Consider the following 237,417-nt stretch of genomic DNA (forward strand, 5'->3'; position numbering starts at 1 on the left):
ATGCCGCAATGAAGATCTGGCACAGCCAAAATAATAAATAAATAAATAAATATTAAAAATAAATAAACAAATAAATAAAAGATTGTACTAGAATGTTCACAGAAGCTTTATTCATCATAGCCTGCAACTGGAAACAGCCCAAGCATCTGTCCATCATGAATGGATACACAGACTGTAGTATGTGCATACTCAGTGGTAAAAAAGGATACACACGGCTACATGGATGAATCTCAAAAACATCATGCCGAGTGAAAGATGCCTCACACCAAAGAGCATGACTTCATGATTCTATTTTCATGAAGTTCTAGGAAAGGTTAGACTGATCTGTGATGAAAAAATTCAGCCCAGTGGTAACCTCTGGGGGTGGGAGTGGGTAGGGATGGACTGGAAAGAAGCAGAAGGGAGTATTCTCTGGTGATGGTGATGTGATGTTCTGTATCTTGATAGATCCTGTTGCATTACTTAGAACCTATCAGATGGTACACTTAAGATCTGAGCATTTCACTATAAATTTTATCTCCAGTGATCCCCAAATATAAACACGTATTAAACTCTGGCTCATGACAAGCATGCTCAAGGATCTGGGAGGGGGTGTGCTCTGATGTTTGCAACTTACTTAGAAATGCATCCAAAACTAAGATGAACTGATGAGTGGATGGAGGGATGGCTGAATGGTTATGTAATAAAGCAAGTACAGCAAAATGGTAGCTGTACAATCTAGGTGGGGAGGAAACAGGTGTTTGCTGAACAATTCTTTCAACTTCTTTGTATGTTTGAAATTCTTCATAATAAAATGTTGGAGGTGGGGAACAGGACGAATACAAAGTTAAAAAAAGAAAAGGACAGAGCCGCAGCACTCAATCTCCATCCCAGCTCTAAAATCAAAGAACTACAAAATGACTTGAAAGGAAACACCGAGGTCCCCACATCCACGCCCACCTCCAGGTTTGGTTACAGTATTTAAGGAACCCCAGAACCACAGCCCCCTCATCATAATATGCCCCTGAGCCTCCGTTATCAAAAATCCAAAGCAGCATCCTATGGTTTCAGGCCCAGAAGAGACATCAGCCTGCGTGTGTGCGTGTGTGTACCAAGAAGATGGCCAACTCAGTTTACCTGCTTTAAGTCATTTGATACAGTTGGGAAAACAGGGGTCTGGGCACATACCAGGGCTCAGCTGGGTGTTCAATGCTAAGCCAGACACCCATCCCCCAACCATGCGTATGTCAGCTCCAAACAGGGTTTCAGATCGAAAGCATCATCTTCCAATATCAATGTGACTCATTGTGCACTTGTGTGTGCTGGGCGTTTGACATGACTTCATTTAATCCTCACAACCACCCTATGAGGTAGGTTTATTATTTTGCTTTTATGGTTGAGGAAACAGCCTCAGAGAGGGTAAATAATGCCCAGGAACACACAGCCGGAGCTGGGATGCAGGTACATTCAGTGCTCTAGGGCAGAGGCCCTTTCTAGAAAGCACTCCCCCCACCCCCGCAAGCCCCTCTGAACCAGTACTGACAGGGGTGCAACCTGTGTGTCTGTATAGCTTTTTGAGCAGGGAGAACTGGGCTTCAGGGGACAATGAAAAATCTCATCACCTGAGAGCGACGGGCCCGATCTCTCTCCCTCCGAGGCCCTGCACGTGTGGAGATCTTTAGGCCAGCCCACACTCTGCGTTTCTATGCCAGGCGTGCTCATTAGGCTAGATGTATGTCTCATATGTACGCCAATCACAGCCTTGCACTGGTTTTCCCTCTTGTTCATTCCGTTAAAAGAAGTGTCAGGTACTACCTGTTTCTACCTGTAGGCTTTAATGACTCAGAAGAGTCCAGCAGCGCCCGCTAACCCCCTCCTTTGTCTCTACCCTCCTGTCACACTTTCCCACTGGGCTGTGCCTGGCGACCGCGTTGAGCAGGGGCGGGAGCTCCTCGTGCCACGTCTGGGTTTGCAACTTTGGGGACAAGGGAGAGGGGGAAGGGAAGATGTTAAGAGGCCCTTAATTGGGGAAAATGTCTTACAAATCTGAATTCCCACGACACCTGGGATTCTGATCAGAGCTGTAAGAACTCAGATCCTTCCCACCAGAAAAAGATGCAGCCCCTCCTACACCATTTACCACGGGCTCCACTCCAGCACCAGGCATCTGACTCATCAAGGCAGGTGAAAGGGGTTAGAGGTCAAAAACAAAAAAAAGAAAAAGAAAAAACCATAAGCACCAGGCTTAGTGACTTACCAGGGCTTTTTCAAGGGTGATCTTTAGAGAGAAATATGTCTATGTAGAGATTAAGTATGTCATTCACTTATAAAAGAAGAGAAAGGAAAAAACCAGAATCCTATGAAAATTTCTTTAATTTTCATCTTTTGGAAATACATTTTTCATTTTTATTTCCACGATACAAAAATGTTAAATATCTAACAATGATCTATATGAAGCAGATCTACTGAAGTAGATCCACGAGATTCTGTCCCTGTTGTGATCTGTTTCAACAGAGAAAGGGCTGGTACATGGTGTCGATTTGTCATGATTTCACACACATGCACACACGCCACCTCACCCCCAGACGCCACCAAACAGAGAAGACACCAGGCTAAGATACTGAAAAGTGAAAGCAGCGCTACAGGGGAAAACAGAAATTAATTTTTCACTCGTACACTCCACCATGAGAAACTCACATCTTAGGGGAAAAACTCTAAATAAATATGCCCCAAAGGTCAAGGCAGGTGTTGACAGCGGTAGACATTTTCCTACTGGGAAAACAAGCTTGAGAGCCTCATATTTTCGGGCAGCGATGGTGGAAAGCAGGCAGACGCAACCGAATTCTCTACTGGGAGACACACCCACGCGCTGGGGCTGCCCCCAGGCCTGAGTGTGAGATGGTGGGTGAGAACCTCTCAAAGCAGGAAAGAGTTCAACCCCAAATTCAGGATCACAGCACCCAAGAGTGTCGGCTCTTTCTGTGAAATCTCACGGCCAACCTTCCCCATCAGGTGGATTCTTAAACACAGATTCATGACAGGAAGGGTTTCACATGAGCAACAAGTAATGACCTGGTTAATCACGTATACATGACAGCCGACGACATGCTGAGCGCCAGCAGACAGGTGATGCTAAAGAGGAAGGAACACAGCCTTGACGATAAAAACTGGGAGTTTTCAGGAGACACACACTTGGTTTCAAACCCCTCCTGCACCACATTGGATTCAGTTAAACACAGTATGGCTTCCAAAAATGCCGGCTGCTTCTTTCCTTCTCAGCAACAGCACCAGCGGTTTGTTCCACTCAGGTCTTGGTTACCACGTGTCAGGGACCTCAAAGAGCTTGGCTGAGCTGTCCGAGATGCTTCCTGGTGGGAGAGGACAAAACAAGGTGAACAAGGAGAGGACCACCCCGGGGGGAGAACAAAAGGACCAGCTGCAGACACCTTCGACCAGGGCCAGGGCCGGGCAGTGGCACGGCCACAAGTGGAGAGAGTCCACGGGTGGGCCTTGCCTACGGAGAGCAGTGCCCGGCAAACAGAGGCCACACTGCAGAAACATCACAGCAGGGCCGAGGAAGTGCCTCCCTGCTTGGGTGCCTCTCTTGATTTTACAGGAGTGACAGTATCTCTCAGTGAGAATACACTCTGTATTCTTTGCCAGCCAGCATGCTGGGCACTTAGTTCATTTAATCTTCATAAAAGCCCAGTTCAGGGGTACCAATATCCCCATTTTACAGACACAAGACATCTAGCGAGTGGCTGAGGTGGGGTCTGGATCCTTCCGCAGCACCAAGGTGGCTGGGTTCCTCTGTGCCGTGGTGACCGGCGCCCAGATGAGAAATCTCAGGGGCTGGTGGCTAGACAGTGGCGGGAAGCTGACCAGTGGGAGTTCAGAGATCCCAAAAGGGGCAAAAGCAGCTTGTAGCTTTTTCCAATTTCAGCAACACTGGCTACAGGCTTCTGGGACTGAAGGGGTCTCTTCTGTTACAAACAGTTTCACCCCGAAGTTAGAAGCCCTTCTCCATTCAGCTACTTTCTGCAACAGCAGCAGCAGCACTGGGTCAGGGCCTGGACCACAAACGTCCAGATCCGAGCGAATGGGAATTAAGTCAGGAAACAGCGTGTTCACGATGGAAAATGCACGACCGGGCATTGCCGTACCCGTGGTATCATGCATTATTTAAGCCCTAGAGCAGGGCTGGCAGGGAAACGGGCAAAGCCAGCCCCAGCCACTAACACTCCAAGAGTTCAAAAGGGGAGAGGTCTGTGATGACGCCTGAAGTGGAGAGTAACTTCTAAAAACAGAGGGGAACTCGCTCAGCTGGCAGTGGCTACTGCCAGTGACAGGCATGCCTAAAGGTAACTAGGTCCGAACGCATGAAATAACACAGGGAATTCCACTAGAGTGAGAATTCCCACTTCTGCTCATTTACTGAGATCAAGTCCAGACAGACAGGATAAGAAGAGCAGGCGAGGGGTCATTTGAAGTGTTCTGCCCCAAGTCTCGTGGCTGTGTTGCCCATGCATCTCTTGGGACTGCGCCTGAGAAGTGAAGATGGGCAGGAGATGGTCCATGTGACAAAGACTCCCATGATCCAGTTAGAAAAGGAGTGAAGGTTACTGAAAAACGGAACAAAACACAAACACAAACACTCCTCTCCCCAGAGCAACTAAATACTACAGACGGCCCATGGTAAGACTGAACCAGTCTGAGCCCTCCTCCATCACACGTTCACACAACACCTAATTGTAGGGAGGAAAATAAACATCAATAAGGGCATTTTTACAATTCACATATCAAAGAAATATTACAGCAGCCAATCTGCCATTCTAAAGGTAAAAGCCACAACGCCAAATGTGGGGAGCTGAAATAAATTAAAACTAGCTGGGAGGAAAAAAGATAAATGGCTAAAGGCAACTGCGTTGTCGTATTTATAATCGCACCCGCGGTTAGTGGGATGGGAGTGCATGTGAGTCCGGTGGTACGCCATCAAACGCACAGGAGCCACTCTGTGACGAGCTGGTGAGAAATAACAGAAAAAGCAAAAGCTGTGAAGTGAGGCAAGTCTGGCCTGACCATCTCACTAGCTGTAAGACTCCCAGCAACTCTCACTGCCTCATCTATAAGATGGACTCGATGCTACTTTATGCCACCCAGGACTTCTGAGATTCTGCCAGGTTCCTGGCACAGAGCAAGTTTTTAATGCACGTTAGGCCCCTTCCCTTAGGGATAAGGTGGCCCGACGCTGAACGTGGTGGCTGCCCAGGAAGCCAACAGCCTGCAGTCAGAGAGCCGCCTAAAATGGGCAGCTGCTGAGCAAGAAGGACGTGTACAGAGGAAACAGAACTTTACGAACCATCTAAAGGAGACCCAGACCGGAGGGGAGCTGGAGGTCACTGCTGGTGTTTGTTCTAGCACCTTCCAGAAAGGGAGAGCTGTAGACCGTCGAAGGATCCGTCTCAAAGCTAACGGATAAAGAGCTACGGTCGGTTTTCCGGGGAACTCACTTTCACAGCCCTGTTTAGTTACTAGAGTGCAAAGAATTATTCAGGAACAATTTTTCTTTTTAAACAGATACTTCAGGACATCTGCCTCCTGCTATGATGGACCATACCTTGCATCACATACAAAGATTAACTCAAAATGGATTGTATGTCTAAATGTAAAACCTAAAACTGGAAAACTTCTAGAAGAAAACACAAGAGAAGATCTCTGCAATTGAGTAAGGCAAAGATTTCTTAGATATGACAACAAAGGCATAATCCAAGGGAAAAAATTGATAAATTGGATTTCGTTAAAATTTAAAACTTCTACTATTGAAAGATACTGTTAAGAGAATGAAAAGAAAAGCACGGTCTGGAAGAATTTGTAAAACACCCAAAAGGACTTGTATCCTGAATACGTAAGAATACATAAGAACTCATAAAATTGAATAAGGAGAAAACAAACAGCCCAATGAAAAAATGAGCAAAAGAGTTGAACAAACATTTCATTAAAGAGATTTAAATGGACAAATAATCACATAAAAAGATACTTAACATCATTAGTCATTAGGGAAATTCAAACCAAAGCCATAATGAGATAACCAGTACACACCACTAGAATGGCAAAAAGGACAATACCAACACTGGTGAAGGTACAGAGCCACTGAGCCCTCATGCCCGGCTGGTGGGAATGCAAAATGCTGCAGCCACTTTGGAAAACACTGTGCCAGGTTCTTATAAAATTAAACATACACTTACCACACGACCCAGTAATTCCAGCCTTAGGTATTTTCCCAAAGAAATGAACACTTAGTTCACACAAAAACTTATACACAAATGTTTATATCTGCTAGATTCTTAGTTGCTAACAACCTAAATGTCAACAGGCAAAATGGATAAACAGTGATATGTCCATAAAATGGACTGCTACTCAGCAGAAAGAAGGAATGAGCCAGTGACATGGGCAGGAACACAGACAAACGTCAAATGCAAGTGCAAGACTCAAGGAGTTACTTATTGAATGATTCCATTTAAATGACCTTCTGAAAAAGGCAAAATTACAGTGACAGAAAGCAGATCAGTGGTTGCCGGGATCTATGGATGGGAAGGGGCTGATTGCAAAGGGGCACGAGGGAATCTTCTGGAATAACTGTTCTATTTCTTGAGCACAGTGATGGTTATATGACTGTACGCATTTGTCGAAATTCATCAACTGGTACATCTAAAAGTAATGACTTATATTATATGTAAATTGTATCTTAATAAAGCTGACACTGCAAAAGGTATGAGGAATGTTGTTTTTAAAAAATCCAACAAATTTTAATATGAAATATTATGCCGATAATTAAAATTATTTTACCAAGAGTTTTTTTTTTTTAAATGGGGGGAAAACAAGATACTAAACGACATATAGAGTATGATGCCAACTATGTATAAAAATGACAGGCAGAGTAAAATACTTGTTAACAGAGTATCAAGTAACTGTAGGGTTTAATGTTCTTTCTAGCTTCCTTCATTTTACTGATTTTCATAGTGAGCACATTATTTTTATTAACAGAAACAACAAACGAAACTAACAAGTGGTAAACACAAGGGGTGCTTGTTTCTGCTGACTTACCTTTCACCTAACTACAGTTGAAAGGGAGAAACTGAGAGCTAAGACAGCTCTTCCCTCACGTGAATCTGAAAAACTACACAGCCCACTGGAAATCTGCTGTCGTATCGTTTCCGACAGAGTGGAATTCTGTATAGGGCAAGATCCTTTGGGGTGCCATACAGGAGTTTTTAAGTAGGAAATGCTCCAAAGGGCCTGGTCGTGGGGTGGTATCCATACCAAGAAAGCAGGGCTCCCCTGGATGGTGTGTGGGCAGCCCCCGAGGTCTGCCTGGAGGAAGAGGGAGGCGCAGGGAGTGTGCCGCCCCACAGGGCAGCGCACTCCTCGGTTAGGCTGAAATCTGCATTTTAATTGAGGAATTAAAAAGTTATTTGGGAGGTTGCTGGGCATCCCTAGCCTGGCCGCTCAGGTGACCGACAGCATCAACTGCAGATCGTGTTCCTGACTTCAAGAGACCTCCAATAGCACAAGGAGACCGCTGTTCTAGGTAGACTCCCTACTTTTATACTGTAACCCTAGGGGTTTAAGCTGGAAAGGTTCAGCAGATTAGTCAAGACTACAATAAAACCTGCGGCTCTTGGCAACCATGTAAAGCTCTAATGTGTTGGGTTTTGTTTTTTTTTAATAAATTTATTTATTTTATTTTATTTATTTTATTTTTGGCTGCATTGGGTCTTTGTTGCTGCGCATGGGCTTTTCTCTAGTTGCGGCGAGCGGGGGCTACTCTTTGTTGCGGTGCACGGGCTTCTCATTGCGGTGGCTTCTCTTGTTGAGCACGGGCTCCAGGCACGTGGGCTTCAGTAGTTGTGGCACGTGGGCTCAGTAGTTGTGGCACGTGGGCTCAGTAGTTGTGGCACATGGGCTCAGTAGTTGTGGCTTGCAGGCTCTAGAGCGTGGTCTCAGCAGTTGTGGCACATGGGCTTAGTTACTCCACAGCATGTGGGATCTTCCCAGACCAGGGCTCGAACCCGTGTCCCCTGCATCGGCAGGTGGATTCTTAACCACTGTGCCACCAGGGAAGTCCTGTGTTGGATTTTAAATGTAAAGTGGAAAGGAAGCTTGGAACAACTCTATCACGTGACAAAGTCACCAGGAACAGTCCACAGCTCGGCCCTGTTCCGTGAACACTGTCTAACAGGCGCTGCCGGAACCTCTGGCTAGTGGATAGTCCATCTTTATTTTGAGACTGGCCAGTCCGGTCAGCATCAGGCCACTGGAACACAATTCACTTACTCAGCAAGAGCAAGTGCGCTGTGGACACCCATCCATTACTGTCTGGGGAACATTTCTTAGACAGTTTACTCCAGCATAAATGGCACACAGAACTGTTTCCTTTATGTACCAATGAAGAATATACCTTGAATGCCCCAGTGGAGAGCAGACAGCATTACCAATCTACACTAACTGCAATAAATATAAAGGGAGGGGATTTATATTATACATTTGCTTCCTGAAAATAGGATAGAAACAACTACAGTTAATGAGAAATATTTACTAAGTGCATAACATGTACATAAAAAGCTCCAAAAGAGAATAATGTCTCGGACTTTTACTGCATGACTTCATCACAAGAAAATCCAGGTTGGTAGTTGTTTCTGATCTAGAACAGATGCCAGAAATATTCACCTTTGCAAAGAATCCTCTGTTTCCTCTAAAGTTTGGATAAACTTCACATTTTGCAGAATGGTACGAGGCCTTTGCTCTGGATCAGACAGCCGTCCCCGCCACCCCCAATAACAGCTGTATTTGACTTTGCATATTTGTGATTCTGTGAGCCTTGGTTTCCTCTCCATAAATTAGATATAATGATATCTACACCTTACTCGGTTTTTATAATGCCTAGACCATAAAGGACGTTCCTAGCACAATGTCCAGTATATAATATCAACTCAATAAATGGTCATTTCTTCTATAACTTCAGTGATTTTGTTATCTGGGAATGTGTCCAGTACTTACCTCTTAGTGTATCTTTGATATTAAATTGTATAACTAAGAAAAATGACACTGTTTTGTGTGGGATTTATCGAGCATCAGCGTCCTGGGATTGCTACGGTACATGATATTCTATGGCCCTACTTTCTGCTACTTTCCCCTCGGAAAACAGAACACTTCCTACAGGTGGAACGTTGTCTTTTATGTTTCTCATGTCTTCACTAGCAGTGCACTGGGCACCCGACGCACCCTAGTGAACCATCTGAGCACCTGTCAAGATACTGTCCCCAGTAGGAATGCTCAGGCTAGATGCCTTAGAACCCATCTGTGCAGGACAGATGGAGCCACACTGTACCAGACACTCTAATCCAGTTCCTGCCGACGTCCATCCAGGCCCTCTCTGCTCCCGGGACACTCTGAACCTTTGGGAGGTTCATACAGGCCCTTTAGAGTCTGAACTTTGTACTGTCGCTCATTTTAGGACCTCCTTAAAGTAAATGAGCGATCAACATCAGATGACGCACCAGGTCCAGCACCCGGTATCTCGACCTACATCCTGCTGATACTATTAGGACTACACACTTAAAACAAACCAGCTAAAGAGGATCCAGGAAACTTCCAGCCTTGCGTCAGAAGGTCTTAGTGAATGATGCTCCAGAAGAAAACTCAATGATCTCAAGTTCTCTGATTCAATTAAAAGTTGTCAAGATGCTTCTCTTTCTTTTTTAGCTGGACTGACAAAGAAGTACAAAAATCTATCTTTCCTTTTTTTTTTAGCTCAAATCTTGTCGCAGTGACAGCTCTACTGTCAATGGGAGGAAAAAAAAAAAACTATTTTAATGATGGTATTATAAATTCAAAACCCCAAATAACTCATAGAAAGTTTTCACCTAAAACGATGAAAGTTATAAAAGGAGCTAATCTACTGATGCAATCTATTATTAGGTATTTTAATACCTTTGAGATTGTGCTGAGATAGAAGGGAAAAAACCTAAAATCCTGTCCCCAAGAAGTAATAGATAAGTGAAAAAATTAAAGAGAATGATATGAAGGAAAGCTATACAAGAGGGGAAAAGCGCCCCGCCCCCCAACATGCTTGGGGTGAGCTCTGAAAGTCATGCTAACATTTAATATTTAAGATTTGTGAAGCAGGTACAATGTGGCAGTGGTAACAAGTTATCAAAGATGAAGACTAAGTATGTTACAGATTAAAAACTTCTACAATACTTAAATGAGGGAAAGGAAGGGAGACTCCCAGATTCAAGAGACAGCCAAAATACACGACCCAGACTTCAAACAAGAGTTTAAGTTTTCAGTTAAAGTTAAGCTTTAGCATAATGTATAAAAGGCATCTGTGACATTTTTGCTGCTTCTTTGATTTCATTCATATCAATGAGATTCAGAAAACGCCCTGCAGGCAGATGGAGCCACATGTAAAAAGAGGAATTAACTGAAACACGATGGATTCTTGGCTTGGGTGTGAATCAAGTTCCAGGCTTCCACTCCCATCCTTTGATTTGACTGTTGGTTCCACTAACGGGGGTGACTATCAGGAAGCGAGATAAAGGAGAGGAGTAATTTTGGCTTGCAGGCATACCCCTCATCACGTAACTGTGCTTAAAGGTACCCAATTTCTTGCAGGCCTGACTTAAGGGCTCTGTGATCTTGGGCAAGTCACATAACCTTCAGGCCTCCGCTGTTTCCTCACTCCTTTTCTTTTCTTTTCTTTCTTTCTTTCATTAATTTTTTTTTTTATTGAAGTATAGTTGATTTACAGTGTTGTGTTAATTTCTGGTGTGCAGCAAAGTGATTCATTTATATATATATTCTTTTTCATATTCTTTTCCATTATGGTTTATTACAGGATATTGAATATAGTTCCCTGTGATATACAATATGACCTTGTTTACCTATTTTACATATAGTAGTTTGTATTTGATAATCCCAAACTCCTAATTTATCCCTCCCTCCACCCCCTTTCCCCTTTGGTAACCATAAATTTTTTTCCTATGTCTGTGAGTCTGTTTCTCTTTTGCAAATAAGTTCATTTGTATCATATTTTAGATTCCACATGTAAGTGATATCACATGGTATTTGTCTTCCTCTTTTTGACTTACTTCACTTAGTATGATAATCTCTAGGTCCATCCATGTTGCTGCAAATGGCATTATTTCATTCTTTTTTTTATGACTTAGTAGTATTCCATTGTATACATGAACCACATCTTCTTTCCATTCATCTGTTGATGGACATTTAGGTTGCTTCCATGTCTTGGCTATTGTAAACAGTGCTGCTATGAACACTGGGGTGCACGTATCTTTTCGAATTAGAGTTTTCTCCGGATATATGCCCAGGAGAGGGATTGCTGGACCACATGGCAACTCTATTTTTAGTTTTTTAAGGAACCTCCATATAGTTTTCCATAGTGGCTGTACCGATTTACATTCCCACCAACAGTGTAGGAGGGTTCCCTTTTCTCCACACCCTCTCCAGCATTTGTTATTTGTAGATTTTTAATGATGGCCATTCTGACCAGTGTGAGGTGATACTTCACTGTAGTTTTGATTTGCATTTCTCTAATAATTAGTGATATTGAGCATCTTTTCATGTGCCTGTTGGCCATCTGCATGTCTTCTATGGAGAAACGTCTACTTCGGACTTCTGCCCATTTGTTGACTGTATTGTTTTTTGTTGTTGTTGTTGTTGAGCTGCATGAGCTGTTTGTATATTTGGGAAATTAAGCCCTTGTTGGATGCATCATTTGCAAATATTTTCTCCCATTCTGGAGGTTGTCTTTTCATTTTCTTTATAGTTTCCTTTGCTGTACAAAAGCTTGTAAGTTTGATTAGATCCCATTTGTTTATTTTTCTTTTTATTTCTACTGCCTTGGGAGACTGACCTAAGAAAACATTGCTACGATTTATGTCAGAGAATGTTTTGCCTATGTTCTCTTCTAGGAATTTTATGGTGTCATGTCTTATATTTAAGTCTTTAAGCTATTTTGAATTTATTTTTGTGTATGACGTGAGGGAGTCTTCTAACTTCACTGATTTACATGCAGCTGTCCAGCTTTCTCAACACCACTTGCAGAAGACACTGACTTTTCTCAGGCATCAGTTTTCTTAATTGTAAAATGGACCATCCTGCATACTTCAGAGATTTAAATGAAAGCATTTCCATCAAGCACGAAGTGCAGGGGCGGGGGGGGTGGATGAATTGGGAGATTGGGATTGACATATATACACTACTATGTATAAAATACATAACTAATGAGAACCTACTGTATAGCACAGGGAACTCTACTCAGTGCTCTGTGGTGACCTAAATGGGAAGGAAATCTAAAAAAGAGGGGATATATGTATACGTATAACTGAATCACTTTGCTGTACAGTGGAAACTAACACAACATTGTAAAGCAACTATACTCTAATAAAAATTAATTAAAGATAGGATCTGAACATGCCACGTCTAAGGAACTCAGGATGGTGGAGTGGCTGCCTTCGCATGTGATGTTGGCTCCTATGTCAGAGAAGAGGGGAAGGCTCTAAAAGTCCATGTTTTTAGGGCAGACAGCAGAAGCAAGAAGAACCACAATCCTGCAGCCTGTGGAAAGAAAACCACTTTCACAGAAAGACAGACAAAATGAAAAGGCAGAGGACTATGTACCAGATAAAGGAACAAGATAAAACTGCAGAAAAACAACTAAATGAAGTGGAGGCAGACAACTTTCCAGAAAAAGAATTCAGAATAATGATAGTGAGGATGATCCAGGACCTCGGAAAAAGAATGGAGGCAAAGATGGGGAGGATGCAAGAAATGTTTAACAAAGACCTAGAAGAATTAAAGAACAACAAACAGAGATGAATGATACAATAACTGAAATGAAAACTACACTAGAAGGAATCAATAACAGAATAATAGGCAGAAGAACGGATAAGTGACCTGGAAGACAGAATGGTGGAATTCAATGCCATGGAACAGAGTAAAGAAAAAAGGATGAAAAGAAATGAAGACAGCTGAAGAGACCTCTGGGACAACATTAAACACACCAACATTTGCATTATAGGGGTCTCAGAAAGAGAAGAGAGAGAGAAAGGACCCAAAAAAATATTTGAAGAGATTATAGTGGAAAACTTCCCTAACATGGGAAAGGAAAGAGCCACCCAAGTCCAGGAAGCACAGAGAGTCCCAGGCAGGATAAACCTAAGGAGAAACATGCCAAGACACACAGTAATCAAACTGACAAAAATTAAAGACAAAGAAAAATTATTGAAAGCAACAAGGGAAAAACGACAAATAACATGCAAGGGAACTTCCATAAGGTTAACAGCTGATTTCTCAGCAGAAACTCTACAAGCCAGAAGGGAGTGGCATGATATATTTAAAGTGATGAAAGGGAAGAACCTACAACCAAGATTACTTTACCTGGCAAGGATCTCATTCAGATTCAACAGAGAAAGCAACTGCTTTACAGACAAGCAAAAGCTAAGAGAATTCAGCACCACCAAACCAGCTTTACAACAAATGCTAAAGGAACTTCTCTAAGTGGGAAACACAAGAGAAGAAAAGGACCTACAAAAACAATTAAGAAAATGGTAATAGGAACATACATATCGATAATTACCTTAAATGGGAATGGATTAAATGCTCCAATGAAAAGACACAGGCTCACTGAATGGATACAAAAACAAGACTCATATATATGTTGTCTACAGGAGACCCACTTCAGACCTAGGGACACATACAGACTGAAAGTGAGGGAATGGAAAAAGATACTCCATGCAAATGGAAAACAAAAGAAAGCTGGAGTAGCAATACTCACATCAGGTAAAACAGACTTTAAAATAAAGAATGTTACAAGAGACAAGGAAGGACACTACATAATATCAAGGGATCAATCCAAGAAGAAGACATAACAATTATAAATGTATAAGCACCCAACATAGGAGCACCTCAATACATAAGACAACTGCTAACAGCTATAAAAGAGGAAATCGACAGTAACACAGTAATAGTGGGGGACTTTAACAGCTCACTTACACCAATGGATAGATCATCCAGACAGAAAATTAATAAGGAAACATAAGCTTTAAATGACAAAATAGACCAGATAGATTTAATTGATATTTATAGGACATTCCATCCGAAAACAGCGATTACACTTTCTTCTCAAGTGCACATGGAACATTCTCCAGGATAGATCACATTTTGGGTCACGAATCAAGCCTTCATAAATATAAGAAAACTGAAATCACATCAAGCATCTTTTCCTACCACAACGCTATGAGATTAGAAATAAATTACAGGAGAAAAAACGTAAAAAACATAAACACATGGAAGCTAAACAATACATTACTAAATAACCAAGATATCACTGAAGAAATCAAAGAGGAAATCAAAAAATACCTAGAGACAAATGACAATGAAAACATGATGATCCAAAACCTATGGGATACAGCAAAAGCAGTTTTAAGAGGGAAGTTTATAGCAATACAATCCTACCTCAAGAAACAAGAAAAATCTGAAATTAACAATCTAACCTTACACCTAAAGGAACTAGAGAAAGAAGAACAAACAAAACCCAAAGTTAGTAGAAGGAAAGAAATCGTAAAGATCAGAGCAGAAATAAATGAAATAGAAACAAAACAATTGCAAAGATCAATAAAACTAAAAGCTGGTTCTTTGAGAAGATAACAAAATCGATAAACCTTTAGCCAGACTCATCAAGAAAAAGAGAGAGAGGACTCAAATCAATAAAATTAGAAATGAAAAAGGAGAAGTTACAACAGACACCGCAGAAATACAAAGCATTGTAAGAGACTACTACAAGCAACCCTATGCTAACAAAATGGACAACCTGGAAGAAATGGACAAATTCTTAGAAAGGTATAACCTTCCAAGACTGAACCAGGAAGAAATAGAAAATATGAACAGACCAATCACAAGTAATGAAGTTGAAACTGTGATTAAAAATCTTCCAACAAACAAAAGTCCAGGACCAGGTGGCTTCACAGGTGAATTCTATCAAACATTTAGAGAAGAGCTAACACCCATCTTTCGCAAACTCTTCCAAAAATTGCAGAGGAAGGAACACTCCCAAACTCATTCTATGAGGCCACCATCACCCTGATACAAAAATCAGACAAAGATACTACAAAAAAAGAAAATTAAAGACCAATATCACTGATGAATATAGATGCAAAAATCCTCAACACAATACTAGCAAACAGAATCCAACAACACATTAAAAGGATCATACACCATGATCAAGTGGGATTTTTCCTAGGGATGCAAGGATTCTTCAATATACACAAATCAATCAATGTGATACACCATATTAACAAATTGAAGAATAAAAACCATATGATCATCTCAATAGATGCAGAAAAAGCTTTTGACAAAGTTCAACACCCATTTATGACAAAAAAAAACTCTCCAGAAAGTGGGGATAGAGGCAACCTACCTGAACACAATGAAGGCCATATATGACAAACCCACAGCAAACATCATTCTCAATGGTGAAAAACTGAAAACATTTCCTCTAAGATCAGAAACAAGACAAGGATGTCCACTCTCACCACTATTCAACATAGTTTTGAAAGTCCTAGCCATGGCAATCAGAGAAGAAAAAGAAATAAAAGGAATACAAATTGGAAAAGATGAAGTAAAACTGTCACTGTTTGCAGATGACATGATACTATACATAGATAATCCTAAAAATACTACCAGAAAACTACTAGAGCTAATCAATGAATCTGGTAAAGTTGCAGGATACAAAATTAATGCACAGAAATCTATACACTATACACTATCCTATACACTAACAACGAAAGATCAGAAAGAGAAATTAAGGAAACACTCCCACTTACCATTGCAACAAAAAGAATAAAATACCTAGGAATAAACCTACCTAAGGAGGTAAAAGACCTGTACTCAGAAAACTATAAGACACTGATGAAAGAAATCAAAGATGACACAAACAGATGGAGAGATATACCAGGTTCTTGGATTGGAAGAATCAACATTGTGAAAATGACTATACTACCCAAAGCAATCTACAGATTCAATGCAATCCCTACCAAATTACCAATGGCATTTTTACAGAACTAGAACAAAAAAATCTTAAAATTTGTATGGAGACACAAAAGACCCCGAATAGCCAAAGCAGTCTTGAGGGAAAAAAACGGAGCTGGAGGAATCAGACTCCCTGACTTCAGACTATACTACAAAGCTACAGTAATCAAGACAATATGGTACTGGCACAAAAACAGAAATATAGATCAATGGAACAGGATAGAAGTCCAGAGATAAACCCATGCACCTGTGGTCAACTAATCTATGAAAAAGCAGGCAAGGATATACAATGGAGAAAAGACAGTCTCTTCAATGAGTGGTGCTGGGAAAACTGGACACCTACATGTAGAAGAATGAAATTAGAACACTCTCTAACACCATACACAAAAATAAACTCAAAATGGATTAAAAACCCAAATGTAAGACTGGACAATATAAAACTCTTAGAGGAAAACATGGGAAGAACATACTTTGACATAAATCACAGCAAGATCTTTTTTGACCCACCTCCTAGAGTAATGGAAATAAACAAAAATAAACAAATGGGTCCTAATGGAACTTAAAAGCTTTTGCACAGCAAAGGAAACTACAAACAAGATGAAAAGACAACCCTCAGGATGGGAGAAAATATTTGCAAACGAATCAACAGACAAAGGATTAATCTCCAAAATATATAAACAGCTCATGCAGCTCAATATTAAAAAAAAAACAGCCCAATCAAAAAGTGGGCAGAAGACCTAAACAGACATTTCTCTAAAGAAGACATACAGACGGCCAAGAGGCACATGAAAATCTGCTCAAAATCACTACTTATTAGAGAAATGCAAATCAAAACTACAATGAGGTATCACCTCACACCGGTTAGAATGGGCATCATCAGAAAATCTACAAACAACAAAAGCTGGAGAGGGTGTGGAGAAAAGGGAACCCCCTTGCACTGTTGGTGGGAATGTCAATAGATACAGCCACTAAGGAGAACAGTATGGAGGTTCCTTAAAAAAGTAAAAATAGAATTACCATATGACACAGCAATCCCACTACCAGACATACACCCTGAGAAAACCATAATTCAAAAAGACACATGTGCCCCAGTGTTCACTGCAGCACTATTTACAGTAGCCAAGTCATGGAAGCAACCTAAATGCCCATCGACAGATGAATGGATAAAAAAGATGTGGCACATATATACAATGGAATATTACTCAGCCATAAAAAGGAACAAAATTGGTTCATTTGTAGAGACATGGATGGACCTAGAGACTGTCATACAGAGTGAAGTAAGTCAGAAAGAGAAAAACAAATATCGTATATTAACGCACATTTGTGGAATCTAGAAAAATGGTACAGATGAACCAGTTTGCAAGGCATAAATAGAGACACAGATGTAGAGAACAAATGTATGGACACCAAGGGGGGTAAGCAGGGTGGGGGGGGTGGGGAGGTGGTGGTGGTGTAATGAATTGGGAGATTGGGATTGAAATATATACACTAATATGTATAAAACAGATAACTAATAAGAACCTGCTGTATAAAAAATAAATAAATTCATTTTTTTAAAAAACAGAAAAAATAAAGATAAAAAAAAAATAAAAGCATGAAGTGCAGTGCAGGGTCGTCAGCAAGCACTCGGTCAGCAGTGGCTGTAATTTCTGTCACCATCACTGCTAGCTGACCAGGTTCTGGCCTGATCTCCTGAGCAGGGCCTTTCACAGATGCTGGCTTCCCAGCAAGCCCCTTCCTTGCCTGGCACTCGGGTCCTGCAGAGGGTCTGTGCACCAAGGGCTGGGTTAGCTCATGGGGCCTCCACAGCATGTCTGGGGGACAGAGGGGATACGGGACTTGGCTCACCTTCTCATTCTGCTCTTACTAGCTACCTGGACCTGCATGTTTCTTCGCCTCTCTCAGTCCAGACTTCTGCATCACTAAAACAAGGATGAGTCCCTATGTCAGGGCTGTTGTGAGAATGAAATTCAATCAGGAAAGAGAAGGCTCCAGTGTCTAGCACACAGTAGGCATACAACATGTGTTCATTTCCTGTTTCTTTTACTCCTTATATAATTCTGCTTACGAGAGAAATTCAGGCGGCCTGGAGTTTTGCTGGGAACAGTGAAAAGTCTGCTACTGAAAATAACACATGTAGGAGTAGGCCTCTGTGCAAATTCACATATACATTTAAAATACTGAGGTGACTTTACATACATCAGCAAAACCTCTAAACCATGGAGGACAGAGAGAAGGTTACCAAAACAGACTAACCGTCTTTAACAAGGAGGCCCCCACCAAGCCTCACTCTATCAAGAGCCAGGGCTTTTCGGAGATTCCTCAAATTAAATTAAAATGATCTGAAAAACATCTGGTCCCGTTTTAGGCTACATGGGCTTTGTTATCAACTGAGGCCCTGCTATAATCTCTCCCCCAAAATAAGAGTTTCTAAAGCATTAAAGAAGACACAGCTCTAGAACCTTAGTGAGATTCAATACACACCTGTCGGAGAAAGGTCCTTCTTCATCCTTTTTAATTTCTTGGCCTTTTTCCTTCCCTCTGAGAGGGATTCTGCACAGGGATCTGTCTGCTCAAGTTCAGTGTCAGAAATCTCCCCCGATACTCTGGCCTCCAGGCCACCTTCTGCTTGACTGGGACTCAGATTTCTCTTTCCTACTGTGCTGGTGGCTGTGAGACTGAAATGCAAGTGGAACAACATGAAAGGTGTTGAGAGTAACTGGAAGACTAAACCTATAAAAATATTTTAACACTCTTAATTCTATTAACACTTAACAAGCAATCAAACAACATGGGTAGCTGCCGCCTGGAGGTGCAAGTTAAAGACCTTACTGTGAACTGAAGTCTAAAAGTTTACCCACAACAAGCTTATTCAGAAGAAACTTCTACACCAGGCTTGTGCACGGATATACACAAATCTAAGCTGTTCGTAGTGTTTAAAAGAAAAAAATTTTAAAGAAAATTCCTGGTCTTTATTTTGATAGAGTTACCCTAACAGAAGAGTAGAATAGTAGAGCAACCATAACAAAATAACAGTCTGGATTACATTAAATCACAAGATAGCATTGTTACTTGCATGCTGCCTGATGGATACACAGTAGAGCAGGAGAATTCTTGAGTCTGCCGGCTGTCACACCGCTCGTGCATTTGAATACACTTAAAAGGTATACCCCACCTTCATATAATTCTCTTCCATTCCAAAAAGGTGACTTGTCAAGATTATAATTAAACCTGGCTTCATTTTAAAAGCTTTATAGGATTTGACATGTTGAATTAGATCAGATTACATGTCCTGATTTTCCTTAAGAAAATACGTTCCCTGAATCAGAACTTGATAATAACAGAGACCACAGGGCCAGTGTGAGTCCTGTCTCCTCTAAATGAGTCTTTTTTTTTTTATAGCCCCCACGTTATGAAAAGCATAAAGAATCTAGTCATTCCCCCTAAGGGAGGCCATTCAGGCACAGAGCGGGGTGCGGAGAGGGAGAGAGAGAACATGAGCAAGCCCCTGTGTCAGCCTTCCCTAGGAAGTGAACGCTTTATTTTATTTTTAAATATATTTATTTATTTACTTTATTTTTGGCTGCGTTGGGTCTTGGTTGCTGTGAGTGGGCTTTTCTCTAGTTGCGGCGAGCGGGGGCTACTCTTCGTTGCGGTGCGCAGGCTTCTCATTGCGGTGGCTTCCCTCGTTGTGGAGCATGGGCTCTAGGCATGTGGGCTTCAGTAGTTGTGGCACGTGGGCTCAGTAGTTGTGGATTGCGGGCTCTAGAGTGCAGGCTCAGTAGCTGTGGTGCACAGGCTTAGTTGCTCCATGGCATGTGGGATCTTCCTGGACCAGGGCTCAAACACGTGTCCCCTGCATTGGCAGGCGGATTCTTAACCACTGTGCCACCAGCGAAGTCCCGAAGTGAACGCTTTAAAATGTTACATATCAAAAACTTGGGGGACTTCCCTGGTGGTCCAGTGGTTAAGACTCTGCGCTCCCAATGCTGGTGGCCGGGTTCGATCCCTGGTCAGGGAACTAGATGCCACACGCATGCCGCAACTAAGGGTTCACATGCCACAGCTAAGGAGCCTGCCTGCCGCAACTAAGACCTGGTGCAGCCAAATTAAAAAACAAGAACAAAAACAAAAACCTCGGGCTACCCGATGATTCAAGTTCTGCAATGTTACTCTTCCCTGTTCTTACATCTTCCCTGTTCCTTACACTTCCTCACTCATGTGAAGAAGGTGGCGGTGCTCAAAAGCCATAGGAAGCAGAACAGAGAGAGCTCAGAGCAGATGGCCTGTTAAGCCTGGATGGCTAGCCTCCCGCTGTCATCTCTTCACCTGTGTTATACGCAGCTTTTGGAAACATCTTTTATTGAGGGGATATGAAGAAAAGGAGAATACCAAAGGTAGTATTTTGGGGGGAGAGTTATTAGAAATTCATGCTAAGGTTTACTGTTTAAAAACTGATAATACCTTTGAAATTTTCTTAAAGACTAAAACAATTTTCGGCTGGTTTCAGAAAATTTGGAAAATTCATAAAGTATTAAGTAAGAAAATAGTAAGGACACACCTTTCCATTGTGAAAGGGTAAGAGGCCTAAATATTCCTCTGTGCTGTAAACCCTGGAACCTAGCAGCCTCTGAGATGTAAATGTTTAATGAAAACTCAGCTGGAACCATCAGCATTCAAAGTACTTCAAGAAATACAAAGTCCTGAACTAGCCCCAACTGCACATAGGAATCTAGTGGATGACACAGGTGGTATCTCAAATTACCGGGGCAGAGATGAACTTCCAAAAAAATGGTTGTGGGACAACAGGAAAAAGATAAGTTAGGCCCATTCTTCACCCATAAAAAAGAAAAAAATGCCAAAATGGATTAGATACCTAAATGTGAAAAACGAAACTATACAAATACTGAAAGAAAACATGGATGAATTCCTCTAAAACCTGGGTGTCGAAAAAGGCTTTACTATAACTCACAATCCAAATTTTTAAGAAGACTTATAAATTTGATCACATAAAAATCCTTTGCATGGCTATCAATAACATGAGCAAAGTCAAAAGACAAATGACAAACCAGGAGAAAATATTTGTAACATATATCACAGATAAAGGGCTAATGTCCCTAATACACAAGTAACACTCAAAATTGAAGGAAAAAAGCCCAAAATCCTACAGGAAAATGGGCAAAGCTATGAATAAATAGCTCACCACACACACACACAAACACACCTAAAACACACGAAAAGATGTTCAACTCCATTCATGATGCAAAATAAAATGACACTGAAATATCATTTCTCACCCACTAGATTGGCAAAAATATCCAAAAGATTGATGAAATATTCTGTTGTTGAGAGTGGGGAAACAGGCACTCATACATTGCTGGTGACAATGAAAAATGGTACAACTCACTCTTACAGAAGGGAATGTGGCACTATTTAACAAAACTTTATATCCATTTACTCTCTGAGCCAGCAATCCCACTTCTAGGAATTCAGAAGATGCACCTCCAACAATGCAAAAATACTTATGTACAAGATTACTCATTGCAGCTTTATTTGTTGTTATGATATATTATTGCCAAGTTCCTAAATGTCTAAGTATAGGAAATTGGTTGAATAAACTATGCTATGTACAGTCAATGTAACTAAGCAGTTACAAGAAAGAATGAAGATCTCAAAGAACAGATATGAAATTATTTCCAGTGAAATAAGCAAAGTGCAAAAGAGCAATTTATTCCAGTCTTGGGTGAAATATCGGGGGGAATACCAAAAAAAACATCCTGAACTATTTAGTAGGTTTGCTTCTGTAGTTGAACGAGTGAAGCAATTCTGAAAATATTTGGATACATGATAATGCTCAGCAAATCAGTAAATGTATTCATGTAGTTGGAAGACAGATATGGGGGAAGGCAAGGGAGAATGCTGTGGGGATGTAATAGAACTGGAGATACAGGTCCGGGCTGGGGATTTCTAAAATAAGTATGTGTGTATATGTGCAAGTTTGTGTGTACGCATATATGTATGGGAAGTATCTATGTATATCCATGCCCCTATTTCCCAGCTCTGCCCACTGAAAGGACCTAAAAAACAAAAACAAAAACCAAAAAACCCAATGGCCATAAGCACATCTAGTGTCCATATTTTAATGTCTAAACCATACCCTACTGAAAAAACACAGGGCTCCTCGAAGAAGCACTTGATTCCAGGGCTGGGGTAAAAGTTGCACAAAATGAGCTCGGCTGGGGTAAAAGAGGCACAAAATGAGCCCGGAACATCTTGCAATACCAGAAAGTAGGAAACTGCTCAAGAAATGACGGGGCATGTCACAGGGATGTAGGAACCAGGTGGAAAGGGCTCCCACTGGCCAAATATTTGAGCACCAAAATAATTAAGGGGCAATAATAAATTCTAAACCATTGAAAAACACAGGAATCCATGGATCTATATCAATACATAATACAGAGAGACAGAGAGAGGAGGGAGAGCTCTTAGTTCTCGTTGAATGGTGAGTAGGAAATGGTAAAGGTGGAGAGAGAGATGGAGTTGGCAAATCATCCTTTGGCAACCATCACGTGAAGAATGACTGACGCAAAAATCATCAAGAGGTGCTAAATCAGGGGAGATATTTTGATGAAGAGTAGGCTATTTGCATGGTCTTAAAGTGTCTCTCCTGAGACTGATATCCTGAGAAGGACATAGCGTCACTTTTGCACATTCTAGTCAGGATTGTATAACCTGAACATAATCATGAAGAAACATCAGACAAACCCAAAGGAAAAACACCTTACTGAAAAAGAGTGGGGTGAGGGGCTGGTGTCCTTCAAAAATGTTGTTGTCATAAAAAAGACCAAAGAGACATTGAAAACTAGCTGCAACACATTATGACAGACTGGATCTTATACTAGAGGGAAAAGCCATAAAGATAATATTGGATCAAATAATAACACTGGGATATAAACAGTAGATTACAGTATTATATCAATGTTAAATTACCGAGGTTGATAACTTTACTACAGTTATACAAGAAACTATGAAGGACCATGATGTATCTAACTTCCTCTCAGATGGTTCAGAAAAAAACAAGTGTGTTGGGGGTTGCGGTATGGAGAGAAAAAGGGAGAGAAGGCAACACAGAGTGTGTATATACAGAGAGAGGAAGGGGAAGGGTGGAAGAGAGAGCGTGTGCACACAAAGCAAAAAACAGCAAAATGTTAACAATCAAGGTAGCCAGATAAAGAATATATGGGTGTTCTTTGTAATATCTGTGACTTTTATGAGTTTGAAATTATTTCCAAGTTAAAAGCAAAACAAAACAAAACAAAACAAACTGGAGGAAGCATGATGTTTAAACAAATAAGGAAAAGTAAATTTCATCGAGGATTATCTTCTTTTTTATCTAATTAAATTTTTTTGGCCGCACTGCGCGGCATGCGGGATCTTAGTTCCCCGACCAGGGATCGAACCCATGCTGGAAGCGCGGAGTGCTAACCACTGGGCCACCAGGGAATTCCCTCAAGGAATATCTTCTGGTGCCTGCTTGCTGTGGCACAATCTAGGACTGAAGTCTGTGTGCGCTTACACATGACTAATAAGTATGTCGCCAGCCTAGTGATACGTGGAAGAAGCTGCCTTGACCCATTAACAGAATGTCTCACCTGATACAACAGAGTCCCTTTCCAGCCAGCCAGGCTGGAAAGGATCCCGCGGAGTCGGCATCTGTGCCTCTTCATTCTTCAGTGCCTGAGCCCGTCAGCTCATCATCCCCTCATTTAACCAATATTCTACCAACACGACGAGCACCTCCCATGGGCCACACCTCCAAATGCCCTCCAGTCCTGCTCATGTTACTCTCAGCCACCATTCCAGCTCTTTCCTCACGCTGCTGCCGGGCGCTCTCCCTATCTTGCCCCTTGACTCTTAAAACAGGATCCTAATTGGCTAGTCCCCCCGTCCTACTCTTCCCAGCCTCCCTTGCCCTTCAAATCCATTCCTCCCAGTGTTAGCGAACTTCTTCTGAAGCAGAGATTTGATCAGATACTCCCAGCTGCAAGACTTCCACGGCTCTCTACCGCCAACCTGAATTTTAACTGCTTGGCACAGCATCCAGGACCCTCTGTCATCTGGGTCCCCGTCGGCTTTTCTAGCCTTATCTTCCACAAGGCAGTCGAGCTGCAAAGACAGTATCTGTTCACCTTAATGAATTCCATGACATGCACTCTTCCACCTGGTCCACTGTCCCAGCGGTGGGCTCATCAGCCCCCATACACCCTATATTTCCCATCGGACGTTGCTGCCCATGCTCTGCAACAAGAGAAGCCACCGCAGTGAGAAACCCGCGCACCGCACTGAAGAGTAGCCCCCGCTCACCACAACTAGAGAAAGCCCGCACGCAGCAACGAAGACCCAACGCAGCCAAAAATAAATAAATAAATAAATTAATTAATTTAAAAAATTTTAGGGGTTAGCTCGGTAAAGTAAGATATAATAATAAATGTATGGGTTACTTTTTTTTTTTTTTTTGCTGGGCGTGGGCTTTCTTTAGTTGCGGCGAGTGGGGCGGCTACTCTTCGTTGCGGTGCGCGGGCTTCTCACTGCGGTGGTTTCTCTTATTGCGAAGCATGGGCTCTAGGCATACGGGCTTCAGTAGTTGTGACTTGCAGGCTCTAGAGCGCAGGCTCAGTAGTTGTGGCACAAGGGCTTAGTTGCTACGTGGCATGTGGGATCTTCCCGGACCAGGGCTCAAATCCCTGTCCCCTGTATTGGCAGGCTGATTCTTAACCACTGCACCACCAGAGGAAGTCCCTGGGTTACTATTATTATGAACCAATATACTATGACAAAATTATATATTTCAAAAACATGTAAAAATAATCTCTACCTGATACAGACATTTGATAACAGAAAACATTAAAAGAAAAAAACATTAACACTAAATGGATGGCCAATAAATATCAGTTAAAAATTGAAAGATGTCACAGATATTTATTATTTAAAAGTTATTCTTAAATGAGATTTTAAAACACACAAGCATTAATATCTGTCACAAGACAATATTCCAGATGGAGAAAAGATTCTCTCATGTTATGCTGATGTTGATCAAACTGCTCCCAGTGTTTCCAAAGCAAATATAAGTTGGGTGTTAAACTACATGTTGCTTTATATTAGCTCATTTCCTTTTTTATTTAAAAATTTTTTTTTAGTTGTGGCATGCGGGATCTTCAGTTGCGGCATGCGGGATCCTTAGTTGCAGCATGTGGGATCCACCTCCCCGACCAGGGATCGAACCCAGGCCCCCTGCATTGGGAGTGCGGAGCCCCAGCCACTGGACCACCAAGGAAGTCCCTCATTTCCTTTTTTAGAGATGAAAATATTTTGTCTGCTTGCCTTGATTTTCGTTTTGCTGTTAAAATTGATACCGCTTGTTCTAATTCAGATTTTAGATCGAATGATTTTACACTGGAGTATTCCACAATGACATTTACATTTTGTCTCTGAATTTTGTCTATAAAAGTATTTACCAAGAACTGTAGCCTACAGTAAATATTCAAACACTGAAACACTACTGGATTCTATTAAGACAACGTAACATTCGGATATCCTAGCAAGGTTAACAGTACATGTTTCAAAACTGCCAATTTAAGGACTGCTCCCAAAACTTATTTCTTGGAACAAGATTCACAGGATTTTTATAAAGTGTACTGCTGTATGTAATCTCGTTAATATATTCTTATTTACAAGAATGATTCACTGTTAGTAGCAGACAAGGCCACAAACACACACTTAACAACATGGCAACAGTGACAAGCAAGAACGACTGATTTGATTGTGGCCCTTTCTCTCCTACCTGCTCCTGTCCTGATTTCAGAAATGTTGACCGTAACCTTTGACACTGATTCCATGCTTGCTTTCAACTTTATGTCAGAGAATTCCTTTGAACTAGTAATTCCTATGCTGATGGTTAAAGTTTAATTCCCACAGATTTCGCCCCTTTATCTTAATTTCTCAACTGATATTTCTCATGATTTGGAATAACACATAAATGTCCCCAGAGATGCCAGGGAGGAACTGGTGAATAGCAACCCTATTGGAAATCAACTGACCACAAACTGGACTCTCTATTCTGTGTCATCATCTATTTGTCTTCCCTTACGCCAGCACCACATGGTTTTTAGTCCCATAGCTTTAAAGTAAGTCTTAAAGACAGAATAAGTCCTTTAGTTGGCCGGGAAGTTCATGCTGCTGGATAAAATAATAACCACCTTTCATTTTAAAGGGCTGCCCAGTTTACAAAATTCTCTCATTTGATACTTGTCTATAATCCTTTGAAGCTGAACATGTGTTTTCACTCCCATTTTACAGGCAAGAAACCTCATCCTCAGAATGAGTGACCTCCCCCAGGTTGTGTGGCTGGTCTGGTAGATCTGAGGGTGTCCTCCAAGCCGAGTGCTCTTTGAAACGTTTCACAGCCTTGCTCCCTACCCCATCTTCCCAGGGCAAAATGAACTGGAAAAATCTGGGGAAGTGGGAGCTAGAAAATGCATTTTTATTGTTTTCACAAACTCTCACGCTGAATTCAAATTCCACGAGCATGACTGTTCCTGTGTTTTGGGGCACAGTCTGGATGGATGAGGGAAGGATGTCAGATAGCCTAGGCCCAATTACAGACGGCAATTCCTCAGAGATCGCTGATCAACTGTGATGCTTATTTCTAATAAAGAAGTTGAGTTTGAAAGTAAAATCAACATTAAGTATGGCATGTCTGTATGATAGTACCCAGGAATAAAGGACATCTCTTGTGGAATGAATGGTGGGGGGTGGAGAGAATATACAAATGTGTTGTATATGTGACTACTCAGTTTACTTATAAATTAGCCTAAAGGAGAGAAAACTTGGTTCTGGGTTACAAAGAAACCATGGCATTCAATTAGAAAAACTTTTTACAAGAATGTGGTTTGAACCTGGTTAAACAATCCCTTATTGCTAACTCACTTTAATTCAACATAGAAAAGATTAATCAATAACAAACATGAAAGACATTAATACAAATTCCTAAATTTAAGAACCTACACTCAACATACAACTAATTGAAGCTGAATTCAGAACATCTGAAATTTTCAGAGGCTAGGATGAAATTTACTTTTGCAACTAAAATTTACTTTTGGCTCCAATGAAAGGATTTACTGATCATGCCAGTAATATAATCAAACCAAAACGACTCCTCCCCATACCAAAAGCCCAACTATTTTAGAAAATAAACTGCTTTTTAAACATTTCCAGGAAGTTAAACACAACCAATTGAACGCAGGTATTTATCTGTAGAGAGACAGAAATATCCTTACAAAGGCACAGAGAACAGGAGAGGCAGCAGGAGAGGATGGGATGTCAGCTCACCTTGGAGATACTCTCTCTGGAGAGGACAAGTAAGGAGAAGAGTGCCAAAGAGTATTGCATACAGGGGGAACAGAAATCTAAGTGCTGTATAAAAAGCTGGTGCACCCGAGAGAGCCCTGCAAAGTCTCAGCAAATAACAGGCACCAGATCCCTGGAAGAAGCAGATGATAAGGACTGTGCTACGCCAACAGGGGGAAAGGCTGTCCTAGGATCCTCACCCCCATCCCTGTGAAGCCAGGGGACCAGCATTCCCCCGAGGCCAATAGGAGCTGGACAGGAGGTTTAATCTCTGGAGAAACTGATCCCCTCAGAGAGGCACCAAGTCTAGCAGTGGAGAGTGGGATCAAGCAGGGCAATAAGAACTTTCTAACTGGGGAAGTAGCATCTTCCACATACTGAGAAGTGAGGTCTCCAGCTTCCTTCCACCAGTCAGTACCCAGAGCACCAGCAGTCAGGCTTATCTCCCCCAAGCTGCAAATCAGAAAATCAATTTCTAAAAGAACTGAGTCGTTACAGCTAGTATCATACTTAATGCTGAATGCTTTTGCCCTAAAATCAGGAACAAGACACAGATGTTGGCTCTTGCCGCTTTTATTCAACACTGTACTAGAGGCCCTTGCCAGTGCAATAAGACAAGAGAAAGAAATGAAATTCATAAGGTCCACTGGACAGAGATAAATACGATTGCCTTTTTTTACAGATACGATTGTCTAAACAGAAAATACCAAACAGTCTACAAAAAGTTATTAGAACTAATAAGTGAATTTAGTAAGATCCAAGGATACAAGGTCAAAATAGACAAATCAACTGTATTTCTTTCTATTAGCAATGAACGACTGGAAATTGAACTTTAAAAATATATGACTTACAATAGCATCAAAAAGCAAAATACTTAGGGGCAACTTCAATAAAGCATATGTAAAATTTGCATAATGGAAAATACAATACTCTGATATGAGAAATCAAAGAAAACCTAAATACATGAAAAGATACACCATGTTCATGGGTGGGAAGACTCAATAGAGTTAATTCTCCCCGAAATGATGTTATAGATTCAACACAATCCCCATCAAAGTCCCAGCAAGCTCTTTGTACAAATCAACAAACTGACTCTAAACTTTTTGTGGAAAAGTGAAGGACTTAGAATAAGCATTGTTTTGGCTTCCCTGGTGGCACAGTGGTTAAGAATCTACCTGCCAATGCAGGGGACATGGGTTCGAGCCCTGGTCCGGGAAGATCCCACATGCCGCGGAGCAACTAAGCCCATGCACCACAACTACTGAGCCCACGAGCCACAACTACTGAGCCCGTGTGCCACAACTACTGAAGCCCATGTGCCTAGAGCCTGTGCTTTGCAACAAGAGAAGCCACCGCAATGAGAAGACTGCACACCGCAACCAAGAGTAGCCCCCGCTCGCCACAACTAGAGAAAGCCCGTGCGCAGCAACAAAGACCCAACGCAGCCAAAAATAAATAAATTAAAAAAAAAAAAAAGAATAAGCATTTTTTAAAAAGAAGAAAATGGTTGAAGGATCTACTATATGGTTTCAAGACTCACTATAAAGCTTTAGTATAAATCAAGACAATGTGGAACTGGTCTAAGGAAAGACATATAGATCAATGGAATACAACAGAATCTAGAAATAGACCACATACAAATATGGCCAACTAGTTTCTGACAAAGGAGTCAAGGTACAGTAATTGAATAGAGAAAGGACAGTATTCTCAAAAAACGGTGCCAGAACAAATGGACATCTATATGCAAAAAAATGAACTTGTACTCATGCCTCACACTGTACATAATTTTTAACTTGAAATAGATCATATACCTAAACATAAAACCAAAAAACACTATAAAACTTATAGAAAAAAAAAAGAAAATCTTTTTGACCCTAGTTTAGGCAAAGATTTCTTAAGTAGATCGCAAAAAGCACAAGCCCTAAAGAAAAGCATAAGCCTCAGAGAAAAGATCCATAATTACAAAGCCAGCTTCTCACCTCATCACTCTACAAAGCAAAACCATCAGTAAGTTCTGCCTCCAAGAACTTCTCATCCCTTTTTAGTTCTTTCTTAAACAATAGTGGATGCCCCAAAATAGTCACATTTTTGAAGAAAGGCTTTGAGAGACAAAAACCAAAACAGACCAATATTCAGAGAGGAAAAACTCTGAGGAAACAGAGACAACATAGGGAGCTGAGGAAAACTTTAAAAACAACAGGCAGTTCTTGCTTTGCACACAGTACAGGACCATAAAAATGGACTAGACTACTGTATTTGCAAGCCAATGGATAAACAGAAAAATGAAGAAGTGGCAATAAGTACATTACTTGGAAACAAGGTAAATTATCAAAAGAAAGGGTTGAAAGTGGTTGCCTCTGAGGGACAGAATGTGGGTGGCAGGGGACTGCTGCTTTTTATTATAATTTTAAAAAATATTATTTGGCTTTAAAAAACAGTGCTCAAGAATTTCATTGAAAATATTTTAAAAGAAAAAAAAATGCCAAGGACTTCACAAAGATCCACTTTACGTGTGACAAACCACTATGCCAACAGTAAATCACTACTTGTCTGGTTATGTTAAATGGGTACACACAGTTCTGTTACTTAATTGGCTTTGTGACCTTGAGTAAGACACAGCTTCTCTGACCGCCCCCTCCCCAGTTCTCCTTTGTTACATCGTGAAGGGTGGACTAGATCACCTCCAGGTCCCTTCCAGCTCCACAAGTATGTGGCTTTATCAAGTAACACTGTTGTTCACAGAGTTATAGGTGCCTCTCATTCTTTAAAAGAATGTATCTGCTATTGCACGTCAACTATATCTCAATTAAAAAAAAAACAAAAGAATGTCCTACAATCTAGACTAATCTTCAGCCCCTGCTTCCATTCACATGAATTAGTGCAGTATTACTGTATTCCATTAGTTACTAGCATTTGTAAGTAGAAATGACACATAAGAAAAAAATTCAAAGACAGTTACCTAAAGAACAACAAAATTTATAGCATGAGTATCTTAATCCTACATGTTTTGGAAGAAATTTCATCTCTTTGGAAACTGTCATCCTTGGTTGTTTCTAGTTTTCTCATAAGCCCAGTAAACCCAACCTGAGAAGGAATAAACCCCATAATGTCACCTGAACAGGCTCAAATTTGGAAGTAAACTACTGTTTCACAAATGATGACAGAGGAAAGGGGTAGGTGGGGTTTTCTTACTCATGAAAGCATCCAACTCTCCCTCTCTGCTTGGGCACCCAACCTTTATCTGACGCCCACTGTAGCCAAATGATCTGTGTTAACGGAGAGAGAGACACTAGGGATGAAAGAAGAGAACAGAGAAACCTAGTGACCATGTGGACAATGCTACTCTAAGTTCTAATAGCATCACTGTATTCACTAATTTAGCTATCCTAAATGGACATTCACATTACATATTTAGTCAAATTAATGATGAGATGACAAATTAAAGACCCAAATCAAAACCTCTGAATTTATGCTTTTCAACTGGAAAGAATCAAAGAATATAGCTATGATTCTAGAGTAGCATCAATAAGTAAATATTATTCTTATGAGTATTAATGGACTATACTGAAACAAGGTAAAATATAGTACTCTTATTACTTGGTGAAGTATTGCCACTGAAATCAATTACAGATGTTTATCCTGAAAGATGCTACTATGACCATTGCAGACTCAAATATTGCTAATGGTTATTCAAAATTAAATTTATGGTTGAATTGGAACCTGTGGACAGTTTTATAATATTCATTAGCAACTGTTTTTTAAAGACACAGAAGGCTACTGTTTTAATACAAATGAGTACGAGTTTCAAAATCATCTCCATTTAGTGCTTTAGCACGAACAATTTGATCTGACGAATCAACTAGGATGGCTTTACCAGGAGAAGAGAACAAGGTACTTCCTGATGGGCTGCTCTTGACATGGAGAACATCATTTCAGCTCCCTGAGGACAGAGGACCACCTACCAGATGTTCTGACACCAAGAAACCACATGCTTCTTGCATCCTGGTTTGGTTTTTGAAGATCCTTCTGGGGGTAAGTTGTGACTACAGCAAACTAGAAACTAATCCCTTCCAAGAATTTAGAATCATTCATTTAAGATGTTGAACTAATGTACCTCATGGTCATTCCCAAGAATTCCCCAATTCTTTACATCAACTATTTGACAACTGATTAACACTCAAAAAAGGGTGGTCTGAATACTGATTTCTGTAGCATCACATGAGTCTGACTTCCTTTCAAATTACTTTCCCTTAAAATATGTGATTAGGCAAGCATGAATGGACTTCTGACTTGAGATATTCCAAGGCATCCACAGTCAGGCTACTCCCACCTTCATATGGCTCTTTCACTCTAAGTAGCAGGTAAGACAATAAAATAAGCTGGATGCTGGTATGATTATGAAAAGAATGTCATTCCATCCCGCCTGACCTTTAGCAAAGCAAGTGAAAGTATTCCAAGCATGGCCTTACATTGTTCAAAAGGGAAAAAGCAGTCTGCACGGCCTTCTCCAATCAGAAGCTGGGTAGGAAGACGTGTTCCTAGTGTATTATGGGTTCTCTTGTTCACTCGTTTATTTAAACCTTTTTCTGAGTGACCATAAGGCATCATTTGTTAGGTGCTGGAACGTTAATATGAGTAAACAACAACTCCCAACTTCATCTTTTTACTCCTATAAGAGTCCCCAAGGCAAAGAAATCCCAAGGATTCCACGTGGCATGGAAGGCATGTCAGAAGGCATTTCTGGTGGTAGGGAAGGATCACAAATGGATATGTGAGAAGAGAGCAGGCATTCTGGAAAGAGCATGAATGGGATCTGGGATGAAAGAGAGATGAGGGCTGGAATCTGGGTTCTGTCATTTACTGGTTTTGTGACTCAGGGCAAGTTCCTTTAGCTTCTGTGAGTCTCAGTCTCCTCAATTATAAAATAGGTTATTGTGAGGATTAAATAAGAAAACAAAACAAAATAGCACATGTCACAGTGCCTGGCACATGGCATACACTTAAACGCCAGTGCCTCGTCTGCTCCCTCCCTGTCCTGCGGTGGGCAAAAGGTTCACGTTTTTAGAGATGATGTTGATCCCAGTCTTCAGAGGTAGTTGTCCCAATCTTTGCAAAGCATCAGGAAAGGAGGTGAGGAAGAGAAAGAAGAGTAGAAGGAAGGTGTGAGCAGCATGAGTAGGCTGAACAGCATGGCTGTGATGGCTGGAAGGGTAAGAGGGGAGCGTTCCTGCAGCCCCCCGGTGGGTGGGAGGTGGGGGCCGGTAAGCCATCACCTAGACATCCATTTGTTAGCTCACAGGTGCCTGGAACCTGCAGATCATCAAGAACCACCCAAACTGCCCTGCTCTGTTGGAAACATACAAGGTTTCTAGAAGGCACAGTTCCATTTTCCCCCAACATTAGGAAAACGTTAAGTACATAGAAAAGTTTGAAGAATTGTATAGTAAACATCCATTTAGCCATTACTTATATTCTATAATTAGTTCTACATTGGAAGTGGAGATTTAAAAATATACTGCAGATTTTAGTTCGTTTGCATTTGGGAAAAAGGGGCACAAAAGGCAGGATCTGAAGGCTTCTATCTGGCAAGCATCTGACTTCTGAACTACCAGTGATGCAGCGGAATGAAATGCAATCTTTTCTTCAGTGATCCTTGAACAGACAAAAGGATGAACGTCAAACCTGTAGACAGTATTTACACATGGAACTCCTATCAGTACAATGACACACTTGGTGTTGGGTCACAGCAGCCATTCTGCATCCTCACACCAGCCCCAAAAACACAAGCACACTTTGGCTTCTGCTGGCTTACAGTGTACTAGCAGAATTTTTTAAAAGCATAAGTGTCAAAAAAGAACTGCCAGAAAAATGAACTGCCAGATTTCTACACCTGGAAATTAAATACAGGATTTACATATTTCATACTTTATTTTAGCTGAAACTATACTACAAATAGGAATAATCCTAACTGCACATGACCTGAGTTACCTCAAATAGGAAATCTGTTTTGTATTTAAACACGTGAAAAATAGCATTTCACTTCCCTATCATGTAAGTGTGTTGAGGGCAATTTCAATTGTTAGCATCATTAAAAAAAATTATACTCTTATATGAAGAAAGAACGAATAATATAACACATTATTAGAAACATAGATAATTACTTTTAATTATGATTAATTAAATAAATAGCATGAAGCTATGGAAAGAAAACATTAATTTTCAAATATTACTGCTGTTATAAAACACGAAAGCATCTACAACAGCACCAGCTCTGTGATCTGGAGCAAGACACTTCTGAGTTTTCTTACCAGAGAAACAAGACTAATAATGCTACTTAATCCCTTTCAGGGTTCTTCCTCAGTCCTCTGCGAGGATAAAGGACCACTGCTCTTCTGATTACGGCATTTCATAATCCTGATGGTGGTTCCTACTGCCCTTTCCCTCCAGCTACTATTCCAGGCTGAGCAGACTCAACACCTCCCCTTCCTTTCATCACTAAGTCACTTTCCTCTGGATGTGCTGCAGTCCCTCTACTTAAAATCAACCAAACAATCCACCAAAGGCCACTACTAAGGGGATGACCAGAGCTGAGCATCCTAGAAGGATGACACCTCAGTACTTCTGATATTGGCTTGTACATCCCAGGGTCACTTCCGTTTCTTTAAAAAAAATTTAGGGACTTCCCTGGTGGTGCAGTGGTTAAGAATCCACCTGCCAATGCAGGGGACATGGGTTCAACCCCTGGTCCTGGAAGATCCCACATGCCGAGGAGCAACTAAGCCTGTGTGCCACAACTACTGACCCTGCGCTCTAGAGCCCACAAGCCACAACTACTGAGCCCACACGCCACAACTACTGAGCCCGCATGCCACAACTACTGAGCCCATGCGCTGCAACTACTGAGCCCGCGTGCTGCAACTAGTTAAGCCTGCGCGCCTAGAGCCCGTGCTCCACAACAAGATAAGCCACTGCAATGAGAAGCCCGTGCACCGCAACAAAGAGTAGCCCCAACTCGCCACAACTAGAAAAAGCCTGCGCGCAGCAATGAAGACCCAACGCAGCCAAAAATAAATAAAATTATAAAAAAAAAATTAAAAAACCGACAGTCTTACACTGATGATCTATGGGACTAGATATCTAAGCCTCTCCCCAAAGAAATAAGTTTGAAATTCGGATGTTTTAACCTTAGGGTTTCTTCAACCTAGGATTTTTTTGGCTTTGGTTTTGGTTTTGGTTTTTTAAAGAAAACCTGATTTATTAAAGTGAGACGGCATCTTTTTCAAACATGCACACTCTTAGGTGTAGATGATGTGCCACGTTTCTAAGAGGCAACTTAATGCACTGGGCTATGGATCCAAAAGGCGTATAAGTTAGAATCCTGTGTAACTTCAGCGAAATTGTTTAGCTTCTCTGAGACTCTACTTTCTCATAGATAAATTAGGAATAAACCAAGGGTTTCACTGAGTTGTTAGAGAATTTTTTAAAATGATGTAAAGCATCTAGCACAGTGCCTGGAATGAAGAATCTGCTTCATAAATGAGTTTTCTCTCTTGTTTTTCATTGTTCTGCAGATATTCCAAAAAGCATGCTGTGTGTCAGTGAGCTTTACATCTTTATACTGATGGAGACAGAGAAAGAGATAAGAAGATGAGAGAGGTTAAAGGAAGAATGATTCATCCGAACTAGAGCACTGGTCATGCATTAATTTTTCACAAAGCAACTTACTACAACATTCATGAATTTTGCTACAAGGTTGATTATTTAAACTAGGATTAAACACCCAGGTTTAGCTGGTTAGTATGTTTTATTAAGGAGATTGAAGAACAGTAAAACCATTTGCAGTGTAAGGAATCACATTTTAAGAGAAGGAGGCTAAGAGTAACTTCCAAGATACACAGCTAAATGAGAAAAGGAAGGTGGGGAAAAGTATGTGCGGTCCATTACCATCTAACAAAAGGTGGGGGTATATATATATATATATATATATATATATATATATACACATATAGATAGATAGATAGATAGATACACAGTTGTTTATATATTTGTAAAAATGGAAGGATATACTGACAACAAAACTGGTCACCACAAGGCGGGGGCAAGGGTGGCAGGTACAAATTGGAGGAGGCAGGGAGAGAGGCTTGGTAGATTTGACTCTGGAACCACATAAATGTTTTACATAATTATAAGGCAAAGTTAAATTTTTAAAAAGAGAATCATTAGAAGAAAAAATAAAACAAACCTAAGTGTTTACTGAGTTGGCAGCTTAACCACACAAAAAGGAATTATTTCAAGTGACTTTAAAATAAGGTAATTTGACTGTTCATCTCTATGCTCTAAGGACAAAAATGACAGCAAAAAAATAAAATTCTTTTCAATAATTATATTATTAGTAATAATACTGAGAGTTATTTTGAAAATATTATATATGGTAAAACTATTATACATGGTAGTAAAGTTACAAATAAATAATTAATTTACTATCATTAGGAACCAAAATTTTCAGTCTAAGAAAAAAGAGAAACAAAATTAAAAGAAGTTAAATAAGTCCTGGGGTCTACTGGAATTGGAAATATCAGTATAAATTTACCTGAAAAACAAAAAAGGAAGGGAGGGAAGAAGGAAGGATGGAGGGAAGACTTTCATGCTAGCTCTTTTCATTCAAAAAGGCTGTAAACAATGACAAATCCAGTATCAATAAACACCCTTTGAACCCAGATTATGGTTTCTAAATACAATTTCCCATCAAAAGGAACAGGGCCCTTGGAGAGATGGCTGATTCCAAATATAAGGTAGGAAATGTACAGAAAAAGCCTGGAATATCTTCTCAAGAATATCAAAACTCATGGTGGTCCAGTGGTTAACAATCTGCCTCCCAATGCAGGGGATGCGGGTTCGATCCCTGGTCAGGGAACTAAGATTCCACATGCCGTGGGGCAATTAAGCCCACACGCCACAACTACTGAGCATGCGAGCCACAACTAGAGAGCCTGCGTGCCGCAACTACAGAGCCCACGCGCTCTGGAGCCCACACACCACAACTAGAGAGAAGCCCACGTGCCGCAATGAAGATCCTGCATGCCGCAACGAAATCCCTCACAACGAAGACCCGACACAGCCATAAATAAATAAATAAATAAATAAATAAATAAATAAATATTTTTTAAAAAAAGAATATCAGAAGTCAAAGAAGCTATTAAAGACTATTGGGCTATTAGAAGACTCAAGAGACAACTGGAAATGCTTCTCACCAGTCAGAAACAAGATAATTAGAGCATCAAAAAGAATGGCAACTGTAATGTACTAAAATATATATTTTTTAAAAACCCATGATTCAAACAAACAAAACAAACCTCATTGCTCACCTTTGGAAGGTGCTAGGAAACCAGCAAATTTTTCTGAAAACTGGTTTTAAAAAGGTGTTTTGGGAGGTGAGAATAAAGAGTTAGTTCTGCTTTTTCTATATGAACTATATCTGCAGGTAACCAAATAGATGATGAGAAGAAATGTTTTATTTTAAATAAGAGCATCTGGGATAATAAATAAAGGAGTAACAAACTATAGTATTAGCGTTTTACAACGCTTCATGAAATAATGAATCTAGCCATTGATCATTTAATGGCTACTAAAACCATCAGGTGAAAAACTGCTAGGGGAAGTTCATATTAGATGAACCAGGCCAGCAACATCTGAACCCACTTGATCAATCTTATCACAAAAATAGAGAAAAGAAGACTTTTTGTGTCACCCAATGTGATGCAACAGGAAATATACAACATCATCTAGGAAACAGTCTTGCCATTCAGTTCAGCCCTGAAGCTGATCAAGTGTATAGATCTAACTACCAGTTAATTACACAGTAGTAAGGTAACATGGTATACAACCTTACAAGAATGTTCCAGAATATGGGAACTTCTACAGAGCAAACAACTTGGTTTCTTAAATCTACTGCAAGGAGTGGGGGGTAGGGGAGAATTCACAGAGAGGAGGAATTCAGAGATTAAGACAGAAATGAGACACATCAACCAAATGTAATACGTGAATTTGTTTAGAAACTAGAGGTCAAACAAAACACTTACTTTAAAAAGTTTGTGAACAGAAAATCTGAACACCGGATATCTGATATTAAAGAGTTGTTATTAATTTTTGTATGTGGTAGTAGTACTGTAGTTTTGTTTAAAAATGATTGCTTATCTTTTTTATCATGATCTTCAGACTCATGACTGACATGATTTGCTGTCTATGATTTATTTCAAAATTATCTGAAGGGGAGAGGGAGAGAAGGAGTACTGATTAAGTAGGACTGGTCACACACTGACTGTTGACACTTCGTGATAGCTAGACAGGCCTTCGTTGTGTTGTTTTCTCTACTTCTGTATATATCTGAAATTTTCCTGTAATGAAAAGTTTTGGTATTCTTTAAAGCAGAAATTCAAAAGGGCCTCTCTTCTGCTTCCTAGGATATCACTTTTAAATGAAAAGACACAAGCTCTTAGATGTTTTCTTAGATGTGTGGTGATTACAGTTAAGACAATAGTCCCCTATTTGGCGTGTACCTAGATGCAATCTGTTTGAGTACTTTCTTCCCTTGAGGATAAAGCTGCATACCAGACCTGGGAAAATGTATATGGGGCATGATGGATAGTGGAAAGAACGGGGCTCTGCAGATACCCTGGTTTCAAGCCCCAGTTCTTTGTCGAGAATTGTTTAATCTCCCTGAGCCTCTGTGAAATGGGGATAACCTCACCTCCCTCACAGTGCTGCTATGAGCATCACATGAGATAAAACATGAAAGACCTAGCTCAGAGACCGGCATTCAGGAATTTATTCATTCACTTAGTCACCAAACATCTGAGTACAGCCTCTGGGTCAGACTCTAGGTTATGTGCTAGAGATATAAAGACAGAGAAAACATTTGCACCTGCCTTGAAGGAAAACAGGAAAGTAAATCAATGATTATAGTGGTGAAAGCAACATATTTTAAGTTCTGAAAGGATAAAATTTTGGATCTAGAATTCTATATTCAAGCAACATTATCAATTATGAAGGTAAAACAGAGACACTGTTACAGAGTTTATAGTTTATTAACCATACACTATATATGCAAAAAAGAAAAAAAAATCACTCAAGGAAAAGATTACTTCCCACAAAAAAAATCTACACACAAAAGGCTGGGATATTTGGAAGATTCTCCCTTGGGTAGCAAAGCTTTAATGGCATAGGAATACATTTTCTTCTCTGTGGGCCCCATTATGCAACTTTTTCTCTTCAGAATACTGCATTTACACAGTCATATTATAGATGCTGTATACCTGTTACCATCTCTTGGAATCAGGTTCTCAAGAAAGCAAAAATGTACAGATACAAAAAAGTAGTAAAAATAAATAAATTAACAGCACTAACCAAAGAGAGAAGGGAGACAGAGAGAGACAGAATATATATGTGTTAAATTTTTAATCTTTTTTAGAAGTGAACAAGATATATTAGTCAAAGAAGATGAGAAATAGAGGTATAATTTAAAATATAGTGATAATACATAATGAAGAAAATGATAACAGTAGCTGCCACTGGGAAAAAGAACTGGGAGTGTGGAGCCAGGATTTTCCCCCCTTCATTTCATATTCTCCTGTACTATGTGAATTTTTTAAAATTATGTGCATTTATCACTCCAATGGTTTAAAAAGTGTCACGGGAAAACACTTTTTCTGCTAAAATATATGTAACTCACAAGATCTACAGTGAATCTGCCAACATTTACTCTGCCCAAATACAAGAAAGATATTAAGGTAGCTAGACTAGATAATTTTTATAGTCCTTTCCAGAAGCTAAGGGATATGCAAATTGTGGAGATGTCATTTGGTTAACATAAAGACACAGATGTAAAGTCGGTTCCTAAGCTATAGAACCAAGAAGAGAGCAAGAACTAAAAAAAAGGAAATTTCCCCAGGAAAAGGCAGCTGAGAACCAGGAACAGAGCAGCAGTCAAAGCTAAATGGAGATTCCTGCAGTAGAACCAGGGGCAAGAAAAAAGAAACAAGGGAACATCAACACTGAGAGGGAGTGAGGGGCCCCCATGGTAAGAGGGGCGGGGCTCAGGCTGTAGGGAAACATTCTGAGATGGGGGGTGGGGTGGCAGGGGTGGGGTCTGAAGATGAGAGGCCACCACTCGGAGTCACAGAAACACGAAAGCAATGAATGTGCAAACAGAGGACCAAGACACAGAGGACAAAAAGGGCTGAGTACAAGCTTCTTCTGCTACAGACTGAGTGGTATCTAACCATCTAGAAATCATGGGGAGAAGGAGCTTCAAAGAAATTCTAGTATACGGATGGTAGATGGGAATTTGAAAGACAGTACCCAGTGAAAGGGTCAATGATCTTTTCTCTATTTGGTGTGTTGTCATTATTTCAGTGTAGTAAAGGGCTTTCATAGGTTCACCCAATCTTATTTTTATTATATACCTCTTAAGCAAAAGTTCTCCTGCTACAGGGATGTTCAAAAACCTAACTCAAAGGGCCTCAAGAGTTTGTATCAGTTTCCTCTTCATGCCCTACACTGTGTACAGTGTAAAAACACTTGGAATTTAAGAGCTAGAAGGAACTTTAACATTCTTTCTGACAAAATGCCTCACTTAAGATGAGAAAACAGAGACAAATCCTGGGCTCTTGCTGGTATTCACTGAAGGGAAGAGTGAATGAGGTCTTTCCCCAGGTACCCTTGGGAAAGAACCCAAGCTAGAACCCTTGTTGTCCAGCTGCCTAGAAGTCAGTTCCCTTTCCACTCTGTGGCCTTGGTTGTCTCTAAGGCCTTTTTCAGTCAGAGGACAGAAAACACTTGCTCCACAGGCCCATTTATGAATAAACGTGTAAGCAGTCTGACAAAGCAGTGGGTCCCGGAACACAGTCTGCTTCATCAGAATTCTTCTTTGTCTCTAAAGGGCTCCCCCCCGCGCCCCTATTTCCTAATGTAATATGCACATTCAATTACTAACTGCTAACTTTAGATGAAAATTATATGAAATCTGAAAACCACAGGTTTGATATATGCTTTAGCATTTCCTATATAAGCAGGAATTCCCAGGAGCTACTACATTTTCAAGGAAGGCTGAAATTTAGTTTCACAGAAAGGAAAGGCTAGAAGGAAGAGACTAAGCAAAGGGTTTTCCCCAACAGTTGAAATAAGCCAAAGGGCACATAACCCTTAGACATGATTGAACAAATCTCTGTAAGGGCAAAGCGGCTTTGGAAAACCATTTTCTTTAATTATAGAACATCGTTAATAAAATGAGAATGGTAATAGCATCTGTTTTTCAGGACTGTTTCAAACATCAGTGTTTATTTATGGGGACTAAATATCTATTAGTGAGATCTTAAATGTTTTAGCTTCCACTGTAAAGGAGGATTCTTCAAACGCCATGCCAACCTGTACTTATTCAGAGCTCTTGCCACCAAACCAAATCTCCTTTTTCCCTTCTCAAGCAAATTTATGTCCAGTCCAGTTTCCCAAAGCCCTATCTTTTGTCCAGTAATCAACTATAAACTACTTGAATATTCTGAATCTATCATAGAAAAGAAAAGAAGCCTGCTGCCACAATACCAATGCAAACAGCAGAAGAAATGGACATCCACCTCTGTGGGCAACACTAACAGCCAACCCCAGAAGCTCGGCTGTTGTGACGTGTCTTCCAAGGTCTCAGATCAATTCTCTAGAGCCAAAGAAGTGAGTCAAAGAGCCAACCACAAGGGCCCTGAACAATCTTAACTGGATCCTTCTAATTATGCCTGAATTTTTAGGTTTATACTTATGTCATCTCCCCCATACTTTAGTCCCTTATTTTCTTAAGAGTATTAACTTTTAAAGAACGAGAGAGAGAGAAAAGGAACAAAAGCAACAACATATCAAGCTTACAAAATGTAGAAGCAAAATATGAAACAGAAGATCACAAAGGATGGGAGGGGGTTGATGGAAATATACTCTTGTAAGAATCTTACATTGTTCATGAGGCAATGTAATTTTCACTTGAAGATAAACTGTGATACATTAAAGAGGCGTATTATAATCGCTAGAGCAGTGCTTGGCCAACAGAAATATTTTGTGAGCCAGATACACAATTTTAAATTTTCTAGGAGCCACCATTAAAAAAATAAATAAAAAGAAACAAATGAAATTAATTTTAATAATATGTTTATTTCACCCAATATATCAAAAATATTATCATTTCTACATGTAATCAGTTCTTCAAAATCAGGTGTGTGTTTTAAATTTACAACACATCTCAGTTTGGATTAGCCACATCTGAAGTACTTGTTAGGCACATGTGGTCAGTGGCTACCACTGGGCAGAGTAGCTCTAGAGCAGGGATCAGCAAACTTTTCTGTAAAGGAACAGATAGTGAACATTTTGAGTTTTGTGGGCCACACAGTCTCTGTCACAACTATCCAAATCTGCCATCGTAATGCAAAGCAGTCAGAGGCAGTATGTAAATTAATAGGCACTGCTGTGTTCCAATAAAACTTTATAAAAACATGTGGGCCTGATTTGGCCTATGGACTACAGTTTGCCAACCATTACTCTGGAGCAATGACAAAAAATAACACAAAAACGTATAAGCAAAAAGTTGACAGGGAAGATAATATGGGAGGCTATAATATCAGTAAGTACTAAATAACACACAATTCATCCAAAAAGCGCCAGAAAACAGAAGGACACAGAATGAGCAGGACAAGTAGGAAACAAATACCAAGATGGAAGACAGGCTCACCTGTATCATTAATTAGATTAAGTATGAAAGGCGGGGATTGTCAGAGTGGATAAAATAGCAATACTCAACCATAAGCTGTTTATAAGAAACCTACTTTAATTATAAAGACAAATAAGTTGCCAGTAAAAGGCAAACACCTACAAGAAACAAGAGTGGTTATGTTAATATAGGACACAATAAACATCAAAAAAAGGTTATTTCTAGAACTGAAGAGAAATATTCCACAATGATAAAAGGGGCAATTCATTAAGAAGACATAACAATCCAAAATGGGCATATACCTATCAAAACAGTTTCATGAAGCAAAAATTGATATAATTAATGGAGAATTAAATCCACAACCATAGTTGGAGATTTCAATACCACTCTAAGTAGCTGAAAGAAAAAGTAGAAAACCACCCCCCCAAAAAACCCCAACAACAACAACAAAAAACCCCTAACCCACAATCAGTAAAGATATAGAAGAGCTGAGCAAAACCATGAACCAACATAACTTAAAATGATATTAATGGAATATCACACTCACTCAAGTCCACACAGAACAACATGCACCAAGACAGACCACATGTCAGTCCATAAAATAAGTCTCAATAATTATCGGAGAAGTTCTAAATAACTCACGTGTTACAGAAGAAAGCACAAGAGAAATTAGAAAATATTTTATAATAGATGACAGTGAAAAGACAACACATCAAAATATGTGGAATGCAGTTAAGCAAAAACTAAAGGAAAATTCACTAGAAAAGAAGAAACATAAAATCGAGGAGTTAAGTTCCCACCTTACAATGGGAGAATAACATATTAAATCCAAAACTGTTAAATTCAAATAAGCAGAAGAAATAATAAGAAGAGTATACATAAATGAAAAAGCAAGACACAAATATAATAGAGAAAAACCAATAAAGTTAAAAGTTGTTCTTAGAAAGAATTAATTGATAAACACCTAGCAAGGAAAAGAGAGAAAACACAAATTACTACTATTAGGAATTTTTAAAGGGACATAACTATAGATCCTACAGATACTGAAATTATAAGGGAGTATTTTGAGCTAATAATTTTATGCTAACAAATTTGACAACTTAAATAAAATGGAATATTCCTTGGAAAACCAAATTACTAAAAGTGATACAAGAAGAAATAGAAAAGCTAAATAGTCCCATATCTATTAAAGAAATTGAGTTCATAATCAAAAACCTTTCCATAAAAAACTCTTATGCCCAGATGTCTTCACTAGTAAACCCAACCAATAATTTAGGAAAAAAAAAAAAAAAAAAATCCTATACACACTGTCACAAAATAATAGAAGAGGAACTTCTTAACTATACTAGTTTCATGAGGTCAGCATAATCCTGAACCAAAACTTGACAAAGATGTAAAAAAAGAGAAAATTACAATCTAATATTCCTCATCCTCATGAACAAAGATAAAAAAATATTTAACAATATATTCAAATCCAACATGTAAAAAGGGTAATACATCATGACCCAGTGGAATTTCTCCCAGGAATGCAAATCCAATTAAGCATTCAAAAACCAATCAATGTCATGCAAAATACTTACAAAGTGCAAAAACCATATGACAATTTTAAAAGATACAGAAAAAGCATCTGAAAATATCCAACATCTATTCATGATACAAAGTCTTAGCAAACTGGAAATGGAGGGGAACTTTCTCATCCTGAAAAAAGACTTGTATGGACAACCTAAGAATTATAGTTCAAGGGGAAACACTGAACTAACTTCCCCTCTCTAATACTGGAAGCAAGGCAAGGATATCTACTCTTCCCACTTTAACAATATACCAAAGGTGCTAGTTGGTACAATAAAGCAAGAAAAAGAAATAAAAGACATAAAGATTGGAAAAGAAATAAAACTGTGTAAATTAAAAACTCTGCAGAATATTAAGAAAAAACCCAACCTATCAGAATAAGTGAATTTTAAAACGTTGCAGGATACAAGGTCAATATACAACAATTAATTATATGTCTATAGAGAAGCAGCAAACAATTTGAAAATGAAACTTAAGAAACAATTCCATTTCTGATAGCATAAATAAGATAAATATTTAGGGAAAAATTAACAGAAGACATATAAGACTTCTACAGTAAAAACTATAAAACAGGTCTAGTGAAGAAAGACAAGATCATTCTAAAATTTATGTGGAATACAAAGGATCTAGAATAGTGAAAACAATATGAAAAAGAACAATGTTGGAGGGTTTATGCTACCTGATTTTAAGACTTACTATAAAGTCAGAAAAAAGAAAGTGTGGTATTGGCATAAGAACAGTATAAAAATGAGTGGAACAGAAGGGTCCAGAAATAGATCTAAACATACATGGTCAATTTATTTTTGACAAAAGTGCCAAGTTAATTTAACAAGAAAGAAAAGTCTTTTTAACAAATGTTGCCAGAACAACTAGATATCCATATGGAAAAAACTAAACCCTGACTCCTATCTCATACAAAATTAATTTGAAATGGGTCAGACTTAAATGTAAAAGCTAAAACTATAAACCTTCTAGAAGAAAGGTTTCTAGAAAATCATTGTAACCTTAGGTAGGCAAAGTTCTGGAATGGGGAAAAAACCCACTAACCATTAACAAAAAAAAATTAACAGGACTTCATCAACATTAAAAATATCTGCTCATCAAAATACATCACTAATAAAATGAATATACTGCCCCAGACTCAAAAAATGTATCTGCAGCACAAAGGATGTGTATCCAGAATATATAAAAGAACACCTACAGATCTACAGTAAAAAGACAAACAACCTAATTAGAAAATGGGCAAGCGACTTAAATATCCACCTCAAGCAGAAGATATTTGAATGGTCAAGAAGCACACAAAAAGGTGGTCAACAAGAGAAATGCAAATTAAAATCACAATGCAATATCATCTTATATCTTCTAGAATGGCTAAAAAAGACTGACAGCACTAAGTGTTGTCAAGGATGTGGAGCAACTGGAACTTTCATATAATACTGGGGGAGTATAAAATGGTACATCCACTTTAGAGAACTGTTCGGGTGTTCTTATAAAGTTTAACATACATCTATCCTAAGAACCAACAATTCTAGTCTTAGATATTTACTCAACAGAAATGAAAACATATGCCCACAAAAAATTTTTTATAGAAATGTTCATAGCAGCCTGATTTATAATAGTCCCACCTGGAAACAATCCAAATGTCCACCAACAGGAGAACAGGTTAAGGCTGTATATTCATACAATGAAGTAATACTGAATAATAAAAATTAACGTACTTGGGCTTCCCTGGTGGTGCAGTGGTTAAGAATCTGCCTGCCAATGCAAGGGACACGGGTTCAAGCCCTGGTCCAGGAAGATCCCATATGCCACGGAGCAACTACTGAGCCTACACTCTAGAGCCCGAGCGCCGCAACTACTGAAGCCCACGTGCCTAGAGCCCATGCTCCACAACAAGAGAAGCCACCACAATGAGAAGCCCGCGCACCACAACGAAGAGTAGCTCCCTCTCACCGCAACTAGAAAAAGCCCACGCACAGCAAGGAAGACCCAACGCAGCCAAAAATAAATAAATGAATAAATTTATTAAAAAAAAAAATTAACGTACTCCTGATACACACAACATTAAGGATGAATTTCAAAAACAGGTTAAGTGAAAGAAGCCAAACATAATACCAAGTGATTCCATTTTTTATAAATTCCAAGAATAATCAAAATTAATCCACAGTGATAGAAATTTGAAATAGTTGCTTAGGACAGTGGGGGCTTGGAGTTGCTTGAAAAGGGGCACAACAAAATTTTGAGGCGGGAGATAGAAATGTCCTACATCTTGCTTTCAGTGGTGGTCACCTGTGTATATGTAACTGTTAAAACTCTTTGAACTAAACATTTTAGATCTGTACATTTTATTATATGTTATAATATGAGGTATGTTAATTATAACTCAATTTTAAAAATCTCTAAAAAACCATTTAAAAAGTAGGGAGGGCAATCCAAAATATTAACAGTGGTTGCTTCTGGGTGGTGGGATTATGGCTAATTTTTTCTTTGTTAATTCACACTTTTCTCTTCTTTACAATTTTCTATAAGGAACCCCCCCCCACCCGTTTTCTATACCTATGTTTTATAGTTTCACAAAGATTCTAAAATATCACCAGCATTTATCTTCTGAAAGTAGGAATACAGGTAAGTAAAGGAAGTGTGTATCAAGTTCTCTTTCTACAGCAGGCATGTGGTGCAGTGTCTACGTGGGATATGAAAGGGGTTCAGAAGCTCAGCCAGAAGCAACGTGGCAGCCTGGGAAGAGGAAGAGATCAGACGGAAGAGTTCACCTCTGACCCTGGCTTTCTTACTGAATGGTGGGCAAGTCATAGAGCCCCTGTTTCTTCGCCCCTAAAATGGGAGTAAGATGTATCCCCTTCTCTGTCTCATCAGGGTTTTGTGAATGTTAACTGAAATGGTCTATATAGCACAGAAGGAATTAATGGAGTAGTAACTTCTGATATTATGTGAAAAGTTAGAAAAAAGTCTCTCTCACAAGTCAGATTTACTACTTACAGTCCTATAAGAAGCAGCGAGAACAGCTTTGCTAGAACGACGCTGCCCTTTCAAATCGACAGCCAAGAACTCTTACCTATTGGCTTGGTAACAGTGATTCTGCAAAGCATAGGAGATGCACTGCGTGTTTAACCGCTTTCTCTCAACCTCCTTCCAACTATCTTCTGTCCACTTTCTCTTGATCTGCTTCTCCTCATGCTTTGTCCCCACATATTCAGCATAGGTCTGGATCCGATAGCTCTCTGCATATTTGCTGGTATTGACAGCTACAAGGAAAAGAAAAAATCCTTATCAAAGAGTCTGGCCTAGCCCCAGGATGTCACTTCGGAAAGATGGCCTGAGGGAGTCAAAGGAGCCCTGGGGTGAGGTCTGCACTCCCAACCCCGTTCCACCGTTTAGAAGCCAGGTGGCCTTGGGAGTGTCCCATAGGCTCTCCACATCTGAGTTTTCTCACCTGGAGAAAAGACGGTCACTGCTCCTCAATCTCCCTCACAGTGTGAAAATGCTCTGTAAACTATTAAATAACCAGAATGATGTAAGCAAAACGTTAATTTTCGGAATATTTGCAGGTAACATTACGGTCTGAAAATTACTCCTTTTCAGAGTAAGAAAATGAAAAACAAAACAAAACCACTAAGGGAAAACTGCAAACCCTCACTTATTCTGTTAAAAATAAAGATGACAAGAAAAGCAATACTGACGGCAGTGCTGATCACTGTGTCAAACACCGAAGGTCTGCCATACGTCTGTGTCCGGTGCTTTGCGTACATCATGTCTTATCTTCACAATGCGTTTGCAAGGCAGAATTGGCTTTATTGAATATGAGAAAGCAGGTGCACAGAGGTCGGGGGGATTACTGAAGGCTGCACCGTGGGCCAGCGGCAGTGCTGGGCGGCAAAACCAGGCTGCTTCGACCCTAAGGTCACACTTCCGCACTTCACTTTGGACTCAGCAGATTCAAGATATTCCCACAGTACTTGAGACCTGCCTCTTCTCCTTCTGCTTTGAAAGCCTGCTAATTCTCTGTAATGTGCCTCTGGCAGGAGTCCTTGAAAACTAGAGCTTGTTCCCTCTTTGGTGTTAATGCCTGATTAAGGCCGGGTCCGTCTTGCTGCCTCCTTCTCGGAGGGTGGGGGATGGAACGTGCAAGTGGCCCGGGAGTGAGGACCCACGCAAACCGGGAGGCTGGGCCCCCATGTGCTGGCTCCAGCTTCTGCAGTGTGAGCACACACTCCCCGGCCCACTATCACTTCCACTGGTTATTACCCACACTAGCAGCAAGACCGTAAGGGCTGGGCCATGCTGGCAGGGGCTGCCAGACTTGGGACCCGGGCAGCTGCAAAAGCACTGTGACGTCTGAAATAGAGTATACCCACTTGTAGCAAAGTTCTTGGATCAGAGTAGTTCCCAGTAAATATTATGTAAATGAAGCATGGTAGAATGCAGCAAGAGGTGACGGACACACCAGAACTGGACAAGGGACTCCAGTACTTCAGAGACCTTAAACCACAGGGAAAGACAACTGGATGAGAGGCAGATACTCCCCACATACCCAGCCCCTGACACTTTCATCTTCACTCCAAGTGGACCAGATCTGCCTAAAACTTCTCAGCACAATAGGAGTTTATAGAATGTCATGCCCTAAATGTTTAGCCATCTAAAGAGCAAAGCAAAATAAAACAACAAAAAGAAAAATAAGAAAAGACACCCACTCTTATTATGCACCCCAATGTTCATTGCAGCACTATTTACAATAGCCAGGCCATGGAAGCAACCTGAATGCCCATCGACAGATGAATGGATAAAGAAGATGTGGCACATATATACACTGGAGTATTACTCAGCCATAAAAAGGAACAAAACTGGGTCCTTTGTAGAGACGTGATGGACCTAGAGACTGTCATACAGAGTGAAGTCAGAAAGAGAAAAACAAATATCGTATATTAACGCATATATGTGGAACCTAGAAAAATGGTACAGATGAACCAGTGTGCAGGGCAGAAATAGAGACACAGATGTAGAGGACAAACGTATGGACACCAAGGGGGGAAAGTGGCGGGGGGGTGGGGGGGTGGGATGAACTGGGAGATTGGGATTGACATATATACACTAATATGTATAAAATGGATAACTAATAAGAACCTGCTGTATAAAAAAATAAAATTCCAAAAAAATTTTTTTTTTACTAAGAAGTTTGCTGTACTTTTCAAATATTCACTCTAGAGTTTAACAGGAAAAAAAGAAAAGAAAAGAAAACAACCCTAAGGGTATTAAAGAACTTTCACATTATCCCAAGGAAGTAGATTGAGTTAGTGAAATGTGAGCTCAAAACAGCATATGCTCTGACTCACTAGAAGGAGGGAAACAGAAAGTACCCAGCTCTGCAGATACACTATCGACCAAAGTCACTCAGATCAGAGAACCACAGAAACAGGATTCTTTCTTTAAAATCTTACTCCTCAGGACAGTTACTCTTCTTGCTTTCAACGGACTACACTTTTGACTTTCTTGGCTCATTTATCTAACCGCCCCACAATCTGTATACCCAACAAACATCAACCATCCGTGCCTCTGTCTAGCAGCTGCTCACTGGGTGTCTGTCCCAGGGACGATGCTAGATATTTGGTAAAACAAGATACAAATTCCACCCTCTTGAGCTCACCCTGTCACATGCAAGCTTTATGCAGTTTCCTGTAAGCTTGAGACTACCTACTAAAACAGGTTCATCTATCAATGCGATACATGAGAACCCACAGATTCTACATGATTATTCTGTCCCGATCGTTGGCAAATGAGCATCTCCTGGATTTTCCTCTTTAAGTTTCATTCCTTACTCAGGCAGGTTGATTCTGAAGTGTGCCCCACAGGGATGACATGTGCAATAACGTCTCTCTCGAGTTTAATTTGGATTACCAAGTAAAGGAGTAGGCTTGAGTCAACATTCCTCCTGAAAGCAGAGGTGATGATAGGGTCATAAAGGAGCCAAGATGATCTACTTAACAGCATTTGATTGTTTCCAGTAATTTAGCTCTCAGCCCCATGGACAAATGTTTCAAAAATTCCCTAACCATGGTGGGGAATTTATCTGAGCACATTTGGAATTAGGATCAGTTAAAGGGGGAAACAAATAACAATCCACTTTCCACGGCTGGCCTTCACATGGCAATAATTTACCAGCATTCCTTCAAGTCCCAGCAGCTTTGCAGCTCTCGGCCTTTAATCTGGAAGCCAAGCTCTGGCCCAGAGCCACCCTTCTAATGGATGAATCAGCAAAATGAATTGGCTGTCAGCTGTGTCCTCCAGTGATTCCAGCTCGCCTGTCAGAAGCAGCGTGGCGCAGGCAGCTTGGTAACACTAACCTTTTCCAAATTTGTCAGGAAAATGATTCAAGGCCATCTTTCGGCCATGCCACTCTGTGAAAGCCACTGCAAAACCAAACACGGTGAAGGCCCTTCCTGGTTCCTTGTGGGTGAGTGAGAGCAGTTCCTCTCCCACAGTCTCACCCACCCATGGCTTCACTGTGCCGGGTCCGCTGTCTCGACACTTTGTGCATTTAATCTTCACAACCACCCCATGAGGAAGAGATGTTCTAGTCATCACACAGATGAAGAGACTGGGCATCAGGGGAGCCGAGCAGCTTGCTTATGGTCTCATAGGGTGAGCATCAAGGCTGGTTTGGAACCAAGACGTGACTTTTTTTCTAAAACATAACACTGCCACAAGTCTGATATATATTTGTGTATATTTACGTGTCCATTTAGATGGACGATTATCTTATAAAATGCTTCCTTTAGAGGAGTTTTAAAGAACTACTTAAAATGTTGAGTTTTTTTTCTAAAAATGTAGACCCTTCCATTACTGTCAAGCAAAAAATCTCTCCAACTAAGTTGAGAGATACATAATGTTCATGGACAAGAACACTTAACATAAGACATAGAGTCCTTCCTAAATTTACCTCTAGATTTAATGCAGTTTCAGTTTAAAAAATTCCAACGTTTTAATAAAACAATGAAAAAATTTTAAATGAGATTAAAAAAAAAAAAATCTCAACAGAACACAGAGCAGTGGTAGTCAGGGACTGGGGGAGGAGGTCAACCGCCAAAGGGATGAGGGAATTCTGGGAGTGATGGAACTGTCCTGTATCTTGATTGTGGTGGAGGTTACATGATGATGTGCATTTGTTAAGATGAAGACCTGGGCAACAGAACAGTGTATATTTCACTGTATATAAATTACACCTCAATTATTCTGTGGAATTTGAAAGGTTGATTCCAAATTTTAAAGGGAAGACAAATGGCCAATGATAGCCCAAACATTTCTGAAGAAGAATAAGGAAGGGGGACTTGCCTTGATAGCTAAAAAAGCTTATTGTAAACCTGTAGTACTTAAGACAGTGTAGTAATGGGACAGAGATAAACAAACTGACCAGTGGTACAGAAGAACCTAGAAACAGACCTATGCATCTGTGAAACTTTGATTTTTGACAGAGGCAGCATGACACTGTGCAAAAGGAAAAGTTGGAAAAATTGTTTATCCACAGGAAGAAAAAAAGAAATTGGATTCTTACTCACACCAGGCCAAAAAATCAACTCCAGATGGATGAAGCACTTAAATGTCAAAAGCAAACTTTGAAAACTTGAAAAGAAAATAGAAGTGAATATCTTCCGGAGCTTGAAGTAGGAAAGAATTTATGAAGATACAAAAAATGTTAAGCATTAAAAAAAAGATCAATAAGTTTGGCTACATTAATACGAAAACTTCTGTCCACCCGAAGACACTTTAAAGAGAGAGAAGACAATCTACACACTGGGAGAAGATATTTGTGACACATACAACTGATGGAGGATTAGCACCAGAATACATAAAAATGCCTAAAAATCAGTAAGAGAACACCTAACAGAAAAATGGGCAAAAGACACGAAAAGCATTCATATCGTTTCACAGAAAAGGGAGCATATAACGCCAATAATTATATAAAGAGTTGCTCAACCTCAGGCAAAGGCAAATTAGGAGCACAATAAGATATCATTTTGTAGATCTGTAGAGGGAAAGGGAGAGGGAGAGGGAGGGGGAAGGGGGATGGGGGGAAGGTGAGGGGAAGGAGAGAGCGGGGGAGAGAGAGAGGGAGAGAGAGAGAGAACCAAAAAAGCAAGAAAATGATGAGCATGACTTTCAGAAGAGTGACTGCCACCCACAGGGGATAGGGAGGATGGGATGGGGAGGAACAACAGGTAAATGTAATTTATTAACAATATTTTAGCTCTTTGGTTGAGTGGTGGTTTCACAGATGTTCATGACATTTTAAACAAATTGTTTAGTTTTGCTGTTGTTTTACACTGTCCAACTCCTAAGGGCCATTTCTGAGACTAAGTTAGAAGGGCTCTGTAAGACGAGGTAAGAGTTACTCCAGTTTCAGTGTCTTCAGTGATAAGGAGGTGTCCCTGAATGGTTCGTGTGCTGCAAACAATCACAGCTGCTGAAATGCCAGGCTTCTCAGCCCTTCCAAGGGAGGCTGAGGACATTTGTGCAGCCTGGTTATTAAGCGGCTGCAATCACTTTACTGCAGCAACTGCTGGAGGGGGTGGGGTGGGGAGAGCATCAGGAAACTTCAGAAGCAGTCACACACCGTTAGTCCTGCATCTTCTGCAGTGGCTACCCTCAGCCAACATCAGGTTCTCAGTCAGTTTCTAAGGGAATTACCTATAATGCTTATCAATCCAATGGTTACAAGAAAGAGAAATATTTATTGGTTACTTATTCTGCCAGGTATGGAAAAATCCTGTAAGGATTATCCTGACTCTATAGATAAGGACACTGAAGCTCAGAAGAAGTGACTAGTTCAAGGTCTCAAAGATGACAAGTGTTGGGATCCAAACCAAAGCTACATTCTTTTCATGACACCATGTGCACTGGAAGGGTCCCAGACCGTGTCATTTAGAGTTAACACAGGCAAATGCCTCTGTCTGCAAGAGACTCAGAGTCTGTCCACCTCTCCATACAACAGTTATGTAAAAAGCAGAAGGAATCTCTCCGTGATAACCTGGTATGTTAACTGCCCACCCGAAGTGACGTGTGCTGACAGTGGCCTCTGCCAGCTTTGCAGACTCAAACCCTACACCCTACCCACCAACGTGTGCTTTAATGCTCTACGGTGCCCACTTCTGACACCCTTCATGACCTTTCCTGACCCCTCCCTCAGCCGCCAGCCTGGGGCCCTGCACCACCGTGCCCTCATTCTGGGTTTTCACCCCACACCAGGAGAGCACCAAACATCGCTTTGTGTTTGCTTGTTTATTTACATGTGAACATACCAGATTCAGAAGTTTTCTCATATTCCATATAATTTGATCAACTTTGGGTTTTCAACAGCATGACCATTTTTTGACTTTTACCAGAGAGAGAATGGAGGGTTTTATCTTGGATTCTACGGGAGAACTAACTTTACAAAAACACTCAACCCTGATTAACGGTCACTAGGAACATTTGCCTGTGTTCAAAAAAACTGATCTTGGGTGTACCTCCCCTCAACCCACCCAAGGAACTAGGCGGATACTAAGGTGCACACAGAAATCGGCGGTCTGTCAGAAGCACGTGCAGTACTGCTATTTCCAGGGTGCCCAAGAGGTGAGAGTGCGCGAGCCCGCCCAGGAGATGACAGCCCTATTTTACCCTTGCCAGTCCACCCTCTTCTATAAAACCCTGCAGAGTCTTCAAGATAAAGTGCAAACCTGCTAGAGGACGTCAGGGCCTTTAGCTTGGTCCGGTCCTCACTTCAACGCTGACTCTTTCCCCACGTTTACCCAGGCGCTCTTGGGGGAAGGGACCATGGCTTATTCATCTGTGTAGCGCCTGGGCTCTACCATGGTACTTTGGCAGGAATTTCATCTGACATTGTGGAAGGAGGGAAGAAACACAGCTTTTGTACCTGCTGTCAGCTTGTTTCTACTCAAGAGAAGAAAGCCAGAACCAGGATACATATTCACAACATCTTCAGTGAAAAATTCCATGAGGAAGGGTGGCTCAGCAGATGAAGAGCCCTGGGCTGGAAACAAGAGAAGCTGGCTCTGACTCTGAAGGGCAGGCTCCCTTGGGCAGGAGCAGTCCGTGCACACTGCCACACCTGAGCCTCACAGCAATGCTGGGAAATAAATGGCAACGGCCCTTGACAGCAGACTCGGCGAGGCCAATGCACCTGCCCCGGGCACATGGTCAGGACCCAGGGCTTGTGATTCCTTGTCCCTTGTTCTTCATACATTGCATACTTACCTAATAAAGGGTTGCTTGTTTGTTTGTTTGTACAGTACTAAGGCTAGGGAATTCCCTGGCGCTCCAGTGGTTAGGACTCCGCACTTTCACTGCTGAGGGCTTGGGTTTGATCCCTGGTCGGGGAACTAAGATCCCACAAGCCTTGCACCACAGCCAAAAAAATAAGTAGAAATAAAAAAATAAAGTACTAAGGCTAAAGAGTGAAAACTCAGGCACACGAAAGAGATCCAAGCGCTGTCAAGAGCACAGCGGAAATAATGGAGTAAGAGGCAGAAGGGAGCTGGGTTCATTCACTTCTGCTTTCCCCAAGCCTCTATCACAGCACCTGACATATAGGAGACACTCAGGAAAGCAAATGCACTAAGGCCAAGGGGAGCAAAAGATGTGAAGGACAGAGTATGAGAGCAAGAACGGCTGAGCGTTCACAGAACCGGGCCCGTACCCCCCGGCACTGGGTGCTTGGCACCGTGCGGGCAGCTGCTGTGAGCCCTGTGACGGATAAGGACCAGAGCAAACTCAACAGGCGCCCAGAGAGGAAGTGGGTCCCGTCCTGGTTCTGCCACATACAAGTCACGCCTACGACTCCGTGCCCCCTCCACGTCACCCCCTCAGTCTGCTCACGGCTCCCACACCTCATTTCACCTCACGGTCTCTAATTAAGGCCAAGGAAGTGGATGGGAATTCCCTGGCAGTCCAGTGGCTAGGGCTCCACGCGCTCACTGCCGAGGGCCCAGGTTCGATCCCTGGTTGGGGAACTAAAATCCCACAAGCCATGCGGTGTAGCAGAAAAAAAAAAAAGCCAAAGAAGTGGAGATGAAAACACTCTCCACAAACTGGACAAAGGCTGACATGTAGACATGGTGACATTTACTTAAAATCTACGCAAAGGGAGGCAACGAAGTCAAGTGGGAAAACCACAGGTTCCGAGGCCACAGTGGCCTAGGTTCAAATCCTGCCCCAATCTTAACTTGCCTGAGGCAAGTCACCTGCCTCCCTGGGCTTCCCTTTCTTTATCCATAAAACGGGCATATCTACCTACCTCAGAAAGCTATTAGGAAGGGCAGAGAGTACGTACGCAGAGCTCTCAGTACAGGGCTTGGCACATGGTAGGTGCCTAAGCAACGAGGCTATGGCTGTTAGATCACAAAACATATAGTTCAGACTAAAAGAACGGTGTCTAAGCCACATAAGATATTCTACAGCGAGACAGATTCAGCGAGCTGTAGAGCTCATCACACACTGGGGGGTGAGAAGTGAGGGGGGCCTCACAGACCTGAGTCTGCAAAGCTCACGCAATACTGCTATCGTTTAGAATTGGGGTCTTTCCCACGCAAAAACGTGGAAATAAAGTGGAAAATACAGGAACCGATACGTCAACCATACTGGACAAGTATAAAATCAAAAAGTCTGAACTATAATTTTTAAAAATTGAACTGAGACCAAAATTAGTCAATTAATTTTCACTAACTCTCCTGGCAACACCACAGTCCGCTTCTGAAACGTGCATCTCATTCATTCATCCCACAAACACTGCCTCCAGGTACTGTGCTGGGCACCGGCGCGTGGAGGAAGGGAAGAGACGGTCCCTGCCCGGAAGAAGCTTACAATCTAGAGGAGGAGGAAAGGAACAGCAGGGAGGCAGGAATCGAGGTGAGAAAGGATGATTTCAGCACGAGGAGGAGCAAGAGGTTGACTGTGGGAAGAAGCTGCCGCTTAAGCTCTCGCTCCCACGGCCTCTGCCACCTGCCTCCGCTTTTACTGAAGGGTGTCACCAAGGAGCACTGCTCGCATTAACCAGCCTGGGTGGTTTTTTTTTCTTTTTCTTTTTTCTTTTCATGGTTCCCAGCTGAAAAGTCGATTAAGAAGAAATAAAGCTACCATTTATTGAGTACTTACTATATATAAGAGCTGTGCTGACTGCTTTACAAACAAATGTATTTAGTTCTCGCTTGTTCATTTATTCACCCTTCCACCTGTTTGTGAACACAGACACTAATGTATGAAATTCTCACTTGTTCATTTATTCATCTCTCCATTCATTCATGAACAAACACACCATCTTCTATGCATGGGCAACTGGGGCTGAATCAGGGACCTGGTCCTTGTATTCGTCGGGAGGGAAGGACAGGGCACAGAGCCTCACACGTGTGCTGAGGGTTAGAAAAGCGCTCTGGGGGGCTTCCCTGGTGGCGCAGTGGTTGAGAATCTGCCTGCTAATGCAGGGGACACGGGTTCGAGCCCTGGTCTGGGAAGATCCCACATGCCACGGAGCGGCTGGGCCCGTGAGCCACAACTACTGAGCCTGCGCGTCTGGAGCCTGTGCCCCGCAACGGGAGGGGCCGCGATAGTGAAAGGCCCGCGCACCGCGATGAAGAGCGGTCCCCGCACCGCGATGAAGAGTGGCCCCCACTTGCCGCAACTAGAGAAAGCCCTCGCACGAACCGAAGACGCAGCACAACCAAAAATAAATAAATAAATAAAAATAAAAGTAGCTAAAAGGAGGAGGAAATTATTAAAAAAAAAAAAAAAAAAAAGAAAAGCGCTCTGGAGTTTCCAGCGGGAGCTAGCTGGTCAAGCCCAGGACACAGAGACTGTTTCCCTAAGGAAAAGACATTCAGCCTTTCCTGAGACTGAAGGCTGGGAGAGCAGACAGCGTCAAAGACACTGGGGGTAGGGACGCGTGTTCCAGGCAGAAGGAACACGGAGTGACCTATCTGAGTGAGGAGACACAGTCTTGACTGAGGAACTGAAACACGACCTTAACAGTGGAGACTAAAGGGGGAGCGGGGAGGACCTGAGGTGAAGCCGGAATGATGGACACGCCCCCGAGGGCTCCGGCTAAGTGCAGACGGAGCCACATGGGGTTTTAGTCACCAGGAGGGTGCGAGTGTGATCTGATGTGTGTTTCTACAAGATGACTGCAATTGAAGGGGAAAACAGGAATGGGAATGGAGAAGGCATGGAGTAAGAAAAGAAGTCCTAGTGGAACTCTGAGGAACAGCAAACATTTAATCACCTTATAGATGGGGCGGGGGGAGCAGGCAGGGGAGCCTGGGACGCTGTGGGCCGAAGAGGAGGTGACTAACTTAGAAAGTCTGGGGCTGCGGAGCCCAGGAAGGAAGGATGGGTCAACGTACTGAGCAACCAGGCAAGAGGAGGCAAGGGCTCAGGAGCTTTATGGCACGGAGGTCACCAGGGACCTCAGCTAAATGAGAGGGCACGATGGCTAGGGTGATGAATCCAGACCACTGGAATCTGTAAAAGGAAAGAAATCATGGGGAGCAAAGGGAACTGGAATCTAGGAGTCCTTTTGAAAAGATGGATTAGCTTCGGCAGGTTTTCTCACTGTTGGAAAGAAGCAGCAGGTGGGCCTGGGGATAAGGGACAGCGAAAGGCCTGGAGAGGAAACGGGGCCCAGAGCACATGTGTGGGGCCCCACTTCCGAGAGAAGGGAGGACCAGGTGCAGAGCTTGATGAATCTGGGGTAAGAAGCCCCACCTGGAAGCCGGCTGTTTCCTGGGTGAAGGGGGTGGGTCTTCCTGAGAGCCCCAGAGCTGAGGCCGGGAGGACAGGAAGGGCAGAAAAGGCTGCGGAGCTGTGACTTACGAGGACCCAGCTGGAGACAGCGGCCTTCTAGGCAAAGTCACCAATCCACCCGTGCTCTTTTTCTCCTCAAAGCAACCCCACAAGGTGGGCAGGAACTCTGTTTTTACAGACACGGAAACAGAGGCTGAGAGAGGTTGAGTAACCTGCAGAGGGCCAAGATAATGAACTGGCAGAGCTGGATTTGGATCCTCACCTCCCTGACTGTGACGCCAGGCTTCCCACGACGCTTTTCACCTGCCCCTCAAAGCTGGCAACACAGCAGCTGCTCGAAACCCAAGCCAGACAAAAAAAGGTTTTCACAAATGCTGACATAGCTCCTTAAAAGATGGAGTAGTGATGTGCAGGAGGTAAGAATGACTTTATGATGGAGTCAAACAGGAGCAGATGGAGTTCCAAAAAGTTTAGAATTGAGAGTCACTTAAAAAAAAAGACAGAGAATACCTTTTTTTGTTTTTTAAATAAAGACGAAAACACACAACTCAAAATAGGGAGCTGGGAAGCAATTCCATACTTAACGGTCTTGACGAACTTGACAGACAGCTGAAAGACCTAAGGCAATTTGCAACATTCTTCACACTTCATGGGAAAAAATTAAGATTGATGTCTCAACTACACAGGAATAATTTAAAGTAAAATCAAAGATCTCCTCCTAGAATGTGCGAAATGGCAGATCCTAAATGTCAGGAACACTGAATAAATTGTACTCTAGGGAAGACTAAACAGTACATGTTTTAGTTATACTATTTTATAACAGTATCTTTAAGGTCTACATATATCACAAAGGAGTACAAATAAATAATAATCATGGTTTACAGAGGGGTTACCATGCACCAGATGCTGTATTAGCTCTAATCCTAATATATTACCATATGTTCTATAATATCCTAATATATTAACCCTAATATATACTCTTTCATCTTTAATCGTACCTCTACAAAACAGCCCTATTTTGAGTATGACAAAACAGAGACCCAGATAGGTTAAGCCCCTTGCCTGACATCACAGTGTTGGACGGTGGAAAATGGCCAGATTTAACCCACTGCTGATACAACCTCCCCCTACACGGGTACCTTTCACGCTCTAAAGGCATACAGTGTCCAGTAGGTTTTAAGTTGCAACAGTGTCACCAAACAAGACCTATCTTTTCTAGGCAACCCACTCTGATGTTTCCTATTCTGTTTCTTTTCTCTCTTCTTTTTTATTCTGGCGTCAACTAGCACTGATTTTCTGACCCACTGATGGGCCATGACTCGAAGTTTGAAACAAGCCACAGCTCACTGACACCCACCATTCAAAGTGGCATTTCTGTGCGACAATGCGCTTTGTGTTCTAAAAGGTTAATCAACAAAAGAACTTTGAGGACACAACCTATTCACCAACCAGAGCCAGTGTGTAAACTGAACTGCTGGCTCGAGGTAGTGGCCGGGTCTGCAGTCAGAGTTAAGAAGGGTTCACTGGTTCTCGTTAGCGATGTTTCAGATGCCAGACACAAATATACACCAAATATAAATGTCCCCACATACACCAAGACAACACTTTTGGACTGTTAACCTTGGCAGTTTGAGCTGTTTATGAAGCAGTAAATCTGCCACAGTATTAGTGCTATTGTGATAACACATAAATGCACCAACTTTTCTCCACGTTCCAAGACCATGTTTACAAAAAGCCTCACAGAGCAGCATATTTTCAGACTTAAAGGTTTCAATAGGTGAAAAGCTTAAAGTCTGTTTGTGTATAAGCCAACCAGATACGGGAGATGATGTACTGCAATATTTACACTTTCATTAAATGTCTCTCTGTGGATGTTTTGATGTGGTTTTCATTTGATAAAAGAATTTACTTACAGCTCATGACTAGGCTTATTCATTAACCAAGTGAAACCCAGGAGGGAAGGAGGGGACCTGGGGAGAGAATGAGAATGACAGGCCTTTATCAGCCAGGCAGGGCTGAGCTATCTTACCTGCAGGGTGAGTCATTACCCCTGGGAAGGAGGGTATCAGTCCCCAGAAGCAAAGTGGCCTCTCCCAACCTAGTAAGAAGGAGTCACAGAAATTCCATATAGACAACTCCGTCTATGGTTCTCATTAACTCTTCGTTGCCACGCTACCAATCTGGAACCTCTCAGGGTTCTCATGATGGCACCATGATGCTACCTATGAAAAGAGCCCTCTTCCTAGTCCTGCCTTGTTCTCTTCCCCACTCCCCACCCCTGCAATCCATCTAGAGATGCGGAACCCTCTGAAATCTACATCAAACGTGACTCGCCTCTTCAGTGTCTCCAGGACACCCCGCATGTGATCTGTTACCACCAAAAAGGTCAGGAAAAAATTGCCAACACAACCTCCTTTAACACTCAGGCCAGCCTCCTTGGTGCCTGCGTGGAGCCTCAGTGGCACTGTGTCCAGCCTCTATGGAGAGAGAATCGATTCATAACAAAAGCAATGAAATCTGCTCTTCAGACCACAGGTTGCCTTGGGACGATGCAAGGTATTCGTTATAACCGGCAATGTCTGACTTCAGAAAAGTATACAGAAAGAATCACACGCTTCTCCAATGAGGAAATAAAGAAAGAATGACGAAGTTAGCCTTATTTTCCACATCAGTTTTACTCTTTGCCTTTGCTGACACTATGTGCCCAATGACTAATTTATTTCACTGGTGGGTTCTGTCTGTAGACCACACAGTAAAACCCTACAGATCACCAAACAGGCCAAAGGGGCAGCACAAAGCTGAGTAAGAATTACTTTGGTTTTTAAAGTCCCATCCCATCTTGGCTTTTAACATATTCATTCTACACTTGTATTATTTTTCTCCTTTTAAGTCACCAAACCATTTCCCTATAGGCTTCAGGAGTTCAGGAAGACTAATCCACCTCTTTATTTTCTTCCTCCTTAAGTCTGTCTCCCTGTTATGGGAGGTGGTCACTGCCATCATCAGTGGTCAGACCTACAGGCAGCATTCGGCTCTGACACAAGCACGTTAAGCTGCCAAAAGCAGCTGAAGCAGCTCAGTGTCAAACACATACATACACAGGAGAGTGGGGGATGGAAAGATAAGAGAGAGAGGGACAGAGAGAGGGACGGGGAGAGGGTCAGAGAGAGGGACGAAGAGAGGGACGGGGAGAGGAAGGGAGAGGGGAGGGCATGCCGGCCTGAGAGGCGGCCAGAGAGTGAGCTTCTCCCATTCGGTGAGGAAGTGCTTTTAGAAGATGGCAACTCCCCAAATTCAGAGAAGTAACAAGTTTTTCACCACTCCTGAACACGTAAAGAACCTGTGAAATATTGTGCCAGCAGGAGAATAAGGCAGATTTTCTTTTTTAATTGATACTGGCATTGGTCAGCTTTCCTGTCTGAAGTTGTTAAGATCTCTACATTGTTCTGAACAGTCATTTTGTTTTCTACATCCTGAGGAGAAGTAAATGTAGATCTTTTTGTGTGTTTGGACATCCAATGGAAAATCGACTAGTTAGAAAAAGAGAGTCAAATGTTACATTTAAAAACACTTATATGAAAAAAGAAACTGGATACAGTGGCAAGTGTTGTTATACTGCTACACTTTAAAGCAGCGGTCCCCAACCTTTCTGGCACCAGGGACTGGTTTCATGGAAGACAATTTTTCCACGGACGGGGGTGGGGTGGGGTGGGGGGTATGGTTCAGGCGGTGGTGCGAGCGATGGGGCGCGATGGGGCGCGATGGGGCACGATGGGGAGCGGCAGATGAAGCTTGGCTCACTTGCCCGCTGCTCACCTCCTACTGTGCCGCCCGGTTCCTAACAGGCCAAGGACCGGGGACCTGGGGACCCCAGCTTTACAGTATTTTGGAGTATTTTATAACATTACATCTTAAGGTTCCCAATGGCTCAAGAGCTTCCGACAACACCAAAATGCTTAACACAAATTGGGAAATTGAAAAACAACTTTTGAAAGTCATGTACCGGTAGAGCAGAACACAGAATGCTTTCTGATTGATAACGGAGCGTTCAGGGATTTTAAAGTACTCTCTACTTTTATTTTTCCCTAGAAAAATATTATCACCCTTTAAATGATAACTCTGCAGTCCCACATCTAATGCCTCTAACATAAGTAAAGTCTCATTTTAAAGCATGTAAACTTAAGTTTAATGAATGAATTTACTTATCCTGCCTTTGCATAGCATTATGCTATGATTTCAATGAAGAAAAATATGAGTATCTGATAGCAGCTTGCATGGGACAGAGCTGCAAAGCTCCACAAACCACGTTTCTGCAGGGCACTCACAGACAGACTGGTCCCGCACCAGGTTAGGGCAGCAGTTAGAGGCCTTCAACAACAGGAAATGCACAAGCCACACTTGCTTCTAAGGCTACAACTGGATCCTTCTGTCAAAACCAAATCAGCAGCACGGAGGTGCATGGCTATATACAACACACTCAGTGAAACAGTCCACAGGTCTGACTCACAAATGAAACAATTTTGACTAATGTAAAAAAAGAACATGTTTTCAGTAACGAATCCCCCTCAGGACTTGATTTGGGAGGCAAACTGTCCAGCTTCTACCTTTAAATGATAGACAAATGAGAACAGAGGAGAGAGCGAATGTTAAGATTCAGGCAGAGGTGTGAAAAATAAAGGAGAAAGTCGTCTTTCAGAGCCAAGTTTATCTCCTACTCCGCCCTGAGTAGTCAGCCAAGAGCTGATAGAGGGCTTTCTCCTAAAGTAGGTAGAAAAAAATCCCCACCAGCTGGGGGTTGCCAGGCAACCTGCCACATTTTACTAAAGCAGGAGCAGTGAGAATCCCCAGCGGGCAGCTGGAATGCTGCGTAATGCCTTCTCCCAAGATCCAGGCGCACACTTGTCCCACAAGCCCACCCTGGGGCAGACGCACACATGGGGAACAGCTATCTGAGTGCAGCCTGAAAGTCACGGACGTGGTGCAAAACTCACTCCAATCTCGGCCCGTTCTTCTCCAGCTCAGGCCAGAGCGCAGCCAGGATTCACTGCTGTCGCCAAAAAAAGCACAGGCAGACCCTGTAACTTGGTTCTCTGCAAGTCTGGACTAAATGCCGTTGGGTTTTTTTTTGGCTGCACTGTGTGGCTTGCAGGATCTTAGTTCCCTGACCAGGGATTGAACCCAGGCCACGGCAGTAAAAGTGCCGAGTCCTACCCACTGGACTGCCAGGGAACTCCCTGTTGGGATTATTTAAATTAAAAAAAATTTTTTTCTTTTTGAGCAATTCGTGATTTAAAAGATTTTAATACAACTGTAGGAGCAGAAAGGCCCGATGGAATGAGTGTACGCTCTGGGGTTGGAAAGTCCTACCACTGGGCTCCCACTTCACCTCTCTGGGCAACTGTTGCCTTGTCCTTGAGCTGAGGTGCTGTCCAGAGGTCATTTCAGGGAAAGCACCTAGTAAGGTGGAGTTGCAACAGTGTGTGTGCAACAGTGTGTCTGTGTGGAAAAAACCAGCAGGGAGGCTAAAGGTGAAAACCACGTTTAGTCAAAGCTACCCTTGAAAATTCCCTTTGGAGGTGTCATGCCAGCATCCGACGTGGCTGTTTTCCCCTCCAGTGTCAGAGCACTCCGCTGCTTCTCCTCTTGCACACCAGGCTTGCATGTGAGGACCAGGTTACTGAAGACACACGTGGGTGAGCACACTTAATTTCTAATCGGCAGGGGTCACCCGATAGGCGGAACTTGAGAATGGATATTCTCGTGGGAAAAGCAGATCCCTAGCTCCCATTTCATCCCCGACTCACTCACTTTCACTGAGTGGACTGACAAGCAAAACCAGTCTCACTACCGAGAAAATAATTTCCCCAATGAGTACATTTGAATTCATGCAAGTTTAAAAATTTTATGATGCTTCTCTAGTTGCAACCGAGTGAATACATAACCCAGGGCTTTGTGCCCGTCCTCTGAGCGCACAGACCCCAGCTAGTCCTTCTAGATAGGAACATGTTCCAGTCACTTTATGTCACCGCTCATACTTCTCCCAGAGAGAGCGTCTAACACAGCTATTTCTCTCTGCTTCCCAGCAGCCTGGGGCTTGCGATGACTACAAGCCACTGAATAACCATGGCTTGACGTCCCAGAGCATGGATTTTACTGGAGAGCAGGGAGGAAAAGTTAAATAATTAATCTGGTCATTTAAAACATTTTAATATTAAAATAAAATGGATGTATTATAGAGTGGAATTTTTCAAATTTGCGAGGATGGCTTAAATAAAACACGAGACTGCAGAGAAATGCCAACTCGCGCACCCCCCCCCCCGCGCTCCCCTCCTCTCTCCCCACTGCACTGCCCCCCCAGGTGCCCTTGAGCATCCTGTCCACTCCCCTTTGGTGTTAGGGGTACTTTGTAGAGTTTAAGAATAGCCTCCTCCCACAGAGGCCCTTTGTAATAAATATTAACTGAATGAACGACCTATTCTTTCTGGTGTAGTGAGAGCACCAAAAGGGAAAAGAAACCCCTGCCTCCTCTTCTTGGCAGCCAGGTGGTAAATGTCATGTTCACCAGTGGTTTACACAAGACAACTCATGCTCTCAATGCGCACAAGACACTCACGGACCTGTTAGTTCTTCGTGAATAGGAGCAATCCTGGAAAGAGCTGACCGGTGTGAGAAAAGGGTAATGTGGTTATCTGTTTTCTCCTGCGAAGGTGACAGAAATGGATGTACCGTGTACGAGCAAGGAAAGACGAGGGCAGCCTCAGCTGAGAGGGTGTGCTCTCACAGTTCAAATCAATCTGTCTGAAAGGGGTGATAATACCCCTCTTTCTCTGCATACCTGTGGTCATAATGGGAAGGTGGGAATCCTATCCTGTAAGCTCACAGCCTGACCCTCATTCACCTGACAAGTATTTCATGGCCAAAGTGAAGTGGTCACCTTGCCTCCGTCAGCTCATCTACCAAATGATCTGGACCAGGGACTGGGTGAGCTTCGAGCAGCAGAGGCCACCTGCCCCTAGAGCTGCAGTTACCACCTCCTGAGACTACATCCCATGTGGTACCCGCGCAGGCTCTGCTACCATCACTGTCTAGAGAAAACGGCAATCTGTTGAACGACTTGCCCAAAGTCCTGCAACTAGTATGAGGAGAGGAGCTGGCATTCAGCCCCGAGGCATCTTGCTCACCCTACCAACCAGGAAGAATGATGTCAAGGAAGCGACCAGGCACTCGCCACCTGGTCTGCTAGCTGTTCTCCAAAGCAGGGAACACAGGCGATGGTGTTGGTCCCTTCCATGTGCCATCTTCAGCAGACAGGTCCACTGACTGTCAGTGGGTGTTCTGTCTGAATGAGAGGGGCGCACCCTTTGACCTAGTATTCCTCTTTTGGGAAACCAGTCTATGAAAACAATCTGAAATGAGGACTAATTTTTAATGCACAAAGATGTTTAAGGATAAAAAACAGATATATATAAAACCACAAACATAAACCTCCAAAATGTTCAACAGTAGGGGAATAGCTAAATAATTGCACTATTCAAATTCATCAAAAATTACGCTTTTCAGGGGGATAAGAACCAAGCAATAAATAATCAATAAATTCTCTCACTAGTTATTTGGACAAAAGTAACCTGAATGCCTACCTCACAGGCTACATCATTGATTCATTCAACAAATATTTGCTGATTACCTACTATGTGTCAGGTACTATTTTAGGCATTGAAAATATATTGAGAATAAAAATCTTCGCCCTCCTGGAGGGTGGTTATATGGGTGTGCTCACTTTGAGGTAATTCATTGAGTGATATACTAACGACGCGTGCACTTTTCTATATGTATGTTAAACCTACATTTAAAAGTTAAAAAAAGCCTGGTATCATGGAGTTTATATTCCAGTGGTAGAGTGCAGACACTGAACAAAAAAGTAAAATACATTGTGTATATATAGTGCTATGGAGAAAGAGAAAAGCGGGGAGTGCTGAGATGGGAGTTGCAATTTTAAATAAAGTGGTCAGGGAAAGCCTTACTGATAGGATTGCCAAATAAAAACAGAGGACACCAAGTTAAAGTTGAATTTCAGATAAGCAACAAATCATTTTTTAGTATAAGTACATTCCATACAATATTTGGGCCATGCTTAGTTTAGGCAAAATCTGGCAACCCTACTTACTGATAAGATGGCATTTGAGCAAAACTCATTCCTAGTGGATTTAATACTTAATGCTTCTAAATAGGACACCAAAGGCAAAAACTATAAAAGAATAAATTGATAGTTGTTACTATGATAATATGTAAAGCTTTGTGGTAGCAAAATAGACTATATTAAGATGTATACAACAAACTGGGACAAATATTTGCAAAATACATAACTCAGCATTAGTCTCTCTAAGCTTCAATTTCTTCTGTAAGATGAAGGAGGAAGATGGTACCTGCATTTCATAAAATCGTTATGAAGATTTCAGAACAGTGTCTAGTAGCTAATAACTAACAGCTTACTAAATGTTAGAAATGAATAATCATCATAATAAAAGTGTACTCACAAATCAATAAGAAAAGTACACAACACACAAAATGAGAAGAACCAATTAAACTTCTCAAAATAATTCTAGTGTGCACTTTGCAGAACATAAACTAAAATCTGAATGGCATCCTTGCACAAGTATTACCCATAGAATACTTGTTAATACAAAGTGGGAGAGCTACAATGGAGATTTCTGAGGCCACCATTTAACAAAATTATCAAACAAAACATCAGTAATAATGGGACAAATAGACAGTGTGTGTCCCTCAGTGTGACGTGCTAAGAGGACGTCACCTACGTAGCCCTCCTATCAGACACGTGTAATCCCAGGAGACAGACAAACCCGAATCGAAAGACACCACAAAACAACACCTGGTCTGAACTCTTCAGAAAGTGTTAATGCTGTATAAAAAACAAAAACAGGCTGGGGAACTGTTCTAGATTAAAGGAGATTAAAGAGTTATGATGACTCCACTAACTTCGAAGATGAAGGAAGGGGACCAGGAGCCAAAGAATGGGGGTGGCCTCAAGAAGGTGGAGAAAAAGCAAAAAAACGGATTCCCCCCTCGAGCCTCCAGAAGGAACACAGCTTTGCTGACACCTTGATCTTAGCCAAGTGAAACCCATTTTGGACTTTTGCCCTCCAACTGTAAGATACTCCAACTAAACTGTAAGATAAATCAGTTTGTGTTGTTTTAAGCTACCAAGTTTTTGGTAATTTGTCACAGCAGCAGCGGAAAACTAATACCAGGGTTTGTTTTTGTTTTTTTTACAACCTGTAGAAGTTAAATTGTAGAAAATTGAGAGAAATACAAATGCTTCCTGTCCATAGTTATGCAAATGATTTCTGTTCACAGGACTGTAAAAATACATTGTCTAGCGTGTTAAGTTCTCATTTGAATTGCTTTTAACATCTTATTAGTTTTTTCGTTAATTAATGAGTTGAATAAAATCTTTGACACTTGTTTAAAAAAAGAGAATTATGATGACTAAATGCAATACATGATTTTGGCTTGATCTTGGATCAAAAAATAAAATAAAAAACTGTAAGAGACAGTGTTGAGACATTTGGAGAAATTTTATTATGGCCTAAACATTAGATCATATCAATATCATAAATTTACCTTAATAAAAATAATAATAATACATATATACGTGCTTGTGTGTGTATATATATATATATATATATATATATATATATAATGTATGCATGTGTGTGTATAGGTGCAGAATGAGGGGGAGATAAAGCAAATGTAACAAATGCTGCCGTCTTACCTATAGGGTTATAGGTTTAAAAGTTTTCAAAGTAAAAAGTTAGAGAAAATATCAAAAATAAAATGAAAATAATTGCTGATAAGAACAGTTTTAAAAAGATAAATACCTAACACTGGACGGATTATAAACTGATATAACCTTTATACAGGGCAACCTGACAATATATGAGAAATTCTAATTTTTAAACTTCTTTTTTTAAACCAATTCTCTGGCTCTATCATGTTATAGACAGAGGCCAAGTGAAATTCCAGAGATTTTATAATTTTGTATTTGCAGTTCCTCCTTTCACACAAAATTCTTCTGCCCAAAGAGGTTTGAGAGTGTTGTTAAAATTAAACCATGCATTAAAAATGAAAAATCACCTAAAAATTCTATAATAAGATTATTGAGTAAATTATGGTATATCAACTTGATGGTTTATTTAACTAATGCAACCAGATAAAATTTTTTCGTAGAGTTTGTAAGGGAGCAAAATTTGCCACCCCAAAATGTGTCTATTTAGCATGAGGATTATTTTAAGCTGATTATTTTTAAGAAACAGAACCCTTAGGAAGTCTTTGTTTTTAACCCCTTCTCCTCCTTTAACTGCCTAAAAGAATTTGGATAAAGGGCCTGATCTAGGAGGAGCACTACCGCCAGAGATGTCTGCAAAGATATGGGCAAAGCGAGGTTGGGGGAACTCGGCAGGGCCTGGAGACCACAGTCCTGTCTGTGTCCCATTGTCTCTGCAGGGCCCAGCAAACGTTTGCTTACCAAACATTTATTTTACCATCTCCATGTGAACTGCCTTCCTCCCCCTTTGAAGTCTCAAACCCCTACCCCTTTCTCCTCCTCTCAGAAGGCATATAAGCCTCAACTGCCTAACTTATCCTTGGGTCTCATGTTTCTTACAGAGCCTCTAGTATGTACGTAATTAAGTTTGTTTTTCTCCTGCTAATCTGTCTCGTGTCAATTTAATTCTTAGACCAGCCGGAAGAACCTAGAAAGGGTAGAGGGAAACTGTTTCCTTCCCCAACAAGCTTAAATAACTTGAGAAAACTTCTCAACAACTATTATTAAAAACAGAAAAAGTTAAAGCATGCACAATTATACCCACATAAAATAAAGAGGCAAAATACTAAAAAAAAAAAAAAAAAAAAAAAAAAAAGAAAGAAACCAACAGAATGTTATGATGATTATTTCTAGGTGATTTTATTTCATTTGTGTGTATGTTTCTCTCCAATTTTCTGTAATGAACATGTATTCATTTCATTTTTTAAAATACTTTTTAAAAATAAAAGACAAAAAATTTGGCATTCTTAGACTTGCAACACAGTGGAATATTTTTGTTACTGTAGTTACCCGATTAGACAATCTGAAAGCTGAGTGCAGGGAACACAGGCTCCTAGTCCCATAGTGCTGTGTCCTCTGTAATAACTAAGAGAGCCCTATTCAAAAAGAAAACTTTTTAACTGACCGTGGGATAGCAAAGTTTTTGATAATTACAGAGGAAGGTTATGAGCTATGAATATGTTTACACATACTATTATTTTCTTTAACATCTTTATTGAAGTATAATTGCTTTACAATGGTGTGTTAGTTTCTCCTTTATAACAAAGTGAATCAGCTATACATATACATATATCCCCATATCTCCTCCCTCTTGTGTCTCCCTCCCACCCTCCCTATCCCACCCCTCTAGGTGGTCACAAAGCACCGAGCTGATCTCCTTGTGCTAACGCATACTATTATTAATACGCTGAAAATGTTATACTCAAAAGGCTTGATTCGATGCCAGCAAAGACCAAATAAATTTTCTTTGAGACAGAGCAGTCTCAATATTTTATTTAATTAATTTGGTGTTTGGCTATAGCTCAACCTCAAAAATCTTAATCTAGGCTGAACCAAAATTCCACAATTCATTTCATTTTTAACTACAGGCTTAAGAGAACAGTTATCACAAACTAAATGAAAATCTCGATATCATTTCTGAATGTAGGCAAGTCAACATCTTAAGCTGACAACTTCCAACGTTCGACAGAATTTTAAAATTATGCTTGAAAGTAAAGTGTTCTGAGAATAATAAAATTATTCTGAGAATCCAGAAGGTAAAATTTTTAAAAGGCAAAATTTTCAAAGAATAAGCTAAATTATAAATAAATAAAATTATTCTGAAATAATTAAGTAAAATTATTCTGAGAAATAAAATAATCCACTTAGAAGACTTCACATACCTGGAATGATCTCTCAAGACAGCCATCTCCGTTGAGAAAGGAACCTCTCCTACAAGACTACAATCTGCCAAAGATATGTAAACAACCTATCGATCTGTTTATTTGACCTTACTGATCAGCCCCTGATGTGGCTTCCAGACAAGGTCCCCACCGCATGGACGGGCACTCCAACTTGTAGCCTGCATCTTACAATACTCAGTCAGCTGGCCCTGCTTCCTCACAGAAAGCACAAACAGTGCACTTAAGAGTTACTGAATTGAGGGTGGAGAGAAGGGGAAGACCGAGCTTAATTCAATAAACATGACTTTCTGCATGATTGTTTAGTAATTTTTTCTTTGGCTATAAGTAAACAGATTATTTTAAAATGTTGTCATAAATGACAAAACAGTGTAATTACCAATACTTGTTTAAAAATTTTATTGAAATATAGTTGATTTACAATGTTGTGTTAATTTCTGCTGTACAGCAAAGTGATTCAATTATACACAGATATACATTCTTTTTCATATTCTTTTCCATTATGGTTTATCACAGGATACTGAATATAGTTCCCTGTGCTATACAGTAGGACCTTGTTGTTTATTCATCCTATATATAACAGTTCGCATCTGCTAATCCCAAACTCCCAATCCTTCCTTCCCACTGCACCCCCCACCCAAACCAGCCCCGGCAACCACAAGTCTGTTCTCTATGTCTGTGAGTCTGTTTCTGTTTCATAGATATGTTCATTTGTGTCGCATTTTAGATTCCATATATAAGTGATATCATGATATTTGTCTTTCTCTTTCTGACTTACTTTGCTTAGCATAATAATCTCTAGATCCATCCATGTTACTGCAAATGGCATTATTTCATTCTTTTTTATGGCTAATATTCCACCGTATATATGTACCACATCTTTATCTATTCACCTACTGATGGCCATTTAGGTTGTTTCCATGTCTTGGCCACTGTAAATAGTGCTGCTGTGAACACAGGGGTGCATGTATCTTTTCGGATTATAGTTTTGTCTGTGTATATGCCCAGGAGTGGGATTGCTGGATCATATGGCAACTCTATTTTTAGTTTTTTGAGGAACCTCCATACTGTTTTCCATTCCAATATGTTTTCTTATGAAGAGATATTTGGGGGATCAAAATTTTAAACACTATACCCCATCCATCACTTAAGAGAGCTATCAAATGTATAACAAATAATAAAGATAAACTAATATCATCATCATTATTGTTTAAAACCCACAAATATGAAGCTCAAATACTTGGTCAAATATCACCAACATCTAAGAGCATATAAAAAGCGTTTTTATATGTAATATTAACACAAGTGTTAGGGCAAAATGTATTAAATCACAGAGATTTTTATAGCTGGAGCAAAAAAAAAAAAAAAAGCCTACAGAAGCAACTGTTTCAGGTAGACTCCTGCTGCATAGGAAGAAGTGCATTTCCCAACCCTTGGGGGAGGGTGTAAATATTTTTCTATTCTTGAAGGAATAAACATTTTGGCATCGCATTTCTTTAGTAAAGAAGGAAGAACATGGTTAAATGTCCTTGTTACTTCTAGTCCCTAAGAAATGGGTTTCACAGCTCACCAGAGTTGAGATATACAACTTATTGTGCTAACATATTCCTCACAGTTTTCTTTCAGAGGAGAGTTTAAATCCTCACCCAGAGCCAACAGACAAACAAAAACACCCCAACAAAACAATGACCAAAACAACTGGTGGAAACATTCCTCTTCAGAAAAGATTCCCAGACACCCAGCAATTAAATTTAACCTGCTCAGCGCTGCTGCAGGCTTTTCAAGCATCTCTGCAGCTGAAGACTCTACCCACAGGGGAGAACACACGGCAGAGGGTTGAAAGAATATGTTCATTTGTGAGGAAAAGGAAAAGGTCAGCGCCATCTCCAAAGTATGGGGTAATGAGTTTCACCAAACAAATTTCAACAAAGGCTGCAGGAAAACCAAGTGAAACAACATATCCTCCTAAAGCTGTAAACTGCCATCCAGGGTAGCTTTTTAAATCAATACATATGCAATAGCCAACTTAACCAGTACTGTATTTTTCTAACATTTTCACAAATTCTTGAAAAAAATGAAGGCTGGGAAAATGATCTACTTAGAGATAATTAAGTGCCTGTATAGAACCACAAATTATGTAGGTTTTATAAAAATTCACTTTTTTAAAGCACAAAAAGAAAAGATTAATCTGTATGATATGAAGATGATCAAGGCCTTAAAGAGAAAAGAAACAGCTGCTTAATCAAAATGACAAATAAGGAAACCCAAACCTTGAGCTGGACTTAGTTTCTTAATTTGTCATTCTGCTTTTCCAAAGACCATACCAGGTCACTGCGTTTTAAACCCAGGTCTTCACTGACAACCACAGAAGCACACAGCAGCAGACCACCTAGCTACCACCATCTTGGCACACGGTGTTCTGACTTGCTATGCACACAATGCTTATCTTCTAGCCAAGCTTGCTCTTCTGCTGTGCTAAACCAGGAAGGAGGAGAGACAGAAGAAATCTACACAGAGAGCAGAAAATGTAGAAAAGAACTGAACCACAGAGGGGGAAAAAAAATTCACCAATGTCAAAAGTTCTGAATGCCACCCAATCATGGGGTTGCTCAATAAAGGTAGTTTCTGGAGGGAATTCCCTGGCAGTCCAATGGTTAGGACTCTGTACTTCCACTGCAGGGGTGCCGGGTTCAACCCCTGGTTGGGGAACTGAGATCCCGCAAGCCGCTCGGTGTGGCCAAGGGGGGTGGGGGGGAAAGGCAGTTTTTGGATCATTTCCCCTTCTTACGGGTCCCAAGAACACACAGAAATCAGATGACAAGTTCTTAACTCTTCTATTATTGTCAATCTATACAAGTATTTCCTGTCAATTGTACATTAGTCTTCCCTTATTTAAAAAAATAAAACAAAATTAAAAATTCACTGCTAGCTCAAACCCTAAAAGCACACAGCTTGCTTATCTCCATGAGTTGACACAGGATGATAAGTCCAAGGTTCCGTTATCTGTTAAAGGTCAAGGATGAAACAGCTTGGCCTGTTCTAGGGACGCAGCCTATACCCCACACCCCTAACGCCCTGCTCAGAAGTGAATGCCGTTGTTCACAAAGGAGAGGGAAAGAGAGTCCAGACACATTAACAGAAATCCACTCCAACTGCTGAGAAAACCCCAAGCCACATCCTATTTGATGGCTCATTAAAAAAGGAAAAAATTACTTGGGAAGTGCTCAAGCAGCAGACGAATTCCAACACTAGTCAGAGAGGGAAGCTAATAATACATCACACATAACGTAAGTTTGAATCACCACGCTGAAATCATGACAAAACTATGAGACGAGATATCTTTGGCTCTCTTCTGCCTCCTGAATTATTAATAGGCTTAACAGATTCAAGTTGAGATCCATGTACTTAGAGGGTTAAGTGCATCTAGAAAGTAATTCCGAAAAGCCTTTAAGAGCTAAAAATAAGTGACTTTTCTTTTCTCCTCCTGGAAGGCATAAGTTAAAAAGCCACTAATTGTGTATAAAACACAGTAAGGCAAATAACATTATCTTCCACGCTAGAGGTAGAGCTGCCATGGAGTGGAGCACTTCCTAAGCGCCAGGCCTGCACCAAGTGTGGTACCAACCATCCTCTCATTCAGCCTCATCCATCCTGGGAGGCCAGCAAATGGGGCCTCCGTGAGGAGGAGGCTTGCTGACTCGCTACAGATGGATGAGCAAAGGACTATTTCAGCTTCGTTTTCCACAGGAGGAAAGCTAGGCTCAGAGAAGTCGGGATAAGCAACTGGCCAACACCGGTGAAGCGTGTTAAGGACCAGGCCCCGGAAATCAAAGTGAGGCCACAGCACACCAGACAGGCCTGCTCTCTGCACTCTGCCTTACGGTCTCTGATATCTCTGTTTATCCATACGCTTCTACAAAACTTTACCTTTCCAGGTGAAACTAACAATAAAAGCAGTCATCTTGCTCATTTTAAAGAGTTTTTTTTCTTTCCTTTTTTTTTTTTTTTCTTATAACTAAAATAAATGCTTCTCTTCCAGGACCACCTAAAACATACTTTCAGAACTTTAGCAAATATACTATTAAAAATAAAAATATTACAGAACTGTAACCTTGTTAATAAATAATACAAATATGGACTATTTATTATATATATTCATTTTATCTGCGGTCTCTCAAAATCGCTATGAGGGAGCCATTTGTAGGTCATGACAAATGGGTCCCATCATTAATCATTCTAGTTCCCTGCTGGATATCCTGTAAAATCCTGTATATACCATATATACTGTGATACACCACACTGTCTTGAGTTATGACCCAGCCTATGTGGCTGTGACTGGTACTACTGTTTAGGCAGCTCACTAAGAACAAAATCTGTAACTTGGCCTAAGGCCCTACTTGATGGGGCCCTGCCCAGCTGCCCAGCTGCCCGGGCACCTTTCCCCCACTCCCTCACAGCGCTGGCCTTGCTCCCTCTTGCTGATAAGCCTTTGAAAAAGGTGCTGCGGCTGCCTAGACTGCTCCCCACCACAAAGCTCACACTCACTGCTCCTTCACTTGTTAGCTCAAAACTCTCTTTCTCAGGGAAGCCTCCCCTAGACTAGCTCTGTTTCTCCTGTTCTGTCCTCTCATCTAGCACTTTCCACACTTTATTAAACTAATTTCTGCCTCTCCCACTAGACTCCAAACTCCACGGGGGTGGGGTATGTGTTGCTCACCCCCTGCGTCCTCAGCACCCAGCATATATGCACTAATTTGATAAACTGCTGAGAGCCTTGTGTGTGTCAGGAACCGTTGTAGGCACTGGGGATCTATCATGGACCTCTGATTCTAATAAGGGGAAACAGACATGAGGAAGTGCACAAACTAAATGAAAAATCAAACAACCACAGTGCTTTGGAGAACAGTAAGGCAAGAAGTAGGGGGAGGTGTGGAAGAGTTACTTTCAAATGGAGTGGTAAGGCAAAGAAATGTGGGGCAATGATGTGACAGAGGTGAGGTGAGGGAGTGTGAATCACTGAATATGTGGGGAAAGATCATTCCAAGTGGGGGAAGCAGCTTGTGAAAAGGCCTGCAGCAGGAGTATGCCTGAAATGAGCAGGCATGTAGTGGGCACTTGATAATGATGTTTTGTATAAATGAGACGGCACAGAAAAGCTACATAAGATCAAGCTGTTAATGATCACAGATGCCAAAGGGAAGCTAAGTTTTCATCATATAACTTCTCTGTTGGTAATAAAACACCATGTGGTCCACAGAACAAACACAGAAAAGCATCTTTACAAATTCCCCAAATCAACACTTACCTGTTCCTTACCGTCTCCTCAAACCAAACTTGCCTTTGTTATTGTGTTGGCCAAATTCTAAAACATATACTTGCTCCTGTCTCTCACAGCTCAGCCATAAGCAGCTCATACAAAACTTGAACCTAAGTACTTGGAGATGTTAACTTCCTTTTTAAACCAATGTCCCCAATACAAACATGAACTGGCTTTAACCCATCTCAGGTAGCAAATTCTATGGTATGTTTCATTGCCGTTAAATCACTAGGACTGACAAGTGAACTCAAATACATATACATGAAAATATTTTATTGCCAACATAATGTTTCTCCAGAGGTTTTAATAGTTTAAAAAAAAAAACAGTCAAAATGAGTAACAGAAAAGGATTGTGTTCAAATCCCATAGGAAGTTATTAAAAAAGAAGCAAAAAAATGATCCCTATGGCCAACGAAAGCATGCCAGAAAGACATGCCTACAAAGGGGATGAAAGCTGTGCCTAATATTTTGAAATAAACTGTAAAAATTTAAGAGAATGATATAATATATGTGAGAACAAAATCAGAACTAGAAATACTCAGAAATGAGGGGACGGTACTCAAGAAAACATGAGAACTCAAGAAAGAATTCGACATGAAAGAAATCATTTTATAAATGCACACTAAATTAGAAAGAATACAAGAATGAATAGATGCAACATGCCTTAAGAGACAAAGATGATGAAAAAGAGGAAAAATTTTAAACCAAAAAGAAACAAAGAGGTTAAAAATGATTAGAAACTAAGTGACAGAAGACAAGCAAAGAAGATTCAAACAGATACAATAGCAGTTCTCATGGACAAAAACAAAAGCAATGAATAGAACAATACTGAAAGTTAAAATTCATGACAGGGCTTCCCTGCTGGCGCAGTGGTTAAGAATCTGCCTGCCAATGCAGGGGACGTGGGTTCGAGCCCTGGTCCGGGAAGATCCCACATGCCGTGGAGCAACTAAGCCTGTGTGCCACAGCTACTGAGCCTGCACTCTAGAGCACGCAAGCCACAACTACAGAGCCCGTTAGCCACAACTACCGAGCCCGTGCGCCTAGAGCCCATGCTCCTCAACAAGAGAAGCCACAGCAATGAGAAGCCCACGCACTGCAACAAAGAGTAGCCCCTGCTCACCACAACTAGAGAACCTGTGTGCAGGCAGCAATGAAGACACAACCCAGCCAAAAATAAAAATAAATAAATAAATTTATAAAAATAAATAAATTTCATGACATGACAACTTTGCTGAGGTAACCAAAAAAACAACAAAAAAGGCAATACTGCACACTGAAAGGACACACCACATACCTGGGAAAACTGATTCAAAACAACCAGCCTGAAGACATATCCTAGTAAAACTAGTAGACTTTAAAGCAAAAAATCTTTGGGGCATCCGTTCAAAAAGAGCAAGTCATTTAGAAGGGAAAAAAGTCAGACTGCCTTTGAGAGAAGCACTTCAAGCCAGAAGAAAATGGAATATCATATGTAAAATACTCAAAGAGGGCTTCCCCGGTGGCGCAGTGGTTAAGAATCTGCCTGCCAATGCAGATTGAGCGCTGGTCTGGGAAGATCCCACATGCCACGGAGCAACTAAGCCTGTGCGCCACAACTACTGAGCCTGCGCTCTAGAGCCTGCGAGCCACAAGTACTGAGTCCACATGCTACAACTACTGAAGCCCGCACGCCTAGAGCCCATGCTCTGCAACAAGAGAAGCCACCGCAATGAGAAGCCTGTGCACCACAACGAACAGTAGCCCCCGCTCGCCGTAACTAGAGAAAGCCCGCGTGCAGCAAAGATGATCCAACGCAGCCAAAAAAAATAATAAATACATAAATAAATTTATTTATGTATTTATTTAAAAAAAAAGAAAATAAGAATTCCAGAAGCATTCTTCCCATAACTTCCTAAAACATGTACTAGAGAAAAAGCTTCAGACAACCAAACCAGCTGAAGAAACATCATTATAAGTACTGATAGTGAGCATTAAATGTATATTTACCTGTAAGACTAACACTAAATGATGGTTATAAGGGATAGAGTATAGTGCATATGGCTGATGGTTCTGACAATGTAGATATTAAAAGAGAAAACATAAGAAAAGGGAGGCATACAAGAAGAGTAGAATGTGTTGCCTTCTTTATAGTTAGTAATGGCGAGTAAAAGGGTATTTCCTCAAATCAGATGCAGAGGAGAGGGAAGGCAAGGAAAATAAGAGATTATTAGCTAATTTCAATATTGCTCATATTGGTAGGGAACCAATAAATAATGACTACAAATAGACGAGATTAAAATATTATATAATGTTAGTTGTGGCAGACTGCAAAATGGCCAAAAATTCTTCCTTCTTTTTATGTACATCCTTTGCAGTGTGACTTTTCTGCTCTTCCCATCAAGAGGTGCAGTGAGTTTACTGCTCCCCTTGAATCTCAGATTGACATGGGACCTGCTTTGGCCAAAGGTGTTTTAACAAGCACAATGCAAACAGAGGGAACTTATGGACAGTGAAAAGGGGCATGGCTAAGGTATTACATAATGGCATTAGAATATGGTAGCCCTCAGGACAGAAATGTTAAATTGCTCTTTAAAAAAAAAAAAACCCACAAAAACAATAAGCAAAACTTGAAAAAACATACTAAAGGGGAGAGAGAATAAATAAAACAGACATACAGAGAAAAACTATCCATATAAAAGACTTTTATACCTACATATATACTATAAAACAATGACAGAACCAAGGCCAAGCATTATCAGTTATATGAATAAATTTAAATGGGCTTAAACTCACCTATTAAAAGAAAAAAACTGATTGGTTAGCAAAGCAAAATCCAACTCTGTGCTGTATTATTGTGGTACTACTGTGATGTTATCTCCCAGATATCTTGGTAAATTAAAAAAGCAAAGTTGAAAAAAAAAGCAAATATAGATTACAATTTATCTAAGAAATAGAAGAATATAAATATGTCTACTTACCTGTTTATATTAAGAAAAACAAACAATGGAAGGATAAAGCACACACTCTTAAAAATAGCTACTTATAAGGGGAGGGAGAGAACAGGGTGGAGGAGACTGGGATAAAAACTAGACTTTTCTGAATACAGTATATCTTCTTTTTTAAATTTGACTTTGGAGCCATGACAATATTTTAAATAATTACAAAATAATTGTATTTTGTAATTGTATTAAAAGAGATCCCTAAGAACTAAAAAGAAAACAAATGAGCCTAAATGTATCCAGCTTGGGGCATAAACTCACAGAGAGGGAACTAATCCAAAAGGCTTTAAAACAGCTATCAGATTGTACATCCCTCAAGGGCAACAGCTCAAGCCAAACAGAACTGCAAAAGTCTGAACTGTTCTGTATCACACTGGTAGTGATTGCACTGGTTGGTTATTCCAAGACTGCTGGGTATATACCATGAGATAAAACAGATGAATAATTATATGATACTCTACTGCCACCCTTCCCAGTATCACTGAGAACCAGGATTCTTGGTATGGGAGAAAGAAGATATATGTAAGACCAAAGAGGTTAAGTAAAAAAACTTTAGTCCTGATGCTGAGTCAGAAATGCCAGTTTGAACTCACGATGTACTTTTATCTGAAAGAAAGGAAGATATTTTTCTTAGCTCTGTCTATTGTAAAGGCTCAAAAACAATGACCAACTCAGCACAATGAGCACTCTGGAACCCTGATTGTGGTCTTGAAATACCATTTTCCATGAAAAGTAACCAGAGCTCCGTAGAGGAGTGTTGACTCCAGGCCTGGGGCAGAGCATGTACCAGATGAACCTGGAAGGTCTTGTCTGTCACAGGGCAGGTCAAAAGGACTTGGCCAACCTCAAGAGGCTCTCACTTGCAAAGCTGGGAGAACTGGATCATTAGTAAGGGTTAAAACTGCACCTGGGTGAATTGCATTGTAGGTGTTTATGTGCCATTACGTCCATGAGTTCACAGTGATAGCAAACCAGAATAGCTAACTGACTGGTCACAATTGGACAATTCTAGTAAATCAACTCACTTTTTAAAAGAGCAATAAATGAAAGGAAAGAATCAAACACATATTCTGCTTTTCCTATACCAATTGTAAACCACATATAGCAGATAAGTGAGAGTTCCTCTTTATGAATGTATTCCAACAAATAAAGGAAACAGGAATGCCAGAATTACAGTATCACCCTATTGCAACCTCTAATGAAATAATGGATCTAGGTTAATCATTAACAGCTGTCACATCACAAAACGAGAGATACCAAACACCATGGGCTTCCCGATGGACAAACACAATGACACCTATGAAGGGGGTCTTGCATCCTGACCAAATCAAATCTTATTTGGATCAAGCCTCTAGATTTAATAAGTAGTTTACAGGAAACAGGAGGACAGAAGAATATATAAGACAACACAAGGGGATACAATCAGTAAAATCAGGGCTGCAAGAAACTCTACAGGACAAATGACCCTGTTTTTTCAACAAATGAGAGAAAGAGAGCTACAGAATAAGAGACATAATAGACATTTCAACAATCACAGTGTGTGGCCCTTATGTGGATCTTGACTCAAATGGAAAAAGAAAAACTCACGACACTTGTGAGATAATTAGAAATTTTAACAGTAAGTGAATATTTGATGATGTTAAAGATTTACTTTTTTTAAAAGCAGTAATAGCATTGTGGCTATGTTTTTTTAAAAAAAGAATTTGTCTTTGAGAGGTACACTGAAATAAGAACCAGTGAATATGATATGGTGTCTATAATATGCTTCAAAATAAAACAAAAAGGGAGAGAGTAGGTATTGGTGGACATGAAATAGGACTGGCTATAATAGTACCTGAAAGGGGAGGGGGTGAGTACCCAGAAGGATTCATTATATTCTTCCATCTTTCCTGTGTATCTTTAACAGTTTTCCTCAATAAAAAATTCAACCAAACCAACAACTGGACTGCAGGAGCCTCTCCCCTCCCCACACCCCTCAGAGAGCCAACGTGAGTTTACCATGGCCCGAGACTCACCATTGTATTCCCCTGTCTGGTGACTATGCCACAATGGGTTACCCTCTGGTTTCCTAGCCTGGCTCCCCAAACGGCTTAATGAAGGTAAAAGATTTAACATAAATTCATTTCCACTTCCGTTGCTTTTCCAGCTCTCTCAAGCTGCTATAACAACACACTTTGACGAACCTAAATATCCCCTTTTCTTTTTCATATGGAAAACAAAGTAAAATAGAACATTTGACATGCCATAGACCAAATTCCTCTATTTTTTCCCCCAAACTCCTAATTTATCTGCCCCCCTTCTTCCCATCCCCCCTACCCCCACTATCCCCTTTGGTAACCATAAATCTTTCTATGTCTGTGAGTCTACTTCTGTTTTGTAAATAAGTTCATTTATATAATTTTTTTTAGATTCCACATGTTAAGTGATACCATATTGATATCACTTATATGTCAAATTCCTCTAATTTTATTTTTCTGGGATAATTAAGATGAGGTCTAAGCATAAGCTAAGACATCTCGACCAGAATTTGGCCCCTTTGGAACTTTCACTCTCATGGAGAGAAGGAGTTCAAACAGTAAACAGAGCAAAGGTATCCCCAAACTCAAGATTTTGTGGCTGTTCTCTGAAAGCAAACCAGGGTTGCCAAAAAATTCAATGAACCACAGGTCCCATCCCCCCGCCCCCAATCCTCCAGCCTGGCAAACATCTGACACGTGGTATAATCTGGATGGAGTCACGCATCAGTAAATGAACACAAGACACCACACCAATCAGTTCACACCAACAGAGAAATGTGGCTGCTTTCCACTTGGAATACGTGTTAAATAATACAAAAGAGCTAAGTCCGAGGTAAAAGTAGTCCCCCAGGTAAAGACAAGAAAGGCCTGGGGCTTCCCTGGTGGCGCAGTGGTTGAGAATCTGCCTGCCGATGCAGGGGACACGGGTTCGAGCCCTGGTCCAGGAAGATCCCACATGCCGCGGAGCAACTAGGCCCGTGAGCCACAACTACTGAGCCTGCGCGTCTGGAGCCTGTGCTCCGCAACAAGAGAGGCCGCGATAATGAGAGGCTCGCGCACTGCGATGAAAAGTGGCCCCCGCTCGCCGCAACTAGAGAAAGCCCTCGCACAGAAACGAAGACCCAACACGGCCAAAAAAAAAAAAAAAAAAAAAAGCCTAACACCAACATTACAGAAAGATCTTCAGCCACAGACGGGTGGGGCAGGGTGCCGAGCCCGGTGCAGAAACGCAGAGCCTCCTCCCACCAGAACTGCAGGGAGCACTCAAGAAAGAAAACCAAGACTTTTTTTCTTTTTTTTTTAACGTACAGCTGAGCTTAAAGGGAAGAAAAAGAAATCCTCAGGTGTCAGAAATGAGCGAGAATGAGCGAGAACTTGAAGCCAGGGGTTAAGAGCAAGAGCGGGCTGGGGCAGCCCCAGGGAAGATGAGACCTGGGCACAGGCCCCAACAGCCAGAAGCCAGAGACTCAGACACGGTTTCAGGCCCGTGTGGGGCAAGAAGCAGGACTGAGGGCCCTGCACAGAGCTGGGCACATAAAAGAGACTCACCAACTGGCCTGGAGATGTGGCAACCAAGTCTGTCCCTCCCTAAGGCCGTGGGTGGGAAGAGAAAAGTCTGTAAGAGAAATCACACCTCAAGCCTGCTCCACAAGGGGGTGTTAAGAACAAAGAAGCAAGCATGGTGAATAGCAAAGATAACTTGACCAAATTCACCATCTAAAAGACAGAGATTCTCTGACTGAAGAAAAGCAAGTGTGCACCTATTTGCTATTCACAAAAGACACATCTAAAGCGACGCAGAAAGGTTGCAAGTAAGAGGCTAGAAAAGATATGAAGCAAATACTAACCAAAAGGGGAAAATTGGGGTCCGATTAAGTTGTATCAGACAAAATTGAGTTCAGGGCAACAACAACAACAAACCACTAATTAGAACAATAAGACTAACCTGCCCCAAACCAAAAACCGACAGAATTATAAGCCAACAATTTCAAAACCACAGTAGGAGCTAAAAAGAACCCCCCAAATCCCAATTATAAACTTATAGATTAAGCAAAGGCAAATAATGAGTAAATAAATAAAAGATTAGAATCACATATTTAACAAGCTTGATCTGGACGTATGGAACCCTATACTTCAAGATTGGAAAACTGTACTCTCCTTTCAAACACACTTGGAATATTTATAAAAACTGACCAGGTCACAGAGCAAGACTCAACAAATATCATGGACTATCTTAACCACATTCTCTAACGTGAAGTCTTAAAACCAGAAAACTCTATGGTGGGGACTGGGGTGCAAAGAAAAATAATCTCCACTTTCTGCCCCTTTCCTCTGAGCACAGAGAACCTACCCTCCCACTAACCCAAACTTAATATCGTATGTGTGTAGGGACTGAGCTGGCTTAGGAAAAGCTATACATTTCTGGAGAACATGGAATGATTACGCCACTTAATATCAAAGACAGAGTAGTAGCTAACTGCCTGGCCAAACAGAACCTGCTTGACGCTGTGTGCCTCCTGGGAGTGATGCAAGGATTAGGGAGATAAAGGACTAAGTCACTCAGGGGAGCCCAGATACAACACGGTAGTTGATTCTAACCTGTGAGTTTTAGTTAAGTTCTCTTTTGTTTAGCCTAAGAAATTCAAAACATTTCATGAGCTGTTGTTTTCCCAAGGCAACTACCTAGTTATATGAATTCTGTTTGGGTTTGTTTTTCCTCATCAGTAAGTAAGCTCTCAAAGAAGAGCTGGGGCCTGAGGGCAAACCAGTATATTATCATACCCTTGGTCCACCCCTAGCAGTTTAGATAATCAAGATTCATTACCAGATACACTTTCCTGTCCAAACATGAATTATGAAGAAAGATCTTGACTCCTAGGGGCAGCTGTTTGCTGATGCTACTAAATTGCGGCATTAGGAGTATTCGATTTATCAACATAGAAGACGAAGATCAAGCTCTAACATAATCACTTTTCAAAATACTTGCAAGCATTTAAAAGGGAAGGGAAGGGGACTTCCCTGGTGGCGCAGTGGTTAAGAATCGCCTGCCAATGCAGGGGACATGGGTTCGAGCCCTGGTCCGGGAAGATACCACATGCCACAGAGAAACTAAGCCCATGTGCCACAACTAATGAGCCTGCGAGCCACAACTACTGAAGCCCACATGCCACAACTACTGAAGCCCGCGCACCTAGAGCCCGTGCTACGCAACAAGAGAAGCCACCGCAATGAGAAGCCCACACACCACAACAAAGAGTAGCCCCTGCTCGCCGCAACTAGGGAAAGCCCGCATGCAGCAACGAAGACCCAACGCAGCCAAAAATTAATTAATTAATTAATTATTTAAATGTCATTAAAAAAAAAGGTAAGGGAAGGACTAGACTAGGAGGGATAAAGCTCCCTTTACTTGAATTAGAAATCTAACGAAAATTTAGAGGAAAGTCTTTAAATGTACCTAAAATACTTTACTGAAAACATTTTATCTCCACTTAAAAATATAATTTTCCAAACAGTATTCCATTAAAGTGTTTCTGTAGCAATACTAAAAATGACTACGAACTGCCTGTAAAGAGTTCTCTAAGGAGTTAACATCAACAAAATACAGCCATCGGTGCCATTCAGATCCTGCCCCATGGTTTTTATGTGTATATTTCCTCATTCAGAGGCATTAAATCTTTGTATCACCAGATATCATACTAGAATTTTATACATATATATAAAAACTGAAACTCTTACTTTATTTGTACATCAAAACGAATCTCTCCTTTACATATAGCCCAACACAGTACAAGTACAGGTAATGGGGAGGAAGGAAGATCCTTCCTACATTAATTCTCAGTAATTTCATGAGAAAGAAGAGGATAATTTAAACAACAACAGATTTTTAAGAACAGTCTATGATAGATATTTTCCAGGACAAATACTACTACTACTACTTAAAAAATATATATATACGTACACATGGTGGTCTCAAATGAAGTATTTCCTTGTTTCTGCTTGACTGAAGTCATCCAGAATACTTAGAGATAATCTCACTACGGAATTTCAGTTGAAAGATTTCTCAGAAAACCATGCAGATGAGGTTCCTCTGCCACTCTTACTAAATGTGACCCTCTACAGATGAGGAAGTAAAGGCACCAATGGATAAAGGCTGTTCTCTGCCAAGAAATGAAACAGATGACTCCCGCCCATCTGAAAGATAAGGATGTGTCTGGAAAGTGCAGGAAGCCATGTCTGAAGTTGTCCAAGACCTGTCAGTTTCAGTACTTAATACTGATACAGTCCCGTCAACACAGCGGTCACAGAAGGGGATAAGCCCTCTGGGCCAGCGAGGCAGGGCATCCATCGCTCAGCCTGACGTAGGGCACACACCCACCCACATGAAAGTCAGAGTGGCCGTGTCTGTGCAACAAGCTCCCAGGCAGGTACGTGAAGGTAGCGATGTGCCAGCCATGCGATCTGCTAGGGCACAGCCTGTCCACCACATCCACTGCCGCCTGTCTTCACTGTCACCCAGCCATGAAGGTGTCCCCATGCCAAATGACTGGTCAGAGCTGCTCAGTGAATCCAGGGATCTGATTAGCCTAACAGATCTAAAAGTGACACTTTCCTTAACTGTGGGCTCCACTTGGGAAAGACTGGACTATGTGTTACGTGTACAGAGGTGAAAAGAAAGACTGCGTGCCCTTCAACCAAATCTGCTGCACGTTGCTTTCTCCAAGTACCTGCCAAAGGCATTAAGTGAATCTTCCATAGCTTTTTACTCTTCTCTCCCATCCCAGGCCCCTTCTCTTCTAAAGGGACCAATATGCAAGTTAAATTCTGCTGAAATGAAGAGGCTGCCAAGGTGAACCACACATCCTGGGTTTTCTCAAACCTCACCACACAACAGAAAAGGTAAGATGGAAATCTAAAACGAGAGGATTCATCTGCAGAAATATGGTATCAAGAAAAAGAAGAAATAAAGACAAATCACCTTCAACGAAAGTCAAATTCAACAGCTGTAGGAATTATAGGCACAGATGTTCAACATACAACCAAATTTAACCACCCTCGATCCTTTAGCCATACAACTGTAATAAGAACAAATGCCCAAAGTCACGATAAACTGAGGAGATGGCTCCTGGTTCTCATCTCACCAAATGAAGCTCCTCGGTCTCCATCCACCTAATTATCCAGCACTTGGAGAAGCCCACCGCCCCTGTGCCAGTTACTGCCCGGGCTGCCCGCTGGGCCAGGCAAGGCTGGGCGCCCTGCAGCAGCCCGTTTCTGCAGCAGTGTTCCTATCCGGCAGGAGCCAGGACTCTCTCGCAGCTCTCCCTGAAAAACAAATAACAAGTAGGCAGCCCACAATCCTTTTGCCTAAGGGCACTGGGTGGAACACTGAGGAGGAGAAATGAAGGCAGAAAGGAACAGAGTCTCAGTATTCGCGCTCCTTACGATGCTTTATCAAGCATCCTCCAACATGGAACCACTGCTCCCCAGGGGAGACTAGAGCTAGGTTCCTGCGAGCCTTCGGCCACAGCACTTTCTTAAACCAATCAACACACACTCCTGTTTTACGGGTACTTCTGTTTAAAGATACCTTATTTAACATACGTTGCTGACTCACTACTACTGAACTCAGCAACAACGGACTGTAACTCATGCCCGAATGCGGCTTCTCTAACGCATTTTCTCCGTAAGGCACATCAGTCTTCTCGTGCTGGGGAACACAGACAGCACTCTGGCCCCATGACTGGGGGGAGGGGGCATTTCAAATGGCAAAAATCGCCAACAGAAAGCATAAAAATGTGAAAAAAGTGGCAATAAATAGACTGTGAAAAGGACCCTTGTTTACAGTACGAGCTGCAATGAGAAGCATCGCCTTGTTCAACCTCAACTGGGGACCGCATGCGTTGGGAGACTCACATTTCCACCGCTCTGCACATGTCCAGGAACGACCACAAAAGCTCTGTGAGTGCTGATTTTGAGGTTACGAAAAAATTTTAACGAGTAGGTGAATTCACAAACACAGAATCTGTGCATAATGAGGACTGACTGTACTTTTTAAGACCATGCCCAAACCAGCCTCCCAAACTGACTCTGGGAATAAATCCGTAGACCAACCTTACAGCAAATCTTACAAACTTCTGTGTCTGTAGAGTCCTCGCATTACATGCAAACCTACTCTAATGCTGACCTCTGTAACAGAAAGAGGCTCCAGGAACTAGTGAAGTGGGGGCCCCGAGCAGGCTCCAAGGGAGACCCCTAACTGCAACTGGTAAACGACAAATTAGAACAGCAACGCAGGAAGCCATGGGAAAGCAAAGGACAGACAACTAAAAATCATTTGGGCAGCAGTTTTGGTCTTGTGTTGAAAAGGTGCAGGTGGGAGAAGACTTTAACTGGAGGGTACTTCTATCTGAGGGACACATCATTCTACGAGGTTTACACCACAGTTTCCACGATGCGGCAATGCACGCTTTTTATAAAATCAATTCGGTAATGCTATTTTAATGTCTGGGTTTCTGAATGGGGATGGGATAGGGCAAGAAGTGCACGTTAAATAAGCAGCTAGTGCCAGGCACTGTGTGAGAACATTACCTTTATTACCTCCATCAATTCTTCCCAGCCCTGAAAAGTGCATTTTCTCATCTTGATTTTACAGCTGAAGGCTCAGAGAAGTTAAGTCAAGCACCCAAGATCACACACCCAATTTTACTCCAAGTCCATCATACCACCTGGGTTTCTTCCAAAAGGCTAAAATAAGTTGAGACGTTGCTTGGGTAATTCAATTAATTTAGTATCCAGTGAAACATTGAATTGAGCACAGTATTTCTGGTAAACTTTAATTCATGAGTTTTCCTCTAGGTACTCAGATCTTTTCCAAAAAGAAAAGAGGAAAAAATATTTTCTCTCTATTCATAAATCTTCAAACCAAATCCTGGAAGACTACACACAGATCAAATAGCAAATAACAGAGGTCTTCATCCTGACTCCTACAAGAGTGTCACTTTACTCTGAGTGCAAAGGTGGCCCTGAGCAAGCACCTAACGGAGACCCTTGTGGTAGGTTTCTCTAGGCTCGACTCTGAAGGTTTTTGATCCCGCAAATGTTGCCTAACTGCTGACGTACTGCATGAGGTTTACATTGTGGAAAGGGCATGCTCTAAGTGTCCACATTGCCTAGCATGAATAAGCATTTAGGTGACAAGTTTTACTAGAAGAGGGAAAGGCGGATTTGTTGCCAGCACGACAGCACCATCTTCTGGTCAGTGAAATGGAATGAAGACAGAAAGTCACACCTGGACTTAAAAAAGCACTTCAACAGTTTCGTAACACAGAAGAGGGGCAAGCTAGAAAATTTAGTGTCTGCAAAATCCAAATAATGTCGGTAGTAAACAAACAGCCTCACGAGCCAATCACAGAATAGAAAAAACTTTAACTGTAGGTCATTACTGGCTGCCATTCTACTTCTGGAAACAGTGTAGCCATGGCCAGCCTCTCAGTTCTCCCACACTGCAGAACCCATCATCCTTATGAAAGAAATTCCTTATCATGTCATCACTCACACTCACACCCACACACCTCTGGGTGCACCAAAAGGCTCTCTGCTGCTCACACACCAAGTTGAAATTTGATGAGGCAGCGATCAAGGCCCTCAGAATCTCATCCTTTCCAACCGTATCTCCCACTAGTACCAGTTGGCACTTAGGGAACATCATCCTCTCTTATGCGTTCTAACAAGTTGTTGGAAAGATGGAGGAACTGACGACAACACAGCATCGTCTTTATGTTCCCCCAAAGCATAAGACCCCTTAGTAGATTGTGTTGGAGATGGATTTGGGGCCTGAGGTCCAAACAGGGCTTCCTACCATAGCCAATACCACCCCTACAGAAATCCAGACCAGGAGATCCCCATCAGTGAAAAGACCTGACAGTTGCTAGGAGCCTCTAAAATCTAAACTATTTCCTAATCTCAAGATTAGGAAGAGACCCCAGACGCTGGTTTATCTAGGCCTGCCTTCTTCAATGCAGTGAACCCACCACTGGTCAAAAAGGCCCTTGGGCGTCAGCCTCTTCCTAATTTCACCCATCAGATACGCCATTGGCCTCCTTCCATGAGGAAGAGCAAGCAAGGGGGATGGAGGGGGTCAGACACTTTAGCCACAATGTTCCTCTCCGGGTGAGAAGTGTGGATGTCTCCTCCCAGTCCACGGAGATGTAAGAATGAAGGAATGAGCACTCCTGCCAGATGCTGTCCACACGAATCCCCAGCCCCACACTGGTCTAGAGACAGGAAGCACCTGAGGATGGAGATCTTTGTCAGAGTCACCTTTACTTCCTCCCTACTGCTAACACCTGCCACAGTGCTCTGCATAAACGGAAGAGAAGACTCTCCATTACATAAAAACTTTACCTGTCTCCTAAACCATCTGAATTCAAACTTTTTTTGACCATGAGCTACAATGATACATTTTTATTACAACCCAGTACACATACATGTATTCCTGCATGTACAGATTTATACCTGGAAAAAACTTACATTAAAAAAAGCAAGCCTAAGCCCTCAACACAAGGGTTTGTAAAAAAAAAAAAAAAAAAAGACAAAAGAAAAAAAAAAGCAAACCTATCTTTATTAGATGGGACTCACTCTGACATTTTCTAACTTTTTCCTTTTATAAAAAAGCTGGTCACACTCACTAAAATGATTTCACAGCCCAGTGAGAGGGTGAGCCAGCCTGACAAATTGTGTCGTAAACATCCACATTCCTGCTGACATCGGCTCTGCCTGCACGATCATCTTTCTTCTCTGTTAACTCAGAATCAGCCTTCTCTCAAGGACCCCATCAAGGCCTCTTCTCAAAGCCTTCCCCAACTCTTCCCAGCACTGTACCAAATACCAAGGATGTAAAATAATGACTAAGAGGCAGTCCCCACTTCAAGAAGTCAAGTCTCCTGGATGAGACAACTGAACACTATACAATAAGCACTAGGTAAGCCATCTTCCCTTCCTCTGAACACGAAACACTTGCCATCTGTATGCACTGATTCATTCATTCATTCAATTATTCTCTCCCACCTTGACTTGCTCCAGTATCATTTGTGTAAGCAATATTTACATGTTTGTCCAAAGATGAATCCGTCAAGTAGGATTTCTTTTCTTGCAATCTTATTTGTCAAGGGATAATTTTCGTGAACTCTAAATTAGGAACTGAAGTGCACTGTCACCGATTCTTGGAAGCCAACGCCCATTTATTATTCTGCGTAGCATTTGTAAATGTGACAGGTTCCCAGATAAATTCAATTTGGCCTCAGTCTCTAAGAGAAGGCTCTGAACTAGAGTAAATGCAAACACCAACCTCCTAGACACTTAAAAATAAATAGAACCTGCTCGAATATATCCATCGATTTTTGACCCTGTGCTACAATGCCACCAACACACGTGGAAGAGTGCCATCAGGGATGCCACCTCTGACAGCAATCAGGCTTTACAAGAACAGCTCAAGTTGACAAACTAAGCACTCCATACCTGGAAATTCTTTTGAAAGCCTCAGACCTAAAAGAAAACCAGTGAGATGCAATATATTATTTTGAAACTTGAATTAAAAGACTATCCCAAATCAACATTACAGAAGGCTTGTACAAGGGATAAGATGCAAACTCCTAATTTTAACACAGACATTTCATGTTTCCACCTTCTAACTTCCTCTCCAGCCACTGTACCACATGTACCCCCTGTTCCAATCAAACCAAAGGATGTGCTGGTCCCACTCTTTACCAGAGCTTTCTCAGGCTTCTTCTACTAGGCTAACTCCAACTCATTATTAGGATCAGCACAGGCACCACCTCCTCCAGGAAGCCTTCCTTGCTAACCCTCTTCTGTGTCTCCATGTCAGTCTGAACTGGTTCTCCCTCTCTGAGCAGTGTACCTTATCACAGCCCCCAGTGTGTACTGATGCACTAGTTGTCTAGATATCAGTCTGCCTCACTAGACCATGAATTCTTTGAGTGCAGAAATGCTTATTATTTCATCTCTATTCCCCATCTAAATTCAGTCCCTTGGTTCTTCAACAGTAGACAGGCAAATATTTATGCAAAGATTAACACTGCATCTTTCAAATGAAACTCCCCCTTTTTTTTTTGTTTGCGCCACTCGGCTTACAGCATCTTAGTTCCCCGACCAGGGATCGAACTCATGTCCCCTGCAGTGGAAGCGTGGAGTCCTAACCACTGGACCACCAGGGAATTCCCAGAAACACAGCTTTTTAAAAAAAAACTTGTGAAATACCTCATAATTATTCTCTTCTCTGTTGTTACTGTAAAGAACACTGAACATAAAAATACAAGGTATCTAGCAATACACATTGATAAATTAATAAGGCTTACATCCATCTGAACCTATAATTACAAAAATGCACATCTAAATGTGACCCTGCTCACACTATAACGCAATTCATATTTGGGGAAACAACAATTACTAAGATCAGTAGATGTCCTATAAGTAGCTCATACGTTTTTGCTAAATAATACGCTACAAAAATTTATTTCCTTTTCCTTTAAAGTATCTATATAATACCAATAAAGGATTTGTGAGAAAAAAAGTCTCAGTTTCAAAGTTTTATTTTCGTATGTTGGTGTCTTTTCTATGTTCCTTTTCCCAATACTATAGCAGTTTGCTCCTCTGCCTTTGAAGCAATTAGAAAACAAATCTCTATGAAGTTCCCCACGTTACTCCAATTCACATTAAGGAAGAACAAAAGACATTCCTATAGTTGGACAGTGTAATATAAAGCCTAATTACTAAACAGTTATTTTAATCCATGCTTGCTTTTTATAATCATGAAACCTGAAAAACACTCTTAAATATCTAGATATGTTGACATGAGGTGTAGAAGTTAAGGTAAAACCCTGGTCTGAAGTGCTAGAGTAACCACCACCTTAACACTTCAGTGGTCTAGCATTTTCTGGCATTTTTGCTCAACATGATGAAGTGACATTTACCCTGCTACTAAAGTGATGTTTGGGCTTCTTCCCAGGATAAACAAGAAAAGACAGGTAGCAAAAATATTCAACAGTGGAAATATTATCAACAAACATCACAAATCAAAAATGTTTCATATCCACCTTCCCAGAATAGCAGATTTAAACCAAAAAGTTGAAGAAGGAAAATCCAGAGAAACTAATTCCATATATTTCGTAATTAGAAAAAAGATACCATAAAATAACTACAGTCAACAATATGCTAGACGCCTAAGCATTTCAGAAGCAGGACGTTTCCTTTTGCTGTGCCCCCGCACATATAAAAAAGAAAGTACTACGACTTTATTCTTAAATTTAAATATTTTAGTACATAGGTAATATCTGTCCTAAAGAAAAACAGAAGACAGAAAAAAAAACACACGAAAGTAAAATTTTCCTGTAATTTCACCACCCCAAGAGATTCGCTGGTAACATTTTTTGTAACAAAGTAATATTCTGAAACAGCCACTGAAGTGGTGCAAAATCATTTCACTTATAGTATTTCAAATTTGCTAACACGAAATTTATTTCATTTGTTTAAAATAGTAAGGTTGCAGACAATAGGAATCATGTCTAAGAAAACAATGCTAACATGTAAAGACTAACACAGCTAGCCTATTTAATCAACCAATTCATTATTTCTGGTGAAAAAACAACAACAAACAGCATTTGAAGCCTCAAGAATAAGAATCAGGGGCTTCCCTGGTGGCGCAGTGGTTGAGAATCTGCCTGCCAATGCAGGGGACACGGGTTCGAGCCCTGGTCTGGGAAGATCCCACATGCCGCGGAGCAACTGGGCCCGTGAGCCACAATTACTGCGCCTGCGCGTCTGGAGCCTGTGCTCCGCAACGGGAGAGGCCGCGATAGTGAGAGGCCCGCGCACCGCGATGAAGAGTGGCCCCCGCTCGCCGCAACTAGAGTAAGCCCTCGCATAGAAACGAAGACCCAACACAGCCATAACTAACTAAATAAATAAATAAAAAAAAAAATTTAAAAAAAAAAAAAAAAAAGAATAAGAATCAGAGATGCAGGGTCTGTGTTGAATTCTCAACCTTAGTCTCTCAGTGGCCTAAGAGCAATCAGGCCGATTAATCTCACTGCTTCAAATTTCCTAAAACCACCAGCATCCTGAAATACTTCCCGAGAGCTGACTGTGGCTGTGGTACTAAATCAGGCACAATGGAACCTGCTTTCTAACGTATTCTGCATAATCTTGAAAAGTATGTATGATAAAAACAACAAGAACGATGAAACATACAACTACATTCAAAGATGCACAAAATTTTCTGAGTAAATGAAAAGATACATATTCCTGGTCATAAAGACTGAATATTTCTAAATAAAGACGTCAATGGAATTAATTTGTTAAAACAGCAGTGAAAAATCCCAGTGGGCTTTTTGAGTGACCCTGACAGAATGATTCTAACACTCAATACAAAGAATAAATAAAAGCTTATTTTGAAATAGGAGTCAAGAGTCCTAAAACTGTTTAAATTAAGTGTCCAGCAAAGAACTGGTTAAATAAACGGTGATACCTTCATACGATGAAATGTTATTCAACTAAACACAAAAAAAGAGCTTATTACATAGACATGAAGCACTGGTAAGTTATAAGAACACACAGTAAAACAATATGCAAAGAATAAAATATTATAAGATGAAATATATACTTAAATATAATATACACAGTTGAAAAGTAAATCTCAAATACTATTGCAATTATCTTTGTTAATAAAGAGAGGGGCACTACAGAAATTTTTAATTTTTTGGTACTTTAAAATTTTTCCATTAACAAAAATTATCACTGTTTAATAAGAAAGAGGTACAAATGAGTTGTTTCAGATTTTTTTTTAAGATCATCGTTATGGACCCAATGATTTCATGTCTTCAGAATTTATTTTAATAAAATAATCAGAGATATAAACAAAGACAAAGATGCTCATTAAAGAATTAACTTAAGGACTTCCCTGGTGGTGCAGTGGTTAAGAATCCGCCTGCCAATGAAGGGGACACAGGTTCGAGCCCTGGCCCGGGAAGATCCCACATGCCGCGGAGCCACTAAGCCCACGTGCCACAGCTACTGAGCCTGTGCTGTGGAGCCCGCTCGCCACAACTACTGAAGCCCGCGCGCCTAGAGCACGTGCTCTGCAACAAGAGAAGCCACCACAATGAGAAGCCAATACACCGCAACGAAGAGTAGCCCCCGCTTGCCGCAACTACAGAAAGCCTGCACATAGCAACGGAGACCCAATGCAGCCATTAATTAATTAATTAATTAATTTTAAAAAAAGAATTAATTTAAAATAGTAAAAATTTGGATATAACTTAAACATCCAAAAGGGATATAGTTAAATAAGTTACATGTACCTATACAATGAAATATAATGCATCCATTAAAAGGAAACTCTTCTAGAAAAATGTGTAATGGTATGGAAAATGCTTGTGACATAATGTTAACTAAAAAAGCAGATCCAAAAATGCATTTAAAGTCAGGTCTCAAGTAGTATTAAAAAAGTTATGAAAACACTCATCTAGACAGAGTAAAACAACTGACAGGAAACACTAACCAAAATATTGTTAGTATTCATATCTACATGGAGAGACCATGGTTGAATTGTTTTCTTCTTTGTAATTTCAAATATTTCTCACATTTTCAACAGGGAGTTTGATTTACTTCTAAAACTGGAGGCGGGAAAGCACCACAAAAGCAATTTTTTAACAAATGACATTATAACTAAATTTGATAGGTTTCCTGAATATTCTGACAAAGCAAACATTCTTAGAGCCAGATAACATGGCCCCTAAACACAAAACACAAAAAATCAAACCCAATACTTTGGACAACAAGCAATTTAACAGAATATGAAGATTCAGCCTCTGAAGCACAAACACTGCATTTCTCCTGGTTACATTCTAACTGCCACAGGACTCTTCCTCATTGATGCTTTAATGCTGGCAATTATATTAAGAACCCGGGAAGCCTTATTTGGCAGTCAGGAAGCTTTCTGCCCTATTCTCACACCAGCTAATGCCTTAATTAGGAAGAGTCCAAGTTACTGTCATGCTCTTAAATAAATCTGCCTGATACAGATTTCATAGCAGAGATGCATAAAGCTGCTAATTCTCAAGATTAAACACATAAGGGAATTAGTAAAACAAGGAGGTTCTTAATAAATATTATTAAAAATTTCCACAGTGCCTTTCATGGATTAAGCAATTTAGAGAGCGAAAGAAGAGTCAGTTGCTCTTACAAGTTTTCAAATGAGAAGATATCTACACAAAACATATAGACATGCATGCTTCTTACTAATAACGATTTTCCTTTACCAAACTAAAGCACTGCATAAGCCAATACAATAAAAAAAACTTGTCTATATAAAAACAAATATATTGTTTCCAGGTTTCAGTACTTATAGAATAAAAATCATGTAGCATTTTAACCCACAAGTTAAGTCACCCATCCCCTCTCTCCAAAACAAGCTTTTTATTTTAAAAAGTCATGTCATAGTTGAACTCATTTATTTATTGCTATAAATTTATAATTCAATATAATTGTTGTAAGCCAACTCTACATACAGTTTAAGATTAGGAAAATTAACATGCAAGAAAAAATATCATTTGTTTTTTGGTTCTTTCTTGACTGTTTTGTGCATTTCCTCTTCGACAAGAATAAATATACAGTAACACACGAGCCAACTATGAAAAGTAGCGCAGATGGAAGCAAAACACCAAATACTTTGTCACCAAATACTTTGTCCCTCAGTATATATGTGTATTTGAAAGGAACTGAACTTAAGTCACTTTTAATTGGTTAAAGGAGGTAAGTAGCAGGTTTTTAATGCATTAACATTAGATTTTCTTAAAATGTTATTAAACAGAGAAAGAGGTAGTACAGCATGGTATAATACGGCAGGAAGTTTTGTGTCAAATGTAGATGCTATTAGGGTAACAATTAAAAAGCAAAGGTAAGGCATTCCACCTCCTAACAAACTGACCTTTCTGCTGATGACAACATAAGCTCTGGAAAAAAATGCTAAAAACAAGTATCGAAGGGCTCTGGAACAGAAGCAGAAACACGGAGATTTTGGAGCGGAGTCAAATCTTAGAGGAAGCAAACTGCCACAGAGTGAATTTCCTGGGTTGTTTTTCTTTTTTTTTTGGATGTGACTCTGCCTTAAAGGGAATCTGTAGCAAAAAGGGCAAAGAGCATGTCTTTCTGGTAGGAGGAGTCAGGGGAAGACGCAAGGGGCAACCAGTGGCAACACAGAATGAGGCAGGAATCCTTGAAGAGAGGAAACCAGAGAATGGGAACTCCAAATGTGGTGTAAAGATAGCCCACGTCCCCGGCTCACCCTTAACCATGCATGTGGCAGACTGAAAGCAGTCTGAGCTAAGATCTGAGCCACTTCCCACAAGCATGAAGGGGTTTGTAGTTTTAGCTAATTGCCCACTAAAACTAAAATGAAAACATCAACACTCTTCTGAGGAATATAAGTGAATCCAGAGTCCACAAAAGAACATTCAAAATGTCCAGGAAACAATCCCAAATTACTGAACATATGAAGAGCCAGGAAAATGTGGTCTATTCTCAAAAGAAAGGTAATCAATAGGTACCAACACCTAGGTGACACAGATGTTGGAATTGTTAGACAAAGACTTTAAAAGAGCTATTCTGAATATGTTCATTGAGGTAAAGGAATATAGGCTCAAAATAAAAGAAAGATAGGAAATCTCAACAAGAAACAGAAAAGGTTAAAATAAACCGGATGGAAATACAGAACTGAAAAATACAATATATGAAATTAAAAGTTCACTGGATGGGCTTAATAGCAGAATAATGATGATTGAGGGAAGAGTCAGTGCCCTTGTAGATAAACAGAAATTATCCAATCTGAAGAAGAGAAAAAAAAAAGAAGGTAGAAAAAAATGAAGAGAGCATCAGGAAACACAGGAACAATAGCAAAAGGTCTCCCACATGTAGGTAGTTGAAGTCCCAAACGGAGAGGCAAGAGAATACAGAACAGGAAAAAAATATTTGAATAATGTCTAAAAACTTCCCAAATCTGGTAGAAGACATAAATCTATACATTCAAGAAGCTCAGTCAACCCCAACAGGATAATTACAAAGAAAGCCGTGCCAAAGTACATCATATTCAAACTGCTAAAAAATCAACGGTAAAGAGAACATCTTTAAAGTAGCCAGAGAAAAACAATCCGTTACATAGAGGGCAACAATGGTTCAAATGACTGCAGCCTTGTCATCAGAAACCATGGCGGCCAGAAGACAATGGAACATCTTTAAAATGCTGAAAGAAAAGACCAGAATTCTATATCCAGCTAAAATATTCTACATGAATGAAGGCAAAATAAAGACATTTTCAGATAAAGAAAAACTAAGAGAATCTGTTGCCACCACACCAGCACTGTAAGAAATACTGAAGGAAGTTCTTCAGGCGATACCCTAAAGAAACTTGGATCTTCAGGAATGAATGAAGACATCTGAAATGGTAAATATCTGGGTAAATCTTCTGAATTAGCCTTTTTAATTTTTAAAATATTTATTTATTTATTTAGCTGTGCCGGGTCTTAGCTGTGGCATGCGGGATTTTTAGTTGCAGCATGAGGGATCTAGTTCCCTGACCAGGGATTGAACCAAGGCCCCCCTGCACTGGGAGTACAGAGTCTTAGCCACTGGACCACCAGGGAAGTCCCCCTTTTAATTTCTTAAAATACATATGACTGCTTAAAGCAAAACTATAACACCACTTTGTGGGATTTATAATCAAAGCACGTGTAATACATATGCCAATTACAGCCTGGAAGACAACAGGAATTGGAGTAAATGCACCTATATGGATGTAAGGTTTCTACCTTCTATGTGAGAATATGAACTCTAAGTGGATATATATTGAAATTTCTAAAGCAACCACTAAAAAATAATGCAAATAGGTATAGCACTAAAAAGCCAATACAGAAATTAAAATGGAATTCTTCTTAAAAATTTCAAATAATCCAAAAGAAGACAGGAAAGGGGGAAACAAAGGAACAAAAAACAGAGGGACTAAACAAAAAACAAACTTTAAAATGACAAGCCTAACCATATAAATCATTACGTTAAATGTCAGTGGACTAAATACTCCAATAAAAAGTCAAGAGTTATCAGAATGGATTAATAAAAAGCAAGACCCAACTATATGCTGTCTACAAGAGACTATTTTATATATACACAGATGGGTTGATAGTAAATGGCAGAAAAAGGATATACCAGCCAAACATTAAAAACACAAGAAGGGGGCTTCCCTGGTGGCGCAGTGGTTGAGAATCTGCCTGCCAATGCAGGGGACACGGGTTCGAGCCCTGGTCTGGGGAGATCCCACGTGCCGCGGAGCAACTGGGCCCGTGAGCCACAACTACTGAGCCTGCGCGTCTGGAGCCTGTGCCCCGCAACGGGAGGGGCCGCGATAGTGAAAGGCCCGCGCACCGCGATGAAGAGCGGTCCCCGCACCGCGATGAAGAGTGGCCCCCGCTTGCCTCAACTAGAGAAAGCCCTCGCATGAACCGAAGACCCAACACAACCAAAAATAAAAAAAATAAAATAAATAATAAATAAAGTAGCTATAAAAAAAAAAAAAAAAAAAAAAAAAAAAAAAAAAACACAAGAAGGACAGACTGACTATATTAATATTAGATTAGACTTAAAAATAATAGTAATACAAAAGATAAAGAAGGGCATTTCATAATGATAAAGGAGTCATTTTACCAGAAAGACAAAACAATCATAAATGTGCACATACCTAATAACACAGCCTCAAAATATATGACAGGAAAAATGACAAAATTAAAGGGGGAAGCAGACAATTCCACAATCATAGGAGATTTTAACACCCTCTCTCAAAAACTGGCAGAACTGCTAAATAAAACATCAGTAAAGACACAATATCTGAACAACAGTGATATTTATATCAATAGATCAAACGTTATACTGCAGAATTCACATTCTTTACAAGTGTACATAGTACATTCAGCAAGATAGGTCATATCTAATGCTAGGCCATAAAGCAAATTTCAGTACATTTAAAAGGACTAAAATCATATTAAAATTTCTAGTCACAACAGAATTCAATTACAAATTAGCAACAATAAGAAATTAGGAAAATTCTAAGTACTCGGAAATTAAACAACACACTTCTAAATAATCAGGGTCAAAGGAGCAATTAGAAAAATGTATCTAACTTAATGAAAATGAAAGCAACATATAATTGATGGGATGCACCTGCAACAGTGCTTACAGGATAATTTATAGCTTTAAATGCTCGTATTAGAAACAAAAAGAGGTCAAAATCAATGACTGGGAGAGAGTTTTAGCTACGCACACACTGTTAGCTGGGCTTGAGGCCTTGTGCCCTCACACCGCAGAATGGAGGTCCAGCCGAAAGTGAAAACTGGAGCAGACTGTGAACTGCTTGAAGGTTGGATGCTGAATGTTCCCCAACCTCGTTGGCAAACGGTGAGAGCTTTACTGGCTCCAGGTGTTCAAGCACAACACCTGACCAATCATGGGCTGACTGCTAAACTATAGGAAGCCAGGCTCAAAAAAATTTAAAGACTTAAAAAAAAAAAAAAAATCACATAACGTTCTACCTTAAGAAACTGGAAAAGAAGAGCAAAGTAAACCCAAAGCAAGTAAAAAAAAAAAAAAGAAGAAGAAGAAAACAAAAAAGTAGAAACCAACAAAACAGACACCAGCAAACAACAGAGAAAAATGAAGTAAGCCAAAAGCTGGTTCTTTGAAGAGAGCAACAAAATCAGGAACCCCTAGCTAGAGTGATTGAGGAAAAATGAGAACACAAATCAATCCCACGAATGAAAAACAGTTATCACTACAGATTCGGTAAACGTTAAAAGGCTAACAAAAAGCACAGGTAAAGTTTAAAGTTATAAGCAGTCTTTTAGCAAATCCAGTACCAAATAATTGCCTCAAAAGTCGTATAACAACTCTAATATTTATCTGTTCAGCACAATCAAAAGGTAACGCTTTTAAAAGGATGATTTTATATAAGCACACTCATACTGTGGACTGAAGTGAAGCTGTGAAGCCAAGTACCTCCCCCCATCCCAACAAATCATCCTGAACAAGCTCCTAAGGCAGTATATCGGGAATTTCTATAACTCCCTGAATTGGGGCTGGCTTTACAAAATAACCATTAGGTTTTTACCTCTACTAAAGTGCCTTCATCAATTTTTGCTTTTTAATATTTTTCTGTAGTATTCATGGTGTACTCTAATCTCCAGCTTTTCAAAACAAATGAAAAGGTTATTTTCCTCAAGCTGTTTCTATAAAACTTACAGGCAGAGAGATAATGCCTTATAATGTATCTAAGGACACTCAAGACAACGTCTATTTAGAGTATGACTAGGAAGGGCTAATACATTTGAAACATTGTTGAGCTCTTTTCCCCATTTAACAAAACTATATTAGATATATAAAAATCCTAAATGTGTCTGAGGTATTCAGATGTGACCAATTACAGGTGATTTCTTATTCGACTACTCTGAGAAAAATTCTCAAAGGGTGAGGCTAAGTGATCTCCTCCAGGGCATCAAGTCCCACACTGGCCACGTGCTGCCTTTCCTGAAAAGCCAGAGGGGAAGAATATGAAAATATGGCTTGGATGGGTTTTCACTATCTGAACCCCAAAGCAACCACGGACTCTTTTATCTTCACAGCAGCAGCAAACAAAACGCAACAGGAATCGAACTAAATGGCACTCAGTAGAAGAGTTTTAATAATTTCAATAGACCTGAAAAAGTTTTCATATTCATGAAAACGGTTTTAAAGAAATCTTGATTAGACTTAGCACTACCAAAAGAAAAAGGCAGGTGTCAGGTAAAAAGCAACTCCATAAGTGTAAATCAAAAATAGTTTGTAACCGAGCCAAAGAAGCCATTACAAGCTGCTATATAAATAGGCATTTAATGATTTTTCCAACATTACGTTATTGATCTAACAAGCCCTCTGTTTCCACTGAAATGAATAAGTAATTTGTTTAAGATAACATTAATAGGATTTGAGGCACATTAGATACCCTGGGTCTCTCTCATTGGTAAAATTACCACTATAAAAAACAAATTTTACATTGTCTTTCAGGGAAACATCTGCAAAATTTCAGAAATCACAGCAAAAGGCGAGAGACATGAGATACAACCATCAGGCGCAAAACGGCGTTTCTAAGTCATAACACCTTGAATGTCATTTATTCAGCTCAACAACTATTTACAATACACTTACTAACATCAGACATTACGACCCTAAGCACTGAAAACACAATGGCAAACAAGAGATATGGTCCCTGCTCTCAGTCTATCTGGGAAGACAACCAAGCAAGGTATGTTAAGAAAGGATACCAGGCTAGCACAGAGAACGGGGGCTGATCCCCTGCAAAGGGAGCCAGAGAAAACACCTGAAGACACGGATGTTTAGGCAGAGACGAGGAGGCAAGTTAGACGAAGCCAAGCCCCGGGGGTGGGGGGTGGTTGAGTAAAAGATGGCTGCTGGCAAAGAAATTGCGGTCATAGGCACAGTACGTGCACCGCCAGGGATTTATGTTAAGAGTTGTCATTTGTGTCAAAAAAGAGACTATCATGGAAAATTAGACTTTACTAGTACAGCCGCATGTATCAAAAGACAACAGTGATCTAACTTCTTTACCTAGGAGGAAAAAAGGTAAGAAGGTCACAGTTTCATCTTGGCCTACTCCCCACATCGCCCGTTCACACACACATCTATCTACTCATGCCACGGCATGTGCCAGGCACAAGAGGAGGATCTAATAGTGAATAAGATGGGTAAACAAGCAAATCAGAGGACTTCTGTGCCTACATGATTCTGAAATGTAGCTCCCTGATTTCAGGTATCACTGAATAAAATACTGAGCTTAAAAGCTACTGTACTATTGAAAGACACTTTCAATAATAAGTAAGGGAGTAATCATTATTGCACGTCAAATATGGTATAACAGGAACAATAAAAGAAGCTCGGGCTTCCCTGGTGGCGCAGTGGTTGAGAATCTGCCTGCCAATGCAGGGGACACTGGTTCGAGCCCTGGTCTGGGAAGATCCCACATGCCACGGAGCAACTAGGCCCGTGAGCCACAACTACTGAGCCTGCGTGTCTGGAGCCTGTGCTCCGCAACAAGAGTGGCCACGACAGTGAGAGGCCCGCGCGCTGCGATGAAGAGTGGCCCCCGCTCGCCACAACTAGAGAAAGGCCTTGCACAGAAACGAAGACCCAACACAGCCAAAAATAAATAAATAAATAAGTTTATAAAAAAAAAAAAGCTCTGACACCTCACACACATAAACAAGGAATTATACTTGTATTTTCAACTAAGCACTATTCACTAGTGTCTTACAAATTTCAGATTTACACACACTCATGTTTACGGTTCATAGCAAGGGAGGCCAAGCAAGTATTTCAATAATTACTACCAATTGTCAAGCACTGCTGGTGGAGTGCCAGGCTCTTTGCTGGGAACTTAACATCCATGATCTCATTTCACAAAGGAACTAACTATCATCATCTGCGTCACTCAAACGAGGAACCTGAGGCTTAGAGAGTTTACGTAACATGCCCAAAAATGCATGGCTGACAGGTGGTGGAGGCAGGTTACTACTCCCCGTGTCAGCGTGGCTTCAAAGCTTATGCATCCCCTTCTCTCCCACTGCACGGCTCCTGAGAGTGACCAGCAAGGAAGCTGAAGTGTGACACTGAGTGAGCAGGGGAGGCGTGACAAGATTTCGGGTGGGGAGTTAACATTCAGTGTTCTCTCATCTACACCGAAGTCTCACTACAGTCTTAATCTCAGGGTCCCTGCCCCCCACTAACAATTCTCTAATAATTCAATCCCTTTGGATTCCAGGTAAACTGTCTTTCTAAGGATTGTGGGGGGATGGGTCACAGAAATAAGCAAATATTAAAAACAATTTAACTAGCAATATCATTCACACCCTGGATCCAACATTGTTCCTGGTGTCATGAGCTCCTGAAGTACATTTCACATTGAAATCTACTGCTAAATAACCATAATAAAAGTTCATAGTGATGCCAAGCTTTATAAACATAATCATCTCATGCAGTCCTCATAATAACCCTAAAAAATCCATAACATCATCCTCAGTTTATAGAGATAAGCAGAAGCTTATCAAGGTTAAATACTGTGTCCAAGGTCACACAACCAAAGGTAGTGTAGTAATATGACTCCAGAGCCTAAACTTTTCATTTCTATAACATAGCATATATTCCTGCAATGGTTATATAATTTTTTTTAAATACCAAAAATACTCTGACCTGAATTTGTGTATTTGTAGAAATTTTCATATAATTGCTCATATAGCTACATTATCAGAGTTATATAGTTTTAGTCTGTGGCACTTCATTTAATAAAAAGAAAAATTACATTACTAAGCACCAGGGAACTTGAAATCTGTCTGAAGAAGCAGCTTAACAATATATATTTTCTTCAATATTTAACTCAATAGCTTTTCATCCTAAGAAAATAGACTGTTTTGTGATGGTTAATATCAAAATCATTTAGGGCCCAACAATAAGAGAGGTAGCATTCCACCTTTTTACAATCCTAATTTAGAAGCAAATAAAATATCTTTCAGTTTATTTGTTCATAAAACAAGTATTTGATACAAGTTTAATGGAATAAATAAACCACAAAAATTTATAAATAAATGGGAAAAGTACAGAGGCAAACAGGTCAATACAGGGATCACCTTTTGGTGTCTGTCCCCTATTCCTCTCAATTTGCTATTTCTAACCCTCAAATAGTAAACATATGAATCATTTCAGAAAAAGGGCAATGGGAAAGGAATAGAAAAGTAAAAAGTATATGATATAGTATATCTAAGGAATCAATACATTTGTCTTATTTTCTCATCTACACATGATACTTACTAATTATTTCCTTTATTTTAGAGACAAGCTCAAAACAAACCGGGCAGCAACATCTGTGAATCAGCTGACTGAACCCACAGCGTTTAGACTGGGAAGTGGGCAAGCTCCCACTTCTCATTAATACACAAAACAAAGGTCCAAAAGACTTACCAATTGGTACTTGTTCAGGTTGGCTGAGAGAAACAAATGCTGATGTGTCATTGATCCAGGATATCTGAATGTTACCTGTAACAGTGAATTAAAAGTAAGCATTTAACCATTTAGATAGCTATCAGATTCCATTTGTACATCTGATATATTTCAGAATATCCATCAATTTAAAGAGAGATGAGGTGCTAGTTTAAAATTTGATCAAAATCTCAGCACAACAGAGAACTAAAACTTAAATCTACCACTGCAGCTATTTCAGTTAAAACTTCAAGAAAGGGGCTTCCCTGGTGGCTCAGTGATAAGAATCCGCCTGCCAGTGCAGGGGATACGGGTTTGAGCCCTGGTCCGGGAAGATCCCACATGCCACAGAGCAACTAAGCCCATGTGCCACAACTACTGAGCCCATGTGTCACAACTACTGAAGCCCATGCACCTAGAGCCCGTGCTCCACAACAAAGAGAAGCCACCACAATGAGAAGCACCACAATGAAGAGTAGCCCCTGCTCACCGCAATCGGAGAAAGCCTGCACACAGCAATGAAGACCCAACGCAGCCAAAAATAAATTAAAAAAAAAAAAAAAAAAAACAACTTCAAGAAAACAGACAAACCAGGAAAAAAGAAGCAGCTTTAAAAATTTGTTTTAAAAACAAAAGAAAGATCCTTCTGGATTAAATCCTGAGGCAGTTTATCATTCAACCCAATCTCATGCCAGGGCTGGAGACTTTTTTCCAATCAAGGTCACTAATAGGGAGTTCCCTGGTGGTCTAGTGGTTAGGATTTGGCGCTTTCACTGCCGTGGCCTGGGTTCAATCCCCGGTCAGAGAACTGAGATCCCGCAAGCCGTGCAGTCAGGCCATATAAAAAACAAACAAAAACTAATGAAGACCTAAATAAATGAAGGAATATACCACGTTCATGTACTAAAAGACTCAAAATCCATGAACCTGGTATATTAAAAAAAAAATCACTACTAAAAATCAGAGACCACGTATGTTTAAAAAAAAAAAGCACAACTATTTCTTTTTAGAGATTCAAACTCTGAAAATTATGAACAGGGAACATGAAATGAATCAATGTAACAAGAAATAAGAAAAATTCAATGATGATCTCAAGGTCAGATAAAGAAACCAGGTAAAGAAAAAAGGTAGGGGATGGAGGACAAGGTAAAGAAGGCATCGGAGAGAGGAAACCAAGACAGACTAATAGAGAAAAGAAAAACACAGAGGGAAAAGCAGTATAGTGGAACAAAATGATTTTCACATACAGAGATAAGTCCTCAATAAAGGTGAAAACGCGGGACTTCCCTGGTGGTCCAGTGGTTAAGAATCTGCCTTCCAATGCAGGAGACACGGGTTCAATCCCTGGTCGGGGAACTAAGATCCCACATGCTGCAGGGCAACTGAGCCCGCACACAGCAACTACTGAGCCCGCAAGCCACAACTACAGAGCCCATGCACTCTGAAGCCCGCGTGCCACACTAGAGAGAAGCCCACGCTGCAACGAAGAGCCTGCATGAAAGATCCCACGTGCCACAACTAAGACCCGATGCAGCCAAAAATTAAAAAAAATAAATAAATATTAAAAAAAAATAATGTGTGCCATTAATTACCAAAAAAAAAAAAAAGCGAAACACAAACAGAATGGAATGCAGGAGACCTGAGGAGAGGCAGGAGAGGAGCAGTGGGGCAGGGACCTGGAGAAAACCAAGGGGAAAGCAGAGATCTATCCGCTACCACTCTTCCTAAAAAAATACAGAAAACTGGAATTTTTAAAAATGGGTAAACATCACCAGAACTTAGCAATGAAAAAAATGTTTTAATATCTACTAAAATTTTCAAAGGCTAGGAATACTTGAAAACTGTTTTGTTTCTCTACCACAGGAAAAAACTCTCACTTCCTGCTGCACAGTGGGGTGCCAGGACTTTCTCAATTATAAAATTTACTTACTATTATTTCCTTACCTCTCTACCCTGTATGTTTTCTAGATAAATAATAATATTTAAGATTTCTTAAGTAGTTACTATATGCCATATACTATTCTGAATGCCTTCCATGGATCAACTCATTTAATCTTCATGACATGCCTATGAAATAGGCGGTATCATCATCACCATCATCATCTCCGAGAAGGAAACACAGATACAGAGAGGTTACCTGTTCAATACCACACAGCTAATCTTTTTTTAATTAAAATGAAAAAAATTCTACTCAGAGCATTCTGCTTAATTTAGCCAATTAAAGTTTGACTAAATCGGGGTAAGAGCAATACAGAATGGGAAACAACATAAAAAGCTTTACAAAGAAATGAGCTGTGAAATTCAACTGCATTTCTGGACCTGCATTTAAATTAAAAAGCAGGAATAGGGGCTTCCCTGGTGGCACAGTGGCTAAGAATCCACCTGTCAATGCAGGGGACACCGGTTCGAGCCCCGGTCTGGGAAGATCCCACATGCCGCAGGGCAGCTAAGCCCGTGTGCCACAACTACTGAAGCCCGCGTGCCTAGAGCCCGTGCTCTGCAACAAGAGAAGCCACCACAATGAGAGGCCCGTGCACTGCAACGAAGAGCGGCTGCCACTTGCCGCAACTAGAGAAAGCCCGCACACAGCAACGAAGACCCAACTCAGCCAAAAAAAAAAAAAAAAACCAAGACTAGAATTTCAGAAGTCATTTAGACTATCTGCAAAGATTAGGATACCTTTCCAGAAATATACCTACGTTCACTTACTTTCCTGAAAATTAAGTGCATAACGTTTTGTACTTACAAAAGCTAATATATGCTTATTTTAGGAAATACAGAAAAGCATAAACAAGAAGAAAACAATCCTATCTAAAACATTCAGTGATAAGAGCATGATGCTCCCTTTCAGTTTGATTTCTACACAAAGTTTAAAAAAAAATAATGTTAGTTATACAGGAATCCTACTTTGTATCTGCTTTTTACTATAAATGTTAAAATATAAACACTTTACCATCTTTTAACAAACTCTTCAACTCTTTTTAAAATGGTTACATACTAGTCTATTGGGGAGACACATAAACATTCACTGAACATTCTTATTATTGGACATTTAGGTTTTTGCTGCCTCCACTTTATTCATGAATTTCCAAAGATGATAGCTTAAATACTTTATTTGTTAAAATAAAGAGACATTACTGAAGACTTACAATCAGAATGGCCTTTATAAACCCTAATCAGAAGACTGTTCAATTTAACCTAATCGCCTGACCTGATAAAAGGTAACAGAAGAACTGCCCTACCTCATACATATCACATATCTTGGTCCTCCCAAACATCTGTGCTTGTCTGCTTGGACTATTCGATGTCAAGCAGCAACTGCCTGCCCTTATGAAACAGACATTCTCTCTGAATTTAATCTTAAAAACAATTTATCCTTAGCCCAGACTTATTTCCCATGGTTGGCAGTAAGGGGCAGTCATAGTAACTGTATCTTGCTTTCCATGGATTAATAATAGCACTCTATTGTGGGATGCTAGCAAAAGTTCCTCAGATCACGTTAGCACAAAGACAGCAGCATACCAAACTCCAGAAATTCCATGAGTGAGATTAAAACCTTGCATATTAATCCTTGTTTATGCCCAAGCTAAAGTCATCTGTATACCTTTGACCATCTAGACCAAAAGAGGAGCAGGATCCTAAAAGTACATCTGTACTTGTGCTTTACTTACCAAAGGCACTGAAAAGCTGGTAAAGGTCGCTGGTTTTCCATTCTTTGGGGAATGTCACATGGAGGACATGATCACGTTTAGGCTGCACTACAAGACAAATTTTTGATGAAAGGTTGATAGCTGAAAAGTGGACAATAGACCAGTGGTTCTTTGATGAAACTAAGCCCTGGCTAACTTGGGGAATCGTTATGAATGCCTCATGATTACCAAGTGACCCCTGAAAGCATTCTTGGGATTGACTGGAAGGACACCGCCATCTGAGCTTAGGCCTCACACTCTGATACTTTACAGAACCCACAACAATTTGAACCCTAGCAATTCTATGCAGAAACATCTTTGCTCATGAAGTTCCTGGGAAAATTATCTAAAGAAAAAAAGAAAAAGACTGCTCTGTTCAAGAAGTTTCACTAGACATTTAACTTTCTCATTTTAATCTAGTTGTCCATATGTTTATTTAGTTAAAATAATAATAATAATAATAATAATAATGCAGCGTCCAAGTTAAATGGACTGTGTTTGAGCAGAGGCAGTCCTGAGTCACAATCTTGTTTTCTAATCCCAGACCCACCACTTAACTGTGCAACTCTAAGCAAGAGACCTAACCACTCCAGCCACTCATGGTTATAAATTGGGGATGACGATATTCAGCTCGTAGAATTGCTGTGAGAATGACAGATTTAAACGTAAGTCTAATATGGAGTGCAACACAGTATGTCCTCAAACTATTATTACAATGATTATTATCATCAAGTATAAAGTGTAGTTCACCCATTTCTCTATGCCTATCGGCATACATTAAGGCAAATAAGCCAGGCTAGGAAAACAGCAATGGAAAAGAATAATCAGAAGAAGAAGCAACCACCTCCCAAATAGACTGGATTTCTGAGGTTTTCAATGAAAAAAAAAAAAATCCACCCACTAAACTTAAATATATACATACTCAAATAATTGGAAAATAGAAAATGTACTGTTATTGACATGGCTAGCACATCTTGAAATCTATTACATATGTATTTATAAAAAATTATGAATTTAGAGTTCTGAGTGAAAATGAAGTAATGATGAGAAGACGTATTTTTTTAAAATTCAACTCATGTATAAACTGGAAAATGTAAGTAAAGAGATGAGTTAATCAAGGCCCAAGGGTAACATTAACTTAAGCATACTATTCATATCAACCACAAAATCACTGGCTATTTTTAAGTGAATAAAACTCTTTCTTCAGTAATACTTTTCCTGTTATCCCTTCCAGACCACACACTTAAATATGCAGATGCAACGAGAAAATAAAAATTCACTTACAGTCTGGTCCTTCCAAGTTTAGATAGGGGATATCCATGACTCTCATGAGAAATAGCCTACCAAAAGAAAAGAAAAATGGATAATGGACTAACTTCTATTAAAAAAAGACTGATATAGGCATGTTTATTTAGCTAAAAAAAAATAAAGATATAAGCATCTATTAAATTCTTTTGTAGAAGCTTCTTAATTATATTACCCTATTTCTAAAATCATTTTAAAGGGTCTTAAGATTCACTTCACATTTTTTCTCTAGGGCTAAATGTTTATCATAAAGAGAAGAAAAAAGCTGGTACCCCCAACGCCTACAACAGCTCCTGGCACTCAGGAGCTACTCAATAAGTATTAGCTAAATGAAAAAAATTAGTAATCAAAGAGTCAAAGAGCTGCCTTGTTGGTCCAGAGAAACTGAGAGAAAACAAGTACTACAGAGTGCTAACCAACTTAACCACCTATGAACAACTGTTCCCACGACTGTAAAGGTAACCCCTATGGATTGGTGTTTTGTGAGCTAAGAACGTGTCACTGATGTCTTTTTTTTTTTTTTAACTGAATGCAGTCATTGGATGAATACTAATCTTACTGGGTGAACTGCACAGTCTTAAATAAGTGACCGTCTCAAAAGCTCATGTCATTACTGCCATTTAAAACATATTAAGAGCGCAAAGCAAAATAATCCTTGCTTAAAAAAAAAAAAAACCTATCACATGGATATTAACCGTAGCAATCATTTATGTATACTTCCAAAATGGATACAAAGGCACTTTTAAAAGAGTACTTCTAAGTTACAACTCTCTGTAATGCCATTCGATTTGCTTTTATTTGCAAGATTATGGACAAGAGATCAGGCATTCTGTTGTTTGTAAGATGATTTTAATGAGTTTTATTTAGATAACATATTGTGCATTTCTGGTAGGGACCTCATTATACAGCAAATTAAAAAGGCAATCCAAGTGCCCAACAAGCAATTAGTTTGGCTTCACTGACCCGCAATTAAGGCACATTATTACCAGGCATTCAAAAGCCAGGCAGGGCATGATCTAGTTTACAAATGGAACCATCAGCATGAATACCACTGTTCTGTTAATGCCAGAAAAAACGAAGTTCTGGTACTCTGTGGTTTGAGAACTTGTTGCCTAGCCTACAATTTAATAAACCAAATCCTATGGCTAAGAAACCAAATTTATTTTTAGTTCACTAATTTAGTCTCAAGTGTACTATTCTGGTTCTGGTAGCTGGTTTACCCAATTTAATGAATACTGCCTGCAATGTCAGAAGACAATGAGACATATAAAGCACCTAGCACACAGTAGGTTCCCTTCGAAAGTAGCTGTTATTACTACTGACAACCAGAACCTGAAAAGTTAGTCCTGGGTTATAAGGATCAATATTTTTATGCTTCACATAATTTTCAATTCTCCATCTAGTAAATTTAGAGATGGCTCCCAGCTTTAAAAACCATATCAAGAAAACTTTCAGTAAAAGTTAAAGGAACATATAAAAGTCAAGCACCATAAAAACAATTTAAAATGTGTACCCAAATTTCAACAGAATAAAAGCTGAATCAACAAGATGTTCACTGCTATACCGTCAAATGCACCAATAATCAAAATCAACCTCCAGATTCAATTTATGAGGGGGTTGGTAAATTACAGTTCATCATTTCAACAGAATATTAAACGATCAAAATTAACTTCAAGATAATTTTCAAAAACTTCAAAACATCAATAACTTGTGGTACAATTTTAATTTTTAAAAAAGCACAAAATTTTATACTATTTTGACAGCTTTGTAAAACACTGATGTCATTAAACCAAAAATAAAAACTACTCCCCAGCCCCCGCCCCGAAAAAAAGCCAATCGTTTTGGGAAACTTTGTTTTTAAGAATTCCTTTTACTATTATGTTTTAAACTTAAAAAAGAAAATAGAGGGACTTCCCTGGTGGCGCAGTGGTTAAGAGTCTGCCTGCCAATGCAGAGGACATGGGTTCGATCCCTGGTCCGGGAAGATCCCACACGCCGTGGAGCAACTAAGCCCATGCGCCTCAACTACTGAGCCTGCGCTCTAGAGCCCGCGAGCCACAACTACTGAGCCCACGTGCTGCAACTACTGAAGCCCGCATGCCTAGAGCCTGCGCTCCGCAACAATAGAAGCCATCGCGAGAAGCCCACGCACCGCAACGAAGAGTAGCCCCCGCTCGCCTAAGCTAGAGAAAAGCCCATGGGCAGCAACGAAGACCCAGCGCAGCCAAAAAAAAAAGAAAAGAAAAGAAAATAGAATAAGCAACAAGGTTCTACTGTATAGCACAGGGAACTATATTCAATATCCTGTGATAAACTGTAATGGAAAAGAAAATGAAAAAGAATGTACGTATGTATAACCGAGTCACTCTGCTGTACAGCAGTAATTAACACATTGTAATTCAACTATACTTCAATAAAAAATAAATTTAAAAAAAAAAGAAAGAAAGAAAATAGAGGCTACCAGAACCAAGAGGCCCAGGGGAAATAACCAGAGATTTTCTTAGAGAAAGTCCAACTGAAAATGCTAGTAGAATCAATCTTGTGTACCCTATGCACTACCTCACCTGCTGTGGGGGAGACGAATACAAAGTGAAATCACAAGGTTGAGTCTGCCATTGCTTTATTTCTTTTTAAAATACTGTTTTCCTCCTAAGATCATGTGGCCTCAACGAGTTTAGAAAACCTACTGTCCTATAAATACAAACAAGGATGACAGTTGAAAAGCAGACTTTCCCAATTCTCTCACCATGCAAATATTTTAAAAAGAATTTTTTTAAGATATCTTTTGTCAAGTATTATACTGGCTATTTGTTCTCTAATATTTCATCTGGATTTTAAGTATCATTTCTGCTTAAACTAAGTAAAAATTTATTCTCAGTGAAAACACTCAAAAAGATTTTTTTAAGTTAGTTAATCCTACACTACCTTGTATGCTTACTCAATACTTTAACTAAATAGAAACCCCTTTCAAATTTCAGATGAATTATATTACTAGCCCTTCTCACTCATTCCCTATGCCTCCACCTTCATGCCTGGGCTTTATTGAGAAGTGAATCGTCCCAAACCCTGGGAGAACACGAAAACCAATTCTGTGTGTGACTTGGCAGACTGCACCCCATACAATTGGGAAACCAATTCTAAAACTGTAGCTGAGCGTCTGTGGAACAGAACCAAAGTAAACTCGCCAGGGCCTCCCTGCCCCCTTAGGTCAGACGGTTTGCAAGCCACTGCTCTGGTAGCACCCCTGCCCTTCTGAGGGAAAATTAAAACATTTCATTGCATGCATGCCTCATACAAACTGGCTGTCAAAAGGCCTACACTGACTCCCTAGAGTGATTTGATAAAATACCTCACGTGTAGATCATCTGACTGGACAGTTTTCATTTTAACATATGAGGAAATGCACTAGGCAAGCAGAAATGCTGATAAACACATGAAAGGGTGTTCCTTCCCTGTGATTGTATTGAAAAACAGTCTCTTTCAAGAGGCCTTTCATCTGCAGATATCAAAAACACATTCGGACCAAGGCTTGCATGAAACGTTATTTCTATTTCAGTGATGATTCAAGACGGCTGTAATTTGGTAAAGACACTCAAGGCTGTGTGGGGCCCTTGCCACGTTCCTGCAAGTTTCCTGGTGAAACATTATTTTAGCACTTATTCTCCAAAGGACTGACACGAACTCTGTCAAAGACTAAAATTAAAATCCCCATTTGATACAAGGGCCAATTTTACACCAGGATTCTATCCTGGTAAACTACATGACTCAAGTTCACATTCTAGATGCTGTAACACAAATTTTACTCTTTTTGGCATTCGTCAGTTTTTTAACGTTCTATGATAATACTGGTAATGCTGTTTATCTCGGCTTTCAAACATGTCTAGAAAGATCCAAGGGTAGAACACAGCACACTTGGGGTCATTCACTCAGCAGGCTGGGTGAATTCAGCTCAGCCTCTTTAATAGGCTACACAGAATAGGCTGTGTACAATGGCTTTATGTCCCAAACAGCTACCCACCTCTGCTGCCCATATGCTGCATGGCACTCATGAAAAGCCATCTGCTAACATTCTTTTCTGACCAGGGCGATATGACACTGTGACCTAGACTGTGTAAGAAGGCCCGTAGTCACAGAAGAATTTCATTTCAGACATAAAGCTCCTCAGGAGCCTAGAACCTTGAGCACTTATCAAAATGTGCTTCCCTAGTCTCCAGATCGGCATCTGGACAGAAATGTAAATTCCTAGGCCCCACCTAAGCCCTACTGACTCAGAATCTGGGAACTGAAAATCACTGGGTTCACAGAAAAAGAGTATGTTCAAGGCTGTGTTAATTGCCATTCGTGATGATTCACTGGTCAGCTGGATAATAATGACTTGTGTCAACTTGTCCAAAAAAGTATTAGTCTTAATGATTTGTTTACAGTAAATCATTTTGGCTTAGAAAAACACAAAACGATTACAACAAACACCAAGGACTACCTCGAAATCCAGGAAGCAATAACATAAGGCTTCCACCACTCCCGGAAACCAGGAGCTGAACTGTGGCATGCAACTAGGTTCTCTGCAAGAGATAAATGGGGGAAAATTATTGCTGACAGCTGTTTTTCTCATTTTTAAGAAGAAAGTAAAAAAAAGATTACTTAAACTACTCTCTTGGCAACTCACTGGCAAAAGTCCAACCCTTTCTGTGACTTGGCCACAAATCAGCACCTCCAGCATCACAAACTTTAACCACTAAAGCAGCACCCAAGGCTGGCCAACATTGGAAGGAGGAACACTCACATACATACAAAGAATCAGATGTCTCCAACCTTATCAAAATTCTCCGACCTTACCAACAAGTTTCAGAGCCAGATTCTGGCAACCACAAAACACACTGAGCAGCTCAAAAGAAGTACACTAAGATCAAACGTTATTCTTTGATGACACAATAGCTTGCCTTGGACTATGGCTTATCTGAACCATTCCCTAGTTGTCCAGTGAATAAAAAAGGATTGCAAAACAGTGCCAGTATTAACCCATTTTATGCAGCTGTGCTCAAGGAAGCAAAAAGGGCAAAGGTGACATTCAAAAATGCACACAGGGGTACTTCCCTGGCGGTCCAGTGGTTAAGACTCAGTGCTTCCACTGCAGGGGGGGTGCAGATTCGATCCGGGGAACTAAGATCTTGAATGCCGTGAGGCATAAATAAATAAATAAAGTGCTATGGAAAAGAAATGGCTGGATATATCCTTTGCAAAAAAAAATGCATGGGCTTCCCTGGTGGTGCAGTGGTTGAGAATCTGCCTGCCAATACAGGGGACACGGGTTCGAGCCCTGGTCTGGGAAGATCCCACATGCCGTGGAGCGACTAGGCCCGTGAGCCACAATTGCTGAGCCTGCGCGTCTGGAGCCTGTGCTCCGCAACAAGAGAGGCCGCGATAGTGAGAGGCCCGCGCACCGCAATGAAGAGTGGCCCCCACTTGCTACAACTAGAGAAAGCCCTCGCACAGAAATGAAGACCCAACACAGCCATAAATAAATAAATAAATAAATAAATAAATAAATTAAATTAAAAAAAAATGCACACAGGAAGTCCTGAAGGTCAATCAGGAATACTTTGCACGTAGGCTCAATCCTCGGGGAATCGAAAAGATCATTACAGCTTGTTAAAATTCTGCATGACCGAGTCTATGTGTAAAGCCAATAATTCTATTCAGAAATGAAACAAAATACTTAATTTTGCTCCTGCAGCAGCATGCTTTCCAATGCTGTTAACTGATGGCAGAGAAAGACAGTGAATCAGTGAGGTGCACTGAGGGCCACTTTAAGAAGCAATTGGCAGAAAAACCAGTAATGCCCAGTGCAGTGCAGTGGATGTGCATCTGACAAAAGGCCCAACACAAAGGTTAGGTTATAAGTGGACAATGATATATCCACCTGACAAACCACTGAAGGCCAGTGACATGATGCTGCTAACCACTAGTTTTACTGTCTTTTGTAAAATCCTTTACTGTATTTTTTTAAGTTACAAAATTATATAAATAGTACAACTCAATTAATAAATGAAATAGAGATAGAAAACACACTAGTAGGAAATACACTAAAATGACAGCTTTTTTTTTTTTTTTTTCTTTTTGGCTGGTGGAATTACGAGTGGGTAATTTGTGTTTCAGTCAGGAAAAATATATATTACTTTTTTAAAGGACAAAGTCCCTGACTAAAATAACAGTATTTATTATGGCACATTCAGCCTCGTTTGATCCTCTGGAGTCTGGAGGACAGGCAGGCATCAGTCCTGTCATACAAGGAATGAGGAAGCAGGTTTTCCCAAGTCCAGTGGCTCACCCTTGGCCATCATGGGAGCAGAGACAGACTCAGACCCAAAGCTTCCCACTACAAGCCCTACACTAAAGGCTCCTGCCTTCTCTCTGCTGGGTACTCACTCCCATCGGGCTTTAACCTGAGCTACTTCCAAAGCCTCCATGTGAAACAGTGAGCCTGCTGTCCATGGGGGTTTTTGGTAATGCTTTAAGATCTGATTAAATTATAGCTTTGTGTGATGGGGCAGAGTCCAGATACAAGAAATGATGTTGCTGTCTGAGAAGAGCTTTGGGTAGACTGAGGAAGGCAACCAGGATGACTGAGCAGAGAAGAGAGCCATACAGCCGCAGGTCAAAAGGACAACCTTCCCATGTTTGCAGTGCAGAAAGAGCTGCTATCTGGGCTACCTGGGCATCGGGCCTTCCAGTCACACCTGCCCCCACACACCATGATCACCATCAGGAAAGCCAGTGCATCAGCACATCTCAGGGTTGAGCGAGACACTGAGGTGTCTGAACGCTTATTTTATGCAGGTCAGATTTGTACACATACACACAGGCCTGAATGATCTAGAAGGACGTCTGATGTTACGGCATCTCTTCCTAAAGGAGAACAGTGTTTATTCTGGTGTCTTGCCCAAGCAAAAGGAAAATCCTCCAGCCTCCAAGCTTCTCATTCTTCCACCTAGAGACTCAGTATTTCAATAAATGAGTAAAAATTTGCATTTGCTCATCTGCTTTCATCAAGACTACACTTCTCTTCCTAAAAAGCTTTACCTCAAAAAAAAAGACATTTCCAAGTAAAACTGCACTCCTCTTATACCATTAAAGACTGGAATACAGAAATGTCGAGTAAAATCTAATCTCAACACAATTTGAGCAGTGAATTAATTTGTACCTCACCCCAAGTCCCAAGCCTTCCAAAGGAAAATTGAAACCTTTAACGACGGCCAGCTCTACTGTACTTGCAAATGGTCTTGGTATTTCCTTCAGGGCACAGCAGTAAAAGCACTTCATAAGAACCTTGTATGCAAGGGCTCATCATTATACATATTTATGCGCTATAAAAAACTAATTTTATCATCCAGGGTAGGAAGCATGCAGACATCTCTCACAGAATAAGCTCATTTGTTTTGCTCACTAAAGCCCTCGTGTAAAATAAGAGGGCAACCGCTGGCTACAGGAGCTTTACTGGGGCACCAGGTATTTCCATTTCACGCAGGGGGTGGGGCGCGTGCAATTTCCATCTAGCCACTTTATGTTTTGACAAATACAGCATTACCCGACATCTGTCCCGAAGCCAACTCATGTCCCTTCTCAAGCAGAGAAATAACAAAAGCAACAAGGAGGGGGGAAAGAAAGGAAAGAAGAAAGAAAGAAAGAAAACCAGCAGCTCATGTAAACAGTCTCCATCAAATGAACCATATCAAATTACATCAAATAAAAGTGTTAAACTAAACCTTGTACAAAGGCAACGTCAGCAGGGCCTATAAAACAGCAGATTGTAAAATGTCAGAGGAAACCAGTCCCCCACAATCCAAGGGTCAAAGTCAACGTCTTTTAGAATCACTGCTCAAGCCAAACACAGAGAGAAAGAAATCTTTCAAAGATACTAGCGTTATCTCTTAAGAAAATGTGCCACTAACTGTAGAACTGTGTCTTTTAGAGACTGCTGCTGTGGAGGAAGAATCCATTCCCAGCTGCGGACAAACCTGGGTTATCCCTGACTCTGCGGTTTCTGGGGCCCTCAGCAGATGGCCTCAGCTCTCAAATGGGGACACTATTACCTACCCCCTCAGGGCTGCTGTCAGAAATTACAGTCAATGCGGGTGAAATCCTCTGAACCGTAGAAGATGTTCATTGGAGAAGATATTTGGTAGCTAGTCTAAATTTCTTAGAGTACAGCTAACCCTTTTTTAAAAAATATTTATTTATTCATTTATTTGGTTGCACCAGGTCTTGGTTGCGGCAGTCAGGCTCCTTTGTTGCAGCTCCCTGCCTCCTTAGTTGCGGCATGTCAACTCTTAGTTGTGGCATGCATGTGGGATCTAGTTCCCTGACCAGAGATCGAACCCAGGCCGCCAGCATTGGGAGCGTGGAGTCTTATCCACTGCGCCAGCAGGGAAGTCCCTCACTGCTAACCCTTGAATCTTATAAATTAACTGTTAAATAGTCTTGGAAATAACTATTACCTACTTGTTCATAGCCAGGGCCAAAGCAAGGCAAGGAATACCTAAGAATGCTGACTTCACTACCAACATGTCTATTCAGTGGGCCTCCAAAATGATATATCCACATTCTAATTCCCAGAACCTGTGAACACTGCCTCACTTGGACAAAGGATCTTAGCAGATATAACTAGAAATTAGGTTAAGGACCTTAAGATGAAGACATACCCTGAACTATCGAAGTGGACCCTAAACGCCATCACAACTGTTCTTATAAGAGAAAGGTAGAGGGAGACAGGACACACAAAGAGGGGGAGGCAATGGGACAATGGAGGCAGAGATTGGAGTGATGCAGCTGCAAGCCAAGGAGGGCCAGCAGTCACCAGATGCTAGAGAGACAGAGCCTCTGGAAGGAGCACAGCTGTACCTATATCTTGATTTCAAACTTCTGGCCTCCAGAACTGTGAAAGAATAAATTCTGTTGTTTTAAGGCACCTACCAAGCTTGCAATGATTTGTTATAGGAATCATAGGAAACTAATATGATCTCCTGCTATGGAGGAGGCAAGCTGTTTAAACAAATATCCAGGGATTGATTTTTTTAACCTCAACAAATTACTTGTTTATCGTTACGATAAACAAGTTATTAAGCCAGAGGGACATGTACTTTAAAGCAACCAGAGCAAATACAAGGCTAGAACGGGCCCACATGTGGACAGCCCCTGGGGGGCCCACAGGGCTGGCATGCCAAGTAGAGGTATGTGGAGTGGGTGCCCTTTAAGGTTTCTCTAAAAAGTAGCCTTTTGACAAAGCCACGGTAGCAGCTTGCCTGATAAATCTTTTGGCAAACAAGATTGCAAGGCAGAAATTAGATAAGGCAAAATCAGCTTGAGGCAAGCACCCCCTTCCATGGAGAAGTCAACAACTAGTTTGGAAACAAGCACTAAGTTCCCAGTATTGAAAAGCCCCACATTAAAGGCTTCAGGATATTATAATGTGCCCTAGACTTGCCTTGTCTTTCACCTTTATGAAACTCAGTGTACTAACTTTCAGGGCAATCAAACCAAGCCAATCCTTGGAGATTCTTTCCATCCTAGTAATTTGGGAAACCCAAAGTAAAATGAACATGAGTTGGGGCAAAATAAAGGGCTTTGGTTAAGGGATAGGAGGATAAAATACATCCTGTGTACCAGGGAAAAATACATTCGGTAAACTAGGGAGCAATTGGCTTCAAGTCTTCCAGAATCTGGGAGGCTGCTCTAAGCGTTCGTAATAGTGTGATTTTTACTCTTCATGGCGCCTGACTCCAAAATTTGCACAATTTGTAAGAGGTTGAGAATGGACTCCGCTTCTATTAAAAGGCTTACTCCCTAGACTCTTAATAATTAAGAAGCAGCGTCCAGGGACTTCCCTGGTGGCGCAGTGGTTAAGAATCCGCCTGCCAATGCAGGGGACACGGGTTCGAGCCCTGGTCCAGGAAGATCCCACATGCTGCGGAGCAACTAAGCCCATGAGCCACAACTACTGAGCATGCACTCTAGAGCCCGCGAGCCACAACTACTGAGCCCGCGAGCCACAACTACTGAGCCCACGTGCCACAACTACTGAAGCCCACATGCCTAGGGCCAGTGTTCCACAACAAGAGAAGCCGCCGCAATCAGAAGCCGGCGCACTGAAACGAAGAGTAGGCCCCGCTCACCGCAACTTGAGAAAGCCCGCGTGCAGCAATGAAGACCCAACACAGCCAAAAATAGTAAATAGATAGATAGATAGATAGGCAGTTAGATAGAAGCAATGGGATAATATATTTTTTTTTAAAAAAAGCAGCAGCATCCACAACAGTTCTAACTGGTTTAGGACGAGTGATGAGCTATGTTCCCTATCCCTGGTTGGAGACCCATTTTTGGTAGAACCGAGAGGACGGAGGACATTGCTCCTGTATTCAAGCACCATTAACATAAAATTAAAGGACAGCTAATACCGAGTTCTTGGGAAAGCCAGCCCATCGGAAAGGAAGGGTCCCATAATCAGCACTGCTATTATTTGCCTCCGTTCTGCCTCCCCTGATCTCCTCGCTCTGGCATGACTGGGGGCTCCAGGGGAAAAGGACATGCTCAACACAAATGCTCCTGGTGGCAGACGAATGCAGGAGGTGTCCGCTTCACTCTGCTGCTCCCCAGTCACACAGCCTCACCAGCACCGAGGCTCAGCGCACACGAGTGCGACCAACACACAGAGACGTACTCTCTTCTCATTCACAACCCAGCCTCGCTGCAAGACCTTTTTAAGCAAGATACGAAAACAGTTATGAAGTGCTTTCTTAAGAGGACTTCTAGGTCACTGTTCTCTATAAAAAAAGATTTTACTGGCACCACACACTTCTGCCTCTTTCCTCCTGTCAACACAGAGAGACTGTCACCCAAGGATCTGAGGTAAGTCCATACAGCCCGCTCTGTTTATCTACCACTGTCCCCAGTACCGGGAAAAACGAGATTCACGTTATCTTCTTGGAAGTTCACTGTGGTGACGGTCACAGCTGCACTCAGCACAACCGCTCCACGCCATGTCCTATGCCAGCAGCCTGACCGACGGGGCTCTGCAGCCTCGGGGCGGCCCCCCAAGGTGGATGTTTACTACCCCCACTTCACAGAAGCAGACCCGGCTTCAGAAGGCGACGTAATGAGAACCCAGGTGGCCCCCACTGAGGCCCCTGCTGCCTTGCCTGTGAGCAAACCTTACGGAGGGTGTGGCACCGCTCCCCAAAACAGCAAAGCAAATAGAAAAGAAAAATCCTCCAGGTGTTTGCAAAATAGCAATCGTTTTAATAGATTAAGATCTCACCGAATCAATGAGTTGCTCAAAAAGAAACAGCTCACAAAGGGACAAATTTATAGAGACAGAAAAGTAGATGAGAGGTTTACCTAGGGCTTAGGGGAACGGGAATGGGGAGTTACTGCCTGACGGTTATGGAGTTTGTTTGGGGTGAGGAAAAAGTTCTGGAAATAGATAGTGGTGATGGTTGCACAGCACTATGCATGTAATTAATGCCACTGAATTGTACACTTAAAAATGGTTAAAATGGCAAATTGTATGTTACATGTATTTTACCATAATTTTAGAAAATGCATAATGTCATGTACCCAAAACCACTGAATTGTACACTTTAAATGGGTGAATTGTAGGGTATGTGAATTTATATCCCAATAAAGCTGTTTAAAAAAATAAAAAAGAAAGAGCTTTCAAAGGGTCACTTACAAATGTTATTTCTTTACTTTCCTCTCCCAGTAAAATTCTACAACTGAAAATGCTACCCAGCACAAAGACTGGGATATGACCATATGCCTCGGGGGGAAAATAACAAGCAAAAAAGATGCGCATGCAAATCTTCTCCCTGAGCACCATTTAGTTACAAGCATGCTTTTTCCTCCCCTCCCTCCCTTTTCTGATCAAGGCTCATAATTGAATACAAAGCCCTACTTATAGGGGGTGTACAGTACTAAAGGCACGATTACATGGTATTTTCTATAAAAACAAAAAGCTCCCAGCACTTGGTCAAAGAAGCAGGTCTTCAAAGTATAAACGTCCCCACAGCAGTGACAAGCTGACTGAGGCCCACGACATGCCAGGCACTGTGCATTTTACATACATTCTCCCATGTCACCCTGACAGCACACCTATCAAATGGGTACCAATGTTCTCAACTCCAGATGAGGAAGCTGAGGCACGGGGAGGGTAACTTGCCCAAGGGGGCCCAGGTCTAAGGAGTGGGGCTGGGATTCAAATCCAGGTACCTGACCCCAGAGACCACAACTGCTCTCTACTACATGATACCCTGAAGTGAAGCAGTTCTACTGTAGAAATTAATCAAATGATTTTAACATGTGAAATGCAAATAGAAACCAATTATGTGGTGCACTGTGACACTCACAGCTAGGCTTCCCAACAGCACAAACTGTGTTGTAACTCTTGCTTATGTTGGGAAATTGGAAGTCTCATGGGGGGAATTACTGTAACACTTAAAACAATAGACTTTATTGATAAGCAGGCTGAACAGGATCTCAGTAAAGACACATTTGCTCCATCACCCAGGATGCTAAAACCCAACGGCAACTGCTGGGAACCAGGACAGATTATATAGCCTTTTGCCCTCTTGTGGCTCCAGTACCTTCTGCTCCTCTGTATGAGGAGGGGCAGGCAGGACACGAGAAGGTGAGGTGAGGGCCTCCCTGCAGGGGGTCGGGCACCACTCTCGTGGGAGACAAGCAGGGTCTACACTTCCGGACACGTGGGTCGCCTGGCGAAGGGCAGCTGCTGGTAAATGAGGCAAATAAGCATGGGTCTGTCCAGTACCAGTGAAAGAAAGGAGGTTCAGCGCAGATCTTAAGTATTCTGTTTTCCTACAATCCTTCAGTTTAAAATCTCTCTGATGTTAAATACAAAGCACATGCGGATTGTAAGAAAAAAACCTGCTGCTGGAACATGATTGTTTTCCACAGAGGAAAAGGGAGAAAGTATCGGTGTGCTTTATTTCAGGTGCCGCAATGATTCCTCCGACTCTACACTTATCACTGTTTTATATACCTATACAACCTTCCATAAATTGCTGTCTTCATTTGAATAACAAAACTCTTTAAAATGCTCCATATCAAAGCAATCTTGCTCCCATTATGTACCAATCTGACATACTTCATCATCATCTGATTTTTCATAAGCAAACACTAAAAGGTGAGTACAGGAAAAGTGGACACTTCACATTTGCTCCAGTTTTATATCTGCATGGTAACAAATTTTCTTCTCTATCATGAAACTAAAAACATAAAATACATTCTGCTACCACATCTATTGTTTTGAATCTCCCAGTGTGTTAAATTCTCTTGTATTTCAAGAAAGGAAAATAATATATGCTAGCCACCTACTAAGTTCTAGGAACTATCAAAAATCCTTTTGCATCTCATGCGACCTTTATAATTTCCATGGGAAGGGAATAGTTCCACCCCTGTTTTTACAGAGGAAGAAACAAATTGTCTTACGGCTTGTTTCCTCACCTACAGCTTAGATAGAACATATAGCATGTCATCCCAGGAAGACCCAGATTTCTTCAGGACTCCTGTTCAAATTCAAAACACTTGTGTCAAGCACCAGGCAGCCATCCTGTACAGTAAAGTGCAGGCAGTTCTTCCTTTTTAACTCCACTACTAGAAATTAGCCAAAATAAGATATGTGCTCATTTCCTTCCTCCTTCTAAGAACTGAGGTAAATAGAAAATAACCTTCCCCCAAAACCCTTCAGAAAAGGTTATCTACAAAAGAGTTCAAGGTGTCTTGCAGAAACAGATGGCTGTTAATAAAACGTTAAGGCAAAAGCCTGATTTTGTGCTTTCTGTGGTGCAATAAAAAGTAAAAGCAGAGAGTATTTTTAGCTCCTTCTGGACTAAAAAGATTTCACCAAAGGCTCTTCTCTAAGTCTGGTTTTCCATGCATTGATGAAAACTGACCAAGGTCATAAAAGAAGGTAAACCACTTCCTGAGCAGAGAGCCCATGACATAAAGGAAGAGCAAAGTGCACACAGCCCATCATCAGCAGTGGTCTCACCCTGATTTCCGTCGCTCAGCAATCTTAGGACTTTCATTCTGAGTCCAAAAAGGAAGGGAGAAATATGGGAGGTGCCAAGGCCGTGAAAGAGACAAATGGTACCATGTGAAGTCCTGCTGGGAGATTCTCCTGGACAAACAGGGCTCAGAAAGCACCCTGTACTGCACTCAGTCTGCATTCTGCTCAAGCACCAACTGTCTCGGGATCTTCTCAATAGTTGACTCAGTAAAGCTTCCCCAAAAAGCACACCTAACACAGTCAGATGCTAATTTAGAATAATGAAGAAATAGGTGGAGTTTATCTCCCCTCAAGGTCTACTTTTTAAACATAAATCTGGTGAGAGCAGAACAAAATATTATTTGCATGTGTAACTGTCTCATGTCCATCCAAATTTATATTAGGGCTATGCATGTTTGGTTAAGCTGACATTGAGGAAAGGCTGGTGCCAAAACAAATAAACCCTCAGAAAAATTTACAGATTTTTCTAAAACCAACCACTTGAGATAACATTGATGGCAATTGCTGGATGTTTTTCTACAAGGGCAATCTTGAAGAAAAGTAATAAAATCAAGGTTTAATGTCATAAATGAAACCTGCATTTAAGTAAGAATGAGGTCAATATTAACATAAAAAGAGATGTCAAAAGAAGCAACTGCTTTTCCCACTTTCTAAATGGGTTAAGAATGGATGGCTGACTATGGAGAACAGTATGGAGGTTCCTTAAAAAACTAAAAATAGAACTACCATATGACCCAGCAATCCCACTAATGGGCATATACCCTGAGAAAACCATAATTCAAAAAGAGTCATGTACCACAATGTTCATTGCAGCATTATTTACAATAGCCAGGACATGGAAGCAACCTAAATGTCCATCGACAGATGAATGGATAAAGAAGATGTGGCACATATATACAATGGAATATTACTCAGCCATAAAAAGAAATGAAACTGAGTCATTTGTAGTGAGGTGGATGGACCTAGAGTCTGTCATACAGAGTGAAGTAAGTCAGAAAGAGAAAAACAAATACCATATGCTAACACATATATATGGAATCTAAAAAACCGGTTCTGAAGAACCTAGGGGCAGGACAGGAATAAAGACGCAGACGTAGAGAATGGACTTGAGGACACGGAGAGGGGGAAGGGTAAGATGGGACGAAGTGAGAGAGTAGCACTGACATAGACACACTACCAAATGTAAAACAGATAGCTAGTGGGAAGCAGCTGCATAGCACAGGGAGTTCAGCTCGGTGCTTTGTGACCACCTAGAAGGGTGGGATAGGGAGGATGGGAGGGAGATGCAAGAGGGAGGGGATATAGGGATATATGTATGCGTATAGCTGATTCACTTTGTTATACAGCAGAAACTAACACAACACTGTAAAGCAATTATACTCCAATAAAGATGTTAAATAAAAAAAAAAGAATGGATAGCTGTACTTGACCAAGCTATTCCAACATAGAATAAAAACAGTCCTTATTTTGCACTTCAAATCCTGCTGGAATTTTTTTTCCCTTCGAAGATGAAGATTCTTCCTTTACAGATGGGGAAAAATAGAGCAAAAAAATCAAAGTGGCCAAGAATTTTCAGGGCAATATCACAGGAGGATTCCTCAATCCTCAACTATTTTTGATATGCATCTAGGTTTCAGCAAAAAATAATCTGAATAGACACAAGTCCCAATTTAAAGTGAAGTTATGTGTTTACTGCCCAGTTCTTCTGAGTAATATCCTTGCACATAATTAGCAATAACAAATTGATCTAGAAATATATAAAGTCTTATTTAAACTTTTAAATCAAAGCCTATTTTGACTGCTCTTCATTTTGGTCACACAGATGACTGATAAAACTAGAGACAGCCCCTATCTAACCCAGTTTGTATCCATCACTTGATTTTATTAGAAGCTGGTTTTAATGGAGAAGCAGGATTGTTGTTTTAAATATTTAAACATGAGTAAACATCTCCCAGTTGGAAAATATTGTTAAACAACGAACTTAACATCAAAAACACAAAAATGCAGGACTTCCCTGGTTGGTCCAGTGGTTAAGAATCCGCCTTCCAATGCAGGGGACGCGGGTTCGATCCCTGGTCAGGGAACTAAGATCCCACATGCCACGGGGCAACTAAGCCCGCGTGCTGCAACTACTGAGCATGTGAGCCACAACTACAGAGCCCGCGTGCCACAGCTACAGAGCCCACGTGCTCTGGAGCCCATGCCACAACTAGATAGGAGCCCCTGCACCACAACGAAGAGCCCACGCGCCACAACGAAAGATCCGGCATGCCACAGTGAAGACCCGACGCAGCCAAAAATAAAATAAACATTAAAAAAAAAAACAGAGAATAGGCTAGGTATAGAGGTCGAGATAAAGGTAGAGATAGAGGCAGAGATATAGAAATAAAGAGACATAGGTATAGACATGTATTTTTTTCACTCTGTCATGCTACTTGCACTGCAGGTTAGTGCAGATTGGGGATTGGATATCTTTTCATCATAGTTAGTAAGAAACCAAGGTTATTAATGAAGCACCCACCAGTCTCAAATGTTGCTGACTGGCATGCCAGAAAGAAAACACATCTCAGGAGGGTCTTTTACTAGGAATTAAATATTTTGGCCCAGAAGTGTCATGTATCTGATAACAACTCACTGGTCAGAAGCAGCAGTAGTAACTGCATTCAACCAAAAGGTGGACAGGATTTACAGTCTTACCATAAACCCGAAATGGATTACAACTGGAAGTACTTAACAGCAGCATAATTGGCTACCACATTGTGAAAAGCTTCTTGATACTTTCCCATTGTAAGTTTTATTTTTGTCTTCTAAAGATACATCAGAAGAAATCTACCAGGCCCATCTTGGAATCTTATAGATGTTAATTGCAATTAACTGAAAAGCTATGGCACATTGAGTTGAACTATTGTCACAGAATTTCTGTATTTTATATCCTAGATGAGTATTTAATCTTTAAGGAACATAGCCTACCATGTCTTCTAACACATAGCTGCTTTTTGTTGGTTTATTTGGTTGGTTTTTTTGTTTTCTTTTTTTCTTAAGTAGCTCCCAAGTTTGTGTGTGTATTGAGAGTTGGTGGGGCTAAACCATCTTTTTTTTTTACTCTTTATTCCACTTCATCTGTGCAGGTTTCCCCCGTACTTATTGGTGTTTTGTTTGTTCATTTTTGTTTTGTTTATTGATGATTCTCTGGAATTACCATACTGCATTGTTTCATCTGGATATTTAACAAGACACTTGTCTGTTTTGTTCTTAATTAATTCAACAATGCATATTGTGCCTTTCTATTTTGGCAGCATTTGTATAGTGACAGGATATAACATAAAAAACTTTCAAAATCCCGTGCCCTTACAGTACACATCTTCATGAGGGAGACAGAAAAAAAAAAAAAAACAAACATAAAAATGCAAGGAAAGGCCACGATCCAAACAATATTTAGTGTCACCTGCAGATTCCATAGTCAATGACATAACTGTCTTTCCTAAGATTTACAAAGATAAACACTACCCCCAAAATTAGAATTAAGAGCTAAGAAAAACCTATTTTGAGCTGGATAGACAGCTAGAACTCAACTGTTAGCAGAACTAATTTCCCATGCAGAAAAATTCAACTTAATTTTCAATATACACTACATTGTTACCCAGTCCTCTTTGAAAGATGTTTTGAAAAGTCAAACACATTTACCTCTGAACTTCCACAGAAAAGAAAAACGAAGATTAAAAAAATAAGAAGCCACAGTATGATAAAATTCACTAACTCAGACTACACAAATTCCAAGCCTATAGGAATCCAGATGGTTGGAATTAACATCTGTCTCTGCAGCATGTCACCTACAAACAAGCACTGTGATACTGGTATTTATACAGACTCTGAAGGAGACAGCATTCTTACTCGGTACAGCACTGATGGAAATGTAAAGTGCTGCATATAATGTAAGGAAATGATGTAACCAACCCAACACTGAAACAGTTCTTTCTCTCAGTGGTGGTGATCGATGTGGGCTGCCCTGTTCTGTCTGGCTTGCCCTCAATCTCCTAGAACCAACCCTATGAAGAGAGCTGGGGTAAAGACGAAGGTTTAGGGCTCTGGCACGGAGCCAAACTGTGGCCGGCTTGAGGATCACATCCATAACTTTAGCCTCAACTGTGCCAAGAAAGCACAAACCGCACTTTGAAATAACTGTCTGAGATTCTTTGGAAATGCTCTGAACTTAGACGTTTCCCCGAATCACAATGACTTCCTCCAACAATGAAGGTATCCGAGCAAGCTTTTACTTCATTGGATCCATTTAGATGAGGGCTCGGGATGCAATGATAATCAAAACTTCTCCATAGATTATCTTAAAAGCCATCTGTGTAACCAACATCATCTTAGAAAGAACATTATTTAATCAGATAATAATGCAAGCATAAATAATAATCTCACACAGAAAGCTTGTTAGCGGTAAGTTAGGTCTGACTGTGTACACAGACACATACACACAGTCTCCCTTGTGAGTCATTTAAATTCCAAAACCACCAGTTCTTTGTCTTGGAAGAGATGTGCTACCTTCGATAATGTTTTCTTTCTTTTTTTTTTGCCAATATATTTAATAAATTATTTTTGAAAAGGTCAATTTCTATTTTTCAAAAAACATCTGAGTCACCAGAGATGAAAAATATCTTATCTAAAAATGCCCTAGACCTCCCAATCACCCTTAATAGACATCCCAGATACTGGGCTCTTCCACAGTGAGAGAATGCTGGGGGACTGGGACCCTGATTACTTACTTGTTATAAAAAGGTTCGATGAGCTTTGATCTGGCAGACACATGAATCTTTGGAGGACTAAGAAAAGAACCTAATGAAAAAAAGCAGAATATTATATACAGTCAAGTAGACAAAGCCTGAAAAATATCTTTAAATCAATGGTATGGTTCAGCAAGGGTAAAAGGTACTTATCCAGGCCAAGTACACCACAGGTAAGTGGTGATGGTTCTCCCCGTGTACTCTCCATCCCCCGCCCTAACATCCTCCCCCTCCTCCCACTCCAACCTCAAAACCCTCTCACTTCTCACTGGGTGAGTGGATCCCAGGGAAAGGGCAGACAGGGAAGATCCACTCTGGACCACGGTGTGTCTAACAGAAACATGTACAGTGAGTACCTAGGTAGTTTGCCATGGAGATGAAACACAGTCCTGTGATATAAGCATCATAGCCTGCCTCGTGGAGCTGTTCAGAAGCTGTGTCATAACTTGGAAAACCTTCTGCACTTTCTAAAGAGGAAAAAAAGAAAAAAAAAAAAAAAACAGTTTTCCCAAGATCATCACAAATCATGAAGACCGGTAAGTGCACTGCCTTGCCAAATCCAAATGGCATTAGTCTGTGCTGCAGAAACATCCTAAATAGGCAGAAAGAAAGCTATCTATTTCTAAATTCTCTCCACACAAGACCTTGAGATAACAGAGTCACTGAAAACAAGGGCTTTGCTCTAGACTAGAGAAATGCCTCGGTTACATTATCAAAGACTCAGCCACAGGCCTCGCAACTGCACGCAGGTGGGTGCTATTTACAATCACGCATAACTCGCTCTGTGACAATGATTCCTCTTCTGATTGGGACGCAACAGGTATTTCAGAGTAATGACTAACAGCATGGCCTCTGGCGTCCCACTGTCTGAGTTTGCATCTTTGCTCCACCACTTATTTGCTATGTGATCTTGGGCAGATCACTCCCCCTCTGGGCCTCCATTTTGGTAGAATGGAGATGATAATCAAAGCTCCCTCATTAGGCTTTTGTGAGGATCAAATGAGCTAATATAAGTAAAGCTCTTACACTGTGCTTGGTACACGGTAAACGCTCTGTAATTGTTATCTGTCAATACCCCAGGTAACCCTCCTCAAGAGCAAAAGACTCCAATCAAGATTGGCAGCTCAATTCAATACTATCCTTTACTATGTCTCCAAGCTTACAGATCTAAAGATGAAAGCACAACTCTAAGTCCAAAAATAGATCAGAACTTGCTGTAATGCTGCCCTTGGAACGTGGGGCCACTTCATAGGAGAGACCATTTTATAACATGACTCTTTGGTCACACTGATATACACAGATGCTGAGAGAATCAGGTCTAAGAAGAGAAAGCTGCTTTAGAGTAAACTCTCTACCAGAATATTATACGGAAATAATAGGATAAAACTATAACTCATAGATAATTATTTCCTAGAACCATTCTGGAAATGAATATCAAAAAGGTTACAACAGAATCAAAAGCATGAGTGGAAATTAATAATGAAAAGGCTATAATTGTTTTTACGTCAATACAGTGCTCTTTAAGCAAGAATTCTTTAACCTCAGTAAGTATCAAATATTAGACTTTAAGCTTAAAAAAAGTCTTTTAACATGAGAGCCAACTAAGTCATAGCCTCTACCCTGCCACCAGCTGAAACACATATTTCCAAAATCAATTATTTCCATTATATAGTTAGAGAAAAGGTCTAGGCTTTCTCCCCTCCACCAACCCCCCCCACTCTTTTCTTAATTCCTTTTTTGGACCATTCCAGAAAGGGAAGCAAATAACTGTAGCCTTGGCTGCTTTAGTACCTTCCATTGTCAATTTCTGAACCATCAGTCCTGTTATCAAGGTCTTGGGAAGTTTGCAGGCTGCAGCTAAGGGAATGTGAGTTACGGTATCAAGCAGCACAACTAGGCTAAGAGGAACCAAGGAAGTAACACCTGGAAGGTTCACCAAATACCTGGGTAGGGGCCATGGCCAGACGTGGCAAAACATCTCTGCCCCCAAGAAACATTCCTCCCTTTTTGGTTTTCCTCACTGCTGCTGTTGGGTGCCTAAGCCACCTCTGAAGGAGGAAGGGCTGGGGCCCCTCCTTCCTCATCTGTAAACCCAGTTCTTGGGCTTTCCTGAGACAGAAAGCATATTTTCACTCTAGCCCTTGCAATTAATCACCAAGTTTGTCTCCTCTGAAACAAAGCACCATAAAAAAGAAAGACACATCGAGATTAGGGAGAATTCCAAGCATTAGGAAATAAAAAGCCCTGAAGCTTCCATTGCTAAACGTCTCAGTGAACAGGCTACCCAATCCTACTCACGTAAAATAGATGTAGGATTAGAAGACCACCTTTACCCAGAAAACAGTAATTCAACCCAGGGCATGAGCAAGTTAATTTAGCCAAAATCTACAAATGTACAATGTACGTAGTTTCTAGAACAGTTCCACCTTTCTTCTAGGATAGACATCCATAATTATCACCAAGAGTTTGGGGCTTTTCAGGATCATTTTATATTCTTACCAACTTTAGGAGGGTTGAAAGGTGTCTCTTTTAACCGCTTTTCCAATTCCGCAAGGGATGTGTTGTTAATGATATCCTGCAAACCAGTAAGCAGAGAGTGATGAGCCTTCATCATCTCAGCGCAACATACATTAAAGAGATTCACTGAGTGTCAGGAAAAACAACAACAACAACAAAAAACATCTTGTACTGCCCCCTTGTGTTCTTTAAAGAAACACAGGAGTTGTTTTTTTCAATGTGAAAGAGAAACAGCAAGTTTAATTTCCACCATATGGAAAGTACAGCCGTATGAAAGGTTTTTACAGATGTGTTAAATATCTACAGAACTCTGGCCAGAAGGCTATACTGTTCTGGCATTCATTTCACTCAGCCATATAAAGTCACTTCAGAAAGTAGCAAATGATTATACTTTTATCTGAATTCTCTTGATTAAAATATATATCCAAAATATGTAAAATAAGGAAAAGAAATGAAGGAGTGTATGCATGTGTAACGTATTCAAAAATACATCATATAATATTAAAAATTTACATTCAGAAAGAATAAAGGAGAAAATAAACCCCACAATTCTACCACCCAAAGACAACTAACTGCTATTCACATTTTGATATATTTATTTCTAGTCTTTTTCCAATTTCCTTTTTCCTCTTTTGTTCCTTTCTTTCTTTTCTTTTTTTTTTGGGAGGGGTGGGGTTTGAAAATGACATTTCAATAGACCAGAATTCCAAAGCTCTTCGTAGTAATTCAGAAAATTTCAAACTATAGCTTGATAGTTCAGATTTTAAAAATACCTTAAAAGGTTGTGTGCTGGCCATCAATTTTGTATCCAAGAGTCTAAAAGCAAAAGAATTTTTAATAAGGTAAACAAAATGTATAGCAATGTTCAAAATGTATTTTACCCAAATGAAAGTCTTAAAAGTGGACAGAGGAATTAAGCACATCAGCCATTCCAACCTAGTGCTGGCATCTCTGCTACCTTAGATGAGGACTCAGTCCCCTCATCCAGGGACTTCATCAAGAGACTGTGGGAAAGTCCACACCCAGAGCACAAGTTCTAGATTTGCTGAGAGGGCATGGGCTACACTGACCTCAAGGGTAAGTTAAATATCCTCATATGTTTTTACATGGATCAAATACTGTTGCAGGTCTAACACTCTCAAGCTGTTACCATCTCCTACCACTACCCAGATTTGTAGGATATAATTTCTTGGAGGGTCAAGATTTGCATTTGGCAGTTTCATACTATTGTTGTTATTTCTTACTATTCTGCTTCAGACACTGGAATACTAAAAAAAAAAAAAAAAAAAAGAGAGAGAGACACTAATATGAAAACTGTTTCTTCTCACATAAATGTGAGCACTGCAGATAACAGGACAGAAATAGCCTGGCTGAAAGAGCAACTGTCCACCAGCCCTCTTCAGACAGGTCCTCAGACGCAGACCCTTGCTCTGCGGGCTCCATGTGGCTGACGTGGACCTATCAGAACACACAGTACTAACCGTGGACATTATCAGGTTAAGGCACTGACTTAAAGCTGAGAAAAAGAAACTCTCTAGGCAGACAGTTCTTGACCGACTACAGAATACTCTCAACTGGACATATTCAACTCTGTCCAACTATATATTCAACTGTCTCCAATATTCAACTGAATACCCTCGACTGGACACTTCACTGTGACAAGGTTCACCCGATATACAAGAAAGACAAGAGCCAACTCAAGAAGACCTCACCAGTTCCTCAGATAACGGGAGGTGGGATGAGAAAAAAGCAGCTGCTGTCCATTTTCACCCTCAGATCGTTTCTGATTTTTAATTTTTAACAACAAAACCAATCATCAATTGTAAAAGCAAACCATCACAAAGGTAGAGCTGTTAAGCCATTTCCCAGCTTATGTGAATGGGACTGTCATCATGACCTAATGGTTTTAATAAATTACTGAATACCTGTTTGTATTATGGATGCCCTGATGACTGTTTTAAATGAAAGACAGGGGCTTCCCTGGTGGTGCAGTGGTTAAGAATCCGCCTGCCAACGCAGGGGACACAGTTCGAGCCCTGGTCCGGGAAGATCCCACATGTCGCGGAGTAACTAAGCCTGTGCACCACAACTACTGAGCCTGTGCTCTAGAGCCCACGAGCCACAACTACTGAAGCCCGCGTGCCTAGAGCCCATGCTCCACAACAAGAGAAGCCACTGCAATGAGAAGCCCACGCACTGCAATGAAGAGTAGCCCCCACTCGCCACAACTAGAGAATGTCTGCGTGCAGCAACAAAGACCCAACACAGCCAAAAATAAATAAATAAAATACATAAATTTATTTAAAAATAATAATAATAAAAAAAAATAAATGAAAGACAAATCCTCAAAGAAAGCTTACCTGGGGAAGACACATGTTGTCATCTCCTTAAACTCATTTAAGTCCTAAAAAACAAGAGGATGACCTGTTATGATTTTACTCATACACTCACAATATTTAAAACACAAATATTTAAAGTCCCATAGCTCTCTTCTCAAACCGTGATACCTCAAACAGGCCCTTTAGGCTAAACTGTCAGGCCCATATCTTGTTAATAATTACTTTCTAAAAATCTTGTCAATTTCCTCCCTGATTGGGAATCATATGACCTGATATTAAACTTCTGCATAACCAAAATAGACAAATATGAACATTTTATGGCTGAAATAGGAGGGGAAAAAAGGTTTCTATTATATGTAGAAAACTGTCAGTAATAGCTCTATTACACAACTCATCATAATAGTGAGACTAGTAGAGTTATTTAAATAAAATGGTTCACAATATCCTGTGATAACCCATAATGGAAAAGAATATGAAAAGGAATATATATACATATGTATAACCAAGTCACTTTGCTGTATAGCAGAAATTAACACAACATTGTAAATCAACTATACTTCAAAATTTTTTTTAAATAAAGTGGTTCATGCAGGAAATAGACATATTGTAAATTAGGTTACACTTTTAATGGAAACACCATTGAAATACTGGTTAAAATGGCCACTAAAACACAGACTTTCCAATACACATGATTCTTGTTTAACTACTCAGAAAATTGCTTAAGTGGCACCAATAGCAAGTGCCTAAATTAGACAATTCATTTCCCAAGTTTATTTGCTCAGGAAGTCTGGAGCTGGAATGAGATTGCTCTCATTTTGAATTAACTCATTAACATACATAATTGCCACACTGTACTGCGTAGTCATACTCCTGACCCTTTGTAACTATACTTCTCTTCAGTGTTATTCATGCTTCATAGGCAACTGCCATTTCCCATTAGCTTTTCAAGCCTGTAAATAGACTGTATTTAGCTAGCGTGAAATATTTACCAGCTTTTCAATGGCTATCATTAAATTAATGAACAATACACGAATAAGTGGTTTCAATGCTAAGTCAAACAAAAATGCAATAAAGACTGTAACCTCTCAATACCATTATAAAGCCTCACAAGCAAAAAAAAATTAGAATTATGGCAACTTCCAGGGCCAGCATATAGCAGAGCTCTAAACCAGGGCCTTCTAAAAGGTCATGCTGAATGAAATACCAAGAAGACTTTTAAAAGGAGATTCTCCCCTAAAAGGCTGTTCCAAAATATGGATTCTTTAGTATACTTTTAAATGCAACACTTGACAACAGCATATGTAAAAGTTCTACCATTTTAAATAGGTCTTGCTCTCTACTGTCATCGCTTCTTCTAAAGGTAGATGGAAGAAAACCATTTCCTCCTTCCAACAATGACAGAACACAAAGAAGTTAAATAACATACTCAGGTCACCTGAGTAATAAAACAAGGGATGAAACTGCTTATCCTAACCCACCTCCTACTTTGCAACAAATCATATGGTCTTTCTAGTAGAATTTGATTCAAAACTAGTTACATTCAAGATAACATTTATTAAGTGTTTACATGCTAAGTGCTATGCTAGGCATTTAGACACAGACAATAAAAAAGTTATATTCCTTGTCCGGGACTTCCCTGGTGGCGCAGTGGTTAAGAATCCGCCTGCCAATGCAGGGGACATGGGTTCAATCGCTGGTCCGGGAAGATCCCACATGCCACAGAGCAACTAAGTCCATGTGCCACAACTACTGAGCCTGGCTCTAGAGCCCACGAGCCACAATGACTGAAGCCCACACGCCTAGAGCCCATGCTGTGCAACAAGAGAAGCCACCACAATGAGAATCCCGTGCACCACAATGAAGAGTAGCCCCCGCTCACCGCAACTAGAGAAAGCCCACGCGCAGCAACAAAGACCCAACGCAGCCAAAAAATAAGAAAAATAAAATTAAAAAAAAAAAAAAGGTTATATTCCTTGTCCAAGGAGCGAATCACCTAGAAGGAAAAGGGGCATAAGTTGTAAAGACAAAATTTATGCAACAAAAGAGGTACACAAACAAAAAGAAGTTTCTCTGAACTTCTGTGGGAGTTCAGAGAAAGGAAAGATCACTTCTTGGGCAAGGCAGCAGGCAGGGAAAACTTCACGGAAGAGGCGTAAGCTGGACCTTGGTAAGACAGGTAAAGCCGTATATAGCAAACACTGAAAAAAGCTAGAGAAAATTCAAGTTGGAGGAAATTATACACCCAAACCAAAGACATACAAAGACACTTTCCAGGGGTAAAAATGAGCCAGTCTTGCTGGGAATGAGGATGGTAACGAGTGACTAGATTACACAAGAAGGCTGGGCCAGATCACAGAAAGCTTGATATGCCAGGCTAAAAAGAATCAACTGTGTAGAAAAACAAAGAATGTGGGATTAATTCAGAATTTTGAGCAGGGTTAGTGATGTGAACAGAGCCATACATCAGGAGATTATAAAACTGACACAGTCGGAAGATACGCATTTGTTAAATCAATATTTAATGCCTCTTACATGCCAAGCTCTGTTTGGTGTTCAAAACACGTATAATAAACACAGTATTAAATACTTTCCTCTTTCCTTACAGATACCTTCACTGCTTTAAAGGTCAAAAAGTCGTGAGAGAGACTGCTACTATTCGGCCAATAAGGAGTGAATGATCTGCAATTAACATTAGCTCTTTAGATGTACACAATGCAAATTCACACCCATCATGTTTGTTTTGAGGCTCACAACTATGATGCCTTTGAGTCCCAGAGGGCGATACAGTTGTTATGAAAAGCAGGGACAATCTGAAGGTTGCAGAAATAGGACAAGGGAAGCAACAGACCCGCTGTATTCAGAGCTGTGCTGTGTTGGACTTTTCCAAAGAAAAGTAATCAAGATGCCGATGGAACGATGTCTCGTAAGAAATGTGAAGTAACTGAGGCTTTGCAGATGTATAAAAGGCACTGAACTCTAAAGTAGGTATCATCCAATCCAGAAGTCATAAAAGATTAATCTGGTGGTAGTTTAAAGCAGAGGTTGGAAAACCATGGCCTGCAGGCCAAATCTGGCCCATCATCTATTTTTTAAATAAAATTTTACTGGGACAAAGCCACACCCATTTGTTTACGCACTGCATTCTATGGCAGTTTTCAGGCTACAGTGGCACTGTTGAGAGTCCTGACAAAGACTGTCCAGCCTGGAAAGCCCCAAATATTTTACTATCTGACCCTTTATAGAAAAAGTTTGCCAACCTCTGGTTTAAAGGATGGGCTGAAGGTTAAAGCGAGACAGAGAATCCTGCCTGGAGTTTGCTAACTCCAGATGAGAAATAAGGCTACTTGCTACTTGAAATGAAAATAATCCATATGTGAGAGACAGCCTGGAGACAAAATTGCCAGGATTTTGTAACTGGCCAAATCTGGGGGACAGAGGAAGAGTCAAAACCGATGTTAAAAACAGTATTGGTGACTGGACATCATTTATAGTAAAGGAATCAGGAGAAAAAACTGGATTGGAGACTAAAGGAAAGAAAGGTTGCGTTAAGTTACACATCTTGTTTGCGACATGTGAATTTTAAACACCTCTCATTCTGAAGGCTATCCAGGTAGAGACATGTGGGGTCCAGCATGAATTACAACCTAGATCTGAGGAGAGATCCCAGCTGGAGAAGAAGATGTGGGTGCCTTCAGCTGAAGTCCTAGAAGTGGGTGAGATGACTAAAGGACAGAAAATATGGAGAGAAAATACAGGAGAGGAGAGGACAGAGTGACGAGGGGCAAACGAGACGAGACCACGGGCAGTCAAGGAGCAGAAGAGGAGGAGATAGAAGAGAAGCTCTTTCCCAAAGCTCATGCTTCGGTGCACTGAGATGGCTTGGCTCCAAGAGTAAAAAACAAAAAAACAAAAAAACAAAACACCGAGGTCAACAGAGAACCTAAGGGAAGCAGTCTCAAAAGAGGTAACCAAGACTTTTGCACAACCGGATCCAGTCTAGATGACCTCTAGCACCACCCCACCTTCAACAGCCCTGCTATGTCTCATGTTAGCAATATCAAACTAGAAGACCACACCTGCAGCCCAGGAAACCCCCACCTAGCACTAACTGAGCAAACCACTGGCGCCACGATGAAACAAATGTTTAACCGTGCTCTGGCAATGGCAGATGACCAAAGATCCCTTAAAATGGCTTGTAGGTACATCTCTTCAAAAATGTACAACCAAGCGCAGGAGACTGTCCCTCTGGGAGCATGCTGCAGACAAGGAAATGGCACCCAGCAGAGAACACTTTCTCAGTAATAAAGACTCATGAATTTTTAATACAGGCTGACAAGTCACTTACCGAGGGCAGAGGGCAGTAGAACTGATGAACTGTGTGCATGACATCCAAGAGCATATTGTGTCCAATGACAAGTTTCCCCTAAAAAAAGTCAAGATTAGGAAAAGACTTCTTGGTACAAAATTATATCAGGACTTGAGAGTGAAATGTGTGGTTCAGTTCCATAAGGATTTTGTACTAAACTTACTTTTTGACACTAAGGAAAAAAAATGTATAAAGATATGCAAATAAAGAAATTTGGGCTGGCTTCATTCCTCTTCTGGTGTTCAATCCAAAATGCAAAGTAAAACTCCAAATGACTTTGATTTCATTGATTTTTTTCTCTGGTTTTTATTCATCTTGCCACCCACAAGAATCAGTAGTAAAATTTTTATTGAAGAGCTCAAGAAAGTAACTGAAAATGCTAGGTACCTTGAACTGTTGAATAATTTGTGAACAAACTCCAAATATCTATTTTAGGAGTGTATTCTTTAAAACAACTCACTTATTTTCAAAAAATACATTCATAACAATGCTAAAAGGTAAAAATAACTAATTTCTAATTTTATTAAGTAGAATGAGTTTTCGTGTCCTTCATTATCTATGTCGAAATTCATGGGGCTCGTTCTGAAATATTTCCAATGAAATTCACTGCTTTTCAACCAGTAAGGTATAATATATGTGCAATAAATTGGTCCATTTTGATAAAAATTAAACTAGGAAAATGGAATATCAACTTGGATCTAGCTAGCCAGGTGACAGCATTTTTAACATAAAGCATCTGGTCACTACAGTGGAGCTTTTCACTGTCCCAGTGGCCCTTCAGAGTAACACTACTTGACTCACAGAGCTAAACATAATTATTTGAAATAAGTAATTTTACACAAAATCTCCAAAATCCAACAGACAAGCCATCCTTTTGGCTCAGTGTGTGGGCACATTCTGAACACCTGTACAATGCTAAAACACCAAATATTGATTAAAACCACAGAGAAGACGTGGAAGGAACCCAAAATGGAATACAAACCTGAAAGACGAACCTAACTGTATTATAAATGAATCCCTCAACAACACTGAAGGAGGCTGATAAGAACAGAACTATATGGACTTCCCCGGTGGCGTAGTGGTTGAGAGTCTGCCTGTCAATGCAGGGGGACGCGGGTTCGAGCACTGGTCTGGGAGGATCCCACATGCCGCGGAGCAACTAAGCTCGTGCGCCACAGCTGCTGAGCCTGCGCTCTGGAACCCGCAAGCCACAACTACTGAGCCTGCGTGCAACAACTACTCAAGCCCGTGTGCCTAGAGCCCATGCTCCATACGGGAGAGGCCACTGCAGTGAGAAGCCTGCGCACCGCAACAAGGAGTGGCCCCAGCTCGCCGCAACTAGAGGGAGCCCGCAGGCAGCAATGAAGACCCAACACAGCCAAAAATATAAATAAATAAATAAATAGATTTAAAAAAAAAAAAGAACAGAACTATGAAAACAGCATATAAGAAGAACTGCATTTCCCAATGCTGGAGAAAAAAATGTACAAATAAGAAAAGAGAGCAGGTTGAAAATAAACCCTGGGCTTCCCTGGTGGCGCAGTGGTTACGAATCTGCCTGCCAATGCAGGGGACGCAGGTTCGAACCCTGGTCGGGGAAGATCCCACATGCCACGGAGCAACTAAGCCCATGTGCCACAACTACTGAAGCCCGCGCACCACAGCTACTGAAGCCTGTGCGCCTAGAGCCTGTGCTCCACAACAAGAGAAGCCACCACAATGAGAAGCCCGAGAACCGCAACGAAGAGTAGCCCCCGCTCACTGCAGCCTCAACTAGAGAAAGCCCACGCGTAGCAACAAAGACCCAACGCAGCCAAAAATAAATAAATTAATTAATTTTTAAAAAAAGAAAAGAAAAGAAACCCTGTGGTATTGGACTAGAATCTGAGGTCTATCAGTATAAAGGTTTTTTTTTATATATATACATATGTGTCAGACACGGAAATGTCAATGTGTGTATACATGCATGGTTACACATGTGTATCATTCTTAGCTCTGTCCAGTGAGGGGACCTAGAAGCACTAATACCACAGTAGTAGCCCAGGACCAGATCTTGGTTTCTAAACACCATTCTCCAAAGGAACCAGGGCTCCTTGGAGAAGTCATTGATTCTACAGCTGAGGCAGGGAAAACAGCAGATAGTCTGGAACATCTTGTGATGTCAGAAAGTAAGGAGGTGCTCAGAAAAGGGTGGGGGCTTGTTCCAGGGGGAGTCAACCTGAAGAAACTCCAATGGCCAAGGTGGTACCATCTGAGCCCCAAAATAAACAATAAAAAAACTAGATTAAAATCTGTAGAATGAAATAAATTTCCCTGAGTCCAAAAAAATTTTAAAAAGAATTAACAAATAAACAGGGGAGCAGGGCCAGCTCTTCCTTCTAGAAGAATTCCAAGAACGAATGGAGAAAGAAAGAGGGAAACACAGACTCGCCACTAGAAAACCACAGCAATAATGGCTGCAGGCAAGATCCACCGACAGATCTACGTTACAGGCAAAAGCTTGAGGAAAAACAGGATTTTCGGGACTTCCCTGGTGGTCCAGTGGTTAAGACTCTGCGCTTCCACTGCAGGGGGCAAGGGTTCGATCCCTGGTCGGGGAACTAGGATCCTGCATGCCACGCGGTGCGGCCAAAAAAAAACCAAACAAACAAACAAAAAAACACAGGATTTTCATTGTCTCAATCAAAGTATCTCCTCCAAAATATTTATCAGTCACAAAGGAGGTAACGGTAACACTACAGTGCACAAATCCAGCAGACATCACCTAAACCAAGTGATCCAGGTCAATATCATGAACCATCATTTCTGTGGTATTCCTGCCTCAATCAATGTATGTCCTCAATCCAACATGAGAAAAGATCAGACAAATCCAAACTGAGAGACAGCTGACAAAATTACAGTCAACACTCTTTAAAAATATCAAGGTTGGGACTTCCCTGGTGGTCCAGTGGTTAAGAATCCACCTTCGAATGCAGGGGACATGGGTTCGATCCCTGGTCGGGGAACTAAGATCCCACATGCCTGGGACAACTAAGCCTGAGCGCTCTAGAGCCCACGTGCCGCAACTACTAAGCCCGCGCACTCTGGAGCCCACGTACCACATCTACAGAGCAGCCCGAGTGCCGCAAGGAAGAGCCCACACGCCGCAACTAACACCTGACGTAGCCAAATAAATAAATAAATAATTTTTAAAATATATCAAGGTTATAAAAGACAAAGAAAATTACAGACTGCAGAAAACTAAGGAGAAATAACAAGTAAATGCAATGTGGGATCCTAGATAGAATTGTGAAGAGAAAAAGGACTCAGTGGAAAAGGGTGAAATTCAAATTAGTTCATAATATTGTACCAATGTTAATTTCCTGGTTCTGATAACCATATATTATGTAAGATAATAACATTGGGGTAGCTAGGTGAGGGATATATGCAAGCTCTGCACCAGTTTTGCAACTTTTCTGTGGGTGAAAAATTAACACAAAATTTTTTAAAACAGATTCACTACCAAGAGTGATGGGAAAAGAATTTGGTCTGATATAAAGAGTGTCTACTGTTCACTGGCTCTACAGAGCTTAACTATGTTAGTATTTTTAAGGTACGTGACTTTTAAATTTTAAATGTCTGGATCACTAATAAATAGGGCTTTATTCGCAGTATGCTTTGTGACGTGAACTACCAACGGTCAGCAACATACTATGAATCACTCTGCAGAAGAGAGACAACAGAGAGAAAAAATAAACAGAGGCACAGCAGGCTAAGGTATCCAAATTGTTTGTACAAGGCAAACAAACGTCCCAATCTTGGAAAAGCTACCTAAACCCTCACGGTGGCTATAAGAGGGCTCAAAGCCAACTGCCGCCCCACATCTCTGTGTTTCAGGGACAGCCTCAGTCAAATCAACCACTGCTCTAAAGGCTGCTAAGAGTGTATAATGTAAGCAAATGTGACTCTCTGCTTTTCTGGATACCCGTAATCTTAGCCACTTCTCAAAAAGACTCACACCTTGGTTTTTCTCCAGGTTCATCCAACTTTCTATTCTGTTCTGATGACGTCACTTACTTGAGGGAAAGAGCTCCAGGTGAGCCAGCCCTCCTCCTTCACAAGGCTCTCTAGCTTCTGTTTACCGGCCACAGCCCCACGCCCCCGCCGGGGACAGTGGCTGCCTCTCCTCAGGTGCTCCTGTTTGACAAGCCTGCACCTGGTGGTGAGACATTCATGGACTCCTGGAGTCCGGCCGTAAAGCTTCCCTGATGCAGAGTTCGGCGTCTAAGGGACAAGGTGACTCCTCCTCCAGGGGGACAATTTCTTCTCCCTAGGCCAGCTACTCAAGTAAAGAAAAGTCTTGGATTCCAGGCAATTTAGCATCCAGGCAAGCAGTCTGACTCGGATGCATAACTCACAAAACAACCAGCAGCAAGACCCAGTTTAATCTATTCAAGATGTGGGTGCCTCTTTCCTGAAAGGACTTATGAAACAAGGGAAAATGTCTATCCTATCTATTACAGAACCCTCCAGCATATTTACACAAATGGTCAACACATTTTTTAAATGTATCATATGTTATTAAGGCTATGAGATATAAGATTCAATTACAGTTATGCAGAGAACTCAATACAATTATTTTTACCCTCTAGATTCTTCTAATTAAGGAATAAAACGCTTCAAACACTAGATTGTTTCTCACCATATTCTTTAGTTTGTTATTCTGCTTCTTATTGGTTTTGAGAATAATAAATATTAGTTCCATGGAGCCACATAAGGCCATCATTGTATAATCCTCCCCTGCGTTTTACAAGAAATGCTTTCTAAAAAAATGGTTTGGATATAATTCCACAATTACGATGTCACACTAAGCGCCTTATAACAACAATCTGCCTTTATGAAGTTCTAACTTCTCCCTCCAGACCAGGTAAACATTCTAAACGTGACCAGATGATTAATTTGCAATGATAACTGGGCATTTCACCTTAAATGTTATATTCATGAAATTAGTTAAAAAGTCTGGTTCACTTACCGAATTAGCAATGGCATGAATGACTCTAGAAAACCCCACAGCATCATTCAGTTCTTCCTAATTTAAAAACAAAACAGAAAAACCACTATTGACGTATACATATTGCTTATTTGAATGGGTTAAAATCTAGGCCAAAAAAAAAAGACTGAAGTTTTATATGGAGTTAGATAGCTTTAGTTTCACATGCTTTGAGTCTATCACCCCAAACAACTGCATCTGAAATGACCTATGCACATACATTTCTTCTGTTTTAAAATGAGCAAAGCGGCAAATTATTCATTAGTTACTAAAATAACAGTGCTAGGGTTTACCCATCACTTCCCATCAACTGTTGAAATTTCCTATTCTCTCAAGTTGCCTTAGAAACACAAACTTTTAAAAGCTGCCACCTGCTGGCCAAACTCAATACTGCATTCAATTCTGAGGAGACCCACCCAGCAGCTGACTGACAAATCAAGAATGCTCAGACTCTTTTTTCCTGGTCAAATGCATTTTTTTTTTTTTAAACTTTTATTTATTATTTATTTATTATGTTTATTTTTGGCTGTGTTGGGTCTTCGTTTCTGTGTGAGGGCTTTCTCCAGTTGCGGCGAGTGGGGGCCACTCTTCATCGCGGTGCGCGGGCCTGTCACTATCGCGGCCTCTCTTGTTGCGGAGCAGAGGCTCCAGACGCTCAGGCTCAGTAGTTGTGGCTCACGGGCCCAGTTGCTCCGCGGCATGTGGGATCTTCCCAGACCAGGGCTCGAACCCGTGTCCCCTGCATTGGCAGGCAGATTCTCAACCACTGCGCCACCAGGGAAGCCCCCTCAAATGCATTTTTATAAAATTTTTATAGCACAGCACTGAGACTCAGCCCCATTCAGTTTCTCCTCTCCTGTTTTATTCCCAATGCGCTTAAATGGGCTCACTTTCTCTATCTTGAAACTCCTTCCTTTAATCTGAGCTCCACGCAACCACTCTCCTTTCTCCTTGTCTCTTCACAGCTAAATTCCTTAAAAGACTCCTCTCCACTCACTAGGTCCAGTTCAACTCCCAGGGACCCGCAAGCCCCCTGCTCTCCCGCTTCACCTTCACTGAAGTTGCTCACCTCTTTAAACTACTCTCAAGTCTAACAAGCGTTGGCAGGGATGTGGAGAAACTGGAACACTTGTGCCCTGTTGGTGGGAATGTAAAGTGGTGCAGTCACTGTGGAAAACAGTGTGGCTGGTCCTCAAAAAATTAGAAACAGAGCTACCATACGAGCCAGCAATCCCACTCCTGGGTATGTGCCCCAAAGAACCGCGAGGACTCAAAGAGATACTTGTACACCCATGTGCAGAGCAGTGTTATTCACAAGAACCAAAAGGTAGAAGCAACACAAGTGTCCATCAGCAGATAAATGGATAAACAAAATGTGGTACATACGATATTACTCAGCCTTTAAAAAGAAAGGAAATTCTGTCACATGTTACAATACAGACGAACCTAAATGACATTATGCTAAGTGAACTAAGCCAGTAACAGAAAGACAAATATTGTACGATTCCACTTACATGAGGCACCTAGAGCAGTCAAATTGACAGAGACAGAAAGTAGAACAGTGGTTACCAGAGGCTGGGGGATGGGGGAATGGGAAGTTATTGTTTAATGGGTACAGAGTTTCAGTCTTGCAGGATGAAAGGAGTTCTGGAGATGGATGGTGGTGACGGTTGCACAACAGTGTGAATATATTTTACAGTATAAAACTGTACAGTTTAAAATGGTTAAGATGGTAAAGTTTAAGTTATACATTTTACCAGAATTAAAATTTTTTTAATTTTTTAAAGAATATTCTTTAAAAAAGAAGAAGAAAACCTACTCCCAAGGCTAAACCCAATGGCCATGTCTCAGTCCTCATCCTACTTCTCGAGAGCATCAGACCCTGTCAACATCCCCTTTTTCAAACACTCTTCCCCTTGGCTGCTGTGTCACAATAACCTCAGGCACATTTTCGCACTTCTGCCCATCACTCAGATGCTGGTGGTCCTCAGGATCCAACCCTGGGCCCTCTGCTCCTTCCTCATGCACGCGATAGGTGCTCTCATCCTGTCCTGGTCTCTCTGCCAACGACAACCAAGTCCAGCCCTCACCCCTCTCCTGCACTCCAGCATGACAATCTGCTGACAGGACACCGATGCTCAGCCCCCAAAACACTGAAAACCTCATCTGCTCAAAAGCAGAATGTAACACCTCTGTCCACTGTAGGGGGACAGCCCTGCCACGGTGTCCTGGTGACCTTGCACATATCCAAATAGTCCACGCAGGCAAAGGCTTGAGATGTAACTAATGTGCATCTGGGTGGAACACCCCAGGAGAGGATGGGAGGCCACCTCCCTCTCTCGCCTGGGAGGCTGTCATGAGACAGTTTCTCACTGTTGCCCAGGTTCTGATGAGGCCTGGGGCGTCCTGCCCCACCGCCTTTTCAGAATAGAGCTACAGAGTATGAAAGCACTTAGCCGCAGTCTAGAGTTGGCTGCTCGGCAACGGGGCATCCACAGCTCACTCTGCAGTCACCTGGCCCCTTCTGTTTCAGTGTTGTCTTTTTGGTTTGTGGGACAAGCACCACGTGCAGCTGTCACCTTCTCTAAGTCATAAACTGTCTAAATCTAACAGAGGCTTGCTGTGTCTTTCCTGGTTGCATTAGTCTGATGTGGCCCTGCTTTATGCATGGGTGAGCTGGACATCCACCCTCACCCAAACCCACTCCTGGCCTCCTCCACCTGTGTCCCCCCACCAACACCACTCCGGCCACCCCATCTAAGTGGACTGATGTCAGCCTACCCAGCTGCTCAACTTCCCGGCTTGAGCATCTTCTTTCTCCTGCCTTCCTCTTTCACCACCCACATCCAATCACAAATTCCACTGACTCTACCTTCTAAAGATTGCCAGATTCCACCTAAACTTCTACTAACTTTCCTGTTCCAGGGCACTGACATCTCTTAGCTGGTTACTCCGCAGCTTAACTGGTCTCCCTGCCTCCAGACTTACTCGAATCCATTCTCCAGAGGACAAAAAGCGTGAGGTTCCAACGATGCAAATATGACCATGCATCCTAATCTGTCGAATCATATCATCTAAACTTTGTTTTAGGAAAACTAGTAACTGTGCCTGAAGTTAGACACAGCAAGATGAGTTAATGGGCTGTGAAGCTCAGTGACACACAATCTGAATGATAACCACTAATTCCTTCTCCAAGACTGCTTCATGGAAGTGAAGACTGGCCAACCACGATGCCAGCCTCACTTTGTTGGCTGCATCTAATTACTTAACCTTAGGTTCCCCTCATTCTCTTCCAGGTTTTGCTACCAATTCGATTCTTCTCTAGTAGAAAAATATTCATTAAATTGAATCTATCACAGGATCTACAACTCTGTAGCCATTTCTCACCCAAAGGAAATGAACATAATCCAATCACCTGTTCCTTAGCGTGTTTCTGCTGCTCTCTTCTTTTACGTTCTTCTTCATCTACTTTGCTGATAACAATATAGCGCTCTTTCTAAAAGACAGAAAGCAGATATACAATTTTCGGGAAGCTACCTGACCCCTACCCTCCAAAATTCAGATTCTGCTACCAGTAGAAGTTACAGTTTTTCTCACTGCACAGTCCTTCATGGGCTAAACACACTGAAAGTATTTTGAAATGCCACCAAAAGTTGAGCTGATGCTTTACAAACCAAAATCCACCTCCGTGTTTCCATGACATTTTCCCATGGTTTATTAATCACCCCCAAAGACAATTATAAATATCAACAGACTGTGAGAATAAGACACTCCATAATGAACACTAAGATGTTGCATTTGAACAAGAATTTCTAAATAGTTGGTTTTAAAATAATTTCTATATAATCTATAAAAATGTTGAATCACTGTGTTGTACACCTGAAACTGTAATACTGTAAGTTAACCACACCTCAATAAAAAAATTTCTACATTTCATTAACATAAGAAAAAAATCCTGGGGAATTCCCTGGTGGTCCAGTGGTTAGGCTTCCAGGCTCTCACTGCCAAGGGCCCGGGTTCAATCCCTGGTCGGGGAACTAAGATTCCACAAGCCGTGGGGTGTGGCCAAAAAAAAGGAAAAAAAAGAAGAAAAATCCTGGATTTTCTGGTAACTTGTCAGATAACTAGCACCTTCTTTTTCACATACTGCATTTTGTATCAATCAAATACACCACAAAACCTCCTGTGTCAAAGTTTGAGATTTTTCTTCTAGCAAGACTTAATTTACTTAATCTCTTATATAATTAGACATCTGACTTAACAACAAGAACTAAATTCTAAAATTCTGTAGAAGGAACGCACCATTAGCTCACCATCAGCCCACCTTTACTCATCACAGTTCTATCACTGCACCCTGGGAGTACATGATGATAGCTATGTTTATGCCCCAGATTCTAAAATTTAATTTTACTGGCCCACATAACAGGAAGTGATTATTACATGGATACCATGTATATCAGCTTTCTGTGATGATTAAGAACATGTACTAACATTTGCATACTTTCAAGTTTACAAAGCATGTTCACTTCCATCTACCCACTTGATCACTATTTTTTAAAAAGCTGTGAGATAGGTATAGCTAATCATTACCATGCTCATGCCCAATGCACAAATGAGGAAAACGAGGCTGGCAGAGGGGAAATGACTTGCCCAATGTCACCCAGTTCATATGTAGCAGAGCCAAGGAGTAAACTCTGACTTTCAACTGCTCGATTTGACTGCATTTTGCATTTGCATATTGTTGCATGGGTTTAATGCGTTTGATGTTGGCCCTGGATAATTCTTGAGGTTACCTTTTCAGTTTCTAAAGTCTCAACATGAATGCCTTTGGGATACCTAAAGAAAAGAAAGAAAACATGACATCAGTAGATGAGACAACAGCTAAAACCCTAAGTATTTTAAAAACAACTACATAGCTATAATTTCATTACTTAAGTTTTATTAAGTATGAAACAAATACCACTACTAGGAAGACTTTAGAGTAATTTCAGCTGCTAAATGTTTCCCTCTCCTCTTAAAACACAGGAATGTAACTGATTTCAAATTAATATTTTTAGGACTTAGGCATCTTCTGAAATGTCAGGCATCCCGTAATACAGTCAACTCATTACTACACTGTCAAATCTTGCTTCTAGATATCACAATGCTTACTTCTTAAGTGAAATTCTGAAGGTCTCTTTGGCTGATCTGGGGCATGCACAGGGGAGATCTGAGATGAGTAACTCTGCTGTAATCTGGCACAGTAGTTACATCTGCCCAGGAGAGGAATCTGGAACCCGGGTGGAGTATGTGGCAAGGATAACGTGAGAGGAAAGGAGCCTGGTCAAACAACAATGGCCCTTTTCCTGTTTTGGTCAAAGTAAATTCCCAGGATACCTGCCACTGGCAGACTCTAATGAAAGAACAAGAACCCCAAACAAAGTCAATTGCAAACATCCATCTGTCCAATTCTGATACTCAATTTTTGAGTTAGAGATCCACTTGAAAATATAATTAAATCAATAGAAACACCTCCAGAAAAATACACGCACACAATTTTGGATATTGTTTCAGGGGATTCATAGGCCTCCTGAAACCTACCCATGGCCTAACGCCTGTTTTAGAAAAAGCATTCACCTGAGTATTTCCCAGGTCTTAAAACCAAATCTTTATCATATATTGATACTTTCAAAGAACAAAAACACTACACATCCAGAAGTTAATGGACAGGCCAAAGTGATAGTTAAAAGAAAATTGTAAAGGCTTTACAACATCTACTAAGAAGGAATAACAAGGAAATAAATTAAGTGGGTATTCAACTTAAGAAATTAGGGGAAAATAATAACAAAATAAAGCACTGCCCAAGAACATGGTATGGTCAAATAACCAAGAACTGCAGAATGTCAAAAATGAAATAAGAGCTAAAAAATTACATTTAGTTTTTAAATCCTGGGTCCCTCACAGAGCTCTCATGTATAATATAAACACTTACTTCCAGCTCAAAGTCTGATAAATTAGTTTTCTTTGGAACCTATAAAAACAAATGAAAAGGTATTAATTTTGGCTCATAAAAGGAAAATTCAAACTGACCAAGCACTGGTTGGGAAAGACATTTAATTTTTTTTTTTTAAAAGATGGATTGGGGACTTCCCTGGTGGCACAATGGTTGGGAAACTGCCTGCCAGTGTAGGGGACATGGGTTCGATCCCTGGTCCAGGAAGATCTCACATGCCACAGAGCAACTAGGCTGTGCGCCACAACTACTGAGCCTGTGCACCACAACTACTGAAGCCCGTGCTCCTAGAGCCCGCAACAAGAGAAGCCACTGCAAGAAGCCCACACACCGCAACAAAGAGTAGCCCCCGCTTACCGCAACTAGAGAAAGCCCACGTGCAGCAACAAAGACCCAACGCAGCCAAAAATACATAAAATTAAAAATAATAATGATAATAATAATGGATAAAATAAATAAATAAAGATGGATTGAATTTTTTTTAACTTTTTATTTCATATTGGAGTATAGTTGATTAACAATGCTGAGGTGGTTTCAGGTGTACAGCAAAGTGACTGAGTTATTCATATACATGTACTTATTCTTTTTCAAATTGGGGAAAACATTTAATTTTTAAAGGAGACTTCATTAGAAGCGACAGGTAATGTGCAAACAAGAGCAGACAGGATGTCTGAGGTGGGAGGATTCCTCACCACTTTTCTTTATCGAAATGCTCTTTATTATTATTATTATTATACTGCCTTTATAGAAGAGGCAGAAGTTCTTGTCTAACCAAAGTATTACTTCCTGTGGCTGTATGAAGAGAGCTTTAAGTAGACAGATGCATTAAAACACTTCTGTGAAGCTAGTCACAAAGTAAAAGGAAGGAAAGCAGGCTGTTTCAGTCACTGACTCTATGAAACACTGATGTTTTTTACTGCAGAGAGAAATTAAAAGGACAGGAGTAGCCTGACAGTAAATTCTGCTCTTCTGAAGCCTTTATGTATGAAGCACAAGTCGAGGCTACAATAATTATGCCACTCTTGAGCATGACTTAAAGCAAAGGTGCACAACAGTTTTCTCCCCTCCAGGACGGAACAAAGCATTCATTCAATGTCTCTATATACCATGGTCCCAATTGTGTTAACGCTAAAGTTAGTGCTGAAATATGGGGAACATACCTATAATAAAAAGACTATTTATGAAAGTGTTTTTAAGCGACCAAATGGAGCACATGCCAGAAATCATCTACCTTTCCAAAAAAAGTACACATGAAAATATTCAGGGCAACTGACCCAGTACATGGCTCTAAATCCAAGTTCTTGTTTTCTTCACTTTGTAATAAATCTTCTATTTTCTCTCTGAGGAATTAGAATAAAAACATGACCATCAGCATCATTAAGGAATGAAGTTGTCAACCAACAGAATCATCATACTCAAAAGCAATCCAAATACAAGAACATACAACACTGTAATTTTACCAAATCATGTTATAACTTTTTAGTTCAGTAAGGCTTAAAGAAAAATACTTTATTTTGGCATTTGTTGCTGTTATTAATGAGTTCGCAACAACTTCTCAAGGATTCAGCAATACAAGTGATTTGCATTTTTACTTTCCTAGTAAAGCAGTTATACTGACAACTAAACAGAGCAAAACCAGATGCTCCTCCGAGGGCATGTTTGCTTGTCAGAAACTTCACTGCAAGAGAAAAAAACATGGATGTGTTGCAAATATCTGGATGGGCCTCTGCCTTCACGGTAACTGGACGGTGGTTGTCAGGCCCGTGGTCCACGCAGGAGGCCTGACCACTTGGCCAAGATAGTCTCTTGCCTGGTGACACATGGGAAGTCTAAGTACAGTACACAGAACTCGATTTACAGTTGACAGCTGTGACACAAACTCAGATACACCACAGTTAAATCCTGCCCCTCAAACATCACACCTCTGTGTGCACTGTGCATGTGCAGCACAAGCCTGAGATACAGACGTCAGCCCTGCCCCAAGACACGTGACTCAATGCACGTTTGGTTTCTGTTTAGGAACTTACACCACTTGGTCAATAAACTTCTTCTGATCCTCAGGAATCGTCACGGGACATTTTGAAGTGTTAGGAGACGTGTACGACAAAGCGCCTGCACCATTGGACTGTAAACGTTTTTCATCATACTGCTCTCTTAACTGTCTTTCTTCTTCCTGGTTTAAGTATGGAATTCCTGAACAGAAATTTTTAAAGAATGCATTAGCAGAAGTAACCGTTTATCATAAAAATTTTGTAACAAACCAAAGAGTCTAAAAGACTCAGGAAAGACCATATTTAACTACAGCTCAAAAAAATCAATGGAAAAAGCAAATGATTTTGAAATGTGTTTGTCTATTCATTCACTCCATTCGCTCGTTCATTCATTCTCCTTTCAACAAACTGTGATTTGGCTCTTACACTGTGCCAGGCACTGTATCAGGCACTAGTGAGCTAACAGTGAACAAGGTAGACTTGTCCTGCTCTGTAGTGAAGCGAACGACCTTAGGATGACCAGAGGAGGCCACCAGGAGGGAGGACCTCGGGGTAAGAATGAATCAGACATGAAGGAGCTGGGGGAAGAGTATTTCAGGCAGGGAACAAGCATAAATGCCCAGAGGATGGAAAAGGCTTGGACTGTTCCAGAAACAGCAAGGAAGCGTAAGCAGGAGAATGGCGTAATGTCAGGTTGGAGAGGATGGGGCAAGATTACATAGGCCCCTACAGGCCACGGTAAGAATTTACTTTATTCTACGAGCAATGGGATGCCATCAGGTTTTAAGCAAGATAATCACATTATCTGCTCCATGTTTTTAAAAGATCATCTGGACTCCTGTGAGAGTTGAAGTAAGGAGGTCAGCTGGAAGGAACTGTCCACTGCGGATGTCCAGGCCAGAGACAACTGCTTAGATCAGAGGTCAGCAGACTTTTCCTTAAAGGGACAAACAGTAGATGTTCTAGGCTTGAGGGCCATATGGGGATCTCTGTTGCAACTACTTAACTCTGACCTTTGTAACATGAAAACAGCCACGCAATGGGTAAATGAATGGGTATGGCTGTGTCCCAATAAAGCTTTATTTATAAAATAGGCAGAATGCCATAGTTTATGACCTTGGCCTAATCTACAGAGATGGAGAGAATGATTCTAGAAATAGGAGAGCTAGAACTTGCCAACATAGTGGGGGTGAAGGAGAAAGGGAAGGGCAAAATAAAAAACGACATCTAACTATTAGGTTTAAGCAGTTGGGACAATAGTAGGGCTACTTACTGAAGTGGGGAAAACTAGGCAAAGAATAGACTTGGGGCCCAAGGGGTGAAAATCAAAAGCTACCTCCTGGATATAATAAATCATCTAGGGATGTATATATAAATGAAGAGGTGCAGATATAAGCCTAAAGCTCCGGAGAAAGGTGTTGAGATATAAATGTAGGTGTCATCAGGACGTGGGGGGCATTAAAAGCCATGTGACGCTTAAAAAACTTTGTAGAAAGAATGATGGAATTAGAAAATCACCACTCGTCAGCAATAATAATTGTTTCAAGCAAGAATTATCAATGGATGCTAAAACTAATTGGTGAAAAAGTGATCCACATTAAAAACACCAACAGCTGTACAACAATATTAGTGTACTTCATACTTTACATACTATGAGTAAAAATAAAAGTTATCATCGTCAGTAATGCGGCTAATTGATGTCATATGCCTCCTGATACGATGCACTGAGGAGCACAGACATTCACGTCTGCAGTATTCCTGCCCGAGACGAACAGATGCATTTGGAAATGTCTGAGGAAACATCAAAAAAATCCAAACTGAGGGGCATGCTACAAAATAACTAGCCTCCACTATGCAAAAATGTCAAGGTACTAAAATCACAGACTGAGAAACTGTTCTGGATTTTAAAAGAGCAAAGAGATAAGACAGTTTAAAGGCAACGTGTGATCCTGGATTGAATCTGGACAAGGGGGAAATTATTTTTCCTCTTTTGCTATAAGTAGCAAAACTTATATTAGGTTTGCAAATGAGGTAACAGTACTGTAGCAATGTCAATTTCCTAATTTGGATTACTGTACTATATAAGAGAATGCTCTTGTTTTTAGGAAAATTCACATTGAAGTAGTTAGGAATAAAGGAGCGTCATGGGTGCAACTTACTCTAAAATGGTTCAGGAAAAAAATTATATATACACATATATAATGAGAGAAAGGACGACAAAGCAAACATTATAATGCTAACACCTGGGAAATCAGAGGGAAGGTATCAGGAATTCTTTGCGATATTCTGGCAACATTTATATAAGTCTGAAATTATTTCGAAATAAGAATTTAATAATAAAAAATAAATAAAACCATGGAATATATGAGACCGACTAGGAAAGTAATATTTAGAAGCTGGCGAGACAAGAAAGACCCAATCAGGACGCGGAGGAGTTCAGAGGGAGGTGGGACGAAAACCAGGAGAACGAAGTGTCTGAAAGCCAGAGGACAGCGTCTAGGGAAGGAGGGAGCAATCGACTGGGTCAAATTCCTCCAAAGCTGGAGCGAGATGAGGACAAAGAAGGACCTATGGGGTCTGAGATCATGGCAGGCACGGGGGACCAGCAGTGTCCTTGGAGGGGTGCAGATGGCGGGCCAGCTGGGGGTGGGTGAAGAACAAACTAGAGGGGAAGAGGAAGGAACGGTGAGAGCACACATCTCATTCAAGATGCTTTGCTCTGAGTGGGAGGATCACAGGCCAGAAGTGGAAAGGGGATGTGGAATCAAGTGAGGGGGGATGGTTTTGCTTTGGTTGGAATTATTTCAAGACGGGGATGTTCCTGCAGGCCTGCTTAATCTTCACAGGCCACCAACTCCTTTGGCGGTCGGGCGAAATCTACAGACCCTTCCCCAGAATAATGTTTTCAAATGCATAAAATAAAATATGCAAGATTGTAAAGAAAGGTAATTACATTGAAATAGTTACCAAAAATTCTTTTTTTAATCTATGATATAATAATAGGGGATAATAATATAATAATACAGGAAATCAGCTTCCTGGTCAACACATTAAATAACAAGACCTAATGGCAGGTGAAATAACTATGATAATTTCAAAGTACTGATGAAGGTAAACAATATTCAATATATCTGTCACAACTGAAATACCATTTGAAGATACCTGGGATTTCACTGAGGACAACCTCCCAGCAACTGCTAACACTGCTGGGTTGTTGCCTACATTCCTAACAGAAGAAACAAATTCAGTTCAAGGTTAGAGAAAATATAGATTTGAATTCCACAATGCCCTCCCCGAGTTCACAGACTTCTGAATTCTATCTATGGCAGGAAGGCGGCCCATGGCCTAGATTAAGAAGCTCTGCACTTTCACAAAGCATGTTTACAAAGGTTGACGGAATGATCAGAAGAGACGGGAAAATATCCAGGAGAGAGAAGGGCAAACTGGAAGAGCCAGTGCCTGACTAGGAGGCAGGTACTAGCCTCTGACCGGTGCAGGGACTCCTCTTCTCTGTAAGGAGAGAAACAAAAAGGCTGAGCCCGGGCTTGGGGGAGACCTGTGGGTCTGGTGGTGAGAACACGAAGTGGCTCTTCCCTGATAGCTTCTATTTTCATTGAGAGGCATGGTCATCAGTTGAGTGGGACAGACATCGTAGAGAGTTGGAAAGGGAATTTCTGAGTTGGAAAGGGAATTTCTAAGTCAGAAAAGTAGGATTTTTGAGCATGACTGAGCCTTTTCTTGAAGCTTGTGGTCATGAATTTAAAGTGACAAATTAGCTCAGGTGTGTCACATTTTTCTGCAATCTTCAGATGCTCAGAAATAGAGGAGGTAGATGATAAGATCCAACCAGGGCTGGGACTTAGCTAGACCAGGGCAATGGAGGGAAAGAGGAGCAAGGGCAGGAAGAAAGGATAATGATGGACCAGGTGGGCATGGAGAGAAGTCAAGACAGGAGAGTGGAAGGTAACCGATAGTGAAAAAGCAATGGAGGTCAACTGATCGCTGAAATGAGGTACCCAAGTAAGTGGAAGAGAAAGACAAGAGAAATGATGGAGATGGGCACAGTTTTTGCTAATAAGACCCACGATGCTACCAAGGGAGTGCAGGGCTAAGGGGAGGCAGAAGTGAGGACTGCTGACCGCCTGGCCAAGAAACAGACAAGACAGGGCATTTGCTGGTTGTCCTAGTGGAAGCTGGAGTCACCCAGAAGGAGGAGAGAGGTAGGAGTGGAGAGAAAGACGATGAGCCGATGCCAAGGCTGCTGGTGAAGGCCACTCCCAGGAAGTCAGCAGAAAGAGGGACGGCAGAGCTGGTGACGCAGCCCTGGGAAGAACTGTGGCTCCTGAGAAGAGGGAACTCAAGTGGATTGAACGTGGCATGCCTACCACTGCCTGGCTGCAGATACAGAGACAGAGCTGAAACCACCTGTGCTTGGGAGGGCCGCAGGGGGAACGGCAAGAGGACTGACCTGGTTCCATTTCAGACAAGGAAGTCAAAGGCACTTCCAAGAAGACTGCCAGGAGAAAAGGGCCTGGTATTTGCAAACCCTGAGTGGAAAGATTTGATGAGAAAGAGAAGTGAAGGTCTAGATCAGAATTACAGAGCATCTACAACAGCACGGGGTTAGAGTCTCGGTAATAACAGATGGCCTGGGAGCCCTGATGCAGCTGTGACTAAAATATTACAAGGTCTGACTACAAAACTAGAGAGTGAGGCATCCTCCAATTTAGCTGTTTCTCTCCTTTTATGAAAATAAAACCATCAGGCTGGAAATTACACACTCATATGAGTCTGGGTAAAGTAGTTCCTTCAAAAGATTTCTGCAACTAGTCCATTATAGGGCTCTAACTACATTTGGAACTTGTGTTTTATAATGGCTTTCAGAGTCAGGTATGAGCCAAAGCAAATAAATTATTTTATTATACCCAAATTGTGTTACCCAGCTGGCTCACCCACCAGGTTAAGCAGTTTGGATTCCAAATTTTTTTTAGTATTTACAAAAATCAAAATCATCACTAGACATGAAGACGCAGCACCACTAAAGCAATTAAAAAAACAACATGACATGGGTGCTACAGGCCCGGCAAGGATATCATGCTGAGGGGAAGAGACTTTAGCTGACGTCTATGTTCTAGAACCTTTGCTGAGAAAAATCTCCTTTCTTACCTCGCTCAATAATACATTCGCCATAGGAATGAATACAATTTACAAGAATAATTAAGTGAAAAGTACCTATTGACCTTATAGCAGCAGGCGCTTAATACTGCGGAGAAAACCAGAGGCTTTCCCCAATACTTTTCGGGAAATAAATGAATGGAAGAAGGAAAACCACTCTGGTGTGGTCTAACTTCCGGTGTTCGTTCATCAAATATTTAACGGTCACCTCCCTGATATGGGAGAGGAATCATTCGTGCTCTGCTCCAGGGATAAGGAAGGGCCGTAGTCCCTCCCCCTGGGCTGCTTGCCAGCCTATCATGCCAGCAAGTTAGCCATCAGGATTGTGCAGACTATGTAGACTTTTCTCCTCCAAAGACCATCTCTGTATTACTGGAATATGGCTGCTTTTTAAAATGCTACATTGTAGCACTTGTCTCACTGAAAGAAAACAGGGACGCATTCTCCCCCCCCCAGGTGGTGTGCCAGGAAACCAAGTCACACCAGCGACAGAAAAGCTCCACTCAGTGAAACCAGGAGCGTGAGAGGCCTTAGAGCTAAATAAAGTAGCAGCTCCTCTCCTGTTCAGTTCAGGCCTTAAAAAAAGGGCACAATAAAAACTCTATGGCTGCACATGATGGGCTGGGAATCCGAGATCCTGTCTCAGACAGCAGGCAGAAAAAGATAATTCTCAACCAAATCCAGATTTACAAGCTCTAAAGAGAGGTCACACATAGTCTTACCGTTGCGAAAAACTTTATTAAAATCAAATCCTTGGCTTGCTAGAAAGTCAATGCTTGAGCTCTGAAACAAGAGTAAACAGAACATGCATTTCGGTGATGTTCGTGGCAGGTGTATGACTAGAAGCAGAGAAAGAACTCAGGCGAGTAAACAAAGGCAACCAGGCAAGGAGACAGCATGCCAAAGGTCAGAGGACAAGGCATTTCTACTCCACCGCTGCCAAATCATCCATTAATTCACTTAAACTATCTGGGCTCTTCTCCTTTATAGCTTATAAAACAAATATCCTTTGTTTCACAACATTTAAGAAAATTTTACTTAGTGAACATATATTCTCCCAATAGGCAGGAAACTCCTGGTGGCTGTACTGACTATAAATAAAAATTAAATGTATTTCTATTATCTCACCCCAGGTTCAGGTTTAAGGTAGCAAACATGTGCAAATTATAAGGTATCAATATTCACTTCAACTTAGATTCTGAAAGCCCCAAATCTTTGTTTTCTTTTTTTGGCCACGCCGTGTGGCATGTGGGATCTTAGTTCCCTGACCAGGGATCGAACCCGTGCCCCCTGCTTTGGAAGTGCAGAGTCTTAACCATTGGACTAGGGAAGTCCCAAGCTCTTAATTGGATGTTCTTTACATTCAAGATCAAAATAGAGAAAAATTCCCAGTAATGAGATTTATTAAATACATATCTCAAGCCTAGGGTAAGTCAAAATATATAAGTAAATGTTAGTAAAAATATTAATTAAATAATACTACCCAAGAATGGGAAAATTTTCACAAAGTTCTTACTCAACTGACTGAAGAGTGGGAAACATCACTGTAGCTTCTCTAATTTTATTCTTGTTTTAAGTCAGAACATTAGAGGGCAGCACACTTGAGTCATTTTAATCTGACCCCACATAGAACTACCTTCCTGACTTGTACTTGACATTATACCATCAGTCTAGGCTGAGGGACGCTGTACCAGTTCCAGTAAACTCATTACCGTATTCTCTTGAGAGATGCCACTGAAGACAAGGTCTTCTACATTAGTGATTTCTTTATGATAACAGAAGGGGAAATGTTCTGAGGTCTCTAGTCTGAGGAAAGCTGAACTCCTCCTGAGCTCTGGCCTATTTCGATCCTATGGGCCACAGAACTGATTGTGTGTTCCCCCTATTCTTGGCTGGTAGGACGCTAAGAGACAAAAAGGTGAGACCTTCTTTGACACAAATTCTGTGTTCTAATCATACACAGTAATCACATCCTCATTTCTCTTTTCTTCCAACTTTTCACTTACTTATCTTTTTAATCTTATGTTAAAAGCTTCATATACTATATATACTTTTATAGATATAGATATATATATATACTTTTTACCCAACACAAATTCTTTTTAAAATATGATGAGATATAAAAAGGCAACCTTACCAAATACACACACACACAAACACACACACACACACAAACACACACACATGTGTGGGTACAGGCACATCATTTTCCATCATGTCCAGGTTTCCTGTAGTTTCAAATAAGCAACCAGTCCCCGCCCACATCTTCCCTTTTTATCTTGTTCTGAACAAGACCCAGTGGCTTCTGACTTGGGCCACAAGCCTTTTTATCTTCCATGCCTGAGCATTCTTATAACTCTGCCCACCTAATATTCCATCACTGACAGAGGCACCAAAAGATGGATTATGGAAAGGCATTTTTGTCCCTGCTGTCACTAGACTCCAAAACATCCTAACTTCCTTCTTTAAAAATCCAGAGTCAGAGATTCACCCCCTTTTTGAAGCTATTTACTTTCCACTCAAATAATACCCTCTAAGTTGCACCAAAAAAATGTACTTTATGCCACTGAACTGAAAGCCTCTTAAAATGGTAAATTTTAGGTTATTTATTTTTTACCATAATAAAGAAAAAAACCCATATAGAAAAATGGTACAGATGAACCGGTTTCCAAGGCAGAAATAGAGACACAGACGTAAAGAACAAACATATGGACACCAAGGGGGGAAAGCGGCCAGGGGTTGGTGGGGGGAGGGTGTGGGATGAATTGGGAGATAGGGATTAACATATATACACTAATTTGTATAAAATAGATAACTAATAAGAACCTGCTGTATAAAAAAAAAGAAAAGAAAATAAAGAAAAAACACTTTGAACCAACAAAATCTATTTGTGGTTTACTAACCACTATCTTTGGTTGGTCCTAAACGTACCATTTTCAGGATTCAAAAGATGAGCACGGCTACTCGGGAGGACAGTTTGAGGCATGTATCAAAATGTTAAATATATAAGCTCTATGAGTCAGCAATTCCCCCTCTAGGAAATCTATCCTATAAAAACATTCCTACATATAACCAAGACATGCTGCACATAGACGCTGACTATAGCATTGCTTAAAATAGGTAACCACTGGAAAACTTCTAAACTCCAATTAAACAAATTATAACATATCCATACTATGAAATATGAAGACAGTGTGTTAAGTAGAAAATGCAAGTTATATAAAATATGAATATTATGATCCTGTGTATATTAAAGAAAAAAGCTAAAATTATGTATATATATGTAGACATAAGAGTATATGTACATATGGACATAAAAGGAGTGAAATGGGGAAGGAAGTGGCATGGGGAAGACGGGATAAAAAAAGAAACTCGTTCTTTACTCTATAGACAGCAGCAGGGTCTCGATTTTTCACGACCACGTATGTATTTTCTTCCATGAATTCAACTATAGATGTTCGCCCAGAAAAAGGAAGGAGAAGAGAAGAAAAAGAGGAGGTGAAGACAATGCCAATGCCATGCAGTTCTGCTGTCGCCCCACTGGACGGGCACGTGCTCCAGGAGTGTGCCTGGCTCTCAGGCAGCTCACTCCTCCATATCCCGCCAAGTGTGAGCAGCTCACTATGTATACAGATGCTTATTTTTCAAAGAGCATATTAAGTTATTTTGCTCCCAAATTCTCCCTGCTTTAAGGGTAATAAGAGCTTTTCAAGATTGATTTTTGACCAGACACAATTTTCACCCTACTCGCTGACTCCAGAAGCTAATAAGTTCCTTATAAGATATAACTCTGCTGTCATCATAGAATTTTAAAGACAAAATCCACCTTAGATGGAGGACAAAAGAAAAAAATTCAAAGATACTATCATTTACCATATCCATACAATTCACAAGTTTACTTAACTGAGTCTAAACCTCTTCTCTGCCTTTGCTTTTCCAGAATAGAGAATTGCACCATTTTTATCCCCTTGTCCATTTTAGACATTAGTCTCTGGCCTGTCTTCAAGTCTGTGATGTCTTTCTTTGTTTTAAGGAGTGGCTGGCTACTATAACTGCATTAAGTGTTCCAGGTGTAGCCCCAGAATGGCTTTGTACAATGGGTAGGTTCTTTTGATCTGTTTTCAATTCATTTCCTAGAATAAATGTGTTTGTGTTGGTCTTTTAGAACAAAGCATCATCCCCAAGGTGTCTCATTGCCACTGTCTGCATTTGTTTGATTAACCCCTGGCTAAAGCTATGGAATCCACTTTAAATAATTGTCTTTTCCTGGTACTGTTGGAAAACTACATCCGTACAAATTTCCCAACTGAGCCTATTTTTCTCTCAGTGAAAATCTACAAATACTGTTTAATTAAGTATCCTATACTAAGGTGACTGGTAAATAGCTGTTAACTGGTTGCAGGGTAAAGAAATATCAACTATGGTTTATTTGTTAATTTAAGAAAAATTCAGGTTACAAGACCAAAATTACCTTCTCTTCAGCCGTAGATATACAATTAATGCTCAATTTCACTTGTTTATATCCTGCCTTATTACAGAAAGAACCTGACATGACTCAGTCACTCAGAAGCCTACCCTCCAGGCTTTCTTAACTGCATTACTACTTACATGCAGGAAAAGGGAAAGATGGGAAGACTCAAAGGAACTAATGTTGCTACGGGGAGAGAAGCTCAGGCATAAGATCATAAGGGAGAAAAGGCCAACATTCAGCTTTCATCACATATCCATTCGCTATACACTTATTCACATTCACCTTATCCATTGTATCAGATTATTAAGAGAGCAGAAAGGGGAAACTGATATTCACTGAGTGTCTACTAGATCAGCTACAACTCCGAACAGGGTGTTCTAAAGGGGAACCTCCTTGTATCCTTACCTTGGCTCATAAAGTCAGCCCTCTCCTCCTCAGGAGGAAACAGTTGTCTTTATCTACCCTCTCTTTCCTAATTGGTGAGCTTGGGAAAAGAAACTGAACATATATAGCTTAGCCCCTTTTGGGCTCTCTCTTTTCAAAGAGGATACACACATACCCTCCTCTTCCAGAAAATAAAGCTCTACCCTTGGAGATGGGTGCAATGAGAATGGGGTGGGAAGAAGCCTGAAGGTCCTGATCTGTAGGTTCAATTCAGGGGTAAGACATTAAAAATCCCCAAAAGAGTCACACTACGAAGCCATGGTCTCAGATTCAGCTTTACTAATGATAAAGCTCATGTCCTCATTTCCATCTGCCTGTCTCTTACATCTCATTCCTTTACTCATTCTCAAGTAAAAGGGAAGATGGGAGTGTCATTAATTTACAACCCTAAAACTGAAAGTCAGAGAGGTGAAATGATTTGCCCAAAGTGCAAAGTTAGTAGTAGAACCAAATTTTAGAGAGAATTCTGATTCCACATTTCCACACTGTCTCATCAGCCATTCATAACAGAAAAAAAACTCAATTATACTACTAACCTGACAAACAAATTTGACATCTGGTGAAGATCTATTGAAGGGTTTCGGGAAAACATAGAAGTTAAAAGACTTTGTTATATACCTGGGGAAAATAAGATAAAAGGAGACTTAGGGGATTACATTACGCCATGACAAAAGAATTCCCACCACTTATTAAAACAACCTACTTTGAATCTGTGTAGTCATACTTAAAAGTGCAGAGGCCAAACTGAAACAGCAAAAAGTCCATGGAATGCTGGAAAAGGGAAATAAAATATCTGTCAAAACAGTGCTCTACAGTCGACATCAGCAACAGTATTCTCAATCAGGTGGGTTTTCTGATTACTTAACTTTGGCAGAATACTTCCAATTAGAACAGATTACACATTATCTATCAGACGCATTATCAATTTATATACATTTCTTAATATTTTTCCCAACTTAGGCACCTATCCACCATCTGGACTATCATGGTAAACCTATTTCCAAATGATTAAAATAACCACATCACATTTCCTATAAACCAAATTAACACTGAAAATACTAAACCTTCCCCAAAATGTTTTCCAGCAAACAATTATTTTTGCTGTTGTTTTAAATACCACTAAAATACCATTTTATAGCTGGGGTTGAGACGTTAATGAACAAGTTTAATGATTATATTCCTCTATAATTCAATATATGCAGGACCAACATGGGAAAAAAAATTTTTTTCTAGCACATCCACATACCTTTTTAAGCTTCTGATACCTTTCTTCCGGAGTGTCAAAACCATTTGTTAATGCGGTGACCGAGGGTCCATCGCTGATTCCTAGATTTTAAGAAATGAAAGTTTTTAACTTGTTAATAAATGTTAATGGAAAAATGTCAGTCAACTATTCAATGGCGCTATAATTTCATATTTTTATGAATGAAAATTAATTGGAAGTGCTCCTTTCTTCATTTATTCAAAATTAGCATTAAATTCACTGGCTACCAAGCTAAACTCTATAGTAACGAATTTAGAGATGTGAATGTTTCAATTTGAGAATGGGCAGTTTCAGTGTCTAAAATAGATTTCAAATATAGAAAACACTATAGAGACCTCACCAAAAAACTATTAGAACTAATAAAGGAAGTCAGTAAAGTTGCAGGATACAAAATTAATACACAGAAATCTGTTGTAAATTTCTATACACTAGTAACAAAAACAGAAATTAAGAAAACAATCCCATTTACAACTGCATCAAAAAGAATAAAATACCTAGGAATAAATTTAACCAAGAAGGTGAAAGACCTGTACTCTGAGAACTGTTAAGACATTGGTGCAAGAAATTGAAAACAATGGGAATAAATGGAAAGACTGTGCTCACGAATCGGAAGAATTAATACTGTAAAAATGTCCATATTACCCAAAGCAATCTACAGATTCAAAGCAATCTCTATCAAAATACCCATGGCATTTGTCACAGAACTAGAACAAATAATCCTAAAATTTGTATGGAACCACAAAATACCCCGAACAGCCAAAGCAATCTTGAGATGCCACCTCACGCCTGTCAGAATGGCTATTCTCAAAAACACAAGAAATAACAAGTGTTGGCAAGGATGTGGAGAAAAGGGAACCGTCGTGTACTGTTGGTGGGAAGGTCAACTGGTGCAGCCACTATAGAAAACAGTATAAAGCTTCCTCAAAATATTAAAAATAGAGCTAACATATGAGCCAGCAATTCCACTCTGGATATTTATCAGAAGAAAACAAAAATTATTTTTTCTTCAGTAATTCTAATTTGAAAAGATATATGCATCCCTATGTCACGACATCATTATTTACAATAGCAAAGACACAGAAGCAACCTAATTGTCCAAAGATAGATGAATGGATAATGAAGATGCCATATATACACACATATATATATATATACACACACACACATACATACATATATATACACATACATATAAAGAAATATTACTCAGCCATAAAGAAGAATAAAACCTTGCCATCTGCAACATGGATGGACCTAGAAGGTATTATGTTAAGTGAAATAAGTCAGACAGAGAAAGACAAATACCATATGATTTCACGTACTGGTGAAATCTAAAAAACAAAACAAACAAACAAAACAAAACAAAGACATTGATACAGAGAGTAAACTAATGGTTGCCAGAGGGGAGGGGTTCGGGGGGGAAAGGCCAAATAGGTGAAGGGGTTTAAGAGATACAAAGTTTCATTTATAAAATAAATGTCACAGTATAGGGAATATACCCAATAATATAGCCAACAATAACTTTGTAGCTAACAGATGGTAACTAGACTTAGCATGGTGATCATTTCATAGTGTATAAAAATATCAAATCACTATGTTGTACACCTGAAACTGACATAATTGGTCAATTACAATTCAGTAAAAAAAAAAAAAATAGGTTTCGAAACAGTCATGATTTAAGAAAACAATCTCTATGACTGAATAAGTTTTGCTGCTTTCAAAGATTAATGCATACTCAGACATCAACAAATTCTGATGTGCATTATTGTTAGAGTACAGTCTTGGTCAACAGTTTGGAGTAACATCTACACAACAAAGGTATATTCAACATCAAGAGACAATTATTTGTGGTGAAAACTCTTAGCTTTCCAGGGAATTGACTCCAACTAGAAACTGCACGCTTAATTAAAGCCAAAGATTACCCCCAGCATGGAGTCCTTTAGAAAGAGCTGAAGTCTTAGAAACATGTTAAACTTGTAGCAGAAGTGTTATCTATACCAAACGTGGATATCTTTGATCCAAAAAGAGAAAAAGAAAAAACCTTGCAATTATAACTGTTAGTAAAGTATTAGACACACATGCACACACATGCCAAGGCAGGCAATAAACACTTCCACTAATGCCTAAAGGAATACCTTCATTTATCTGCAAAAGTCCGACCCTAAGTCGGTCACAAAGGACAAATATTGTATGATTCCACTTATAGGAAATGTCTAAACTAGTCAAATTCATAGACACAGAAACAGTGGTTGCCAGAGGCAGAGGGAGAGAGGAGTTGGGAATTATTGTTCAATGGGTAGAGTGTTTCAGTTCTGAAGATGAAAAAGTTCTGGAGATGGATAGCTGGAGATGGATGCACAACAATGTGCATGTATTTAATGCCACTGGACTTTAAAACCACTTAAAAATGGTTAAAACGATAAATTTTATGTTATGTGTATTTCACCACACACACACGAAAGCCTGAGCCGAACTCCCAAGCTGTCTCACACACATCCAACAGTTTTTAAGCAGCACCAAAACCTTAATCTCTATCTGCAACCCTGAGAGGTCCAACAACCACAAACCCAATCACAAAACCCACCGCACCTCTTCCGTGCTTTCGAAACATTTAAGAGGAAACGTGGAGACCCATGCAACTTGCCCAAGGCTACAAACAGGGGGGAGCGGCCAGCAGGCAGAAGTCCGGGGCAAGGGAGCAGGGGGTAGGGGGGCAGGAGGCTTGGCTATGCACTGCAAGGTGCCAGCCTCAAGCTTGCAAGCGAGGGATACCTGAAAACTCCCCATCGATGGCGAAGAAGTCCGCCTCCTCTATGGCCTGGTACACTTTGTGGAGATTACTCTTAAAATCTGCGGAGAAACCGAGAACAGGCTCAGAACCGGTGGCCTAGCTGCTTGCCCACGGGCTACTAGGTTGGGAAGGAAGGAGGGCCCGGGGAACTCCTACGTCTCCTAGGGCGGAAGGACAGGTCCCTGAGGGGTGCACAGACAGGGGCGGAAAATAAGCCCCGCGGGGGGCACGAGCCTGAGAGGGATAAGGCCCTGGGGGTGCCCGGGTAAGAAAGACGACAAGGCCCCGAAGGGTGTATGGGCCAGAGAGGAATAAGGCCCTCCAAGAGGCGCAAAAGGGGGAGCAAACCCCTGAGGGGCTGCCTCTGCCCCAGGCCCCGCCAAGCAGACCGGCCGTGTTCCGGGCCTAGCAGGCCGGGTGAGGGGGGCCGCGGTACGCGGGGAGGTGCACGGCGGACACGCACTGCTCCTGATTATCTCCATTTTGCAGAGTGGCCAGGCCCCGGCCCCGTCCGGCCCGCCTCTGCCGTTCCACTCGCGAAGTTCCACTGCCAGCAGCGCAGGCAGCAGCGGCGGAGACCGCGGGGGTGACTTCCGGAAACAGCGCGCGCCGGCGCGCCGTCACGTGTGCCTGCGTCATTGCAGGGGCGGGGCCAAGGCTGGGTTCCTTTCCCGGGACACAGGAGGGGCGTGGCTATCGAAGTCCCCCAAGGCGTGGTCTAACTGGTGAGGACCAGACTTGGACAATTTACTTTATTTATTTATTTTTGGCTGCATTAGGTTTTCGTTGCTGCATGCCGGCTTTTTCTAGTTGCGGGAGCGGGGGCTACTCTTCGTTGCGGTGCGCGGGCGGTGGCTTCTCTTGTTGAGGAGCACGGGCTCTAGGCACGTGGGCTTCAGCCATTGTGAAACATGGACTCAGTAGTTGTGGCACGCGCGCTCTAGAGCACAGGCTCAGTAGTTGTGACGCACGGGCTTAGCTGTTCCGCGGCGTGTGGGATCTTCCCGGATCAGGGCTCGAACCCGTGTCCCCTGCATTGGCAGGCGGATTCTTAACCACTACACCACCAGGGAAGCCCGGGCCATTTACTTCAGAAGTTTGAGTGACATGACATCCATCCAGTTGATGAATAAATATTTCTTGAGTTCCAGTTATGTGCCAGGCACCCTGAAAGGAGTGGGGATACAGTGAGGAATAGAAAAGACAGGCTCCCACTGGAGCTTAACTTGAGGGAAGAGGGGAAAGTCAGGCAGGAATCGAACTTGCCACTTGGAAACCCAAAGTTCGCTGTGAAGAGAAAGAGCAGGGTGCTGCAATAAGAGCAATGGAAAAGAGGGTTACTTACAGAGGTGACGGGGAACGCAAACCTGAGACCTTTATCTACTGCACTAGCTACTGAGAATACTACGGTGGGCAAAACAGATTAGGTCTTGCCTGATGGAGTTTTATGTTGGTTTGTGGTTTGCAGTTGATTCACAGAGCCTACGACATTGCTGACACGTATAGATGCTCGATAAACGTGGGTTGAGTGAATGAATTCACCTTGGTCTTTCACAAAAGCCTACTATGAAAGTTGGTTAGAAGATCTGCTTTCAAAGGCTAGCTCTGCCATTTATTAGGTCTGGAATTATTCAATCTTCCTAAACCTCGATTTTCTCATCCACTAAATAGGGTTGAGGATCAGTGGTGATAATGTATGTGAATTGTAAAGCACTGTAAAAATAAATGTAAGATATGATCAGCGTTCTGACCTGCTGTCACATCTCCCTGCATTCACACCTTAGGTTTGAGAGAAATACTGAGTATGAACCACTTGTGCTTTTTGAAAAGAAGATAACCATTTTCCCCCAAAAGAAAATAATAAGAACCCTAAAGAACAAGTAAGAGTGTGACCATATTTTCCCCACCAGGTGCCACAAGTCCATTTTCCTCTACTCATTCAAAGGAAATTTATATATAGTTAATTAGGCCCACCAATCCTAGTGTGAGCAGCAGAGAGTAAATGTGAAAACCAATATGACAAGTAGTCAAACTTCAAACTTGAAATGTCTCTCTGCCTTCTAGTATCAGCTTTAAAAGTCCTAAATGGAAAGTACTGGTCACATATGGCCACTTAAGTTTAAATTTTAAGTAATTTAAGTTCAATAAATATCAAAACTTACTGCAAAGCTACAGTAATCAAAACAGTGTGGTACTGACATAAAGACATAGAGACTAATGAAATAAAGTAGAGAGCCCCCAAATAATCCCTTGAATATATGGTCAAATGATTTGCAACAAGGATGCCAAGACCATTCAGTGAGGGAAGGATACTCTTTTCAACAAATGGTGTTAAGAAAACTGAATATCCACATGCAAAAGAATGAAGTTAGAACCTTACCTAACACCGTATAAAAATTAATTCAAAATAAATCAAACATCTAAATGTAAGAGCCAAAACTATAAGGGTTTTAGAAGAAAACATAGGGCAAAATCTTCATGATGTTGGATTAGGCATTGATTTTTTGCTATGACACCAAAAGCATAGGCAACAAAAGAAAAAATCGATGAATTGAATTACATCAAAATTTAAAACTTCTGTGCATCAAAGGACACTATCAGCAAGGTGAAGAGGCAACCCACAGAATGGGAGAAAAAACTTGCAAATCATATACTGATAAAGCGTAAATATCCATAATATATAAAGAACTCCTACAACTCAAAAACACAAAAACAAACAATCCAATTTAAAAATGGACAAAGGACTTAAACATTTCTCCAAAGAAGATATAAATGGCCAACAAGCTCATGAAAAGACACTCAACATCACAAATGCACATCAAAACCACAGTGAGATATCATTTCACACCTATTAGGTAAGAAATTGGAACTTTGTGCACTGCTAGTGGGAATGTAAAATGGTACAGTCACTATGGAAAACAGTATGGTCCTTCTTTAAAAAATTAAAAATAGTATTATCATATAATGCAGCAATTCCACTTCTGGGCATACACCCAAAATAATTGAAAGTAGAGGTTTGAATAGGTTTTTGTACACCCATGTTCATAGCAGTATAATTCACAATAGCCAAAAAGTGGAAACAACCCAAGCATCTATCATCAGATGAATGGATACACAAAACGTCACGTATACCTACAGTGGAATTTTATTCTGCCTTTAAACAGAGGGAAATTCTGACACATGCTACAAAGTAGATGAACCTGGAGGACATTTGCTAAGTGAAATAAGCCAGTCACAACAAGACAAACACTGTATGATTCCACTTATATGTGGTACCTAGAGTAGTCAAATTCTTGAACAGAAAGTAGAATGGTGGTTACCAGAGGCTGGGGAAGGAACTATTGGTAATTGTTGAATGGGTATGGACTTTCAGTTTTGGAAGATGATAACGTCCTGGATGGTGGTGATGACGGCACAACAACGTGGATACAGTTAGTGCCACTGAACTGCACACTTGAAAATGGTTAAAATGGTAAATTTTGCTATGTATCTTTCACGGCAATTTTTTTAAAATATGCTGATACCTATTGCCAGACTATCCTCCAGAAAATGAGTCATACACTCCTGGCACTAGCACAGAACATTACCAATCTTTTTACTCTTTGCCCATTTGATTGCTAGAAAAAAATAATCATCCAAAATTATCGATTTAACAATCTCCAGGCCAGTGATTTAAAACAGGTAATCCTCATGAATTCTTAACGAACCAAGACGCTGGGGAAAAAAAAACGTGGTGATAAGAAAGTCATTTTAATTCCGATTCTTCTTAATACTGCAAATGGAAATCTAGCCATGGTTCTCTGATTTTCTGCATAAAATGTAAAGGCAAAAAAAAATTGTGGCGAGTACAGTACGGTCTTGTAATATAATTTTAATTTCCGGGCAAAGCTGTTTCCTGCAGATATAATAACAGCCACCCTGGATGATCAAATACCACAACAGCCTCACCTTCTCGGTGAAAAGCCCTGGCTCAAGGTCTGTGCATCCAAGAGTAAGGGGCGGGACCGGCGGTAGTACGCCTGCGCGGACCTCCCCGGCCCAAGAGTGGCCGCTCTAGGCAGCGGGGAGGGCGCAGGGTCGAGGGGGTTAGGGAACGGGTGCAGCCTCTCCTCTATGGTCGCGGGCCGGGGGCACTCTCCTCCGCAGTCAGTCCTAGGTTACTTCCGGAAGTGCAGCCGTTACCTCTTCCTTTGCTTACGCTGGGGTCCAGGCGGGCGTCGATGGCCAGTTCGGCCCCGGGATGAGCGCGGCGGTAAGCAGCGGTTTGGCGGAGGATGGCCAGTGGGCGGCCCGGGCTCGATTTGGGGGCGGGGTGTGGACCGCGGATGTGGAGGACGGGCTCCGAGCGGTGCGCGGGCTTTCTCCTCCCAGGCCCCGGTCCTGAGCAGCCCCGGTCCTGAGCAGCCGCGGTCCTGGCCGCGGGGAGTGGACCCCCGCTTGGCCAGCTTCTCCATCCCTTACCGAGAGCCCACCTCGGCACGGCCGGTCTCTTGGCCTCACCTGTGTCCCCTCCAGGGTCAGAGTCCGAGCCTGTAGTTCCAGGATCTCCCTAAGGCGAGAGGGAGGGGACGTCGCTTCCACACACCTTGGAGGGAGACGACAGGGCGCCCGCCCCCGGGAGCGCGGGTCGCAGCCTATACAGCGCGTGCAGAATTGACCAGGCTTCTGATAGACGCCAGGCTGGGCTTCGGGTCTGACTGGCCGGGCACGTTCCAGCCCCAAGGCTGAACGATTGCTCTAGTTTTAAAAGAGGGTAACGGACGCACAGAAAGGGGAAAGTGAAATCCCAGAGTGACAGTCCCAGCTCTTGTGATTCTGAGCTCACGGCTCAGAAATCTGGACTTTTGCAAAAGGGAGTTTTCTTTAAGAAAAAAAAAAAGAAAAGAAAAGAAAAAAAGGCAAAAGAGAGTCAGGGCATGTCAAACTGGGGATCTTTGGCGGGCAGAAGGCGGCCCCCCAACTTTGGTGGGGAGGAGGAAGAGCCAGGTGCTGTCATGCCCTCAACAGTCCCCGTTGGGTCCTCCCCGCCGAAGCCCATTGGTCGGTCCTTTGTAGGTGGTCTTGATGTCACTCTCTGAAACGTCAATAGAAAGGAGTTTTGCTGTCTTCCCCGGACGCACCCCAGAGCTGACGCAGAGTGCACGTGTGGGTTGGGTTGTTTTGTTTGTTCTTGTCACAGCTATTTTGTAAACAAGCCAGCCTAGGGATATACAAACCCATATCTCCATAAACTTGATGGAAAAATTGTGCTTCTCCAGGGCAGTTCTGTCTTTTTTTTTTTAATCTCCAGTATTTGGCACTGGTACTACCTACATAGCTGGCACTAAATAAATACCACTATTAACAATACCAATCAACCATACAGCAGACTTTTTGAATATCTATAGATAGAATTTGTCATTTAAGCTTCCTTCAAAGGAGGTGTTATTATCCTGAACTTATAAATGGGAAATAGGAGGCTCAGAGCAGATAAATGTGATCTGGTTTGGAACCCAGGTCTGTCTAACCTTTAAGACCATACTGTTTCAACTATACCAGCCTCTCCAGGGAAATCATAGTCTAGGAGATAAGAAAACATGCACAAATAAAAGTTACACTAATGCACAGAGGCAGGAAGATTAATTTGGGTTATGAGGGGAGTTAGTTATTAAAGATTTTCAAGTGACAGTTGAATTGGGTCTTGTCAGTTGGACACTTTTGACCCAGAGATGGTGTGGCGCTGTGTTACAAGTGGAGGGAACAGGGTGATATGAAAAAATGCCCAAGGAGCAGGAATTAATAGGTGGGACTAGAGTATAATGTGTGAGTAGGTGAAGAGTAGGAGGTAATCAGGATAATAGTAATAGCTAACACTTATTTTGCACTTACTATGTGCCAGGCACTATTAGTGCTGTGCATGCATTAATTCATTTAATCCTGCCAACAACCCTATCAGGCAGGTCCTATTCATATTCCCATTTTACAGATGAAGAATCTGAGGCACAGAGAGGTTAAGTGACTTGCCTGAGGTCACACAACTAATAATTGCAGGCTTTGGGATTTGAATTCAGTCATTTTGGCCCCAGAGTTTGTGCTCTTAGTTAAAAAGTTATGTTGACTGCAGCTGGGCCATAAAGATTCTTAAATGACAAGCTTATGGCCATAGGTTTTATATTCTCACAGTTGGGAAGGTTTTGAGCAAAGGAAGGACTTGATCAGAATTTTGCTCCAGGAGGATGATTCAGACAGTGGCGAGAGGAGGGACTAGAGAGAAGAGGAAATGAGATTGCAAGTGTTATTTAAACTTGATTTTGTTAATATCTCGCCTATACCTTGTATGACACATATACTTAGGCATGTAAGTGTTTATTTGTATGTAACAGCTCTCTAGTTCCCAAACATCCATGTACATAAGAATATTCTAAGGGGCTTGTTTAAATGAACATTCTTGGGCCTCTCTGCCAAATATCTTTGAGTTCACCAAACTTCCCAGGTGATTCTGACGGAAGTTCTAAGAAACTTCTGTGAAAGAAGTCAAAGATTTGTGGACTTGATTTTCAGCTACAAATATCTAGAACTCAGCTTTGTGCCAGTTGCTGTCAGGTACAATGATAGAATTCTCTGGCTTGGTTCCTGACCTTCAGGAGCTCAGAATTTGGTCAGAGAGGCAAAGACTACTCAACCATCAGTGTGCAAAACCTGAAAAGGATTTGTTAGTTTAGAATGTGTGAATCGTAAGGGAATAGTTTAAAACCCAATAGCTAAGGTGTGGGTTACTGGTAACCACCAGTAGTTTTTGATCACTTTCTGAGTCATTAGGCATCTCCAGTGTTTCATACGAGATAGGTCGTTGAATATATGCCACAGAGCAGACACGGAAGAGGGGTGACCAGGGCACACTTCCCCGTGTGCTCTTGTCTTGCCCAGCACCACTCACAGGCAGTAAATCACAGGGTCTCAAATTGCAGGCAGCTGGTCAGTGTCCAGTGAGCTAGCTAGCTGCCTTTGCCCTAGTGATTTCTGACCCTGTCTAGAAAGAAAATCTGTCTGTTTTCTTGGAAGATAGACAAAGTTTTGTCTATTGGAGTTGGAGTTGGAACTCCACTCAATTGGAGTTGGAAAAACACAAAGTTTTGTACAGTAAGAGCCTGGAAATGCTTCTCTCAAGTTAATGAAAGCCAGCTTCCGCCACCTGCAAGAAGTACATATCATGTTCTGTTTTATTTGCCGTTTCTGACCTTTGCCTTGCTTACATTTGGACACATTTCTTTTTATCTCATAATCACGAGAAATAGGTGGTCCCTCTTTGGACATTTGATAATGTCTGTAGCATTCTGCTAGTGTTTATAGTGGTGTCCCCAGGGGTGGACTGGGGGGGCTGGTGCCAGAAATGGGGGTTCACCCAAGCACCCTCACCCCTATATCTCTTGTGAATATTTCTGCTTATTTATCTCATATGAGGAACAGCATGCTCACCCTAACAGCCACAAGCTGGAGTCCACATGTTCCAAAATGCAGTGATGTCAGATTCTAGTTTGGATTTCTCAGCTTCGCAGTGGCCCCTCTATGACGTGGCCTAGACCAATATAGTGTTACGAGGACAGGCTTTATGTCAGACCATCATTTAAAACGTGGCTCTGAATCTCCTGGTGGTCCAGGGGTTAAGACCCCACGCTTCCACTGCAGGGGGCATGGGTCCGACCCCTGGTTGGGGATCCCGCATGCTGCACAGCATGGCCAAAAAAAAAAAAAGAAGAAATTGTGTTGTTGTTGTTTAAAAAAACAAACAAACAAAACCTGGCTCTGTCCTATACTAATTAGGTCTCCATTTTCTCATCAGTAAAATGGAGATGATAGTAGTAACTATCCCATAAGATTGTTGTGCCTCTCACATTATGTAAGGGCTCAGTAAATATCAGCAATTGTCATTATTCTCTGTTGTCGGGTAATATGTAATGAGGAGAAATAACCTAACTAGAGACCCATCTAAAGCCAAAAGCTTTTTATTCTTGCAGTGAACATCTCTGGTAAGAAGTGATTGAGATCATATTTTTCAGGCTAGAATCCCAATAAATTAGCTCTTCAAAAGATTATTCATAAAACGTTAGGTATGTATTATAGTCACAATCAGTGTTTTGTTGAGTGAAGAGGTAGAACCATAATTATATAACACTGAACCAAACAGCTTGATAATTACACTTTCTAAAGAGTTAACAGTCATCACATAATGAAGTCTTCAGAAGCTAAGGTATAAAAATTCTTAAACTCAGAATTAATGCAATCTTCTTTGATAAACTCAATAAAAATTATTATATTAATTTTCTTAAATGTGAGTTGAGTGATTAAACAATGAAATAGGTTACAGCAGTGCCCCTGCCTCCTCCTGGAGAATAACCCTCTGGATAAATCCACAGATAAGCACTTGACCAACAACTTTCCTTCCAGGGACAAAATAGCCAAATTCATTCTAGGGTCTTCAGTTACATAGAATTATTGGGACAGTATATGTGTCCCAGCCCTTTTTTCTTTTCCCATGGATTTTCGGATAACTATACCATGTCAGTTAGGTATTTCTTTGGGAGAACATACATAGGGTCATGGTGATAGATATCTTGTGATAATTGTTTCCTATCAGTTGTGCCAACAGACCTAACCCATGAACATTCTAGAAAAAGTAAGCTGTACAGTTTGTTCATATGTGCATATTCATGTCATATTTCACATGTTAATGCTTTGTAAGATTTTATGCCATTTCTTGACATTGCCACTTTAGAGATGGTGTGCTCCTCTGGAAGTAATATCTCTCCAGGTGTTAAAAAGTTACATGGTCGGGAATTCCCTGGCGGTCCAGGGGTTAGGACTCCATGCCTCCACTGCAAGGGGCACAGGTTCAATCCCTGGTTGGGGAACTAAGATCCCACATGCTGTGTGGCGCAGCCAAAAAAAATAAAATAAAAAGTGTCCATGTCTCTTGCAATAAAAGCAAATGGTCATTTCAATAAATAAATAAATAAATGTTACATGGTAGCGGAAGTTGTTGGTTATATGGCATGGGCGTGAGAACCACCAGCTTAGGGATTCCTTACTTGTATGGGTTGGGAAATGTCACCCACTGGAACGTGCTGTGGAAGAAGGGACCACGTTTATTGAGCACTTCCTATGAGTTGTGCTCTTCACGCTCAGGGCAGCCCTGTGAGATCAGGAGCAGTAACCCCATTGCTTCTATATGCTGATGTGAGCCTCGGAGAGAATGAATAATTTGCCTGTGATCTCATGGCTCATAGCGAAGCTGGGAGTCAGAACCTGTCTTCTGATTTTAAAACTGAGATGCATTACACTGTCTCTCAGAACCAGCAAGTAAGTAATACATCCAAAAAATTAAAATAAGTGTTTTAAAGGCCTCTACTGAAATATTTGATAAATAGGAACCCCCCGGACTCTCACTCATTTTGAGCTAGGTCCGTGAGAATATGATGAGAATAAAGCTGACTTAGAATTTTTAGACTTGGCCCCTGCCCTCAGGTTCATCCACAGCCTTTCACACACACGGTCTACTGAGCCTCTGAGGCTAAAGCAGAATAGAAGCGGTAATGTAGAAAAATGTGTGGGAAACCTCATAAGCAATCACTTTCTCAGCAATAAGTAAGCTTATAGAACTCCAGAAGCTTTCTAACCTAAGGCCAGTCAACCTAGAAATGTCGTACACTCATCGGCAGACCCTGTAGGCATCACCTTATGGAATAGGTTGTGAAAACACAAACATCCACAGGGGTCAGGCAGCTCATGGAAACGAGGAAACCAGCTGGGTGAGGACTGCAGCAAACTGGAGCCAGCTGGCCCTGTGTGAAGGGGGCAGCTGCTCAGATACTCAGCTTCAGCTGATTCTTGTCGCACAAAAGGAGAGCCCAGTGTTGCCAGATCTTCTGATTTTCAGGAGCAGCCAGGAATCTGGGTTTTTATGTGAAATGAGATTTTCTTAAATGCTGGCACCAAATTCAGTAGAAAAGAAGAGAAGAAGGAAGAGGAGGAAAGAAAGAGAGAGCAAGGGGGAGGGGCAGACAGAAGCACCACGTGAAGAAAAAGACTAGATGTCGCCGCCAAGGAGCAGTGGCTGCCGCTGTTGAGACTGCCAGGTCCGGAGGGTGGCCGCTCTTGACGGTCATGCAGCCACGCTGTGAGAAGTCTCGCCTGGGTTCATTACAGGCGCTCTAGGAAGCCAGGGCGGTGGGTGCTTTAAGAAAGCCCTTATCCCACTGGATAAACAATGATTCTTAACCTTATTTGGGTCTTGGTCCCCTTTGAGATCAAATAAAAACTCTAGATTTCCTTCAGGAAAACACTCGTGTGCACAAACACAAGCTTGGCAAGTGATTTCAGAGTGTGCCCTGACACCCTGAAGTGCCAATCCGGACATCAGTTGGAGACACAACTTCAACTTTCAGAAACTGCAGCTCTTCAGAGTGACTCAGTCCAGCGGTCTCGCTGTGCTCTTCAATTATGTGGTGTTCCAGCCATCATTTTATTTTATTTTTAAATTTATTTATTTATATTTTGGCTGCATTGGGTCTTTGTTTCTGTGCGCGGGCTTTCTCTAGTTGCAGCGAGCGGGGGCTACTCTTCGTTGCGGTGCACGGGCTCTAGGCACGCGGGCTCGGTAGTTGTGGCTCGCGGGCTCTAGAGTACAGGCTCAGTAATTGTGGCACACGAGCTTAGTTGCTCCACAGCATGTGGGATCTTTCTGGACCAGGGATTGAACCCGTGTCCCCTGCATTGGCAGGCAGATTCTTAACTAGTGCGCCACCAGGGAAGCCCTCATGTGATGTTTAAGCACAGACCAAAGTGTCTCCATGTGAACAGGGCACTGGGAGTGGGAATGGAATGATTCTCCTCGCCCCTGTCCTAACCACGTCCCCCAGGTCTTCTCTGAGGCTTTGCAACAAGGTGGAAAGAGCAGTAGGCTGCGGGCGTGTTCTAACACGTGCTTCCTTGTGAAGACACTCAGCCAGTGAACCAGCTCCAGCCTGCTGGCGTGTGTGCCGAGTTTGTAGAGAACAGTTACAAACATCCTCAAAGGAACACTGGGCCTTCTCCTCAAAGAAGCCTTTAACCATTGCCGGTGCAGGAGGGTGTGTTTATCCAAGTCAGAAGGCCACAACTTGGAACTCTAGTATCTGAGCTAGATTTTTATCACCTAAGAGGCACTTTCCTCCTCTAAAAGTACTGCTTTCTTTAATGGAAAGAACCCAAATACTTACAGACAGAAATAGCAGAAGAGATCAGCTGAATTCAGTTAAGCTGTGCATTCTTTCTCTGTTAACGTCCAGTTTTTGAATTTAGGGTAAAATGAAATGAGCAAGATTCCTAAGAAGTAATCAAAGTCCATGCAGTTTCTAGTTTGTCAAAGACAATTAAAAAACAGTTAGTGGCCACTTCAGCTTTTCAAAACATGACTTTTTTTAAAAAAAAATAGATCCTTAATGTTTTGTTCCCTCTACATTTTTTTTTTAGTATTTATTTATGTGGCATGCAGGATCTTTCGTTGCAGCGCGCAGGCTTCTCTCTAGTTGTGGCATGCGGGCCCTAGAGTGCACAGGCTCAGTAGTTGCAGCTCGCGGGCTTAGTTGCCCCACGGCATGTGGGATCTTAGTTCCCCAACCAGGGATCGAACCTGCGTCCCCTGCATTGGAAGGCGATTCTTAACCACTGGACCACCAGGGAATTCCCAAAACATGACTTATAAAATACACTTCTGATGTCTGCGTGTGATTTGTTTTCTCTCACGAGGGATAAACTTTCAGATCTGGTAAACTAAGAATTATTCGTGCATTCTAGTTTTAAAAGGTTAATTTGTGAGAAATTAATTTCCATATATGTTGTCATTTCAAATGACTCCGAGATCCATACACTTGGCCTCCCCCTTAACTCCCAGCTCCAGTTTCAGATCTCCACCTGCTCACTAGACAGTTCTATCTGGAGATCTGGTCATCACCGCAAACTCAACTTTTCCGAAATTCAACTTGCTTCTCTTCAAGCTGGGCTCCGTTTGTTTACAGTGACTCATTTCTATCAGCAGAACTGTTCTTCTTCCCCAGTTCTAGAACCTAGACAACATCTTTGATCATTCTGCTCTCTAATCACCAAAACCCATAAAGGATTTTTGTAACATCTCTTGGATAGATTGATCCCTTTCTTTGCATTTTCGTGTTTGCCACCTTAGTCTCAGAAGTGACAGCACCTCACTTCTACCTTGTCCCAGCCCAGCCCGCCTTCCTGATGGGATTCATCATCCTCAAGGACAGCTTTGCTGATCTCAGTGCCTCCGAAACCTTTATGTGCTCCCATCTGCCCACCTCTCATTAACCAGGCACACAAGACCCTGTATCAGACCTGTATCTCCAGGTATATCACTCACTGCTCCCCAGGAAACACCAAGAACAGCACCCAATTCAAGCCCATCTCTTCTAACCCCTGTTAGAAGAGAGGCCGCCTCCGGGCCCCCCACCCCGCCCTCCAGAGCCGCGCCCCGCGCTCTGGCGGCAGGGGCGCCCGTGCCCAGGAAGGCCACCATCACACACCCGGGGAAGGCGATCCTGGCAGGCGACATCGAAATCTGCATCACCTTCCCCACCGAGTACGTGAAGACGCAGCTGCAGCTGGACAAGCGCTTGCACCCGCCGCGCTACCAGGGCATCGGGGACTGCGTGCAGCGGACGGTCCACAACCATGGCGTCCCGGGCCTGTACCGCGGCCTCATCTCCCTGCTTTACGGCTCCATCCCGAAGGCGGCTGTCCGGCTCGGGATGTTCGAGTTTCTCAGCAACCACATGCGGGACGCCCAGGGACGGCTAGACAGCACGCGCGGGCTGCAGTGCGGCCTGGGTGCCGGTGTGGCAGATGCCGTGGTGGTCGTGTGTCCCATGGAGACCATCAAGGTAAAGTTCATCCATGACCAGACCTCCCCCAGCCCCAAATACAGAGGATTCTTCCACGGGGTCAGGGAGATCGTTTGGGAACGAGGGCTGAAGGGGACGTACCAGGGCCTCGTGGCCACCGTGCTGAAGCAGGGATCCAACCAGGCCATTCTCTTCTTCGTCGTGACCTCCTTGTGCAACTGGTACCAAGGGGACAACCCCAACAAGCCCATGAACCCTTCTGATCACTGGTGTGTTTGGAGCCATCACAGGCACAGCCAGTGTCCGTGGGAACACTCCTCTGGACATGATCAAGACCTGGATGCAGGGCCTGGAGGCTCACAAGTACCGCAAAACGTGGGACCGCGGCCTGCAGATCCTGAGGAACGAGGGGCCCAAGGCGTTCTACAAGGGCACCGTCCCCCGCCTGCGCCGGGTGTGCCTGGACGTGGCCATCGTGTTCGTCATCTACGACGAGGTGGTGAAGCTGCTCAACAAAGTGTGGAAGACGGACTGAGCCCCGGGGTCTGCGCATGGGCTGCCCCCAGCGCCCCCTTCTCGCGATTCCAGTGCAGTCGTGCCAAAAGGCCCCCTTCCCCTGTCCCTCGCAGTCCATGGCCCAGGGCTGTCCCCTGTGGCCGTCGAGTCCATGTGTCCCCTGTGGTCTGTATGACACCACCATGGTGTCCATGTGTCCAGCTGAGACCGGGTGTTCCTCTGGCCTGTGAACCTGTGTGCACTTGTCCACGTGCTTACTCGTGTGCCTGTGTTTCATGTTTCGTGTCCTGTGACCCTGTGCCCCACTTCCCGGGGTGCCCGTGTGGCCTGGGTCATGGCCCCGTAGCCATGGCCTGGCCCCAGCCCGGTGCCTTCCTCCCTGGGCAGCAGGGGCATCGCCCCGGCCTACCACAGCTGCCTCCGGGCCTCAGCCTGGCCTCACTGCATTCCAGGGGCTGCCTATCCCCCCGCGTCTCCCGCCACTGGCCTTAACCAGCCCTTGGGCCCTCCCTCCGCCCCGGACAGGGTGGCACCTGGCACTCTCAGGACCACCCTTGCGAGGCAGAATAAACCGGGTTCTGCTGCAGCCTCCTGTCCTTGCGTCAGCCCGTCTGCGGGTGGGCAGTGGGGGCCACGCCTCTCCTCACCCAAGGACACTGTCGGGGCCAGGCAGGCTGGTGGGCAAGCGAGCTGCGGCCACAGTGTCAGCCCTCTGGGAGGCCTGGCACCAGGCCAAGGAACATCCGGCCTCCATCCAGGCCTTGCCTGTGGCCTGGGGGCAGGATCCTGCAGGGTCAGCTGGAGGGTGTGTCCTTGGGGGTCACTTGGTAGGCAACATCGAGGGGGCAGAGGAGAACTGCCCCACACTGGTGGTTGGGCCTGGAGACAGTGCTCTCGGCCTCTTGTCTGCCCTACAGCCTGCGGACCAGCCTAGCTTACTCCCTCATGGTTTCCCTGTGAAATGGTCTGCTTGAGGAGCACTGCTTTGGGGTGACCAATTTCTGGTCCCCTGAGACTCTGAGCAGGAGGCCTTTTCTTTTTTTTTTTTTTTTTTTTTTTTTTTTTTTTTTTTTTTTCACACACACACACACTGTATTTTATTTTTACAAGACATAAATAGACTGACACCAAGCATTGTACATGGATGACCACAACAAAAGCAACAATGATTGCAATTACCAAACATGAAACACACTCATACTATGTCATAATATTGACATTCAGTCCAGTAATCCTCCACTGTAACAGCTCCTTTACTTTGCAGTGAAAATTGATTTGTATATTCTTTGCCTCTGAGTCCTTGTGGGATTTTTTTTTTTTTTTTTTTTTTTTAATTCAGACAGAAAGTCACAAAAATTATACTCATCCTCATCAGTTCACTCAGTCCCATGTAATTAATTTTTTTTTCATCTTGATCTTTTGTTAGCACTTTTATGAGTTCATCAGTTTTTCATTAGAGTTCTGAAAATGCTTATTCATTCAGTTTAGCAGTACAGTCAGTTACCAGAAACCTGTACTTGTCAGAGTCTTTTCCATGAATTTCTTGAAGATGAAACCCTTTATAGGAACATATTTGCAAAATCATCAGAGTACACCCAGAACTGTCTGTAAATGACAAAAGACTTAAAAATGACCACGGTTAAAGATTTGATGAAAGTTCATAATAATGCAGTTGACAAGAAAATTAGTTATTTCTGAGATATACATTTTAAAGTAATAACTAGGATTATTACTTATAACATTATACCAGAACATATAAGATTTTTAGAAATTTCATGTAATGTCTGAAACATTTATATTAACATATTTCCATACATATTTCCATACAAATACAAATATAAGATTTTTAGAAATTTCATGTAATGTCTGAAACATTTATATTAACATATTTCCATACATATTTCCATACAAATACAAATATAAAAAAAAAAAAAAAAAATCCTGCTTCCAACACTGAATCAAGATGTGCTCATAAACGTACTTAAAGTGCCCGCCGGTGCCCAGCTCCCCAGAGATGGTCAATAGCTAGCAATGGTCCAATTATTATTTTCTGGGATAATACTGTCCACATGGTAGTTGTTTAATCCATAGTAGCCAAATAAAGGAACTGCTTTATCAAAATGATGATTGCTTTTTCTAAAAACCTATACATATGAGATCTCCTACTTCCTTAGTAATTTGAAGAGGCTGCCCAAAGGAAAGCAGTTAGAAAATGTTTAAATGTTCCTAAACATACAAATAATGAGCAAATATGATTGCTTTTTATAATTTTCTCTATATTTTTGCAGTTATCGTAACATCATTTTCATTAAGAACAGCTTGGTGAATACAGAAAACCCAAACCAAGAAAATCACGATCCTCCCCCACCCAACCAACTACTAATACTTCATTATATTTTCTTCTAGTCTTTGTTTGTAGATTTGCTTGTTTAAAATATAGTGTTATCATGCTCTATATAAAATTTGTGCCCTGTAAAAGTGATAAAATTCCCTGAAAATCAGGGAAATTGCTACCATTTATGGTCTACTTACCGTATGCCAGGCACTTTACTTGCATTCTCTTACTTAACTCTCAAAACCTCCCAAAGGGGTAAATACTATTACCATCCCTATTTATATATGAGCAACCTGAGACTCAAAGAAATCCAGAGCGCAAAGCTAGTAAATGGCAGAGCTGGGGTAAGAATGCAGGCAGCCCAGCCCTGGGACCTGTGTTCTTAACCACTGCCTGCAAAGAGCCCTTCTCTGCGTGACCAGTGTGGGTGATCGAGAGCAATTTACTTTCTTTCCTGTAACAACAGTGAGATTGAGAAACTCTTCCCCACCAGTGCCTACGCCATGCTAATTCCAGTAACAATCTGAATATCATTTCTTTAGCCCCTGTTTATACCATCCACCACCCTAGTTCACTATCTCTAACCCTCACAAGAAGCTTTGAAGGTTTGTGTACTCTAAGCACCATTCCACAGCTGAGGAAACAAGGCTCAGAGAGCCCAGGTAACTTAGGCACCGTCCGGGAGATGGAGAGTTGAGCTTCTAACTCCATGGCACCATCATACTGCTTCTCAATAAAAAACTCCCTTAAGACCCAGATAAGGATGAGAAGAGAATGGTCCTTAGCCATTTGCATATTAGTGACATTAGTGTGTTTCTGTGTCACCAAACTGGTGGGATCCAGAAGGCAGGATGTGCACGTTTGGGTTGGTTTGGGGTTGTGGGGGGGTGGATATTAAGCCCCAGGCAAGTGGACCTGACGCAGGGCACCTCAGAGAACCAGGCCTCACTGTCTTCCAGGTACTGTTCCTGTGGAAGCCTCTGAAATCAGGTGTCAAAAGAAATACTTACCTAAGGGGAAGGCAGATTTGTTTGGATAAACTCTGTTATTTATATGAAGTACATCTCTTGTTGCCGACTCCAGACATTTTCATGGGCCAAGAAGCTGGCTTATTTAAAATTATGTACGTTGAAAGGACTTTAGAAATTTCATTGAGAAAACTGAGGCCAGAGAAATTACATGTTCAAAGGAAGTTAGCAGAATGGAAGGATCTAGAATTCTCCAGCCTCCCCCATCCAAGTCCATTGAACCTTCCACTACACTATTTTGCTTTACCTAATTTTTGAAAGTATGACAATAGGTCAGAAAATTTTACTGATGTTTATGTGGTTTATGGAATGTAAATTTTTAGAAACCAAATTTGTCACATTTAAAAATCAGAGCTTTAATATCAATAGAATGGCTGTAATCTCAAACACCTACTATATTATTTTTCCTATTTCTGTTGTTGTCTCTTTTTTTCTAGATTTCGCGATGCTTTGCAGCAGTTTTCTGAGTGTGGAATTTTCTATGTCTGTGGATCCCAGAATTTGCTAAGAGATGGAAGAGTCTCCGCAGAATGATCTGAACACGACAAGCCTTGAGGAAGAGGACCCTCTCCAGAGCACCAGCCCTCGGATTTCTGTTAGGGAATTTTCCTGCCACTGCTGTTACGACATCCTGGTTAACCCAACCACCTTGAACTGTGGGCACAGCTTCTGCCGGCACTGCCTAGCTCTGTGGTGGGCCTCTTCGAAGAAAACAGAGTGTCCAGAATGCAGAGAAAAATGGGAAGGTTTCCCCAAAGTCAATATTCTCCTCAGGTAATGCTCATCCCATGCGGGTAGCTCATTGGGCCTGTACAGTGTGGTTTCTCTTACTGGGAGCAGCCGCATCTGGAAAGGCCAGAGAGGTGGCCTCAGGGGTCATTCTGGATCTGCTGGCATGTGAGTCAGGGAGCTCAACGACCTGGAAGTCCCGACTCCCTTCCTCACAGGTGACCGTGATTTGTTTGTTTATTATAAATGAGGGAAAGAAAGAAACGCTGGTTATCAGACCATTGTCTGTAACTCTTTGTACATAATACTTCTTATTGATGTGTATTCACTGAGAACACCCTAGGTCTCATAGAGAAAATGGTCTAACTGTATGATTCTCGAAAACTGGTTTGATGCTGGTTTTCATAATCTTTGACTAGACTCTGTTGCATTTATCACATTAATAGAGTTTCTCATGCATGGCATCACACAACAGTTGATAAGACCTTCAGATAGCAGGTTTTTTTCTGCTTCCATTCATAATGTTCATCATGTACCTGTGAGGTCTTTGAGGCTAAAATCCTTTTCTCTTGCCTTCTTGTTATCAACAGAGTACCAGGAAGTTCCATGAAAATATTAACCCATCATTCTCTTTTTCACAGGAGATGTATTTACACACACTTTGCTCTGACCTTTCAGCCTTGGCTTACCTGCAGGTTAACCTTAAATTGAAGAAGGGTTCTCTGATTGTGTATAATCGAAAATGAAGAGCCTACAGTATGACCTGAGTGTTGGTCTCACTCTTCACTACTGAACTGCACCTTTTTTCTTTTTAATGAGTTAATTTTTAATAACATAAGCAGTACATACATAGTCATTTACATTCTTTTAAAAAAATCAGAACATTGCTGATAAAGACCCCTTCAACCCCTCCTCCCCCATCTTACAATTCTTCCTTCCTTTTTCTCAGAGTAATTTCAGTTCTGACTTAGTTGTCATCTTTCAGATTTTTAAAAATACTTTTATACATTTATGTGCCAATAGGAAATGCAAATATTTCCTCACATCAGTGGTGTACTGTCTGTGTTTCTGCAGTTTGCAGTTTACTATTTCATTCAACAATGTGGATAAATTTATTCATCTTGATACACAGTGATATCCAGTAAATTCATTTTTAAAACTATGTATGTTTCCACTGTATGAATATGCTATGTTTTATTTAGCTGTTGCCCTAACAGTGGACATATAGGTGTTTCTGATTTGTTGCTGCTACCAACAGGGCCATAACCAATCTTCTTGTCCATTCTTCTAGAATCCTTGTATATTATTAAATGTTGATAGTAGTTTTATTTTGGCCTCTAAACATTATAAGTATATTTAGTCAAACAACCGTCTTGTGATTTTTTTTTCTGTTCTCCATAGGGATGCCATTGAAAAATTATTTCCTGATGCAATTAGAATGCGATCTGAAGACATTCTGCAGAATAATGACGTAGTCCAGAGTCTCGCAGCCTTTCAGAAGTATGGGAATGATAAGATACTTTCAGCTCCCAACACGGGCCGAGTGAATCAGCAGAGGGGAGGGGGATTCTTTTCCGGAGTGCTCACAGCTTTAACTGGTGTGGCAGTAAGTTTATGTCTCTCTGTCCCCCTCCCTCGCAGAGTTTCCTGTGAAGTCAGTTCTGTTGAAATACCCCTAAATGATTAATGATGTGACCGTATGTGGTAATTCACTATGTACATTGAAACCTGGGGATGTTGCCTATGCAAGTATATACAACATAATATTCAGAGCCCAGTAAATGTTCGTTTTGTCCTGTTTCATCCTCTTCACAACCTATGCAATAGGCACTGTTATTATTCCTGCTGTAGAGAGGAGCAAACCGGTGCAGAAAGGTGTTAAAGCTGGAACTCAAGGCCATGTCTTGAGCACAGCCCTTCACTAACTTCCAGTGTAGAGACTATTTTCTTTTTAAGATGTATCCATGCTACAAAAATCTAACTATTACAAATTTTCCAATAGAAAAGGCACGCGAGTCAGTTACACTGGCCAAATTGATGGGGAAAAGGGTGCAGTACTCCCTGGTGCCCTGCAGTGAGTCCTGTTCCTGTCTCTGTTCCCTGACAACCCGAGACTCAGCAGAGATGAGCCCAGCAAGGGTCGCGCTCCTCAGATCTCGGTGGCAGTGGTGTTCCATATCTACGGACTTGGCATCCATATCGGCTTCCGTATCTACGGACTTGGCATCATCCCCTTCCAGCTCAACCTTTTTCCTTCCTGGTCCCACGCTCACATATTTAGAAGCTGGCGTCTCTGATCCTGCTGTGGAATAAGGGCCATGTCACTTTTCCCCAGGTGGTCCTGCTGGTGTATCACTGGAGCAGCAGGGAATCTGAGCACGACCTCCTGGTGCACAAGGCTGTGGCCACATGGACAGCAGAAGAAGTTGTCCTCTGGCTGGAGCAGCTGGGCCCTTGGGCCTCTCTCTACAGAGACAGGTTTTTATCTGAAAGAGTAAACGGAAGGTGAGGAGCAAAATCTTCTGATACGTCACTGACATTTTTTAAACAGTTTTATTGAGACACCATCCACATAACCCCAAAATTCACCCATTTAAAGTGTATAATCAGTGGTTTTTAATATATTCACAGATATGTGCAGCCATCGCCACAGTCTGGTTTTAGAACATTTCCATCATCCCCAAAAAGAAAGCTCCTGCTAAAGGCAGTCAATCCTCATTTTCCCCTCCCGCAGCCCCCGGGAACCACCATTCTACTTTCTGTCTCCCGGATTTGCCTGTTCAGAGTATTTCCATTCTTCATTCATCCATTCTTCAGTTGATGGACATTTGGATTGATTCCATTTTGGGGCTGTTAGGAACAATGCTGCTGCGATCATTTGTATATAAAGGTTTTCGTGTGGACGTATATTTTCAATACTCAGTACTCTCTTGGAGTGGAAATGCTGGGTCATAAGGTAACTCTGTGTTTACCTTTTGGGGAACCATTGAACTGTTTTCTAAAGCAGCCGAACCATTTTATGTCATCGACTGACATTTTAATTGTTTGTTGCTTCCTGATTATAAAAGTAACATATATTTATTTATTTTAAAATAATAAAGTAGAATTGTAGGACATTAGAAATGAAATACCTTCATAATCTTGCTCTTCAGAGAAAACCACTATTATCATCTTGCTGGACACCTGTCCAGATTTTTTTCAATGTTTATACAGGCATACACATAGATGTGTTAAATAACGTGTTATTTATTTATTTAAACTGGAAATACGATTGTACTAAGCAGACCTGTGTTTATATGTATGTGTATAGGCTAGAGTCTATTAATCGATCTCTACCAGCACACATACGTGGTGTTTCCCTTTTTTCTGCTCCAGACGGTACCAGACTACGTTGTGCAAATGCTCTGAGGAACCCATTAGTTTGAGGAGCTCACTCATCGCTGAGCTATGCGTCAGCTTGCTTCTGCCCATCAGCAAATCCCCCTGCCCCTTCCTGAGCCCTGTCCATCTTTACTGGGGTCCCTCCCTTCCTTGAAGGGGGACCATGTAGGGGTGTTACTTAGACCACCAGGCAGCCGCTCTCTAACCCATTTGAGACAGACGTGTAGTCCACTCACTGCTAGGCTGCCCCACCTCCCAGCCTGGTCCATTTTTTCCCCCTGAACTGAGCTTTCAACACTTGACTCTCTATTGAGGAAGCAAAATGCTCCCACTGTCTGTTTTTTGTAAGAAGTTGCACCACCTCCCCACCCTCGCCCCCAATTGTGGTTAAAAAAACTTCTCTACCCACTTAATACAATGTGTCTTTGCGTAACTGTCTTCCTTCCAGAGGAGAGATTCCGAAACTGGAATGGCTGAGTGAAAGGGAATAAACCTTTACGGGGCACTTTTAACAAGGAATCACCGTAGAGGTGAATTCGCGTCTTCTGATGAAAGGAAGCAGATAAGGGATCTACAGTTATCTTTATTTAATCACTATCCCCAAACAACTACTCTTTTTTTTTGGCTGCGTGGGGTCTTCGTTGCTGCGCTCAGGCTTTCTCTAGTTGTGGCGAGCGGGGGCTACTCTTCATTGTGGTGCACGGGCTTCTTACTGCCGTAGCTTCTCTTGTTGCGGAGCATGGGCTCTAGGTGCGCGAGCTTCAGTAGTTGTGGAGCACGGGCTTAATTGCTCCGTGGCATATGGGATCTTCCCGGACCAGGGATCCCACCCATGTCCCCTGCACTGGCAGGTGGATTCTTAACCACTGCACCACCAGGGAAGTCCCCAAACAACTACTCTTAATGTCATAATGTTTTATTGGATTTCTTCCCAATTTTTTTTTCTATGCACACACACGTTAAAAAATAGAGGGACTGGCAAATAGTAAGCTTTCAGTTGTTTGCTGTTATTAATCTTATTTCATATGTTAGGTGTCTTACCTCAAGCCTAAAGTGTTTATCTGTGTTGATAAGGTGGAACTCCGACTGTGGAAAGTTTGCTTCCAGGATGTAATCTCAAAAGACATCTCCTCCTATCTCCTCGCCCACATCCTAGGTTGCTTTTAACTTTGACAGAGGAAGAATTTTCCAGGGCACCATATACCATAGAAAACAGCAGCCACCGAAGAGCCATCCTCATGGAACTGGAGCGAGTCAAGGCACTGGGTGTGAAGCCCCCGCAAAACCTCTGGGAATACAAGGTGAACTCTATTTTTTCAATGGAAAATAAGTATTGAGCACCAGATATCAGTTATCTGCCTGCCCACTGCTCATGAATACATCAGACAAAACTGAAGCCCCCTGCGTCCCCACTTTCCCTATGCCTGTGTATCCTTCCTGGGCCTGTTTTCCTACTTGTGTTCTGGGTATATATCCACAGCTCTAGGAACAATGTTCTAGGTTTTTAACCTTAACATAAAAGGCATGAACTGAGTTTACTATCCTTCTGCAAGTGGCTTTTGTCTCTGGCTCTGGCTCTTTTTCCCTTGTGCCATATTCCACTGCACAAGCGCGTGACCATTTGTACATTCTCCCATTGATGGCCACTGAGATTATTTCCATTTTTGCTATGAGAAACAGGGCTGCTGTGGACATTCTTGGAAAGTTCGTGTGCTCATGTGTAAGACTTTCTTTGTGCTATACACTGAGTAATAGGATTACTGGGTCACAAGTAATGCACATCTTCAGCTTTACCAGATGCTGATAAATTGTTCTTCAGTGTGACTGTAGCTGGTTCTCCTTCACAGAGAGAATTTAGCGAATACTGTACTGTAAAACGAATACTCTATTTTTTATTAGTCATAGAATGTCTGGAGTACACAGACCTACACCCTAAAAAAGACATCATGGAGAAAAATAAATACAAATAACCAATAAGTTTATGGGGGAAAAATGCTCACTGATAATTATGGTACAAATGAGACAACCCGCTGGCGTCATTCTCACCTATGACATTGTCAAGGATAAGAACCTTTCATGACGTGAGGAAAGAGGCACTCGTGTTTGCGGATCCTAAATTGGCGCAGTCTCTTTGGAGAGTGGTTTGTCAATAACTGTTATAATTTAAACCGCCTGTACTCTTTGGTCTACAGTTTCACTCCTTTGCATTTAGAGCACAGGCAGCATAGCGCTGTGATCAAGAGAGGGCTCGGCAGCCTGACTCCTGGGCTCCTCCCGGGCTCCTCCAGGACACACTGACTGTGGGAACGCCAGCAAGTCCCTGGGCCTCCTGGTCCCGTTTCCTCCTCAGCCAGTGACCTCAGAGAGTCACAGTGAGAACTGAATGTTTGAGTCACAGAAATTATTAAACAAGATGTTGGCCACAGTGTCATTGGTAATAGCACGTGGGAGACAACCTCAGCACCCATTGTTAGGAACAGGTTCAATAAATACAGCTCACCCATACACGTAGCCATTACAAAGGAACGAGGTGACCCTGGGTGCACTAACAAGAAATGATACCCAAGTTGTTAACTGAAAATAAAGAAAAACATGTTAGAAAACCTACACATTTGTATGTGTCATAGAAAATCTCTGGAAGGATACACAGACTGTTAACAATGTTTTCATCTAGGGATTGAGACTTGGATGGAAGGGTGAATTGTATTTGTCATTTAATACAATTCTGTGCCGTTTGAAAAAAATTGTGTTTATTTTGTGTATGTATTGCTTTAAAACTGAAAAAACACTAGTTTCAGAATTTTTGAAGAATGGGGATAGGGTCCTAAGATAGAAGATTTGTTGTTTTCTGTGTTGTTGTTGTTTGTCAGTTTAAAAAAAAAATCCCTACTTCTCTTCTATCATAACTTATTAGTTTTGTTAATGTAGTCAAACTCTGGACTTCTTGTAGCCAATATTAGTCCTACGGTGGGTTTTAATATCTGACAGAACTTTCTGGGTCCTGTATCCAGCAATGACCCTCTATTTAGACTCTGTCAAAGTAAACTTAATATTAACCAGAGTGAATGGGGATGGTATTCTGGTCCCACTGTAAAAAGCAAGCAGAACCTTATCATCAGTCTGCTCCTTCACATCTGTGCTTCAGCCCCTCCCCAGGGGTGGTCACTTGATGCTTAGCCTGCAGGCCGCGTGGTAAGTCTTCTGAGCGCGGCTGTTCTCGTCAGACTTGGGAGGGACAGCTCCCCACGGCAGCACCGTCATCGCGACCACCTCGCTGGGAGGTTGCTTTATCCTCCTTCTCTGATGGAAGGTAGCCCCAGAGCTGGGATGTTTTGGTCCAGCTGATCCCAGACCTACAAACACGTAACCCGGTCGTCTCCCTTTCTCCCGTACTGACCGAGACGTGGCTGGGTGCCTTCGGGCTCTATTTCTGGGACCTGTGTTCCCTTAGAGCCTGCACACCCAGTAGGAGCAGCAGCGCCCCCAAGGCCATTGGTTCTTGAGGGGTGAAAAGTGTTAAGTATTGCAGTGACTTGTGGCCCTCCGAAGACCACAGTACGTAAACAGATACACGGTATATCTGTGGTATTAACGTTTCATGGGGCAGGGGCGGGCTTATGAAAAAAATGTCTGTAAAAGGCTCCTTAAGGGGTAATAATGAAAAAAAGGTTGGGAAACACTGCTTTAAAATGAAGAACTACTTCCATACTTCTATGTCTCACCTAAGTTACAATATAGAGATAATTTTTAGAAGTTAGATTTTTCAAAAAACTTTTACTATGGAAAATTTCAAATATACCCAAAAGCAGGATAATAGTACAAAACTTCCATCAACCCATACGACAGCAACTCATGGCTATGTTTATTTCAGTAATACCTACTCCTGCTACCCGTGATTATTTTGAATCTGAGATAGCATATATTTCATAAGTAAATATTTTATTGAATCTCTAAAAAGTAAAGACTTTTTTTTTTTAATGTATGCGGCTGCATCAGGTCTTAGTTGCGGCATGCGGGATCTTCGTTGTAGCACTCAGGCTTCTCTCTAGTTGCAGCGCACGGGCTCCACAGGGTGCAGGCTCAGTAGTGGCGGCGCGCAGGCTTAGTTGCCCTGCAGCATGTGGGATCTTAGCTCCCCAACCAGGGATCGAACCCGCGTCCCCTGCATTGGAAGGCGGATTCTTAACCACTGGACCACCAGGGAAGTCCCTAAAAAGTAAAGACCTCTTGAAAAACAAAACTAAAATACCATAATATACCCCCCCCAATGAATAATTCTCTGATATTATCAAATAATTTGTCATTATTCAAATACCCTACTTTTTTTTTTTTTCAGTTGATTTGTTCCACGCAGGGTCCCAACAAGGTCCACATTTGGTTGTCATGTCTTTTTTTTTTTTTTTTTAATTGAGGTAAAGTTGGTTTTCAATATTATATTAGTTTCAGGTGTACAACATAATGATTCAATATTTTTATAGCTCATACCCCACTTAAAGTTATTATAAAAATATTTGCTATATTCCCTGTGCTAAACAGTATATTCTTATAGCTTACTTATTTTATATATAGTAGTTTGTACCTCTTAATCCCCTACCCCTGTCTTGCCCCTCCCACCTTCCCTCTCCCCACTGGTAAACGCTAGTTGGTTCTCTATATCTGTGAGTTGGTTTCTGTTTTGTTACAGGCGTTTGTTTGTTTTATTTTTTAGATTCCACATATAAGTCAAAATATACCTACTTATTTTTCTATGTCTGACTTATTTCACTAAGCATAATACCTCCAGGTCCATCCATGTTGTTGCAAAATGGCAAAGTTTCATTCTTTTTATGGAAGGGTAGTATTCCATTGTGTGTGTGTGTGTGTGTGTGTGTGTGTGTGTGTGTGTGTGTATTTATATGCCACATCATCTTTACCCATTCATCTGTTGATGGATACTTAGGTTGCTTCCATATCTTGGCAATTGCAAATAATGCTCTTATGAACATTGGGGTGCCTGCATCTTTTCAAATAAGTGTTTTTGTTTTCTTTAGATATATTCCAAGGAGTGGGATTGATGGATCATACGGTAGTTCTATTTTTAGTTTTTTGAGGACCATCCATACTGATTTCCACAGTGGCTGCAGCAATTTACATTCCCACCAGTGGTGTATAGGGGTTCCCGTTTCTCCACACCCTCTCCAGCATTTGTTATCTCTGGTGCTTCTGGTGATGGCTTTTCTGACAGGTGTGAGGTTTTGATTTGCATTTCTCTGATAATTAGTGATGCTGAGCATCTTTTCATGGGCCTATTGGCCATCTCACTGTCTTCTTTGGAAAAATGTCTGTGCAGGTCTTCTGAATTTTTTAAATTGGGTTGTTTGTTGGTTGTCATGTCTCTTAAGTCTCTTTCAGTCTATAGATTCTCCCTTCCTCTTGTCATTACCCTGCATTTATTTGTTGAAGAAACCAGATAATTTTCTCCTGTAGTTTTCTGACGTTTTGTACTTTGCCAGTTGTCTCTCTGTGGTGTCACCTAACAGGTCCCTTCTTCCCCTGCATATCCTATAATCCAGGAGTTGGTTTAGGTTTGGTGTTTTGGCAAGGCTGCTTTATAGGTGTGGCATTTTCTTCCATCAAGAGGCTCATAATGTCCCATGATCATTGATTGTTTAGATCCATTAGTTCATTAAGTGTTGCCAAATGGTGATACTGTAACTCTCTCATTTCTTTTTCACCTTGTTCACTGAAATACGTCTTTAATGAAAAGGAAATCTTCTGTCAACAGCCATTTTGATTATCCTAAGTACAGTTTATACCAGAAGGGCAGGTTAAATGCTTGATCTTCTCTGTTTACTTACCAGTTTCAGAATTTGCTTCCCTATTGTCCTCCAAACATGACCAATTTCTTTCTTTAGGATTATTAATAACTGAGGATTTTGACATTCTTGATGTATTTGAATACGTTTCAGTAGTTATTCTAATTGATGCTCCAACTGTCCCATCTTTTTTGAGTAGGAGTCTCCTCAAATTATTCTCTGAGTCCATTTTTTAAATTTAACTTTTGAATTGAGGTACAGCGTACTTGCTAATGAGTCCTTTTAACATGATTTATTAGTCTTTGATAGTTTCCGTTCTCACACGGCAAGATGTTCAAGTTACTCTTGCACCTTTCCTGCCCCAGACCTGGAATCAGCCATTTCACAAGTTGGACCTCTTAAAGATTTTTTTTAAATATAGAAAATGTTAGGTACATACAAAAATAGAGGGAAGAGAGTACTCATACCCAGCTTCAACGAGCATCGACTCGTGGTCACCCCTAATGCATCTGTACCCCTCCACCCTCTCCCCACACCCCCAGTCCTGGAATTATATTAAAGCATATCCACACATCATATTATTTCACCCCTAAATACTTTAGTGTGAAGCTCTAAAGAGAAGGACTTTCTTCTTAAATGTAACCGTTATCACACTTTAAAATTTTTATTGGTAAGCCACTGATAGCATCAAATAAGTTGAATATGTTTTAACAGTTTTGTTGAGCTATAATTGACATACACATATTTAAAGTGTACAATTTGCTAAGTTCTGACATATGTACACACCTGTGAAACCGTCACCACAATCAAGAGAGTGAACATATACATCACTCCCAAAAGCTTCTTCCCGCCCCTTTGTAAGCCCTCCTTCCCATCCCTCCCCTTTTCAATGAGTGTACAGTGGTATCTCACTGGCTTAATTTGCATTTCTCTAAGGATTAGTAATAATGAGCATCTTTTCATGTGCTTATTTGCCATCCTTCTACCTTCTTTGGTGAAGTGTCCATTCACATCTTTTGCCCATTTTACTTGATGCTTAGTAGCATCAAGTAAGTTGAATCATTTTTAAGTTTCTTTTATAATCAGGAAAAATATAAATGTACATTCATTATAGCAAAATTTACGGAAGTGAAGAAAATGAAAATAAATTGACCCTAATCCCACCTGAGATTCAGACATGGGTAACATTGCGTTTTGCTCTGTTTTCTTCTAGACAATTTTCTGAGTGTACTTAAAACAGCTGTTTTATTTTTGTATTCATTCCGCAAACATGTACTGACATCTCTTGGGAGCCAGGTGGTCCTTTAGGAAAGGGATCTCAGTCCTGAATCAGGCAGGCCCTGCTTTCACGGCACTGACACTGTAGAGGTGGATGGCTACACATCTTAGATCTTTTCTTCACCTAACGCTGTAACATGAGCATTATCCAACACTCCTCCTATACATTCCTCCGTGGCTGTATGAATTCTGGGCTAAATATCTACTGTAACTTCAGGACTGAGGTCACAGATTTCACTTTTTCTCTATTATGCACAATGCAAACACTAAGTATTTTGTGCATGAGGCCTTCTGATTTTTTTTATTAAGTGGTGCCCACTGATTACTTTCCCGAAAGGTTGTGTTCTTCTAAATGTGCCTAGGAGCTTGCTTCTCATCCCCCTATCCCTCCCCACCCATGGAGAGAGACTGGATCTTTCTATAATGTAGCCTAACAGATGGATTATTTGGCCTCTTCTTCGCATTCATTCATTCATTCATTACCAGTGTAAACCACGTGGAGGAGGGCGTGCGACTGCGGAAGGAGCATGGGTGGGGAGCGGGCAGCTATGGTTGTAATGAGTCCCTGCACCCGCCTCATCCTCTGCAGGCCGTGAACCCAGGCAGGTCCCTGTTCCTGCTGTACGCCCTCAAGAGCTCCCCGAGACTCTGTCTGCTGTACCTCTACCTGTTTGACTACACAGACACCTTCCTGCCCTTCATCCATACCATCTGCCCTCTGCAAGAAGACAGCTCCGGGGAGGACATCATCACCAAGCTTCTGGTGGGTCTGGAGAGGGCCTTGAGTGGCTTCATGCCACCATTCCTCTGCGTGGGATGGAATTGGAGACATGGCTGGCGCCTGTCAGGGAAGAGGAAACAACATGAACCTTCATTTGAATTTTGCAAGGAGAGCCCCTACGAAAGAAAATACAGCAGGAGCTTCCCCACTCCCAGAAGCCTGTTTTGTTTCCTGCATTGCATAGCAAGAGGGGTTACCCTCTGGACTTGAAATATTTAGGGGAAAAAAACCCAGCTTTGCTTCTGTTATAAAAGAAGATAGCATAGGTCCAGATTGCCCAAGGGTTAGATCTGTGGGCCTTCCAGCCTGGTAATCTGTCTCTTAACAGGATCCCCAAAGGATGATTATTTGTCCTACCACAAGGCAGGGTTAGTATCCGTCCTGTTGGCCTCAGAATAGTAAGCCGTCATCCAGCTCACTGATGGGAGTCATCACGTCAGCTGGCCACAGGGCCTTTGGCAGGGATAGTTACCCACCACAGCTCTGATGGATTCCTTCAGAATTGTCAGTGGATCCCATTGACTCAGGGTGATTGGGTCTAATTGGTCATCGGAGGGTGATGTCCTTTACATTGGTACTTTTGGGGCAGTCCCTCTGATCCATTTATATCGAAAGTCACATGGATATAGGAATCGTCGCATATGATGTTGAAACAGAATTCCTAAATCTCCAAAGACCCTTTTCTAAACACTTGAATCAAGTGCCTACCTAACGGACTTCAGCCTTGGGTGTAGTTTTAAGCCTGCAGGTTAGCCCCTTTGCGCAGTGTTTCTCTAATTACCCAGTTTTCAGCTGTTCCCTGCCCTTGCTGGACTGGGAGCACAGAGACCCCCTGACCTTTCTGTTTTAAAAAGCCCCAGCAACCCCTGCCATCAGGCTGACTTTCTTCTTGGGATGCTCAGTGTCTGCTCCATTGTACACAGTCTCGCTTGGCTTTCATTAGCCTCTGGATGCCTATGAGTTGTTTAAATACTCTTGTTACAGACTGCCTGCTAATTCTGTAATGAAAGTTTTTCATTTTCCCAAAATTACTTTTTAAAAGTATATGTTTAATTTTCCCACGACCTGTTACATTCTCCCACAGAGGAGCTGTTGACTTGGCATTGTCTGAGCCGTCCTTGCAGTGGTGAGGAAATCGGAAAGCTGGTTAATTTTATTCATTTCAGCCTCATTATGAATAATGCTTAGATTACTCATGCTTAGATTTTTTACTTCTGAGCTTCCACAATTATATAACAAGCATCTCAGTTCAGCCTCTTTGGTAACATTTATCCAGTGTAAGATTAATTATTACAAGGTGAGTTTATGGATGGAAATCTCATTTTAGATTGTTGCATATGTGTGTATGTGTATGTATGTTTTAATAAATGTAAAATTCACTGGGATAACCACAGTATTTTGTGTAAAAGTCAATCCTTATGATTTTTTGTGTCCATTTTTATGTAGTTTTATTTACTTGCGTGTTATTTTTAAAGGATCTTAGAGAGCCCACATGGAAGCAGTGGAGAGAATTCCTTGTCAAGTACTCCTTCCTTCCATACCAGCTGATTGCTGAATTTGCTTGGGACTGGCTGGAGGTCCATTACTGGACATCACGGTTTCTCATCGTCAATGCCATGTTACTCTCAGTTCTGGAATTATTCTCCTTTTGGAGGATCTGGTCAAGAAGTGAACTGAAGTAAGTGTGTTTTTATGTAGGAGATGGTTGGAGGAACAGAGACTGGGAAAGAAATACCAAGTGGAGGAGAAGTCCTCTGTGGAGTGTTGTTCAGACTCGAGAAGACGCCCCGGGCTCTGGTTTAGAAATACTGCTTAAGCAGCAAACAGGAAAATGCCTTTGTGTTGGGGGTGGGGTGGCTCTCGTGGCGCTCACTGTTAAAGTGCGTCCCATGTGCCTTCTCCCCATGTGATACACCAGGTAATTCCTGGGGGCGGGGGGTGCGTGAAGGGGTTTAATAATTGAGGAATAAACAAGTGAGAAGAGGGTGCTGTACGGAAAGCAGCAGTGTGGCAGAGCATAAAGAGATCTGATGAGGAATTCTGTAGGCGTGAGTTCTAATCCTGCACTGCCACCAGCTGGGACAGTGATAATTTCTCTGGATTAATGCATAAAATGAGAGAGTTGGACTAGACAGTCACTGAGTCAAGTGACTCTTGGTTGTAAGTGAGAGAAACCAACCTAAATTGGCTTTCCTACCAAGGGAGATGCCCAGTGAAGGCTTCCTGCATGGCTGGACCCAGAGACCCGAATGCTGTCATCAGGGCCACCCTCTCCCTCTCTCTCACCCTCTCCCTCCCCCTCTCCCTCCCCCTCCCCCTCTCCCCCCCTTCCCCCCTCTCTCTCTCTTACAGCTCTGCTCTGTTCAGCCTCAACAGCATCTTTGTTTGGGGGCCCTTGACCACTCTGGGTGTCGATCTGAGCAGCTTAGCAGCCCTGGAGGAAAGAGAGCACTTCTGAGGCTTGTGAAAGCCTGAGGCTCACATGCCTTTGCTCTGATTGGCCCAGCCTGGGTCACAGCCTCCCCCTGCCACCCCGAACCCATCACAAGTGCAGGGGTTTGTGGGCTCCCCATGTCCAGATGCAGGTGTGCAGTCACAGCCGATGCCCCAACCAGACCACATGGAAGAGAATAGGGGAGGGAGACACCCTAAAGGGAAACTCAAAAGGTGCTTCCAGAAGACAGGGTATGGCTGCTGGGCAGGCAGAAGTAACGCATCAGCACACCAGCATCCTTTCGGCCTGAAACAGCCCATGACGTGAAGGGGTCTTGGCCTCATCCATCAGGAGCAGCCTTATAAATAGTTCCGAGAACCTGACAAGAATCTCCCTCATTTATTTCAATTCAGTGAACTCACTTATTCAGGCACAGTTGATTGAGCCCCTACTCTGCCCCTGGTTCTCTGCTGGACACCACAGATCTTTTGGTAAAGAGGACAGTTTATACTCTGAAAGCCTGCAGCCTAGCAGAGAAAATATTATGTTAAATATGTACAAGAGCGACCCAGCGAAGAAGCGGGTGGAGTTGGGACTGTGCTGGGAGGCCTCGCCTGTGGGACCAGGTGTAGGGACTGGGCGACGGTGCCCTGCGGAGGCACCCTCTAGGCTGCGTCCTGGGAGTTGAAGGTGGAGTGGTCAGGGAAGGTATGTCTGGGGCACTGGGGACAGGAAACAAGGTCTCTGCAGCACTGGCAGCCAGGCCGCGTCAGAGAAAGGCCCAGGGTCTGAGCGCCCCGGCGCTGTCGTTAGAAACGCCATCACTATTCTGCCTCTCAAACGCTTCTCTTCCTTTTTCAGGACTGTGCCTCAGAGGATGTGGAGCCACTTTTGGAAAGTATCAACACAGGGGCTTTTTGTGGCCATGTTCTGGCCCCTCATCCCTCAATTTGTTTGCAACTGTCTGTTTTACTGGGCCCTGTACTTTAACCCAATTATTAACATTGATCTCGTGGTTAAGGAGGTCCGACGGCTGGAAACCCAGGTGTTGTGACTGACGCTGCCCAGGCTCTGAGGGACTCTTCCAGCCTCCCTGCCAGCCGAGCTCTGATGCTTAAGTGCGGCGAGGGGGACGGGGAGCGGACATCCTATTCTCTGCCCCTAGTGAACAAGGTGCTGCTTTGTCTGTCAAAGGCTACGGCCAGGTCTTCTCCCCCTGCCTGTGGCAGCAGGGACTGGCGCCCCAGCGCTTGGCCGACAAAGCCGCCGCGCCTCCCACCCACCCACCTTCCTCGTGGGGTCTTGGGAGGCCCAGTCCACGACACCTGGCAGGGACCCAGGGTTCTCAGAGGACGTGGAGTGGGTCTCAGTCCCGCTTGCGCTAATAACCTCAGTGACTGACACAAGGCTCCCAGGGCAAGTTGGAGCCCTGAGACTGAGCCCAGGGCCAGGCCTGTCCTCTAAGTTAAGTTTAGGAGAACAGGAAAAGATTTCGTCATAGGCACGGCAGTTGCACATAAAAAACAGAGGAAAAACCAAACTCCGGTTGACGATTCTGTCTTATTTAAGAGTTGCTAGAAGGTTTCAGAGTTAAACCTCTGAAAGGATTCAGTTCAAGATCAGAATGATGGTGGTTAGACTTGCCATCACTGTTTTCTACTTGTAATCATTGAAAGTTTGGATCTCTTTTTCTGGGGCAATTGAGTGGGATGTCAGGCAGTTAATGGAGAGTAATTCACATCAGGCCGAGCTGCTTCAGTGCTACTTAAAATTGTTGTTTTGGGGTTTACTTTGTTTTGTTTTTAAGAATTTAATTTGTAAAATCCAGGCTAGTCCGTTTGTTTAAGGAAACATTTTGTACATTGACCTCCCACTGTACACTCTGTTCTGATGTATAAAACAAGTATAATTACACCAAGTGCTGTAATTGTAAATATGAAATGAACTGTGGCCTTTGATTCCCTTCCAGTGTGACAGTAGCAGGTGTGAAAGGCAGTCAACCTGAAGACTGGCCCTGCAGAGATAAGCTTGCATCCAAAATGTTTTTTTGTGACTCCATGAACCATTCATTAACCCTTTGTATCTTTGAAGATTTCACTCAAACTTTGCTTCTGAAAGTTTGAAGAAGTTACTTGAAATAAAAATAAAGATTCTTTTATACAGGTAAAACTTCTATGTAGAGAAAAATAAACTGTTTAGGAAGCAGGAAGAAAATCTGCATTGCTCAGTACGACCTACTGGTCACACTGAAGTCCCCGAGCCTGACGTGGACATGGAGCCGAGGAGCCACGGAAGGTTTCTTAAGTGAAAGGAGGGAGAATGTTTTCTCTCCCCCTGTGTCTGCTCATCAGGCCCTGAGGCTGCCTGACTTTACCTGCTTAACCCTCGTGACCTGCCAGAGACACTGATAGCCCAGCCGATCTGCAGTACCTGCATGTCCCCGGCCTCATGCCTCACAGGGTTGGTTACTCTTCTCCTTTTCAGATGAAGCGATGGAGGCTGGGTGGCACTGGTGGAGCTGGGCCCAGGCCAGACTCCCGGTCCAGCACTCCCCACCCACCCCCCTTGGCCTCCCCCCCCACACCGCAAATCATGCTTCAAAGATGAGTAATACCCACACGTGCTCTGGGGAGGATCGCAAAGCAGTCTTGGCAGAGAGCAAACAGGCTGGGCTGGGCTCTCCCTCCTTATCGCCTGCAGGAGGGACAGGCATATCAGAGCCAGGGCCACCGGCTGCCTCTCTGCCCTCAGACCCTCTTGGCTTGGTGTGTCAAAATGGGGAGTCTACTTAAAATATTCAGACCCTTTAATGCAAGAATTCCATTTCTGCAAATCTCAGTTAAGGAATAATAAAAAGGGAGGGGGGCAAAGATTTATTCACAAGCATCCTCATCACATCAGTAGTTGATAAAAATAGGAAATATCACCAATGTCCAAAAGGTAGCAGTCTGTAAAATAGTATCTAATACAGCTGGAAATGTATCTAATACATTTGGAAATGAAGTTTCCAAAGATTTTTTTTTAAAGACATGGAGAAATGGAAAAAAGCTTATGAAAATCATACAGTATAGAGTCTCGATTACATTTTTAACACATTAGAGACAAGACCGATGGGCAGCACACTAAGATACTAAAAGTGGTTACTGTGGACTGTGAGGATTGGAGTGGGGTGTTTTCTCCTTTATGTATTTCTCAATTTTCCTTTTTTTTTTTTCTTTTTTTTAGCAATCAATGCATAGGTACTACTTTTGTAATCAGGAAATAAATTTTAACTGTTAAAGGTGGAGTGGGATAGGGCAGAAGACTCAAGCTAACAACTACTAGACTTGACCTTCACAAGGTTGGGCATCATGTGGCCATTTTGTTTATTGCTTCAGCCCAGAATCGAAAGCAAGGCCAAGCTCATGGTAGGTGTTTGCTCACTTTTGACTGCCTGCCATCGGGAGCAGGTTAGAAGATAAGGCTTGGCTCTTTTCATAAAGGTTGAACCTCAAATGGTACCAAACCCAATACAGTCATAAATACAGTTGTGGTTTTATGAAATAGGCATGGGACTTTTGACATTAACCAAGCTGGAAACGAAACTGGCTCCAGCCCCAAGTTCCGGAACAGGAGTGAAAGCAAACACAAGGGTTTCAGCTTTAACAATTGGCCCCAGCTTCCTCCTGCAAAGAACTGAATAAGGCTGTTGATCTGCAAAAAGAAGTTTTATTTCCTTGTGCAAAAAAGACATTTCAAGTCAGGCTAGTCAGTCACACTTGGGTGAGTCCTTCCCACACAAGAAACGGGGGTAAAGGAGGTACTTGAAGGTGTACTCAGTGTTGGCTAAACAGTAAGCAATCTCCCGGTCACACTTGCACATGAGTTCTTGGCATTTGTCCTCCACTGGTCCTGGAAGAAGTGGGAAAACTGAGGTTAGAGCAGGGACTTGCAGAGACTTGAAGATAAATGCAAGGGAAGCCAGTAAAGCTGGGGACAAGGAAGGGCATAAATTGTATCTGGGTGACACTTTGATAGTTCACCACGTGATCTCTCTTGTCATAACTCCCGAGGGAGGTGATGTTCAGCCCATTTTACAGAAAAGGAAATTGAAGTTGCCAGGGGAGTGTTTTCAGAGAGGAAGTCCAAAGTCCATATGCCCCTTTAGCTTCTCTTCTGCATCAGTATTACACTAGTGCATTTAAGGATCCATTTAGATAAGCAGTAGGTGCCTGGGAACCATCCAGGCTTTTTTTTTTTTTTTTGGAATGCCTTCTCTGCTAGTTCCTAGCTGTGTGGTCTTACCCAAGCTTTCTGAGCCAAGTCCTCATGTAGATGGGGGCACTATCCACTTTGCAGGTTTATTGGGAAGCATGGGTGAGAAAGCCTATGTAAAGTGCCCGGCAGGGGCTTGGCCCTACGCGTGTACTCCATCAATGTTGGTTCTACCTGCATTTCTCCGCCTTTTCTCTCCAGGTCTCTTTCAGATGCTCCTTCAAGAAAACAGTTTGTTCCCACAGCCAACATAATACTCAATGGTGAAAAGCTAAAAGACTTCCCTCTGAAATCTGGAACATGACAAGGATGCCCACTCTTGCCACTTCTATTCAACATAGTATTGGAAGTCCTAGCCACAGCAATCAGACAAGAAAAAGAAATAAAAGGTATCCAAATTGGGAAAGAAGAGGTAAAATGTCATTATATGCACATGACATGATACTGTATAAGTAAATAGTTTGTTTTAGATAACAATCGTATATTCCATCTCTTCCTTCCATCCTGGGCCTACCTTATACAGAGACGCAAAGGTTGCCACCCAAAGATAAATCTCCTTCTGCCTTGGGAATTCCACTGCTAGAGAGTCATTCCTTTGGGTTGGAAAGATTTTGTGATCTTCAAGTTGTATCTTATTAATCTAGAAGGTATAACAGCTATGGATTTGTCATCTGCCTTTGACTGTGGGTTTTTAATTATCCACCAAATGGGGGGAAAAAAACCACCCACTATTAAATCTTTCCCAGTTTCTTCCAGAGGCACAGTGAAGCATGAACTTTGGAGGTAGCCAGCTCAGCCATGGATATAGTTCCTTTGGACACATCACTTCATCCTTCCCAGGCTGTTTCCACAGGGGCCACATGAGGATACTAAAAGTACCTACTTCTAAGGGCTGTTGGGAGAATGAAAAGGGACCAAGTCAGTAAAATGCAGGGCATACAGCAGGTGCTTATGAGCTGCAGCTGACCTCCTTAAGCTGTCAGCTAATCTTTAAAGATCCCCTCTTAAAATGCACAAGTTCCATGGAGATCCTAGCAAGGTGAAGCATGAGACTCAGAAAATTCATCAGCTTCTCTCAGGGCAACACTCGGAGAGCTTGGCAGCACCAGGAGGGGACAGAGCAATGAGTGGGGGAGGGGTGGGGAATGTCAAGCAGGAGGCAGGGGACCCGGGACCCTCTGTAATGAGCTGAGTTGATTAAAGGTGTTTATCTGCATGACTGCACACAGGGTTTCCCAAACTCAGACCCATGGCAGCTTCAACATGCTAGCTTTAAATCCCCTTTATTTCTAACAGTAAGTCAATTATTAAATAAATTTTGATTTAATTATATTAAATGGTATTAAATTGCATTAAATAAATTCTATCACTGACATAAATGGAAAACCAAAATCTTATACCACAAATATAAGAAACTGACTAAAAAACAAAGAAAGCAAAAACAACAACAAAAACCAATGAAGATAAAGTCCTACTATAAAAGTCTAGTTAAATGCTGTTGCCCACCTGAAAGCTGTGAGCCCCCAAATTGGAGTGTCTTGGTTTAAAAAAAGAGGGAGATTAGCAAGTGTAGGAGAGGTTTACCCTCTCTAGCAGTCAGACTATCGTGCAATTGATACTTCCTCCTTGCCTAACTGGAAAAATTAAAGGACTGAAAGGGAAAATCTTTCTCCCTGAAATTCATTTATTAAGCTTCCCAGGGACTTACTTCCCTGGTGGTCCAGTGAGTAAGACACTAGGCTCCCAATGCAGGGGGCCCGGGTTTGATCCCTGGTCAGGGAACTAAGATCGCAAGCCACGCGGCGCGGCGCAGCCCAGAAAAAAAAAACTGCCTTGGTTATAATTCAGTAAATGGATAACAACAGAAAAAGTCAGGATGATGGGAGCTGGCGTTAACCGTGCAGTTATGCAGAGCCAGGCACTGGGCAAAGGGCTGGCTCTATGGTCCCCGTCTCACCCAGTCCTCTCAGGGCAGTGCCATTGGCACCCCAACCTTACAGAGGAAATATCCAGGAAGGGGTGTGGGGACTGGGCCCCAACTCAGCTCTGCCCGGCCCCAGGCCTCCTGGCTTGACTGCAGGAAGGGAGTAGGGTGTCAACTCGGGGCACTCGCCCACCCTTACAAATTCAAGTTTGTAACAGAGGATTGTTCATTAGAGCTTTTTTTAAAATTTTTATTTTATATTGGAGTATAGTTGATTTAGTTAGTTTAGTTAGTTAGTTGATTTTGTTAGTTTCAGGTGTACAGCAAGTGACTCAGTTATACATATATCTATTCTTTTAATAGAGTTTTAATGACATGGGAAACAGCTTATACTTAAGAGGAAAATAAGGGGTACAAAACACACTGCTATGTTTTTTATGTATTATGCACTCAAAAAAGACAAAACAACACCACCACCACCAGAAGGTTAATCAAATGGATATCTGGGTAGTGTCAATGGGAGTTTTATTTCCCACCAAACTTTTACAGTTTGTAATTTGAAACTCTTCTACTTTGAGCCATACGGTGCTTTCATTGTGGAAAAAGAGATCTCAATTAACCAAATTTGAAGGGCAGCTATTTCAAAGTTTAGTTTACATTATTTGCTAGACTTAAAATATCTATACCACTCAGGGCCGAAAGGAGGTGGCCTGTGGGGACTTTGGTGGCCTTGCTCCTCCCTAATCTCTACCAGGTCTCCCTTTAGCCCCTCCCCAGCCTCTACAATAAACACCATTTACATTTTTTAAATGCTCTTGCCGAGTAAATACCCCTCCAGGACAAGTTCTCTAACCCCCTTTCAGGCTGCCCTCCAGTCCTTTCTACATATAAATTCTAAGGGCACCTCAGATACACCATTTGACCCAACAGTCCTAGGACTCCATGCTACAAAACCCTCTCACAAGTGCACAAAGACTTAGGGACAGCCATGGTCTCTGCAAAATAAAGTGCATTCGTGTCACTGGCCATTCTCAGCTGGGCCCCCCGGGGGCATTTGGCGGTGTCCGGAGACATCTTTGGTTGTCACGTGGGGGATGGGGGGTGCTACTGGCATCTGGTTGGTAGAGGCCAGGGACGCCGCTAAACTCTACAATGCCCAGGACGGCCCCCTCACCGGAGAACTGTCCAGCCCCAAATGTCCAAAGTGTCAAGGTGGAGACACTCTGCCATAGGTGATTGTCTGGCTTTAAAAGAATGAGGCTGACCCAGGTGATCCAAGATGTCCAAGACACTATATTAAGTGAAAAAAATATACGTAGTGTGATCTGATCTTTGCTATTGTTTGTTTGTTTACACGTGCACAAATCTGGAGGAAAAGATGCCAAACTTAACAGAAGTTAGTTAACTCTGGTGGATGGAGTGTAACTTGCTACATTACAGTGTTTCTGGAATGTTTTAATTTTTCACAACAAAATTGGATTAGGTTTGAATCAGAAAAAGCATGTGGATGAATGGATGGACAGATAGATGGACAGATGGACAGACAGATACAAATAATATGTAAAAATTGGTAAATGAACCAGCTGGTGCAGGAGTCAGCCCTTCTGCCTGTAAAATTTCCATGGGCCGCTGCACAACAGAGACACGCACACCCTTGGAGCAACGTGACCTGGTGGGGTAGGGACTTCTGAGGAAAGAGCCATTGAAGCTCCAGGGTTGCAACCGGAGGACAGCTGTCTAAAGACAGGGTGACTCGCATGAACACTCCAGCCAGTTCCCCTTCCCTCCCCCATCCACGAGCAAGTCCCCCAGCTCCACCTTCCAGCCAAACATGTCCAGAAGCCCCCCCTTCCACCACCTCCACTGCCACCACCTGCCCAAGCCACCTCTCACCCAGATCCCTGGGACAGCTTCATACAGGTGCCTGGCTTCCACCCTTGTTCCCTCCAGCATATGTTCCATGCAGCAGCCAAAAATGCAGTACGGTTAAAATGCAGATCAGATCATGTCCCTCCTCTGCTCAAAACCCTCCCTGGCTCTCCATCTCCCTCAGAGGAAAGCCTCCAATGCCTTGGGGGATCTGGCCCTCATCATTCTATTATCACCTACTACTCTCTCCCTGGGTGGCTCTGCTCCAGCCTCACCCTCCTCCTTGTGCTCCTCAAACCACCCAGACATTCATCCCTACCTCAGGGCCTTTGCACTGGCTGTTCCCACCACCTCTTCCCACGGCTCCTTCATTCCCCAAGTCTCTGCTTCAATGGCATCTTGTCAGTGAGACCTCCTCTGACCCCTGAGCATTCTGGGGTGAGGATACATTTTTACTGAGGCAAAATTCCCATAACAAAGTTTACCACTTTAAAGTGACAAGTCAGTGGTATTTAGTACATTCACAATGTTCTGCCACCATCCCCTCTATCTAGTTCCAAAACATTTTTATCAGCCCAAAAGAAACCCCATATTTATTAAGTCTCTCCACTCTCCAGAGTCCACTCTCCAGAGTCCCTGGTAACCACAAATATGTCTTCTGTCATCTGTGGATTTGCCTAGTCTGGACATTTCATATACATGGAATCATACAATGGGTGACCTTCTGTGTCTGGCTTTTTTTTACTGAGCTTCATGTTTTCAAGGTTCATCTATGTTGTAGTTTGTATAATACTTCACTGCTTTCTCTTCCGACACAGCACTTGTAAAAACAATTGGCATGGACGCTATTTACTGCTCTCCTCTTTTTAGACCACAGAGCCTTGCTTCTCTGTTTTGCCCAAAACCTAGCAGGGAGCCTGGCACAGAGTAGATTCTCAATAATAATTTTTGGGAGAATACAGAAAAGCCATACATTGTTTCTGATTCTTATACAAACCCAGCACCAGAGTTTTATTATTCCCATTTTACAGATGAGGAAAGTGAGGCTCAGAGGGATTTAGTAACTTGTCCAAGGCCACAGAGCTGACCCAATGCCTATGCCTCCTTTGTGCTCCCACCCTTTTCCCTGAGCAAGAAAGATCCTTTCAAAAGCAAGGCTGGGTCTCACTGCCCATGACCTCAGGAGCCCAACAGCTTCATATTATTCAAGAATAATAAAAACTGAAGAGGAAACCTAGCTCCCAAGGGTTAAGTTTAAAATAAAGGCCTGCCAGTAAATATTATTATATGCTTAACATTTAAAAAAAAATATATTTGTCAGGCCCATAAATGGAAAATGGGCCACACCTGTAATTAAGCAAACAACTATGTTCAGAATGTCTCCAAACAGAATAAGACTATTTTAAGCAAAAAAAAAAAAAAAAATGCATAATAGATATTTTGGTTCTCTTCGTTTGGTTCAGGGAGGGCAGCTCTGTAAACAGTCACAGACTCCACCAGCAGACACACCAATAAATATTTTACAAACATCATTTTTACATGGTTAGGGGCAAGCAGAACATGCAGATTGAAGGAAGAAGAGAAAGGTCTTTAACACATTTCCCATTCAAGGCCCACTTCTCCTCTCCACCCACAGTGGAAGGGGGCAGTCTGGGGACAGGGAATATGCCCAGAAGTGGGCTTATCACCACCATGTTAAGCAAGTCACTTCTTTTCCTGGGCTTCATTTTCCCCAATTCTAAGTGAGAGGGTTGGATGAGATGATGTCTGGGGCATTTTCAGTCCTTGATGTTATGTCTCCATATTAATTCAGTTTTGCTCTGTGCCAACTCCTAATTCAGACTCAGAAGATACAGCTGAGAATCCATGCATATCTAAGAACATCCTTCTACGTAACCCTTAGGATAGCCTCCTTCCCTCTAGAGGAGAACCAGTCTGCAGAAGCTGGGGTTTTAGTGGAGAATCACACCAGATCCTCAGTTCTCTCAGGTGGAGGTAGCTGGGGGTCAGAGAGAGGTTCAGATAAGGATGAGGGATGGAGAAGAGGGTAGGGAAGAAAGTAACAACTTCCATCCAATTTGGTTATCACGTTATAAACCTTTTTTCATCTTTGCAACACCCATCTTCCAGGTAAGGAAACAGGCTCAGAGACATCACTGATCTAAGAGCCAAGTGATTTTCAACAAGAGTACCAAGACTGGGCTTCCCTGGTGGCACAGTGGTTAAGAATCTGCCTGCCAATGCAGGGGACACGGGTTCAAGCCCTGGCCCAGGAAGATCGCACGTGCTGCAGAGCAACTAAGCCCGTGCGCCACAACTACTGGGCCTGCGCTCTAGAGCCCGCGAGCCACAACTACTGAAGCCCGCGCGCCTAGAGCCCGTGCTCTGCAACAAGAGAAGCCACTGCAATGAGAAGCCTGCGCACCACAACGAAGAGTAGCCCCCGCTCGCCGCAACTAGAGAAAGTGCAGCAACGGAGACCCAACGCAGCCATAAATAAGTTAATTAATTAATTAATTTAAAAAATGATGTGGAGCAAGTTAACAATAGTTTAAAAAAAAAGAAGTGGCCGGTCATGTAAAATGTACAGTGATATCAGATTACATTACAATTATCCTCATTAGATACACGCTGCTTGTGGTTAAAGATAGATGATAGATAGACAGATAGATAAACAGATAGATAGATAAAGAAGAATTTTTTTAAGGCCAGAATTAAATTTAGGAATAGAACGGTTTTTGAATAACGTTATAAGCCAGAAACCTACTCTCTTGGTTAAAAAGGACCAGCAAGTGACCCAGGGATGTTTTAGCTAACGTAACACCAAACTGAGACTTTCTCCTAATTTCACAAAATTAGAGGGATTAAAAGAAAATTGAAAGAGAAATTACTTTCTCTTGGGGGGTTCAGGGTTACACAGAACTGTCTTCTTGTCCTTCCCCAAATCCTGTGCTCAGTGAAATAGTGCCTGGTCATCTTCACCGGAGGTTCTGTGTTGGGTCATTTCTTCACCAGACATTTAATGACATCTACTAGGCATGAAGCACAGTGACACTGTCACTTCATCCTTATAATAGGCCGGCTTGATTTCCGCCCCCAGTTTACCAATGAGGAAACTGAGGCCCTGAGAGATCAGGGCTTGGCAACGTCACAGAATCTGAATCATGGACTAAGCTGTTGACCAGAGGCCAGGGTTTGCAAACTCAGACGTCCCCTGGGGCAGGCAGTGCTAACGAGCGAAGCAAAGGGGATACATCAGACCCAGGTGTACTCTTCATTTTGACAAATAAATGGGCTCACCATTCCCATTTTTCTTGAAGCATTCAGCCTTTTGACCTACCTTCTGTTTTCCTGGGTCGGATAGAAATATTCCTTTTCCATAACAAAATCAACAGCACAGGAGAAATGAACTATAGTAATTGACACTTGGCCTCAATGTCAGGCAGACAATAGGGCATGGTGGAGACTGGGGCAGATGGGGAGAGATGGGCCCTGCCTATACTTGGAAGTCCCTCTATGCTCCAGCCAGTGGTTGCTACTGGGTCTGATGCTGGGAACTCACCACACAGGATGTGCTGATTGACACACTGCCAGGAATAGCGCCCCATCTTGGGACTGCAGCCAGCATCCTCGGCACGTTTGTAGCAGCAGTCGTGGGAATGACAGCACCTGTGGGTGGCAGACAGGCAGACCGGCAGGTGGGTGAAGGCAGGGATGCTCTCTTGGCCATCCTCCAGGACTACGGGCGAGTGAGGACCCACAGGGGGACAGCATCTCCTGGTCCAAGCCTTCTCCCTGAGAATCCCCATCCTGGGAAATAATTCCATCAACCCCAGTCTGTCCTGCGCTGCCTCCATCCCTCTGCCACACTCGAGCCTGGCCCCTGCCTGCCTCACTCTCTGACTCTCCGAGCTCCGGCCACAGTGGTCTCTTCTCTGTTCCTGGAGCGAGCCACACCCTCCCCACCTCCTGACTTTGCCCACACTCTGCCCCCTGCCTGGGAGAACTTCATGCCCACTCTTCCTGCTCTAGGTCTCAGCCCAAGTACCCACCCCCACCCCTAGGATGCCATCCAGATCCCACATCTCCCCAGGCTCTGACAGTCTCCTGATCACACCCTCTCCTAAGCCCAGGTTCCTTCCCTCCGGGCGGGTTTATGATGAGACCCTAATTAGGGAGAAGACTGACTAGCAGCTGTCCTCCCTGACCAGACCTCTGTGAGGGCGGGGCCCTTTCTGTCCTGCTCCCCACAATGTCACCGATGTCCAGCCTGCCACGTAAGAGCACCTCGAAAGCAATAGTAATCATAATAATAACATACAAATTCCCTGAGAAACACCCACCAGTGTCTGTAAACTCATCCATCATGCAATCATCCACTGCTCTTGCTTCCATCCAGCCAGCAGCCCCACCCTGCGCTGAGCCCTCAGTAGGGTCTGGCAGGGAGAGGTCAGCCAGATTCCACTCTGCCCTCAAGGAGTTCCCAGTCTGGCCGGGAGAGGCAGACAAGCCACCAGATGCCACGTGTGTGGCGAGAAGTGCTGGGATGTGGGGTAAGGAGAGGGGCTTCTGGGAGCCAGAGAAGTGCCAGGCCCAGGTGGGCTGCAGGGAAGGCTTCCTAGAGGAGGTGAGGCCTGGGCTGCACCTGGAAAGATGTGCAGGAACTAAACAACCAGAGTGTGGGAGGGAGGGCAGGGCCCACGGCAGGAGCCTCCAAGGGGCGAGGCTGGATAAAGACGTGTCAGTGGCAGCTACATCCTCCGAGCTCCGGAAGAGACAGTCACATTCCACGTCCCCGCCCCTCACCAGCACTAAGTGGAAATGGTGAGTGGCTGCGTCTCTTTAAGCCTCAGGGACCTCATCTGTAAAACGAGGATCACCATCGTACCTGCCTCCGCGCGGACGACCGTGGCCCTGAGGGCAAATGAGAGGAAGTCGTGGCAAGATCCAAGTCCACAGCCTCGCACAGAACAGGCCCTTCTCACACAGCAGCAGAGGGCAGTGATCGGGGGTGTGAATCTAGCCAGGCTGCCTGGGTTCAAATCCCAGGCCCCACCCCTCACTCTCTATGTGGCCCCAGGCAAGTTGATCTCTCTGCCTCACTTTCCTTATCTCTGAAATGGGGTTTTGTGAGGACTCAAAGGGGTTCTCAGAACAGTTCTGATGCATAATAAGTCTGATCAATGATGTGCAATTTTTTTCAGCTAACATAATCAATCACTCCATGGCCAGACTGGGGGGCAGCTGGCACCACAGTTTGGCCTCATTGGCCGTGTTGCCCAGGAGGCCCTCTGCCTGCAAGTAGTATCGCATGCTGGGATCTTCCTAGTCCAAACCCCAACCTCGTTTTTAGGTATTTCCTCATAGGAAATATTTCCTTAACGACCCCAGGGGGTGGGATCTTCTGGCCCCAGCGTGCACTCACCAGTCAATGGCATCCCTGGGCTGGCCATGGCCACCCAGGCCACAATAGCAGCCGTAGTTCATGTAGGCCATGGCGGTGCGGGTGCCAGCACAGTGCACAGTCCCTGCCAGTTCTATAAGCCCACGTCGGTGCACATGTGACCTCTGGGAAGCTGGGGTGGGTAGGGGGAGACAAAGGTTAGAGGCGGCAGGTGGGGGCTGCCCTGGCCCTGGGGAAGGGCACCAGCCTGAAAAGGGCCTGGATGACTATCTCAGTTTGAATCCTGCTTCTTATTCCTAGCTGTGTGACCTTGGACAGCTCAACCTCTCTGTGCCTTGGTTTCCTCATTTGTAAAACAGGGGAATAAAGGGATCTCACTCCCAAGAACGGAATGAGATCATGCATGTAAAGCACCCGGCACACAATGAGCTCTAACTACTGTTATCAATATCTTCAAGGCAGCCATGAAGGAGAAAACAGGTCACAGAGCCACAGCATCTGAAAAAACTCCCACCTCTGGGCCTTTGCACAGGCTGTTCCCTCTTCCTGGAATGCCCTGATTCCCAATCCTTTGCCCTTATCAACTCCAGACAGAGTCAGATTGCAAGTCGTGCATCAAATGTCTGTCCAGTTGCCTGTGCTGGGCACTGGACATCAGAAATGAGCTGAACAGAGTCCCTGCCATCAAGGCGGGCTCCTCTGCGGGGGCTTCCCTCTCCCTGGGTCTCCACTGCCCCCACCCCTGCCCTCCAGACTCTGGCTCAGGGCCCTTTGCATCTCTCTTTTTTTTTTTTTTTTTTTGCATCTCTTATTTTCACTGCCCGGCACAGCTTCCTCCCACATGGGGAGGCCCTGTGGCCACATCCCAGCCATTTTTCTGGATCCCCCGTGTGGCTGTGACACATAGCAGTACATAGCTGGTGCGACAGGAACCCCTGCATCTCACATGGAAGAAAGAGGAGGCCCAGGTGGAAAGGACAACCCTAAAGTCACACAGCCCACAAGAACCTGACCTGACTGGGGGCTTCTGACTCCCAATCCAGTGCTCCTTCCTCCTTGCCCAATAGCAGCAGAGGAGGGAGCCCTGCCAGGGTGACAGAGCTGAGGGGCATCAAGGGGTCCACTGCTCGGGGTAAGGGACCTCCAAACCTGCTGTGAGCTGGGCATCAGAGAATCCCAGAGCCACTCCTTCTTCTGGTGAGGGCCATGAGTCCACTCTGGCGTTTAGTCAAAAAACACAATCAGAGCCACAGTAAGGAGATGCTATCACTGGGCCCTCGCCCTGCACCAGGCACTGTGCTCCCCAATTTATAGGCGACATCTGTTGTCAACTTCCTTGTCTCGTGGGTGGCTATTCTCCCATTTACAGATGGGGAGACTGAGGCTACGAGAAGCAAAAGGACCCATCCCAGGTCTTAGAGCTGGTGAGCTGCTGAGCAGAAACTCGTGCCCAGGCCGGCCTGATTCCTGGGAGCCCGCTCTCTGCCCACTGCTCCAGGACTGAGGATCCAGAGGAGATTTTTGCATTGCCTTTAATCATCATGTCTTTTTATCTAGAACAAGAATTTATCATGCTGACTTTTTTGAAGAGTCCAAACCAAAATTCAATTTTTTTTTTTTTTTTGGCTGTGCCACGTGGCTTGTGGGATCTTGGTTCCCTGAACAGGGATAAAACTGGTGCCCCCAGCAGTGGAAACTCGGAGTCCTAACCACTGGACCACCAGAGAATTCCCTCAATTTTGTCTTTTTCTCAGTGGGAAAAGGAGCATATTCATGTAGGGGACTGGAGATAAGTTAAATAGAAACAAAATGTAAAAACGAGTTTAGAGTTAAAAGCTTTGCCTTCCTCTCTGAATGACCCGTCCTCGCTCTCACAGGACTTCCTGAGCGCTGCTCCCAGTTGCCCACACCTCTGCCTGAAACCTCCCCAGGCTCCCGTCCCCCTCCAGGTAAAGCTCAGGGTCCTCACTGATCAGGGGCCCTGCAGGAGCTGACCCTCCCCTCGCTCCAGCGCCCTCTCTCAACGTGCCCCACATGGACCCCACTCATCATGTCCTGTTCCTCCAGTTAAACTGCCTGTCACATACACCCCGCGCTGCAAATGCCCTCACCCCATCCTCACCCAGCTCACCCATCACCTCCTTCTAGAATCTGCTTCTCCCCCATGTGACCACAGGGGCCCTTGTCACGCTGTGCCACTGTCTGCTCATGGGCGTGACCCTTCAGCCTGGACAGATCTCTGCCGCAGGCAGCCTCGGATCCCCTGGCATGCAGTGGGTTTTCAGAAAAGCTTCCTTGACCCCTGGATCCACCAAGCCCCATGGAACACTCCCAGTGTAAGCACATCTGGGGACTTCCCTGGCGGTCCAGTGGTTAAGACTCTGCGCTGCCATTGCAGGGGCGTGGGTTCCATCCCTGGTCAGGGAACTAAGATCCCACGTGCCATGTGGCACAGCCAAAAATAAATAAAATAGAATAAAAACTTGGAAAAAAAAAAAAAAAGCACATCTGACAGGACCCCAGTTCCAAACCCACACCCCAAAGCTGTCCCCAGAGGTCCCCCCACCCTGACCTGACCCCCACTCTGGCATCTCAGGGTCCTGGACTCAGCCCTAGGGAGAACCAGGCATGGGTGGACGCCCAGCACTCGATATGTAACCAAGGCAAACACTCCCTCCGTGCCAGCTTAGGTGGGGCAGGTCATTCTGGGGGCTGTTTGCTGTGTCTGCCCACAACAGCCTCTGCTGGGAGTGCCAAGGCTGTCCAGGCTTCCTGTGGGCCTGAGGGTGTGTGTGTGTTTGTGTGTGTGTGCTTCTCTCTGTATGTGTGTCCATAAGGGGCTGTCTCGGTATCCTTGAGTGCGGGTGTGTGGGTGTGTGCGTTTCCCTCGGGGTGTCTTTGCCTGTGTCTGTGTATGAGCCTGTCCGTGAGCCCAGCACCTGAGTGCCCAGATGAGGCTGGGGGCGTTCTGTGCTTGTGTGTCTCTGTGCTTGTGGCGTCCACATATGTCCCTGTGGGTAATATGCCAAGGGGACCTAGCCAAGGGTGACGTCCAGGGGTGGTTGAGAAGGGGACATTGCGTTCTTCCCCAACCCCAGGTAGTGCTGGGCCGCTTCTTCTCTTGCTCCTTTCAGCCTCTCGTGTCCCCCTGGTGGTCCTACTGCAGACCCCAGGGATAGGCGGAGTGAAGGCTCAGTTCACAGGACACCAGGCCAGGTGGATGGGGAGGTCTGGTCACTGGAGAGGGTGCCAGTGAGTGGAGAGGTTTTGGGGGAGAGCACTGAGGCCCTGGGTAAGCACTGGGCTAGTTCTGGGTCCCTGGAAGCAGTGAAGGAGGGGGCTGTAGGGGAGGACGGGGGTGGGGGACAGGGCTCCCAGGAAGCTGGGAAGCAACGTGTGGGCGGACCACAGAAAGGAGGGCTGGGGGTTGTAGGGCTCCTGGGTCCCCCCGGGAAGGCTGGGGAGGCAGGGCTCCTGGCACCCTGGGGAGGACTGGAGGAGCCCCGGGAACTCCTGGGTCCTTGGAGGGGGCCCATCCCTCACTCACCTGAGCTGAGCCCGAGTCCGGGTCCCAGTAGCAGCAGCAGCGACAGCCCTACTGGCGGGCACAAAGGCAGTGGACCCATCGGAGGGCGGCAGGAGTGGGGCGGTCTGGCGGGCCAGTGTAGTCACCGAGCCGGCCGAACCCCCTCCCCGACGCCCCGCGCGGCCCCGCCCCCGGTCTCACTCTCTCGCGGGCCGGGCGGAGCCGCCAGGGGCGGCACGTGGGGCGGTGCTGGGAGGCCGTCGGGACCTCTGCATCTTGATCACCGAAAGGGGGCCGGGCCCACGGGGGCGAATCCGGCCCCGGGATGTCTCGGATTGGGGATTGCGGAGAATTACGGAGGAAAGGAGTTGAGCACAGGTCGGGTCGCGGAGTAAATGCGAGGTACTCGGTATTATCATTACCTGCGGGCAGCTCCCAGAGCTCACCTGGGCGTCCGACGGGAGGAGACTTGGGGGAGAGGGAAGGACTGGAACCCTCTTTAAAACTTTAAATGTGGGAAGCCTGGCGTCCCTGATTCCCCTGAAACCAGCTCTCCCGAGGGGGGCAAAGACTTGCTCAACGTCACAGAGTGAGTTCTGGTAAAAGACAGCGCAACAGGGGTGGGAAAGGGGAGTGAAGCTGCAGCTGCGTCTGAGCAAGCCCCCCACTCCAATCCCTCCCCTCCTCAGGCCCTTCATCTGGTCGAGGGCAACAAGGCCTCTGAGGGACCTTGTGAGGCCGGGAAGAGGTACACAGCAGGTGCTCAGTATCAAAAAGAGATGACAGTCGTGGCACACATCTGTCTCCCTTTGTCCCTGGTGCTACCCTACCCAATTAGTCATAACTACTTCTGAGAGTGGAACCCTAGACCCCTCCCCATCCCCACTGCCAAGCCCTCCTAAAGATACTGGCACCTAAGTGGACGTCACATCTCACCTGCTACAGTGTGCTGAGGGCATCAGGTGCATGATCTTATCACAACCTCAGACCCCTGGTGTCCCCATATGCACAGGAAGAAACTGAGGCTCAGAGAAGCTAAGAACCAAGAAGCAGGGGAACCCAGACTCAAATTCATTTCTACATGGTGCCAAACCCCTGTCTGCCTCCTATGAAAACCTGCGGCATCAGGGCATCCGTGTGCCACACTCAGGTTACTCTCTCCCCACAGGAGTGAGCTCCTCAAGGCAAGACCTAGATCTCTCCTCTTGAACGCCCAGCACTGGCTTGCCTGGCACAAAACAGGTATCCAATTAAGGCTTGTCCAAACAGATTATGGGTTTCAGACTCTCCAAAACATGGGGTAAAAACCATTTTCTTTCTTCTGAAGGTCTCCATGGGCAACAGGGGATAAAATATCCCACATAAATCTAGGGAGACTTTTTTTTTATGAATCAGAAAAGCAATTTAGTGTCAATAATGTATTAATCCGGGGACTTCCCTGGTGGCACAGTGGTTAAGAATCCTCCTGCCAATGCAGTGGACACGGGTTCGATCCCTGGTCCGGGAAGATCCCGCATGCCGTGGAGCAACTAAGCCCATGCGCCACAACTACTGAGCCTGTGCTCTAGAGCCCGCGAGCCACAACTACTGAGCCTGCGTGCCACAACTACTGAAGCCTGCGTGCCTAGAGCCCGTGCTCCGCAACAAGAGAAGCCACCGCAATGAGAAGCCCGCGCACCGCAACAAAGAGTAGCCCCCGCTCGCCGCAACTAGAGAAAGCCCCCGCACCGCAACGGAGAGTAGACCCCACTCGCCACAGCTAGAGAAAGCCCGTGCGCAGCAACGCAGACCCAAAACAGCCGAAAATAAATACATTTTTTTTAAATGTGTTAATCTGGTTGATGAAGAGTCCATACCTCGCACTGCCCTCCTTCAAATGCGAAGATGCTGCTGTGTCTGTCTCACCTCTGCAAGGCTTTGTGCCTGAGATCCTCTTCTGGTTTAGGGAGAAAGACTTTTGCTTTCAGGGAGTTCCCAATCACTATGCATGGAGGAAAACTCATTTATACTGATGGGTCCATTATAATTAAGAAGTCAGGAAATCTGTTCTCAATATTGGAACTTTTGTACCCCAAACTACTGCTTTAACTGGTTATCCTCAATCATCTGCAAAGCTCATTTATGCAGAATAATTTGTTCCCAAATATGTTAAATAATTGGAGCATTGAGACCATCACCAAATATACTAATGACCTACTCTCTCCTTAATTAACATATTTAAAATAACCTATATTATAAGTCTAGTCCAGAGGTGCCTCCGTTGAATGTGCTGAGAGATGAGGGGAAATGACACAATGTGAATGGAGCCAAATCATCTCACTTCCTAAGGATGAGTTAAGCATATCAGTTAACTGTGTCCTAGTGTTGGTCTCAGTCTAACTACATCTTCAGTTTTCATCCTGGTCTATGACAAAAGGTTGCTACAATATTTGGTGAGTAAAATGATTTCTTCTAGGTGATCGAAGTGGGTGCTCTTCTATGATTAGAAGATAAAATAACTCTATACATACAGTGGAGCATGTGAATCTATGCACATGCTCCAGCTTTTGAGACCACAAATAATAGAGCAGTGAATCCTGATACAGACCAGCACACCCTCTAACCCAGCAACCCATTTCTAGGAATAGCTCTAAGAAAATAAACTCCTCAGACAAGATTTATACACAAAGTTGTTCCTTAACAAAGAGCACAAACCTAGAAACAACCTAAATATACAACAATTAAAAGGTAGTTAAATTATGAAATTTTCATATGGTAGAATATGCATTCATTCTAATATAGAGTGTTTTTGAAGAATATTTAATGGTCATTTTAAAATACTTTAAAAAGCAGAAATTTACAGTATAATACTGCCTTTATACTTACAGATCATACAACAGAGAGAGAGCCATATATAAACATATCTATATGCATATACCCACTACACACATGCTTACATGGGGCTGTCTCTGGAACAAGCAGAAGAGTGAAGAAGAAAAATCTGGAAAATGAATGAAGCATATTGAAATGGTTACTGGTTATCTTCTGTTGGTGGAATTGCATGATTCTTATTTTTATCTTGTATCTTTATTTTCAAAATTTCTATGAGAACCTAAACTCTTGTGATTCAGAGAAAAAAATTAAAATTAAAACAAAATCAGATTAATAAACTGTAATTCAAGAAAGCTTGTCTATTGAAAAATTATCTTGATATTATTCTGAAAACTCAGAGACACAGATATAAGGATAAAGATACCCATCCGTTTTGGGTTTCTGTTTTGCAGTTTTTGAAAAAACTTTGTATCCCTGTGGTTACCAGGGGCTGCAGGGAAGAAGAGGGGAGCTGTTGTTTAATGAGTACAGAGTAAAAAAATATGCATTTACCTCTTGATTCAGGAATCCCATTCTAAGAATCTATCACAAAAATATACTGGCAAAAAAATGAAATGGCATATGCTCAAGGCTATTCATTTTAACAGTTTTATAACAGCAAAGTAATGGAAAAAACATAAATGCCTATCAATAGGGGAATAAATAGGGTACAACCTTACAATTTTAATAAGTTTTCATCAGAAACAGTACCTTAATTGAAGTAGAGTTAATATACAATATTATGTAAGTTACAGGTGTATAATATAGTGATTCACAATTTTTAAAGGTTATACTTTATTTATAGTTATTATAAAATATTGGCTATAGTCTCCATATTGTACAATATATACTTGTAGATTATTTTATACATAATAGTTTGTACCTCTTAATCCCCTATCCCTATATTGCCCCTCCCCCCTTCCCTCTCCCCACTGGTAACCACCAGTTTGTTCTCCATATCTGTGAGTCTGTTTCTTTTTTGTTATATTCACTAGTTTGTTGTATTTTTTAGATTCCACATATAAGCGATATCATACAGATCCTGAATAGCCAAAACAATCTTGAGAAACAAGAACAGAGCTGAAGGAATTATGCTCCCTGACTTCAGACTATGCTTCAAAGCTACAGTAATCAAAACAGCACGGTACTGGCACAAAAACAGACACATAGATCAATGGAACAGAATAGAGAGCCCAGAAATAAACCCATGCATTCATGGTCAATTAATCTACAACAAAGGAGGCAAGAATATGCAATGGAGAAAAGACAGTCTCTTTAATAAATGGTGCTCTGGAAAACTGTACAGATACCTGTAAAGGAATGAAATTAGAGCATTCTCTAAGACCATATACAAAAATAAACTCAAAATGGATTAAATACCTAAATTAAAACTGAAAACCATAAACCTCCTAGAGGAAAACACAGGCAGAACACTCTTTGACATAAATCGTAGCAATATTCTTTTGGATTTGTCTCCTAAAGCAATAAGGAGCAATAAGGAAATAAAACCAAAAATAAGCAAATGGGACCTACTTAAACTTAAAAGCTTTTGCACAGCAAAGGAAACCATAAACAAAACAAAATGACAACATACTGAATGGGAGAAAATATTTGCAAATTATATGACCAATAAGGGGCTAATATTCAACATATGTAAACAGCTCATACAACTCAACATCAAAAAACAAACAACCTGATTTAAAAATAGGCAGAAGAAATGGATAGACATGTTTCCAAAGAGGAAATGCAGATGGCCAACAGGCACATGAAAATATGCTCAACATTGCTAATCATCAGGGAATGCAAATCAAAACTGCAATGAGATATCACCTCACACCTGTCAGAACGGCTATCATCAAAAAGAACACAAATAACAAATGTTGGTGAGGATGTGGAGAAAAGGGAACCCTCATTCACTGTTGGTGGGGATGTAAATTGGGGCAGTTACTATGGAAAACAGTGTGGAGGTTTCTCAAAAAACTAAAAATAGAACTACCATATGACCCAGAATTTCCACTCCTGGGTATATATCGAAAAATCAAACAAAAACAAAAACACTAATTCAAAAAGATACATGCACCCCAATGTTCATAGCAGCATTATTTACGATTGCCAAGATATGGAGGCAACCTAAGTGTCCATCACAGATGAATGGATAAAGAAGATGTGGTATATATACAACGGAATAGTGCTCAGCCCTATATATACAATGGAATGAAGTTTTGCCATTTGCAGCAACATGGATGGCATTGGAGTGTATTATGCTAAGTGAACTAAGTCAGACAGAGAAAGACAAATACTGTAAGAAGCAGTACAGTTTTAACGGGAAAGAACTCTGCATATAGCTATGAGTGATCACCAGGATATACTGTCAAGTGAAAAAAAGCAAGGTGTAAAAGAGTATGTATAGTAGGACCTGTTTTGTTTAAGGGGAAAGGCTATAAATACATCTACATATGAATTTTTCTATATATAAGAGTAACAATGGAAAGATGAAACTGAGTCCCCCTGAAACCAAGTTCCTTTACTGAGTTTATGATTAATCTCTCTATCCAAAACTTTATTCCCTTTCTTGTCCCCTCTGCCCTCAATCCTGTGCTAACTGAACACTAATCAACCAGAGTCAGATGACTAAAATTGCTGTTGTCAATAACATGGCTAATGACTAAAATTGCTCTCATAGATGTCATCATTAACGTTGTTTCTCCAGGGCCAGATGAGCTCACAGACCCCAGAGCCATGAACCATCTGGCCAGAGAATTGTAAACCAGAGATATCCTGACTTCCAAAAAATGAGTAAGAAATGTCACAGAAACATTATAAGACAGTGATTAATCCCAGCCTCTTTGTTCTTCCCCTTAAAAAAACCCTAACTCAAAGACCAAATTAGAGTGGATCTGAAGCTTGTTGCCCATTCCCTTGCTTGGCACCCTACAATTAACAGTGCACTTTCCTTCACATCCCCGTGTCAGTAGACTGGCTTTGCTGCTTGTTGGGCAAGTGGACCAAGTTCGGTTCGGTAACAGTTTTGGTGACCATGAAGGCATCTCGACCATGGCACATCAACCCCTGGCCAGTGGTGGCTCTTGGGATCCTGCCCAGCAGTTGCCTGAGCACCCTTGTCTCAGGACCTGCCCCGAGCGTTTGCTGCTAACAGGGTGTCATTGGCCCACAGCACTTTTGATTTTGTGGTGAAAGAAACAAGGCATTGGCTGATTGAGACGTCTCTGGTAAGTAGTGGAGCTTGTGTGTGACAACATCAGGGTATTCTTCCCTATTGCATTTGGCTTCATCTTTGGCGAGGCATTGGTCGGGATTTTCCCTTTTGTATTAGGGACCTGTGACCCTGATAAACTACTTTGCATTGGTCTGTTTGTTTGCTTGATATTTGACAACACCAGCCTTGAACAAATAATAGTTGGGTAACCAGAGTTTTTTTCTGTTCCATCTTGCAGTCCCCTAGAGTGTATTTGCAGAAATGGGAAATTTTTACTTATGAAAATGAAAAAAATGGTATTTTATTGTAACACTACTTAACCTCAGTACTCCTTAAAATCTGGAGAACAATGGCCCTTAATGGTTCTCTAAATTATAACACCATCTGTCAACTAGAACTGTTTTGTAAAAGGGAAGGAAAAAGAGATGAAATTCCTTACGTATAAGCTTTTATGCTATTGTATAAGAGTGAGCCTTTTGGAATTGGTTTGGTTTTATCTTGTGTGTGCATGTGTGTGTGTGTGTGTGTGAGTGTTTACTTGTGTTAAAGAAGGTGCACTATTCTATTTGACAAGCATGGGGAAGAAGTGTTCATTTCCTAAAAATATCCCTTTAGGATGGTTCCTATAAAATTGGACAACCTTTAGTTCTGGTTTCAAGACTAAAGCCCAAAAGATAATTCTTTGTAACACCACATGGCCACAATATTTTTTAGACTGGAGAAAAATGCCCAAGGTGAGGTTCATTTGACAATCCAAAACTGATTTTTCCAGCTTGTTGAAACATCTCTTCAGAATTCTGACCCTAAAGAAACAAGACTTCTAGGAGGAACTTGCTTTTCTCTCCCTGTGCCTCTGAGATGTAAATGGTCTATTAGGGCTCTCAGGAACTCATCTTAGTCTTATCTAGACCACCTCCAATTCCTGAGACTGAGGGGGAATTTAACCTATTCCAACTGTTATTTATAAACTATTGAGTTTTATATTATAATACCTGATTCATAACTAAGTTTTAAAATGAAGCTATGAGATCTTTGGCTTTGTCTATCTATCTATGTGTGCATTATAAATATGTCTTTATGTTTGGATGGTCTTACCAAAATTAATTTCTAAATGAGCTCTATTTAACTGACTTAAAGGAAATTAAGCACTTAAATAAATTCTCAGAAATATAAAACAAACTAACCGGAATGAACTTCAGGTTCACGTGACCTGGGAAATATTCAGTATTAAATTAATATCTGGTATTAAAGTTAGTTAAAGCTTATTGAGTTAATTAATATAGACATGTCTTTAGAGTCATCAGCATTAAGTATAATACTTTTCTTGTACCTAGGTTTACTAGAAGTCAAATAAAATCTTATTATTCTGTTGCAAAATTGGTTGACAATAAAAATTAACGTGGCAAAATGAAAAGACTACCTACAGACTGGGAGAAAATATTTGCAAATGATGCAACTGACAAGGGCTTAATATCCAAACCATATAAACAGCTCATATAACTCAACAACAACAAAAAAATAAACAACTCAATTAAAAAATAGGCAGGAGACTTCCCTGGTGGCGCAATGGTTAAGAATTTGCCTGCCAATGCGGGGGACACGGGTTCGAGCCCTGGTCCGGGAAGATCCCACATGCTGCGGAGCAGCTAAGCCCCTGCTCCACAACTGCTGAGCAACCCCCGCTCTCCACAACTAGAGAAAGCCCGCACACAGCAACGAAGACCCAGTGCAGCCAAAAATAAATAAATAAAAATAAATTTATTAAAAAAAAAAAAAATAGGCAGAATACCTAAATAGACATTTCTCCAAAGAAGACATACAGATGGCCAACAGGCACATGAAAAGATGTACAATATTGCTAATTATTAGAGAAATGCAAATCAAAACTTCAATGAGGTATCACCTCACAACAGTCAGAATGGCCATCATCAAAAAGTCTACAGATAATAAATGCTGGAGAGGGTGTGGAGAAAAGGGAACCCTCCTACACCAAAGGTGACAATGTAAATTGGTACAGCCCTATGGAAAACAGTATGGAGGTTCCTTAAAAAAGTATAAATAGAGCTACCATATGACCCAGCAATCCCACTCCTGGGTATATATCTGGAGAAAACTAATTCAAAAAGATACATGCACCTCAATTTTCATGGCAGCACAGCTTACAATAGCCAAGACATGGGAGCAACCTAAATGTCCATCAATTGATGAATGGATAAAGAAGATGTGGTATATATATACACAATAGAATATTACTCAGCCATAAAACAGAATGAAATAATGCCACTTGCAGCAACATGGATGGACCTAGAGATTATCATACTAAGTGAAGTAACTCAGACAGAGAAAGGTAAATATCATATGATATCACTTATATGTGGAATCTAAAAAAAATGATACAAATGAACTTATTTACAAAACAGAAACAGACTCACAGACATAGAAAACAAACTTAAGGTAACCAAAGGGAAAAGGGGTGGGAAGGGATAAGTTAGGAGCTTGGGATTAGCAGATACAAACTACTATATATAAAATAGAGAAACAAGGTCCTACTGTATAGCACAGGGAACTATATTCAATATTTTGTAGTAAGCTATAATGGAAAAGAATCTGAAAAGTCATATATATATATATATATATATATATATATATACACACACACACATATATATATGTATATATATATATGTGTGTGTGTGTATATATATATATATATATATATATATATATATATATATCTATATCTGAATCACTTTTCTGTATACCAGAAACTAACACAACATTGTAAATCAACTATACTTCAATTTTTAAAAAAAAAGAGAAGAAAAATCAACTCGGTATGATGATATTGTCATAAGTGATGAAATAGAGGTAAATGAGATAAGAGTTTTTAGATGAACTCTTTAGGAATAATTACATTTTAGGTATGTCTATTTAAAAATATTTTCTTTCTTTTTTTGGTTCTTTTTAAAAACAAAGTCTAGGTTTTATTCACCACCAGCTCCTCCTTCTTCTCCCTGCCTGCTGCTGTGCCCCCTTCCACATTCCCAATCAGGGGACAGCTTCTCTGGCCTCCTCAGCTATAATCTCTTGGGAGTAGAGGTCAGTGAAGAGAGCTGGCAGCCAGTAGTGGGCCTCCCCTGGGGCCTGCAGGTCCAGCCAAGCCAGCCCTTCCTTCAGCAGGTGTTCCAGCCCTTGCTGCGCTTGCTCCATCTCCCATTTAAGACTGGCTTTGATGTCACTGACAATCACGTAGCCATTTTTCTCTTCCAGCTGCAGCACCACAATGTGATCCATATTGAGCTCAGCTGGAACAGACTGAATGAGGTAAGTGTCGCCCACAGGGATGTTGCCGAGGCCAGTGCCAAGTGCCTTTAGTTTCTTCATGGCCCTTATCAGGTTGTCTTGGCTGACATCCTGGGCGAATTTGCCCCTTCCTTTTAACACCTGTTGATGTAGTTCCTCCAGAGTTATCAGACCTCCATTCCGGTGCTTCAGGGCCAGGCACACGTCGATAATCTGGACACCCAGCTTGTAATAGAAGTCTCCCATGCCTAGCATCCCATGCCTAGTTTTGACTGAGGATTCATGTAAAATTTTACATAATTTGGAAATAAAATTAAATCAAAAGAACACTATCCCTAAAAATAAAAAACAAGCTGAAACAAAAAATTACCTATATAGGTAGTTGGTAAATAACCACAAGGAGAGGAATTATTTCAAGAGACTTTAAAACATGATATTTTGGCTGTACATCCTAAAGGCAAACACCTACACCAAGCAATCCTAAACTGTGTTCAGAGGGCTTTTGTTAATGGTAATGGTATATAAATATTAAAATAACGTGACTACAGCAAACTGGGAATAGTGGAAATTTCCTCATCTTGATAAAGAACATCTACAAAAAGTCTACAACTAACACCATACCTAACGGTGAGAAACTAGAAGCTTTCCTGCTAAGATCAGGAACAAGGCAAAGATGTCACCTCTCACCACTCCTTTTTTAAATATCATACTGGAAGTCCTAGCTAATTGCTTTGACTAAATGTTTGCATTCCCCTCCTCCACCGCTGCCACCTCCTTCTTCTGCCGCTTCTGGTGCTGCCTGTGTGCTCCTTCGGTGCGGAGCTGGTACCTCTTTTGTGAAGTGACAGCTGAGGAGACTCCGGCGCTCGCCATGGCCGACGAAAAGCCCAAGGAAGGAGTCAAGACTGAGAAAAACGATCATATTAATTTGAAGGTGGCGGGGCAGGATGGTTCTGTGGTGCAGTTTAAGATTAAGAGGCATATACCACTTGGTAAACTAATGAAAGCCTAGTGTGAACGACAGGGTTTGTCAATGAGGCAGATCAAATTCCAATTTGACGGGCAACCAATCAATGAAACAGACACGCCTGCAGAGTTGGAAATGGAGGATGAAGATATAATTGATGTGTTCCAGCAGCAGACAGGAGGTGTCTACTAAAAAGGGAACCTGCTACTTTACTCCAGAATTCTGTTCCTCCAGACCGAGAAGACATTCTCAATTAGAAAACTGCAATTTGGTTCCACCACATCCTGACTACTACAGTATAGTTTCTCTATTCTTTCATTTTCCCCTTCCCCATTCCTTTATTGTAAATAAAGTAACTGGTGCATGTGCGCAAGCATATTGCTTTTTTTTTTTAACTAAATGGCCAATGGTATGTTTTGATCGACATCAAATGGAGATGGAATGCGGAAAAATACTGGTCCTGTGAAGATACCACCTTTTCTCCATTAGTGGCATGCTCATCCGCTCTTATCTTTATATTCCAGTAAGTTATTTTGCTCTCACTGTTTAACAAAAAAAGAACAACATAAAAATTCTTGCATACCTTGTTTGATTGGAGAATCTTAATGTTTTTCATTTATCACTGTAAAACCAAGGACAATTTAATAACTTTTTTGTATGTAGCTGTTACATGTAGGGCAATCTGTCTTTAAGTAGGGATAAATTATTCTAAAAGAAATGAATCCTAGATAGTTTTCCCTTCAAGTCAAGCATCTTGTTGTTTAAATAAACTTCTTGTTTAAAATGAAAAATAAGTAAATAAATGTTTGCATTCCTTCCCAACCCCCCAAATTCATATGTTGAAATCTAACCTGCAATGTGATGGTATTTGGAGGTGGGGCCTTTGGGGATGACTGGGTCATGAAGGTGGAGCCCTCATGAATGGGGTTAGTGCCCTTATAAAAGAGACCCTAGAGAACTCCTTCATCCACTTCCTCCATCTGAGGACATAGTGAGAAGACAGCTGTCTATGAAGCAGGAAGTGAGCCTCACCAGATACCAAACCTGCTGTCACCTTGGTCTTGGACTTCCCAGCCTCCAGGACTGTGAGAAATATATTTCTGTTGTATATAATCCACTCAGTCTATGGTAATTTGTTATAGCAAGATAAACAGACTAAGACAGTAATACAATAAGACAAGAAAAGGAAATAAAAGGTATACAAATTGGGAAGGAAGAAATAAAACTGTCTTTGTTCACAGATGACATGACTGTGTAGAAAATCCTGAAACTATAAGCAATTATAGCAAGGTTGCAGGATATAAGGTTAATATACAAAAGTTAAGCATTTTCCTGTATACCAGTGATGAATGAGTAGAACTTGAAATGAAAAACAATACCATTTACATTAGCAGTCCCAAAATAAAATACTTAGTATAAATCTTACAGAATATGTACAGGATCTATATGAGGAAAACTAAAAAACTGATGAACAAAATCCAAGAAGAAGTAAATAAATGGAGAGATAGTCCATGTTCATGGATAGGAAGACTCAATATTGCCACAATGTCAGTTCTTCCCAATTTTATCTATAGATTCAATGAAGTCCCAGTCAAAATCCCAGCAAGTTAATATTTTGTGGATATTGACAAAGTGGTTCTAAAGTTTATGTGGAGAGGCAAAAGACCCAGAATGGCCAACACAGTATTGAAGGAGAAGAACAAAGTCAGAGAACTGACCCTACCCAATGTCAAGACTTACTATAAGGGACTTCCCTGGTAGTGCAGTGGTTAAGAATCCACCTGCCAATGCAGGGGACATAGGTTTGATCGCTGGTCCAGGAAGATCCCACATGCCACGGAGCAACAAAGCCCGTGTGCCACAACTACTGAGCCTATGTTCTAGAGCCTGCGTGCCACAACTACTGAGCCGGTGTGCCACAACTACTGAAGCCCACACACCTAGAGCCTGTGCTCCACAACAAGAGAAGCCACCGCAATTAGAAGCCCACACACCACAACGAAGAGAAGCCCCCACTCACCACAACTAGAGAAAGCCTGCACACAGCAACAAAGACCCAATGCAGCCAAAAATAAATAAATAAATAAATTTTAAGAAAAGAGAGAGAAAAGAAAGAAAAAAAAGAAAAATTGGACATTAAAAAAAAAACTTAGTATAAACCTACAGTAGTCAAAATACTGTGGCATTGGCAAAAGAATAGACAAATAGACCAATGCAACAAAATAGAGACCCCAGAAATAGACCCAATTATACACAACTATAGTTAACTGATCTTTGACAAAAGAGCAAAGTCAATACAATGGAACAAAGGCAGTCTTTTCAACAAGTGACGCTGGAACAACTGGACATCCATATGCAAAAAAAAAAATAATCTAGACACAGATTTTACACCTTCACAGAAATTAACTGAAATGAATCAGAGACCTAATTGCAAAATTTAACACTATAAAATCCTAGAATATAACATAGAAAATCTAGATGACCTTGAGTACGGTGATGAATTTTTAGATATGGCATGATCCATGAATTAAATAAATGATAAACTGGACTTCATTAAAATTTAAAACTTCTGCTATGTGAAAGACACTGTCAAGAAAATGAAGAAATAAGCTGCAGAGTGGGAGAAAATATTTGCAAAGGCACATCTAATAAAGGACTGCTATCCAAAATTTATGAAGAACTCATAACTCAAAAATAAGAAAACAAACAGCCCAATTAAAAAACAGCCCAAAAAGCTTAACAAACACCTCACCAAAGAAGATACACAGATGGCAAAGAAGGATGTGAAAAGATGCGCCACATTATATGTCATCAGGGAAATGCAAATTAATACAACAATGCAGTACTATTACACACCTATTAGAATGGCCAAAATCCAGAACACTGACAACACCAAATGCTGGCAAGGATGTGCAGCAACAGGAATTCTCATACATTGCTAGCAGGAATGCAAAATGGTACAGCCTCTTTGGAAGACAGTTCAGCAATTTCTTACCAAACTAAACATACTCTTACCATAAGATCCAGCAATTACGCCCCTTGGTATTTACTCAAAGGAGATGAAAGTTTCTGTGCACACAAAAACTTGCACATGATGTTTTTAGCAGCTTTAACCATAACTGCCAAAACTTGGAGGCAACCAAGATGTCTTCCAATAGGTAAACTGATAAACTGTGGTACATCCAGACAATGGAATATTACTCAGTGCTAAAATGAAACGAGCTATCAAGCCATGGAAAGACATGGAAGAACCATAGTGCATACTACTAAGTGAAAGAAGCCAATCTGAAAAGGCTACATACCATATGATTCCAACTATATGATATTCTGAAAAAGGCAAAGCTATGGAAACAACAAAATGATCCATGGTTGCAGGGGCTGGGGGGAGATTAATAGGCAGAGCATGGAGGACTTTTAGGGCAGTGAAAATACTGTATACAATAAGTTAAAACAGAGCCAATTAGATCTTTAAATTTACTCGGTTGAATTTTATTTTTTACAGGTATTATAATGATGGATATATGTTGTCATACTTTTGTCCAAACCCATAGAATGTACAACACCAACAGTGAACCCTAAGGTAAACTATGGACTTTGAATGATTATGACGTATCAATGTAAGTCCATCTTTCGTTAAAAAAAAAAAGGACCATTCGGGAATTCCCTGGCGGTCCAATTGTCAGGACTCGGGCGTTTTCACTGCGGGGGCCCGGGTTTGATCCCTGGGGATCGGGTTGGGGAACTAAGATCCCACATGCCGTGTGATGCAGCCAAAAGAAAAAAAAAAAGTATCATCACATCAGTAGGTGATGTTAATAATGGAGAGGCTATCCATGTGCAAGGGCAGGAGGTATATGGGAAATCTCTGTACCTTCCTCTCGATTTTGTTATAAACCTAAAACTGCTTTTTAAAAATGAAGTCTTTTTTAAAAATTCTACTTCAGTTTAAAACTCCACTCTCATAAAGGATGTAAGGTTTTCCCTCTCACCCATTTTGCAGGTCAGAGCTGAAATGGAGGGGGCAGGACATCATCTAGGGTCTTCATAGAGAGGTGCATGAACCATAGGGAATAAACAAGAAAATCCACTGGGGTGTGGGAGAAAAGATTAAAGCTTCTACTTACGTTTGTTTATTTATTTATTTATTTATTTATTTATTTATTTATATAAATTTATTTATTTATTTTTGGCTGTGTTGGGTTTTCGTTTCTGTGCGAGGGCTTTCTCTAGTTGCGGCGAGCGGGGGCCACTCTTCATCGCGGTGCGTGGGCTTCTTATTGTCGTGGCTTCTCTTGTTGCAGAGCACAGGCTCTAGACGCGCAGGCTCAGTAGTTGTGCCTCACGGGCTCCAAGGTATGTGGGATCTTCCCAGACCAGGGCTCAAACCCGTGTCCCCTGCATTGGCAGGCAGATTCTTAACCACTGTGCCACCAGGGAACCCCATAAACGAGAAAAGATAGGTAGCACATACTACAAAGGGGGTGTCTACCAGAGACAGCCTAGAGTTTCCATTTCTGCACCTTTCCACTGAACCACAGGGGCTGAAGACCTGTAACTTGGGGGTCAGAAATCAAATCTCAAAAGTTCTAGGCTTGATACTGAAAAGATTAGCCCTCTGAGTTGTTTCCATTCTCGTACTTGCATGTACTTCGGCTTTAGAATAAGTCCACCTGCAAGTTGTCAGATGAGGCCTCCAACTCCTTCCCTGGCACCCGTGCCTCAGTGAAGAATCTGACTTGTTCAGAAAAATGGTAGATAAGGACAGATTTCACCTCTCCACTCAGCTGGCTGCAAATTCTGGCTCTATGGGAGACAGGCCTGAAACAAGTTAATAGACATTAGCTGTTATGCCAGGCACTCTCCTAGGCCTGCTAATTTAATGCTCTCAAATGCCAAATGAGGTGGGTATTGTTACTAGTGAAGAAACTGAGGTTACAGAGGTAACTTGCCCAAGGGGATGGAGCTCCTCTGTTCTGTCAAATCCTCATGGCCTGGTGTGTAAATACGGCCCCAAGGAGCCTTTTCCTTGCACTGAATTTACTAAATAACCATGCTATCTCGGCTGCCTACCTGATTGTTTAACAACAAATACCTGCTAACACTGAAACCTTATGACATGTTTGTATTTAGAGAAAGTTCAAACCAACAGGGTCCTACTGTATAGCACAGGGAACTATACTCGATATCTTCTAATAACCTATAATGGAAAAGAATCTGAAAATGAATATATATATGTATATGTATACACATATATGTATATATAATAAAGAAAATATATATATATATAAGTGAATCACTTTGCTGTACAAGTAAAACTAAAACAACATTGTAAATCAACTATACTTCAATAAAAATTAAAAATAAAAAAATGTTTTAAATCAAAAAATAAAGTTCAGAGTGGCAAATCCTATAGACATTTCACCCACACGAAGTAATTACAGATCACTATCCAGATACAAAACGATTGTGGCTCAAACTGTTGGTTTTTAAGTTCATATGGACTTTACTTTCTGTTGATCATATGTTTGTTTTTATAAAGTAGAAAAGTTCACTAGGATTTACTCAATAACAGATTACTTCCTGAAGTTGTCTAAAGCCATACAGAATTCAAGCTGGGCATTCTCTTCTCTTGAGCATCTTTCATGGGAGATATTCAAGATGATCCTAGAACATTATCTTCTTTATCGATATCCAGAAAACTAGATAGAGTAGAACTCTAGTCTGATCAGTCATGCTCCTTATGGTACAAATAAACTTCATATTGAAAACAATGTCCTTCTGAAATGAGTTCTTCAGTCAACCTTTCAATGGTAATTCTTGCAATTCTTTGTAATTCTTTTTCTCTTCTTTCTGCCACCAGAAAAAATCCACCGTGGCTGGGATCCCACGTGCTCCTATTTTAAACACCTTGTCACAGGAGATGCAGCATGAAAGGCATTTCTTGATTTTGTACCGCCAATTCATCATTCGCTTTATGTTAGGATATTTGCTGTTATCGATTGGAATGGCTCTGTCAGCTAAAGACTAGATAAGTTTTATCCTTGGACTGCTCCTTCTCTGGCTTCTGATACTCAACATATGAATATTATAGCACAACAATGAAGAAGGTGAGTCAAAGGCAAGCAAAGCATTATGGTGTCTACCTGCAGAAGGAACCTCCACATTCATCTGGGATGCAAGAGCCAGAATGAGCCTATTATCCATTTTTGTGTGCAGAGCCAGGCCTCAAATGTATCTCCATTTTATTTATTCTTCTTAAACCTGAAAAAAATGTTAGTTTTTAAGCTATAGCAACAAAGACCTTGCTTCTATTCAGTTCATTTCCATTTTCAGAAAAGCTTTTCTTAGATTGTGTTTGGGGCAGAGGGAAAAATTCTTCTTAATAATTCCAAGTTCTCTCCACATGTTAGTGATACAATAAATAACCAACAGAAGAGGTGGGTTTAGGGAGAAATTCTTCAGAGCCAGTTTACTAAACCTTTCCTAAATTCAACAATCAGTGTTCTCTAGAATAAACAGGGCAAAATTCCTATTCCCATTTAACATCAACCAAGTCATCAGTTAAAAGTTAAAGATGACCCAGTTTTTTGTTGTTGTTGTTGTTGTTTTTTAATTTATTTATTTTTATTTTTGGCTGTGTTAGGTCTTTGTTTCTGTGCGAGGGCTTTCTCTAGTTGCGGCAAGTGGGGGCCACTCTTCATCGCGGTGCGCGGGCCTCTCACTATCATGGCCTCTCTTGTTGCGGAGCACAGGCTGCAGACGCGCAGGCTCAGTAGTTGTGGCTCATGGGCCCAGTTGCTCCGCGGCATGTGGGATCTCCCCAGACCAGGGCTCGAACCCATGTCCCCTGCATTGGCAGGCAGATTCTCAACCACTGCACCACCAAGGAAGCCCCAAGATGACCCAGTTTTAATAGCTTTTGCTACTTACAGAGCACAAATTAGGTGGGACCAAGAAAACATCAACAAAATCAGTACCATAATCCCTGTTCGTTAAACAGAAACGAGGCGGGTAGGATGAGGATGTCTTTTGTCCATTCTCTGGATTCTGATATTGCCTGATAATAGAAATGTGGGCTGAAGCCTAAGCTCTTTGCCTCTTTCTCCCACAGGGTATTTTTCCTTCTCTCACAGCCACCCCCTATGAAAAGGAAAGCAACCGAGCCAGGACTTTCAGGGCCGGATAGACATGTCTCGATTCCTCTACATCAGTGGTAATCCACTGGGACAGTTTTGCTTCCTAGGAAACACTTGGCTATGTGTAGAGTCATTTTCGGTTGTCACAACCTGGGGGTGGAGAGGAAGGTCCTACTGGCATCTACCCACAAGTAGAGCCCAGAGGTGCTTGCAAAATGTCCTACCGTATAAAAGACAGCCCTCGCACAACAAAGAATTACGCAGGATAGTCTGTATTAGTCTGCTTGGACTGCCATAACAAAACACCGTAGACCGAGTGGCTTAAACAACAAAAACTTTCTCAGTTTTGGAGGCTAGAAATCTCATACTGAGATGCTGGCAGACTCGGTTTCTGGTGAGGATTCTCTTCCTGGCTTGTAGGTGGCCACCTTCTTGTTGTGTCCTCAAATGGACGCCTCTCTGTGCATGTGGAGGGAGAAATCTTTGGTGTCCCTTCCCCTTCTTATAAGGACATCAGCCCTTTTGGCTTAAGGCTTCACCCTTATTACCTTACTTAATGTTATTACCTCCTTATGGGCCTTCTCTCCAAAGAAAGTCACACTAGGGCTTGAACATATGAATGTTGGCAGGACATAATTCAGTCCATAACAAGGAGCAAATGTCAACAGTGCCAAGAAGAAAGCTAGGATAGCCAAAAGGGAGAAACAGCCCAAATGTTCATCAATGGATGAATGAATAAACAAAACGTGTATCTATACAATGGAATATTTGTAACCTTAAAAAGGAATGAAGGGACTTCCCTGGTGGCTCAGTGGTTAAGAGTCCGCCTGCCAGTGCAGGGGACACGGGTTCGAGCCCTGGTCCAGGAAGATCCCAGATGCTGCAGAGCAGCTAAACCCATGCGCCACAACTACTGAAGCCCACGCACCCTAGAGCCCACCTGCCACAACTACTGAGCCCATGCACCGCAACTACTGAAGCCCACGTGCTCTAGGGCCCTCATGCTGCAACTACTGAAGCTTGCGCACCTAGAGCCCATACTCCGCAACAAGAGAAGCCACGGACCGCAATGTGAAGCCCGCACACCTCAATGAAGAGTAGCTCCTGCTCGCCACAACTAGAGAAAGCCCGCATGCAGCAACAAAGACCCAACACAGCCAAAAAAAATTTTTAAATAAATAAATAAGATAAAAATAAAATTTTAAAAAAGAAAGAAATTCTGACACATGCTAGAAAATCGATGGACCTTGAACAACATGGATGCTAACTGAAAAAAAAAACAGACACAAAAGGACAAATATTGTATGATTCCTCTTAAATGAAAGGTACCTAGAATAGTCAAAGTCATAGAGACAGAAAGTAGAATAGTGATTACCAGGTGCTGATGGGGAGGGGATGATGAAGAGTTACCATTGAATAGGTATAGACTTTCAGTTTGGGAAGATAAAGTTCTGGAGATGGATAGTGGTGATGGCTGCACAGCAGTGTGAACATACTTAATGCCACTGAATTGTAGACTTAAAGGTAGTTAAAATGGGGTAGGTGATGTTGGCATCAGAGTGGCATAGACATTCCTCATTTTTGTCCCTTACCCTAACCAACAACAAAAATTTGGCATCCATCTATGGACAAAGGTGCCACTGAGGGAGCTGTGGGATCCAGCACCATAGGCCAAGGGACGCAGGAGGAGTCTTGCCAACCTGTGCTCAAGTAATAGGCAGACAGATCTTGGTCCCAGCTATAGACCCTGCAGTGGCCCATGAACTGGCTCCAGATTCTCTCTGCTGTGGTCTGGGAGTCCCTAGAATCAACCATGGGTGAGAGAGCCTTTGTTGAAGTCCAGCTTTCCAGAGGAAAAGTTCTAGGACATGAAAGGAGAAAAAAAATACAAGTCTGGACACAATGGAGAGGGTAAGAGGAACCGCTTGACTTTATCCACATCATTCCTCCCCCAAGGCAGCCCAACTTGGTGCCAAGAGAGATCTCCTCGGCCCACGATTAATCTCCTGCAGGGGAAAGGGAGAGCATATGAGTGAGTGCCCAGCCTTCCCAGTTGTGCAGGATGCAGCCCAAGGGGCTCATTCCTCTCTTGCCCTATCCACAGTACTGAATCCTGAACCACATGACTGGAGGGCGGGAAGAGGCCGGGAGAGTGGAGATAGGATTCTGAGGGCTTTAAAGGGATGCAAATCCTACTAGCTGCATCGGGACTCCATCGGGAAGCCCGCCCATACGTCGCTGGGAATTTCTCACTTGCGAATTGGCCCACCGTCACCCTCAGTGCCCCAGGTGCCTCACCCACACCACACCACCCCTCTGGGGCCAGGTCCCTGTGTGTGCTCCTGACAGCAGCAGCGAGAACAAACTTTGGTGCATAGCTAGTGGACACACACAGAAAGCCAACCTGAATCTGTGGTCTGGGGACAGACCACAAGCTTGGTGGTGCTAAAGCTTTAGCACCACCTTTGGGAAAACAACTTTGCAGCATCCAGAGAAGGCATAGAAGCTTAAGAATTCTGCCACAAGAGGGAGCAAGAAGCATGGAGCATGTGTACCCATATAAGGTCTGAGAAAGCCTCAGAATCTCTAGCCTGGCCAATAGGAGGTATCTGTCTTCAGAAGGCAGTTAGTAAAGACTGGAGAAGATGACTGCTACTTCAAATGTGAGGATAGCAAAGCAAAACTCGAAGGAACATAAAAGATCAAGGTAACATCACACCACCACAGGATCAAAATAATCTTCCAGTATCAAGACCCAAAGACAGAGAGATCTTCAATTCACCCAATAAAGAATTCACATAGCTGTTTTAAGGAAACTCAATGAGCTTCAAGGAAACACAGAAGTTCAATTCAATGAAATCTGGAAAACAATATACAAATAAAATGAGAGGTTTAACAAAGAGATAGAAATCATAAAAAAGAACCAAACAAGTTCTGGAGCTGAAGCATACAATGAATGAAATGAAAAATGCAGTAGAGGAACTTCCTTGGTGGCGCAGTTGTTAAGAATCTGCCTGCGGGGGGTCAGGGGGGAATGAATTGGGAGATTGGGCTTGACATATATACACTAATATGTATAAAATAGATAACTAATAAGAACTGCTGTATAGCACAGGGAACTCCACTTCGCTGTACAATAGAAACTAACACAACATTGTGAAACAACTATACCTCAATTAAAAAAAAAAGAATCCACCTGCCAATGCAGGGGACACGGGTTCGATCCCTGGTCCGGGAAGACCCCACATGCCTTGGAGCAACTAAGCCCATGCACCACAACTACTGAGCCTGTGTGCCACAGCTACTGAGCCTGCACTCTAGAGCCCATGAGCCACAACTACTGAGCCCATGTGCCACAACTACTGAAGTCTGCGCACCTAGAGCCCATGCTCCACAACAAGAGAAGCCACCACAGTGAGAAGCCTGAGCACTACATCAAAGAGTAGCTCCCTTTTGCCGCAACTAGAGAAAGCCCACGTGCAGCAACAAAGACCCAACACAGCCAAAAATAAAAAATAAATAAATTTATTCAAAAAAACGCAATAGAGAGCAACGGCAGATGGATCACACAGAAGAATCTGTGAGATAGAAGAGAGGAATTTAGAGATTATCCAGTTCGAGGAGATCAAAGAGAAAAGAATGAAGAAAGCCTATGTGGTCTATGGGTTACATCAAAAAAAGAGAGAGAGAAACATTTTTCAAATTATTGGAGTTCCAGAAGGAAAAGTGAGGGAGAAGGAGGCAGAAAGCTTATTTGAAGAACTAATGTCTGCGAACTACAATAATTTGTTAATGAATACACAAAATAAAAAGACATAAATTGTGACATCAAAAAGATAAAAGTGGAAAGTAGAGAGGTAGAGTTTTTGTCTGTGATTGAAGTTAAACTGTTATCAGTGTAAAAGAGATGGTTATACCTATAGGATGTTATATGTAAGCCTCATGGTAAACACAATGCAAAAACCTACAGTAGATTCACAAAAGATAAAGAGAGGGAATCAAAGTATACCACTATAGAAAATAATCAATTCAAAAAGGAATGCAGCAAGAAAGGGAGAAAGGAAAAAGGGAACTACCAAATGTTCAGAAAACAATTAACAAAATGGCAATAGTAAGTCCAGAGCTATCATTAATTATGTTAAATATAAATGGACTAAATTCTCCAATCAAAAGACACAGAGTGGATGAATGGATTGAAAAACAACACAACTACATGCTGCCTACAAGAGGTTCACTTCAGCTTTGAGGACACACAAAGGATCAAAGTGAAGGGATGGAAAAAGACATTCCATGCAAGTAGAAACTAAAAGAAAGCAGGGATAGCTACACTTAAATCACACAAAATAGACTTTAAGCCAAAAATGGTAACAAGAGACAAAGAAGTTCACTATATAATGATAAATGGGTACATAAGAGTAAAAAGTTAAATTTCTCCCTGACAATCCCATTTCCTGTAGTGGATACCTCTAACAACCATTTGCACATTATTTAAGACATTTTTTTCTTCACAAGATTTCTTTTTACTCATAATGTAAAAGTTTCCTGATTAATCACTTAATACTTTACCCCAAAGTCCAACTTATAATCCTAATGGAAATGCACCCAGCCTCTGGTACTAGCTACAGATTTGAGGACTTGATAGGATGAACTCAGGAGTGAGGGACCTCAAATCTGATAGCCACCAAGGCCTTGATAATGCTTTCAGAGGCCTGGTTATTAGCCCACAAGACACATTCCTTCTTCCCAAGTGCTCTCCAGGGTTCTATATGCCCAATAAACAAGTAAAATAATAAATATGTATTTGACTCCACTATCTGTACCATCCCATGTCCAATCAACTACCAAGTCCTATTATTTCTTCCTTCATTCAAAAATACTTCATTAAGAGATTATATGCCAAGTTCTATGCTAGGCTGTGGGGATACCAAGATGAATAAGACTTAGTTCCTGCCCTCATGAAGCATGTAGTTTGGAATGCAGGGAAAGACAAGTAATCAAATAAGTAAAATAGATTCAACTTTTAAATCTCGATGGTCGTTCATTCCACTCTTCTAAACTATCAGTTGACCTCTGAGGAATGTTTAAAGCAAGAGGTTTCAATTTTGGTTGCACGTTAGATTCACCTAGGAAGATTTTTTAAAATATGCTGATGCTGGGGCCCTACCTGAGAGCAATTAAATAGAATCTCTGGGGCTGGGGCCCAGGCATCAGCATTTGTTAAAAATTCTCCAAGTGATTCTAATGTGTAGACACAGTTAAGACATCCAGCTTACATTTGCAGCAACATGGACGGACCAAGAGATTATCGTACTAAATGAAGTAGGTCAGAAAGAGAAAGGCAAATACCATATGATATCACTTACACATGGAATCTAAAATATGACACAAATGAACTTATCTATGAAACAGAAACAGTCTCACAGACATAGAGAACAATTGTGGTTGTCAAGGGAGAGGGGGAGTGGAGGAAGGATGGATTGGGAGTTGGGATTAGCAGATGCAAACTATTATATATAGAATGGATAAACAACAAGATCCTACTGTATAGCACAGGGAACTATATCCAATATCCTGTGATAAACCATAACGGAAAAGAATGTAAAAAAGAATATATATATTCTCATGGAAAAACCTGAACGAACTTTTTGGCCAACCCTATATATATACCTGAATCACTTTGCTGTACAGCAGAAATTAACACAACATTGTAAATCAACTATACTGCAATAAAAAAATTGCGGCTTAAAGTATGTCACATCATTTGTCATGGTATATTAACAGTATGTAAAACCAAAGACAGACCAACAGCTCCCAGCTAAAAGGCGTTATCAGTGTAAAAGAAATCTATTATTTCTGAAATTTAAACCCAGTTAGTATCATGCTGGCTACTGGACAGTTAACAAGTAGTTGCTCATGTTTCCTCTGGTTAATGAATTCCTTCTTAGCCAATAAATGAATAATTAAGTTCATTAAGTTATTGACTTAAGAAAAAATACTAATCTGAGGTGTGAAAACATCTTTCTCTTAGAAACTATATTCTTATAATGACCCAATCAAGACCCGACCTCATATCAAGGAGTAGCCACACTTGCTGGTTGTGCTGAAAGGCTTTGATCTGTGTTCCTGTATAAGAACTACTTTTTACTATCAGGTAAGTAAAGCAAACATTTCTTTCATAAAAAGAGTAACTTTTTAAAAATTATTTACTCAGAAATATCTTGTGGTTTGGGAATTCCCTGGTGGTCCAGTGGTTAGGACTCGGCGCTTTCACTGTTGAGGCCGGTTTGATACCTGGTGGGGGAACTAAGATCCCACAAGCCCTGAGGTGCAGCCAAAAAAAAAAAAGTTAAAGACAATTACTGGCTCATGAAAAATTGTAAAAAAAAAGACAATCTCCATTGAAAACGAGATATACTAAGAAGTATATTTTAATAGTATTATTGATGTTTGCTTCCATTAAGACCAGGAATGTAAAATTGTAATAAATTCTGGTTTTGGTATAAATACTTAAAATACTGTTGTGAAGTTTTTTTTTTTTTAATAGAATGGTAATAACTGAGCACGACTTTTTAATATTAATATTTATTTATTTGGTTGCACTGGGTCTTAGCTGTGGCATGCAGGCTCCTCAATTGTGGCATGCAGACCCTTAGTTGCGGCATGCACGTGGGATCTAGTTCCCTGACCAGGGAGTGAACCTGTGCCCCTTGCAGTGGGAGCCCAGAGTCTTAACCACTGCACCACCAGAGAAGTCCCAATATTGTGAGTTTTGTGGGGTTTTTTAAAGTAATTTTTATTTAATTAATTAATTTATTTATGTCTGTGTTGGGTCTTCCTTGTTGCCTGCGGGCTTTCTCTCTAGTTGCAGTGAGCAGGGACTACTCTTCCTTGCGGTGCGCGGGCTTCTCATTGGGGTGGCGTCTCTTGCTGCAGAGCACAGGCTCTAGGCGCCAGGGCTTCAGTAGTTGTGGCTCACAGGCTCTAGAGCGCAGGCTCAGTAGTTGTGGCGCAGGGGTTTAGTTGCTCCGCAGCATGTGAGATCCTCCTGGACCAGGGCTCGAACCCGTGTCCCCTGAATTGGAAAGTGGATTCTTAACCACTGCGTCACCAGGGAAGTCCCCCAATGTTGTGAGTTTTAATACACCAATTTTTCAATATTTTTTCAACTACCTTAACATTGTAAGGAAAATAGAATTCCCTGGCGGTCCAGTGGTTAAGATTCCGTGCTTCCACTGCAGGGGGCACGGATTCGATCCCACATGCCACAGGGAGCATCAAAAAAACTTTGTAAGGAAAACTAAAAGGAAAGAAACTGAAGACACGGGTAGGGGCAGGGGAATTCACCTCTAGGCCAGCTATTAACTAGTAGAAGTGTGTAATAGTTCAGTCACTAGGAGGCAAACAGATAAGATCGGAATTAAGATATCTATCAACAGACCCTAATCTAGCCAATTCTTCACCAAAACAAAGGAAAGCCTTTAACTCTGGAAGTGGCAATACCTGAGACCAAGCTGTACTCCTAGCTGAGAAGGGGAAATTCCTAGAAGAGGATCCTTGCCTTTTGCTCTCCTTCAGGATGTCACCCTCGTTCTGGAAGGCGGGGGCGAGGGGAAAGGAATGTAGATACGTCCCCACCCCCCCTACGGCGGGGACAACAGACGACGGTCAGGAGAGGTAAACTCTCTACTCTCCGAGGATCCCAGAAGGAACGAACACGCGAGGGTAGCACAGGGAGGGAGCACTGCGCATGCGGAGAAAGCGGCCCCGCGGGCGACGGGGCGTACCGCGCATGCGCCAGGATCTGGGGACGCGCCCCTTTTTTTTTTTCCTCCGGACAGGTGAGCGGCGGCCTCTCTTTCCCGCCCTCTCGCCCCGCCTCCTGCTTGGCTCGCCCCCAAGGCGTTGCCATGGGGACCCAGCGGCCACAGCTGGCCTGTGGCGGTGCCGCCTGCCTGGTCGCTTTTGCGGACCTGGTGGCGGCGACACTGGGAGCTCATGGAGCTTTCGATTAACGACGTCGACAAGACCAAGAAGCGGTCGGGTCTGGGCCGTTGCAAGCATTTCTTTTGGTTGGGCGTCGCCTTCGACACGGTGGGCGCGACCGTGATGTTCACCGGGGTCTTCGCCGATCTGCTCTTCTACGACCTGTTGCTTTACCTGGGTTCCATCATCATCTTCCTCAGCCTCCTCTGGTGGGTTTTCTGGTACAGCGGTAACATCGAACTGTCTTCTGAAGAGCCCTTGAACAGGCCCTACCACCTGCCTTCCGCCACCACGCTGGAAGTCCTGAGCCAGACCATCAGCAACCGTTTCTCTTTCAACATGGGCAGCGTTTCCAACACCTTTATGCGGATGCGGCCGCGGCGGCGGCACCGCAAGAGGTTCCTGCAAGGGAGTGCTCTGGATATGACCGTCACGGGCCAGGTCGAAAACCAGCTAGACCAGGACAAAGACGGGATGGAAGGTGCCAAGGAGAGCGGCGACGCTCAGGACTTTGGCAGCGAGGA

General features: G+C 41.9%; 5 protein-coding genes, 1 non-coding gene and 1 pseudogene across 10 annotated transcripts; 3 read left to right on the forward strand and 4 right to left on the reverse strand.

The window, feature by feature from the left end:
* Nucleotides 1–2,334: 2,334 nt before the first annotated feature.
* PARN (poly(A)-specific ribonuclease) lies at nt 2,335–163,924 on the reverse strand. Of its 2 annotated transcripts, XM_036827224.1 has the most exons (24): nt 163,775–163,924; nt 163,293–163,370; nt 160,503–160,582; nt 159,960–160,027; nt 159,793–159,874; nt 155,064–155,124; nt 149,203–149,368; nt 148,450–148,515; nt 147,155–147,193; nt 145,977–146,019; nt 144,599–144,679; nt 141,166–141,222; nt 136,134–136,211; nt 131,810–131,853; nt 130,223–130,265; nt 129,432–129,507; nt 127,289–127,399; nt 126,915–126,984; nt 108,045–108,100; nt 106,743–106,829; nt 103,054–103,128; nt 46,875–47,064; nt 18,571–18,764; nt 2,335–3,347 (listed from the first exon to the last, which is right to left on the reverse strand). In XM_036827224.1, exons 1-24 carry the CDS (start codon nt 163,791–163,793, stop codon nt 3,295–3,297), a joined length of 1,917 nt encoding a protein of 638 aa, XP_036683119.1. In that variant the 5' UTR covers nt 163,794–163,924; the 3' UTR covers nt 2,335–3,294. The 2 variants fall into 2 exon arrangements, with proteins under 2 accessions (XP_036683119.1, XP_036683120.1); XM_036827225.1 differs by lacking the exon at nt 136,134–136,211 and having other exon boundaries at nt 2,365–3,347; nt 163,775–163,909.
* Nucleotides 62,759–62,830, reverse strand: TRNAK-UUU. Its single transcript has one exon. It is a non-coding gene; the product is annotated as a tRNA-Lys (tRNA).
* Nucleotides 163,925–166,771: 2,847 nt separating the features above from the next.
* LOC118881646 (tricarboxylate transport protein, mitochondrial-like) lies at nt 166,772–177,211 on the forward strand. Its single transcript, XM_036826772.1, is given in 4 exon segments — nt 166,772–166,783; nt 167,522–167,659; nt 175,713–176,441; nt 176,443–177,211. Coding segments are annotated over 4 exon segments (1,155 nt in total). The 3' UTR covers nt 176,719–177,211.
* Nucleotides 167,304–199,847, forward strand: BFAR (bifunctional apoptosis regulator). Of its 4 annotated transcripts, none has more exons than XM_036825920.1 (9): nt 167,309–167,563; nt 180,500–180,836; nt 182,193–182,397; nt 183,127–183,296; nt 185,329–185,473; nt 191,835–192,008; nt 193,502–193,704; nt 198,916–199,103; nt 199,471–199,847. In XM_036825920.1, the coding sequence occupies exons 2-8, from the start codon at nt 180,574–180,576 to the stop codon at nt 199,016–199,018; spliced, it is 1,263 nt and encodes a 420-aa protein (XP_036681815.1). In that variant the 5' UTR covers nt 167,309–167,563; nt 180,500–180,573; the 3' UTR covers nt 199,019–199,103; nt 199,471–199,847. The 4 variants fall into 4 exon arrangements, with proteins under 4 accessions (XP_036681816.1, XP_036681815.1, XP_036681814.1 ...); XM_036825919.1 differs by lacking the exon at nt 199,471–199,847 and adding an exon at nt 195,322–196,920 and having other exon boundaries at nt 167,310–167,563; nt 198,916–198,971; XM_036825918.1 differs by lacking the exons at nt 198,916–199,103; nt 199,471–199,847 and adding exons at nt 195,322–196,920; nt 197,686–197,765 and having other exon boundaries at nt 167,310–167,563.
* Nucleotides 198,198–211,575, reverse strand: PLA2G10 (phospholipase A2 group X). Its single transcript, XM_036825923.1, has 4 exons — nt 211,459–211,575; nt 207,933–208,083; nt 206,070–206,176; nt 198,198–198,351 (listed from the first exon to the last, which is right to left on the reverse strand). Exons 1-4 carry the CDS (start codon nt 211,535–211,537, stop codon nt 198,209–198,211), a joined length of 480 nt encoding a protein of 159 aa, XP_036681818.1. The 5' UTR covers nt 211,538–211,575; the 3' UTR covers nt 198,198–198,208.
* An 8,977-nt stretch (nt 211,576–220,552) lies between these two features.
* LOC118881730 (vacuolar-sorting protein SNF8-like) lies at nt 220,553–221,062 on the reverse strand. Its single transcript, XM_036826904.1, has one exon. It carries the CDS (start codon nt 221,060–221,062, stop codon nt 220,553–220,555), a length of 510 nt encoding a protein of 169 aa, XP_036682799.1.
* A 548-nt stretch (nt 221,063–221,610) lies between these two features.
* On the forward strand, nt 221,611–222,011 carry LOC118881449 (annotated as a pseudogene).
* Nucleotides 222,012–237,417: the final 15,406 nt, after the last annotated feature.

Source organism: Balaenoptera musculus, chromosome 15 (assembly GCF_009873245.2).
Source record: "Balaenoptera musculus isolate JJ_BM4_2016_0621 chromosome 15, mBalMus1.pri.v3, whole genome shotgun sequence".
In the NCBI taxonomy this organism is placed as follows: Eukaryota; Metazoa; Chordata; class Mammalia; order Artiodactyla; family Balaenopteridae; genus Balaenoptera; species Balaenoptera musculus.

Bases quoted from the DNA above. Each gene is read 5' to 3' on its own strand.
- LOC118881730 (XM_036826904.1), bottom strand. From the start codon at position 221,062: ATGCTAGGCATGGGAGACTTCTATTACAAGCTGGGTGTCCAGATTATC.
- PARN (XM_036827224.1), bottom strand. The intron at 160,028-160,502 runs GTATGTGGATGT...TCCCTTTTCCAG, and splicing joins GGTATCAGAAGCTTAAAAAG to CATTCCATGGACTTTTTGCT. The intron at 146,020-147,154 runs GTAAGTGTTTAT...TCTTTTCTTTAG, and splicing joins TATCAGACTTTGAGCTGGAA to GTATCCCAAAGGCATTCATG.
- PLA2G10 (XM_036825923.1), bottom strand. From the start codon at position 211,537: ATGGGTCCACTGCCTTTGTGCCCGCCAGTAGGGCTGTCGCTGCTGCTG. The intron at 206,177-207,932 runs GTGAGTGCACGC...TGCCACCCACAG, and splicing joins CCCAGGGATGCCATTGACTG to GTGCTGTCATTCCCACGACT. The intron at 198,352-206,069 runs GTGAGTTCCCAG...CACTTCTTCCAG, and splicing joins CAATCAGCACATCCTGTGTG to GACCAGTGGAGGACAAATGC.
- BFAR (XM_036825919.1), top strand. From the start codon at position 180,574: ATGGAAGAGTCTCCGCAGAATGATCTGAACACGACAAGCCTTGAGGAA. The intron at 180,837-182,192 runs GTAATGCTCATC...TGTTCTCCATAG, and splicing joins AAAGTCAATATTCTCCTCAG to GGATGCCATTGAAAAATTAT. The intron at 183,297-185,328 runs GTGAGGAGCAAA...CCCACATCCTAG, and splicing joins TCTGAAAGAGTAAACGGAAG to GTTGCTTTTAACTTTGACAG.